This window comes from Chenopodium quinoa, unplaced genomic scaffold, assembly GCF_001683475.1.
Source record: "Chenopodium quinoa cultivar QQ74 unplaced genomic scaffold, ASM168347v1, whole genome shotgun sequence".
Taxonomy (NCBI): Eukaryota; Viridiplantae; Streptophyta; class Magnoliopsida; order Caryophyllales; family Amaranthaceae; genus Chenopodium; species Chenopodium quinoa.
Window position 1 is genome coordinate 44,876 of NW_018742810.1, and position 249,283 is coordinate 294,158.

At 33.7% G+C, this 249,283-nt stretch overlaps 25 protein-coding genes, 2 long non-coding RNA genes, 2 other non-coding genes and 2 pseudogenes across 30 annotated transcripts; 19 read left to right on the forward strand and 12 right to left on the reverse strand.

The window, feature by feature from the left end:
• Positions 1-12,222: 12,222 nt before the first annotated feature.
• LOC110725034 (thymocyte nuclear protein 1-like) lies at positions 12,223-13,295 on the forward strand. The gene has a single exon (XM_021904512.1). It carries the CDS (start codon positions 12,493-12,495, stop codon positions 13,084-13,086), a length of 594 nt encoding a protein of 197 aa, XP_021760204.1. The 5' UTR covers positions 12,223-12,492; the 3' UTR covers positions 13,087-13,295.
• A 1,433-nt stretch (positions 13,296-14,728) lies between these two features.
• Positions 14,729-15,440, reverse strand: LOC110725035 (annotated as a pseudogene).
• A 4,974-nt stretch (positions 15,441-20,414) lies between these two features.
• LOC110725123 lies at positions 20,415-25,076 on the forward strand. Of its 2 annotated transcripts, none has more exons than XM_021904589.1 (3): positions 20,415-21,112; positions 22,269-23,199; positions 24,322-25,026. In XM_021904589.1, the coding sequence occupies exons 2-3, from the start codon at positions 22,280-22,282 to the stop codon at positions 24,785-24,787; spliced, it is 1,386 nt and encodes a 461-aa protein (XP_021760281.1). In that variant the 5' UTR covers positions 20,415-21,112; positions 22,269-22,279; the 3' UTR covers positions 24,788-25,026. The 2 variants fall into 2 exon arrangements, with proteins under 2 accessions (XP_021760281.1, XP_021760283.1); XM_021904591.1 differs by lacking the exon at positions 20,415-21,112 and adding an exon at positions 21,121-21,228 and having other exon boundaries at positions 24,322-25,076.
• Positions 25,077-26,133: 1,057 nt separating this feature from the next.
• On the forward strand, positions 26,134-29,305 carry LOC110725125. The gene is made up of 3 exons (XM_021904592.1): positions 26,134-26,378; positions 27,963-28,045; positions 28,964-29,305. Exons 1-3 carry the CDS (start codon positions 26,300-26,302, stop codon positions 28,994-28,996), a joined length of 195 nt encoding a protein of 64 aa, XP_021760284.1. The 5' UTR covers positions 26,134-26,299; the 3' UTR covers positions 28,997-29,305.
• A 2,514-nt stretch (positions 29,306-31,819) lies between these two features.
• LOC110725126 (uncharacterized protein At4g00950-like) lies at positions 31,820-37,766 on the reverse strand. The gene is made up of 2 exons (XM_021904593.1): positions 36,724-37,766; positions 31,820-32,299 (listed from the first exon to the last, which is right to left on the reverse strand). Exons 1-2 carry the CDS (start codon positions 37,489-37,491, stop codon positions 32,222-32,224), a joined length of 846 nt encoding a protein of 281 aa, XP_021760285.1. The 5' UTR covers positions 37,492-37,766; the 3' UTR covers positions 31,820-32,221.
• Positions 37,767-45,053: 7,287 nt separating this feature from the next.
• On the reverse strand, positions 45,054-49,570 carry LOC110725127 (auxin response factor 18-like). The gene is made up of 14 exons (XM_021904595.1): positions 49,103-49,570; positions 48,855-48,970; positions 48,578-48,673; positions 48,419-48,475; positions 48,148-48,300; positions 47,975-48,059; positions 47,555-47,645; positions 47,287-47,451; positions 47,065-47,178; positions 46,902-46,974; positions 46,664-46,814; positions 46,058-46,575; positions 45,643-45,830; positions 45,054-45,550 (listed from the first exon to the last, which is right to left on the reverse strand). Exons 1-14 carry the CDS (start codon positions 49,125-49,127, stop codon positions 45,418-45,420), a joined length of 1,965 nt encoding a protein of 654 aa, XP_021760287.1. The 5' UTR covers positions 49,128-49,570; the 3' UTR covers positions 45,054-45,417.
• Positions 49,571-57,062: 7,492 nt separating this feature from the next.
• Positions 57,063-58,130, forward strand: LOC110725128. Its single transcript, XR_002512131.1, has 2 exons — positions 57,063-57,263; positions 57,690-58,130. It is a non-coding gene; the product is annotated as an uncharacterized LOC110725128 (long non-coding RNA).
• A 15,244-nt stretch (positions 58,131-73,374) lies between these two features.
• LOC110725036 (ethylene-responsive transcription factor ERF023-like) lies at positions 73,375-74,340 on the forward strand. The gene has a single exon (XM_021904514.1). It carries the CDS (start codon positions 73,444-73,446, stop codon positions 73,978-73,980), a length of 537 nt encoding a protein of 178 aa, XP_021760206.1. The 5' UTR covers positions 73,375-73,443; the 3' UTR covers positions 73,981-74,340.
• A 32,410-nt stretch (positions 74,341-106,750) lies between these two features.
• On the forward strand, positions 106,751-109,736 carry LOC110725129 (transcription factor bHLH13-like). The gene has a single exon (XM_021904596.1). The coding sequence runs from the start codon at positions 107,408-107,410 to the stop codon at positions 109,424-109,426; it is 2,019 nt and encodes a 672-aa protein (XP_021760288.1). The 5' UTR covers positions 106,751-107,407; the 3' UTR covers positions 109,427-109,736.
• A 4,030-nt stretch (positions 109,737-113,766) lies between these two features.
• Positions 113,767-113,848, forward strand: TRNAS-AGA. Its single transcript has one exon. It is a non-coding gene; the product is annotated as a tRNA-Ser (tRNA).
• Positions 113,849-117,004: 3,156 nt separating this feature from the next.
• On the forward strand, positions 117,005-117,553 carry LOC110725058 (pectinesterase inhibitor 12-like). The gene has a single exon (XM_021904530.1). It carries the CDS (start codon positions 117,005-117,007, stop codon positions 117,551-117,553), a length of 549 nt encoding a protein of 182 aa, XP_021760222.1.
• Positions 117,554-119,333: 1,780 nt separating this feature from the next.
• LOC110725037 (putative invertase inhibitor) lies at positions 119,334-119,813 on the forward strand. The gene has a single exon (XM_021904515.1). The coding sequence runs from the start codon at positions 119,339-119,341 to the stop codon at positions 119,789-119,791; it is 453 nt and encodes a 150-aa protein (XP_021760207.1). The 5' UTR covers positions 119,334-119,338; the 3' UTR covers positions 119,792-119,813.
• Positions 119,814-124,295: 4,482 nt separating this feature from the next.
• Positions 124,296-125,312, reverse strand: LOC110725059. Its single transcript, XM_021904531.1, has 2 exons — positions 124,601-125,312; positions 124,296-124,432 (listed from the first exon to the last, which is right to left on the reverse strand). Exons 1-2 carry the CDS (start codon positions 125,310-125,312, stop codon positions 124,296-124,298), a joined length of 849 nt encoding a protein of 282 aa, XP_021760223.1.
• A 1,709-nt stretch (positions 125,313-127,021) lies between these two features.
• Positions 127,022-130,788, reverse strand: LOC110725130. Its single transcript, XM_021904597.1, has 4 exons — positions 130,337-130,788; positions 129,966-130,074; positions 129,006-129,096; positions 127,022-128,869 (listed from the first exon to the last, which is right to left on the reverse strand). Exons 1-4 carry the CDS (start codon positions 130,649-130,651, stop codon positions 127,777-127,779), a joined length of 1,608 nt encoding a protein of 535 aa, XP_021760289.1. The 5' UTR covers positions 130,652-130,788; the 3' UTR covers positions 127,022-127,776.
• Positions 130,789-134,114: 3,326 nt separating this feature from the next.
• Positions 134,115-136,360, reverse strand: LOC110725131 (cytochrome P450 703A2-like). The gene is made up of 2 exons (XM_021904598.1): positions 135,312-136,360; positions 134,115-134,876 (listed from the first exon to the last, which is right to left on the reverse strand). The coding sequence occupies exons 1-2, from the start codon at positions 136,227-136,229 to the stop codon at positions 134,238-134,240; spliced, it is 1,557 nt and encodes a 518-aa protein (XP_021760290.1). The 5' UTR covers positions 136,230-136,360; the 3' UTR covers positions 134,115-134,237.
• Positions 136,361-138,568: 2,208 nt separating this feature from the next.
• LOC110725132 lies at positions 138,569-140,959 on the forward strand (annotated as a pseudogene).
• A 5,500-nt stretch (positions 140,960-146,459) lies between these two features.
• On the forward strand, positions 146,460-148,519 carry LOC110725133 (aspartyl protease family protein 2-like). Its single transcript, XM_021904599.1, has one exon. The coding sequence runs from the start codon at positions 146,692-146,694 to the stop codon at positions 148,231-148,233; it is 1,542 nt and encodes a 513-aa protein (XP_021760291.1). The 5' UTR covers positions 146,460-146,691; the 3' UTR covers positions 148,234-148,519.
• Positions 148,520-150,297: 1,778 nt separating this feature from the next.
• On the forward strand, positions 150,298-152,825 carry LOC110725134 (UV-stimulated scaffold protein A homolog). Its single transcript, XM_021904600.1, has 2 exons — positions 150,298-150,585; positions 150,689-152,825. Exons 1-2 carry the CDS (start codon positions 150,388-150,390, stop codon positions 152,501-152,503), a joined length of 2,013 nt encoding a protein of 670 aa, XP_021760292.1. The 5' UTR covers positions 150,298-150,387; the 3' UTR covers positions 152,504-152,825.
• A 2,796-nt stretch (positions 152,826-155,621) lies between these two features.
• LOC110725138 (E3 ubiquitin-protein ligase SINAT5-like) lies at positions 155,622-159,275 on the forward strand. Its single transcript, XM_021904603.1, has 3 exons — positions 155,622-156,183; positions 157,924-158,310; positions 158,597-159,275. The coding sequence occupies exons 1-3, from the start codon at positions 155,950-155,952 to the stop codon at positions 158,957-158,959; spliced, it is 984 nt and encodes a 327-aa protein (XP_021760295.1). The 5' UTR covers positions 155,622-155,949; the 3' UTR covers positions 158,960-159,275.
• Positions 159,276-159,781: 506 nt separating this feature from the next.
• On the forward strand, positions 159,782-165,531 carry LOC110725136. Its single transcript, XM_021904601.1, has 6 exons — positions 159,782-162,979; positions 163,177-163,775; positions 164,038-164,247; positions 164,488-164,702; positions 164,825-164,924; positions 165,051-165,531. The coding sequence occupies exons 1-5, from the start codon at positions 160,051-160,053 to the stop codon at positions 164,865-164,867; spliced, it is 3,996 nt and encodes a 1,331-aa protein (XP_021760293.1). The 5' UTR covers positions 159,782-160,050; the 3' UTR covers positions 164,868-164,924; positions 165,051-165,531.
• A 174-nt stretch (positions 165,532-165,705) lies between these two features.
• Positions 165,706-166,128, reverse strand: LOC110725060. Its single transcript, XM_021904532.1, has one exon. It carries the CDS (start codon positions 166,126-166,128, stop codon positions 165,706-165,708), a length of 423 nt encoding a protein of 140 aa, XP_021760224.1.
• A 1,323-nt stretch (positions 166,129-167,451) lies between these two features.
• Positions 167,452-171,192, reverse strand: LOC110725137 (phosphatidylinositol 4-kinase gamma 4-like). The gene is made up of 2 exons (XM_021904602.1): positions 169,296-171,192; positions 167,452-168,558 (listed from the first exon to the last, which is right to left on the reverse strand). The coding sequence occupies exons 1-2, from the start codon at positions 170,643-170,645 to the stop codon at positions 168,181-168,183; spliced, it is 1,728 nt and encodes a 575-aa protein (XP_021760294.1). The 5' UTR covers positions 170,646-171,192; the 3' UTR covers positions 167,452-168,180.
• A 1,451-nt stretch (positions 171,193-172,643) lies between these two features.
• On the reverse strand, positions 172,644-175,988 carry LOC110725139 (calcineurin B-like protein 4). Its single transcript, XM_021904605.1, has 8 exons — positions 175,648-175,988; positions 174,989-175,071; positions 174,790-174,849; positions 174,242-174,350; positions 174,089-174,141; positions 173,374-173,454; positions 173,166-173,278; positions 172,644-173,049 (listed from the first exon to the last, which is right to left on the reverse strand). Exons 1-8 carry the CDS (start codon positions 175,724-175,726, stop codon positions 172,971-172,973), a joined length of 657 nt encoding a protein of 218 aa, XP_021760297.1. The 5' UTR covers positions 175,727-175,988; the 3' UTR covers positions 172,644-172,970.
• Positions 175,989-176,680: 692 nt separating this feature from the next.
• LOC110725140 lies at positions 176,681-179,444 on the reverse strand. Its single transcript, XM_021904606.1, has 2 exons — positions 178,439-179,444; positions 176,681-177,139 (listed from the first exon to the last, which is right to left on the reverse strand). Exons 1-2 carry the CDS (start codon positions 179,141-179,143, stop codon positions 176,978-176,980), a joined length of 867 nt encoding a protein of 288 aa, XP_021760298.1. The 5' UTR covers positions 179,144-179,444; the 3' UTR covers positions 176,681-176,977.
• A 5,585-nt stretch (positions 179,445-185,029) lies between these two features.
• LOC110725141 (dynamin-related protein 5A) lies at positions 185,030-192,497 on the forward strand. The gene is made up of 16 exons (XM_021904607.1): positions 185,030-185,332; positions 186,490-186,553; positions 186,659-186,763; positions 186,874-186,975; positions 188,053-188,103; positions 188,206-188,267; positions 188,424-188,514; positions 188,906-188,970; positions 189,148-189,342; positions 189,429-189,548; positions 190,210-190,280; positions 190,416-190,641; positions 191,112-191,162; positions 191,406-191,634; positions 191,843-191,982; positions 192,117-192,497. The coding sequence occupies exons 1-16, from the start codon at positions 185,204-185,206 to the stop codon at positions 192,243-192,245; spliced, it is 1,830 nt and encodes a 609-aa protein (XP_021760299.1). The 5' UTR covers positions 185,030-185,203; the 3' UTR covers positions 192,246-192,497.
• Positions 192,498-194,982: 2,485 nt separating this feature from the next.
• On the forward strand, positions 194,983-195,055 carry TRNAA-CGC. Its single transcript has one exon. It is a non-coding gene; the product is annotated as a tRNA-Ala (tRNA).
• Positions 195,056-195,222: 167 nt separating this feature from the next.
• On the forward strand, positions 195,223-201,705 carry LOC110725142 (O-acyltransferase WSD1-like). The gene is made up of 6 exons (XM_021904608.1): positions 195,223-195,639; positions 199,076-199,666; positions 199,757-199,823; positions 200,160-200,233; positions 200,342-200,689; positions 201,160-201,705. The coding sequence occupies exons 1-6, from the start codon at positions 195,391-195,393 to the stop codon at positions 201,355-201,357; spliced, it is 1,527 nt and encodes a 508-aa protein (XP_021760300.1). The 5' UTR covers positions 195,223-195,390; the 3' UTR covers positions 201,358-201,705.
• Positions 201,706-212,370: 10,665 nt separating this feature from the next.
• Positions 212,371-217,252, forward strand: LOC110725144 (O-acyltransferase WSD1-like). Its single transcript, XM_021904610.1, has 7 exons — positions 212,371-212,800; positions 213,623-214,210; positions 214,671-214,737; positions 214,827-214,939; positions 215,401-215,610; positions 215,739-215,876; positions 216,353-217,252. The coding sequence occupies exons 1-7, from the start codon at positions 212,534-212,536 to the stop codon at positions 216,557-216,559; spliced, it is 1,590 nt and encodes a 529-aa protein (XP_021760302.1). The 5' UTR covers positions 212,371-212,533; the 3' UTR covers positions 216,560-217,252.
• A 191-nt stretch (positions 217,253-217,443) lies between these two features.
• LOC110725145 (cytochrome b561 and DOMON domain-containing protein At3g61750-like) lies at positions 217,444-220,335 on the forward strand. The gene is made up of 4 exons (XM_021904611.1): positions 217,444-218,186; positions 218,532-218,928; positions 219,509-219,801; positions 219,939-220,335. The coding sequence occupies exons 1-4, from the start codon at positions 217,899-217,901 to the stop codon at positions 220,209-220,211; spliced, it is 1,251 nt and encodes a 416-aa protein (XP_021760303.1). The 5' UTR covers positions 217,444-217,898; the 3' UTR covers positions 220,212-220,335.
• Positions 220,336-220,474: 139 nt separating this feature from the next.
• On the reverse strand, positions 220,475-237,002 carry LOC110725143 (protein TSS-like). The gene is made up of 25 exons (XM_021904609.1): positions 236,412-237,002; positions 236,156-236,240; positions 235,980-236,041; positions 234,864-234,956; positions 234,558-234,630; positions 234,057-234,413; positions 233,890-233,957; positions 233,230-233,361; positions 232,711-232,752; positions 232,070-232,594; positions 231,827-231,984; positions 230,554-231,058; positions 230,402-230,464; positions 230,206-230,307; positions 229,333-229,647; positions 228,504-228,596; positions 228,290-228,391; positions 228,060-228,164; positions 227,785-227,918; positions 225,988-226,171; positions 224,957-225,088; positions 224,551-224,663; positions 224,132-224,222; positions 221,109-223,373; positions 220,475-220,822 (listed from the first exon to the last, which is right to left on the reverse strand). The coding sequence occupies exons 2-24, from the start codon at positions 236,214-236,216 to the stop codon at positions 221,277-221,279; spliced, it is 5,607 nt and encodes a 1,868-aa protein (XP_021760301.1). The 5' UTR covers positions 236,217-236,240; positions 236,412-237,002; the 3' UTR covers positions 220,475-220,822; positions 221,109-221,276.
• A 6,700-nt stretch (positions 237,003-243,702) lies between these two features.
• On the reverse strand, positions 243,703-248,855 carry LOC110725147. Its single transcript, XR_002512132.1, has 3 exons — positions 248,534-248,855; positions 246,288-246,376; positions 243,703-244,178 (listed from the first exon to the last, which is right to left on the reverse strand). It is a non-coding gene; the product is annotated as an uncharacterized LOC110725147 (long non-coding RNA).
• Positions 248,856-249,283: the final 428 nt, after the last annotated feature.

The following is a 249,283-nucleotide window of genomic DNA, read 5'->3' on the forward strand; positions in this document are numbered from 1 at the left end:
ATCAGTTGTAAGGTCACTTGTTTTGTTTAAAGTCCTTTTAAGCCAAGGCTGGAACAAATAATGGTTATTGTGTTCCATAGTCAACAAACGATCCGTTTACACACAGAAAGACTCACATTCAATAAAAGAGCAATAGTTGCGGGATTTTATTTGAATGGCATGGTTGTCTAACCCATGAGCCAAGAATGCTTGATTATAAACAAACATTTCCTTGACATGAAAACTCAAAAGTTCAAATCATGGACATGATTTGTGTTCCAAACATCTTTAGCAATGTCACACCAACAAGAACATACTCAAGGCTCTATTAGATAGACTCTTGATATTTGATCGATTCGGAATCGTTCTAAGACAAGAAAGTCTTACTTGTTGAAATAGACAAACAAAGGAGCTATTGTGCTTGGTATAGACAATTGACTCCGAAAGCTAAAAGGAATTCATTACTTCAATGTCTCACAATAATTTGCAAGAATATGGCTATATTCATCAAATGTGAGCAAACTGGACCTCGAGTAGCTCAAATGTTCAGTGAAGTATAGAATCGACTTGGCAAGATATCAAAACATCTAGATTAGATCAAAGTGATGTTTGCTTGAGCCAAGTTTGATCATATCAAACTTATGAAATTGAAATTTCATAAAGAGCTCCAAAAGAACATAGTGTGTCTTGACAGAGAACTCGATGCCATTTGGAAATGACTCGAATGATGATGGATCACATCCCTTCCTATAAAATTCTCAAGATTTGCACTAATGACTAAATGTTACACTAAACAAAAGTGTCGAAGCTAAGAAAGGACACCATATTCAGTTATGGATAGAAATAGTTTCTAGCGTCTTTTCAAGTATATGTCTAGGGCTCTTAGCTCAGTGGGAATTCATTGACTCAGTGGGAGCCAAATGGCTCAATAAGGGCTAAGATAGCTTGAGAAAGAGCTAACTGTTTGTTTCACAACGAACATTTACCCAAAGACAATATACATGTCTCTTTGTAAGTATTCAAGTGAGACTACGGGCATTTCCTCCACAACCTAATTGAGAACATAATATTTGTTGCTCTAAATGGTGTCTTTCTGGAAAGTAACGCCTTTCCAAAATGACAAGTGGGAGGAAAATCCAACTCGGACGAAGTTCGAGAGGACGAGCAACAATGTCAACCTGATAAAGCTGACAATCAAAATGCTTTAGAAGCAGTTGATAAGATTGGTCAGAATCAAACAGACAATGTAAATGCTCAACTCGGACGAAGTTCGAGAGGACGAGCATCAATGTCAACCTGATAAAACTGACAATCAAAATGCTTTAGAAGCAGTTGATAAGATTGGTCAGAATCAAACAGACAATGTAAATGCTCAACCTATTATCCCGTATAGGTATAGAATTCACCAAAGGCTTGGATTGAATCCTATAAATTTCTATCAAGTTAGAAATAAACCTGAGACTTACAGACATATTATTCACCATTAGATGGTGAAGGAATAAGTGTCTTGTAAATTAGCTACGACAAATCCAAATTCCGAATAATGGTTAAAGGCCATAAAATCCGAAATAGACTAAATGTTTGTAAATCATGTTTGGAACTTGATTCATTTGCGTGAAGGGTGACAGACCCATCAATCGCAAATAAGTTTTTCAAGGAGAAAACTAACAAATGTGGAAATGCACAAGCATACAAAGCTAGATTGGTTGAAAAGGATACAATTAATTCACGGTGTTGATTTTAATAAAAACCTATTCACCAATTGGAATGCTAAAGTCTTTTCGTGATTGTACTAGCAAAATTGTGCATATGAAATATGGCTAAATACGAAACCGCCTTCCTAAAATTGGATTTTGGAAGAGACTATGGAAATAGTCTAAGGGTTTTGTAAATATAAATAATGCTAGATTTGAAAGCAAGCTCAAGAAATCCATTATGGGATTAAATGAAGCATTGCATGAAGGAATTGGAATATGTATTCCCATAAAGCCAATAAAAGGTTTGGCTAATGAAGAATCATAGAAATTCATATAAACAAGAAGTTTAGTGGGAGCAAGAGTCAATCTTGTATGGTCCAAACAAGAAGTTTGTGAACTCTATTGTGAAATGACTTTCAAATACTAAATGCTTAGGTTTGAAAGGATTTTCGACAATGGACCAAGCAAAAAGCGATACTTAGTACATAGTGGGAATTAAGATATATTGGATAGACTTAATGAAACGTTTAAACGAGTAAGGAAATTTACCGTATTAAACGTGAAGGACTTGAAAAGGCTTTCGACCCATATGTATAAATCTAAGTAAATGTTTGAACTAAGTATAAGCTGGGAAAATACTAAGTCAAACAAGAAAGACTCTGGTAGAGACTTTCAACCATGTTACATAGCAAACGATTTAGCAAGACTCGGTGAAACTGGATGAGATAAAAGTTACATGGATGGAATCACATTGGGAATAGTTCTGCAATTAAAACCATCATGTACGCTATGTTATGGAATCGCCACAAACTTACATGCTTAAAGCATGAAAAGTATAAAATACCAATCAATCTAAATCTAAGTGATGAATCGTTAGATTATGGTCAAGAAAATCCAAAGTACTTTGATAAGTAAAAGGGGATGAGTTCTTGACGCATAGAAACAATTGTAATTTGAGAAATTGATGTTTCAAGCACATACTTAGCAAGGATTAGATCCTTAATAAGGAAGCCGCTTATAAGCACGAACTAGAATGTGTCGTGGCTTGAGAATGGTAACATGGATGTGAATCCATGTATAATGTGCCGAAATTAAAGGTAAATTATCATAATCACAAGTGATTAGGGCCTCCCAAATCTTTGTGAGTCGTTCGGAATAAAATCCGAGCAAAGTAACGTCAGAATGTCTACTGAAATATACGTTGAGAATAGTGTTTCCTGGAAGGCAATAATGAGAAAGTGTTCAATGGAAAGTTCGTTGTCGAACGTTGATTGTAGGTTGTCAAGTTGAAAGATCTCAAGTCATGAAAATGAGTGGGAGCCATCACTAGGACAATAAATCCTAAATCACATATGATCCATAACACTCTCAAAATCTTACTATCTTATTATTCGATAATGAAGATGCTAAGATTTGCAAAGTAATAGTGGCTAAACCTATGCAATAAGTGAACAACAACATTCACAATTGCATAAAAGAAATCAAGCATATTAAGTAAGGGTGTGATTTCTATAAATGTTTAATGAAGAGTATTACTCTTGAAACATTTGAAGAAAGCCATTTATCATAAGATGAAACATTAAAGAGTTTCATGGTGGAATTAAATTTTACTAATAAAATTCCACAAACTATTTGGTTATGGTTTAGAATCAAATAATGAGTCCATTCGATTTGTGAAAATATTCAAAACAGGGTATCAAGACCATGTCTTGGATAAAGAAACACCTGTTAAGTGAACATTGAATATTAAATCGAAAAGTGTCCCTAATCGAGGTCATCTAACAGATAGACGATTGATGACCGCCATAGATTAGTGTGTAGTATGATTTACAGCACCGTTTCTTGTGCTACGAGGACGTGACGGTCATAAATCATTTGCACAGGTACAGTTTGGAACTGTACTGGATAAGACCTATGAGAATACTTTAAGAAAATTTAAATTTTGTCATAAGTACATTTCTCATTATGACTATCGGAACTTGTTTCCTCCGACCATGAGTACTGTGAAGTTTTATTGTTTGAGTACTAGACTCTTTGATGTTTCCAAATTTCTGCCGTAACTGGGGATTATAACGGGAACACTCAGGAGACTATGTCCTCTTAGTAAGAAGAACTTACAATACAAGACTGGGATTGTCCCCCTACTAATAATAGGGAAAACGTTTTGTTGTTTACAAGGCCGCTCGTAGAGCGAGACTGTGAAAATGCATGGCCGTGCTCAGATGGATTTTGGAAATCATCTGCTTATTGACAGTCGAACTCGGAGATCGAGAAACACTTCTGAACGTAATAAGGATGACAAAGAATCTTACCTTATAGTTCACGAAGAAACATTAAGTGACATGGGAAATGAGCTATACACTGTATGCACACTCGTCCGGAAGGACAAGTGGGAGATTGAAAGGAATGGTGTCCTTCCAACAAGTGTATTCTTCCGATAGAGGGTTCAGAATTATTACGGAGATAATTCTTCAGTAAGGTCAAGTGATCGGAATGCCTAGGTGGAGGCCGCTTCCGATCAGTAATATCAATGTGCAATTGATGTTACAGCTTAATCTTAACTGAACCCTTCGGGTCGAACCCAATCGAATAACCGATCCGAGACGACGAATTAATCCTAGAGAATTTAATGAGTCGACAGAGTTTTACGAATACAGACGTCGGAAATCGAGCCTAGGGCGTCGAGACCGAACGTCGCAAAATCACAAGCAACAAGTATGAGCGTAGCCGTAGCTAGGCTATGATAGCTCATCGCAAGCCTAGGCGCACCATGGTGTGCTAGGCACTATCATAGCCTAGGCGCGGCCTGGCAGCCTATCGCAAGCAATAGGCGCACCAGGCGCATCTAGCAAGCCATCGCAGGCACCAGGCGCACCTAGCAAGCCATCGCAGGCACCAGGCGCACCTAGCAGGCCATCGCAGGCACCAGGCGCACCTGGCAACCTATCGCAGGCACCAGGCACACCTAGCAACCCATTACAGGCACTGGGTGCTGCGTGCGTGCGTGCCTGGCATGGCAGCACCATTGCAGGCACCAAGTGCTAGCATGGGTGCCTGCCTAGCATTGGCGCACCATGTGTGTGTTGGCTTGTGTGCTAGCCTTCGCATGGCAGCACCAAGCATCGCACCATATGCGAGGGCCTGGGCGCCAGCATAGTGCTAGGCCACGCACAACAGCCCAGCATCACCACGCACCAAGATTGTTGTGTGATGCATGGGCGTGCGTGTGGTGCGAGGCCAATGCACGCTGCGCATGGTGCGTGGCTAGTGCGAAAGGTGCTGCGAAGGTGTATGTGTGGTGTGCGAGGAAAAGGGGGCCAGCATGCGTGGCTCGCTAGCAGCACGCATGCTGGGAGTGCGAGGCATGTGCGTGCGTTGGGGAGTGATAGGCAGCCAGCAACGCCCAGCAGCTAGCACTGGCCAGCGCCAGCGCCTAGCACCAAGCATGCGAGGCTGCTGGGCAGGCACATGCTAGTTGGCTGGGCTAGCTGGCAGCAGCCCAGCACCCCCTTGTGAGTGGCGGTTTAAGGAGAGGTGGGGACCAAAGCCACCAAGATTCCCTTGGGGAGCAAGGCAACGGTCCCCCCCCATGGGATATGGTCCTCACCTAACCCATTCTCTCCTTTTTCCACTTGTTGGCTTGTGATTTCTTTTGCCTAATTATTTATTTTGGAATTAAATAAATTATTGCAATTGCACATGATCCCACATTGATCATGAAAAGGGGTTTCAAGTCCCCATTCTCTATAAATACCTACTTGGTTGGGATTTTGAGAATACAACCTTGAGTGGAATTAAAAAGGAAACTCTAAGAAAAGAGTAAAACTTTGATTCGTAAAACTCATAGTTATTTTGTCCGAGTCTTGACTTACCTTCAAGACTTAGGACGCTCGGGTCGGGTCGAGGGTACGATCCGTCGGAGATCTCGTCTTTTCGGGATTTTGAAGTAAGAGCTCTTTAGGAGCGAAGCACGCGTCAAAGGTATAATTCTTGTTCTTAATCTTGTTTGATTCAGTTTATTATACTTGTTAATTGCTTTAATTAAGGGGCGGGTCTTGGTGGGTTTCCTTCCGTGTAGTGTCGGGTCACTACGAAACCCTACACTGGATGCCCAGCCCTTCGGCTCCCTTCCCCTTTGGAGGATGGAGCCTGCCTATCTCCCTCGGCACCGCTTTTTCTCTTCTGATCATGCGATTTAAGAGGAGAAGAGGGTGATTTCTTCGTTGTTGGGAAGCGTCCTCCCAAGGCATTCATAAAGTCCATGCACACAGCCATGGCCTTCATTACTTCTTCGGCCGACGGACCGGTTGGAGGAGTTGAACACATGCTTGGTGAAGGACTACGCTTATGAGCCTCACTCTCCCTTGGCGAGTTCCCGGTTAGGTAATCCCGTTGGGAGGTAGATCCCTCGCGCATATTTTCTCCTCTCGGGGAGTTAAAAGCAGATGGTTCGGGCGACGGTGAAGGTGTTCTACCGGCCCTTACCGTTATTAGGCCCATCTTTCTAGCCTTTTTAGAGCTCTTTGCACTCTTAGTCATTTTTTGCGTTGGCTAAGATTGATATGAGATTTTTGGCTGAATTTTTGTAAGTGTGTCCCCACAGATGGCGCCAAATTGTTTCGGTTAGAAAACAATGGACCTTCGGCAGGTCCTTCGGATGAGTGGAGACGAAGCCCAATTCGAGTGATGACCGAATTGAGGATTTCCTGCACAGCTAAACACACGTGAACTAGCCTCGGGGGTTGTGCCGAGGAAGGCCCCTCCGACGCCGAAGTCAGTACGGGTGTAAGATAATGAGAGAAAAGCTATGCAAGAGAGTTTATTCGCTTGAGGCAATTTGTGTGAATCAATGTAATTGTGCAAAAATATGAGCTTTTATACCTTACTCCAATTGAGTGGATTGGGCTTGAGGAGTTAAATGGGCTGCCATTGAACTGGGCCTTGCATTACCTGACTTGGCCTTTTGAACATAAGGGTTGAACCTTGCCTTATGAGCTTTGTTTATTTTCATTTGTAGACTGGGCCCAAATACAAGTTATTTGAACCCCAAACGGGTTCAATTATCTTGGTTTAGCTAGATGCGTTCATTTGACTAACTACTTTAAAATATAAATGCTTGATATATCAATAAATGCTAGAAAACTACTTTAAATATAATGACTAACAAAATTTTCATTCATTAATTTTAAAAAGTCGAGCATGACACATGAATTACCGTGGTACATAGATTATAATACAAAATATCTAATCAAACATGAAGTCAAAATGAGCTTATAAAGTTGGTGCCAATCCCAAATCTTATCTTTAAAGTACCAACAAAAATATGTACTTGTCATAATTAATAAAATTTAATTTTATTAATTTTTAAAAGGCCGAGCATAGCACAATAATTACTCCGCAATAGACCTAACTAAACATAGGGTTAGGACGGGCTTTATAATATTGGCAACAACCCAAAACCTCAAGTCTGCACGGTATTTGTGGCAAATAAGCCCCAAGACTTAAGTCTCATGTGCAAATTAACCCTCTTACTAAACCTGGGCACGGGCCGGGTTGGCCCGCGTGCCGCCCGGCACGACCCGCTGTTCGGCACGGCCCGCCGTTCGGCGCAGCCCGGCACGGCCCGAATTCAAGCACGGCACGGCATGAAGTTCAACTCCCGTGCCACGGGCCGTATCACGGACAGGGTTGAGAATTCCCAGGCACGGCCCGGCACGAGCACGGCCATGGCCCGCCGTGCTGGCCCGTCGTGCCGGCCCATAGGCACGGCCCGCGGGCCAACGGTAATGTTACCGTTTATTCTAGCTCCTTAATAAGCCAAAAAAACGGCTAAAAAACGGCTAGTTTTTTGCCAATTTGCTCCCCAAAAATTCTATAAATACTCACCTCCATTTCATTCCCAAATCACAAAATCACAATCTCTTCTTCTTATCTCTTATATTCTCTAAATCTCTAATAATCCTTATTTTCTTAAATTCTCTAATTATTCTCTTAAATTCTCTAATTATTTTCCTAATATCGGAAAAAATTAAAAAGTTCGTAATCATAATTAGTGGAGCGTTGAAGCACGGTTGTAAGATCTAAACTAATCTTAAATTTATTATTGTTTTATTGTTATTATTAGAATAATCTTGTTTAATTATTATTGTTGTTAATTGTTATTGTTGTTGTTATAATTGTTGTTATTAATTATTATTATTGTTACAATTGTTGTTATTATTTATTTTTGTTGTTATTGTTATTGTTATAGTTGTTGTTATTAATTATTATTATTGAAATTTTTATTGTTAAAATTGTTGTTATTAATTATTATTATTATAGTTAACCACTTTTTATTAAAAAATTAATTGTTAATTATGGCATCGAACAACCCATCATCTAGGTCTAGGGGAAAGGCCGACTTATCCGTAGTAGTAGTTCTAGGGAACCACCAAATACAACGAGCCCCCAAATTACGAGTCAAACCAATGACCCCATTTACTTCCCCCCGGGCTATGAGCCATATAATACGTCGGGATTTCCAGCACCACCACTAAACCAATTTCCACTACCACCATACCAATTTCCACCTAATTATATCGGTGATCAACAAAACTATTGTTCTAGCCAAGGTAGCCAAGAAAGTACCCGAATTCCCTCCGGTTCTACCCCTTCTACTGCCACTCCCACTAGTCCCACTACTAACCATCACACACATCATGAATGGTTAACCGAAACTGAGATGCTACTTTTGAAAAACCGAAGGAGTGAGGTATGGCGTTATTTTGTCCTAAGTAAAGATGGTGAACAATGGGCAAAATGTAAAACATGTAATAGTGTATTCACGGCAGTTACCAAAAACGGGACGGGACACTTATCTAGACACATGAAAGCTTGTGCAAAACCAGCTAGTGATCCAACCCAGCCCAAAATTTCCCAATTCCATCCATACGGCTTTACATACAACTATGAGAGGGATAGGGATGAACTAGGAAAAATGATAGTACACGCCGAACAACCTTTTCTTTTCTCGGAAAGTGACGCATTCAACACCTACATTAACAAAGCACTACAACCCCAACATAAAAGAATCTCTAGGAAAACCGTTCGTTCCGCCGCAATGAAAAATTTCCTAGAGTACAAAGTCCGGTTACAAGCCGAATTGAGTAACCTTAACTGTAGAGTATCTTTAACAGCCGATTCTTGGGATAGTGGTTATAAATATCACTATTTATGTGTGACTTGCCATTGGGTAGATGATCAATGGATGTTACAAAAAAGAATAATGCACTTCAAAATGCTGGAATACCCACACACCGGCATTAACATTGCTCACCATTTAATGCAAGCAATAGACGAATACAACCTTCGAGATAAAATGATGTCTATGACTTTTGATAATGCAACCTCTATGACATACACAACTAATCTTATCAAACAAAACTTAACCGATGTACTATTAGACGGTGAAGCTCTTCATACTAGATGTGTTTGCCATGTACTTAACTTATGTGTACAGGATGGAGTTCGGGCAATTGGCCCATACTACAGCAAAATCAGAGATGCTATTATGTCTATTAATAGCTCTAACATGAGATACCAAGAATGGAAGAGTTTTCTAAAACAACAAAAGATAAGGGTAATAAAAATTAGAACCGATTGCCCAACTAGGTGGAATTCCACCTATGACATGTTAACAAAGGCAATTGAGTACAAGGGCCCGTTAACATTATTTTACAACCAAAAATTTCCACAAAATGCTTTGTATGATGATGATTGGAATAACTGTGAAAGATATATGCAATTTTTACAGTTATTATATAACATGACGTATTGTTTTTCTACTGTTTACAATCCTTGTGCTCAAAACTTTCTTTCTAATGCATGCTTACTCGCCCAACTTTTCGCTGATCATCGCCATCAAAGTGATTATGATCAGTATCTTCCAGCAATGGAAAAAAAGTGGCGTAAATATTATAGTAAGATTCCTTTGATTTATATTTTTGCTTCCATATTAGATCCTAGGCAAAAGTATGAAAACACATTTATGTTAGTTGACATTTACTTTCAATGCATGTTTCTTGACGATGATGTAGAAAACTATAAGACTAATGTGAAGGATCAGTTTTTTGCTTTATATAGAGTCTATGAAGCCAAATATGGCACCGTTCCTCGCTCAGGGCCTTCCCAACCATCCAAAAACGTAAGTAAGAAGGCCAAACATTTATTTTCACAAGCTACTAACTTGATTTCAAGGTTTTCAGGTGATTCATCAATCAGGAGAACGCAAAGCGACGTCTCGGAGTTGCAGATGTACCTGAGTTACGACTTCACCAAAGGCATGGACGACGATGAGATAAACAGCCTCGACCTCCTTGCATGGTGGAAACAACAAAGCTCGAAGCATCCAACTTTGGCGGCAATGGCACGAGACATTCTTGCTATCCAAGTTTCCTCCGTCGCCTCCGAACGAGCTTTCAGCGCAACCGGAAGGGTTTTAGACGATAGAAGAACAAGTCTAAAACCCGAAACACTAGAAATGTGCGTGTGTTTCAAAGATTGGTTGGATGCGGAAAATCGCTCACAAGACCGTTCTTACGACCACAACGACAACGAAGAAGGAACCTCCGCTTCCGGTTCGGGTTCGGCTAGTTCCCAATCTATGCAACTAGCCGATGACCTTGAAGGCGAAGGCGAAGACGAAGACGAAGACGAAGACGAGCAAGAAGAAGGAGAAGAAGAATAGACAATTATTGTATATTGTACGATTTTAAAAATATCAATTTTATCATTTTCCAATTTTTGTTTAATACCATCATTGTATGATTTTTATCATTGCTATCATTGTACAATTTTCTCAACTCAAGTAATAATAATATAAAGTACGCATTATTCACATCCAAAGTCCAATTTGCGTTTTTTCCCCGTTTTGTTACAATTTGTAAATTCATATTAAAAAAAATAAAATTATACCAATTACTAATAAATCATAAACATTAAATTTTAAAGTAATAGTATAAAGTAAATATATAAATATAAATATTGAATATACAAATTATAAAACATAAATATTCAACTTATAATTATAAAATTCATAACTTAATAACTTATAACTTATAAGTTATAAACTTATAAGTTATAACCTTATAAAACTTATAATTATAATTTTATAACTTATATACATTATAAACTTATTAATTTATAATGTTGTCATATATATAATAAAAAAATAAAAAAATATTTGAAAACTGCACCAGCCCGCTGCCAGCCCGCAGGCCGGCACGTGGCCGGCACGGCACGAGCCCGCCAGGCACGAGGGCCGTGTCGTGCCGTGGGCTGGCCTGTGAAAATGGCCGGCACGACACGACACGAAATCTTGGGCCCGCCGGCACGACCGGCACGGCACGAACCAGCCCGTGGCCCGCCAGGCACGGCCCGCGGCGGCACGGCCCGACACGGTGCCCAGGTCTGCCTCTTACTATTATTGTTACAAATTAAACCTATATCTTTTGTAATATGTGCAATCAACACCTATAGACATTCTCCCGATCACATCTAACCTGTAATTTTTAATTCAACCGGATTACAATTATATGTTTTCAACTTTATCAGAATACAACTATATATTTACCACTATACAATACAACTCTTATACATTTGAACTACAAAGAATTTATATGCTTAGTACATACATGTAAAACTTCATTATAAGTAGAACATCATTAAATACAAATCAATTTATACTAACATAAAATAAAAATTTTCAAGATGGAGATGGAAAAGTAATTTTTATTATGGATTGAGAAGACCATAAGGTTGATGGAATATTTTATTTTAAAGAAGTCGATGGATTATTTCTAGTAACATACAGTAATATTAGATAGTTCCCGAGCCATGCTCAGTTTTTAAAATTAATGGTAATTGAAATTTAAACATAATATCTAAAAAATGTAATCCAAAAATCCATTTTAAGGGTAAGTTTATCCCAAGACCCAGACTCACACACCAGACTTTGCCACGTCAACTTTTCACTAACTTTAAATTATTTTTTATTATTTAGACTCATACTAAATTTTCTCCAATTTAACACATTATCCTTAGACTCACTTCAAACTCACTTAACCTTCTAAAAAATATTAACACTTATTATTTAAATATCAATAACTATTTTGAGCTGATGAGTTGACAGCTCATCATTGGCCAACAAAAAAATAATCAAAATTCTTTTTCAATTTGTAGAGTCTTAAGATGAGTTTTGGATTTCAAAACTCATATCAAGACTACTTATAGTCTTGCACCACATTATTGCAAAAACACAAGTCTTGCATGTGAGTCTGAGTCAAGACTCCACTCAAGACTCACCAATAAACTTACCCTAACAATAAATAATTAATGATAAAGTTCTTAGGCATATTAATACTTCTACAAAAATCTTAAGAAAAAAATAAAAAATAAAAATGATAAAGTAGAGTTAATTCCTGTTATTTTGAGCTTCTGGGCACAACAAAGATTAGCAGAGCAGAGCAGAGCAAAGTAAATTTATTGCTAATTAAAATAATGGTTGTTTCCCCTCAAAAAACAAGTCTACTTTGATATGTAGAGACATAATAATGTATTTGTGTATTATTTATTTATTGCTAATTAAAATAATGGTTGTTTCCAGTGGAATTTGTTCATTTAGATTAGATAACTGTTATCAGTAATTAAATTGCACAATTTTCAAAGTAAAGGGGACTAATTTGCACATAGTACTTAAGTCTTAGGGCTCATTAGCCACATGTTCCATTATGTAGTTGGCGCCAAAAAAAAGTCCATTTACCCGCCATAAATCCACTTTATGAATATTCACAAATCAGAAATCACACTTGTAACAGTCGTAAATACACAATTCACAAACCCTAAATTCCCCAAAAAAAAAAAAACGAAGCAAATGAAGAAGAAAAACCAAAAACCTCCAAAACAAGAAGAAGAACAACAACAACAACAAGATAAACAGCAATACTGGTTGCTGAAAACCGAAATTGGGGAATGGTCATGGGAAGATCAATCATCAAACGGAGGAAAATCCAAATGGGACGGCGTTAAAAACAGGCAAGCCCAGAAATATCTCAAATCCATGAAAATGGGGGACCTCTGTTTCTTCTACCATTCTGGTAACAAAGCGCGTCGCATTGTCGGCGTTGTTACCGTCGTTAAGGAATGCTATGACGACGGAGATGACGGCGGAGTTGCGGTGGATGTGGCGGCGGTGGGGGAGATGAGGAGGCCGGTGGATTTGGCGGAGATGAAGATGGATGATCGGATGAAGGCGTCAGGGTTTGCGTTGTTTCGGCAGCCTCGGTTGTCGGTGGTGCCGGTGTCGAGGGAGGTGTGGGAGAGGGTGTGTGAGTTGGGTGGTGGGTATGAAGGGGATGGAGAGGATGAGGTGTGAACTATGAAGCATGATCACCATGTGTTTGTGTTTTTGCCTCAATGAAAGAAAGTTATTTTAGTAAACATTTTGGCTAAGCATTGCTTAGATTATTTAGAGGATGTTAAGTTTGTAGTCTCTATTTTGTATAGCATGATTACTACTATGAAGGTTACTAATTAATGGAGTAACATTATAACAGTAATACTCGTACATCGATATGGTGCTTTTATCTTCTTTCTAAAAGGTGTTTATGCGTTCCTCACACGCTCACATAAGATTAATCGTTAACATATGCTATTGTTGAAAAAATTGTTTGTTGAATATATATTCATAGGCATACTGAATTTTAATCCAAATCAACTCACACTAGTTTCATTTGTTTATGAAAGTGAATGTAGTCAATTTGCTGCATACGTGGTATTGTGGTCGAATGGTAGATACCAGTAGTAGAGGTGAAAAAATCATGATTGGGCCACATCTAGTAAATAGGCTTAATATTGAAATTAATTTGATTTATTGTCATTGACTCATTGGGTAAAATGTGTGGGTAAAGTGGGATAAAATTGGATCATGAGGAAGTTAAATACTTGACAATATAGACAGAATCAAATATCTATCATTCTAATTATTGTGATATACTGTATTGGCAATTGCATCATCCAACTAAATGGTGCAATCACACCAAAAAAAAAACTAAAATAAACAAATAAAATAATTAAATGGTGCAATATGTATCAAGTATAGAAAATTGGTAAATTGTTGTTTTCATTCATTTGACGGTCTAATTAAATTACATGATTTTACTAGCAATTGAAACTAACACTGATTGATATTATTATTAAAAAAAGCTTAATAGACGACTAGATCCATGTCAAGACCTACTAATTGTTGTCTTAACCAAAGATCAATGGATGATTAATTAACAACTATTTTGTTTTGTAATACCTAGGATTGTTCTTTCTTGTGAAGCAAGATATACATGGCGTATGTATATACATTATTATTGCTAAACCAATCTACCCCTAAGATAATTAGAATGAATAACAAAATCATGTAGTATAAATTATAATTGTTCATATATAGGGGTCGTTATCTGTGTACTAATTGTAGTTTATACTTTAATAACAAGTAATTAAACAACGTCATTTGCTTCAAACGAGACACAAGGTATGGCAGTAAAATAGTGTAGAGCATTAGGAAGTTGGCGCCTTCCATCACTTAGTCTTCATTCTAAGTCACAAGTTTGCCCAATATAATTTAAAATTTATAATTAACTAATTAAGTAGTACAAACAGTATATAATTATGAGATATTTTTTATCAACAAACATATAAAGCTATAAGTCGTCCTCATAATCATGATTTCTTTATTTTACTTAGCTTAGCTTTCACTAAATTTGTTGAAAAACTTTACCCAAAATCTAATCAAAGGTCATTGATCGAATAGATCGGTTTGGTTGACAATTTGACATGCATCAACTCAAAATAAATTGCATCAAATTAAAATAAATTCCACGCATCCAATTGTAATACACCCTCAAGTGTTAAAACGTACAATATGACAATAAGATATTAGGTAATATACTCCCAAGTAATAATAAATGGTAATGAAAAAGTATGAATGAAATACGAGCGGACATGTTTGAGGATGAATTTGTATTACTATATATGGGGATTACAATTGTAATGTGTTATAACAGATTTATGCAATGGAACAATTTGAGAATTCACCCTCAAATACAATGAATCTAATCATCGTCAAAAACACGTGGGCGCCTCCAGATAGTGACTTTGGTTTGCTTAGATGTGTGAGTATTAATTTGCTCCAACAATGATATAAGTTTTTCCTCAGAAACCTTTTGAACAATTTGACCCATCCGAGCAGCTCTTAATATAACATCCTCTACTCCTCTAGCCTTTTCAGGCTTAACCAGAGCAATCCGAGAAAGTCTTTCACGTGCTTCACTCGAAACAATCTGAGCAACCATCATCTGCCTTCGTTCTTCAGCTTCCACTTTTGCCTCTTCTTTAGCCATCTATCTGTTGTGCTGTTCAGGGTTCTGCTGACTTCCTCAACCACCTCCGCCACGTTGTGCCATCAGCTCCTGCATTCTTTTTTTGCCTGATGGCTTCCAATTCAGGATCCGCCATTGTTATCAAGAGCAAGGTTGACCAATGAAACTATTTGGGAATTCACCCTCAAACACGAATAAAAGAGGACAATGTTTATGATGAAATTAGACAATAATCCTCTTCCCTCTTATATAGGCTAACCCACGTCAATTGGATATTTTACTTGCCCCCAAGCCTAAATAATCCTAAATGGATTACATATACCTAAAATCTCTCTAGTCCAAACGGGTATGATACAGGTATGGTTTTCATGCTCAAGGACTATAGGTGCATATTTTTTATTTGAACGTACCGCATTTAAATTTAACTAATTAGGCCTATTTTTCACTTTATATATAAACTTGATTAGATATGATCAACTCTAATTAAACGTAATTAACATTGAAATTAATATTAAAATCTATTTTTTATAAGGTGAACCAAATGTATGCACCATAAGGTGACCAGAGAAGGTTGAGCAGTTGAGCCACAACCCAATTATTTTTAATAACGAGGGATAGTGCCCATTGGGCAATTACAAATGCAGGTTGAGATGTTAAAGAAGGCCAAAAAAATGTCATGGAACGATACATCGGCAGTATATTGGCGAGTTTACGTTGCATTAATAATATTTCTTTCAATTCTTTTTTTTTTTTAACACAAAAGAGGACAAATTATCCTTACATCGATATGATTACAAGAAAATTTGATGAAGGTAATCACCAAGCAGCCAACATAACCAACAAGCAAGTAGTTCAAACTGGAAATGAAAAGATAATTATACATAAACAACCACCGAGGATCCAAACTATAGCACGAGGAACATCTAAACCGAAAGAGGAGGGTGAGCATTAAACAGCAAGAGCAGGTCCCATCTCCCTTTCATAGCCGAGCTTGACACAATCTGGAGGGTTGAAATAAGTCTTATGCCCAATCTTCGGCAAGAGTATGGGCAATGACATTAAGATCCCTAATATGAACGATCTCCACAACTGTTGGTGTACTGTAGTACTCGTATTATTAACATAGTGTACAATCATACTCGCTATCATAGTCTACTGCTAAACTTGATTATACACGAGGTTTTACTTTAATACGACAGCATAATGTTATGTTACCATTAATAATCAGAAAATCAAAATCTAGAATGAAACCTGACATATCACACACGCGTTACAATAATAATATGAATATAAACTGTCTAGACATAATGCAATACATTCATTGGCGGACTTGGCCTTATGCCTGGTGGGTCAAATGACTCACCAGGGCCCAAAATATTTTTTAAGTTTTTTTAAAAAAAATAAATAAATAAATTATTTTCTAAGTTTTTTTTAAAAAAAAAAAAATACTAACTTTGAACCTTTTGTTAATGTTGTTGGGTTTTTGATGAAATGTGAACCTAATGCTTGTACAAATTTTAATCTTGTCAATTATTAGTTTGTTAATTATTAGAGAGCTAAGCTTGTCATGTTGTCAATTATTAGCTTGTTAATTATTAGTTTGTTAATTTTAGTCTTGTCAATTTTAAGCTTGTTAATTATTAGTTAGTATTGTAATCTTGTCAATTTTCTATTTGGATGATCTTTGTAAATAATTTTTCTTGGGAATTTTGGTAAATTTTTTCTTTTTACATATTTGGTTATCAATTGTGACTCACCAGTCGGAAATTCCTGGGTCCGCCACTGAATACATTCCAATATACTTAACTAGCTAATTTTCAATGAAGTAGTTAGAGGTATTTATTTATTTGTTATTATTTTTTTATATACTGTTGATTATACAAATTGAACTCCATTAACTATAAACTTGGTACGACATTGTAGTAATATGACTGTTTCCAATAAATTTCATGAACGTAGATAGATAAGGCCATATACCATATCATCCTTCATTTATGGTCCATAATGTTTTACTGGCATGGGACAATTGAATATAATCATCTACTCCGATCCGTACTGGACTACTAGCATGGGCTGATGGGCGCATGGCTGCATGGCATGGCCCTCGTCCTAGAGCGCTCATGGTTGCATGGGCATGGCCCTCGTATTTGGTTTTTTTTGGCAACTTGACTTGCATCTACAATTTCATGCATGTGACTCAAGCCTTAATTTTGCAAGTGAGTTAATCTTTTTCATTACTTTCCCTTGTCAAAATAAATGGATGTTATATTGAATTTATATACCGATAATATAAGGTGAGGTTGTTTTGACCTAACGCTTAAGACTAAAAATCCATGATAACTCATTCTGACCAAAAAATAAAAATAAAAATTGTTATATCTTTGCTTTATAATTAATTGGAACATAATCTATTGTGCAATGTGCTATGTTAGTTTTTGAAAATTCTTACGAAGTATATATATCAAAACTTAATTATTTGTGAAGGAAGGAATCAACCCGAAATGATTTCACCGTGACTATTATTAGGAGCCTGATAGTAACTTTATAGGTCTATTTTGGTATTATTGAGAATCTGAAAACCAAACTAAGATGGTCCTTTTGGTCCCTAGTCTAAAAGATCTTATCACCAAATTTGTACGTATGACTCTTTCTACATGATGCTGAACGATCATTTTGTTTCCTTTGGTCATGACTCAACATAAGTCCCTTTATAATCAACTTTTCAGTTTTTGTAAAGCCGATTTAGGATCTACAAGTAGTATTTTATTTGACTTATTATTCTTCAAGTTATTTTGTCTATTTTTTTTCCCTAGCATTACTTAATTTGTTAGTGCAATTGAATTTATTTTCACAATAGAAAATTAAAACTTATTTTATGTGAAAAAAATCAGTCTAAGTTAAGCATAACAAAACCTTATGATAGTTGTCAACAAATGCATTACGCATTACAAAATACTCCACCCGTTTCAAAATGATGTTCCTGTTTACGTAAATCGATGCAAGTTTTTACCCATCTTTGACTGCAAATATGTTTAATTTCACACTAGCAAAAATTATAAAAGTTAGATATTAATAATGTACTCATCAAGACGAATCAAACTAGATCTCACATGACTATATTTGTTCTTGTAGATTGAAAGAAATTTAGAAGATTCTCTCTTATTTTTAAAAGGTCAAAGATTCCAAACAGGAACATCATTGTGTAACAGAAGGAGTAAATGTGTATCAATGGTACAACCCTACGCAACCCCTTCATATAGAAAACAGTCTCTTACAAAAATATATCAAAAATCAAAATGATCTAAAATTACGATGGTAATTAATATGTAGTACTATCTTTAGCCATTAAAACTGTAAATTCAAATAACAGTCGGGTCGGGTCGGGTTAGTTTACGATATCTTTACCTCTAAGGAGTAGTGACTAGGGGCACTAGGCCACTAGTAGCTTGATAGATAGAGAGGATGGGCAAGTAAAGGAGGCCACATAGATGAAATCTCAGGGTGACATGTTGTGGGACAAACCATGGTCTAACGTGTAGGAGACATAATTAATTGATAAAAAGTATCAAAGTAAGAGAAAATAGAGAATAAATGAAGAAGATTAAGAAAGTAGTTGGAATAAATTTGGAAATACTGTACGTTTATAGCTTGGTCTCTGCACAAGCTTACACATGATATCCTTATTCCTTCCCTTGGCTAATCTCATCTCATCATTGATCAGATTTTCTTTGGTTTTACATTCCTATTTCTTTATTATTCAACTTTTATTTATTTTTGGTGGGTGCAATAATGTTGGTTTTATAAAACAACAAAAGTGGTCAAGAATCCAGCCTCACCGTCAGTAATTAAGGAGGACCCATTTTCATATAAACGACATTTTGCTGATATCACTTTTAAACCGACCCATCAACTAGTTAGGCTAAATATTACAGAGTATTAGGTGTTGTTTGATTGCACATAGATAATAAGGAAATTAAAATTTCACGTGAATTTGAAAATATGGGTTGGTATTGGTTTTGTAGACCTTAAAAAATACGGAGTAAAAATGTGAGAAATGCAAATTCATGGGAATTTTGAGTTACAAGGATATGATTTGTAAGTTTAATTAATTCTTAGGAAATTTGTTGTGGGATTTAATTTCCCATGATACATAGTCCTATGTAGGAAATTCATTCCTATGTCAACCAAACATTAACTTAGTGTTAGATTTAGAAATTACACTTTGCAACGAATTTATATAAGTCGAAAGAACCATTAAAAAAAGAAGTCAAAGGTTCTGTTTGGCAAAAGTAGCGGTTGCAGATAGCTTTTAGCGATCGAGTAGCGAGTATCTGTTAAGGTAGTGAGTAGCTGTCAATTAGTAATGGGTAGAGGTTAGCTGTCAAGGTAACGGTTGATAGTATGAGTGTTTGACAAAAGTAGCGGTTGCAATACTAAAATATATAAAAATTCATACAAATATTAATTAAAAAGTAATAAAAACTTATCAAACGCTACCCGCTACTTCTAAATGCTACTATTTTTAACGTTTGAGAAAAGCTACCTAAACGCTACCTCTATCGCTAACCGTTACTAGAATCGTTACTTTGCCAAACACTCTCAAATTTGTTCTACTAGTGTTTTGACTAGTCAAAACGCTAATCGTTATCTAAAACGCTACCACCAAATAGGGCCAAAATAAAATAAGGGTAATATATTTTCTCTAGTGATAATCTATGGACAAAATTTAGTTTATAGTCAACATATTTTAGCTTTAAAGAACCACACATAAAACGATAAAGTATGCTCGAACTTATTTTTTCTATTCTGATATGCTCTTATTTTTTTAAGTGTAATGCTATATGTAGCTCTTAAGGCTATGAATAAGCATTTAATATCTTTCCTAATTTGATATTAATTTAGGAATGTATGACAAAATTACACACAAATCAGTGTAATTAATGTTATACTGTATTTTCATTTGTTTTTTTTTTTGTTTTTTTTTTCTTCCATTTTTAGCTCCTTATATATAACTCTAAGAGCTATGTATATCATTTTTTTAACTGATTTGAAATAAGTAAAATTAAGGTAAACTAAACATGACCTAATTAGGCCCTGTTCAGTTCCCTTTATTTTTACTGAACTGAAAATATTTTTACTAAATTGAAATTATTTTGGAAAAATTGTCAAAAATAATACAAACTTTCACCCGTCCGCTAAAAACAAGTCAAACATTCGATTTTTTCTATTTAATACAAACTTTGGAGGGTATCCGCTTTTAACAAGACATTTTAACTACAACCTAAACAACCGGTAAACTTTTTTTTTTTTTTTTTATAAATTCATTAAACAATTTAATTAACTCAGAATTAACACTTAAACTTAACAATTAAAAAATAAAAATCACTCCTCCTCCCCACCGCCAGCCACCACTGATCCATCCCCTTCCTCGGCAGCGTCTGCCCCTCCGGCGATCCTTAGCCGGCGCCTCAACCCTTCACCTGCGCCAGCGACCTTAATTCCGGCATCCCCAACCCTCCCCCTCCCCCTCCCTCAACCTCATCTCAAAATCAACAACACTCACAAAACTCCAAACAATTCCATGCTCAAATCATTCTCAACGTTTTCAATTCCGACGTTATTACAATCACTAAGCTCACTCAAAAACTCTGCGACATTGGATCCATTCACCATGCTAGTCTTCTTGTTTATTCAACTCCAACCCCAGATCTTTCCCTCTACAATTCCGACGTTACATCTTGGGACTTGAGTCACCAAGTTTTGTCCTACGAGGACGGTCTAACAATAAATAATTATAAATTTTAACCTTTCCCTTTTTTGTCAAATGCATTGTCGTTTTGCTTCTAACAAAATACTCCTCCAATACGTAATTAATCCAGTATACTTAATCAAGAAAAACCAACAGAGTGTAAAAGATAACTGCAAAAACAAACCAACAACAATTCAATTCAACAGATCAAAGCTTACATCGGAGGAGAGAGAAAACCATCGACTACTTTCTGTTCTTCATCAACCCTTTTTAATTCTCACGTAATTTTCTCTATTCATTTTTTTTTTCTTCACTCCACTTTCCCAATTTATTTTTCTACAATTTTTTTTGGTTTCAATTTTCTTATAGAAGTCGATGATTGTTTACAACTGCCTATGTAAGATCAATTTTTATTTTATAAGAATTTCTGGGTTTTGATTTTGAGCTTTTTCTTTTGCTAGTGAAGCATAATTTCACCATGAATAGATTCTGGAAGATTCATGTTGATGAAAAATCATTTTGTCCTTTTCTGGAAATTTTGTTTTTAGTGCTATAATCTTCAATTTCGTGTTGAATTTGATCTGTTGATACTTAATTTGTGTGAATTAATGATTCATGATACCATATTTATGTTGATGAACAATAATTGTTTTTGGTTGAGCATGTTACTATTATAGGATATTAAGTCATACATGAATATTGATCCATTTTTTTTGTTTATGACAATTAATGGAATTTATTTAGCATCATAATTGATGGGAAATCATGTGCTTAAAAAGTAAGATTAGGAGTAAAAACAAGAAAAGGATTTGATTTTTTAGTGGGAAGTTGTGAATTACTGTACGGATCTGATTTTTTATCTGCTTGGTTTAATGAATTTCTGTAATTTTACTTATGACACTTTACATTTGGAGTTTGAATAAACTTGTATGTAGTAGGGTTATGTTACAGTTATATCGAATCGAATCCTGGCTACATCATCGCCCTTATTTACCTAACCCCTGTAAAAAAAGTTTAGTAAGGTGTGAGTTGTTATTGTGTTTTTTTGGTGTTCACAGCATGAAGTACGGAATGTGTTGTTTTCGATTTGAATTTCTTATTATTTGTATTTAATTTGTGTGTTTGTTTCATATGCTGATTCCAGAGTCCAGACTCCTAGTAGCTGTATTGATCTTGAGATAAATCCATGGCTTTATGAATTGGAATGATTTATAAATGATGTGATCATATTGGTTGGTGAATTTCTGGTTGTAGAAGGTCAGACTGTGTACATTTGGACTGTTTTTTCGTCGAAGCCTAGGATTCTTTTTGTATGCTCTTTGACTGCATTGCTTCTTGTTTTTGCAAAATATAATGGAGGTCTTCATCATGGAAATAAGATCGATATCTTTCATTTGATTCTTGTTTTTAAACTCTTGATTTATTTTGCCCTTGTAGTAAAATGACTGATGGCCGCTGCAGAAGCAAGAGCAGCTTGGCAAAGAACAGCTAACCGTTACTTTGTCCAAGAAGATGCTAAAAGAGCTCCCAAATTAGCTTGTTGTCAATCTTCAAACTCATCTTCAAAACTAGTCGATGCAGGACCAGCTAATGCTACTGATGCCCCGGATCATCGAACTGTAGGTCATATGCCTTTCGATAGGACACCTTCATATAGTAATTTGCCTCCTGATGCAAAATGGTGGCTTCAAATGCAACCAAATAATGGGCATCACACGGGCCTTAACTTTCAGCATTTTCATTCTAGGACAGCTGATGAGGAAACCTCTTCACCTGTTACTATGAGGACAGATTTTCCAGTCAGAGAGATTGCAACTATGGATGATGAAAGTATACAGAATGTTGTTTACAAGGACCTGGAGTCTTTTTTCGACGCGAAGAAAAATCCTGAATCATTATTGGATGAATTGAATGCTGTTGATAGTTATAAGGTGGATCAAGATTATCTTGATGTAAAGAACATGACAGACTACTATGAGTTTCTGGAAATGGAGATGGTTGGTAGCTCCGTTTCTAAACAAATCAGTGACTTATCTTCAAACACAGATTCTTCTTGGATTGGTGGCGAGAAGGTTCCTTGGTGGCGTGTTTCAGATGGGGAGGAATTAGCCTCGTTTGTGGCGCATAAATCACTTCATCATGTTGAGAATTGTGATCTTCCTCCCCCTCAAAAAACGCATGTGAGAAGAGAGCTTTCTAAACACGCCAAATCTTTTGACCAAGATGAGATTTATATGTCCTCTTTAGAGTGTGAGGCTCGTAGTGATGCCATTTCCAGTCCATCTTCTGGCAGGTCACAGAAAATAGATTGGTCTGCAGTACAAGGAAAACTATCCCAGAATGAAAACAATGCTTCTGGACCTAACAGGTAACATGAAAAGTCTAGTTGTGCTGTTGCACTGATACCCCCCCCCCCCCCCTCCCCTCTCTCACCAACTTTGTTTTCACTGGAGAATGAGTGTGGAGATAATGGTAGGAATGTGCCTATTATACGAAGTATATTTTATTTTCCTATTTTGTTGACTTCTAACTTTGTTCTATAATACTACTCGTAGTGCAATTTTATGTTAATTCATGAATTATCCTAGAAGTTTGTGCCTTTTGAAACTCTCAAGTCTCAAAGTACCAATGGTAGGATGGGACAAGGGTGTGGATCTATTTGCTCTATAAAAGCTTCATGTAACACAGCAGGACCAAAAATATCTTCAATTGGGTATCCTAATGTCTTAATAGCACAAATCCTTACAGTAGTAAGTAGCCTGTGGCCTTATTGGAAATGGTAGACTTGCTGAAACCCCTAGGATTTAGCATCGAAATAGAGAGAGCTGTGAGACTAGTCAAGTTTGGATCATGTATTCTACAGCCATCTAATCCTACTTGCATTTGCTGTTTCAGATAGTGCTATACTTTGCTGATTGACAGTGCCAAATTAAAAAGTGTGGTGCAGTATTGCTGTAAACAGTACTATACTACTATATGTATAGCCTGTCGCAATGTTGAATGGATTATTTGTGCTTATAGATTGAATTATGACAGATGAAGTTATATACTTCATATTAAATATTTAACTTTCTCCCATAGGAAAAAATCTCTCTCTGTGCTGTGTTCTTATGGTTCCAGGATTTAGCAAAAGAATTGTTCTCTTATTACTGGAATGTTTTCCTTCGAACCTTTTTCAGTGTTTCTCTGAAGGCTCATTAAATCATTGGTTCACTCCTCGGTAAATTGAGGCTGTCATTTGGAGTACTGCCTAGTTTATACTGTGACCTAATTTCTGCTGTTCTGCATCCTATTCCTGTTTTTGTAATAGGTCTTCCACATAGGGTAGTGATGTAGATGGAATTTGATTTTGGGTGCCACTCCCGAAGATTTTACCAATTAAGCTTGTTGGCATCTAGTCCTTATACCTCATATATTGTTCTGTGATTTGGACATTATTAAGTCCTGTTAACTTATTCGTGTTGGCTCTTCTATAATTTCTAATTCCCAGAACAAGTAGTGATATACCAGAAGAGGGAAGGATTTTTGATAACGACCCTTGCAAAGCTAAGCTATTGGAAGCACTTTGCCATTCTCAAACTCGGGCAAGGGAAGCAGAGAAGGCGGCAAAACAAGCATACACTGAGAAAGAACACATTCTCAAGCTTTTTTTCCGACAAGCTTCCCAGCTCTTTGCTTACAAGCAGTGGTTCAAAATTCTACAATTGGAGAACCACCTCCTACAGACCGAGGGTGAGTCGTCACCTCCCACAGGATTCCCTGATTTACTTCCTTGGATACCCTACAATCCCCGAAAAAAACTGCATAAAAGCTGGCAGAAGGCAAAGCGGCGTAGGAGAGGCTCACAAGAAAACGACATTGGTAGATACGCTGTTGCATTTGCTGTAGGCTTCACTCTTGTTGGCGCTGGGCTGATTCTGGGATGGACAGTTGGTTGGTTGCTACCTGCATTTTAGGTGAGTAAACCTTGTTTTGAAGGTTGAAGAAGCAGAGCAGTAAGATTAGGTTTCTTTTGGTATTACACTGGAAATTTGCTTAGGTTTTTAGCAGTTTGGAGAGTTTCCTTATGATGGATCGCTCTGAGGTCGTGTATGTATTTAGTCGTATGTGTCATGTATATATGTAAATATTGAATGTTAAAACAGACACTCTGTAACAGCTTTCTTCATTTAAGGTATGTAAATTTTCTTCATTACATGTATGTGCAATTTATAGTTTATACAGTGGCTTGCGAAGTGATCTCAACTCTCAAGTAGGAATCATTATGTTGATTCAGCCTGTTAACCTCCATGTCTCTTGATAGAGTTTCTTTCCATTCTTGTCTTCATAGTCAAAGAGGTTTGCTCCATCCATTTTGGACAAGTGCAAACCATTTTTGATTCTCTTTGGTACTAAAGTAGTGCTTACTCGTAGGTAGTACGAGTAAGTCTTAACTGTTGTTTATCCAAGATAAAATGTCTACATATCGTAAAGGCTAGAGTTTCTCCGCCCTCGGAACTGGTAAGGATTAACTGATCAAGCCAAATAAGTCCATTGAGGGCAGCAAGTTACCAGATTATAGGAGCAATAAAGTATACTAAATGCAAGTGATTTGGAAAATAGAAAAACATTCCTTCCCACAGTAAAGGCAAATTCTAAGAAGCGGAACCCCAAACTCACAAACTATTGTCGGGAGAATGCCTGTGATCTTAGTGACAACTCAAAGTGCGAAATGCAAACCGCTCTTCCATAGTTTAGCATTATCTCAAACTCAACACTCATTAGTCATTGCCTCTTTGGAGTGTAATACTTTCTCATTGACTTATTTCAAGGATCTTGAATCCAGTACCCTATGCTTATTGGCATTAGACCAAAAATTTAGAGATCGTGAACAAAATTAAATGGTCAACCTAATGAATGATACAGTACTTAATGAGAAATTCTAACAAAAACACAATACGAAGTATTTCTTTAATGTAGAGGGGAATAATGTAAAATTTATTCAATTACACGTCTTACACATGACACATCATGTCCCTCTCTAATATTTACCAACTAAGCAGGTTGACTATATTGATATATGATTAGCGATGAAATAATGCTCATTTCTTACACTTTCCTTTCATCATCTTTTTAAATCTCAAAAAAATTTGAACTTTGACGAACACATTAAAACGAGTTCAACAATATATTGATTCATTAAAAAAAATTGTACCCTTAGTTTACACACCGTTAATGTTAACGGAGTGTAAATTAAGGCTATAAATTTTCTTAGCAATAAATTATAAAGAGTACTATTTATACAATAAAATTTGTACGGATAAGTGTAACACTCTAAAAAACCGAAAAATACATGACCAAGTAGCGAAATAGATGAATCAATTTGGTCCGTTTGGCAGCCACCATTAACGCACCCAAAATCCGAACTCACAAAAAACACACACACAAAGAAAGAGAGGAGAGAGAGAAAAAAGTGAGAAGTCGGAGAAATGGGAGTAATGCAGAAACTCAGGATGTTCGTCGCTGAAGAACCAGTCGTCGCTGCTTCTTGCATTATTGGTGGCATTGGTATTATTTTTTCCTCTTTCTAAACCCTAATTTTCTCGATTCAATTTCATTAATTTTACTTTGATCAACTTGTTAATTGCTACTAGATTTTCAATTCATTGTCTGATTGATCTATTAATTAGTCGATTTAACCCTAATTTATTGATTGCCTTGCGATTTCTGGTATTATGTAATTTGATCATTTGCTCAAATCCGCATCTTAGGTTTCAGGATTTTCAATTTGTTTGGACAAATGGAGCTATTTAGGACGAATTTCCTACAAATGGAGCTATTTGTTTGTAGTTTAGATAGGATTTTGTTGGCGTAATTTTGTTTAGTTTTAAAATGTGATGCTGAGCCATTTTGAGCTCGACTTGTAGGACTTTCATCAGACGCAATTCGATTTTGAGCTCAACATGGATAAACATTAATTTCTTTTCCTTACTTGTTACGGTCAGTTACGGAGTAGTTGCTTACAGTCTAGGTTGGATTGTTATCAGCATTTAGGTAATCTCAGGAGGGAAGTTAAGGTCTTTAGCTATCAGCTTATCCGAGTATCTTAGAATGTTAGCATTCAGTCCAATTAAGGTTTTGAGGTGAGAGCTAAAATCTTGGAGAGTTTACTCAACCCCCAGTCAGTGTAATATGAAATGTTTCGGAAATAAATTTTAAGTGATTGCCATGAGAATAGTTTTAACTTGTTTTAGGACTTTGGAACACTCGTTGTGGTTTAAGCCATTTAAGGATACACTTTAGCTTTAGAACTGTGCCAATATGATTATGATATTGGCTGGATGGTCTTAGACTCTTTGGTTTGATGGAAAGCACTTCCATTGAAAATTAATTTTTCTTGCAAGAAAAGGGAAAACATGAGTGAGGGAAAATGTGGCTTCCCATACAAAAGGAAAATATTTTCCATGAAAACTGATTTATGTTCCGTTATAAACCAAACAAAAGAAGTTGGGAAAATGTTTTTCTCTCAACCAAACAATCTGCTGAAGAGAACATTGAATAGTGCAAAGCTGACTTGATATAAGGATCAGCTTAGTAGATATACACTCATGCCGGAAAATATGGTAAATGTGGAAATTTGACACAATTGTGTACCCTAGTTATTGGTGTGTTTATCTATTCTATTAAGATTTGGTGCCAGAGTCCATGCTTTACTACAATATACTGTTATGCACTTTTTTTTTTTTTTTAAATGTCAGGCCATCAATTGTATGATTATATTCTACTCTTTGTCTCGTATTAGTAAATTTGATGAAGTTCGTCATGATTCACACTGCACAAAACCTTTTTAAATGCTTACTTGTATTATATCCAATTACAAATGTATAACACTGTGTTTGAATAAGATTTAGAGGGATAGGTAGTGTTGAGAGAGTGACCAAATATTTTCTCTCTCTTTTTGGATGTGGATTGTTAGGAGAACTTGAGGGTTCCCTTTAAATAATCCATATTCTTCCAGAGTTAGGAACCTTTGTGGGGAAAACACAAGCACACTTTGAAGTTAAAATTATAAACTGAATTAGTTTGCTCTTCGATAATATAGGCTTCTTGGCAATTGTGTTCTCACTGTTCTTTTCTGGTCTGATGCTTCAGGGCTTTTTCTTCCAGCTGTGGTGAGGCCTATGTTGGATTCCAGGAAAGCAGCCAACCAAGTACCTCCACCCCCTCTGAATGATGTAAGTGTCATTATGTATTCTTACACTAACCTTGGACTTTGCTCCATGTTACAAGGAACACTAAGCTCTTCCATTTCTGTAGATCAGAATTTAATCATTTGTAGAAGATTAAATTTGGATATGTTTGCTCCCTTCATTGTGGAGCCTATTGCCTGTTTGTTTTTTCCTTTTTTTTTTTTTTTTTTTGCTCTTTCCTGATTGCAATGTCAAATCAAGTTTTAGTTAATCACTGATCACAATATGTCATGTTTGTTCCATAGACAGCCCGTATGCTAGCCAGCTACATGTAGCGCCAATGAGAATCAATTTAAGTGTAATTTTGCAAGCAAAGTGACATTCTTTATTTGTTTTTAAAGTTAACATTCTCATCACCAAAGTTCTGTTATTCATTATAAATGTCCATTACCACCTAATACTACTTCCGAGCAGTAACGGGTGGCAATGAAAATTTTGTTAAGAATAATTGTTATCTTGGGGTAAACTATCATTGCCACGGGAATGGACATTGTTTTTTTACAAAATCATATACAAATTCATACCTATTACTTCGTTCCTAATGGTTTGTAAGTTTGTATAGATTCTTTAGTTTTAAGATATAGATAATAACCTTGAAGTACCTACGTGAAACTGAATGTATAATGGAAATTGTATCAGATATGTGGATGCTTCAAATTAGACTCCTTGCCTTCTGCCTAGTATTCTTTCATGCTTATTTGCCAAGTCCAAAAAGGTGGTGGAATAGTTTCTTTGCTGATTTATAGGTCTTGGTCTGTTCCATAGAATAAGCTTATACTTTGGTCTGGGTGACTGGATGCTCAAATTAGCTCTGCAGCTGCTTCACACTCTTTATCTGACGTGTTTATGGATTAACCTGTGCATCACTTACATGATGATAATATTTATCATCTGTTTTTGTAGGTTGTTGCTGGTGTTATTGGTAGAAAAGAATGAAGTGGATCATGGATGTGAGTCCTGATTTTTCTTGAAGTTCTCTTGTCTTCTTTTAATGTGAGATATATTCTCATAGGAAATAAGCCATTTTTTGTATGAGCTAGATATACTGTATTTCTTGTTTCTCCTTTTTTATTGTACGGAAAAATGTTTACTATGTCCTGTAAGGGATCTGTTAAATGTGTAACCAGCTTCTTACATCCTTTTCAGCTCCAGATCTGAAATTTATGTGTGTGTTTTGCATTTCATAGTTTCACTATTTTTGGACCATTACTTTACAAGATTAATGCAGAACTCTGTTCCATGCTATTTAGAATGCTAATTATTGCAGTACTGATTCAATTAGTTTTCCCTCATCAAACTACCATTGATCTTGAAAATTTTTAGAGCACAAACACCCTTTAATAAGCTTAAATATGAGAAGGTATAATTTGAACACTTTCCTAATGATAAATTAGCTCTGTTTTATAGTTAGCTGCAAGCCTGCAATACCTTGCCAGAAAATGCCGTAGTAGTTAGCTCGGGGAAAATGTAAGCTCAGCTACATAGTTTGAAAGAAAAAAAAAAAAACTGAGGCTTCCTTGTACAATTCTCATGTGCAGAGATTTTGAGCAAAGTCAGTTGAGGCAGGCATACATTAGGAACTATGGAAGAATGTAGTTTACAAATACAACCATCTACCATCCAAATTGGGAGAGGACTGGAACCTAACCACCCAGAAATGAGCCCCGAATCCGAATTAGCCCAAAGGGTGAAGCGGATGGAACACCCAAAAAAAAAAAAAAACTACCATCCAAATTTGGTGATTAAGGGGACGTTAACTTTCTATACAAAGGATACAGAAAGAGTCTTATTGCAAGAGTAATGTTGTGCGCATTCCTCCCCCTTCACTGGGAGTGGGAGCGATTTTACATGTATACTGGGTTAATGTTGATATTGATAGCCTGTAGGAACCTTCTAAAATGCGGAAAACCTTCCTTTCCATCTTGATATTCTATTGCTATCATTTTCTTCCTCGACCTCCTGACTATATAAGACTAATGAACTCCAGTATAGGCAGTTAGTACAGCAACTTAGAATGCCAATGCCACTAGTTTTGGTGCAGCTTTAGTGCTTTTTTGACTAGGACAAATAATGACAGAAATTAAGTTTGTCAATAATGCCAGTATAGGACTATTTTTTTTTTTTTTTTCGTGATTTTGGTGATAGGAATAGGATGCTCTCCTCCACTGTTTCTTACAAAGCATTATAATGGGAAGACTAGTGCAGTTATATTCTATCTCCTCCATAACAGCACTACACAAACATGGTGAAAGGAATTGTACAGCAAAAACCTTTTAGTTAGATAAGAAACTGTTACAATGCAAAGACTCAGAACTTAAAGAGAGCTTAAAAAGGTGTGATGGGAGTGTAAGTATATCGTGGAGTATTCCACCTCAACTTTATTATGGGTGGGAGGGAGTAATTAGTACTTCTTCGTTAGTGCTACATGGGTATGTACAGTGATTAGTGGTATATAACATTAGTAATTTAGCAGTTAGTAGTCGATTATTTGTGATTTTGTGTTGGCTTGGCAGTTTGGTAAGTACATATACGCCATTTTCTAGTTGAAACCAAATTATGCTAACTAGTAGTTGGGTAAGTAGCAGCTTGATCAGTATATTTCAATGCAGTTGCTTTTATTTATTAGTCAATGTCATCAATTAATCATATTTAAGAGAGAGAAAGAGGAGAGAAAATGTGGTTGCAATCTGAATATTGTAGCGAATACATTGATTGTTGTTTCTTTTGGAAGTTACAGGCCGTTAAAGAAGTTATTCATCTTTTTTGTCCTGTAATTGACCTGGTTTAATTGAGCTGCAGTACGACATGTAGTGGATTTGCTTTTAATGCTGTATCTAATCAAACTATTGCAATTGATATGAACAAAATTATACCTTAATTTGACTCCATATATAGTTGCGATTTTACGATAAAGTATGTAGTTGGCCGATTAGATCTGAGAAGAAATTTATTCACTTATTAAGACTGTATTAATGCATAACCTGCCTGTTTCTCATCAAAGAGAAGATGAACATTCAAGTTCGTTATATCAGAGAATAACAATTTACTTACAGATAGATGAGTGAAAGCATCATCTATATAAGTTGTCTAATTATAGAAAGTTAGCGTCTGCATTAACTGCCTATTTTCAAAGGTACTGGTGAGATGATGTTTATGGTGGTTTGACTTGGTAGAATTAGAGGAAAGTTATGATTTTGGGAATGAATGCAGCTCAATTTGTCTAGTTTGGCGGTTGTTCGTCTTTGTTTTCTGGTTTGTGCTACAAAATTTGTAGGATAAGCAATTTGACAGGAACTTATACAGATTTGTTTTGATTCTTGTTTATCAGTGTCCTTGAATTGAGGAAATTGATACCAATGACATTCCTTATGATCTTACTTTCTGGTGATTTTTCAACCGAAGACCTCGTGTGGTTCGTGTGGTTTAAGTTGGCACTTAAAGAGAAACCTGCTGCTGTCATTTTCATGTTTATTGCAAGATTTATGAACTTAGATGCTAAGTAAACTCTTAGTAAGGTGCCATATTCCAAACGCCATACCTATTTGTTTTATTTAGGTTCATAAAGGAGCCGCATAGCCAGTGGTGGTGTTAATGCAACTAAATCCAAAGACCTTGCCAACTGAACTAGGTTAGCAATCTTCGCATACGGTCTGTGACCCAGGGATATCAATCAATAGTAAGATTTAGATCTGCTTTTCTGTTGATACTCCAAGAACTAACACAGTAACATCAAACTAGAAGAAAGAGAGAATTCAGAAATTTAGCTAAAATTTCAACTCCATGATATCTCCTTATTGAGGTAACCAGAACAGGATGTTCAAATTTCAAACTGATAGTGTTCTAATACAGTACTAATTTACAAGTACCAGTAAAATTTTATACAAGTTGAAACACAAATCAAGCATAACATACTCAGTAACTTCTAACTGTATGTTCTCCAATACTATCACAAACACTGCAGAAAAAGATTAAATTTTCGTGTTTACAGCCTTGAATATTCGACCATTCGAGTCATTTTCATCAAAGGGAGCGAAAAAGAGAGATCGCGAGAAAGCTTTAATAAGAGGAGGGGTATGGAACAGATGGTTTTGTCACAGGCATTTGGGTTGGTGGCAAACCGATAGAGACTTGTTACTGCCAAAAGATGGAGATGCGTTGTGTTTACCAGGCATCTTTCTTCCACTTCGTACTCCTCCTGGGGCTCGGTATTACTTGCTTGAAAGCCCCATATATAGCAGCCTGCTCCATTATAAGAGTTTCTCACTTTTCAGTACATTTATAAATTCACATTATATGCAGCTTTTTAATTAAAATACTACGAGTAGTATACTTTACTAACATATACTCAATTTACTACGTATATTTATCTATCGAGAGGAGGGCTTCTTAATGTAATCTTTCTTATCTGAAAATACTTTCTCCTATATTCACAGTAGATGTTTGAAGCACATTTCTATCACTTTCTAAATCAGTAAACTATGCTTTCTCGTAATTACTCTTGACTAAGAGTCCAACAAGAACTCTTAATGAAAATCTCCATGTTTTTATTTACTTAATACTCTTGGTTGAACCTTTTATTTTACCCTTTAATATGACAAGGGTTCGATCCTCATGACTCATGAGAATAGTTTAAGTAGTTCATAGTACTCTGTAACTTTTATTAGAGGGATTCTCTCTTTTGCTTATTTTTTTGTGTTAAAGTAACACAAAAGGAAAAACTCTAGAAGGGATATTTATATAATTGGTGTTCTTGATATGACATTTTTATAGATTTAACTGCAAGAAAATAGGGGTAGATCTTCAATAATGACAAAACAGAAACATCATTAAGACCTACTAATGAGTGATTATATTTATAGAGTATGATTAGAATTATGGCATAATAATAAATTTAGTAGTTGTAACCTAAAACAAATCAATAGGCTCTAAAATAATCTATTGAGTGTGACAGTGTGATGATGTTATTGTAGGACCATTAATACGGACCCTATGCTCCAATTTGGTGCTACATCACACAAATCGACGTATCCTTTTTTAGCTCCCTAGGAAAAGTCATACCAGGAGAGTAGGAGACTAACCAAGGCAATATTTGCAACCTTTATTGGATTAATATTAATCACAACAAATCAATGCTTGCACATGATATTAGCCAAGGACAAGATTGATTACCCTAAAATATATTTAGTAGGTGGCAAAGAATAATAATTTATGCACTTGTTTAATCGAGTTTTACAAATTACTCGTATATGAGATATAATTATGGGGATGATAACTGAATCTCAAAGATGAGCAAAAATATCCAATCTCTTAAATATATATTGATATTACTCGCATATACAAAGATGTAATGAGAGTTATCATACTATATAATAGAGATTAGACGATTTTACCTATCTTTTAGATAAAGTTGTCATGATGAGATTGTTGATTACGAGTACTACTAATGTAATTCTAGTTATCAGTAATCAATGCGCCAATTCCAATAAACAGAAAAGATAAAACTGCATTATGACCCCAGCACGTTTAAGGTATGATTTTCTTAAGAATTAGGACCATAAACCAACCTTGATAATGATTGGAGTGGACAAAAATAACAAAAATAAGCATATATCCTTACAGTATCTAATGGTGTGGACTGTTTACGATGGCAAGTTTGTTGATTGTCATTTTGTTGGTTGTTTAGATTTCCAAATTGGAAATAAAAAAGAGGGGTTGTTAGCAATGACCTCTAAATGAAGCACTGTTATGTGTCTTTATCAAGTGATTATGGACTCCTGAAAGTTTATTTTTACCACTCATTTCTCTCTCTCACTTACTGTGGAAATTAACCTCTACCACCCTCCCACCCACCCACTCAATAAGAGAGGTAGTAGTAATCAATGACTTATCTTTCATTAAGGAACATGATATTAATTTACACTTCCTAGGCTCCACATAAATAAAAATCAGTATATCTTGGTTTTGGATATAATGAAATGTAACAAGAGAATGCCCTTGTACAATGTTTATACTGATCTCTTGTACCTGATTGAAATTATGTTACTAATATTATGGATAGATCTTTTCTGTATGTACTCGTATCCAACACTTATACAAAATTGACCGACTCTATAGAGAAGGATTATGGGCACTCGTACTATAATTTCTACTTATCTCCGTGGTTGAATCATTTGATCTGATCTAATTTTGGATGTTCAACCTAATCCTAAATTGTTCCCTGATTTAGTTTGGAGGAACTCTTAGCATAATGCTAGATATTTTATTGCCCAATGTAGTAATGGAGTGAGTAAAATTAGTTTGTTGATATCTTCATACCTAAAGCAAGTATTACAGTGGTACTATGATCTAGTAATACTTGTCAAAAAATTAATAAAAATTCCTAGTTATATGCCCCAAAATAGTTGGAAATTATGTGTACTCTAAGCAAGTATAATTGATGTCCTGAACTTAAGACACAAAAGAAGGGTTGCTAACTCTTTTGAAGGCCAAAACATAAAGGTCGAGCTTAAATTCAAAATATATCAAACGCACTGCTTTTTCCAATTCAAATAACTTTGGTCCCAAAAATTACTTGTATGTATGTGTACATGCATATTTGGCCTATATATATTTCAATTTGATGGTCCAAACTTTGAAGGAGACAGACAGAATATACATTCTGAAACAAAGTTCCATATCAATACTTACAATCGAATATGCAACATTGTTTCCTACATCATCTTTATTTATTGTGAGAAGCATGAACTATAGTCATCCTTTGTGTGTACTGTGTAGTCGGTGTTGAGTTTAATTCAAACTCGTCACTTAAGGCTGTTTAATTCGAGAAAGTACGTTTACTCTACTCGTTGAAAAAAAGTAGTTAGACAACTAATAGGAAGTGAAACATTCTACAAAACACTCTTATTAATTGTAATTAGACTCAGGATTAAAACCGCTTTTGGAATTACGCCCCTATTAATGGCCAAACTGCTAGTTAAATAGTCAAACTCATTTCCTTTAAATTGTTGAGTGTTTGACTAATGAAACCCTCTAATTTAATGGGCACTTCCGTATCCGGTGATTCTGCAGTTCAGCTCTATCATTGAACTCTGAGCAGGTGCCACACATATGGTGGTTAGCAACTTAGGATCCTATAAACATCCAATCACCCTACTTTCCATCTTTTCTGACTTTTATTAATTTTTTGGAAGTTTATGAAATTTCAAAGTCAAGATATATGTTGGAATTTCTTTCCTCACAACACTTTAACTCTTACACTTTTCACAAACTTCATTTAGAATATTAGATTATCTTAAGTGATTTTTGTAATCCGTGGTTTATACACACGGGTGTACAGTGCTCATTGTACACCCGGATAAATAAAAAAAAAGGCGGAAAGAACATCCTGTGTTTCATAAAGAACATACATGTATTTGACAAAGAACATGTTTGTATTTGACAAAAACATGCATTACCAAAGAACATAAAGATATAATAAAAAGAACGAGATAAAAACTTGATAAAATTTTCTGAAAAATTACACATTATTAACGGAAAAAATTTAGAGGTGATAAAAAATCGAGTAGGGCCGGGCCATATCATAATTTCTTGTGCCCAAACCCGTAGAAAAGTAGCGGGTTTTCGGGCTTTTTTCGAACCCGGTTCGAGTTTTAACTAAAAATGTATTTTTAGGTTTGCCCAAACCCACCCTATTTCGGGCCGGATCGGGTCGGGATGCGAGTCATGCCAATGTTGATCACCTCTTAAAAAATCCTTACCAAAGATATCATTTCCCCAAAAAATAGTTTTCTATCTCTCCAAAAAAAATTCAACTTCCCATAATAATGTAGTTTTTTTTTTTACTCTAACATTATTTTCAATTAAAAATAATTTAAGATTTCAATATCAAATTTCAAAATACCATATGTTAAAAAAACATAATTTATATTGTAAAGTACATATAGTTAATACCTAAATAACACACTAATCAAACTCAAAGAATATACGATAATAAAAGTAATTTAAATATGACATATGATAATAAAAAATAGAATTTGGGAGTCACTACGACCTTAAAGAACATACACGCCAAATTCAAAGAACATACTTTGTATTATTAAACCCAAAAAAAATATATGTTTATCAACATATGTTAAATAACATAAGTTATAATATAAAGAACATATAATTTTATTCAAAGAACACACTGATCACACTCAAAAAATATATTAAAGGTATGTTCTTTGTCAAACATAGGTATGTTCTTTATCAAACACTATATGTTCTTTCCGCCTTTTTTTGTTTACCCGGGTGCACCATGAGCATGATGCACCCGGGTGTATTATCTAATTTTCATGATTTTTATTAAATTTGTCTCACTATATATTTTTAAACTATTAAATTTTTATAATTTAAAATTATTGAAGATTAAAAATTTTACACAGACAAACGTTGAAAATGGGAGTGCCTAACTAATACAGTAATATATTTTTATCCACTTTTCAGTTCTGAGACAGAGTATTCCTAGATTATACAGCATGACAAACACATTTCTGACAACTTTGGTAACTCCAATAAATCAAAACACACACACACACAAAAATCAAAATTCTCACCTTTATTTAGTCAAATTCATTACGAATTCAAACATAAACAATTAAAGATTAAAAAACATAAAAACTTACCCAAAAATGAGACTTGTTTTGTGACAAACCCAAGAAGTTGGTCTTCTTACTACTCATCTTTGTAACCTTAACAAATGTTCCACCACCTTTACCGTCACCGTCGCTGCTACCGTTACCGTCAATAGAAGTACTAGTTACACCATCATCATCAGAAACCAATGTTAGAAAGACGAAATTACCCTCATTAACAACTTCACTATTTTTACTATTACTCTTCAAATTATTATTATTATTATTATTATTATTATTATTATTATTATTATTATTATAATCTCCCTTTTTTTTCCAAGAACCAAACAATCCCTTATTCTCTCTCCTACTACTCCCACTTCGACTAAGAACAATAGTCCCAAGTAGCCCTCTTGCAGGGCTACTTCCTCGACTACCCCACAAACTAAGGGCACCATCAAAAGAGCCTTGTCTTTTTCTAAGAAACCTAAAAGATGAAGATTTTCCGACAGCAGAAGTGAAATTACTATAAGGACCTTCAAGGACAGTAGTAGGGGAGGGTGTTTTGGTAAATTTGGCTTCATTGAGTAACCTAGGAGGTAATTCTAAGGATTTAACGGTGTTAGTCACGGTTGATGGAAGAGCAAGGGCAAGACAAGGTAAGGGTTTTCCAGGATTTTCCTCCCATTTGAAGGGTACTGAAGCTGATGTATGTAAGGGTGATGTTAGGTTTCCTGAATAACGTTGTTGTTGGTTTTTTAGAGAGTATAAGGGTAGTTTTGGAATTGTTGTGTTTGTTTCTGCTTCTTCAAATTCCATGATTTTTTGAAGAGAGAGATTCAAAGTTGAGGAAGAAGAAGAGAAGTGAAGAAAAAAGTGGGGGATGAGTTTGTTTGTGTTAGTGTGTAATTTGGGTTGAAGAAAAATGTGAGTATGAATGAGTGTGACATTATATTTGATGTTTTTTTTTGTCTTCTTTGACGGGCTTTTAATTTATTGTCCTTTTTTTCTTTTGGGAAAGGAGGGAAAAATTAGGAAATCTATTACCTAATCCTAAAATAAAATGTTGCTGACGTCATTACTGTACACATGTCACTTTGATAATAATTTTTTCTCCGCGCTAAATGCAAGGATGATGTCAGGTTTTTTTTTTTTTTTTTTTATGTGTGGAGCTACCATATTTAACAATTTTGAAATTTGAATATTAGAAGTTTCTACGTTACAACTACAACCTATCAATTTATCCAAAAAAATAAAACAATTGTAAATAGCACACTAATAAATGGACTCCTACATTGAAATATGTATTAGGCGACATTAAACAAGTATAATATCATAATTTTGATGAAAATCTAAAATTTTAAAATGACAAATATTTTTGTACAAGGTGCATTTATTTTATCCTTTTTGTAAAAAGAAAAATGTACAAATTATAAAAATAGATTTTGTATAAACCGTGCATCGCACGGGTTCTAACCTAGTTGTATAACTATTTTAAAGATTTGTATAAAAAAATAAAAGATAATATTTGAAAAGTGTTAATTGTATAAGTTATGATTATTGAGGTTGTATTTTTTTCAAAACGATTCTGCTTTTGTAGAAAGAAATTGTCTTTGGGAATACATCATGCATAATTTTCACACTAGGGTGTTTTAGAAAAAAAAATGTCAAATTTAATATGTATTTGGTACTCACTCCCTTTTTTAATAAGTGCTTCATTTTTCCTACGCTTATATGCCGATGCAAATTTTTTACCAATAATATTTTTAATTATCAATAAATAAAAAATTTAATCATTGAAAATTAGTAATATATTCTTTAAGACGATTTTAACAAGTATTCACAATGCTATATTTTTTCTTACTCTGTAAACATTAGTCATAGTAGATAAAGTAAATAGTGCAAAAAATGCTAATGGATCACTTGTTAAAAAACGGAGGGAGTGTAAAAAAAACTTTTTTTTTAATTTTGGTGATGTACCCAGACCAAGAGATGCCAAGTAGGGCAGACGACATGCGCTAAACGATGCTGCCCAAGTCAACGCATGCTGTGAAGCATCAATCAGTCACATAAAGGCCCATGGTAGCTTTAAGTATAGAGGGAGACATGTTCATAGCCGGCTCATATGATAGTTTAAAAGCAAAATAGATGGTTCTAGCCACCTAAATAGCTTTCAGGGGTCTTGTTCAATCCATAAGAAGCACCACAACCTACTTTCTTTTCGACCTAAAAAAAAGTCGAAAATCATCCAAATTTGAAGGTTATAATCCATGGATTTTTTATGCATGTATTTCATTCTTGGATTGTTTATACGAGTATTAAACTATATTGGTGTTTGTTCACACACAATATTACCCCTATGTTGATTTTGGTTATTTACAATTGATAATAATGAAGCCTTTTTTGATGGAAAAGATGAAGCTAAAACCAACTCATGATCTTTTGAGCATGAACATTGGATTATTTGTCAAATATTACTGCCAACTAGTTCTTTAACCACAATATGTATTGCTGGTTTAAGTCGTCTAAATAGAGGAATAAGTAACACTAAAAAGTAACAAGTTAATTACAAAGTTAAATCTACTAAACAAGTACTCTAGATCACCAAGAACATGATGAAATGCCAAAATCCAAATGAGTGACTTTTGGTAAATGACTGAAATTCAAAAACATCATAAGCGTTTAATCAATTCAAAATTGATCATATTTAACTTTGTTATAAATTTAATCAGAAAATCAGTGGTACATATGAGCTAGAGAGGGGTGTTGATAAGATTGATACACCTTTATTGTCGGTAAAGTATTGTATAAATAGTCAAAATCAAAGCTACTTTATTAATATTACATGATATGAAAAATAAAAAAATAAATATAAAAAAAAAAAAAAGTGGAAAAATTTAGTGAGAGCTTAAATGTTGTTTGACGCGTAATTAAAAAGTGAAAATGAGAGCTAACAAAGATTTGGACCAATTTGGTACCCAACTTATTCATGCATTTCATTTTTTCCACCTTTACTGAAGAAGAAAGCATCGCACTTTTTTTTTTGTTAGAGGTGGTAGCTAAAGCAGTGTATGATTGACCTTCATAACTATTAATCATCTTGTACTTTCTTGTGTAGGTGCAAAACAGGATAAACTAAACATTTAATCGAAAAAGTCAATTGCCTAAGAAGTTGGGTTTTTCCTATCACATCGATTTATCAATATGTTATCATGACGTACTCATTTGATAGGCAATAATAGATAACGATAATAATGGCGAAGTTTTATTTGGTCACTTTTATACTTCTTATAAAATAGTTATCCCGATTCAAATACATAAGAAACATACGTTGTAGCCCTGATGCATAGTTTGTCCCATGTTTCATATAAGTATCTATTACGTATTTACAAAAATATTTCACTTCTGACCTTGCAAAATACTAGTATTAGTCAATATTCTATCCTCCACAATACATGTAACGTTAAACTATATAGGTCTATGATAGTGGTGTATAAAAGTACAAGAACTGTGCATGAAAAACGATAAGGTCCCAAGTCACGACGCTAAAATGACAGACACTATATTTTTTTATTTTTTTTTTACATGCAAGTAATGACGTGCATTTTGTAGACTCGCCCTCAAGGTGGAGGATGACTTTAATTTAATTGGCTAATGTGATTACTGATTAGGACAAAGGAAACACTTAAACAATTAAATATCGAGTATATTCAAGATCGAGGGATTATAAAAACGTACATTTATAAAATATGAAAGATGTAACAAATTACATGAAAATACACGCGGTTTATAACTTATGAGATTAATTTCGACTCATATGATAAATTCTATTTGCGTGATTAAACATATTGTCATTTTCCCATATACCATCTAATTTTAGATAAGTTTATTATCGTGATACACAAAACAATAATAATACACAAACTCAAATTTGTTTCATTTACTAATTTTTTTTATTTTTTTTTTCGTTAATGGTGGTATTTCATTTTCAATAAATATATGTAACAATTTTGATTGTATGTATTTGGAATAATGTCAAATACTATTTAAGTTGGGGGTAACAAGAATCCTTAATTAGTTGATTGGTAGGGTCTTGCATGAACTACGCCATACGTAGGAGGAGAGCTAGTAAATAATAATACATTTTATAAAACCATAAACTATATATATATATGAATAATATGATTGGTGGATGATGAATTAAATCTGCATGAACCTTATTGATTTGGGTAGGTCAGTTTCCTGACTCTTCCATCCACTTTAGAGTCTTCATTTAATTGAAAAGATTAGTCAATGAATTTATTGACTCACTTTAGTTCTTTACAAAAACGAAAAGAATAAAGATAACCTCCATAATTTGATTTAATTCCTTACTTTTTTCATTAATTAAAACAAAGGTATATGGACACAAATGATCTGAATTAATTAGGAGGAGAAAAAAGAGAATATATTCAGTAGAGTACAATATGATTAAATTAAATGGAAGTTTTGTTCAAGCCCAAGTACATAACTCCAAAAGATTGGGCTACTTTCAAGCCCTCAGTCCACACACTTTACTCCCCTGGCCTGGAACCATTAAAAACATATTAATAGGATATAGCTTACTGAAATAATGAGAGTCCTAATTTTCGACAATTATATAGTCAAATTTATACTCGTTTTTTTTATCCGTTTTTTTTAAAAAAAAAAAAAAATATCTTATGTGTGTATAATTAAAGATAACTTATACATAAATATAAATTTAAGGGTTCATTCAATGATTTTGCTACTAAACTTTAGGATAGTGTTTAAAATGCACTTGTGCTTTATATGACTCTTCTCCGATGTGAACACGTGGGACGACACCCATATTTTTATCATAAAGGTAAGGATCTTTACCTTTATTACTCCATGTGAAGCAAAGGAGAAGGGATGAACCTTTTGGATTTTGTATGTTTTGCACTTTGCATTAGTGATTTTAGTGCTATGCGTTTATAACGTGTGCAGGAATGAATGAAACTACTCAAAAGGCCCAAAGCATCTTTAAGGTAAAGGTATAACCATTGGGTCAACGGGTCATCAGAATATATGGGTATGGATGGCCCGAGAAGGGTCTGATTTCTTACCATTTTTTTTTGAAAAATCCATAGATACATACTGTATCTGTTTCTGAAAGTTCGTCTTAATTTCAATTTAAGCCATTACTTTCTTTTGCTATTTTACCCCTATTCTGCATACTTTATACATCTTTTTATAATCTTTCAATTACTATATTTCTTCTTTTCCTATAACTCATCAGACGACTCATATTCTCCCTCTCTTTCTTTATTTTTTTTAAAAAAGAACATATCATAAAGTATATAGCATGTAATGTAAAGTAGTACGTATTAGTCTACACAGAAATGCAGCTTTCTCTCCTTTGTAATATCTTGTCCTTCTCTTAGATTATTTTTTTTCTAATGACGGTCCAAAATCTATGTATCCTTATGTGGGCCTTAAGGCCCATTTAAGGACCACCGTAAATCTGTGCTGAAATCATTTTAAATTTCCTAATTTCTTCTTTTTTTCACTTTTTAAGGATCTAATAATGCTATTCTAGAGTGTGATTCCACATAATAGAGACAATTTGGACAAATAAAATACGTATGACTTCATTATTTAATTAATTAATTGTATAGAATAGTTTGTTGGGTAGCATATAATCATGATCTGCAATTTATAGATATAATTAGCACCCATTAGTGAATTTTCAATGTTTTTTAAGAGTAAGATAATGATTGAACATTTATAAAGTTTTGTTTGAGGCTTGTGAATGTATTTTCCAACCAACTACTACCATCGTATAAGCAGTCATATAGATACATAATTAAACCACTCATTAGAGGCGGCTACGGCTAACTTATCGCCATTTTGTATAGTGTCAAATTAGTATCAATATTTTCCCGTAAAAAAAAAAAAAAAGAAAAAAAAAGTTAGTGTCAATATTTGCAAACAACATAACGATATAGATTTTATTTTGTTCCTAGCCCACCACAACTCACCAGCTTAACTAATAACAGAAGGTAATTGGACCTTTACAATTTAATAAACAGCTCAATTCAAAATATTTTCAAAAGGTTTTAATGGACCAGTCAAATTCTCAACACTAACATCAGTGCATGCCCAAGAAAATAAATTGTTCCAAATTATATATTGGGTTGATATTTGGTAGTAGACGAAATAGCCTATATTCCGTAGAACTTCATGCCAGAAGCCCTGCTTTTCTAGGGAAAGTTAGCTGAAAACCCAATTTATTTGTATTATAATTAATTAAATTACTTTCCAATATTTACTTGAAAAGAAGTGCAATTCCTTATGGATTTTCACCTTTTCTTTTACCGACCAAATGCCTTTATTTTTTTGACATGGTTAAAGTTCAAACTAAAATAAAAATATATAATTCTTCGTACAATACTATTTACGTAAATTTGAAATAAACTATTATCCCAACTTAAAAGTATAATTGTCCTTGACTTCTAAGAAAATCTCTCTAGTTTAGGAGATAAATTCCACGAGTATCTTCCGTCCTATTTACTACGTACATGCTATCATTGCTATAAGATACCTTCCCGTTCCCCCTCCACATTTTCCTTTTTACCCAAAAAAAACACACATAAATAGCACACCTTATACAATTGTACCTTCTCATCATCTTTCTTCTAACCATTGAGATTAATGGATAAGAAATTACTCTATAGCTTAGCCGTAGAATTTTTTTTTGACTAATTCAAGATGTAATATCTAAATGATGACTAATATTGACTAGTAGGTTGAGGTGGAGGGAGATTTGACCATGAATGGGTTGCGATTTGCTGGCTTTGAAAATGAAGAAACAATGTTGAGCTCCATGCCAAAGTGTTTCCTATTGGTCTTTATTGCAAGTGCCAAGTAACTGTTGCTCCATCTTTTTCATTACCTCATTTGCTTACGCCTACACTACTTTACCGTGTTTTTCTATAACAAACTTACAATACCCTCAAAACGGACTCTTTCACATTCATCCACTTCCCTTTTTCCTAACTTCTACTGTAGTTAATTTTTAGCCATTTTGACTTTTAAAATGCAAATTAGTCCAACAAACCAACCCGTTGAAATATTATGATACAACATAAAATATTACGTTCTCTTGTTTATTTACATATAATAATATTGTGTGTTTTAATGTAATTACCCTATAATCAATCACATACTTCCTATGTTCAAACTTTAACGATCAATAACTTTAATTTTCCATAAGTAAAAATTATAAAAGTGATATATTATGATAGTACTTATTGAGACGAATTCAAAAAGACCCACATGAATATGTTTTTCTATACATAATATTTACAAAAGACGGTCAAAAGAGAGGTAGTGAATAGTGTAAAAATCAAAACGGGTCAAGTAAAAAAGAACGGAGGAAGTATAATTTTATACGGAAGTAAATAAAATGAGACAAAAGTATATTGAGATTTACTTTCAAAGAGATAAAAGATATGATAATTATAATTTTTAAATTTAAAATGTGTGTATGATTATAACCTTATCCGTACAAATCCCATCAATTCAAAGGCACATCCATGTCATGCAACTTCCTATGTTTGAATTCATTCATACCCAAATGTCTAAATTTTTTTGTCGCATGTAATACAAATATCCAATCAACCATACATTTGTGTCTTTATTTATTCTCCCAAAATATATGTCAAATTCCTAACAAACTGTGATGGTTTCATTACCATTGCGTATGCGTGTTCAAATGCAATTTGACCTTGAAACTTTACCAAGACAATCATCAGAAATTTTTATACCAATGTGACGATGTTAGAAGTACTCTTATCAAAAATTTTAATCTCGGATTTTTTTCTACTCCTGTTTGATTACAAAAGGCTAATATATACGATAAAGATAATCACAAAATGTCCTATCGACATGGAGATAAATTTATCGTCCCTATATCTAGGCACCACCCCATATCATCTAGTCATCTACATAAATGCTTAGTCAAAATTGACAACTCGAAAACAATTGAATGCATTATTCATGGGAAGTTCCATCTTTTCCAACCCTCTCTCAGAAATGACCAGAAAATTAGTAGATTTCGTATCTTGGATGTCTCTCTCACTTTGATTTCCCAGCTTTTCTAAGCAACACTACACATACCCTTTTTTACTAGTCAGTTGAAAAGAAAAAGTACTTGCCTCAATTTTATTCAGCAAAATAAAATCTCCACTATTAGTGGCTATTATTAGAATTCCATTTCTAGTTGACACTAAAATTCTCGCACACCAAACATTGCATATACTCCTAACACATAAAAAACAATCAGCATGCAAAACATCATTCGTAAACAGTCATTCCATAAATACATCTTCAACTAATCATGATCCACAAAGACGAAAATATTGTCTTTCAGACTGATGGGATATTGATTTTTGTCATGTTTCGGTCATTCGTGATTAAAGTTGAGATATTATTACAGGGAAATTAAACGATAAACATGTTTAAATTAAAGTTTTCCACTCGCCAAATCATCAAAAGCACATTCAGGGCATCAGGCATCCCACATTTATATTACAAGCTGAAAATCCAAACGGCACACCAACCATGTCATCAGGCAAGTTATACACAATTAGCACCAACTAAGCTAAAACTTAACAGGGGTTCCAGCACATTTTAAGTCCTACCCTCTTCAAAATGAAGACATAATTTACCTATCCCCATCAGTCGCGAGCTTCAGATTTCAGGCTATTCCTCCGTCCCCAGACTTAGAACAGTGCCTTCATCTACTGATGGTGAGGACAGCCTGCTTTTGCTACTCAATTTCTTCACTTCCTCGCTTGAGTAAATGAAAATCTTTCTCACCATCTTGCAAAATTCCCTGCATAAGAGTCAATAAAATTAACTTAAAATTGTGGTTTTCAATGGTAAGGAATTTTCAGATTATGAGGACATTTGTGGTAGTTCACTTACAGCCACGGATCATCGCCTACAAGCATCATGTCACCTTCATCATCAGTGAAAACAACAGCCCACTTATTTCTGGTTTTAAGTTCACCCTTTATATCAAACATCTTCTCGAGCTCACATATAAGTTCATCATATCCCTCTAGTATTGTCAAATCCACTGCCCTACCAACAGCAACGCCATGCATTTGTACCTTCCGGTTATACCAAATAATTACCACAATAAATCAGTAGAATTTTCGCATTTTGACAAAGAATAACCCTATTCATATAAGAGCTAAAGGGGTGAGGACATCTTGCATTATGCTAAATGCTGCAAGACATTAAAAGGAACTCCTAATTGAAATAACAAGTCACAGTGATACAGTAAGTGCGAAGTTCTACATACAAGACAATATAAGTCAAATGAGATGCATTTCACCTTAGTTCGACTCCTTGTAGAAGATTGAGAAAATGTCTTAGTCAGTGACTCGTCCTGAGATACATCAGAATTAACTTGATTCTGTTCTTTTAATGGTTCCACATCAGTGTTTAGAACCTCATCAACCTTTTCAGCCCCTGTCTCTGTAAATTTAGCCTCATTCGACAATTTTTCAGGACAAACAGTCACCTTTTCCAGGGTAGGAGCTACGTGAGAGTTGTTTCTCAGCTCAATTCCAAACAATCTGCAACTTCCAGGTGATTTTCCACCACTGTTCACTTGCTCAGAGTGATCAGGTCTAAGTCTAGACGGAGCAAGATAAGGATAGGCAGAGGGTGTTGAGCATGAATGAACTGACGGGGCTTTGCTATCATCTTTTTTGTCGACAAAGAATCTCGGTGAATTTCTTGCATGATTAGGAGACCAAGCATTATCTTGCTGATTTCTGGGACTACTGAAATCATTGGTATGGACCGATACATACCAAAAGTTTGACACGGGAGACCCGCCAGCAGTTTCTACAATTTTATTCAGTTGAAATCATTAAAATAAAATCACATAATCATGCACAATATGATCAGATTGAACAGAAAAGTTAGTCCTCACCGGATATGGACAGATCACTAGGTCGAGACCTCTTGGTCTTTGATACTGGTGGTGGAGATGGATTGGCAGGAATAGAAGCAACAAAGGGTTCTATTTCCCAGGGGGAAACCTTATCTGGCCTGTGAAATGCAGCAGCTTCATCCCATTGAACCTGAAGAAACAAATGGAGAAGCAAGCATCAACAAAAAGAAGATTTAGTAGGCCAATCCATAGCCATGTCTATCAGTTTATATTCAACCTTCAGTGACCGCCATTTAGAGCCCGACCACTGAGGAGAAACATCTTCAACCCAAACAATGGTGCCAGTAAACCTAATCAAAGAGTGATCATGAAATTTGATGAATATCAAGCAAAATCAACAAGGCCCAACAATAAATGACTGACCACAGAGCAGAGTATACCTTCTTTCGGGTGTGTCATCTCCCTCAAACTTCATGTTAAAGCGCATGCCAATGGAGAATTTATGGTTTACAGCTTCAAGGTACTTGTTGACACCAACAATGAACTGGCTTGACCTAAGTAAAAAAGATGCAAACACAAAATAATTCATATGGCCATATGATAAGAATCAAATTTTAACAATTCAACACAATCAAGCACTTTGCTGAAGATAAGGATCCAACCTTGGCTTGTAGTAAACAGTGAACATAGTACAAGTGTTAACAGCATGGCGAGCAGTGGCCAGAACCCCAAGATGCATACTCTGGCTTGATATAACGGATGGAGGCATAGGGCTTTGTTGACGGACAAGCCGCCTAACACCAACTCGCAGGTCGCCATTATCACCTCTACATGATATATGGTAAGTGATGAGCTTTTAGCTGTCACAAACAAATGCACCTTAGTTACCCAAGTAATTTACAACCAGAAAAAGGCCCACCCCCTTGATACCTTAAGAAAACAAATGCATCTCCAGCAGCTAGACGCTTAGAAGTGACAAAAGTACTCCACCCAGTCGTCAGCAAGTGTCTACGGGGTTGACCTGAGCAATTAAGCAGGAACAACAATAAATCAGTACATAGATTCTCGAAGAATTAAGTTGTACACCTATTTTAAATCCTCAAGTACCTATGTCGAATTCTCATTTCTCAACAATCCAACATGGGTACCGACACTTCATCTAATAGAAGGAAAAATTCTGATAAAACAGCAATCTAATATGGCAAAATTTTGATAAAATAGCAGTCTAATATAGTAATATGTGGACACATCCTTGTCTGCCATGAGTTTGAGTCCAAGTAGCAACATACAGAGTCAATCACAAATACACGAAAAAAAAAATTAATAAGCAAAAGTATCCCTAGTTATTACCTCTAAATATTTGTTTAAAGTGCCACTCATATCCATGAAGATCCGTCGCAACAAGCTCCTGAGTAGGTGTCGGCTGGCTCATATCCTTAACACATCAATATAAGAGCAAAATCAGCCACAACCCATATCAAATCAGCCCAAAACAATCTCCTATGTCAAAATGTTGTAATTACCAAGGGAGGCAAGCATTCATTGGCATGCTTGCGAAGGACCGAGAATCCTCCATGAGTGCTAGTATCCGAAGCAGTTAATATCTTAACAAACGACTGGACTTTCGGCCTTGGCGGCTCATTCACAGTTGAATCAGAACTTTTAAACTCATCTTCCTACAACAATACAAATACAAACAACCCATAATCCACAAAATTTATATAACCATCATCATGAACTAAACAATACTCACTATACAAGTGCTTAAATTATTAATGATCAAACAGTCTATACCTCTTTTTCTGGAATTAAAGCAATCTGGGCATAAACTTCATCTGTTTCAGGCTCAGCCTAGTAAAAGAAATCAACCAAAAACAATCAATAATCTTTCTGTCTCATACCAGCAAACAATAATAATGTCCAAAAAAAGCTAAAAATTAAAGGCAAAAATACCTTTAGTTCAATGTTCACAACTTGACAAAGTATCTTAGAAGGCAAATTAAAACGTGGAATTTGTTGATTTAATTCCTGGTTTGTTGTTGCTTCCAACTACATACAACCAACACACAAAGCCCACCTCCAAAAATCACTCATTTTTCATAATTCAACACCAAAAACCAAATAGCTCAAAAAAAAAAAAAATGCAAATTATTAAAATGAAAAATATAAATAAAAAGATAAGAATAAGAAAGGTAAAAATAAAATAATGGAGGATGAAAAAAAAAAGTACTTGTTCCATGTGACCCTGTGGAAAGTAGAACACTCTCTCTCCTGGCTGTGGAACATCCACCAGCGGCCCTGCACATGCCCTCCATAGCTCTCTATACAGTGCTTCATTTCCCACACCTATTTTTAATTTCATCCATTTTTTTATAATCACAAATTTAAATTACTACAAAAATAAATAAACCCAGAAAAATTAAACCCATAAAATTAGTAAAACCAGCAGAATTATGGGTTTTCGTTGCAGACAATCACCTGGAACTGCTTGACGTCGCGCCATTGAAGAGGCAACTGAAAGCTTTCAATCAAAAACTGAAATTCTTCCCAGAAAATTGGATGAAAGTGAAATGGGAATTTATAAAAAAGATGAAATTTAAATTAAATGGGGTTTTTGAGTAATTAATCTGGAGTAATTAATCAGAGTAAATTGGATTAAAGAGCACCCCTAATTCAATGGAGGTGCGTTGCTGAAACTGTTACGCGCGCTCTTGTTTAATCCCCATCTTCATCATCCTTTTAATCTTCCTTGTATTTCTTACTTTCTCTCTCCTCTTTTTTTCTCTCCCTATTTTAAGAAACCTCGTTAAATAAAACCAGTTTCCAAAGCTTCTTTAGTTATTTCTTCCTCCTAAAAGCCAGTGTTTGTGTTGTTTCTCTTTTCTCAGCTATAAACTACCAAGGGTTTTTTTTTTTTTTTTTACCAAATCGCAAAAACCACTTTCACCTTGTCCTTTTATTCTACTCACTTCACTCGTAATTGGTTAGATTAAAGGATACTTCGTATTTAACTATGGTTAAGAAAAAGTGACAACGGGAAAAAAGACGGATATTATTTTAACATTAACATTAACATTATCCCAATTAACTTGTACTAAACATATTGGATCGCGTTATATGGAGTGTATCAGATTGGATGGCGTTTTTGTTATATGGTTAAAAAGGTGATATGATTATAGATAGCAAACAAATATCAACATTAATGTTACTCTAACTAGTTAAATTGAGGAATACTTTTTCTTCATAAAAAAAATAAAAATAAATTGAGGAATACTTGACTATGGTTAAGGTTGATAGTGTGAGAGTTTGAGAAAAGGCTTAACCCCAATTATCATGTCTATACAAGTAAACTAAATGTATGAAATAAATATAAGGATAAGTAAAGGAATATATGCATGGTTTAAGGCATAACTTTGTGACAAATTGTAGAAATTCATCAACATTAATATTTTACTTTGATTATCCCGCTCTAATCTAAAATTGTACTCCCTGACCATAATAGACAATAGATATACAAAGTACAATGACAATAGTATTTTTTAATACGAGTATAAAATACGCTTAGGGTGACACCGGTAACAAACAGTAAACATATGTATCAACATCGACCATTGAAGATAATACGAAAATATTTTAACATGAATGTTACCCAAATTGTATGATAACAAGAGCTAAGTAAAATAAACACACGAAATCAAACGTATACTATTTTGATCTACAAAATATATGGTTTAGGAAGGGTGATAGTGTGACATAATACAAAATTTCACCAACATTAACATTACCTTAATTATCATGTCCTAAACTAGTAATTGAAATACAAAGTACTATATGAGTTGAAATTAGACATGGACAGATTTATTCCATTACTCATACTCCCTGCGTCCTATTGTACTTGACACAATTTTTATTTTTGTCCGTCCTACAATACTTGACACATTACTAAATATGGAATGGGTAACTAATAAAAAAAATGATTTTCTCTCTCCTCACCTACCCCACTCTCACCCCACTTGTTGTTTTCTTGCAATATAAAAATACAAAAGAGAATCTTTTATACAATAAACAAATGTTTTAAATGGACCCACTTATAGTTGTTTTAAATAGATCTACTTATAATTTTTTTTAAAATACGTGTCCACCCCAATATCCTAAGTATTATAGAACAGAAGGAGTATCTAATTTCACATTAAAAATAAAAAATAAAAAAAAATAAAAAAAAATAAAAAACTCGGAGTAGTATTTTATATTTTTACCAATATCAAAAAAGTGGATCGTTCATTTTAAAATTGAAATGGACCGATTGAGTCCACTTTAATAATATAAAACCGTTAAAAATAAAAATTTAAAAAAGGGGACCACATAGTACGGGGGGAAGTGTGGAAGGCGAAGAGTTTGTTTGTGGCGCGCGTGGAAATGGCGGATTTGGGCATTCATGGAATTAAATTGAGATACTCTTTCGAAGGTGTACACAGTGTAATTGTATACTCCCACAACACTAGCTTAGGTTTTGTTTAGTTCACCTTATGTTTTATTATTTCAACTTATCTGATCTGATTTAATCTGATCTGATTTAATCTTATTGTCTGATTTGACCAAACTTTAACCTAAAGTGTACGATAATCTGTAAGGAAAAAATATATCAAGTGGCATCTTATTAGATTCGTAATAATGTGTATTTTATTAATATGTAATTTTCATAATTTTTTCATTACGGAATTAAAGTTATCAGCGATAAAAAATTGCACATAAAACGATGATCTAATCTGATCTGAACTTATTTTTTTTGAAATAAGTAAAAATAAGTTGAACTAAACAAGGCTTTAGTGTTAACAAACTAATGCTACCCATTTTAGCACATGCAACCCATTCTTGCAGTCTTTACTCTACGACTACTAAACAAAAGTCACATTATTTGATTTGCTGATTTGCATCAGGAATAAAATTAAACTCGATTAATAGATTCACAAAAATTTACGTAATCTTCACCTTGAAAATATACTCAAAATTAAAAAGGTAAGATATAGAAATTAGATTAGGAACGTCTTTTTGGCTTTTTGCAAGAATGAATGTTAATCTATCATGAGGTTTTTTAAAAATTAAAAAAAAAATTAAAAATAAATAAATAAATAAAAAGAAGAAGGAAATTTGCTATCTATAAAAGGGTGAATATCCTTAAAAATATACTCATGAGCAAAAATGATCTCGTTATTGTCAGTACAGTACTTTGTATAATAAGGGGTCGTTTGTTTGGGGTATTTAACAAAGGGAATGGGAATCGACGGGAATCATTCCCTTTGTTGTTGTTTGTTAGGCCACTTTTCCATTTCCCCTTTCCCCCTTCATTCCCCCCAAATCCCTCCAAGCTCATTCCCCACCCCCCTAAGGTATTTCCATTCCATTCCTTGGCCACCACCACACCACCATACCACCACCCTCCTACCTACCCACATCACCAGAAAACTGCACCATCGCACCCTCGCCTACCCTTCGCCGTACCTCCCCCACCCCTCGCCAGCCATCCCTCAACTCCCTCGAAAAAATTCCCTAATCCCGGCCATCCCCACGTCGCACCAGTCACCGCCCTCCCTAACCCTTCGCCGCCCCTTGAAACTACCTTCCCTCCCCGGAAAACCTTCCCCACACCCACGCATAGCCCTTGAAAACGCCACCCCCTCTCCTCGAAAATACCACCCCGACCCTAGAAACCCTTCTAAGTCGACCACCGTGTAGTTGGAGGGGTTAGGTCTGAGCGTCGAGGGATTAGGGATGAGCGGCGAGGGGTAGGGATGGGGTTTAGGGTCTCGTCCAGCCACCACAACCTTCGAAAATGCAGTGAGGGTGTGTGGTGGTGGTGAATCTAGTGATTCCCATTGTTTTTTTACAACCAAACAACATACTACATTTAAGGGATTTTCATTCCATTCCATTTCATTCCCTTTGTTCATTCCATTCCGTTTACCCCGTGCAAACCAAACGGCCCCTAAGTTTTATGGCACCTGTACTTCATCTTAAAATTTAAATAGGTAGGAAAATGTTCTGCTCATAAGAAGTTAATTAAAAGGAGAAGTTTGAGAATCCCTAAATATAAATTACATTGATTTATGCATGTTGTTGCTATAAGTTTCTAAAGGCCTGTTCTGTTCAGTTTAATTTCAGTTCAGTTCAACTTCAATCGGTTCAGTTCCTAATTTCCTTCTCTCGTAAACAATTCATTTCAGCTCTATTCAATCTAGTTTAGTTCAGTTCTGTCTCAATCAGTTCAGTTAAGTTGTTTTCAGTAAATCAGAACAAGCCCTAAATGTATACAATCTAATGATACATATTTATTGCTTATATACAACACTTAATCGGCTTTTAGGGCAAACTGGTCAAATCATATCTAAATCATATTAATTTAGGTGTAAGTACAAGGGGAAATCAGTAAAAAACTGAACCAATCAAACACAAAATATAATAAAGTTTAATTAAGATGAAAAAACACAATCTTAGTGTCTTTTTTCTCTTCCTCCACAACCCAACCCCCAATTGAATTTTATTTATTAATAATATTTTAACATACCCAAATTGAATTTAAACCATAAGAAAAATAACAATTAACTTAGGGGATACCGAGATGATAATGATTTTTATTGATCTAATTGAATTCCACGTCTATTTAGCTTAGGGGGATTTTTTTTTCAAGTCTGAATTACAAGTGTTAATCAATGGAATTAATGATTACACTCTTCTAATGCGGCCGTTTTTTTTAGCGTTGCACTTTATTTTGGCAAAATGATACCATACATTTTTAAAATATATTTTCTTTTGCCTCTATCTATATTATATATTAAAAAGCGTCTCGAATCAAGTCCACATGGCACGTGGTACTCTCCAAAGCGCTTCGAATTAAGTCTAAATGCCACGTGGCACTCTCCCGACTTTCTTTATTGGCTACTATTCCATATATATTATTACACATCAATTAAAAAAATTAGAAACATGATTTATAAAAGGTTTGAACTCTTGATCTCAAGGTTAGCTGGTAGGAAGTTAACCATTGAACTACGAAGTATGTCTTAATATATATTTCCTCCGTTTTTTAATAGTTGCAACAATTTGACTTTTACACTATTCATGTGCTTCACTTTAACTAGCTTTGAAGATTTATAGCTATGCAAAAATATAGTCATGTGGGATATTGTTATATTCGTCTCGATTTATACTATTTTTAATGTCGAATGTTTATAATATTTACATATTGGTAATTAAAGATATTAACAATTGAAATCATGCATCGATAAGTGTGAAAAGAGAAGTGTTGCAACTAAAAAAAAAACAGAGGAAGTATGTGTCTTTAATAGCCAAATTATTATTGTAATACATGTCTTAATATGTATCTTAAATACCATTCACAATAACTGTAATAACATGTAATAACTCGGGGCATTGCCCGGGCTAAAAAACTAGTTATTCTATTATTTATCGCCTCTCTCATTCCAGCCTTCTATAAACTATATCCTCCACTATATGTTTATTATAATTTTTAATACCCCAAATATCTCCATTTATATCTTACTCCTTATGATTCTACAGTATTAAAGTCAACTAATTCACATAAACTCATGTGTCGCTTAGCTTAAAGTGTATTTCCTCTGTCCCCAGATTTTTGCAATACCTTATTATTACAAAAATTAGATCAAACTAAAAAACTTTGATCATAAAATACCGTTAAATGTATAAGAGATAATATATTCAAGTGAAATTTTATTGAATTTCCCTCATTATATATTTTATTATTATCTAGATTTTATAATTATACACATATGACGATTGTGATCAAACCGTTTTAAATGTGTTTTTAAGATAGCGAAAAGTCAAATAGATCAAAATATCATGGACGATGAAGTTAAAAACATGGAGTGTCAATAATTAGCGAAGAAGAGGCGTTAGTATGGAGTTGACGGCGTTAGTGAAGTATGGGCGTATAAGAGAGGGATAGCGTAGCAGGCGTAATAAAATAGTGGTAACTGAAGTAACGTAGTGAGTGTGTAAGGCGTCTCAATCACTTGTCTGCTTTATGGCAGGCAGTCCTATTGGTTTGAGTTTACCCTGCACATATACGGACTCACTTTTTTTACTCTCTCTCCTAATTTTTATTTTTTGCATTTTATTTGTTACAAATAAATTTTTTTATTTTTATTTTATTTTCTTCCATGTAAAATTGACTTAATTCAAGATTAATGAAGAGTTGACACTGATTCACTGGGTCCCACGTCTGCCATCTTTTTTTAGGTCAGACAATCCTGCCAAATTTCTTTACATTATGTATTTATCTCACTACTATCTGAATTCAGATATATTTTCATGAATTACTTCACTACTTGTTGTGATTTGTGAAGTAGTATGATTGATTTCTCCACTATAGATTAATGTTGAAGCAATGAAATCAATACAATAGTGATCATCATAAAAATGCTCATCAACATGGTTGTGAGACTTTGAGACTTGGTTGCATGAGATTTCTCACAATTATCATATCAACTTGTAAATTTTTAGTAGCTAGTGTAAATTATCATATAACACCAGAAAGATTGTTTAAAATTTAATTGTAATGATTTTAAGCATTATATGGTAATTAGTGGATTGCTAATAGGGTAACTGTTTATGTATCCATGGGCCTTTTAAATAAGGACCCTAAAAGTGTCTTAGGCAATATGATCTTATGCAAGACATGCTAAACTATTATTGAAATGTAATTTCATTTTTTGAATGTTATACGAGTAGTATATGTTAGGAATTGATTTTCCTTGTATTGTATTAACGTTAAGTGAGATTTATATACAACCTAATTAGCTACGTTAGGGCCTAAACTAACATTAGCCCCCAAAAGCCTAATAGCTAAATACATAAAGGCTCAACACCCCCCCCCCTTCAAGTTGGAGCGGGTATGTAGATCACAAATGGCCAACTTGTCAAGTAAATACAAAAATTGTCGCTTTCCTAGAGCCTTTGTGAAGATATCAACAAGTTGTTCATCAGTTGTGACATGCGAGGTATGAATAGTGCCATCTTGAATAGCATCACAAACATAATAACAATCCACCTCAATGTGTTTGGTACGCTCATGAAACACGGGATTTTGAGCAATGCGTAAAGCCGATTGACTATCACAGAAAAGTTTCATCACACAGGGATGATCTACCCCTAGACTCTTGAGCAAAGCCTTAAGCCACTTCAACTTCGAAGTAATTGCAACCATGGAACAATATTCTGCCTCAGCGGAAGACTTAGAGATGGTCACAAACACTTTGCCTCTTCAAAGTACAAAATAGTCGCTGCAATTTTCGGGTCCATAGACCGGAGAATCCATGAAACAAGCATTGAATTCAACGTCACGCAATCAAGGAGTTTCTTCTTCTCTATCGATTTTGTGATGGTTCCATCCACAAATACGAACTTTCGACGAGATCGTAGAGACAAAATGATTGCCCTAGATCAGGCTAAATAATTTTCACCCTTCAAGACTACGTGAGTAATCAAGTTTCCGGGTTGATCTCTTGCGCCTAGGTGAAATGGAGAAGATGGATCAATTTTCCCTTCAACACCCATTATTGATTCGTCAAATAAAAAAATGAAAAAAATAAAAATATAATAGTTTTTAGGGTTTAGAGCTCTGATACCATGTTAGGGAATTGATTTTCCTTGTATTGTATTAACGTTAAGTGAGGTTTATATACAACCTAATTAGCTACATTAGGGCCTAAACTAACATGAGTCCAAAAATCCTAATAGCTAAATACATAAAGGCTCAACAATATATAATTAGGATTTGTTTAGTCCATTGAAAAAGGTTAATGTGTTTGATAGATATTATATTTAGATAATATTTGTCATAGTTGTCGGATATATATGTATATATTTTGTATTTTATCAAACTAGATCGCCTAACATAATTAGGTCTAATCTTATAATACTATATATATCGATCAATGGTATACACTCCAATTTGAGGAGTTTTCCCAAAATCTAACATGGTATCACAGCTTTAGGTTTTCGATACTAGGAATTTCTTTTATTTTTTTTTCCAGCTTTCACGCTCAGTGTTCTTATTTGACTTTACTTTAACTTTAATTATGAATGTACATTAATATACTATATAAGAAAATGTTATTTCAATTATGGTTTGAAGAAAGTAGTCTAAACAACAAAATGATGACGAGAAGATGACACCTAAATACCTAATATATTAAAATCAAATGATAACAAAAAAAAAATTCATAGATTAAATGACACCATAGTTAAAGCTCAGTCTCTTATTTGCAAAACTAAATAGGATCGATGGGACCGAGAGGTATCAAAGTACTCTTTCCGTGTTGTTTTTTGTTTTTCCTATTTTAATTTTAAATATATATATATATATATATATATATATATATATGACTTGGATCATGTGAAAACCAACCTTAAGCTGAAAACTAAAAACATAACATATTAACAGTAGATTGTGATCTACCATTAACCCATCAAATCTTACGGTCGAGATTTTTTCTCCATTTTTCATGCAAAATGTAATTTTAAATTTGATTTTCTCTTCCCCGCAACGACAACTCTCCTTTCTCCAGCTTAAGCATACTCAACTTAAAATTTTTAAACCCAGGTATTCTCTCTCCTCAGCTTCTAATTTTAAATTCCAAACCTTCTTGATTCATTTAAATGCAATCTATCTTCTTTAATTATAATAATTCGTTAAATTTGTGTTGAACTCTGATCTTGCCTGTATATAAGCCTAAAATTCATCGAATCCTTGCTTATTATTTTCGTAATTGATTTTCATTTGTTTTTCTTGATGTTCAATTGATAAATTTGGTGCTCAATTGGTTGATTTGATAAAAAACCAACAAGCAGTATTGTTGGATACGGAGCGTTGTTGTTATTGTCAAATTGTGAATTTTGTGGTCGACCAATTTTCCATCGTATACAAAATAAAGCTAATTTAGTATTAGATTAAAATGTTAAAAGTGTTATGCTAGGATTTATGGAAGGATGAAATTGAGTTGGGTTGGAGTTACATATTGTTTTGTAGTTGTTGGGGAAGAAATAAAGCTGGGCACTGATCAATTGAAGAAGCAAAGGTGTACAACGAAATGTGTAGCTTAGTGCACTGAAGGTGTTCGATGGAATGCCTGAACTAGTTGTGCTATCAGAAGGAGAGCTTAATTTGGCAGACAATGAAGGAGTTTGAAGGTGCTTGATGAGTTCTAATGTAATGATCTAGTTATAAATTTGGTGTCTATGTTATAAAAAATGATATCTATGTTCTTTAAAAATGTATCTGTATTTAAAAGGTTTCTATATTATAAGATCACTATGTATTTAAAAAGGTATCTATGTTATTTAAAAGTTTTCTATATTATAAGGTCATTATATATTTAAAAAGGTATCTATGAAATTTCTGGGTTGTATTTCAACCGTCAGATTATCTCACTAATCATCAACGGCTGAGATTTGTTGTTTTTAGTTTTCACCATAAGCCCTGTTTTCAACGGAACCCTCCCGTATATATATATATATATGAAGATTCTATATCTGATTATGAGATTTTAAATAAGTGCTTTCTATCTCGTGGAATATATTACCATGCATTAATCATATCATATACGGAGTATTTATTTATGTTATCTTCAGTGAATTTCGTTGCTCGTCTTCTAAGATGAATGACACAAAAATAAGTCAAGGTTTCAAGCATTAATAAAATATACTCACTACTCCACTGAAAAGCATATATAGTACAAGAATCATATGTCTTTTGAGCATTAATGCATCATTCATATACATACGTTGTACGGACTATATAGAAGTATACGGAGTATAATACATTCCTCCGATTCGCTGCCATTTTTCACCAACATATGCAATGTTCGACATGTACCGGCCTTTTGGCCTTTTTCTATCTACTTGTAATAGTTGCATAATTCTTTGATTATATATTTACATAATATTATAATGAATTAATGTTATAATCTGAAATGATGTTATATTAATTTGTATGTAGAATAATTTCAAAACCATTACTTCTAAGTTTTTTTTTGTTTTTTTTAAATCTAATATTATTATATAAATAAAGTAGACATTTTTGGAGAGCATTTGGAGCGCCACATAAGAAATATACTTATTTCGACCAATAAGGAGAAAGATTTGTATTTTATTTTTGAATTAAAAAATTATGTCGCCACCTAGATAAAAGTAACGAATTAGATTTGATATATCTAAAATTTTAATGCCACGTAGATTATAATCCACGAATTAAATTATTTTAATGAAAAAAATAAAGTAAAAATATAGGAAAAGATAAATTTATTAATTCAATACTACGAGTATAACAAATCCAAAAAAAATATACTAAAAAATATTTAAATGATAAACGCTTATAATAAAGTTTGATACCTATCATTATAAGATAAATTTTGATAGTATTTATGATAAAAAAATACAAATTGTTCGTTAATTATAATTAAATTAAAATTTGTGATACCTACCATTATAAATTGACACATCATACGACACAAACAAAATTTCGTATTACTAAAAAAAACCCATCAAGCGAATTTTGTGTTAGTAATTTTGTGTTAATTTTTTGTCATCAATGGCTGGGTAATTTTTAGCTTAATTTTTAAAATCCTATGTTTAAAATATTATTTCTAATTATTACTTACATTGTATTAATTTGGGATACTCAACGATTATATGTTTATGTTTTATTTACTAAATGTTTTTTCACATGCAGATCTTACACATCACAAATAAAATTTCGTATCAATACAAAACCCCATCAAGCGAATTTTGTGTTAGTTTTAGGTCATCAATGTCCGGGTAATTTTTAAAATCTTATGTCTAAATTTATATTTGTAATTAATAGTTACATTGTATTTATTTAGGATACTTAACGATTATTTGTTTATATAATGGCATACGATTAGATGTTGTATACTTAATATATGGATGGCTTTGGTTATTTTTGGAGATGATGAAAAAATTCCAATGCATAGATTTGATTTTATATCGCAATAATTTTTCATTTATTGGTAAATATATTGATTTATTTATATAAATGTAAAGATTTAATCTATATCAATTTCAGTTTGGCTAACATTTCACGGTTCAATCTATCAATTGATGTAGTAGGTTGGTTGTGGACGAGGTTTGTGATTCTATCGAAATAAAAGATATGGTAAAACAATGAATAATGATTTAGAATTTAAATTATTAAAAATTTATCATTTCACATTAAAGATTTTATATAACGGAAAAATATCATATTTACAATTTATTTATATTTAATAAATTCATTATAAATTATAGTAAAACAAAAAAAATTAAACTTTTGTAATTTTGTCTGAAATTATTAAATACAATAAATCAAATAATTAAAAATCTTAGATGAAAAAACCGTGCATCGCACGAGCTTCAATCTAGTCAAACTAACATTTTAGGATATAAAAAAGGAATACAAGCATCGTATTATAATTATACTTGAGGATGGAATCATGGAAATATACAAGAACAAAATATTATCAATTACATTACATACTACTAAAGGCGAAACTTAGAGGGACACTTGTCCGCATATTATTAAAAGTTTTCCTTCCAAATTTACTTGCTTAATATAATAAAAATTCATTGTTACATAAAAAGAAGATTTGTACAATTGGCCTAAATTATGACTTCTATTTTGTACAAAATCTAAAATAAACTTCCTTAAATATCAAATAACCCATTATAAATAATACATGTGTTTAATTATATTCTTTTGCATATTTATAATTTAAAAAAATATATTTCATACTTTTTAATATTTGGTGAATCTATTCATAATTTTTACGTACCATTATTTTTGGTCAAATTTACTGTCGTTATAAATATTTAGCAACCGTGCATTGCACGGGGTTTAATCTAGTTTTTTAATAACCGAGTACTAATTAAAAAAATGATGGTCAAATAATTAATGAATCAATGTTATCATCTGAAATGATGTTACATTAATTTGTATGTAGAATAATTTCAAAACCATTACTTCTAAGAATTTTTTTTATTAAAACGTACAAATTCAACTAACATTTTCGGATATTAAAAAGGAATACAAGCATTGTAGTATAAGACTTGAGGAAATATATAAGAATAAATTATCATTTTTTGTTAACCGATTACTAATTTAAAAAATGATGGTCAAATAATTAAAGTTCTTGTACGCTAACAAGTAGTTATATAAAAGCTAAGATGTCAACGGAAATTAATTGGCCAACACAAGGTCAAAAACTAATAACGATCTTATCAAGTTATCAACAAAGCACAATATTTAATCTAAATATTCCATTCTTTTTAAAAAAACCTTAGTTAGACCTCGGTCGTTTATGCTAATGTAGTTAGTTGAATCAAATTATAGTACAAGATTATTTGATTAATTACCAACATATGTATGTTGTCCATTTGTCATCATGTAACGTGTAGCAATAAAAGCACGCTCAACTATGAAATGTTTGTTTCTCGAATGAAATGTGAAGACTAAAGATTAAAGAAGCATAGACTCCCACAAGTCCCACATACAGACCGCACCTTTGAAGACAAATCTTTGATTCCACTTTCTATAAACTATGTATTTAAGCGCACGGATGGGAATATTTCTTCATACATATATAATTATTTAATTAATTAAAGGTTATTAGGGGCATCATTACATTATTATTGAATTTAAGTTTCGCAATTAATTATCCTGTGAGTAGTAATTTTTATTAATTAACTGCATTTACTTAAAGGATATATACATACATCTTGCTTTAAATTTAATTATCAATAAGCTACACAATAGATTGCTACGAGTAATACCTTTGTTGACTCTGAAGCATTACGAACTAAGTAGTACGTACTTTATATATATTGGAAAAGAATATTACTCTTTTAAATTATTATGTTTATATACCAGTATCAACTTATGTCATTGTTATTAGTGTCTTATATGTTATGCTACATATTATCGATAATAAAGTTATTCGTTTATGATGTAAATTAGATATACACTGAACAAACTACGTAAGATTTGAAATGATATGATGATCTCACCACCTATATAGCCATATACCGGCCTTTTTGTTGCTCGTGAACAACTTTGTGGGCTAATACTTGGAAATAAACCTCATCTCCTACAAGGCTACAATAGGTGTCAATTGAATATATTCTTTCACTTGTAAAAATTAATAATATCTCCAAGTATCGAATAAATCATGATGAATCAGTTAAATGCTCCATGCATGTAGAATGTATCACGATGATCATCTTTAAAGGGTAAAAAACTACGTTCTTTTTTAGTCTTCATTTGAAGAACAATGTTAATGGAAAAAAAGTAAAAGATTATGCTTAAGAACCTAACATCCTCATGGCCACAAATTAAATCACGATTTGATTCCCACTAGATTTGTGCATGTCTTGTTTACTATGTGACCAACTTTTTTTTTTTTTTTTTTTTTTTTTTTTTTTTTTTTTTTTTTTGCTAGCATTTCAATTTAGTGACCGATCATCCTCAAAAATACAGTACTGCAATGCTTATATTATATAAATTAATAACTTAAGTAGTAACTACTAACTAGATAAAAAGTAGTTATAGGGTATATTAGGTAATACGGTTCAAATTCCTTCATTTCAATATTTAAACGTATTTTTTTTTTAGAAAATTGGAACGCTACAATATATGTTCAATTTTATTATGTTGTGACATTTTACTTTGTACGTACTGAGAGAACAATTATAAAAAGTTATCGAGATGCACTTCAATCCATAATAAAAAGTTAATACTGTATTAGAAATTAGTCAATTAAAAGTGAAAGAAACTCGAAATTCTTTGCTTAGGAATGCTTATATGATTGAATCAAACCACAGTTTCACTAATTGTGGAGCCCAACAGCACAATTAAACGGAGATAATCTTCTCATAACTGCTAATGACGCCCCCCTTAACTAATAGGGAGTATTGATTTATGATTATGACTCTTCCGGTTTCTTAGGGGTTAATCTAATTAATTAAACCAAAGCACACAAGAGAAAATAAAAAACAATTGTAGCAACGGTATATTCTTTTTCTTTTTGAGAGTATATTATTAATCCAATCAATAGAAATACTCCAATTGGTATCAAACAAAATTTGGTTTAGTGTTAAGTCCTAACAAGATTACTTGAAGGTCATGAAAGTATATCCTACTAGCTATTAGGGGGTGGGAATTTTGGTTCAGTTTACCTGATTTTTACTTATTTTAGATATAATAAGTTCAGATAAGCTCAGTTAAAAAAATAAAATAAAAGTTTTGATAAGGGTTATCCAATTACAAATTACACTTAAAGTAAGTTTACAATTATAATTGCTCTTATATATGTATCTATCGAAGTATGGATGTTAGTCATGTTACTATTAAAGTTTGATTTATAAAATAACCTTTATGTTTGATTTAGTCATGTTACTATTCCGTATGGATAGGTTTTTATTGATTAGAAGCTTTTAACATGAAAAAAAAAAATTGATTATAATAATACTAGTATAAGATTATGAGTAAAGTCTGTCGCTAATTGTTGGAGATTCGGTGGAATTTTGAGAAATCTTCCATTTCTTTCCATTATTTTGGTGCTAGTTAGTTACTGGTATTTTATTTCATTGGTTAATGTTAAAGTTGAAGTTTTTAAAATTTGACACATGAAAACACACGAATGCACCCCAGAAAAATACAGCATAATTAAAGAAGTTGACCTCTTACAAATCGAACCAAAAATTTATTTTAGGAAAACTCACTAACAGGATTTGTACACCTGTTCATTGCCTTTAGATAAATTTTTTTTTTTTTTATTTTTATTTTTTTTAACAAATAAATCTTAATCTATAGTTACTATAAATAAAGTAAGAGGAAAGAATAAGGGAGAACCTATGATTCTTCACTAAGTTGACAATAGGGGAAAAAAACATGATTTTACATTTTGCATGATTAAGGCCTTGTTTAGTTTAATTTATTTTTACTTATTTCAGAAAAAATAAGTTCAGATCAGAAAAAAGTAAGTTTAAATAAGATTAGATTCGAAAAACTAAGTTCAAATTAGATTATCGTTTTATGTGCGGTTTTTTTATAGCTAAATATCTTTAATTACGTAATGAAAAAAATTAAAAAAAATACATATTAATAAAATACACATTAAATGGAATCTAACAAGACCCCACTTGATATATTTCTTCTATATAGATTATAGTACACATAATGTCAAAATTTGGTCAAAGTAGACAATTAGATCATATCAAATAAACAAATATAAGGTGAACTAAACAAGCCTAAGACCTTGTTTGATAATTAGCTAATAGCCGATTGATATAACTTGTTGTATTAAGTGTTAACTGGTGTGACACTGTGACTATCACTGATTGTATTATTAGTTGGTTATTATATTTAGCGTATTCCTCTAACCCTTAGGATAATATGAATGCATAATAATATCCCTCCCTCTTTTTTCTTTTCACGGTTTCAATTTTTAAGTTATTATTACTATGTGCCTATGTACGAAACTACTAAGTATAAGCCTAAATAGCTTATATATATATATATATATATATATATATATATATATATATATATATATATATATATATATATATATATATATATATATATATATATATATATATATATATATATATATATATGTTTTTGGGTGTGTGTGTTTTGAAAAGATCGTGAACACGATAATGTACCAGTAATGTGTAGATTATAATACCACTCGAGTCTCATGGAATGACAGTGTGCATAATGCCATAATCCAAAAAGGATCGAGTACAAGACACACTCACAACAAAAGGAGGGAGGAGCTAGTATAAGACAACATCTCTCATATCATCCACCACTATATATAACTTCACAAAATGGCAAATTAATTGGTAAAATTAAGTAATTTCTGCCACTTCTTAAAGTAAACAAGCATATACCATAGTATCATCACTTCTCATACATTATATTGGTCAGTCAAATCCAACTCAAAATTATCCAAAAGAAAACGTTATTATTGTTAAGAGATGGGACCAACTATAAACTGTTTGGCTATTTCTATCGAGCTACTACTCTACCAACTTAGCTACCCCAATACTTGCACATGTCTTTATTTAAAATTTTATAGCCCCATTCAAGATTTTCTACTAAAAATGTTTTAAAACCAATGCAATCCACAAGTCAGTGAAGCTACATGAATGGAAAATAATACTGTAATACTTTTGATATGTAATACTCATAGTTCTCCTTAAAATGCTCTAAATGATATCGGTTGTAGAAACAAAATTTTCGGAAAACTTTCTAAACTCAACGCATCTTTCTTTAACAAGTTATACTTAAGGTGTATTTTATTCAACTGATTTTCATTATCTGAACTTATTACACCTTATTAAAACTTATTTAATTAAGTTGTAATTTGTATTGGATAACCCTTATTAGAACTTATTTTTCCTGATCTAAGCTTACTTGAACTATTACATTTGAAATAAGTGGATATAAGGTGTACAGTAGAACAGACCCTTAATAATACGAAGTAATTTTTTCTCCTAAATTAGAGATCGTATAGAGACCACAAGCATTACAAAATTTTGTAGTTGGACAATAACTACAACATATAGGCATATTACGTACTTACATAGCTATTTTAAAATGTACGTTTCTCAATATATAGGCATATTACGTACTTACGTAGCTATTTTAAAACGTACGTTTCTCACTAATGAACCCAGTCTATCGCACGGTGGTCCTGCCCACACCTACAGTGGCATCGAGGTGGGTTATGTACGATCAGCTTCTTTTTCCATATTTTACTAACCATTTAATTAATTGGCTATTATGGTAATAGAATTACTCAAATACTATAATTCAACAAGGTCTTATACTATAGATAAAGAAACAAAAAAAAGTCCTCTGTACCTCTATGATTGATCATTAGAAAACTTGCATGATAATCAAGTGCTTTAATCACCAATAAGTTAGACTATATATTTTTCATGGTTAGGTATATTATTACTATAATAAGGTGCTTAATTAGCTGATTGATTATGGAACTAATAACCGACAGTGATAAGACTTCCATTCACTTGTTAATTTTATTTTAGCCAATACATATAGCCTTGGTCCCAAATAGCCCATCAACTGTCCTCCCTTCATAATTCCAACAAGAATCAAACCCTTTTCATAAAGTTCCTAAGTTGGAGGTTTAATCACCACCCCAATCAATCTTAAAAATTTCCAAAATTTTGTTTAGTATTATGCTCAATGATGTCCAATCCTTTTTTTTTTTTTTTTTAAATCTATTTTGCTAACGCCCTTATTTTGGTTGGAAAAGAAAATAATAATTAACTTTCCTCCGTTTTAATTACAGTAGTTGACATGTTTCTTTTATCATACTTGTTAATGCATAAATTGCACCGTAAATATCTCTAATTATCAATAAGTAAATTATATATATTTTAAAATTATGCATTGAAAATAATATAGAAAGATCACGCACGAGCTACTATGTTTTTTTTATTATTTATAAATCATAGAACCTGTTGTCAAAAGCCAAAATATTTTAAGTAATTTCAAACGGAAGAAATATATCAACCTGGTTTGGGATTGGGTTCAAGTTCGGTTCCAGGTTATACATGTAAACCTATTAGTTTGGTACAAGACCGAAATATGGATAAGGGATGGATCTGATGTACTAACCATAATGCTACAAAACGTCATTAGCGAGTCCGCAAGACGTTCAACATCTCACTAGACGTTAGCCCAAAAAGGGAAATTCCCATTGTACACTCTAGGTTTTGACTCTTTCCAGCGGTACCAAATTTTTTTTTTTTTTTGACTTCCTGCTGATATACCCCATTTTTTTACTTATTAACTCACGTACTTAGTTTGTTAATTAAACGTTAATAACTTGGTTTACTAGCAGCTTAGGTTTTAAGATAAATGTAAAAGACTAATATGCCCCTATTTAAATCATTCCCTCCGACTTTTCCCTCTCAAATTTTCTATTATTTCCCACCAAAAACTTTCACCCTCCCCCATCTTTATAAATTACGTCACTTCCTCTTCTTTTCTCCATTTCTTCTCTCCTCCATTTCTCCATTTCCGCATTTCTCAATTTTTGTTGACATTATGGTTGGTTCATCAAGTAGTGGCTCTTCTGGTAGGAGATATGGAAGGTCTATGTGGGTTAGACGCATCCAATGTAATTGCCATCTGTTTGGGGTAAAAATACCCCTACAAATGGACCAATGCCAATGCGATACGTGTCCATACGCTCAGCGCTCAATGAGCCACTCAGAGCATGACACGTGTCATCTAAAGGGGAAACTAGGCTTGAAGCCCATGAAACCCTAGAAATCCATCCAAACTCTCTATAAATACTGATCATTCACATCAGTTGAGGGAGATCACAACATTGAATACACATTCAATCCACACCCAAAAACCCGAGCAATCTTCATTGCAGAATTCTCTCTGAATCAGAGAGAAGTATTTACATTCCGCACTATACTCCTCATACACGTTCTAACTTGATCGCCGGAGGCGGAAACTCCCTCGGGAGTCTCCGTTGTTTTGCAGGTACAGGCAGCCGGAGGTCAGTCTCGGTGTTGTAACTCTCCCGTTGGACACATAAAAAAACCCCGAAACATTTGGCGTCGTCTGTGGGGAGAGTACCACTAAGATGGCTTCACAACTAAGCTACCATTAAGGGTGAATTCAAAATAGTAGAGGAGAAAATTTTGAATGCAATAAGGGTGGAAGTCTAATCAACATAAATGGAAGGGGAAGAGGTTAATTATGGCAGTTGGATGGAAGGATTTTTATGGGGGCATATAAGTCTATTCATTTTTTATTAACCTAAGCTGCTATTAACCTTTATAAACTAGGTTATTAACGTTTAATTAACAAACTAAGCACGTGAGTTAATAAGTCAAAAACTGGGGTGTATCAACTCTCCCGCAGGACACATCAAAAAACCCCGAAACATTTGGCGTCGTCTGTGGGGAGAGTACCACTAAGATGGCTTCACAACTAAGCTACTATTAAGGGTGAATTCAAAATAGTAGAGGGGAAAATTTTGAATGCAATAAGGGTGGAAGTCTAATCAATATAAATGGAAGGGGAAGAGGTTAATTATGGCAGTTGGATGGAAGGATTTTTATGGGGGCATATAAGTCTATTCATTTTTTATTAACCTAAGCTGCTATTAACCTTTATAAACTAGGTTATTAACGTTTAATTAACAAACTAAGCACGTGAGTTAACAAGTCAAAAACTGGGTTGTATCAAAAAAAAAAAAAAAAGTGGTATCACTGAAAAAAGTCAAAACCTGAAGTGTACCATTGGGAATTTCCCGCCCAAAATATACTTGTAAGACTTTAGTCCAAAAATAGAATTCATACAATACAATCCTTTAAAGTAAAGTAAGCATTTCATGGTCCATTAAGATTGATGGGCTTTGCCAATTGTCTTTCGAAATTTTGAAAACTACTTTCTTGCCTTACCCCGTCCATTAGCTTTCACGGTTGAACCCGCCTGCTTGGGTGGGGCTCTCCCATTTGGACATTTTTGAAGCGCTTATCAAAATCGTACTTGAACAAATAATTCTAATTGCAAGAGCTACCTTTCATGCATGTTTGAAAAGGATCCATATCATCTTTTTTCTATTGCTTTGCTAACTCTGATGACTATCATAAAAAATAGTTATTAATTTTTTTCACAGTTCATAATTCTCTAACTAACTACACTTTATATTAATTATCACGTTTTTTTTGGCTCAAATATGATATGCATTTTCTTATATCATATGCCCAATTAAGTGGGAATAAATATTTAGTCTTTACATAGAAATGATATTTTAACTAAACATATACCCAATCACACAGGTGCATTCTAGTACAAGTTAAAACAAAATGTTAACTTTTTTGTGCAAAAATAAAAAAGAAAGATAAACTCAATATGCTTTAACAGTGGTATGTAGGGTTGTATAAAGTTTGGTCTGGACCGTAATCAAATTGGACCAAACCACATTTTAGCGGTTTGGTTTGGTTTACGATTTGTAAAAATACAGTTTGGTTTCGATTTATTTGTAAATACGATTTACGATTTGGTTTGGTTTTTCAAAATTATAAACCAAACCAAACAGTAAACCGTATTTTAATATTTATATAATTTTAAATAAATTAAAATAGTTATTATATATATATATAAAAAAAAATCAAAATACAACAGGGTATACGAGTATACTACTATATGGTTAGTAGGTAAATAAAAATATGTTGATGTTGGATGAGTGCTTGGACATGTGGTAATACTGTTGGCCTGCTGTGAGCCCCTGATGTTATCAATCTTGTCATGTTGCTGCCGATTTGTTGTTGTCAATTAGACATACGTATAAATTATAATAATGACTATAATGTATTATGAATTTATGATGATAAATTGATTATTGTATTATGTGTTAGCACTTAGATTGTTATTTTTATTGTAAATTTGTAATACAATTTAATCCGTTAGGTTAATTGTTTAAACTTTATTATAAGTTAATGATGTGTTATTTGGCAATTTTTACGGAAAAATGATGTCTCATCATAAATCGCAAACCAAACCGCACCAAACCGTATTATTACGATTTGGTTTGGTCCGGTTTCAATACTAATATGGTTTGGTTTGGTTTGAAAAATTGACCAAATTGTATTTTGCGGTTTGGTTCGGTTTGAACTCAAACCGCACCAAACCAGACCATGATCACCCCAACTTGTATGCGAGTATCGAACTTTCAAGCCATAAAGTTAGATTACTACATGATGAAAACATTCAAAAACTTACCATGTTAATGACATCTAGCCATCTAGGTGGATCAATTTAGTTGGCATGGACCTAATATGCACTAGAGCTTTAATGATAAGAGGAACAATCACACTATATATACGTATCCCTATTTTCCTAGTCCTAGAGTCGGTCCATAATCTCATCAAATTCCGTCGTTTGACAAATGAGGAAGCTGGTCCAAAAAACAAAGTACTGTTAGAAGTGGACCAATAACTTATTAGAGCAAAAAACTAGGGAACAATTTAGAGCCTCATCTTTCCGTCCTCCAGTCCTCCACTACGAATGCACCAATTCATATGAAGAGACCTATGCAGTTATGCTGTTATGTGCCACCAGGTGCTACGTCACCACTAAGAAGCTTTGGTCCTAATTGCACGTTTGATGGGTATAGAGGGATTGGTAAGGTAATAATAAGACAGAAATTCGCAACGAGGGATATTATCTATATATTCCCGACTTTACCGTCCACGTTAGAAAGGTTATTTTTAGGGGAAGAAAGTATGATTGAACCTCATCGCTAAAGTGTAGTTGGGATATAAGTATATAACCATTACAACCTTGATTTCGTGAGATACAAACCCTAGCTTCATCACAAAACTAGATAATTCATTAAGCAAATCTAATAAATCACCATTTGATAGAAAGAACAACATTTCCAAAGTCTACTAAAAAAATCCAATGAATAATGTTAGTGTTGTTAATTTTTAAGGTGCATTTTAAGATAAATTAAGAAAAGATTGTGTATGTTATATTAACGGCTTTATTGTATACTTCATGCTATATATGAAGTATATGGCTTATACTGTTTACATTTTCTTATTCATACTTACAATTCTTGTTTGTTAAAAAAAAAATACATACTTTCAATTCAATAGTTGCTGTTTAAAAATATTGTATGTGCTCATAATTTCCATTTAAAAATTCGTAAGAACTATGTATACTACCTCCGTTACATATTATGTACAATTTTTGGATATTATTTGCAGATAAAAAAAATTCAAAAGTTGCATATAATATGTAACAGAGGTAGTATGAGTACGATTTAAAGTTCTTGATCGAAGTATTTCAATTCATTGCATGTTTTGCTGGTATCTTTCAGTAAGACAGATGTGAAGTAACTTGTAGTCCACGATCTGCTTGCCATCGACTGCAAATTACAACTTCGATTTAATGCACACTCTCACTGATGAATTAAACAAGGAATGAATCTTCTGTTTGTTTGTATCTTCCACGACTCTTTCTATATATGGATCCTCAGTTGGCTTGCATAGTGTAATAGTCTAATAGATATTATATACTCGCCAATTATCTCTAAACACATTATATTTTCTTGTAAAAAAAGGCCAGCCAGTTAGGTACAATACATACAAAATTTCAACATTTGTTTATTCTTTGTTCGGAATTAATAATCATGCATGTTTATAATTTATTATGAACAAGTAAAGTTGATAACGTACTACGTAGTACTTTATCTATCAGACATAAGTGCGGTGTAATCCCCCCGTTTGACTGCCCTCCCACGTACCTTGCAACAAAAAAATTTATCAAACATACGTATTTGCTATTAGTTGATACAAGTAGAATAAAAATCATTAATTAAGAATGCATGCTGAAACTGACTAAATATATTGAAACACTAAAAAAAAAAAAAACAGGTACAAACCAAGCGTAAGGAACTACATTTAATTATTTATGCATCCAACTTCAAGATGGGACAACACTTAGGTTAAACTACTTAGTTACAAAAGTTTTACTATGCTGCATTTTAGTTTGAGTACTTATTAACTATTCATCTCATATTCTCATTCCTTATATATTGACAACAAACCAAATTTACTAGTTTCATTCTATATTAATTTCCCCCATTTCTTGTAACTAAAAAATGCCAAAATGAGTAATAATACAAATTAAAAACTATTAATAGCGGATCATTTTGTTCTCTCTCTAAGTTTTCTTCTCATCCTTTGAATTTTTTTTTCTCCTTATCCCCTTTCCAAGGCCCATCCAATTGCTATGGTACCGTCTCCCTCCCTTCTACTGTTGTAACCTGTGCATTGTATACATAGATCATGAGCCTGAACAATAATAAAGACAACAATACAATTAAATTAGCATATGGTGTGATTTACGTGTGTACATAAATTACATATTAGACATTTGTCTTCAAGTTGTTGTCAACGATAAATGTGTACCACTACATTTGAAGAACACGTTAAAAATTCCTTTACTAGCATGGATAATCGTAGTTCGTAGATGTTATATTTAAGACCAGATATTTCCTACATGAAAAAGTCCTCTTCTAGTAAGTTAGCTTCAAATTGAAAATAACCTTTGTTTCCAAGATTAACAATATTTAATTAAGCTTAAAATTTGAAGTATGTAACCAATTATGAATGATTACAAAACACATGTCACAATCAATTCAAGTTAGCACAATTTATAGGTAAAGCTCGATTTTCCAAATAATATATTAGTTGGAGCAAATATTGTTTTGTGTAGGCTTTTGTATTTCAACTAACATCTTTAATTTTTGTGATAATGAACTTGCATTACCTCTCAAAATCATCACCCATATCACCAAAGTAACCTCAATACAAACCAATTAAAATCTCCAAAATGAAACTAAATTTCCCCAATAAAGAAGAGAGAGAGGAGAAACAAATTAAAGTCACCAATATCTCGTGTCTACCTCCTATTAACTTGTGAATTCTTCAACCACTTGTTAGAAGGCACCAAATATAGAAATTTCCAAACTCGAAATTACCCTTACTTTATTCCATATACATACCCAACATATCATCTAAGAGATCATAAAATCATTACATTTCCATTAATTTTGGTCCATTATTATATCATAAAGCACTTCTCTACGTAATTAATCATGCATGAGATTTTTAGTACGGACTACACCTTTGATAAAATGAACTTGGTGTAACTGCAAAAACAAATGTACTCTCTGAAAGACGAGGAACATTATTGAAAGTAATACTAAAAGTTATACACCGAATATTCAAGTTTGATCAATCCACAATTTAGCTGTTTATATCAAATTCAAAACTTTTCAAATAATTTAGACAAACTTGTTAAATAAATTAAATTTTCCAGACATTATAATATGTGAGGTGACCAATGATGAGAGAGGAACATAAATAATTGTGTGATGATTTTTTATGAATCTAATCTAATTGTACAATTACAACTCTAAAAAAATCTACGAGTACATACAAATATATAACCACCAAGCAAAGCTTGGTGTAGTGATAAGGTTTGCATTTTTCAATTATGAGGTTTTGGGATCAAACCCCACTAAAGGCACTTTGGGTGGGGATTCCGATCCCTTACCCTTCCTCCTCATTCCCAAAGTGCCTAACCCGAACCAAGAGGACTTGTGAGATGTTCAGGCCCGGCATGACCCTTCTCCTTACCAATCCCTCCTCCCTAGAAAAAAAAAACCTTCGTACAAGATTGAAAGCGATTACCAATAATGCCCTTGTTCCACGGTCGTAGGGGCACCAAGTCATTTTCTACCCTTTGAGCACATGCCACCTAAAACTTTATACACTTTATTACCAAACATAAATTGTCTCCTCTAACGATCTCATTACCCTATTATTAGAGGCCACATATATTTCAATTTAATCACTGCTCCAACTATAATTGGTAATACCCTTTTATTATGGGGGACCCCCACTTAATTTGACCTCTTGTGGCGCTGACGCGCGTGGGTCCCACGTCACTTTTGTTGTATTGCCTTTTGTTATGAACGCATAATTTAAAACATGCAAAGGGTATTTTCGTCATTTCACTGTTTCCTACTACAAAACTCCATATAAAGCCTGATATAAACGTCTCCAAACAACATGTACAACTTACTAGTAAGTCTAGTGCACCCACCAAAAGTTAACTTACTTTGATTGCTTTGTTACACTCCTTAGATAGCAAGATGGAGCAACCACAATGTAGTGCTGAATTTGATGACCCCGCCACGTCTCCGGACTCGCCAAGTAAACCCCAAGGGACGGGGACTAGGCACCCGGTGTACCGTGGGGTCAGGAAGCGACGTTGGGGTAAATGGGTATCGGAAATCCGAGAGCCTCGGAAAAAGACTCGAATTTGGCTCGGATCATTTCCAATACCCGAGATGGCCGCTCGTGCTTATGACGTAGCGGCCCATTGCTTAAAGGGCTGCAAGGCCCAACTAAATTTCCCTGAGGAAATAGATTTTCTACCACGGCCAACTTCATGTGCCCCTAGGGATATCCAAGCTGCAGCCGCGAAGGCAGCCAACGCGGTGGTGGAGGTGAAAGTGAGTGGATGTGCACCGTCTGATCGTTACGACCTTGATCATCATGATGATGAAGTTGATTATGATGATTTTTGGAGTGAAATTGAACTACCTGAGTTGATGGACACAGATCAAGGAGGAAAGTCCATGGATTGCTATAGTAATGATGCATTATTTGGTGAATTTTATTTTTAGGTAAGTCGGAATATATTTGTATTTTATCATAGTTAAAAATATAATACGCCAATTCTGTGCCATAAGAGGCTCCCATGTTTATAGGAAACAGATGTTACAATAATGTCTGTTGATCCATGTTAAGCCTATATATGCAATGTTTATAATATATTTGCTGTATATAATTCATAATAAAAATAATAATAATGTTAATAGATGTTTTATTCATCTCCTTTTTTTTTTTTCAATTGTATATACTCCGTGTTATATTATATACTTTGTAGTTGATTTTGCATTATTATTATGAAATACTACTGGATTTTTATTCCCTTCTTTATTAATTTCCTAGGAAAATATTTCATTAGGTCACCGTCTTCATTTATAATCCTTCTCAATCACATTAAATATTTTTTCCTATAATTTTAATAGTTAACTTCTCTAATATAAAATATGAGGTACGAATTGAATGTATGTTTAATAAAAATATTTTTTATTAAATATTTTTTCCTATAATTGAATGTACGAATTGAATGTATGTATTTTTTAACTTATCTAAAATGGTCCCTAATAAAAATCTAAAAGTTGGTTAAATGTTCAAAAGTACACTGAAAATATTTTTTTAATTGGTCATCTTTGAGAGCAAGAAGGGCCCTAATCTAAAAAAAGATGTTTCTTTGGTAATGAACATAATGGAACAAAATCTTAAAACTCTTAATGAAACATAATGTTACTTTTAAATGATGGATCACTAAACTTGATTAAATGGATGTATATTGATGAAACAAATTGAAAAGAATATTGTAAAGATTCATGATAATTTATATCAAATTATCAACAGTCGGTCTAATGTTTAGACTATTAATTAAAAGTAATTTATGAAAATAAAAGTAGATTTTAAAATTAAAAGAGAATAAAAAAAAGGGGGACATTAAAAAGGTTAAGGTCTGTTGATGATTTCTCTTAATTCTAATGTAATTAAATTAATTACTTTCTGAGTTTGTTTCAAAAAAAAAAAAAAAAAAAAAAAAAAAGAAATTGCTTTCTGAGTTACAATCAAAGGCTAAGTAAGTGATGAATATAGTGGTAGTTAAGGCTGCTTTTCACTTAATTACTGGTGTTAGTTAGAAATTTAATTAGCATAATCTTTTTGAAGCTGCAATTAGGACTTGACACCCACTTATTCAGTTTGAGTGATTAGAGAAAATGCTTCTTTATTGGTGTGCTTATGTTATTGGTAATCATAGAGTAAGAAGAAAATTGATAGAACAATGTATACTACAAGAGGGGGGGTGAATTGTAGTGTATGTAGACTATGGTAAATTTTGCGGAATTAAATCTACTACTAAGAGAAAAGACACTGAGATAGGCAATGAATAAATTCACTATGTAAAAATGATTTACAATCACTAATACGTTTCCTAGACTCAAGTTCCGTGAGGAACTCAAGTTACCCAACTGTGATCCCTCAATCACAGTTTCTCACACTTTGTGATTCTACTACGAATCACTTGTACAGTGTAAACAACTCTCTCAAGTCTCACACTTTACAACTCTCACAACCCAAACCCAATTACACAATGATTACAAGTATTTCCTAAAGAACTTAAGAGACTAAGGATGGAAGGAACTTCTCTTTTAAACACTTTGAAACTCTATGCTCAGAATACTTAAGATTGATTTTTATCACTTCCTTAAATTAAGGGATATGAAAACTATTTTAAAACTTTCGTTTAAAACTTTCTGAGTCAATCGTCAAGTTCCTTCGGGAACTACAGGTTCCTTCAGGAACTTCGAGTTTCTTCTTAATTCCTTCCATTCCTTCCAACACTTTTGTTTCTTAAGCTCGTACACTGAGTAACTAAGTATATAGAGTTGTGAGGACATCTTGAAAACTTGCATTCATCATCAAGTCTTCCAAACTCTGTTGTTCCTACTCCGGAACATGTATTTGTGTACCTGAATCTTTCTGTTCAACCAAGACTCATAAACATCATTAGTCAGAGTTTGTTTTATGTAAGTCAATCATCAAAATATTAAGGTAGTCAATTCAACAATATCTGCCCAGTTTTTAAATCTTTTTCAAACTGATTAATGCTACTGCTAAAAAACTCCTAGTTTGGGGTTTAGGGCCAGATGAACACACTCATGTTATGGGATGTAAAACAGCAAAAGAAATATGGGATTTACTAGAAATAACCCACGAAGGAACTCATGAAGTTAAACGTTCTAAAATTGATATACTGCTTTCTAAATATGAACGTTTTGAAATGGGTTCAAAAGAAACTATTCAAGAAATGTTTACTCGTTTTAAAAATATTACTAATGAATTAGTTTCTCTTGGTAGAGTTATTCCTATGGATGAACAGGTACGCAAAATTCTAAGGAGTCTTCCTGAAGATGAACGGTGGAGATCCAAAGTGGCAGCTTTGCAGGAATCAAAGGACTTTACAACTTTCAACCTTGAACAACTTGCAGGTTCCTTAATAACTCATGAGCTTCACCTATCAAACAAAAGCCAAGAAAGTTCAAAGAGCCGAGGAATTGCTCTAAAGGTTGTCCAACCAAGTGAAGAGGATTCCGAATCTGGAGAGGAAGAAGCTGCCATGCTAGTCAGGAAGCTAAAAAAGTTGTACCGCAACAAAAGGTTTGGTGACCAAAAGAAAAGGAACTTCAAGAAAAACCAATATTCCAAGGAAAATGGAGGATGCCACAAATGTGGGAACACAGATCACTTCATCAAGGAATGCCCTATTTGGGAATCAGAAAAAGGAAAAGGCAAAATGAAGGAACACGGAAAATCTAATACTCCAAACTTTTCAAAATCTGATTACAGGAAAGCCATGATAGCTGCGTGGGGAGACACAAGTTCCGAGGATGAAGAAGAATCCACGGAAGAAGAGACGGCAAACCTGTGTTTGATGGCTAAACACAGTGAGTCTGCTAAAAAGTTAGAGGAGGTAAATCTCGAACCTAAATTTCTGAAATCCCTGTCAAAAGACAAATTAATTTCCTTGCTCATAGAAACTTTGGATGAATATAAAGAAATATGTCTTAAACTTGGACAAAATGAAAAAGCTCTAGAAATCTATAAGGATCATATGAAATATTTGAATAGTTCAAGAACAGATGTTCAGGGAAGATTCTTTGATTTGCTAGATAGAAACACTATGCTTAAAGAAACACTGGAAAGAGTCAAAAATGAAAATATCATGTTAAATGTTGAATTGACTCAGTATAAATTGTTATGCACTAACATTGATTCTAATAGTGCTCTTCAATTGCCTTTAGTAACCTTTAATGATGATCTTGAAATTTTGAAAAAAGAATTGCAGGTTACTAAAGACAAAAATGAATCCCTTGAAAAGGATTTAGAAAGAGCTAGAAACAACAAAAGTGCAATCCACATGGGAGTTCCAAGGTGGATATCCGAAGCTCAAACTAGAAGGACAGAGGGTTTGGGTTTCAACCACAAAAAGAAGAATAGTGGTAAAAAGAAAAAGTACGTGGAACTCCCTAGTGAGACTGTGTGTTCCTTCTGTGGCAAGTCAGGACACAAAGATACTGATTGCAAAAGAAAGGAACTTAGTCCACTAAAAATATAGCTTATGTATGGCAAAAGAAAAATGCGTTTGCTGTATCAACAAAGGAACCCATGAAAGATGGGGTTCCTGAATCTAACCCTTAGTTTCTTTTGCAGGTCGTAGTGAGGGGGAACAACCAATGGTACCTCGATAGTGGTTGTTCCAAGCACATGACAGGAGATAAATCAAGATTTCTCTCACTGACGGCCTATACAGGAGGAACAGTGACCTTTGGTGATAACAAGAAAGGCAGCATTGTTGTCGTAGGAAAAGTTGGAAGGTCAAGTTCCCAAGCTATTGATAATGTTTTTTTTAGTCGAGGGCCTCAAACACAGCTTATTAAGCATATCACAATTTTGTGATAAAGGAAACTCTGTAAGTTTTGATTCTGAAAAATGTAGTATCATTCAGAATGACACTGGGAAAGTTTTGCTGGAAGGAACTCGGAAAGGAAACACTTATACAGTGGATCTCAATACAGTTCCGAGGAACAACTTAACTTGCCTTAGTGTCATTGAGGATGATCCTTTACTGTGGCATAAACGTTTTGGTCATGCAAGTTTCTCTTTGATTGATAAGTTAAGAACAAGGAACTTGGTAGAGGGACTTCCTTCAATCAAGTTCCTATGTGACAAAATTTGTGACGCTTGTGTGAAAGGAAAGCAGGTCAGGACATCCTTTAAATCCAAGAAGATGGTGAGTTCCACGAAACCCGTAGAGTTAATTCATATGGATTTATGTGGTCCTATGAGAATTCAAAGTAGAAGTGGAAAGAAGTACGTCTTAGTAATTGTTGATGATTATTCTAGATTTACATGGGTTATTTTTATGTCTATTAAGGATGAGACTTTTGACGAGTTTGTTACATTTTCCAGGAGAATTCAAAAGTTCACAGGTCATCAACTGATACACCTTAGATCCGATCATGGCACTGAATTTGAGAATTTTAAATTTGATGATTTATGCAGGGAACAAGGCTTAAGTCATAATTTCTCAGCTCCAAGAACTCCACAGCAAAATGGAGTTGTGGAAAGGAAGAGCAGAACCTTAGAAGACATGGCTCGAACCATGTTAATAGCCAGCGATCTTCCAAGAAACTTCTGGGCAGAAGCCGTGAATACAGCCTGTTATATTATAAATCGTGTCATGCTAAGGCCTATATTGAATAAGACACCCTATGAACTGATGAAAGGCAGAAAACCGAAGATATCTCATCTTAGAGCATTCGGTTGTAAATGTTTTGTACATAATAATGGTAAAAGAAACATAGGGAAATTCGATGAAAGGAGTGATGAAGTCGTATTTCTTGGATATGCTACTAACAGTAAAGCGTATAGAGTTTACAATAAACGTACTATGTGTGTTGAGGAAAGTGTGCATGTTATATTTGATGAAACTAATCCACTTCCATGTACACAGGAACACGAGGACTATGACTTTGAAATTGGTCTAGTACGTTCTCAAGAACAAGAAGAAGATGCAATAATTCCAAATAAACAGCCAACTCGAGTAAATGAAAATCATGAAAATCCGGAGAAGGAACTCGACATACTAACTGAAGTTCCTTCGACAGAACAGCCTCGGATTGAAGAACCTGCCGAGGAACCAATAACACAAGAGGAAATCACTGAAGAAGAAGCAACTGGCTCAGAAAATAAGAATAGTCGAGTTACTATCCAAACCTTCCAGCCCAAACCTTGGAAGCACCAAAAGTCACACCCACTGGACAAAATTATTAGTGACTTATGCAAAGGAACTCAAACTAGATCGCAAATGAGGAACTTCTGTGCCTTCAATGCTTTTCTATCTACTTTGGAACCTCGCAACCATAAAGAAGCCTTAGAAGACCCTGACTGGATTATACCCATGCAAGAGGAACTTAATGAATTCAAAAGAAATCAGGTATGGCATCTTGAACCTAAGCCACTAGATAAAAAGGTCATAGGTTTAAAATGGGTCTTTCGAAACAAACTTGATGAATATGGTACAATTGTAAGAAATAAGGCTAGGTTGGTTGTAAAGGGATATAACCAACAGGAAGGTATTGATTTTGAGGAAACATTTGCTCCTGTTGCTAGACTTGAGGCTATTAGAATTTTAATATCTTTTGCTACTTTTATGGGTTTTAAACTGTATCAGATGGACATAAAGTGTGCGTTTTTGAATGGTTTATTAAAAGAAATAGTTTACGTCGATCAACCCCCTGGATTCGAGAATCCAAACTTTCCAAACCATGTTTTTAAACTTGATAAGGCTTTCTACGGGCTAAAACAGGCTCCAAGAGCATGGTACGAAAGACTGTCCAAGTTCCTTTTGGAAAATGATTTTAAACGAGGAAAAATTGATAAAAAATTTGTTTTTAAAATCTAAAGGAACTCATCTCTTAGTTGTGCAGATCTATGTTGATGATATTATATTTGGTGCAACTAACGAATCTTTGTGCAAGTACTTTGCTGACTTGATGTGCAGTGAGTTCCAAATGAGCATGATGGGGGAACTCAATTTCTTTTTAGGACTGCAGATCAAACAAACAGAATCAGGATTATTTATACATCAGCAAAAATATGTCAAGGAACTCCTGAAAAAGTATAACCTTGACAGCGCAAAGACTAACCACACTCCTATAGGAACTAACTCTAGGTTAGACGAAGATCCCTGAGGAACTTGTGTGGACTAGACAAAGTACAGAGGTATGATTGGTTCCTTACTATACTTAACTGCAAGTAGACCTGACATTTCTTTTAGTGTTGGTCTGTGTGCTAGGTTCCAATCAAACCCCAAAGAATCGCATCTAACAGCCGTCAAGAGAATACTGAGATATCTCAAAGGAACTGACGACTTGAATTTATTCTACCCAAGAAGTGACACATATGATCTTACTGGATTTGCCGATGCCGACTATGCTGGGGATTTGGTGAATAGAAAAAGTACATCAGGTATGGTCCAATTCCTAGGATCTTGTTTAGTTTCTTGGAGTTCCAAGAAACAGAATACAGTTGCTCTAGCCACAACAGAAGCAGAATACGTAGCAGCTGGTGCATGTTGCTCACAACTGTTGTGGATAAAACAACAATTACGTGATTTTGGCATAGTTCTTGAATGTGTTCCAATATACTGTAATAATACAAGTGCTATTTACATATCAAAAGATCCAGTACATCATTCACGTGTAAAGCATATTCATGTTAGGCATCATTTTCTAAAAGACAATGTGGAAAAAGGCTCTATTAAACTAGAATTTGTACAAAATGAATATCAAATTGCTGACATTCTAACAAAGCCTTTGAGTAGAGAAAAATTCGAAAAGATGCGATTGGAACTCGGAATGATAAAGCTGAATTGAGCAGTTCTTCTTGGAACCCCAAGGTATGTCTTAGTGAAACGACTGAGCATTGCTATATATAACCTTGGTGTGAAAAACATAATCTCGAATCTTGCAATGAAAGAGTGTGTAATTCTAATGAGTGTGTGATCATGTGATTATGTTGATGAAGAAGACAAATTAAGCCATATTATTTTCCAAGTTCCTTTGTGATAAGCTCTGTACAGGTCAACCAGTATTTTACTTTGAAGTAACTTACTAGAATTTTTTTTCTTTCGTAATTTTTAATTTTCTTTATCTTTCAATTTTTATCTTTTTATTAATTTTATCTTATAAATTTCAAAACAACAAAAAGATTTTTTTATTTTCTCAATTAGATTTTATCTTATTTTTTATCTTTATCTTTAATTCTTATTTTATCTTAATCATTGTAAGTAAATCACAAAATCCTTTACCTTACCCCACTAAACTTTCAACCATCATTCATCTCTGACTTCACCCCACTTACCACACGCAACCCATTCACCTCAACCGTCACCTCCATTAAACCCTTCATCTTCTCCAATACACTCACTGAAATTTCCTCACCTCCAAACTCTTTCCTCAAAACTCATCTCAAACCATGAAAACCAACCTAAATTCAAATCCAATGGACCAAAGATCCAGAAAGAACACCACGACGGAACCAAAAAGAAAAGCCGAAGAATCAAAGGAGAAAAAAGGAAAGAAGAAGGTTCCTCGCACCTCGTCCTTAAAAACCCAACAAAGAAAAACCGAAAAGTTCCTACTTGGGTACGCAATTGACCATGATTGGTGCAAGGCTTGTAAGTTTTCGGAACTTTTGGATTGGATTTACATGTTGGATTCGTGTGCAAAATCTCAAATTTACCCTAAGTTGATGGATGAATTTTTCTCCTCTTTTACTTGCGTTAATGGTGTATGTAGTGCTACCGTTAGTGGTGTGGATATTGAGTTTGATGCTATTTATTTGGATAAATTGTTCAAAACCCCAAATTTTGGATATCGAACCTATGTCAAAAACAAATCCAAAAACACCGTTGATGGCCACAATGAAACCGAAATTATCAAATTTATTGGTGGAAACCCAAAAGTTACTACAACTAACCACAAAGCCTTAACCTCTTTACATAAACTATTGTTCAATATTATTTGGAGAGGAATTCTTCCTCGTTCCCAGAAACAGAGTACTGTAACTCTGTTAGAAACGGAGTACGTATTAGTATTAACTTTCCTGCTTTAATGATAGCCCACCTGGACCATTGCATTCCCGACTTACACATACGCTATGGTTCCCTTTTGACAATTGTGTTTAAGGATTTGAAAGTTCCTTTGCCACAAACCGAGAATTACATTCTCAAGCCTGAACACATCCTTCAAGAAAAATCACTGTTAAAGATGAATTTAAAAGTGGTGCATGGGAATGTTTGTTTTGCATCTGATGTGCAAAGTGAGTCTGAGGGGGAACACAGTGAGGGGGAAGGAGAAAAGAGAGAGGAAGATAGTGAGAAAAATACAGAAGAAATTGGTGAGAAAGAAACAGAAAAAGATAGTGACAAAGAGGTCGAAGAAGACAAGAGTGATGGGGCAGTAGAAAAGAAGAGTAGCAAAGGAGAGAAAACAGAAGGTGAATCATAGGAAGCAGGAGAAAAAGAAAAATAGAAAGATACAATAGAAAAAGAGAGTGAGAGTGATACAATAGAAAAAGAGAGTGAGAGTGAGAAGGAGGAAGAGGATGATCAAACTAAATTAATGAAAGAGTTGCTTCAGGAAATTGGGGGCTCTGTCAAACACACCCCTGTAACAGGAAGAAGAAGGAGAAGTATCAGACTTGCTACATCTAAACCCAGAACCCTGCAATCTGAGCTTGTTATTGTTGAGTTGGATGATGATTCAACCAAAGTTTTTGAAGGAACTTCCATCCAAGTTCCTCAGGGTCCCTCCTCATCTGTTCCAGAAGAAACTCCATCCCCACCTCCAATTTCATCCCCTGCTCACCAAACCACACCTTCTCCACCTGCTTCACAGCCTCGTACTTCTGGTCTCGGCTTCAGTGCTTTTAGCTCTGGTCCAAGTTTCTTGCAAATCCAGGAGGAACTTAAGCTTTTGTCCACTACACTTACACAAAGTGTAACTAACCTTTCTTCTAAAGTGGATAACCTGGATACTAAAGTTGAGGGGCTGCAAACTCAGATGCTTTCTCTGGAAGATAAAGTAAATGCTTATATGGACTCCTCGGCTCAGGAACTCAAATCTAAAGTGAAGCAAAGTTGTTACAAGACCATTCTCGATGCGATCAAGGATGTTACCTTACCATGAAGCTGCTACCATTTCCTAGCCCTTTGCAAAACAAACCTACCCCACTCTTTCTTCTGATTTATTAAACAGTGATATTGTCCTTCAATTTTATTTTGTTTGGCTTGTTTTGAACACTTTATTTTGTTTTTATTTCGGTTTGTATTAAACTGGCTAAGTTTGTCTTTGAAATTGATGTTTTCATTTTGGTTGCATATGAACTGTGTGCGCATGCTTAATCGTTCATGAATTCAGATTTACTACTCCCTCCGTAGTTTAGTACTATATATAGCATGCTCTTTCTATCATTTTGATAATGTCAAAAGGGGGAAGAGAAGAACAAACTCAGAAAGCTGGACTCAAACCGATTCCCTTCAAGTCTTCATCATTTAAGTAAAGGTATAAATTTTACAATTTATTAATTTCATGAATGATGCAGACTTCTTTATCCTTAGTTTATTTTATTGCTTTAAATAATTTAATTGTTTTATTTAAGTATTGGTTACTCTGATTGCTTGGATGTTTGTTTTGTTTAACCGAGTTTGTTTTTGTTTGTCATCATCAAAAAGGGGGAATATTGTTGAATTGACTACCTTAATATTTTGATGATTGACTTACATAAAACAAACTCTGACTAATGATGTTTATGAGTCTTGGTTGAACAGAAAGATTCAGGTACACAAATACATGTTCCGGAGTAGGAACAACAGAGTTTGGAAGACTTGATGATGAATGCAAGCTTTCAAGATGTCCTCACAACTCTATATACTTAGTTACTCAGTGTACGAGCTTAAGAAACAAAAGTGTTGGAAGGAATGGAAGGAATTAAGAAGAAACTCGAAGTTCCTGAAGGAACCTGTAGTTTCCGAAGGAACTTGACGATTGACTCAGAAAGTTTTAAACGAAAGTTTTAAAACAGTTTTCATATCCCTTAATTTAAGGAAGTGATAAAAATCAGTTTTGAAAAATATTTAAAAAGATTTTATAAATAAATAAATAATTCATTAATTTAAAAAGATAAGTTTTAAATTAATTAATTATTTATCTTTTAATTAATAAATAAATAATTATCTTTTTTATTAAATAATTATCTTTTTGAATAACTGATTTTTTTGACTTGGTAAATACTGGCTCCTAGTATTAAGGAGAACGTTGAACTTGGGAGTCAAGCTAAGGAAATCATGTTCCTAAATTTCCTCTGCCTACATCCCAACTTCTCAGCCAAAAAGAACGTGGGATTAAGGGGGAAGTGGGAATTTGATGGAAGCTTGAATATTCTCTTTATAAAAACAGATCAACGTTAAGTTTTGAAAGTGTGGAAAAACAATCTTAAGTATTCTGAGCATAGAGTTTCAAAGTGTTTAAAAGAGAAGTTCCTTCCATCCTTAGTCTCTTAAGTTCTTTAGGAAATACTTGTAATCATTGTGTAATTGGGTTTGGGTTGTGAGAGTTGTAAAGTGTGAGACTTGAGAGAGTTGTTTACACTGTAAAAGTGATTCGGAGTAGAATCACAAAGTGTGAGAAACTGTGATTGAGGGATCACAGTTGGGTAACTTGAGTTCCTCGCGGATTTTGAGTCTAGGCAACGTATTAGTGATTGTAAATCATTTTTACATAGTGAATTTATTCATTGCCTATCTCAGTGTCTTTTCTCTTAGTAGTAGATTTAATTCCGCAAAATTTACCATAGTCTACATACACTACAATTCACCCCCCCTCTTGTAGTATACATTGTTCTATCAAAAATCCTAAGTTAACACTCAACACTAGCTATAACAGTGATATTTCAGGTTTGCTTTCAAATTAAAAAAATTCTTGATCATTCCTTTTTTTGCCTTTTTTACACAATTTGTTAATTTACAATGCAACTGTACTTTTAAGACAATTAATTCAATTTCTTAAGAGAGCAATCCATATGTACTACTTATAGTTTTAGGTAATTTCATCTTTAAAGTTTTTCATTCACGCGCTTGTATATTTCTTAATTTCAAAAGTTGTTAATAAATTTACTGTATTAATTTTATTTTGTTTTGATAGATTTGAACAAATTATACTCTTTTATTTACAAGAGGTTAATATATTAAGAAGTTTAATTTGAGTCTTTCCTCTTTTGAGAATTTATCAGGTCACATGGTTGAAAATAATGATAATTGATGTGAAGGTTGAATTCCAATATCTTATTCGTATTTTCTACCATTCATCAATGTTGGATAAATCATTGCTTTTTGTTGTTTATATTTTTGTAACATTACCATATCATTGGAGCAGCACTAAAGTATTCTTATTAGTACAGTAGATGAATATATTTATGTTGATGTTTACTATTATATCTTGTCTACGGTTAATAAGTACGAGTAGTTGGCTTATGACTAATGTATATTTAGCACGCGTTAAACATTTGCATTAACCATGATATTTTGTGAATGAAATTTATCATCAATATAACAGTAAAAAATTAAATGCTACATGTTCAACTACGAGTAGCATTTTGCACTCTAAAAATGAGGGACATATCTAAAAATCTTCTCTAGTTCTTAGTTGTGTTAGATAAATCATTTGTTAATTATTACCATAATTAGTTCATTACACATCCTAGATATGGACTATGGAGTAATAAAAGTAATTTAAAAATGAATGTAATTTACACAAAAAGAAGTCTTCAAAACCTAATTTGTAAAAATTAAAATTATGTAGCTAGTGTATAACCAGGCAATTGGTGTATAGATAAAGTTAAGGTCCCTTCTCATGATCTCATCAAAGCATTAAGTGTTAGAAAAAAGGTCAATGAAAATTGAAAAATACTACGAGTACGTATAAGTTAGAGGAATGTAGTTGGTTCATTTACTAATGCTTTTTTTTTTAGGCATTATTTACTAATGCTTTAATCAACTGAATATGACCTTTCCACGCTTAATGACTTAGCCATACATAATAGACAATTAGACATGCAAACGACAGACAAATTAGAGGACGCATTAATGATTTTATTGTTCCGCAAATTTAATGATATTTATTTTTTTTTATTTTTTTACAACCACAAATTTAATGAAGTCGAGGGCAAGGTAAAATGTTACAATCTATATTCATTAAGTTTGAAACGTCAAGTTGGTCTTGAATTGCTTTGGCGTCCATTCTAGTCCAATTCAACTCATCTATACATTAATACATTGACGCGTTGCTATTGAGCCAGAGAAGGAAATTGATATACTAAGGCCATGTGTATTTATTAATAATTTGTGTAAAAATAAGCTCGGGATGGGCCGTAATGGTTAATAAAGGTTATTTAGATTTGATCTACAACTTAAATAAGCTTTGAGAAGTTCATATTAGTACGATCAGATATATAATGTTAGTTCAAATAAGTTTAGACAAATTTAGTTAACTTCACGTAAGCACGGGTATATAGCTCGCTAGTAGCTAGTTTGGTGAATTTGTGATTTTAGCAAATTCATCACCGTATGGTGCTTTATCCATGAATACTGAATTACTGATTGATCATACTCAAACTAAAAATATGGAAGTCCAAGAAAGATTGTCTTTCCTCTATGAACTGTGACTTCATTTAATGGGCCTAAAAACACACGCAACGGTATTTTGAATATGGGAGCCCATTAGTCCAGTAACCCAAATGTAATTATTCAACTTGGGCCTGTAAATTGATCCATTTTAGCAAATAAGCAATTATGATATGGTGTCCTCAAAAAAAAAGAAAAATGGTGTCCCAAAAAAAAGCTCACATGTTAGCTACCATAAAAATAATGTCAAATGTGTTTTCAATTTTCAATTCTATCAATAAAATTATAAAGAAGAGTCATTAAATTAATGCCATTATAAACCTGGGCATTGTGCCTTGTCGTGCCGCCGCGGGCCGTGTCTGGCGGGCCACAGGCTCCGGCGTGCCGTGCCGATCGTGCCGCCGTGCCGGCTATTTTCACAGGCCAGCCCACGGCCTGGCACGGCCCTCGTGCCTGGCGGGCTCGTGCCGTACCGGCCACATGTCGGCCTGCGTGCTGGCCTGGCGGGCTGGCTGCGGGCTGGACAGTTTCAAATTTTTTTTTTATTGTTTACACTATATAAAAATATATATATATAAATATATAAATATTTAGGGCGGGCCGGCATGGCGGGCCAAGGGACGGGCTCGTGCCGTGCCGAAAAGTCCAACTCTTGTTCGTGGAACGGGCCACCACCCGGGCCGTGCCGTGCCTCGTCGAAGGGCGGGCCGTGCCGGGCGGCACGCGGGCCACCTCGGCCCGTGCCCAGCTTTATGCCATTATAGTCTTATACTCTTACACGCATTTTGGAAATGTAGACAATCGATATAAGTTGTGTACTTTATCGCTCCATGTCTCCATATGGTTATACATTATGACAATTTTTATCTAATGATGCCCAATAGATATAGGGTTGTTCAATACTCTTCTGAATCGTATCTATATTTAGAACACAATAACTATCACGGGGTAATACATACTTGTATCATTAATATCGCTCGTCCACTACATTCGTATCATCGTATGCAATTGTATTCTCCATGTTCTGAACATAAGTTCATCTTTTTTTTACTATACCTATGTAGTGATATTTCTCAAGGAAATTCCTTATGGTCGTTGCAGATCACGTAATATTGAAAATTGTTGTATACATCCAGGTGCAAGTTGCCTTGCACCACATGTATTTTTATTTATATTTTTTTTTTTTTTTTTGGCTCTTGTGATGATTACATGAGCAAATAATTATCAAATGAGTAAAAAATACTCTTAGTTGCACCTTGCATATGGGTATATATATGAATCTCTTTTGTCTTTCCTCAATTGATATCTAAAATGAATATTTACAAATTTGTGAAAGAATCAATTACTTCAAGGCATTTGAAGATATGGTCCTGATTTTTTTCAAAGGAGAGATAATGGGTATTGTAGACTTGTAGCGTATACTAATAATAATGTATGAAATGGTTAGAGTCTTAGCTAGAAGATTTGAAAGTCTCTTGACCAATCTAGCAAAATTCCATAGACTTTCAAACAGATATAATGAAAATAGAATTGAAAAAATTACTTATTATAGACAAGCTAAGTATTTGAAAAATTGTGTTCGTGTTCCCACATGCACCTTTCATGTTAATCATTGGGTAACTACTCCTATGAAGTCATTTTTTTAGCAATTTTTATGTATATGCAAAACATCATTGTGCCCTTAAATCTAGGCACAAAGAGGTTTCAACATCCAAAACAAGGGGTAGATTTAAAGAAAACAATGAAATAAAACTGTACTACTATAAATTCGCACACAAAATTCTGTATTGGAACATATCACCCCCTTAATCAAACGTTTATTCTTAATTTCTGAAACTTGATAATATTTCACATGTACTTATTTAATGTTTATTCGACTTTGCAAAAACATTCTTACTAAGTTCAAGAATAGCAAAATTAGTAATTAATTACATATTAATATCTGATATTTTTTATTAATTGATTCTATATTACAAAAGGATGATTTTACAGCGGTCATTTGAAAAATGACTACCATATTATTTTAATGATATATAATACAATCGGTTCAGTTCATTTTTTCATGTTATAAAATGACCACAATTAGTCTTATAATATCTACAATGTAAATATAAATTTTAAAAATTTTAATCCAATATAAAATAAATATTTTTTGAGAAACTATAAGATAAGAATAAAAATGTTGATAATACTATTTAATACCATTGATAAAGTAATATAATTAATTATTTGGAAGAAAAAAAATTTGTCAATTATGAACTATATAATTATTAAAATATTATGGTAGTCATATTTCAAATGACCTGTACAATTTTCACAAAAGTTTGGAATAATAGAGCGAGCATAACAATAAGATCAATGAAAGCATTAGTAATTTTTTTTTATATTTTTTTTTTGAATAATTCTCCAAAATTTTCACGATTTTTTTAACAAAATATATAAGTATATGCATTTTCAATGAAGATATTTTGTGTTAAATTTTTCAAAAAATACAAAAATAATGTGCACACAAGTTTCCTCGTGTTGAGGCTTGTGGGTATGGCCTATTGTGTATGGGATGACTTTTGAATAGCAAACATGAAATTATCCTAACAGCCCTACCACCACGTGAACAGTGTGGTCCATTCTCAAGAATAATGCACTTCACGACTTCACATCAACATGCCCCAACTTCCTCTGCGCATTACCTCCTTGTGTTTGAGAACCATTAGGGTGATGATGAGAATTGATCTCAGAATTTTCTAAAATCGGGAGAGAAGTCCTAACCACTTAAGTACCCCTTGTGTTTTGCCTCTCATTTAATTTTAAGATAATATTAAAATTAAATAAAATATGTAATTATTAACTTTTATTATCAATTAAAATAAAATATCGAGATGATTCTAATTACTCGTATATTATTCTACATAATAATTATGTTTTTTGAAAGATAAAATAAAAGTCCAATTATTTCATGTAAAAAATGCAAAAATCAAAACATTGTAGGTAAAAGAACAAAAGAAGTGTTTCTAATAATTATAATTGATAATTAACAAGCTAAGTATGTTTAATAAATATGAATCAATTTGTTAACCATTTAAAATTTTAATGTATTGTGTTTGGCTAAATTTGTAGCACCATCCTTTCAAATGACAATGACTACTTTCGTGAGCAACACCCCTCAAAATTTTCAAGTTTTGACACATATGTATAATCTTTATACCAAAAGTGGTGTATAATCCATAATTCCAATACTTTATTATTGACTTTAGCTTCAAAAATAAGATATAATTAAACTATTTATATCAGCTTCTTTTTTATAAAATACTAGATGAAGCTCGTGCGATGCACGGTTTGTTTGTATTTTTTCAAATAAAATATTCTACTAAAATATATGTTTATCTCCTAAACTTTGTGATATTCGTTTGCTTAATACTTGAATTTTTTATTTATTTCACAAAGTTTCATATATATATATGTGGTTGGTCACATTGTGTGGTCAAGATTACTTGGTCATGGGTTACTCGGTTGGTCAAGGGTTACTCGATCGATCAAGGGTTACTCAGACAGGGAGAGGTTACCCGGTCAGTGTTTTGGTATATCTCACCCGGCCACACGATATGATCAGCCACACGGAAAATGCATGTGCTGATTTTATTCTTATAATTAATATAAATTGTAAAATAAATTGCAATTTTTTTTTTCATTGGCTAAAATATAATATTTTTCTATGTGATGCTCTAAAATATCTTGAAAAACTCTCCTTTATTTAATTTTTGTAAATTTTATCATTATGGTTCCATTAATCACCCAAATAAATTATTAATTTTATTCATGATGATTTTTTAAAAATAATAATCTTATGTTATAATCCTACGTAGCGTTTTAAAAAAAATTGTCTTACATGGCATAATATTATTGTAGCGTTTTATAAAAACTTGTCTTACATGGCATAATCTTATTGTAGCGTTTTAAAATATTAATCGGATGTGGCGCTTTTTAATTAAAATCCTAGGTAGCGCTTTAAAAAAAACTTATCTTACGTGGCATAATCCTATTGTAGCGTTTTAAAAATACTAATTTTATGTGGCGCTCTATTAAAATCCTACGTGGCGCTCTAAAATCTCGGGAAAAAACTCCCTTATATATATATATATACACACACACTAGTTTTGTGCCCGGGTGATGCCCGAATTGTCCTAAACTTTTTAGCTTAAATACGATCATATAACCCCTTTTGATAATGTAAAGTATTTAGACATACGATATCATATCACTTATTTATATAATAGTGTACTTTTTGTAGTTTTATTTGTAAATAGATATCTATGTTATTATTAATTTGATTTTTTTTATTGTACTTAAATTATTTTTAATGTACTGGAAGTATTTTTACCAAACTAAAATTATTTTTTTTATTAAAACTTATTTTTACTGATTTTCTATTTTTTATTAAAATATATTATAAATGGATCTCATTTTAAAGAACTTTTTAAAACGCGTTTTATGATGGAAATGGTACTAAGTTATAAGATATTTATTAAAAGTTATAATTAATTTTGTATATATGAAATATTAGAAGTATATCGATAATAAAACACTATACAATATTTTTATCTTAAAAAAATCTATCCAAAATTCGCTTACTTAGCATCATATGTGTCATAATAATACCTATTTGTCGCCTATGTGGCTCGACACTTGGCGAAAAACTGGAATGTCAAGTGTCGATGCCTCGTGGCCTGGCTGTGAGACCGGCTTTATTTATTAGTGATATGATATGATATGATATGATATGATATGATATGATATGATAGATTTAATATTTTATTTTAAAATAAATTGTGAATTTTCGGTTAAACATTTAGATAAAATTCCTAATTTCAAAAGATAATATATATTATATTTCATTAATTTAAACTTTAAAAATCTCATTTGTCAATTTTGCTTATGTGACATTTGAATTAGTTAATTCTAAAATAATTTACAAATCTCTTATTTGATTGGCTATCACTAAAATTTATTATCCTACATGGCGCGTTAAGAAAATTTTATTCTATGTGGCTCTCTAAAAACTCGGGAAAAAACTCCCTTTTATATATATATATATATATATATATATATATATATATATTAGTTTTGTGCCCGTGCGATACCCAGATTGTCGATAAATTACAGTATAAACTTTTTTATTTGAATGTTAATTACGGTCTTCCAATCCCTTTTGATATGTAGGATATTTAGACATACGATGTCATATCGCTTATTTAATGAAATAATAGTGTATTTTTTGTAGTTTAGTTTGTGAATATATATGTTATTATTGACTAGAAATTATTTTTATTGAACTTAAATTGTTTATTTTTTACTGATTCTCTATTTTTTTTTAAAATAAATTAAATATATTATAAATGAATCTTATTTTAAAGAACTTTTTAAAACGAATTTGATGATAGAAATAGAATAAAGTTATAGGATATTTATTAAAAGTTATGATTAATTTTGTACATAGAAAATATTAGAATTCTATCGATAATAAAACTCTATACAACAATTTTATCATTATAAAAAATATCCAAACATCACTTACTTAGCATCCTAAGTGTCACAATAATATCTATTTTTCGCGTACATGGCGCGACACTTGACAAAAATTTAAATGTCTAGTGTCGCTATCTCATGACCTGACTGCGAGAACGGTTTTATATATTAGTGATATATGATATGATATGATATATTAGATTGTCATTCCACCAAATCAACCTTGAACTCCATAATTATTTACCATGCATCCTTCAAAATACTCCATATGATTGAAGATTTCACAAGTCAAGTATCATCGTTTATCATTAAAATAAATTAATCAACATAACTTTACACTTTTAGTGTTTAATTAACTCCCTTCAAATCTTTGAGTTATATATTCCTTATTTCTTTCAATTCATTCTTTTGAGTTTTAAGGATTTCGTTTATTCCTTTCATACCAAAGAATGATATTTCTTTTATTCTTCATCTGATTCACTTTACACTATTCCTCTTATTTTCACAGTCTATATTTGTTGCCATAATAATTACAACAAAAATAAATCATGAGAACAGGAAGTGTATGTAAATAATCTACATTAATAAGTATACAACCCAAAAAAATCAAAATATTTTCAAAATAGTTAGAAATAGAGGGAGCATTCATTTACATTATCCCACCATGAAAATAAAATTCATCAGCGTCTGTACATGGTACGATACAATCGAGTGAATACAATTTCAGATTTTTCACTTGTCGTCATTAGTTAAAGCTACCATTGACCATAGTTTATGAGAATCACGTAGTTATTAAAAATTAAAAACGTTTCAATAAATTTGCATGATTATTAATGGTGATTGAAATTGAGGAGATTATAGTACAAGTCCCATCTAAAAAAGGCGGTACAACCGCGTTGTTATTATAAGTACAGTAGTTCGTTTCATAAAACTGTTTTCTATACTATTTGTCTGTGTAAACGGTGCACGGGTAAACCGTGCGGGATAAGAAGTGGCACAAAATAATAATTTGACAAAAACTGAAAGTCTGAAACCAAATCCCGTGTGATTTGTCCTTTAATTAAGCTGTTAGATTGTTGTATAGAACTAGTATTACGTCATTACTTATCAGTACATACATCGGCCTTCTGCTTCTTGATTGGAAATTTTGGACTTGTGCCATTATCATTTGTATTGCTCCCCCTGTCCCGTCCCGTCCCATATTATAGTTCCTGTTTTCGTATTTAGGAGAATCACAAATTCACAATATTGTTCCTATTTTTTTATCTTTGGATAATATGTGAAAATTATTATACCTTCCTTTTTTTTAACTTTATTTATTATACTTCCTAAATTACTCGTGAATTTTCCGCTTGATTTGTAATTTTTTTCACTTTCTCTTTAACTTTTGTCTATAATTTTACTTTTCACCTTTTTTATGTACTAAATTCACTTTCCCATCTCTAACTTTTGTCTATAATTGTACTTTGCACCTTTTTTTCATGTACTTCATCCACTTTCTCCTCTCATTTTTTAAATACCGTGAAAAAACACAAACACAAACTATATATTGCGATAGAGGGAGTATATTATTTATCTATGACCTACTTGTAGAAATGTAGAGTATACAATTGTACGATGTACTCGGTAACTCTCTTTGTCTCTGATCCGATTATTTCACTTATATTAAAAAAATAAATCTAATCTAATCTAATATATATTTATATAAATAAAGTAGGCATTTTTGGAGATCATCTGGAGCGTCACGTAAGAAATATACTTATTTCGACCAATAAGAAGAAAGATTTGTATTTTATTTTTGAATCAAAAAATTATGTCGCCACCTAAATAAAAGTAACGAATTAGATTTGATATATCTAAAATTTTAATGCCACGTTGATTATAATCCACGAATTAAATTATTATAATGGAAAAAAATAAGGTAAAAATATAGGAAGATAAATTCATATAGGAAAAGATAAATCCTTAAAAAGATATTTAATTGGGTTCAAATTATGAAAATATCCTACTATCCAAAAATTATCACCACATAACTGTACTTGGTGGTGAAATATGGTGGGTTCAAATATTAATTTTTAAAAAAATTTATGGTATGGTGAAAATATTAATTTTTTTAATTTATGATATGGTGGAGAAATATGGTGGATTCAATAGAAAAATACGTAACTTTAATATGGTAATTTATGAGTACATGTAAATATACATGGAATGAGAATATGACTTCATGATAACCCAATAAAATAAAATAAAAAATTTAAATGATAAACGATTATAATAAAGTTTGATACCTATAAAAATTGTTTGTTAATTATAATTAAATCAAAATTGTGATACCTACCACTATAAATTGACATATCAAACGACACAAACAAAATTTCGTATCAATACAAAACCCATCAAGTGAATTTTGCGTTAGTAATTTTGTGTTAGTTTTTGGTCATCAATGGTCGGATAATTTTTAGCTTAATTTCTAAAATCCTATGTTTAAATTTTTATTTGTAATTATTACTTACATTGTGTTAATTTGGGATACTTAACGATTATATGTTTATGTTTTATTTCCTAAATTTTGTTTTTACATGCAGATCTTATCATACGACACCAACAAAATTTCGTATCAATACAAAACCCCATCAAGCGAATTTTGTGTTAGTTTTAGATCATTAATGTCTAGGTAATTTTTAAATCCCATGTTTAAATTTATATTTGTAATTATTACTTACATTGTATTTATTTGGGACACTTAACGATTATCTGTTTATGTTTTGTTTACTGAATTTTGTTTTTACATGCAAATCTAATTTAATTAGAGAATTAAATTCGAGCAAAAATGATTGGAAAATCAAAATACAAGTTTCTCGCCTATTTGACATGCTAAATTCCCGTAAACAACGCAGCTTAAAAGTTTGGATGTGGTCCTAATGGAAGAGGAGGTTTTTTTATTTTTTATTTTTTTTAAAATAAATTTATTAATTTACATTTATTATATATTTTTTATAAACCTCTTTAGTTTTTTATTAATTAATTTTATTAAAAAAAAATAAAATTGTAATTTAAGTGGCTTAATCAAGTTATTAAATTAACTTATTTTCTTATTTTTAATTATAGGGTAATTTCGTTCATGCCTCAATTAACACCATCTTTGTTCAACACTTTCATCCAAAATTGATTGAAGAAAAAGTTTACTTCTTTAGATACTTTTCAATCATTCCAATCCAATGCCTTGATTTTTGTCATATTGATTTAATAAAAGTTCCATGCATGAATAAACACAGGGATGGACCGCATTTTAATTGCAATTAGTGGTCTTGATCTCATTGATGCAATTCATATCATACTATTTTTGATTAAAGATGTAATGGATGTATATTCTCCACGACATTGTAGACAAATATAACAATGTGGAAGCTGGCAAATTGTTGACTAGCTTAGTTTAGTTACTAAGAAATTTTATGTTGAGCATTATCAAGCATATATGGTTGAAATTAATTTGTAAAGTACTTGATTTGATGCAACTATTCAAGTTAATTTTTTTGGCTTTTATACATATATTTAATGCAACTATTTCAAGTTAATTTTAAAAATTGTAAGAAGAAGTTAAGGAAAATGGCACACGATTTGATGTTGTATACTTATTATATGGATGGCTTTCGTTATTATTAGAGATGATGAAAAAATTCTAATGCATAGATTTGATTTTATACAATTACAATTTTTTTATCAATTTCGCTACAAACTGATTTACTTTATATAGATGTAAAGATTTAATATATATCAATTTTATTTTTGCTAACATAAACAATGAATAATGATTTAGGATTTAAATTATTTAAAAATTAAAAATTTATCTTTTTACATTAAAGATTTTAGGTAACGGATGAAATATCATACTTACAATTTATTTATATTTAATAAATTCAATTATCACGAATAAAGTTGTATTATTACCGGTAGGTCTAAGTCCTTCTCTAACTAGAAGAGCAGCAAATCGTCTGCTCACTGAAGAAATTACAATAAAAAAAATTAAAATTAAACTTTTGTAATTTTGTCTGAAATTATTAAATACAATAAATCAAATAATTAAAAACCTTAGATGAAAAACCGTAAGAAAATACTTATTTCGACCAATAAAAAGAAAAATTTGTATTTTATTTTTGAATTAAAAAATTATGTCGCCACCTAGATAAAAGTAACGAATTAAGTTTGATATATCTAAAATTTTAATGTAACGTAGATTATAATCCACGAATTAAATTATTTTAATGAAAAAAATAAAGTAAAAATATAGGAAAAGATAAAAATTCAATACTACGAGTATAAGAAATCCAAAAAAAAATATACTAAAAAATATTTAAATGATAAACGCTTATAATAAAGTTTGATACCTATCATAATAAGATAAATTTTGATAGTATTTATGATAAGAAATACAAATTGTTCGTTAATTATAATTAAATTAAAATTTGTGATACCTACCATTATAAATTGATACATCATATGACACAAACAAAATTTTGTATCAATAAAAAAACCCCATCAAACGAATTTTGTGTTAGTAATTTTGTGTTAATTTTTGGTCATCAATGGCCGGGTAATTTTTAGCTTAATTTTTAAAAACCTATGTTTAAATTAGTATTTCTAATTATTACTTACATTGTATTAATTTGGGATACTCAACGATTATATATTTATGTTTTATTTACTAAATGTTTTTTTACATGCAGATCTAACACATCATACGACACTAATAAAATTTCGCATCAATACAAAACCCCATCAAGCGAATTTTGCGTTAGTAATTTTGTGTTAGTTTTAAGTCATCAATGTCCGAGTAATTTTTAAAATCTTATGTTTAAATTTATATTTGTAATTATTAGTTACATTGTATTTATTTAGAATACTTATCAATTATTTGTTTATGTAATGGCATACGATTAGATGTTGTTTTCTTAATATATGGATGGCTTTGGTTATTTTTGGAGATGATGTCCAATGCATAGATTTGATTTTATATGACAACAATTTTTCATTTATTGGTAAATATATTGATTTATTTTATATAAATGTAAAGATTTAATTTATATCAATTTCAGTTTGACTAACATTTTTATCCATTAATGTAGTAGGTTGGTTGTGGACGAGGTTGGTGATTCTATCGAAATAAAAGATATGGTAAAACAATGAATAATGATTTTGGATTTAAATTATTAAAATTTTTATCATTTCCATTAAAGATTTTATATAACGGAAAAAATATCATATTACAATTTATTTATATTTAATAATTTCATTATAAATTATAGTAATAAAAAAATATTAAAATTTTGTAATTTTGTCTGAAATTATTAAATACAATAAATCAAATAATTAAAAATCTTAGATGAAAAAACCGTGCATCACACAAGCTTCTATCTAGTAAATAAATAAAATGAGATAAAATAAAATAAAAAAAACATGTTGATGAAATACACCAAGTTGGCGATAATAATTTTCAGCACAAATATGTACAGAATTGATAAATTGAGAAAATGAGACTACATATCCATCCATACAACTTGTATTTATTGACATTCTTGAAAATGAACCAAGCACAAATTAACATGCCATTCATAATTATTATGTAACCCACACGAGAGTACAACACACGACGTTCTTAAATCATTAATCTTATACGGAATATCATCTTAAGTGTTTAAACTTGTGACTTTATATTTGATAAAATGACTTATGAAGACTTGTTTAATCTGATTGTTCATTTATTTTATTTTTTCTTCTTATAAGGACATATTCAACTAAATATTTCGGTTTTTGTATGATCTAATTCAAACAAGAATAATAAATATATATGTATGACCTATTTTTCTATTTTTTTTCATTTTCTTTAATCGCTACATGAAGGGAATACACGATTTATATAGATATGAGACTGGTAGAAAAGGGATAGAAAGGATAACCTGGGTCATGAAGATCGAGGTAGATAAAATGAATTGTTGACAATCTAAAGCATCAATGCAATTATATTTCGGATTTATACAAAAATATGGCCTGAGTACGACTTTATTAATTCTTATCAAGATATATAAATTAGTGCTGTAAAAAAAAAATGTTCTAAAGTAGTATTTTCTTATCTAAATACCAACTTAATAATTAAAGGTTTAAGCTAGGCCTGAAACTTGACCTAAGAAAGGGACCTTCCACCGGGGCCATTTGGGACCTGGCCCCCCGTAAATTATTGTAATTAATTAGTTAATGAGCTTATAACCTATATTTACTTATATTTTTTGTAAAATATTGGGACATAGTGATTACTTTTAGGCGAGAGGTAAAAGAATTAAATACCGATCCCTCTAATATTTTCAACTAAGATCCGCCACTACATGAGCTGATCCTAAAAAATCAGGTGAGATTTGATTTCCATAACTTTTGAATCTAAATCATAAGGTCAAATATTTAGCATTAAATTAAATCTTACTTGATTCATATGCATCAGCTATGAGTTGAACTTATCAACCCTTAACATATGATCTAAGTATGACTTTATTGATTCTTATCTAGGTATATAAATTAGCTAGTGTTGTAAATTTAAAAATAAAAAATAAAAACTTGTTGTAAACCATTATTTTCTTATCTAAATACCAACTTAATTAAAAATTTAAGCTAGTCCTTAAACTTAAGCCAATTTCAAAAAATCCAAGTGAGATTTGATTTTCATAACCTTTGAATTAAAATTATAAGGCCAAATATTTACTTAATTTATATGCATCAGCGATGAGTTAAACTTATCAATCCTTATCTTTATCGAGTATTCCGTAAAATAATGAGTGGCAAGGTGACCTAAGGAGTAGGGTAGAATTCGTACAAATAGAGGAAACAAAAATGAAGAAAAAAGCCGAAACACGCCTAACACGTTACAAGAAAGAGTTGCGTTGCTTTTATATTAAATGCTAGTCACGTTCTTTGGTTCTCTTCTTCTTTCTTCTGCCGAATGCCGCCAGTTCCTCTACCCTTCACGTGCTCGTTACGAGCTCCATTATTATAATTTTTCTATTTATTTCTTGACGTGCCATTTTAATATTAATATTTTTGTTGTTTGCAATAATAGGAAGTACATGACCGAATTAATCTTAATATTAAACGATTTGTTAACGACACGTGTGCAATAGCTACTGGTTTGTATAAACACGTGGCTCAGGATTTGCCGCGCTACCACGTGCAACTTTTCATTGTTGATGAAATTAAAACCTATTTTATTTTTTTAATGGGGTTGGTTAAATTTTTAATTTTTTTAAATGTAAATTTAGGTAGATGAAATTGATACGAGGCTGGGGACTTCTCGTCACTTCTGGCTTCTGACTTCTGATCAAATTCTACTTTATCATATGCAGCGCAGCAGCGTGCAATTTTAATGTTACTGCTCCGTATCATTCTGGTACGAGTAATAATACTCCATATATACTCCCTCGATTTTTTTTTTAATCACAACATTTAAAAATTTACACATATTTTTTAATTGTCTTTTATAATTTATATAATAGGAAAAAAAATAATTATGTATTATAATTTATATAATAGGAAAAAATATAATTATGTATAATCTTTGCTACTTATAATATATAAGTAATTAAATACGTTAATGATATAAAACATACATTGACAAGCATGAAAAAATTAAATGTTTATAAGTAAAAATCAAGTTAATAAATAACACCTTACATATAATTTTGGTATCTTTGAGATTTATATTTTGGACCAAGTTTATTATGTGGTCTACCTCTTATATTTTTTCATGTCATATAGTGAGTATCTCATTGCTAATTCATGGGATGTTGATTAATTCTAATTTGAATTTCCAAAGATCTAATTTCATCCTTTTTTTTTTTTCTTTTGTAGAAATGGTCCATTTCCAAAACTCAAACTTCATTTTAATTTCATTAGAGGAAAAAAAGGAATCACATTTTTGTGTGTACCATAGTCTACTCTAAATATTTGTATCAAACCACAATGTTTTTTTATTTTTTTATTTTTTTTTATTTTCTGCCAATCATTTAATTTATGAAGTTATCTCTACATTCATAATATGGACCATTTCGATCACTTTGTTTTTAATTATAAATAGACCTTGAATAATATCTATATCACAGGGTTTGAATTTCGCATTATACTATTAAGATGAAGTTTATTTTAATTACTAATTAGTTAATTAAGCCAATCAATGATCATGGTAGATGATGACAATATACCAAATAGAACTTCAAGTCCTCAACCTGCATGAATTAATTATGATAATCAACTCATTACTAAACATGGAAAGCAACCAAATTTAGCATAAAATTGGGATATTATTCCAACTAATCAACGTGATGAATAGTGCATGGGTGTTTGGCGACTGCTGGTCTCAATAATTAATGCTAATTATATTAAGCTAATCGCTAAATTATAAAGCAATCTAAGCCGTCGATTAAATATACTGGCCAGTCAAAGATTCCAACATATACTTCTCGGAACTTCCGTTCGATATGTTTTTTTTTTTTAATTCTGTTTTTTTTTTTTTCCTTTGGGTACTTCTTTTTAAATATTAAATTGGAAATTTATCGACAATTCACGAGTAAATCGGTGTAATAAAAGTTTATTTATTGTCAATTATTTTCACTTTTAACTTCTTATATACAACCCTTAGTGCTGCATATATCTTTTTCTTTATTTTTTAATCTCTTTTGGTTGGTTCATCTCAATTAGCTTAATTATAGTAAACTAGTGATTTAACCACTAATTTGTCTTTGACTTATAAAATAACTTTACCACGGTATACATTTTAATTCAAGAATTTTCTGATTAGCTCTTCTGTTCTTATGATTCTGATGTTTAAAGATGAGAAATTAAATTACTCCGTATCACTGACAAATTACAGCATTGTATACAAGCGATTGTGAAAGTTACAATTTTTTCAAAAGTTAATTGAGACATACAATCTTGTAAATTAAATAATTCTTTAGTTTATTCTAGTAAATAAAGTATATGTTCCTAGCTATGTTTAAAATTTCACATACATTAATTGTCTAATTATGTTCAAGATGTTACGGCATAACTGATTGTACGTATTATGTACATAACATATGCGAAATATATCTTTTTAAAGAATTGAGCAATATAAAATTTTAATCATGGCAATCACAACCAATCTTGAATATTTTGAAGAGATAATGTCTACCAGGTTGGTCTTCTTTTAAGCATTTTTTTTTACAAAGTCGTCCTTTTAACTATAAATTTATGTTTTAATTCTTTCAAATAATAAATAAATAAATAAATTTATGTTTTAATTGCCTCTTCTCCCCTGTTGTTTATGAATACCTAAATCTAAAGCCAAGAATATTCCATTATTGAAAAGGGAAATTGCTTCCAAACTTATTACATGTTGTCACTTAATTATCAAGACATCTTTATTTGTTTGTTCATAATATTACTTTACCATTATTTTACTTTTATTAGTTGATTGTTTATTTAAATAGCAGGATATGAATACAATGGGGTAGAATATAGTTTATTCAACTTTTATCTTTTAATATAATTACTTTTTTTTGTTTCAAATTAAATACAACTTGTTGACTTTATTATTACTCACATACTTTCTTTTAGTTGTGATATTATATACAAATAAATGTTTGTTAACGATCATACTAGTATCATACATATTACTATATAATGTTAAACAACTTCTTGCATATACATTGAAATATGAAGGAAGTAGTTTAATTTGATCAGTGCAATTTTTTTCAAACTATCTAAAATAAAACTTAGAGATTAACTTTGATGCGTGTATTCTAATAATTAAATAAAATACTCCGTAAAATAAAATAAACTTGTTACTGTTTAGATATTGCAAAGCCACAAACTAGATCCTGGTACTGTATAAAAAATCTTATGAATGAGTTGAAACTATGGTGGCTTCATCAGCATGTATTTATGTTTCTTGGATATGGGATAAATAATATAAATATTCTTAATTAATAAATAAAAAAAAATAGTGAGAAAAAAAAAAAAAAAAAAAAAAAGACAAGAATAAGAATCTTCAAACCATCTCCACATGGGAATAATATCTATGGAAGATTGAGAGTCCATTAACTAAACAGCTGCGCAACAAGTCTCAGTCTCCAACTTGTGTGAAGACATGAAGTGGTTCACAAGCATAAGTTGCATAACCAAGCTCGAGGCCTCCCCACTTTATTTATTTATTTATTTATTATTATCAAATCCTGCCTTTTTTTGGCACTGACTTCTAGATACATACATGTGATGCTTATAAAAATATTACTCTAATATACGAACTACTTTCTTGTTATTTGATGATTGCTTCATTTGACTTTTAATGGCTTATAAAACGAATCTTAAATCATAATATCTCTATTTTTGTATGAATATTGATGAAATGAATCCAACAAAGTCACGTATGAAGTTATTATTTGTTACCTTTTCTGTTTTTAATTAGATCATCACTTTTTATATTAATATATAGAAGTTTCAATTTAAATGCATCATTTTTTCTGTCAATAAATTCTCTCTATATCTCTCATATCACATGGGTCCATCCCCTTTATTTTTCTTCATTATCTCTCTCAACTCCAAAAATTTCCTACGAGTCCGCAATTTCAAAAGTGACGCATCTAATAAAAAATGAAGGAAGTTTAATTTATTGAAATTTTACTGTCAAATTGCAATGCAACAGAGAGTCTACTACTAGCTTATTAATTTATTCATTATACAATCGATGGTACTACACATGATATAGCGAACCTTTTTTTTAGTTTGCTTTTCTTGAACTCTTCATATAAACAAATAATTAACATATACGAATTACATAATTAAATACTATAAAATATTATACAATCAATTGTATAATAAAAGGTCACTCCTAACTATTTAATGCTAACGAATTCTACATTTAACATTAGAATATAATGTACTAGTATTATTCCTCATGTATGTATAACTTAATTTAATTTAATATTTATAAAGGGGCAATTCGCAATTGGGTTTGGGTTCATATATAGATTGAATTTAGAGGTAGGGTTTGAGCGACGTGGAGAAGTATATACCTATGCACTTCTAATTTAGGAAAACCCCACTTTTTTCTATAGTTAGACAAATAACATCCAACCCACACTATTTACTTTCACATTGTCCACTCGCCAAGTCGCCCAGCCGCGTCACTGTTGATAATCAATAAGGGTTATGTCAGTCAACATTGTTTTATAAACTAGCATTAGGTTTTTTTTTTTTTTTTTTTTTTTTTTATATTTTTACAACACAACGTATATAATTAGTACGGAGTACTAATATGAGATGGTAAATTATCTCGTGATGTAACAACTAGCAAAGGTGTTAAAATTTGCCATTTTCAATAGGACCTTATTCTTTCGAAGACCATATTATGTACGCTAAATTAAATTTTTTATTGAATGGAAAAAAAAAAACATGATCAATGGCTGACTAATAATCATATAATTACAAATTAAAGCAACTACTAGTGGCTGTTAAATCATGCAAAGCATGAGATGTAAGCTGTTTAGAAAAAAATAGTGATGTGTTGGGTTGCATAAAAACATGTTTAGTATGTTAAATTGTTACATCTCATTATGAAGTGATGTGGTATGCTTCCTAAGCTACGGAGTATTTCCAACAAGTTAGTATTCGTATTTAAAATGTATAGTAGGTTACGATTCTTATTAAAAGTTTCATGTATTTAAAAATGAACTTAGACGAGTGACTTTCTCCAGTTTGCGGAAGTGAAAATTCATAAGATGTACAACTTCTCATGTAATTGACATCTATCACCTCTATTTAAAAATAATTGATACTGTTTGACTTTTTATACTTGTTTATTCATTATCTTTGACATATAGGTATATACTAATATTATTAATTCAAATTTTATCAGGTAAAGTGTTGTCAAGTTAGTATTAGTATGAACTAGATAGAAGCCCGTGGGATGTACGGTTTTTTCATCTAAATTTTTTAATTATTTAATTTATTGTATTTAATAATTTCAGACAAAATTACAAAAGTTTAATATTTTTTTTACTATAATTTATAATGAATTTATTAAATATAAATAAATTGTAAATATGATATTTTTTTCCATTATATAAAATCTTTAATGTGAAATGATAAATTTTTAATAATTTAAATCCTAAATTATTATTATTGTTTTACCATATATTTTATTTTGATAAAATCACCAACCTCGTCCACAACCAACCTACTACATCAATGGATAAAAATGTTTGCCAAACTGAAATTGATATAAATTAAATCTTTACATTTATATAAAATAAATCAATATATTTACCAATAAATGAAAAATTGTTGCGACATAAAATTAAATCTATGCATTGGAATTTTTTCATCATCTCCAAACATAACCCAAGCCATCCATATATTAAGAATATAACATCTAATCGTATGCCATTACATAAACAAATAATTGTCAAGTATCCTAATAAATACAATGTAACTAATAATTACAAATATAAATTTAAACATATGATTTTAAAAATTACCTGGACATTGATGACCTAAAACTAACACAAAATTCGCTTGATGGGGTTTTGTATCGATACGAAATTTTATTTGTGTCGTATGATGTGTTAAATCTGCATGTAAAAAAACATTTAGTAAATAAAACATAAACATATAATCGCTGAGTATCCCAAATTAATACAATGTAAGTAATAATTAGAAATACTAATTTAAACATAGGTTTTTAAAAATTAAGCTAAAAATTACCCGGCCATTGATGACCAAAAATTCACACAAAATTCGCTTGATGGGGTTTTTTATTGATACGAAATTTTGTTTGTGTCGTATGATGTGTCAATTTATAATGGTAGGTATCACAAATTGTAATTTAATTATAATTAACGAACAATTTGTATTTCTTATCATAAATACTATCAAAATTAATCTTATAATGGTAGGTATCAAACTTTATTATAAGCGTTTATCATTTAAATATTTTTTAGTATATTTTTTTTGGATTTCTTATACTCATAGTACTGAATTAATAAATGTATCTTAACCTATATTTTTACTTTATTTTTTTTTCATTATAATAATTTAATTCGTGGATTATAATCTACGTGGCATTAAAATTTTAGATATATCAAATCTAATTCGTTACTTTTATTTAGGTGGCAACATAATTTTTTAATTCAAAAATAAAATACAAATCTTTCTTTTTATTGGTTGAAATAAATATATTTTTTACGTGGCGTTCCGAATGCTCTCCAAAAATGTCTACTTTATATATAATAATAATAATAATAATAATATTATTATTATTATTAGATTTTCATAAAATAAATTTTTGTAAAAAAAATAATTTTTACAGTACTAATGTATATTTTTATATATTAATGATTAAAACTTATACTTTCACATGCATTCTTGATCATAATCAAACTACTTATATAGTATGGCCCTATTCTTTAGAGCTGCTCTGATTTGCTGAAATATGCTCTTTTATGCCCAAAAGCTATAAAAAACAAGACCTATATCAATTATTTTAAAATGAACATAATTATGTACTACTTTTCTACTCCGTATTGTAATAAACAATAAACTTTACCTCAAAGTACAACAACAAATCTATCCCATGAAAAAAAAAAACTCTATACCAAAATAAACCATAGTTAGTACTGCTATTTCACCAAATGCCACTGACAAATTACGAAATTCATCAAATGCCATCGAACTTTTCAGAATTCACCAAATGCCACCGAGTTTTAAGAAAATTCACCAAATGCCATTAATGACTAACGGCTGTTAGTTGACCGTTAGTTGACCCACCACTTGCCATGTGTCAGCTTCTGATTGGTCCATTTTAAAAAAAAATTAAACAAAAATTTTAAAAAATTAAAAAAAAAACCAAAAATATTTTAAAAAGTAAAAAAAAATAATAATAATGAAAATTAAAAAATTAAAAAAAAAAAACCAAAAATATTTTAGAAAAGCGAAATAGAGTATCGATGGATAGATTATTACCTTGCGTGCTATCTCCAACCCCTCAAACTGAATTTTGCACTTCAAACTTCCTTCAAGTTCTGGCACTACTTCCTCGCACTTCTGGGTTCGCCCAGAATGAAGAACACCAAAAGGTTCGAACTTGTTGCAGAGTTTCGTCGTTCAATGCTCCAACTTTGCTTCTTCGTTGCCAGAGATTTCAAGGTTTCAGTTTTGGTGAACTTTACAGGGGAGAAGTTATGGAAGAACAAGGTCCAACAACAATTGAATAATTGAAAAAAGAGAAGTCAGACAGTCAACTTCTTAATGGCGCCATTAAACACAAAGAAAGGGTAAAATAGTATTTTCGCAATAACGGCCAACTAACGTCCTGACATCATTAATGGCATGTTGTGTTAATATACTAGTTGTCAATGGCATTTGGTAAATTCTGAAAAGTTCGATGGCATTTGATGAATTTCGTAATTTGTCAGTGACATTTGGTGAAATAGCCGTAGTTAGTATGTTAACCATAGAAAAAGAAACCATAGTTAGTGGCACGAGATTGGTAAGTTTAGAAAGAGAGAGAAAGTGAAGAAAGATAGAGAGAGAAAGGAGAGCTCTTTAATATCGCCCCCTTCGTCTCTCTCTCCTTCCACCCTCATTTCTCAATCTAAGTGTTTTTTTTTTCTTTCCTAAAAAAATAAATAAATAAAGCTTCTTCTCCTCAATTAATTCTTCTGAAATTTGAGAGATTGTTGTCATTTTCTGGGAAAAATCTGAATTTAATTTCTGAGCTTTTTGCTGTATTTGGAATCCTCCACTGTTGTGTGTGCTGCCCAGAAACTCGTTCTCTCTCTCTAAATCTTCTCTCAAGCTGCCTGGTTTGTATTCATCTATTTTTGAAATACTGCACTTTTTGAAGTTTTCATCTTTTTTTGTTGTTGTATCATTGATGTTTGATTGACTATTTCTGGGTAATTTGAAAAAGGAAATCTATAAGATCTGAGAATAAGTGGGTACTTTGTTAATCGAATTTTGACGGATTTGTTTGTACTATAAATAGAAATATAAAAGGGGTAGAAATGAAGTGGTGGGCATTTGTTTGTAATTTAGGGTTTTTGACTTTGCTGCTGGAGATTTGAATTGGGGTTTTAGTAAAATTAAAAGGGGATAATAAAATTAGGGATTAAATTAAAGAAATGAGAAATATTGAACTGGGTATGGGAGGAGGGGTAGTGTGGAATGAAGAAGATAAGGCAATGATCGCCTCGATATTGGGTACTCGAGCTTTTGATTACCTAATATCAAGTCCATTTACTGCTGAGACTTCTTTGGTGAGTCTTGAGAACAATGAGAATATCCAGAATAAGTTATCTGATCTTGTTGAGAGGCCAAATGCCTCTAATTTTAGTTGGAATTATGGGTTTTTCTGGCAAATTTCGAGGGCGAAATCGGGGGAGGTGGTTCTGAGCTGGGGGGATGGTTATTGTAGGGAGCCCAGGGAAGGGGAAGAATCGGAAGCTACCCGGTTGTTGAATTTTCGGCTTGAGGATGAATCTCACCAGAAGATTAGGAAAAGGGTACTTCAGAAGTTGAACACATTGTTTGGAGGCTCTGATGATGATAACTTGGCTTGTAGGTTGGATAGGGTTACTGATATGGAGATGTTCTTTTTGGTGTCCATGTACTTCTCGTTTCCTCGAGGTGAAGGAGGACCGGGGAGTTGTTTTGCTTCCGGGAAGCATGTGTGGGAATCGGATTTGTTGAGGGCGAAATCTGATTTTTGTGTTCGGTCGTTTCTGGCTAAGTCTGCTGGGATTCAGACTGTTATCTTGATTCCTACTGAGTCTGGTGTTGTGGAATTGGGGTCAGTAAGGGCGATTGGTGAGAACCACAATGTACTGAAGGCGTTGAAGTATGCATTTTCAACACCTCCTGCTCCCGTGGTTCATCCTAAACCAGCCCCGGTTTTCCCTATGGTTGTCCATAAGATAGAGGAAGAAGATCCTGTTCCTCTTACTTCTCCATTACCTCTTCCCGTGTCTACTCCTACTGCCCCTTCACCTGCTCCAGTTCCTGCTCCTGCTCCTCTTCCTGCGCCTGTTCCTCCTCCTGCCCCTGCATCTGCTCCTCTTCCTACTACTGCCCCTGCACCAGCATCTGGTCCTTTTTCAAATGCAAGGCTTGTTAATCGCGGTGTAGATGGGGTCCATAAAATATTTGGGCAGAATCTAAATACCACAGTTCGCCCTCCCTTCAGGGAGAAACTTGCTGTTAAAAGGATGGAAGATAGACATTGGGATGGCTATGCAAATGGGAATAAGCTTTCTTTTACAGGGCAAAGCCCCAGGAATAACGGTATTCAATCAGTTCAATGTACGAATTGGGCTAACATTCCTGGTGTAAAACATGCGACTGCGACGGAGCTTTATAGCCCTCAGAACACGAGGCTTCAGGAGTATGTGAATGGCATACGAAGTGAGTACCGGCTTAACCAGTTTCACCAGCAAAAGCCGGCCCAAATGGAAATCGATTTTACAGGGGCAACCTCTAGGCCTACAGTGGCTTCTCAGCCAGGTAGTGCTGAGTCGGAGCATTCAGACCCTGAAGTGTCTGGTAGAGATGATAGAGCAGGTCCTTCCGATGATAGAAAGCCTCGTAAACGAGGGCGCAAGCCGGCCAATGGCAGAGAAGAGCCACTTAATCATGTTGAGGCAGAAAGACAACGGAGGGAAAAACTGAATCAGCGGTTTTATGCATTGAGAGCTGTTGTCCCTAACATATCCAAGATGGATAAAGCCTCGTTGCTCGGAGATGCTATTTCTTATATCACCGAGTTGCAGAAAAAGCTTAAAGACATGGAAGCAGAAAGAGAGAAGCATAACAGCACTTCAAGAGATACATCTGGTATGGAAGCCAACTCTGTTGCAGAGGTGCAAGGACAAGCTCCTGAAGTAGAACTTCAGGCTTTGCATGACGAGGTCGTGGTAAAAGTAAGCTGTCCGCTGGATTCTCATCCTGTGGCCAGAATTATCCGGGCATTCAAAGACTCGGAGATCAATGTTGTTGATTCAAAACTTGCTGCAGGTACAGATACCGTGTTTCATACTTTTGTTATAAAGCCTCAGGGTTCTGAACCACTGACTAAGGAAAAGGTGTTGGCAGCATTTTCGCATGATTCAAAGTCTTTGCAAGCTCCTCCATCAACTGGTGAATAGGAGGCTGTAGTTTCTCTTAATTAGTAGGGTGTAATTGGATAGTAAAGTAGAGGAAAAGAATCCATTGGATGACTTCTGCAGAGGTTTTGATTTTGCAGCAAGGACGAGTTAAAGAGGAATAGGTGGTGCAAAAAATGTCCATTAGAAGTAGAATAACAGCAATTGACAGCAATAGAGTCGTCGCAAATTTGTTTTTGTTCTGTTCATAGTTATACATATTTTGTCATATTGAAGTATTTTAGCAAGGTGAATTAAATGTGTAAGTTCACTATCTTCCTAAATAGTTCATGAGTTTTGTTTCTCATAATCAGTCATCACATTTCCGTTCTCAGCACTCCGCCTTTTTAAATTGTTGAAATTTTGAATTCTTATTGAAAGTTTGGAAAGAAATGTTTGTGTTTTCCAGTAGTTATGCATGCAGATAGTAACCAATGAGATCCTCTCCCTTAGCTGGATGGTCCAGTCTCTGAATCGACTGACTGGACCATTCTAGTGCAACGGAAGAGGATCCTCTCCGAAAGGTAACATATTACCTACGGAGTAACATACAGATCAGAGCATGGAAACCTCCCTAACGCGACAATGCCAGTGCTTAGTCCGCTATATGATGATCTTCAATATCACATGTTACAATTAAGGTAAGGTTACAATTTATAAAAGGTATGTTGTAACTAACAGCCCTTATCAAAATGCCATGTTCATTGTACAGTACTCGTATTATTTAAACTTGTCACCGTTGTTGGCTAACCATTGGTCAGGAAACACACGTTTAACATAAACAAATGAAGCCAAAATTGAGCCTGGAATCAATAAGTACTTGTATCAGTTGTTTATAATCTCCCTTTCTTTTCAAGAGCACCCAAATTATGCCATTCATTTCACGTTGCTGTGTTTGTTATGTCAAATGTTATTAAATCATTATAGTAACGTAAGAAAATTCGTCTTTTAGTCATCAAATATTTCTTCTTTTTCTTTCTTTATTTATTTTTTTACTTTATTTTTCTTTTCCTCAGATTCTACTTAAAAAAATGGGACCCATAAATATCTGGACCCTGTTTTTATGGGTCCTAGTTTTTCTTTGTGTTTGCGTGAACATGAAATTGATTGATTAAACGATAAAAACCATATAAACTATAAAATACCCTTGTTGATTTTACTCAATAAAGTGGATTATTTTCACATGACGTTTATGGTGTTCAACTAACTAAAGGTTGGATATTAAATAGGGGAATGGGGATCATGCTATTTTACGCTTACCTTTTTTGTGTATGTGTGAGAGAGAGATTTATTCTAAATCTTATCTTATATGGAGTTAATTAAAAGGGGAAAGTTTGTACATGTACATTACCTAATTTTGACTGTATAAATTAGCACTCCTATATTGTGATCTTTTTCTTCTTTTGGTGGGTAGTTGGTAATTTGTTGTTATTATTAAAGTATTGTGCTCTATTTGAGCTTCGTTTAAGTCCGCATCTAAGGTCCCGTTCTGTTAAGCTTATTTGGACTTGTTGTGTTTTAACTTTTAAGACAAAATAAACTCAGATTAGATTAGGTTAAAGTCTAAAAACTTGAAATTATTTTTGTTTATAAATTATACTATTCTTGTCAAATTTCTAACAAATAATATCCCTTGTGCTGAACTAGATTAATAATTATGTATTTTGCGATCAACCAATGTGTCATGAACTTAAGATACTTCGTAGATAATGTCATGAAGAAAATAGTTCGAGTTAATACGATTCCAAAGTCCAAATTGTTGAAATCAATGAATGCGTTGTCTTTCCATTCTTGTTTACCTGCAAAGATGGGAATTGTCTTTCCATTTTCAACGTTGTATTTCTTCAGTAAACTGGGTGTGTGATGGGCCTGTTGGCTCTACTATACTGTCTATTCCACATTATATCATGTTGTCAACTCTATTCCAATTTTCATCTCGTAGTTATGTGCATTTTATTTAACTGTCCAGATAAAGGTGACAATCGGATCATTTAACTTGAATTCCAGGTATGTAGAAATTACTTGACTTTAGACTTAAAGTTATTACGACAACTTCTAAGACCGACAATTTTTATCTTACAATTTACCTTCCAGATTGAACTTGGCTCATACTCGATCAAAGTACTAACAACAATATTCCTTTTACCCCAAGTGAATCATAAAGTATTTTATCTAGTTAAAGAAATTTGTACGCGATTAATGTGACACCTACCTACTCTTGTCTTTGATACCTCTTTTTTTTTCTTTTTTTTTTTCCTATATCTACTTTTTTTTTTTTTTTTTTTTTGGGGGGGGGGGGGGGGGGCATTAAGGCATTAACACAGCCAATTTGGTCAATATGCCAAATTATCTTTTGGTAATTTTCAGACTGAAATAAATTCATGTTTATGAGCCCATTAAATTTTGTTTTTATAAGTACACAATTAAATTATAATTATAGTTAGAGCTATATATGAAAGACACGTTTATATTGGGGTCCACAAATCATGTTAATCGTGTTAAGGTGATGGCGTTAATACTTGACGTATTGTTCATAGAAATAATTAGCTTGATTGGTATATTATTAAGCATCATGTATTCATGTTACTAACCTTATAAATCATGATAATATTATGCGTAAATTTAACTAGTACAAAGAATTATTCCTAACGTGGGATAGAGTAGAGAATATACAACTCCGTTATTTATATAGTTTTCTAGCTATTTCTAAAGAAAGAGTCAAGAATATAATTCATTTTTACTATTGGTTAAAAGTGAAATTATCATAATGTGTTCATCACATAACGGCAATTGTGTCAGATATCTTGGAAAGAAAAAGGGAGTTAAAAGATAAAGGGGCTTCGAATAAGTCGTATGTTAAGTAAGCTTTGATTGGGAATATTACTGTTTAGTACGCTAATAACATCATATTAGTATCGTACCCCTTTATAGAAACCTAGAGACCACTCAGATAACTCTTTTTCTTTTGGATTCTCTTTGTTAGATTGTTATCAGCTTTGTATGGAGCCCATTTCGAAAGGCCAACATCACTAATAATTGAATTAAGTAAATTTGGACAATTGAAGGTCATATTATACTGCTAAATTGGGCTTGCAAATTTTACAATTTTTGGCTTACAACTGTACTTTATTTTAATTAAGTCATGGAACTTCTCATCATCAAAAACCAAAAATTGAAATCATTAATAATTACGATGACAAAAAATTCTACTGCTAAATTGGGCTTGTATTTCTATGGAGTATATGTTTAACACTTGTGAATTATTTGTAACACTTTAACTTTTGCCACAATTTTATGACTATTTTATAACTTTTTTAAAAAAAAAAAAAATTACAAATTATAATATCAGTTTTTTTTCACCCACATATTTTGCACTTGAGCTCATATTAATATTTCTTATAAGCCTTTTCCGAACGTATTAATCCTAAAATAAGTCGAAATAACATGCTATAAGAATGACAATCTTTGAAGGAGCTTCCATCAGATTTCACCGGTGGAAAGCCCCAATTTTTATTTCTTTTACGTTTTCTTTGTTTTTTAGGTTATAATAGTCTCCCTCGAAAGAAAGTGTTTATCTCCTTCAAAAGACGGGGGTTTTCGAATCTCATTCGAAAGACAAGGTTTTATTTGTGCTTAATAGGGTCTCTAGTTGTGCGAAGCTACGATTGATTATGGCTTGGATTCGGGTTACGAAATCAGCACAAGAATTTTCTTTCTCACAAAATTATAAAGCGGCGACGGATCCACTCAAAAAGTTGTATGAGACAACGAAGCAAGAATGTGTCGAAGTGTTATATCTATGTATTTGGATTCTGAGCCTTTTCCAGATTAATTCTTGTTTGATTTTGTTAAATCTGCTTTCATTATCGTTAATTGTCAATTGTAGATGTTGTATGACTTTATTTTATGAAATTTAATGTCCTTTAGGACTTCTTTCCAAAAAAATAAAAAAACGGCAATGAGGGAATATAGGATTCCATCTATGAAATACTTGTACAATATAAAAACAAGATTGATGGCATCAGAAAAGTTGAATTATTTGAAAAACATGATACCCCATTTCACTAAATTGCCATACACGTTATTTTGCTATAGATATATGGGAGGCCATAAAAATTACTTGTCGGTTAATCTACTTCATATGAACTTTCCACATTTCATTATATTTGAGCATTCAGATGTATTCTTGTTGGAAGCTAGCAGAATTTCTGAATTACTATCAAAAGGAAGCTTCCTTGATCATACAAGGACAATCAATACAAAGTAACGAAAATTTTTTTGTTGGTTAACAGAGAATATGTCAAGGTATAAATAAAATAACGGACATCAAAACAACAATTAAGGTGGACGTGCCGGAGTGGTTATCGGGCATGACTAGAAATCATGTGGGCTTTGCCCGCGCAGGTTCGAATCCTGCCGTCCACGCTTTTTAATTTTTTACATTTAATGTTTTTTTGGGAATTGAAAATATTTTCTTTTAACTTAATAACATGATATTGTAATTTAGTGTCCACGGAATTTCTTTCCAAACAGTTCTTATAAGATGAGATTTATGTTAAAGTACTTCATGCTGCCTGTGATTATCTTTGTTACTTTGTACAATTAAAACTCGTTTATTAGTAACAATAAGAGTGTTCTTAGAAGATCATGTATTTCTTACAATTAAAACTCGTTCTTTAGTTTAATTATCAACAATAGAAGATCAACAAATGTAGTTGCCTCGTGTGATGCCTAACGAACTTGCAGCGGTAGTGAAAAGTCCAACCCTGCTATATTGTGTTCCTTTCATCTTCTTAAATTAAATATGTAAAACTTAAGTTAACCCAAAATAGCTTCCCAACTAGACAACAATAGTAAACATGTTAACAGAATTAGACAAAGGCTAGAGAATAAATAATACAGAAGGAATAAATAATACAGAAGTCCAACTAATTACCAAGTGGTACAATTGGCCTAGAAACATCAGTGTGTTTGTCAATAAATAAAAAAAAAACATTTTTGTGTAAAATTAGACAGGGGCCGCGCGTACGCAGGCCCCCACTATCACAAATTATGACGTAGACTCTCCCACGTTGGGGAGATCTTAGACTGATGCGCTACCAAAGTGCAATGGAGGCCATCGACCTAGGCCATGGGCCTTCTTGATCGCCCATTGACCCCGTCCAGGTAAGTATGTTGCGTGATCTCTTTGTTTTTCTTTTTAATCTCTCGCTTCCAGTAGTTCAGCCTTCATATTTCGATGTGGGATATGTATATTGTTAGTCAATATAATTTTTTTATTCATACTCTTAAACTTCAGCTGCAGTACTAACTCATCATTTATATGCTATGTTCTACTCCGTATATCATTTAACTTATATCTCACCTGGTAAGAATTGTATAGAAAGAAAATGAATGGGTAAAACATCATGTTCATAAGTAACCGAGTACATGAACTTATTAAAACACTTCATTACAAGCTTTCATTGATGTATGTGTACCCACGTAATGTATTCTGCCTTTCTTACAAAATCCCTGTTTCAATAGAGGGCCAACTACTGTGATCCATTTGTTTCATGTCTGGTGATAGATTGTCCATTTCCTTAATATATACCATGCTACAGGACTTACAATGTAACATCGAAAAAATCTAATTAGCAAGGCAGAGCAGATGAGACGTTGTTCTTTCCAGCGTCGCGATCTCAATTGTCTTTGCTTCAATTTTCGTAGCATATGATAAAAATCAGTCTGGACTATAATGCAGCACAGTGGTAAAATCCCACATTAAATCAAAATATGAAATTACATGTCCTTCCTAGCTAACTCATGTTAATTGAATAATTTCCTCTAATCCCTCTGCATATATACATATATTTTGCTCACCAATGTAGAGAAAGGCTGACTTTCAGCAGTACAATGGGCAACCACGTTGCCTTTTATCCAACATGACACCCAGCAATTAACTCAAGGAAAAGTAGCTCTCAAAATCGTGTTCAAGCAGTCACTCTTCACTATGAGCATTCCGTATCCCAAACATCAAACCCAAATCTATCTGCAAACCATAATGAAAATATTTTGCTTCTTCCTTCTAGATCAAAAATGGTTTTAACGTTGCTTCACAGGCAATTTGTCACTATGTCGCCGTCACAGCCTCTCTCTAATCACAGTAATCAGGCTGCATCTAAGTCCATCTTTATATACTTCATAAGGTTTAAGGTACAGGACTACAGGCTTCTGTTAAGTCTGACCTCAAAAACTCAAGTAATCAATACAATAAAATTCAAATGAAACATTTAATCTTGTTTTTCTGATCTAATCACACGCATCATCACTAAAATAATTTTAACCTGCAAATGTTTCACAGAAAATTGGTGGGGTGCGCCAGGCCCGTGCAGTAGTGCAACGCATGGGCGACGCTTGATGACCCCAGTAGCAAGCTACTGTGATGGGACTACCCCCTTTAAAAATAAATTTAATATCGTTGTAGCCCATTGGCCCACGTATCAGATATTAAACTGATAAGAACAGATACTACACTTGATCTTAGCCAAAAGGCCGAGAAAGATATGAATTCTCTTACATTGAAGAAATGTTTATGTATTGCTCTGTAGAATTGTTTTTCTTGTTTTTTTCAATGTGGGACTTTGCTTGCAAATGAACTTTATACTTGGCCCCAAACTATATGGAGGTATGTTATACAATCTTCATAAAAATTAATGCTTAGATATTCCTAACTATGTTTGTAGATTAATAAGGAGTATCTTTCATGTTTTTGTAAGCCAGTTAAATTGGGGTCTTGAGCAATAATATCTTTATATTCATCAATAAATATTAATTATAAAAAGTTAATATTCGAAATTTATATAGTTACATGATTCTAACAAAATGTCACGTGATTGTTTTTATTTATTTAATTTTTTTCCCTTTTTTAATTTGTTTATTTAAATGCATAACAATGATTAACATGTGAATAATGCAAAACCTAGAATATAACACATGAAAAAAAATTAAAAAAAAAATGAATGTAGTACTCGTATAATCATATGATATAAGACCATGAAATCCAAGCAAAAGTAATACTCATGAAAGCTTATAATATCAACAGGGATATACACTTTTATAAGATGATATATTACCATACATATAAAAATCTACTTCTATCTTGTATGATTTTTTTTTATATCTTCAACTTTTATGTTGTATGATTTTTTTTTTTTACTTCTATCTTGTATGATTTGTCTTTCTTTTCCTTTTTGTAACAACTATCTTGTATGATTTTTTATTTTTTTTTTCTTCTCCTTTTTGTAACAACTATCTTGTATGATTTAGTTTTTTTTTTTTTTCTTCTCCTTTTTGTAACAACTATATTGTATATTTTGTTGCCATAAATAATAAATATCCACCTTGATATGATGCTTTGGTATCAATAAAAGTATAAGTTACTAGTTATGACCGCAAAGGTCTGCAATCCACACAAACGTACACATACCCACCTATATATATATATATATATATATATATATATATATATATATATATATATATATATATATATAAGTAATGTGACTATGTTGCCGATCCAATCTATCAAACAGTTTAAAAATGCATTCAAACCGTCCATTTTCCAAGCTACCAGTATTTTTCTTCCTCACTATAATTTTTACCATTCTTTCTTTGATCAATGCTGCTAATGTCATTTCAGATAGTTGCGAAAAAATCATACATTACGATGCAAATGTGAAGTACCCCGTTTGTGTAAAAGTACTCGAGTCGGATCAAAAGAGTGCAAACACAACCGTCGCACAGCTTGGAACCATCGCGTTTCAAATGGCCATATCCAACACCACGTCCATACTTTCAAAAATTGACACCATTGTCAATGATCCGAAAACCGATCCGTCGACTAAGGAGGGCTTGAAGGCATGTACAGAGATTTATACGGATGCTAATAAGAATTTACAAGATGGTTTAACGGCTTTAACAAGTGGGGATTATTTCACAGCTAGTAATAAAGCAAGTGCTGCACAAAATGACCCTGCTGCTTGTCAAAACAAGTTTGCGCAATCTCCTTTGACAAAGGAGAATGGTTATTTTTTTCAATTGTCTTCCATTGCACTTGGTTTTGCCGATTTGTTAAAGGCAACGAACTAAATAATCATTTAATTAGCATAAATGCATAATAATCTTAATAAAGTTTATTTGTGGAAATTGAAATTCTGTAGTTCAGTACAATATTTTTTTTTGTTGTGCTCATACATGTATTATTTTCTCTACTTACTACGAGTAATTTTTATTGATGATTCAGTTATTAAAACCGAATATAATTATTAATCAAAGTTATATGCGATCAAGAAATTTCTCCCCAATAAGGACCTCTATAAATAAAATACTTGCCTAGTGAAGGTGTAACACTTAAAAAGATAATCGAAGTTTAATCCATGCTGAGTAATCTCTACGCCTTTAAAAGTTTTTCCTTTTTGAACGACAATTGTCACACAAAAAATTCAAAACAAAATGGACTTTGCACTGATATCATTTTTATATGGAGTGATTTCCTAAAACAATGCAATAACACAAACTAATTCCTTATATACATTGGTTTTAAAACTATTTTCCATGATACCGTCCACGCAGGCTTGGTTTCAAGAATCGGTATTTGCAAGTATAAAACCGCTAACATTGTTTGCGATCTTAACTAATATAGAAACTCTTGGCATTAGAGGTTCTAAATGGTATTAGCGGTAGAACCGCTAATACCATTAGCGATTCTACATAATTTGGTTGTGAAAGATAAAGTAAACAAGGTAGCTTTAACTTAGAATTGCTAATGGTATTAGAGGTTCTATGCATAGAACCTCTAATGGTATTAGTGGTTCTATATATAGAATTGCTAACATTATTAGCGGATTTATACTGCGAAATTTCAAACCTAGGAACCGATCCTACGTGGACGGTATGGTGGGAAATAGTTTTTAAACCAACTTATATAAGGAATTAATTTGTATTTTAGCATTATTAAGGAAAATCACTCTTTTTATATGACATAATAATGTTAATAAAGTTCATTCGTAAACATTTTCCCATACAATATTTGTTGTGCTCGTACATATGTTATTTTCTCAATGCCCATTTGAATAGTCTAGCTAAGCTTTATTGATTTTCGGATTTAAAAAAAATTATTATATTCTCTAATTACATTCATTTATTTATTATTTTAGTGACTATAGCCGATTATTATTAATAAAATCTACACGATTTTATTACAAACTGTCTCCAAAAATGACATCTCTAATACAGTGTTTCTGTGTTTGGCTTCTTCGCTAGATTTTATGTTAATTTTATGTGAAGGTGTAACATTTAAAAGGATGAATTTTGAAGTTTTAAACGAAAAAAAAAAAAAAAAAAAAAACTTTTTCCTTTTTGATTAGTGACGAAGTCAAAACAAAAAGACTTTGTGGAAAATTTGTGCTCAAACAAGAAGATGAAAAAAGAAATATTATTCTAATTTCAATCATATAATAGGTCAATAATATTTACTAAAAACATGGAGGATCAGTGGATTATAGAATACATTTATATAATGTGATCACATTGATTGGTTTATAAGGTATGAATTGAAATGGACGTAATATTTTACAGCAATAATTGAGCTTAAAAGTTATGAGTGAAGAAGTTCATTGAATAATAACCATATATGATAATGATTTCCCCCTTAATTATCGTACACTAACTTAATTTGGATTTTAGAACACTCTTCCTCTATTTAAACCACCATTTTCCTAGCTATTCTTTACTTAAATCTTAATTTTCTGGTTCAACTTTTCAAAGGGCATTAAAAAAATGGAATGTAACATTATTTCTCTAGTAGTATTCATCATTTGCTTAACTTTTTCCCAAGCAAAAGCTACAAACCATAACCTTATACCGGATACTTGCATGAAAATCTCAAAATCTGACCCAAAAAATATCAATTATGATTTCTGTGTGAAGGCATTCACGTCGTATCGTCGGAGCATGAATGCAACCATTGATGAATTAATAGAGATCTCCTTTAACTTCAGTTCATATAAGGCAAAATCCATCATAACAACCATTAATAAACTCCGGAAAGACCCTAAGTTCAGCCCATTCGCCAAGAACGCGTTGGAAACTTGTTCGGACCTGTATTCGGATGCTCAGGCTGATTTGCAAGAGGGTCTTGATTCTTTGAAGGGTAAGGATCTTTCAACAGCTAATGTACGAATAAGTGCAGCCATGGATAGTGGTCCAGATTGTGAGGATACATTTAAGGAGAAGGAAGGAGAAGTGTCTCCTTTAACTAAGGAAAATACTGATTTTTTCAAGTTAACTGATATTTTTCTTGCCTTTACTGACGTGTTGAAAAAATAATCTTTTTGTACGAATAGTTAATAATTCCTGGTGGGTATTACACATTAGATCGATCTATTACTTCCAAAAATAAATTTATGTTGTAATAAACTCGAAACCTTCTCATATCAAGGTCATGATTGTCATGAGGTGTTTTCATTATAATGTAGCGAAGCTAAGCTAATTAATAAGAGTATCACGAGAAACACAATAGTTGATTGAGGCAAAGACAGGCTTTGGTCATCAGTCTTACTTCATGCAAGGCTTTTAGTGTGGACAGTTTCATTATACTTCGTAGAAAGTTTCTTATGCTTGTTTAATAATGCATGAATAAAAATCGTGCATGTGTTAAAAATTTTACTGATAGAAAGTTTTATTTCGGAGAAATGAAGGAGTAAGAGGAGATAGAGGAACTGATAAGTATTGCTCGTTAAATTTCTCTTGCATGCCACTCTATATATAGCATGAGTATTCAACTAAGAGTACAATGATTTCATACATATAGACAATATGGGTTCACAAGGGTTGGACTAATATATGCATTGTAACATCAAATCAATTATTGGCATTCACATTGCCTTCTAACACTCCCCCTTGAATGCTCATACTTATACACAAAAGGTATTTGTTGTCTCATTAAAAACCTTGCTAGGTAAAACCCTTATGGGGTAAATACCATAGCTAGGGAAAAAGAGTACAACGATATAGTATTATATGATTTGGTATACTACCTCGTTAAAAACCTTGTCAGGAAAAACCCGGTGGGATAAAAACCTGATCAAAGGGAAAAAGAGTGCAGTACATATAATACTCCCCCTGATCTCAGCATAGTTCACGAAGATGTCGCATTCCGATTTTGTGAACTAACTGTTCAAATTTCTTCGAAGGAAGTGATTTGGTGAAAAGGTCGGCAAGATTTTCACAAGACTGAATTTGCTGGATATTTATTTCCTCGTCCTTTTGCAGATCATGTGTGAAGAACAGTTTTGGGGCAATATGTTTCGTTTTATCTCCCTTAATATATCCTTCAGTTACTTGAGCGATACATGCTGTATTGTCTTCAAAGATGATGGTTGGGTCTTCTGTTATTACGTTCATTCCACACTCCTTTTGGATATTACTGATCATCAACCTTAGCCATACACATTCCCGTCCTGCTTCGTAGAGGGCTATCAACTCTGCATGATTTGATGATGTCGCAGTCAATGTCTGCTTTGTTGATTTCCAAGATATTGCAGTGCCTCCATAAGTGAATACATATCCATTTTGTGACTTGGCATTTTGAGGATCTGATAAGTATCCAGCGTCTGCATACCCAATGAGAGCAGCATCTTGTTTTGGTTGGTAATATAAACCAAGGTCTTGTGTCCCTCGTAGGTACCGGAGTAAGTGTCGAACTCCCTTCCAATGCCTATATGTTGGTGCATTGTTGTGCCTGGCTAACAAATTCACAGAGAAAGCTATGTCGGGTCTAGTATTGTTAGCTAAGTACATTAAGGCTCCAATTGCACTTAAGTATGGTACTTCTGGACCCAGAATCTCTTCATTTTCTTCTCGGGGTCTGAATGGATCATTTTTCATATTCAAAGAACGAACAACCATTGGGAAGTTGGTTGGGGTTGCTTTGTCCATGAAGAAACGTTTCAAAACTCTTTCTGTATAGTTTGATTGATGGACAAAAATGCCATGACTCAATTGCTCAATTTGTAGTCCAAGGCAAAATTTAGTTTTCCCAAGGTCTTTCATCTCAAATTCTTTCATCAAGTATTTTGCAGTTTTCTCGAGTTCATTTGGGGTTCCGATGATATTTAAATCATCAACATAAACTGCAATGATAGCGAATCCTGATTGTGATCGCTTTATGAAAACACAGGGACTAACTTGGTTGTTTTTGAATCCTTCTCTCATAAGGTATTCACTCGGACGGTTGTACCACATCCTTCCAGATTGTTTCAATCCATAAAGTGACCTTTTTAGTTTTATGGAAAGCAGTTGTCTAGGCTTGTGGTTTTCTGGTAGTTTTAGTCCTTCGGGGACTTTCATGTAAATGTCCGTATCGAGTGACCCATACAAATACGCAGTCACTACATCCATTAATCGCATTTGCAGTCCTTTTGTGACTGTCAAACTTACCAGAAATCTTAATGTAGTTGCATCAACCACTGGAGAATATGTTTCTTCATAATCAATCCCTGGAATTTGAGAAAATCCTTGGGCTACAAGTCTTGCTTTGTATCTAACTATTTCATTTTTCTCATTACGTTTTCTCACAAATACCCATTTGTATCCAACGGGTTTTACACCTGCTGGTGTAAGGGTTATTTTCCCAAAAACTTCTCGTTTTTCAAGTGACTTTAACTCAGCCAGCATTGCCTCCTTCCACTTTGGCCAATCACTCCTACGTCGACATTCTTCTACAGTTCTTGGTTCAACATCATTTTCATCAGACACGATGTCGATTGCGATGGAATTTGCAAATGTTTCATTAACGATAACATCTTTCTTATTCCACTGAGTCTTTGTAGAGACGTAATTCATTGAAATTTCATTGTTATCGATGTTTTGAACATCTTGTTCATTCCCCGTAGGGTTGTCTTCTTGTTCGTCCCCTTTTGGATTATCATCATTTTCTTTACTTTCATCCACATTTGGTTTTTCTTGACCTTCTGACGGGGGAACATCATTAGTCTCATTTTCTATTCCATCCAATCTTTTCAATTTTCTTGGCTTAGAATCTTTTGAACCAAGTGGTCTTCCACGCTTTCTGCGTGCCTGAGATTCATTTTCTATGGCCTTATTACCAGTTGGGATTTCAATACGTGCAGGGGCATTTTCTACTGGTATATGTGATTTTGTCACCTTCTTTGTGTCTACAAATGCATCAGGCAATTGATTTGCAACACTTTGTAAATGAACAATTTTCTTAACTTCTTGTTCACTCATATTTGTTCGTGGGTCTAACATCAACAGTTGTGTTGCATTCCAAATGAGTTCAATTTCTTTCTTACGTGGGTCCACTTTCTCTCCCCCTAAGGCTGGGAATACTGTTTCATTAAAGTGACAGTCCGCAAATCTAGCCGTAAATAAGTCACCAGTCAATGGTTCAAGATATTTAATTATAGAGGGGGATTCAAACCCGACATAAATTCCCAGCCTTCTTTGTGGACCCATTTTTGTTCGTTGGGGTGGAGCAATAGGAACATATACAGCACAACCAAAGATTTTTAGATGTGAGATACTTGGTTCTCTACCACAAACAAGTTGTAGTAGTGAGAATTTATGATAAGTTGTAGGTCTCAATCTAATTAGTGCTGCTGCATGTATTATAGCATGTCCCCAAGCAGATGATGGCAATTTTGATCTCATTAATAATGGTCTTGCAATCAATTGTAATCTCTTAATTAGTGATTCAGCTAGACCATTTTGTGTATGGACATGAGCTACTGGATGTTCAACATCAATTCCAATTGCATACAATAATCATTAAATGTTTGGGATGTAAATTCCCCAGCATTGTCAAGTCTTATTTTCTTTATTGTATGATCTGGGAATTGTGCTCTTAATTTGATGATTTGGGCAAGTAATTTTGCAAAGGCAACATTTCTACTTGAAAGTAGACTAACATGTGACCATCGTGTAGAGACATCAATTAAAACCATGAAATATCGAAATGGTCCACATGCTGGATTAATTGGCCCAAATATGTCTCCCTGAATTCTTTCCAAGAATTTTGGAGATTCAGTAGCAATTTTGTTCATAGATGGCCTTATTATTAATTTGCCAAGTGAGCATGCAGAGCATGTTAATTCATCTGATCGGGGAATTTTGACATTTCTTATTGAATGTCCAACTGAATGTGCTATTATTCTTTGCATCATCCCAGTTGCTGGATGTCCCAAACAATCATGCCATAAAATAATCAAATGTTTGTCATCTAACTTTTGGTTAGATACCATATTGATTTCCACGGGTCGTATGTTTATACGATATAACCCCGAAGAGTATGCTGGCAATTTCTCATATATATGTTTCTTGCCATGTTTTTCTGCCGTGAGGCATATATACTCTTTTTGATCTGTTGTCATTGTTTCTAGATGATAGCCATTTTGGCGTACATCTTTAAAGCTTATGAGATTTCTTCGAGATTTACTCGAATATAAAGCATTATTGATTATTAATTTTGTTCCATTTAGAAGCATTATACAAGCCTTTCCAGATCCTTCAATTAATTTAGCTGACCCGGAAATGGTGTTTACATTTGCTTGAAACAACTTTAGTTGTGAAAAATATTTTCTATCTTTTAAGATAGTGTGCGTTGTTCCACTGTCCAAAAGGCATTGATATTCGGAACTAACTTCAGGTAGATCCATATCTTCATAAAATAAATTTGAGATTAGTTTAGAATAATATCATACAAACTTTTATTGATGATAGAGATTTAGAGTACATGACTAGAAATTTAACATATAAGGAACTAAGAAAATACATTAAAACATAGCATATGTTACATTAGTAGATGAGAAACCTAAGTATTGTTGTTTTCTCCAAGAATGAAATCATTTCCAATTTCAGCATTATCCATGAAATAATCAGACACATCAAGGCTGGGACAAGGAGCATTTTCCTCATTAACATAATTTGCTTCTGCATTTTTCTCTTTGCCTTTTACAGAAGCCTAGTAAAGGTCTACCAAATGTTTGGCCGTTCGACAAGTACGTCCCCAATGTCCTGTCATGCCACATCTGTAACATGTGTCTTTTCCTTTCGAAGGAGTTTGTTTGTGGCTTCCAGATGACTGTCCCTTCTGTTTTTCAAAATTTTTGAAATTACTGTTTCTTTGAAAATTATTTCTACCACGACCACGGCCGCGTCCGCGATAATTTCCACGGCCTCTTCCACGGCCATTGTAATTTCCACGTCCACCTCTTCTTGTAGCATTTGACTCGGGTGGATAGGAATTTGTTGCATTTGCCTCATGATGAGTGGCCAAAGACCCAGTTGGTCTGAGATTATGATTTTTCAACAAAAGATCGCTATTTTGTTCCGCAACAAGCAATACACTCATTAATTCAGTAAACTTCTTAAAACCTCTTTCACGATATTGTTCTTGCAACAGTATGTTGCTTGCATGAAAGGTAGTGAGTGTTTTTTCAATCATTTGTTCATCGGTGACTGGATGATCACAGTATCTCAATATAGATACTATCTCATGTATGGTTGAATTGTAATCTATTACAGATTTGAAATCCTGGAACCGTAAATTTGTCCAGTCAAATAATGCCTTAGGAAGGAGCACCCTTTTGTGGTGTCCAAATCTTTCATTAAGGCAGTCCCATAATTCTTTGGGATCTTCAACCATCATGTACTCAGTTTTAAGGCCGTCATGTAAATGATGCCTTAGTAACACTAAGGCTTTTGCCTTTTCTTGTTCGGTAATGGGTTTTTCAACCGTCATTGCAGAAGTGGTAGTATCAATTGTTTGACCAGGGGGACTTTTATTTTCTTTAACAGTGTGCTCCAAGCCTTGAGCTTTCAAATTCATCATTGCGTCCACTTTTCATTCCAGAAATTTCTTTCCAGATAAATCTAAGATGCTGAACTGTCTTTTCATAAGGTCTCCCATTTTAGCTACAACAAATTTCGTGATAATTAGATTATAATAACAAATTATATGTACAACTCACATGTTTAGTTCTTCCATATTTATAATTAAGTTAATAAGACACGTGATAATTAAATTTAATAATAATAAACCATAAATAATATAGTCTTTTCTCCCCCTTGGTTTATTATTGTGAGTAATTATATGATTAGACAAAAATTAATCATGTTAGTTGCAAAAAAAACAGCAAAACGACAACAATGACAGTAGTAACAATAATTATAATGATAACGGTAATATTATACAATGATGATTAATAACAACAAACATACATAATAAAACAAAAACAAGCTTTTAATATACTAAAACGACAAAATAAGTGAGTTTTACTTATACATAATGACAAAAATTAATATTGCTACTAATAAAATTACAAGCGCCGTAATTAGAAGGAAATATTGTTTTATCTTCATTAAATCTTCCTCAAAAGTGAAGTTGTGGGTGTTTTGGTTGCCGTCGTCGGGGAACATATCGGAGAAGAAGGGGGTGAAAAAAAAAAAATTTAGGTGATTTTTGGATAAAAAGTGGGAAGGGATAAGGGATTTGTGGTGAAATCGGGGAAAAATCCGCCTTTTATAGAGGTAGGTTTATCCGTTACTGTTCTGTACAACTGTAAAAATATCATATAACAATCTAATATACTGACAAAAATTATGGTCTAAATATATATATTTATAATTGTAAAAGGTTATCACACTGGGAATGCAAGCCATAGTGGTCCGAGAGCCCTAATATCTATAAAAGATCATGGGTTCGAAAACGGAAAGAAACACAAAAAAGTATGTAAAAGTAAGAAAAATAATAAGTATAAAAAGGCTGCATCTTTTTGTTAATCTAGTTAATAATAATATGCATGCAAAGCTACTACTTAGCAATTATAATAACTAAGATAAAAATTTACGTAAAATGAGTATGTAATATCAACATGGATCAAACAAAGAAACATCAACATGAATAAACAAAAGATGATAGTAGTAAATTCACAAGTAAGAGAACTTTCACCGTTGTTTTTGAGGTATATATAGTAAATGTTTGAGTTTCTGTTATAGAGGGTCCCAAATATGGGCAACTATAGAGCATACTCCTCGAAACAGTTAGAAGTAGATAGTATTATTTTGTTATAAATTTTTATAAGTAGGTATAAATATACTTGACTGAAAACTGGTGCTGATAACGTGTTAAAAATTTTACTGATAGAAAGTTTTATTTCGGAGAAATGAAGGAGTAAGAGGAGATAGAGGAACTGATAAGTATTGCTCGTTGAATTTCTCTTGCATGCCACTCTATATATAGCATGAGTATTCAACTAAGAGTACAATGATTTCATACATATAGACAATATGGGCTCACAAGGGTTGGACTCATATATGCATTGTAACATCAAATCAATTATTGACATTCACATTGCCTTCTAACAACATGTTATATGTTTCTATTTTACTCCTATAAAGTTTTATGACCCAAGAACACCCTATAAGCTCCATATAGCTTCGTCGAAAAATTTTCAATAGCATACTTCAAGAGAGGGGGGGAGGGGGGCAAAAACACAAAGGACGATTTTCAGCACCTGCCTTCACAGATTAAAAGCACCAACAAATATGAATAAAAACATCTTTTACGTCTTCATCACGAGTATACTATGTTGCTTACTTACAACTGCTGCTTTAACCAGTCTTTTACTCCCTGTCTGCAAGGACATCTCTGAAGCTGACCCGATAAATGTCACTTACGAATCCTGCATATCAACACTTGGGTCGGATCCTCGCAGCCTCACATCAACTGCCCCACAACTAGCTACAATCTCCTTTGAGTTGAGCATATCAAGTGCCAAAGCCATTAATTCAACCATTGGCACGATCTTAAACCTCAATATGACAGGTCCTGTAGGAGAAAATGTATTGGAAGATTGCCAGGGTGTCTACTCGAGAGTTCCAGGTGATCTAGAAGCAGGTCTTGAGGCGAGACTTTGACACAGCAACAAGGGTAAGTGCAGCCATAAATGCTGCTACCACTTGCGGAAATAAGATCAAGGAGAGGGTCGGGGAGATAGATCCTTTGAAAAAGAAAATTAATTAATAAAATCTCGCTTTCTATTTGGCTTTTTTTGAAATTATTGATCCATCAAAAATTTACAAATCAATAATACCCGCCACGAGCTAGTAATGAAGGCAAAAAATTACTTCGTATAAGACAATCTAAGATCATCGCACCATATTCTGTCCCTTGCTGGGTTCTTTACATATTCCTACCTAGCCAACAAAATCTTTCCACTAGTCCAATCATTGGCATGATTTAAGTACGAGTAATAATTATAATTTTGAGTTTAGGGGGGAGAGCGAGGTACCTAATTAGTACTGTTACCTACAGCTCCATCTTTGTCTGCCCCATTGCTCCCAACAACTGCATTTGCAGAAGTGACACTATCCTTTACATTTGCAATATACATCCCTTCAGTTTTACGGAACCTACATTGCTCCATGTAATGCCCCCTCTTCTTACAAATGTTGCAGAACTTAAACTTCTTAACCCCGTCTGCTTCAGGATTAGCATGAGGAAATCCAGGCTTCTTCATAGGCATTTTCTGGGGTCCGTATTTCTTGTTGGGCTGAAACACAGGAAAATTGGCCCTAGGAACAAGAGTGTCACCCATGTGACCTTTCTGACGAGATTCCTCTTCTGCCTTCAGCTGATTCATCAACATCCATACAGGTAAGTTGTCTTCCTTCATCAACTGGATGCTGTAGGGTTTCCAAGATGGGGGAAGCTTAGAAATGATGACGTTGACATGAAACTTTTCCTCAACATACATACCCGAAGCAATAAGTGCATCTGCAATCTGATGGAACTCATGAACTTGCTCAAAGATCGAGTTCTCTTCAGATATTTGGAAATCAATATACTTCTTAACCAGAGAAACTTTAGATCCATGCTCTTCCTGAAGATAGACGAGCTTGAGTTCTTCCCAAAGATCTTTAGCAGTGCCTGATTTTTCAGAGTAATGTCTTAAAAGATTGTCACATAGGGAATTTAAGATGTTTTGACGACATATATGGTCATCATCCATCCATCTTTCTGCAGCAGATAAAGTCTGTGCAATCTCCTTGTCCGCGACTCCCAGCCCACTAGGGCATGGTTCAGAAAGCACGTAAGCAACCTTCAATTGGTTCAGATATAATTCCATTCGATCAGCCCATTCCTGGTAATTCTTACCATCAAAACGAATAACTTCAATAGGTACAAGTCTTCGGGGTGTAGAAACCACAGTTGAAGTATCTTGAGTACGTTCTCTAGTGGCCATAAGTCTAGGTCTATGGTGTGCACCATCTTTTTTAGTTGGTTCAGCTCCACTTCGTCCAAAGTGACCACCACCATTCTGTTTGCTTCTATATGCAGATGTATCAAGCTTATCAAAAGCTTGTTTATTGTCAGGTTCAGATCTACAGAATACATCACGGCATCCGTGTCACTCGTCATTTAAGCCATATGTACATGCTGGAAGGAAGACTGAGAAGAAAGCCTTGGCAAAATACATTTTTATATTCTTAAAGATTCTTAAAGCGAAAAAGGACCAACCTTATTTTTGATTCAGCCTCTACTATAGCTTCATCAACTGCAGGGACGCTCTTTCGGAGAAGTGACCACTGGTCAGGAAATAAGTTAATGCCTAGCAACCCATCAGCACAAATTAGATGAAAGAGAAAGGAAGAGATCTATGACAGCCACATCAATCACACATGCTTAAAACAAAAACTAATGGCACGCATAGCATAGTAGTATTGATCAAAAGATAAAATACTCCCTATGTTCCAAAATATTAGGTCAATTTTGCAAACTCTGAAAGGTACTTTGTCAAGATAAGTACCGAATTACAATGTGAAATCACCATTTCCAGACATTCTGTTAAACTTGACTAGGTTTGACAACAAAAGCCTCATTCGAGCTATTATTTTGGAACAAAGGGAGTACCTTTTTGGATGGATTGGTTTTGTTTGGTTACGAACATACAATCTATCTCCACTCCTCAAACCCTCCTCCCCCTCCTCCTTTCCTTACTCTGCCCTCATCAAAGGTTATAGTCCTTATAGATTAACAATCAAGTAAAACAAGATATGAATGCATAATAATGCTAGATACATTCAGCATAAAACACTCCTACTTCCAAGAGTTCCAACCTACTTTAACATCTTGTAAATCATCACAAGTTTTAACATTCCTTTATCTTCCCAATTGAAGAGAGCTTCAACACTCAAATTCAACAGAGAACCTTTTTTCAGCATCAACCTTAAACTCAAATCCAAAAGCCTAAAGAGAGAACTAAAAAACCAATAAAGGATGCTCGAATCAAGGTTTCGACCTCTTTAACTGTATGCGTTACAAAACAACCAACAATCAAATTTTGTCCACCTAGCATATTCCCTTAACAAAGAACACACAACAAAATTCACAACGAATCAACAATGTACATAATATCTTATCAATCCAAATGAAAATGCACAACACAGCTTACCAAGGAAGATGAAGGTTTATAATTACATTTATTAGGTGTTGGAATGGCCTTCCCATCCTTCATAGATAGTTCTCCAATTGAAACAACTGTTCTCCCTCCTGAATATCTCACTGCTAAATCTCTCTTTTGTGACAACTACAAACCATTCAACATTACTATGAAATTAAATAGTGCATAATAATTCACCAATTCAACATTAATTTCTACAAAATTTAGGATTATGATCATAATCAAGAACATACCATAAGATAAAATTAGAATTAGATATGTATAATATATAATCAGAGATTATATTGCAACATTGAATTAACATCTCAGGTACAAAATTAGGGTTTAAAGCAAAATTACAATAAATTAAAAAACAGAAATTTATAGAGAAATTCCGAAAAAAACCCACCTTGCAAATAACTCGACATGAATCAGGAAGCTTTATTTCTGTGTGTTGTAATGGAATTTCTTTGTGGGGTTCATTAATGGAGGTGGAGGGTAAATTAGGGGGCAAAACGGTGTCGTTTTGAGGTTGGTCGGAAGAACGTAAGAAAGATTCGATGATTTGTCGGATGAGAAATTTGCGGGGCAAATCGGAGAGGTCGATGTTGAGTTTTTGGGAGGCAAGATGTCGGATTTGTTTCTCAGTCAGGGAGTCACTGTCGGAGGAGTTAAGGATGTCGGTGACAGTGACGTGGATTTTGTCGGCGGTTTCAACGTCCATTTTGAGTAGAGGGAGTGAGTGTGAGGAGGTTGGAGAGAGATTCAGGTTTGAGGGGATGAAGTATCGTACTTTCACGGTTTTGTTTCAGTTTCAGTTTGAAAGAGTGTGGAAATCAAAGAGACTAGATTTAAACTTAACAGTTAACATTTAATATTTAATCATATAACAAAATATTAAAACATAGTATTACTATTTTTTTTAGGTTAAACTTAACATTTAATATTTAATCGATATAACAAAATATTAATACATAATATTACTATTTTTTTTTAATCTTATACAATTAAGGTACACACATATACAAACAAATTTTTAATCTTTCAGGCTTCTAACATCCTTTGTAAATCAATCGTTGATCGTGCCAGTTGATAAAGTGTGATTAAACCCGTCCTTTTGAATTGCAAAATTAACACTTATGAGTTATGACTGACTTGTTAATCATAATCATTGTACTTTTTAATCATGATCATTGTTCATCGCATTCAAGAATTTCATGGTGTTCAAATTCTAAAATATGCTTCTTTGCCTGCAAAAGTTTTACGTTTATTTGCATGGAGCATTAGAATTAAAAGTTTATATAGGATTGAAAAAAAAAATACTGGATTTAAAGTGGTGATAAAATTTATTAGATATGATAAATTTTATTAACGTATAATTTAATCTTTTAGCCGAATAAACGATAAATGATGAACATATTTTTTGCTTTTAAAAAATTAAAATCCAACGCGGCTCTCTAAAATCTTGGGAAAAACTCCCATTTATATATATTGATGCCAAAATGGTTGATAAATGTTTAGGATAAACTTTTTTGGATTGAATGTTCAATACGATCCTATAATCCATTTTGATAATGCAGGATATTTAGACATACAGAGCTGAAATATATTTTATTGAACTGAAATTATTTTTACTAAACCAAAAGTATTTTTACCAAAACAAAAATTATTTTTCATATTTAAAACTTATTTTCACTAATTCTCTATCATTTTTGTAAATAAATTAAATATATTATAAATGAATCTTATTTTAAAGAACTTTTAATTTTAAAACGAATTTTATGATGGAAATAGTACCGAATTATAACATATTTATTAAAAGTTATGATTAATTTTGTATGTATGAGATATTAGAAATATATTGAAAATAAAACTCTATATAACATTTTTATCTTTAAAATCTATCCCTTACTTAGCATCATATGTGTCACAATAATACCTATTTGTCGCCTACTTGGCGTGACATTTGGCGAAAAACTGGAATGTCAAGTGTCACTGTCTCGTGGCTTGACTGTGAGACCGATTTTATGGGCAATGCCCAAATTGTTGATAAAATTTTAGGATAAACTTTTGGCTTAAATATTAAATATGGGCATATAATCCCTTTTGATAATACAAGATATTTAGACGTACAATATCATATAATAGTGTACCTTTTGTAGTTTTGTTTGTAAATAGATATCTATGTTATTATTGACTTGAAATTATTGTTATTGAACTTAAATTTTTTTACTAAACCGAAAGTATTTTTACCAAATCAAAATTATTTTTATTGATTAAAACTTATTTTTACAGATTCTCTATCATTTTTTTAACTAAATTAAATATATTATAAATGGATCTTGTTTTAAAGAACTTTTTGAAAGGAATTTTATGATGGAAATAAAACCGAGTTATACGATATTTATTAAAAGTTATGATTAATTTTGTATATCTGAAATATTAGAAGTATAGTGATAATAAAACTCTATACAACATTTTTTATCCTAAAAAAAACTTTTCCAAGAATCGCTTACTTAGCAACATATTTGTCACAATAATACATATTTGTCGCCTACGTGGCGCGACACTTGGCAAAAAACTGGAATGCCAAGTGTCGCCGTCTTGTGGCTTGACTGCGAGACCGACTTTATTTATTAGTGATATGATACTAGTTTTGTGCCCGGACGATGCCCGGATGGTTGATAAGATTTATGATAAACTTTTGGCATGAATATTAAATACGGTCATATAATCCCTTTTGATAATTTATATAGTAGTGTACTTTTTGTAGTTTTGTTTATAAACAGATATCTATGTTATTATTGACTTGAAATTATTTTTTTTGAACTTAAATTATTTTTACTAAATTGAAAGTATTTTTAGCAAACAAAATTATTATTATTGATTAGAAATTATTTTAACATATTCTTTATTTTTATTTTTTTGAATAAATTAAATATATCTATGTTATTGTTAACTTAAAATTATTTTTATTGAACTTAAATTTCTTTACTGAACTGAATGTGTTGTAAATGGATCTTATAATACTTTTTCTATATTAGACAACATTTTTTCAATGTTCCCTTTGCTTTATTTTGATTTTTATCATACTAAAATTATTTTTATGGATTAAAATTGATTTTTACTAATTCTCTATTAATTTTATAAAATAAATATATTATAAATGGATCTTATTTTAAAGAAAATTTTAAAACGAATTTGGTGATGGAAATAGAACTGAGTTATAGAATATTTATTAAAAGTTATGATTAATTTTGTATATATGAAATATTAGAATTTTATCGATAATAAAACTCTATGCAATAATTCTATTTTAAAAAATCTATCCAAAAATCGTTTACTTAGCATCATATGTGTCACAATAATACTTATTTATATCCTACGTGGCGCGACACTTGGCGAAAAACTGGAATGCCAAGTGTTATAGGATATTTATTAAAATTTATGATTAAATTTGTATATATGAAAATATTAGAAGTATATCAATAATAAAACTCTACACAAAAATAATATCTTAAAAAATTTATCCATAATTCGCTTACTTAGTATTATATGTGTCACAATAAAACCTATTTGTCGCCTAAGTGGCTCGACACTTGGCAAAAAACTGGAATGCCAAGTGTCGCTGTCTCGTGGCATGGTTACGAGTCCGGCTTTATTTATTAGTGATATGATATATTAGATTTGCCAAATGAAAGAGATGAAAAAGTTTGGATTTTCTTTTTTTTAAAAAAAAAAAGAAGAAAAAGGGTTTAACGATTTTGAAACTAAAATTTAAAAAGAAGGTCCCACCGAGATTCGAACTCGGGTAGAATTTGTTATATACACCAGGGTATACTGTACACCCAACTAACCCAAGGTTAGTTTTTTCTTCTCATTTGATGATTAAATGAAAAACAATCGTCAAAATGAGTATAAAATACTCATGAGTGTACAGTACACCCGGATATATATAACAATCTCTCGAACTCGGGTTTTGTAATATCGTCAATAAGGTTTGGGTTAGATCTTATATAAATGGGTCGATCAAGTTGAATTGGTTTTGTATTGTGTATATTTATAGGTTAAATACATGATCCCTTCAACTCTAACTCAAGTTGTTTAACAAATACGGTATAAGGCCTCAGTAGTGAGACAATTTCTAGTAAAGCGAAAAAAACTACTACCAGGTTTCAGGACTATAATTTTCAAATGAAAAGAGTAACCTTTTTTAGCATAGGAGTCATTCCAAGCCAATGTTTATATGTTTACAAGAAAAAAGTAAGACACGCTTATATTGAGCTATTGATAGAACAATTTAAGATGTATCATAAATAGAATTGAGGGGCAAGCCTTGGTTTAGCCAAAGCCATTAGAGGTTGAGCTTTAGGCATAGTCATCCCATAAACTTCCTCAGTATCAATCTCCTCTGGCTTCATTCCATCAGGTGGCAACCAATCAAATGCATGGAAAAGCCTAGCTAATCCCATTAATACAAACACCACCCCAAGTGGGGCGCCTGGACATCTTCTCTTTCCCGCACTAAACGGTAGTATCTTAAAATCAGATCCATGACTGATCTCAACTCTGCTACCATCCAACGACCAATGTCTTTCGGGATAGAATTCCTCTATGTTGTCCCACACCATAGGGTTTCGCCCTAGTCCATGTGTGTTGATGAATACACGTGTCCCTTCTGGGATGTCGTAGCCATTGATTGTGGTGGGACGTAGTGATTCGTGTGGGATTAAGAAGGGCCCTGCTGGATGCATACGGAAAGTTTCTCGTACAACGCAACGCAAGTAGTTAAGTTGGGGAAGGTCTGATTCTAATACCATTCTGTTGGGCCCTACAACCGTGTCAAGTTCTTGTTGGATCTTATGAAGGACACGTGGATGCTTAATTACTTCAGCCATTGCCCATTCGTTTGTCACAGCTGATGTGTCTGTTGCTGCAGCAATCATATCCTATTTTCAAGTAATTGTGTGAATAATGATTTTAAAATGTGCATACAAGTGGTGATATAATGCGGAAGTTAAAACTAATTAGATGTCTAAGATAAATGTATATTCCATGTCGAGCAAGTATACACATTCAAATTTCTCGAAATTGTATCCTAATAAGATTATTTATTGGATTATTATTGTTGTTGTTGGGAACATTGATTGAACTTAGCTAACACAAATCTTTTTCTTTTGGGAGTACATAAACTTCTCTTTTGCTTCAATATATAGGTCAAAATTCATCATCAATTTCGTATGATTGCATATTTTTTAACATGTTATTTTAATTATTCTTTTTTAAAATAATTGTTAAGTCTAACTTGGTGGGAATATACATTTATGTATGAAACAATATTTCACTTATAAACCTACTATTTTACTCAAATAATGTAAGGGTACCTGGATTAGAGCTTTGATTTCCACATCTTCCAAGGGCTCCTTTCCATCTTCTCCAGGCAAGGTCAACAAAACATCGACAAAGTCCATTTCTCCTTCATCTACTCCCAACTCTTCTCTTCTTTTCTTTGCCTTTCTATGCTCCTCAATTATCCTGCTATGAAAATCATCAACCCTTTTCTCAATCTCTCTCATTTTCTTCTCACACCCATATGGATCAACCCACCTCCAAATTGGCAAGTAATCACCCAGGTAAATCAAGCCTAATAGCCAAAACAATTGATGTGTTATGTGCATGAACTCTAGGGCCTCTTGTGGACCCGCCGTTCCAGCTCCAAAGTATTGTTTCCCCAACAACATCCTAGTTACATTGTTCATAGAAAATGAACCCAACACATCCCTCAAGTTAATGGGCTTATTTCCTTGGGAACGAGCCCATACATCTTGAATCAAATGTTGGGCTTCTTCAGCCCGATGATTCACGAAGAGCTCGAGCCTTTTAGTTGTGAGCAAGTGCTCCATGCAAATCCTTCTCATTCTTTTCCATTTTGGGCCCATTGGAGCTAAGGCCACATCTCCACTATTATAGGCTAGGTGGGTTGCGGCTAGCGTTTGTGGGCGAGAGGCAAAAACCTCATCTTGTCGAACCAAGATCTCACGTATGATTTCTGGATCATTAGTGGTTATGGCACCCACATTACCGAGCTTTAGGTAAACCAAGGGTCCATATTTCTCACAAAAGGAGGCGAAGTCACGGTGGGGAAGTGAACCTAATTGAAGGAGGTTTCCAAAAAGGGGCCACCTTGGTGGACCAGGTGGGAGTTTATGTGGTGTATGTAAGTTGGGCTTAAGCCATTGGTATATGACCTTTGCAGCAAAATATGAACAAAGCAAAACTATTGCTATAATTCTAAACTCCATCAAATAAAATATAATTAGCACTAATAATTAATTATCACCTCCAATAAAAGTTTTAATGGTTCAAAACAAGATGATTGCTTTTCTTAAGACTGGCTACATATATCATGCTATGTTAGTGGGCATTCTAATAAATCTCCTATAAAGATGTTAAGAAACAAATTATGTGTGCTTAGAAAATTAAGGGTGGATAGGAAATAGATAAAGTGCATGAACCATATTTTAAGATCAAACAATCCAATAAAATATTAGGAACATGAAAATTGAGAAAAAAAGGCGAGATATTTAAGATTTCTCCATTCTATCCTTCGACTTTATCTATTTGTGTTAAGATGATACATCTATATACAAAGATTTTATGGAGCATTAAACAAGAATAAAATCGACCTACAAACTTTATTAAGTAAGATTATGTTTGTTTATAGTTTATACATTGGAGTTGGTTACACATTTACACCTATAGGATTCTAATAGGAAGGTTTATTAATTTTATTTTCATGACATCCTTAGTACTACAACTCTTGCAAGGTTTTATATTTTTTCCTTTTTGTTTACTAGTTTTGATTTTTGTCTTTTTATTTTCATGACAGACTTGTTAAAATTATAGTACTATAACTTTTGCAAGTTTTTTATTTTTATTTTTTTTATTTTTTTTTTTATTTTTTCCCCTTTTATTTACTAGTTTTAATTTTTGTCTATTTATCATCTTCGACACAACATCAATAATAACTATATACTAAAAGCGAAACTAGGAATAACACATGTCGTTTCCTGGTTAAATTTTTTTCCGCCCATTTCATTTCCGTTTTTACGTAGATTTTTTAAGGAGATTATTTTATAATAATCCAACATATCTTTCTTCCAATTAAAATTCTTAACAATAATAATTCTCCATATAAACCCAACTAATATATTTTTACATATACGTAGTATTTTATATTAGGTATTTTTATTTTAAAATAAATGAATGTATATTAGGTAAATATTATTAAACAATACTACTCTATATTATCTTAGTTTTCGATAATACTATTAACATTTTTTTTTTCTTCCAATTTTTTTACTTTTGCAATAATGTTTAATTCAATTAAAAATAAAATCATTTTTCTAACACACACATATCAATAATAGCGCAGCACGCGCGGGTACATAGACTCCCCCCCCCCTCCTTTTTTTTTTTTTTTTTTTTTTTTTAAATCAAGTCTAAGTGTTACTAATCTTGACATTGGTATAGCTAGGTATAAATTAAAGTTATATTTATTTTTGAATTAGTATTAATTATGAGTATAATTTTTTTATAAAATTCAATATAATAACTCTTTATAAAATTTAATAACAACCGTGCATTGCACGGGACTTAAACTAGTTATGCTTAAAAACTAAAAATTGGTAATTGCAACCATAATTTCTAATGTAAGACAAAGTAAAAATTAAGCATTAACCAGACACTAATGACATCAACTGACACATGAATTAATATAAATTCTTAAACTAACCCTTTAAGAAACATATCCACGTAATGTTTATAAACATTTTCTATGACAATACGTATATTGAAAATATTTATATAAACCCGGCTGCAAAGTGGGTTATTTTTGCTCATTAATATTTTTTTACTCATTTTAAAATGAGCCAAAAAAAAAATATCAAATGAGCAAAAAACTCATCCTTAAGTGCACCTACCTTATATACATCCGGATGTATCTAAAAACATATAATCATATATGGAGTATAACATAATCTATTTGGGGAAAAATTATCATATAATTCTAATTTCTATCCTCTCAAATTTTCCCCCAACCATTTATAATACAGAATATACACATACTGTATTTTTTTTTTGTAAGAAATACTCATAAATACTGTATTTTTTTGGGTTACATCTGAAATTTTGTTAGTTTGATAAAAAAAATAATAAATTTTTTGAGTTAAATCTAAAATTTTGGGAAAAATCTAAGTTGATCTCTGACATAAATCTGTAAATATATCTCCTTTAACAATATAATGGTTTTTTTTACTTTTTAAATAATAAAAATAAAATAATAAAATGACACAGAAATTAATACATAAATGTCATTTTTTTATATAGGCAACTTATAGAGTGCTTTCCCTACATAATGTTGGAAAGAGCTGCAATTCTATAATTACAGCTACTTTTTTTTTTTATAAATTCTCAATTTACCGTCCACACCAAACATTTTTTTTTTTTGGCAAAATCTCTACTTGAAGTAGCGATTTACCAGAAGAAAATAATAAAATTGGTGATATAAGACGGTAAATAGGGAATTTATAAAAAAGTAAGTATAATTATGAACTGCAGCTCTTTTCAACGTCATGTAGGGAAAACACTGTAACTTATAATGCGAGTTTCCCAGTTGTTCAATTTTCTACTCTTTGTGACCATTTTCCCCTCAACTTCTCATCCTCTCTCGTAGCCGCCGGTAGCCCCTGCTCCGCTCTGACCACACTGCTGCCGCCGTTCTCGATTTTTCTACTGGCTAAATTGTTGTGATTTATATTCACAGAAAAGGTTAGAATACTTTATAGTTTGGATTTGATATCTTATTTTCTAATTTTGCTTTACTACAGTCTAATGATTCTTGGTGTTTATTTAGGGGAGTCACAATTATGATTTTTGGGTTTGTTTTACTTGCTAACTACCCTGTACATTACAAATATGATTATTACTTTGCAAATGATTATAAATTTTAATCAATAGGTAAAGCATAGATTGTATATATGGTAATTATTAAAAATATATGTTGAGTTGTGAAATGTTAGAATGTGGAAAATGAATTTGTAGGTTGTAATTCAAATAGTAAATTGAACTATGGTACTGAACTTTGATTTTCTGTAATTGGTCGATTTGATCTTATATTCGAATCCCCATTTCAAAATTTTTGGATCCGCCATTGAATTTACGTATCATATAAGAAGTATATTTATTAATTTGATGCAAAATAGTATACTGTACTTGTGAAAACATATACATTCAGAATTTAGAGAGTACTTTTTGCATTGCAATTTGCAAGTGATGATGTTTTGGTGTGCAAGTATGTACTTTAAGAGAAATAATTTGCAAAGGTTAAGGCCCCATTTAAAATTTGCATATTCTACTGGCATCTTCTCTATATGAGAATAATATGATCAAAATGAAAAAATTATATAGGATTAACTTATGAACTTCCCTTGTGCATTGTTATAAACCCGCATATCAAGTATTTGTTTACTAAACAACCACCCACCACTAGTTTATAGAATGCCTGAATTTTATACTTCGTACCATAGTCTATATTTATTTGTAATGTTTTGTTTGGATTTGACATGTAAAGGTTGTGCTTCTCTAAAATTGGAGTTGGTGATGCTTCTGCGAAAATTTCCTACAACATTTTCTCTTTCTAAAAGATTCTTATCAACTAAGAACACTCATGACCTTGCTTCCTCCATTGCGGAGTTCAATAAGGTATGCCAACTGCCTATATGACTGCTTACTACAACACATATTAAACAAATATATATTGGATCCTATATGAAATTTGCACTTTATATGCTTAACTTGTAATTAAGTGCAATAGTTTTGAAGAAATTCTTGCTGAACAATGTATTGAAAGTTAAGAGTTTTTGTTAAATTTTATATGAAAATGTTTGATTTGATTAGATTAGATTACATTTGGATGTTTTGTTTTCATAAATAACATAATCAAACCCTATCGAGCTGTCAATTTCCCGTGTCTAGATTATTGGATTTTTGTGGTTTGTTAATTGACACAATGGACGATTAATTGATATGAATTGTAGTTTGATATGATAGACTTGTGTTCAATAAATTTGTACATCAATATGCTTTCTTCTTTGTATAGCAATACTACTTTCCTTTTTGGTACTTAACTTAGGATGCTTTCTCATGTAGTGTACTAAGTGATGTTTATCCAAATTTATGAGTTTAGGAACTGGAAGACATATTTGGTGAACCTCCTTCATCAGCAGGCCCTTTAGGTTCAAGTGGTTCTGGAGATGTAACTCAAGATACTCGGTTTTCAACTTCTGAAGTATCTGAAAAAGTATGTGGATTAACCCATATTGGAAAGCAAGGGGAGGCACAAATGGTGGATGTCTCTCCCAAACAAAACACCAAAAGAACGGCAGTTGCCAGTGGCAAAGTTGTATTGGGAAAGGAGGTGTTTGATTTGGTGTCAGCAAACCAGTTAGCCAAGGGAGATGTGCTTAGTGTGGCCAAAATTGCAGGAATTACAGGAGCAAAGCAAACTAGCAACCTATCCCACTTTGCCATAATATTAGCCTGTCACATGTGGATGTTGATTTGGCTTTAAATCACCGGGATTACAGTGTCGTTATCCACGGACAAGCCTCAACAATGGGAAAGACTGGGGTCGAGATGGAAGCTCTGACTGCTGTCAGCATTGCTGGGCTAACCATTTATGATATGTGCAAGGCTGCCTCAAAAAGTATTGAAATATTAAATGTGAGGCTCAAGCTTAAAACTGGAGGGAAGAGTGGGGATTGGTCCAGGGAGGAGTAATGCTGTTCAACAGCTAGGTGAGTTATACACTAGACATTGCTTTAGTGCTTATATTGCTGCAACCTGCAAGCAAAATTTCCATGCTGATAATACTGAATATAAGTAGAAGATATGGTTACTGAATGTTATCTCTGTTTCCAGTTGCACATTTCAACTTGTCTGTCCATTTTTTATAAAAAAATTTAGCCATTAATGCATTTTAATGTCATCCCTCTTTTCATACATTTGATGGAGATCTTGAATGCATGTATGCACTTGGTCGCTGTGGTAAAAACTACTAGTTTCATACAGGATTGTTTATATACAACACAGACATAGAAGCCTTACTCTATATAGGTTCAAACACGAAGCATTTAGGAGTATGCGTGAAAGAGTAGGGTCTCCTAAAGGATAATTGGAATTTGAGGAATTGGGGACTATATCTCACTGACACACTAGGGAGGGTAGGGATGAGGAATAGAGGTTTTATATCTGTCACAGTTTTATCACTACCTTTCAGTTTCATTAAAGTTTTCAAAAATGATTTTTATCGGAGCAGTTTTTGGTCCAATGTAAACTATGATTGGTGTCAGGCTTGACAACTAAGGTGCAAAGGATTGTCAATGGTGGTGATTTCTCACTTTGGCTTGGAGCACCTTGGAGGCTCTCCATTTTTTTTTTTTTATCTAGATTTGCTCTTACATGTAGGACTTTCTGAGGCAGCTGTGGCCTAATGGATGCATTATTGATTTGACAAAGAAAGATGTACTTAATAATTAATATAATACAAAGTATGATGATGTTTTTATCACTCAAGTACTCATATATAGGCCCACTTCCAGCCTTAGATAGTCCCTTACATTCAGAAATAAATTATCACATTGTTTTCACCATTCATAATTGAAGATAGACCCTCACAATGGTTGGATCATTCAACTCTTTCCGTATCACTCCGCTTTAGTACAAGGATTCTACCATTGCACAATGGTAGTTTATGCCTGCCTGTGCACAATATGTGTGCACAGAATCGTGTGTATTCTTAGGTGTAGCACACATATCGGATCTATGTACCTTTAGTCCTTACATCATTGGGATGCCATGTGCATGCTATACTTTGCAATTATAGGGCATTTTGAGAAAATAAAAATAAAAAAATCCTTTCTTACTTTTGGAAAGGCTGTGGGTATTTTGTGATTTTCTAAAATAATGTACGAGCTATGAAATACTTAGTATGTAATTGTTTTCTTATGAATACTATAATCATCTTTAATATGAAGTGTTGACTATAAGATTGCAATATTGTATGTTTACCTCCATGATGTGAGATACGAAGCTTAGTGGTATAGTACGTAAGCAGAGGACATGCTCACAATGTCCCCAAAAAGCCATTCAAGGTATGGTTATAAACATTTGAAGTGAATTTTATAGGCTGGCATTAGCTTAAGGATGAAGAGTTTGGGGAAGGATGTCTTCCCTTATCTCCACCGAAAGGTTCCTCCTTGCTCTCTCTAAATCTACATTTCATTATTAGTTTATTACCTTACACGGTGTGTGCCTTAGAGGCAGGGCTTAATTATTACTTCCTCCACCTCCAAATAACAATCTCATTGCTCGAGACTCCCGACCTTAATACTTAAGTTTACACCACATATTTACTTAATGATCCTGTTAGTCCCTGATGATAGAATTGCAGTCCACACACGAATTTAGTTGAGAAGCAGACCCATGAGCTGTTGTTATGCTGAGACTCTTAGTAAGTAGCGACTGCGTACTCATCTTTACCTTTTGGGTTGGTTTTGATGGTCTAATCAAATCTTTATGTTGCGCAGTTGCATGGACCATGAACTCTTTCTTATCTTGATCTACTGCAGTTTTCCTAGGATACTTCACTGCCAATGCAATAAGTAATATGTCCCATTTAATAGCACCTACATTAAGTTCTTTCTGCATTTGAAGGGGACCAAAGACCAATAGTCTTGTGTAATATTGCCTACTCTCTCGGTCACTGTCTAGGATTAGGAAAAAGGAGAAGGGGGGGGGGGGGTTGGTTATTCTATTTGGTCACTAAGACCTCTTTACAAATTACACACTTTATACAACTTTATGTGCTAGTGTGCTACTATATTTTTTACAACGACCCATCACCTAGTAGTCTATCAGTATTACTGTTAAGGGCATGATTGGATTGGGAGAGATGTATTACTAGGGTAATATAAGTCAAACTAAGCAACATGAAAGTGAAAATAGGGAAGGAGGAAATAGTGACGGTGTGATTGTAAGGATAATTATGTAATGATGTGTGGTATGAGATGAAGAAAGAGGAACTAATACCCTCATTTGGGGTAATAGTTACACTGAGGGGAGGGTGGGTAACTTTTACACTCATTATGAGAGTAATAATTCCTCCATCTCTCTCTTTTCCTCATGGCACAATTACTTTATTTCATTTGTAAATACCATGTCTCCTACAACACCTCTAATTACTTATGTTTTTTCAAATTTGACTTTTATTACCCCCTCAATATATTACCCTCAATCCATGCAAGACCTAAGGAGCAATATTTCAAGCTTTAGGACCATGTATTTACATTACGATACTTTTTATTTCTAATAGCAGTGTGAAATGGGGAAAGTTATGGCAATAAAACACTAACCATGTGTCGCACAATATTATGTAATATTTGGATTTGCGTCTTACTGCGGAGTAGTGTACTAATACTACCTTTCTAAGTTTCTATTCTTAGTCCGAAGGCCAGGATTAAGTATAACATTTTTCGTGTCTATATAATTTAAGAATACCAATGATGGCAAAACCATCCAAACTTGTTCTGTTAAAATTTTCAGATATCAAGTCTGTTTGCTAGCCAAAGCCCCTGACGCCTTAATTAGCTGAGATTGATGAAGTGGTGATTTTATTCCACTTACATTGCATCATTATTTTTCCAATCTTTGGCTAATAGTGCTAATTACTCATGGCCGTTGGATTTAGATGGCTCCTATTGTGATTGCTCCACGTGGACGACATGCTTGATGTAGTGCCTGAAAATAGGATTCCATTTTCCACTCGATAAATAGTTGTTGTCACTGTGATCTACAGCTAAAAGCAACTCTGGGAAATTTTGGAATGCTGCCATTTCCCCCCAAAGAATAGACACTTCTTAGCCTGCCACGTAAAAGTATTATACTCCCTCCGTTTTATATTAATTGTAACATTTTTATATTTGGAAAGGACCTATTATTATTTTATAATTTTTCTCTTTTACTAACCCTACTTTCACAAATATATTATTATTTCTCTTTCTTACCAACCTCACTTATACTACTTTTTTATTATTTTCCTCTCCTACTAATAATATTTTATATTATAAAAAAAATCCTCTTTTGAGCCCCATCTTATAAATTTCTTAAATTTTGAAAATACCTTATTGTTGCGATTAATACGAAACGGAAGGAGTATTAATAACCCTATATTAAAGGTACGAGTAATATATATGTCTTATGACTTACTTCCTCCGTTCTAGTGATATTGCAACAACTAGACTTTTACACTATTCATCATGCTTGTTTGACCACATATTATGATTTATACGTAAAGTAAAATATAGTCATGTAGAGTATTGTTAGATTTGTCTCGTAAAGTACTTTCACAATATCAACTTTTTTATAATTTTTACTCTTACATAATTATAGATATTTAGCATATAAAATGTGCTTTAAGATGCGTAATTTCATTCTTGTTATAATATTTGTGGAACAGAGGAAGTATAACTTTTTTTTTTTTTTAAAAAAAAAAATAAAATAAAATTTGATTCTATTTACGCTTACCATCTGTTGTTGATAATAAGAATTACGGGTTTTACAACAAGCAAGTTGTTTTAAAAAGTTATGTAGGAAGAACAAATAGAGATAAAGGGAGTAATATTGTGTATTGTCATTTAAGTATTTTTTCGGGTGGGTTATATTCCGTGACCGTTTCTTCGTACTTGTAAAAACAACTCTATGTAATGCATATTACGCATGGCCGCATGGGACATCTTCTTTCTTGTTGTTAGGAAAAAAAGGAATAGGGAAAACTTTAGCACAATGCCCTCCTAACTTTAGCCTTTACTGGTGGCAAGTGGTGACCTTACAACTTTAATCAATGAGAACATGCTAAAGATGCTACCTTCAAGTTCTCTTGCTTCATCACCTCGTATATCCACATATATCAACCTACTTGGCTACTTCAAATCTATAATGGTTGCATATCATGCCATTTTCATGACATTGTCATTAATTTTTATGTCATCTTTATGTGAAATGTTCAATAATTTCAGGCTTGAAAATATTGTGATTCTACTTCTTATACTCCTTTATGTGAGTATGTTGGTTTGTTTTTTCCTCCTTTTCGAAAAATTTATATCAACACATATTTATTATTGTAAGAAGCCAAAAAGTGTAACAATAAGCGCAATGTCAAGCTTAGCTACCAGTTTAAGTAGGAGAAAATTTAATAGAACAGAGGAAGTAATAGCCTAATTACAAGTACGTACTCGTACTCGTACTCATTTTACGCCAGCATCATAAACTTGAGTGCCAATGTAGCCTGATTAGTGAACCAGTAGATCCATTAAATTAGGCACAAGCCGCATAACCATTAACCAACAAATGCCTTGGTTTGTGAGAAGATTTTATGTTACCTAATAAGCTCAGATTCCCATGCTCTTACTAGTCTTCCGTATTTATAATTTGACTGATAATTGTACGTACTATCTACCCAACCAACAATAAAATCAATACACCCAGGCAGCCAGGCTCATCAATTACTTGAAATATCAACCTTCACCAGACCAAACAGAACTCCACTATCTGTACCTTTTTTGTTTTCTTCTAAATAATTCTAATATCCATCCTCGACAATCGTCATGCTCTTCCTTAACCAAAACCCTACCCCCTATCTATATTGTACGTAATTATCTTATATTCTTATCATAATTTATTTGATTAAGACTTGAACTCCGATATACTCTATTATGCAATCTTATTGACCTTGCATTAAAACTTTTAAAATTATATGCTCTATTACTTTGGTGAAAAGAAAAAACATGTCTTTGACGAATTATGAGCACTCCGCATTTTATTTGGTAAGCTATAAATTTTAGTATTGTTGATTTGTTGTAATACACTCTCTTAAAAACATTATTCAATTCTTATAAGGTATGGAGCAGGATTTTACTTTTGTGATGTTACCTTTGATAATTACATTGTACTCCGTAGATAAGTTTTTACTTGTATAAATTAAGATCAATTCCCATTAATATTAGTAACTTTAATTAAATTAAGTTAAGATATGTCATATTCATTTAGTTTAGTAACCTCAATTCTAATCAAAAGAAAGTAAGCAAAAGTCATACTAATTGTCTCAATTATGGTCAATACCCTTTGAAATTACAGAGCACTTATCTCTCAATTTAGCAATGAGGAGGAAAACATGATCTTTATTATCAAATATAGATAGATAAAGCTAAATATCGTAAAAAAAATAGTTAGATTTAGATTAACTATCTAATTAAGAATAGATAGATTTAACTATCTAAATAACCATTGACTAAAACAAAATAATCACATATTCTTTGAGACAACATTTTGTATGAGTTGTAACTCTGCCTAATTTATAAGAATCCACCTATCTATATCCAGCGCCCAAATTAAGACAAAAGGAAACAAAAACACGGGTTACCACTTACAACAACAAAACCCAACATACATACGTACTACAAACTTGCACCGATTAACAAACAAGTTCATAATAATACCTCCAAAACCTTTTTTTTTTAAAAAAGAAAAAAAATAATTTTACTTTTTATATTTTTTGTTATTATTATGGCTTCACATTTATTTATAAGCTCACTCTTCATCTCCATGTGAATCTCTGCACTCTCATTTCACCACCTTTCTTCCAAAAACATGGAAGAAGGAAAACCCACCTCTTTTTCTCTCTTCTTTCTCGTCATTTTCCTCTCTCTTTCTCTCTGCTCTTCTCTTGAACTTCAAAATCTTCTCCTCAACCCTCTCCCTAAACCCTCCTCCCTTCTTCCGAACACGGAATGGGACCTAACAGCCCAATTACAAGTAAACGGGGAGCTTTCTGGTTCCGTAGATACATCGTTCGAGTTATCGGGTTCTTTAGATAGCACCGTGGCGCTGCAGCTAGAGCACCTGGACGCTCTAGAGCCGCATTTGAGCCAGGATGAGCTTTTTGCCGTAAAGCTCAAGCGCGATGAGGCCCGGGTGGTATCTATCCTAGCCCGGGCTCAGGGTGTCTCGCATTCCTCCAAGCGTGGGTCGCATAAACACCGCCCTGGTCCTCATCACGGGAGGAATGCGAGCCAGCCTCGCGCTCCTGCTGGAGCCGCTGGTAGCAGCGGTTTCAGCAGTTCCGTAACCTCGGGGCTAGCCCAAGGGAGCGGTGAATACTTCACCCGACTCGGCGTGGGCTCGCCCCCGAGGTACATGTACATGGTTCTAGACACTGGAAGCGACATCGTTTGGCTCCAGTGTTCACCTTGTAAGAGATGCTACGATCAAACCGACCAGGTCTTCAACCCGGCCCAATCCGGTTCATTCCGGCCCATTCCTTGCCGGTCCAAGATCTGCCAACAATTGGACCAACCCGGATGTGCTGTGCGTGGCAACAGATGCGCGTACCAGGTGTCATACGGTGATGGGTCGTTTACTATGGGAGAGTTCGCCAGTGAAACGATGACGTTTCGAAGAACTAAAGTTCCAAACGTTGCGCTTGGTTGTGGTCATGATAATGAAGGTCTTTTTGTTGGTGCTGCCGGTTTACTCGGTTTAGGCCGTGGAAAATTATCTTTTCCTTCTCAAACCGGTAACCGGTTCGGAAATAAATTTTCCTACTGTTTGGTAGACCGATCCGCTTCTAGTAAACCGTCATCAGTTGTTTTCGGTGCATCAGCGGTTTCTCGAAACGCTGTTTTTACCCCATTAATACCTAACCCGAAATTAGACACTTTTTACTACGTGGAGTTACTCGGGTTTAGCGTGGGTGGGACCCGTGTTCCTGGTATCACGGGTGAGCTTTTCAAGATTGACCGTACTGGTAATGGTGGCATTATCTTGGACTCGGGTACGTCCGTTACCCGGTTAACCCGACCAGCTTACATTGCCTTAAGGGATGCCTTCCGAGCCGGGGCCTCGTCCCTTAAGACCGCTTCCGGGTTCTCATTGTTCGATACGTGTTTCGATTTGTCGGGTAAAACCGAAGTTCGGGTGCCCACGGTAGTAATGCACTTCAATGGGGCAGATATTTCATTACCCGCTAACAACTATTTGATCCCAGTTGATACGTCGGGTCGGTTCTGTTTTGCTTTCGCGGGAACAATGAGCGGGTTGTCAATTATTGGAAATATCCAACAACAGGGTATTCGGGTTTCTTTTGATGTTGCTAGTAGGCGGGTCGGATTCCTCCCAAATGCTTGTACTTGATTTGAGTTTTTTTTTTTTTTTACTTAATTTAATTGTTTAATCTAAAAAGTTTTTAGGAAAGAAAAAAAAAAAGGCTGGTTGTAATTGGAAAAGGGGAGCAAGCAAAAATCGTGGTAAATTAAAATGAAAAGAAATCTTGTGTTGGGTTAGTGTGCCACTATCTAGACTGCTTCACATGAGAAAGGGAATTTGTGTCCTACAAAAAAAAGTATACATAAATGTTATTGGCCCCACCAAAAGTGAGGGCATTTTGTTCATGTGAAATCAAGTCATTTGAAAAAATTGGTCACTCTTTTTGGTCGGAATAAGTCAATTTGTGGATGCGTTGAAAACGCTAATCAACTTAACAAATAGCCTTTCACACTATCACTATTATTGTGAATGTAATATTGTTCATTGTTAACATGAATACATTCAAAAAATCTTTGATGAATTATGAATCATAACAGTAGCCTTAAACAGAATGTTTAGCTGTTTATGTTGATGTGGTTTACTTATTTGGCAGAGTTTCAACTCTACTTCTCATGTTAAAAAGGTCGAAAATGTAAACTCCGTAACTCACTGTATCGTTAGATTATCTTTGATTAAGTTTTTGTTGCTTGTTTCCCGCAACGTTTATTTAACTTAGTTGGATGTAATTTGAATCTATCAATAAAATAATTCCAATCTTCCCCTTATTTTTTTTTTTGTTTTGTCTTTTACTGTTTTAGTTGATGATGGAATGACCAAATTATCAAAGGTGAAACAATCAACTCCGCAAATCAAATACTTTTAAGTCTTTTATAATTTGTTCACACTCAAAGGCTCTTTCTATCTCTCACTAATATACAATCTTTCCTCTAAAAATTGAGATATACAAATTATAAATCTATGGTCTAAACTCTAAACCCTTTGGCCGAAAAAAAAGGGTGTCTTTTTATTGATTCATTTTGTACATATAATAAAGGTTAATGAAATGATAGCTATCCAACTAATCCAAGTATGCTTAATATTTACTCCTAGAAAAAGTTAATAGTGTACAATACACAATAACAAAGCAGCTTTCAAGTTATGGACTACTTTATCAAAAGTTAATTTTGTTAGTGGACCAACTCAACCAAAAGCTTAAGCTGATAGTTGAGGCCCAGGAATATGTTTTATACTCTATCACTCCCCCTCACATGAAAGGCCGGGCTTGAAATGTGGATGCAACACAGGCCCACTTATACCTGGTGCGAATTAATTCCACTTTGAAGGAGGGGCGGATGAGATTCGAACCCGTGACCTTTGTGTCACGTTGGCTCTGATACCATGTTAGTGGACCAACTCAACCAAAAGCTTAAGCTGATAGTTGAGGCCCAGGAATATGTTTTATACTCTATCAAATTTAGATTAGATAATAAGGTTCATGTAAAGGTAGGCAAGAGCCAAGAAGGGTTAATTTTACTGTATAAATGAATCATTGAGATACAAAATTAAAAATAAAATTAAGACAGAGCAAGAATGACCAGAAAATATTCTCGTATTGAAAAAAGTTTGTTAACCAATTGCAAGGAAAATTCGGCGCCTACGTAGTTAAAGAGCTTCGCATTGCCAAAACTACGGTTTCATAGCACTTTCGATTGAGAGCAACGTTAGAAAGTTAAAACTTATCATTGAAAATGCGATAAGGTTTTTGGAACATCCCTTGAAAAATTAGATTATATCTAATCAACATTAGCACACTACTCTCTGACTTCTCCCTCTGGTAAATTTGATCATACCATAAATCAAACAAGACACGAAATACAACAGTCATTTTACATAGCTAACGCGAGACATGTAGTAACTTTAGGTTCTTTCATTGATCCGTGTGAAATGCGGCATTGAATATTCATATCTCATTCTAGTTACTAATAGTTTGACACTACAGAAATTCACTCGTGAGGAAAGTGTCTTAATGTTCAATTTTTAGTTATTTTCGGATTCTAATTTCTTAGGCACTACGCCTATAAGGCTATAAGACCATAGGCCCATGGACCACAACCCAACTAATAAATTTGTCAATGCATTTTAGCCCACTTAAGATATGAACTCTGAAGCATCTTCAATGTTCAAAGTATGAACAGATTTTACTTACGAAAAAAATAATAAATTGTAAGGAGTACTCGTCAAACAATGTAAAAGATCAAAGGAATGGCGGAAGATCACGAGCAAGAGGAGAGAGAAACTGGAAAAGCTGTGGCGTTGATTGAGAAAGCAACCAATTCTACTGAACCTGGTGTTGATCCTCGTCTTCTCAAAGCCATTAAAACGATTGTTCGATACTCCGATTTTGAGCTCAAACTCGCCCATAAAACCCTAATTCATCTCATGAAACGACAGCATTCTCAGGTTTTTCTTTTTTGACGGTTCAATTTCATGATTAATTGCAATAATTTTGATTATAATTGTTAAATTTTTGAACTTAGGGTTTGTAAATTTTCTGAAATTGCAGATTAGGTATCTTGCATTATTGATAATTGATGAGTTATTTATGCGTTCGAAGCTTTTTAGAACCCTAATTACTGAGAATTTGGATCAATTGTTAAGTTTATCGGTTGGATTTCGAAGAAATCAACCTCTTCCAGCTCCATCTTCTGTTGCATCGGTTTTACGAGCTAAGGCGATTGAATTTTTAGAAAAATGGAATTCGTCATTTGGAATTCATTATAGGCAGCTTAGGTTAGGATATGATTATTTGAAGAATACACTTAGGTATCAATTTCCCAATTTACAAGCGAATGCTGCTCGAATTGAGCGGGAAAGGAGGGAGAGGGAGGTTAGAACACAGGTGATTTTGAAGAACAAGCTCAAGACGTTGAGGGAGAGGCTTCCGTCGTTGAAGGAAGAGATAAGGTTGACGATTGATGAGATTGGAGAGTGTTTAGAGATTGCTAGGGCCAATGATGAGAATGCGGCATTGGAGCCGTTGGATGATGATGAGGAGGAGTTTGAGGGGATGCGTAACCCTGAGTTGATGCAACTTCGGCTTGATGCATTGAAGGAAGCGGAGAAGGTTCATGAGAATAGTGATAATAAAGTAGTTTTTGATGCATTGAGGGAGCTGTATAAATTGTTAGTGAAGAAGCATTTAGTTTCGGTTCAGGAATGGATTTCTGTTCTTATCAGGGTTGAAGTTGATGATGTTAGATTTAGGGATTCTGCATTGAAAGAGTTCATTGATGTTCGGAATCGAATTACTGCGGTGAAGAAGAAATGTGAGGAATCTGGTTGTGCGCTTCCTAAGATCAGGGAGAGTGAGGAAGATGATGACATTTGGGAGGAGTGTATAATTGAATCTGTGGAGGGAAGTAAAGATTTAAATGTGGTACCAGTTGATCGTAAAGTATTGACTACTGATGCTTCTGAAAGACCTGAATGCAGCAAAAGTGGGGCAAAGAAGAAGGATGTTGTGAAACGTAGAGTCAGTGCTGTTGATTCGAATCCTTTGCGGGGTAAGCTTTTAGCTGAAGCTCCCGTTGTTAACTGGGGATCCTCTTTGGATAATTGGGGTGAGAAGAGGGATGTGTTGGCTAACCAGAGGGGATTAGAGATTGATGGCCATTGGAGCAGAGTAGATAGTGACGCTGCTATACCATCAGAAAAAATTGCGGAACTAAATGTTCATGCAAGCCTTTACAAAGAAGAGCAAGCTGAAGTTCAGCCATGCCGTGCTCCTTTGCGCAATGGAAAGCTTTGCCAGAGGAAAGATTTGAGAGTATGTCCATTTCATGGACCAGTTATACCGCGTGATGATAAGGGAAAACCAATTTACTCCGAGGATGATGCAGGGAAATCTGCCATCTCCCTAGGTGATGAAGGTACATCAATGAGACAGAATTCTTCCACAGAAGAGTTGAATATTGATGGATTGGGCATTTCTTCGGAGCAACTAGCTAAAATGGCCGTTAAAAATGTTAGAGAGAAGGATGAAGAGGAAATAAAGAGAAAAGAAAGTGATAAACGAGCAATCAAGAAAGCTAAACTTGCAAAGGTTCGGGAATACAATGATGCAGTTCTTCGGGAGGCTGCAATTGCTTCCACCTCGAGTTCTGCAGCTTTTGGGGAAGTTGTACCTGCAAACACGGGAGAGAGATCTACCAAGAAAATTAAAGGGCCGACTCTTGCATCAATGTTGCGGAAGAAAGTGACAGCTAAAGATAGATTAGCACAGAAGCTTTTGAGTTCCCGGGCAAAAGATGAAACTGTCAAGCAGCTAACTAAAGGCGAGGACACCAGGTACCGAGAATCATTCCCAAATCAGTGGTAGCAATGGATCTTTCTTTTTTTTTATAAAACGATGGCACTTTTGCATATACGTTATAGATACTGGGTGTGACAATGTACATCTGGATTATTATGTTTGCCTGTTATCCAATCAGCCGAGAAGATCAGACCATTAACAGTCAGTTCTCAAGTAGGGATCTGGATAGTGCTAGTAGCTTTGTAATTATGTGTTCTCTTATTTACAATTCCATTTCACAATATTCTCATTTACATTTACACAACGCAACATGTTAATAGAATGTACAATCTTATTGCAACTTTGCAAGTGATAAGTGACAGAAAAGACAGTTTTTCGAGTTACATAACAGCAGCAGTTCGGCTTAGCAGTTGTCCTTGTTATATTTGAAATCAACTATTGATTGTAATCCAGTTACTGCGATGATAATCAAAAGAAGAGGGGAAGCCCTTCTTCCAAGTTGTCATCAACCAAAAAAACAAAGGTTGTTATGATATTAGTTGTAATTCAAGTAGTATACACTTTTGTACCTAGTTGTTGTATAGCTCAAAGTGCACAACCTTTTATAATTGAGAATATTTGTATTAGTAGTATATTACTTGTATAATGTATGAAAGGATATAATATAAAAAATCAAATATTCATTGTATAATTGAGACTAATGATCTTACCTTAAGATTGAATAAAGTATTATTCTAATGCGTGTGTATGACAACCTATTCTTCCTTGAGAATTGTATGGTAACTTGCTGCTATTATGATTTGTCATTATGGAGAAAACGAATGGTGAAAAATTCATCAAAGATTATAATAAAGTGCAGACCCACTAATTACAATGCTTGATTAAAGTACCTTAAAGATTCATCAAAGATTTCCTTTTATCTCTTAAGTTAGGCGGCTTATTAGGCCCAAATTAACAAGCATTTACTAACTACAAAGTATGGAATAGACATAAAAGCATAAAAAGCATTCTTGGGTAAATATTGATTGAGCTTGGTGAAAGCTAATTTATTCTTGCATCATTTTGAGTAGCTTAATTATGCTAGACTTCTTCAAGTGACCTCCAACTCAAGTCATCACTTTATGCCAAGTGTTATTATTGAACACCCTTTTTTGTAGTATGACATACGGAGTACCTATTTTAATTCAAGTTATAACGAGTCACACGAATATTGGTAAATATAAATACGAATGAATTATAAATGTTTATCATACAACTTAGACCACGAGACTTGCCACATTATGACTGAATTGAGGTCAAGGGCTTCCGTAATTATAAAGCATGATCTAATACGCAGGTAGGACCATAGGAGCAAACAATGATCAAAATCTAAGCATCACCAAATGGAAACAAATATTATTGTGTGACAACATGTATCAAAATCAAATATGAAATGGAAACATTACCAACCCTCCACCTTTAGGGAAATATGTCATTAATTTGGGACTCAATAATTGATGTAACCGAATCAAATTTGACAAAATTTACGCAATAAGTCAATAATAGTGAGAGATCTAATTTTGCACCAACGACATACCTAATCATCTATCTACTTCAATGGGAGTGTATAATTTATGAAAGTTTTATTACCCACTACTTTCTCTTAACTCTCAAGTGTTGGGTTTTATAGACACTAGTATAGTATTATGGCCATGATTATTATTTTTATGTCGGCTAAACATTTTGTCTTCTTTCACGTGTTTAATTAAATATATGGGCATCATTTGTCTGATCAAGACCAAGTCCCTAATTAAATTCATGTTCTTGTTTAGTTATATTGTGACGATATTCGAAATGAACGCTTTTGTTTCCTTGACATCTTAAAGTTAAAAGCTTTTGATTAATTATATATATATATATATATATATATATATATATATATTATGCAATATCTTACACACTATGTTAGTTAATATAAGTTCAAACAAAATAATACAATGTCTGATATAATGAATAATAGGTTGCATGTTTTTTGGTAACTCTTAGGGTTTTACTGATATAAAACTTCAACTACTGATCAATAATCAACACTAATTAAAAACTATTGAAAATGATATTAATAATCCCTCATTTTATTTATCTAATATACTCCGTAGTATTTATGAGCCATTAACAACCATCTAAAATCTCCTTTTTTTTTTATTTTTATTTTTTTATTTATGTAGTCCATTTATTATAATTTAATAACTATCTATACCACTAATTTTTCTTATAATTTTTTTAAAAGAATTTCTTTGGAAAAATCCAATTTAGTTTTTCTTTTGCAATGAATATATATCATGCATTACCACAATACATACTGAATACTAAGTCCTTCTTTGGTTACAATGGGAATTAACTTCCCATGATAATTTACAATTTATGGAAAATTAGTTTCCTCATCTAATTCCTAAAAAATAGCTTTAGTTTATTTGGTTTGTTTTTGGAAAATTACTATTTCTAGGGATTTTGAATTACAAAGGAGGAGGTGGGTAAGTTAATTCCCACATTATGTGGGAATCTCATAAAAATTTCAATTTCCTCCGTTTTGTATTTTTATGGTTAACTAAACAAGCACTTCATGTTTCAAAAAAAAAAAACAAAACAAAGTACTTATCAAAATACGACATTTTCAAAATACTACCTTTGTTTCATACTCTGTATTATGTGTAGCAAAGGTTTTGACACGGACTTTTAGGAAAAATTTATTTGTGAGTATTAAATAGCGAGAAAGATATAGATGCATGCAGTGAGGAGAAAGATAGAGAAATGACAATTTTAAAAAGGAAATAAAACATTTGTTGCACATAATATGTAGCATCCGTTTATTAAATACTCCATCCGTCTCATAATATATGAGACATTGAACTTTTTTTTCACTATTCATGCATTAGGTTTGACCATAATTTTTTACTAACATAATAAAAATATATTTTATCATATGTTGTTAGATAGGTTTTAATATAAAGTTTCATAATATAATTTTAAAAATAATTTTCATTAATATTTAATTATATAAACATAAAGACATGCATTAGCATATGTGCAATGTTTGACTATGTTATGTATTATGGGACAAAGGGGGTATTGCACGTATTGTAATATAAAACGGGTAGTAATATAGTAAGTCAAATGGAAACAATTTAAATAAAGACGAACAGAAAAAAAAATTGTAAGAAGGCAAAGAAATGGGCCAAAGAAGCCCATAAAGAAAAAGCACCTGGGGATATGGAAGGAAGGATGGTTGTTTTAGCAAAATGAGGGATTTTGGGATTCCCTTTTTCTCTCTCTCTCTTTCTCTTTCTCTTTCTTTCCCAAACTTTGAACTACTCCTGACTACCATTGGAGCTTAGGAGGGAGGGTGAGAGAGTGTGTATATCATCACAAACCCAATTATATATAAACCCAGAAATTCAATTTTCTGATTTTTCAGATTTTTTTGCAAGTGGGGTTGTGATCTGGGCAAATTTGGTGGTGTTTTCTGAAAATTAAAAATGGATATTGATAGCATAGAGTGTGTATCTTCCATAGATATGGATGAAGATGAAATAATACAGCAACATCATCATCATCATCATCATCAACCTCATCACCAATTTTCATCTTCAAAAGCTCCTCACATCATCAACAATGGTGTCCTTAATCCCAACATTCACCCTGCTACCAGTGTTCATGAGCTTCTTGAATGTCCTGTTTGTACCAATTCTATGTACCCTCCAATTCACCAGGTTTTCCTTTTATTCTTTCTCCTTGATTTATTAATTTTTGGGATTTTTTGTCCATTTTTTTCCATGAGTTTTTCTATCTGGGTTTGTTTGATTTTGTAAGGTTTGTCGGTTGTTTGGTAGAACTGTGTGAATTTTGTTGGGGGTGTTGAATTTGACCTAAATTTTTAGGTATTGATTTGTAGGGTTTTGGCCCTATGTACTCTGGAGGATCTAATTATTGGAATTAATAATATTAGAATTAATAACATTTTTTGTTGGATTATTTAGTTTTTCTGATTATATTAGGGAAATTGCTAAAATGTTGGTACTTTTTAATGTTCTTTTACTTGAATTTTGAACCTAAGTATTATAGGAAATGAATTGGGCCTTATTATAAACAAGTATTAATTTTCCTGAAAAATTCTATCTCTGGCATTAACTGGTTGTAGCCTAGAGTTAAGCTGCTCTCTAGATCCTTGGAACAGTAATATATAGTTGTATCATAATATTTCTTATAATACTGCTTTCTATTTTTGGTGCCTGGTGCAGTGTAAATTATGGCAAAAATTAGCATGATCTAGACTTAAGACTTTGGATTATTGGCTTTTAAGTGGCATTTTGGGAAGGTAATCTTGGGACATTTAAAGAATTTGTGGTACTATTATATGAAGAAAAAAGGTGGTAAGAATAGAGAAAAGTCTTGTTGTGTATAGTTGCTACTTGCTCTTGTCCAAGATGATTTATCTGAGGTGGTAGCTTTCTATAAAAGATTACATAATGCCTAGTTTGTCCCAGAGAGGGGAGGCTAAAGGATGGAGACGAGTTGGTATAGAAGGACCTGAATGGTACTTGTGATGTTCTGAGAGTTTTTTTCTGCAGAAGGTTTTAGATCCACCAGCTTTTAGTGAAAATGGTTGAGTATATAGACACCCATGCTGCAAACTGCCAGGAATACCCGGAAACAAATCCACAAAATCATGGTATAGGAATTGACAATGAAATGATTTAGTTGATCAAGATGCACTCTTATAGAAGCACTATTGCAGTAGTGCTTTACTAGTACTGTAAAGGTTTCCCGAAAGACATAATGAGCTGCTACTCTAGGCTCACTTCCATTGGAATCAGTTCTTGCAATTGTGCAGTTCTGGAGTATGGATGTGTGTGTAATATGTCACCAACTTGGTCAAAATCTGGGCATCTGGATGAAACTGTCGATTGTTTAATCATACTGTTCATGATCTGAATTTGTAGGACAATTACAAAGCTATACTCTCTGGGTTTTAACTTTTAAGTGGTCTTGTATGTAGAACATGCCCTAGGCTTTTCTATAGGTTTATCAATCTCATTTGGCCTTAATCGTGGTCCTAATTCATCAAGTAGAGTTGGAACTGGGAAGTTGGACACTTGAGATCTGTGGTTGTAGGTTTGTCGTGTTAGAAAATGGCATTATACTCTTAATCTCATGGGAATCTTTGTCCATTTTTCCTCCACACCACCCTGTCACAAGGGAATAAATGACACATCCATTTCTTCACTTGCTATTCTCCATATGTGTTTGCCCCCTCCCCCTCCCCCTCCCCCTCCTTGCTGATATAGCTGTTTGAGAAACACTATATTACTGTAACAATTACCCCATTGCTTCTTATTCTAATATTGTTAGGGAGGTTTGCTGTGTTTGCCTTTGTTATAATTGTTTTTCTTCTGAAAAATTATCATGTGAGGATATTGATTATGAAAATTTTAACATTATGACTTCTACAGTGCCGAAATGGGCATACACTTTGTTCCACCTGTAAAACACGTGTACAAAATCGATGCCCAACCTGTCGGCAAGAACTTGGGGATATAAGATGTCTAGCATTGGAAAAAGTTGCTGAATCGCTAGAGCTTCCTTGCAAATATTTTTCACTTGGTTGCCCGGAGATATTTCCCTACTACAGCAAAGTTAAACATGAAACCATATGTAACTTCAGGCCATACAATTGTCCATATGCTGGATCAGAGTGCTCTGTTACTGGGGATATACCTTATCTGGTGGCTCATTTGAGGGATGATCACAAGGTTGACATGCATTCTGGATGTACATTCAATCATCGTTATGTGAAGTCTAATCCGCGCGAGGTGGAAAATGCTACATGGATGCTAACTGTAAGTTAATTTAGCCACCGTCAGCATGTATATATTGACGTATCCATCAGCATGTATATATTGACGTATCCATCAGCATCACCATTATCAATAGTCAACATAACACCATGACCTTCTCCCACCCCTCTCTCTCATCCCACTAAATATTAATGGCGGATTTTGCTTTTGGTTTGATTTCTTAAAACCAGATTGAGAACTTAGGGCACACCTTAAATGCATATAAGCTTTTCATAGGTATTGCTTGGACTACAATGTAAATAACATATTTCCCTCTTCCCTTTCCTAGGTGTTCCACTGTTTTGGTCAGTATTTCTGCCTCCATTTCGAAGCATTTCAACTTGGCATGGCTCCTGTTTATATGGCTTTTCTTCGGTTCATGGGGGATGAGATGGAAGCTAGAAATTATAGCTACAGCCTTGAAGTTGGGGGCTATGGCCGCAAACTCACTTGGGAGGGAACCCCTAGAAGTGTTAGAGACAGCCACAGAAAAGTTAGGGACAGCCACGATGGTCTTATAATACAAAGAAACATGGCACTTTTCTTCTCTGGAGGAGACCGCAAGGAACTGAAGTTGCGGGTCACTGGGCGCATATGGAAGGAGCAGCAGAACCCTGATGGTGGAGCCTGCATTCCCAATCTGTGCAGCTAATAGTTGGTTTCTCTCTTGCCTGCTGACCCCTCCTATCTACTCTTCTCTTCAGGATTGTAATTTGGTTAACCAAGTATATAGACGCGCTGTACAATTACTGATGTGGAATGAGTGCATGCTAGATGTAGCCGATTTGCAAGATTGTTTTAACCAATTCACTTTCGCCATTGAAAATGGCTAATAATTTTACTGTGTCTGTCTTGCACTTTGTGACTTGTTGGATCATGTTGTCAAGAGCTTCCTGCTTCCAAGATTGTGCCTGACTCGCCAACTAACTTCTTGCTTTGCATAAATGAGGTTCTTATAGCTTGTTTTATTTGGATGTCCATGATTATGCTGTCTTTTCAGCCAAGCTATTCATTTCCGTTACTACTTTTTCTGATACAATTTATTTTCATTTTTGATTATTATTACTATCGTTATCGATTCAAGGAAAACAAGTTCCTGGAAGACAATTCTTGTATACTCTGTAATTAAACACAAATTGTTGATTAATAACTTAATGAATATAGCACTACTGAATTTGGAGAATTAAGCTTGAAAACTTCATGTCCAATGTATACTCTTAATTTCAAAAGTCATAAAACCCTTCCAAAAATGAAATATTTTGATAATTCCTCTTATTGTAATGCAAAAGGCTAGCTCAAAGGGAGGAGAGCTCATTGTCCAATATAAGCACCAACAAGGCTTTGCGCTAGCTAGGCTGCCTAGCCCCAGGCGAACACTGCAATGCCGGCGTCACCTCTTCCACCATAGGCTTTGCGCTAGGCAGGAACCCCTAGCCCCGGGCGAACACTGCAATTCCGACTGTCACCTTCGTTATATTGGACAACAAGAAAACCATCCCCCAAAGCAAGCCCAACAAAAAGACAACGCATTGTCTTGCCTAAACACCAACATTAACCCTCCCTAAGACCAATGTGGGACTGAGTCCCATAGTACCTTACAATGAACCATAACAATTTGCGACTCAATTTGCCTTTCTTTTAACATTCTACAGTAGGACTTAAGCCAAGGTTTAAGCCAAATTCCTCTCTTCAACTATCTCTCTTTCTCTCTGTCTATCCATGTAATCTTCAGCTTCTCTTTCAATGGAGATTCTTACTTCTTCATTTCTATCCAAACCCCAGTTTTCTTCCTCAATCTCATTTCTCTCTCCTTCATCTTCACTCACAACTCTCACGAAGAAAACCCCTTATAAATTCCGCAAAACCCATCTCAAATCTTTCCCAAACTCACCATTTTCGACTAATTTACCACTCCAAAACACCAAAAAATCTCACATTTCTGCTCGTTTTGGTCGACCCACGAAGCGCAGGAACTCTCTGAGGAAGAAGCTCACTGGTGATGATGGTGGCAATTCACAGGTGCGTCAAAACCCTCAAAAAATTATTGACCCAGCTCATAATTTAGTTGATAATCAAGTTTCTGATTTAAATTTAAGTAGTGATAGATTGGAAAGAACTATTGATTCTGAAATTAGTAATTTGGGGAATTCTAGGGAATTTGGGGAATCTGTTTTGTGGAATAAATTGGAGGGTTGGCTTGATCAGTATAAGAAAGATATTGAGTTTTGGGGAATTGGGTCTAGTCCAATTTTCACTGTTTTTCAAGATTGTAATGGTAAAGTTGAGCGAGTTATGGTTGATGAAGATGAGATTTTGAAGAGGAGTGGAGTAGAACCATTGTATTTTAGGAAGGAAAGTGAGTTAGAAGATTTTGATGAAGTGAACTCAAAGATTTCACATGCTAAACTTTTAGCTAAAGAAGTAGAGGGTGGGAAGAATGTAATCCCAAGGAATAGTTCTGTTGCTAAATTTGTAGTTTCTGGTGAAGAATCAGGTTTTGTTAGTAGAATTAGGAGTGTAATTGTCCAACCAAAGTCGATAACAAAGGTTTCGAGGGTTGGGATTGCTGTGGTTTGTGGCTTTGTCTTCGTTTGGATGATCAAAAGGTTGTTTACTTTGGGAGGAAAGGAGGAGGAGATTTCGAGTTTTGAGAAGGAAATGTTGAGGAGAAAAATGAAGTCGAGAATGGGGAAAGAGAAGGTGAAGAAGGGTAGTGTTGAAGTCATGGAAAGGCCAGCAGACAAGCCTAGTGTGCTCACTGAAAGGCCTCGTCTTGACAAGGATGAGGTGTTGAATAGAATTAGGGAGGCAAAAGGGTTGAATAACGGTCTGGTTGCCCTAGATGTTAGTGGTGCTCCAAAGACGGCTTCCGTTGATGTGGATGTTAGGATTCAGGAGATACAGATGATGGCAAGACATGCGCGGGAGATTGAGAGCGGAGAAGGCTCTGCAAGCAAGGGGGGTGAATTGGATGAACAATTACCAAATAAGGAGCACTTGGTGGAGAGAGACAATATTGAAGTACCTGAGGATTCAATCTGGACTGATGAATCAGAGATACAAGCTTCAAATGTACTGCCATCCATAGGTGAAGACGCTCTTGAAGAACATGCTGTTGGTGACAGGAATAACCTTTTAAGTAAAAAAAATTCCGAAATAAGTATGATCAATGGCATTCCAGGGATGGAAATATTAGGCACCCAAGAAATGCAGAGCAATGATTCTAAATCCAACAGTGAAGATGTTTATGAGGGTATTGAGGATGTGGAGCCTCATAGTAATTCAAACGGAAGGATTATAGGTGACACAAAAAGCCATTTAAGTAGTCCTTTTCAGAGCCATGGTATTTCTGATTTATCAAACGTAACTGAAGGGATTCAGTCTTTCAATTCTAGGAGCCAACTTCACCCACCAAAAAAAACACCTGCAAGAAGGATGCCAAAAATCATACGCTCGGTAAAAGAAGCTAGGGAATATCTCTTGCAGAAAAATGATAAAAGATCTGAAGTTAGTGATATTCCTACCACAGCTGCTTCTAAAGACGAGGGAATGGACAATAGTTTCAGCAAGAGGCTGGAAGAGGATGGCGAGACATTGAAGTCTTTTGATGCAGACAAGAAATTGGATCCCATCCCAGTTCCAAAAGTTTTGTGTGACACTGCAAAAGAAAATGAAGTTTTTGCAACTGATATTGATGGATTAAAGCTAGAGACAGAAAGTATATTGAATCAGAACAAAGCTTCTGATCCACCAAGTGTTAAAATCTCAGGTGCTGACACTGTTAGTGATTCATGTGGAAGATTAGACCTTATGCCTGGTGAAAATGATATTTGTGATGATAAGCCCCTCTTAACTGAACAAAGTTTGGAAAAAGTAGAAACAGGTGTAATGCCTAAGCCTACTGATTTAAGTAAAATTTCAGACCCTGCTTCTGGCCAAAATGCATCTCATAATGGTAGTAAATTTACAGATGCAGCAGGTGTTCTTCATAAAAGTGCCCTTTATGATGCCAATCTGCAGAAAAAGGTGTGTCTGTCTAATGACAATGGTAATTTCGATCTTAATGAAGTCAATGAAACACAGAACACTTCTAAACTGAGTGAGATAATTGTCCTTGCTGGTGTTGGAAATGATCTAAATGGTTCTAGTTCTGGTTCTGTGAAAAAAGAATTTCAACCAGGTGGGATAAACAATGAAAATGATTACAGGAAGAATCATGAGACTGCTGAAACGTTTCCAGGTTCCGGAAGTGGTTTAGAATCAGTAGATGACAGGGAGGAAGCTTTGTTTGCTGATAAAGAGAACTGGTTAGAGAAGAATTTTCATGAAGTTGAGCCCATTGTGAAGAAAATAGGCAGTGGATTCAGGGAAAATTACAATGTTGCTAGAGAGAAAAATAACCAGGAGGATACAAAATTGGACCTAATGACACTTGGGTCTATTACAGATGACACAGAACTAGAGTGGATGCAGGATGATAAACTGAAAGAGATTGTTTTCAAAGTTCGAGAAAATGAGTTGGCTGGACGGGATCCCTTCCATTCTATGGATCCTGAAGATAAAGTTGCGTTTTATGCTGGCCTAGAAAGTAAAGTTGAAAAGGAGAATCAGAAGCTAGCAGCTCTGCATGATTGGCTACATTCAAACATTGAAAATATTGACTATGGAGCAGGTACTATATTCTTCAACCTAGCTATCAATTTATCATGGAGCCTCTTCCACAGCTTTACTAATACTATTTCTATTCTAGTAGCTTTTATCAGTAGTCTATTTACTCAATGATATGATTCAAGCTTGGGTTTATTTTCACATAAAAGTTAGGTCAAATAATCACATTTTGACATGCTCACATTCTCACAATTTTTGCAGATGGTATCAGCTTATATGATCCACCGGAAAAGGTTATACCTAAATGGAAAGGTCCACCACTGGATACAATTTCTGACTTTCTGAATAATAGCAGAAGTCAACAGCAGGTGACATCATCTCTTCAAACGGAAAATGAATCTAAACACATGGGTAGTGTTGAGGCTTCCCAGAAAGCTTCTCCCTCAAAGTCATTACCCAGCGAAAAAGGTGCTAAAGTTTCAAAGACTGTAATTGAGGCGAGTGATGGCTCAGTTAAACCTGGCAAAAAGTCTGGGAAAGAGTATTGGAAGCACACAAAGAAATGGTCTCGTGGATTTGTAGAATCCTATAATGCAGAAACTGATCCAGAAGTGAAATCTGTCATGAAGGATATAGGGAAGGATTTGGATAGATGGATTACTAAGGAAGAAATTCAAGATGCAGCTGATTTGATGGATAAAATTCCTCAGAAAGGCAAGGAGATCATAGAGAAAAAATTAAGCAAACTAAGGAGAGAAATGGAAATGTTTGGACCACAAGCTGTAGTAAGCAAGTATCGTGAATATGCTGAAGAGAAGGAAGAAGATTACTTGTGGTGGCTAGATCTTCCTCATTTGCTGGTACACAGCTTTAATCTCTTTTTTTTTTTTTCCTGTAAAAATTACTCCTGCTTTGCCTTTATCAGAACATTGGTTTCTCAAGGAGTCGTTACACGCCCATAAATTTTGGGATCTAAAACATTCCTTGCTATTGTCTATGATGATATTTATGATTCTTTGTTTTATTACATTTGTTATTTGCTGATGTTTAAAGAAGTGCTCTGGAATCATACAGTCTGTATGCTTACCCCCACTGAGAAATCAATTATTTTGCTGCTTGCAGTGCATTGAAATGTATACTTATGAAGGTGAAGACCAAAGGGTTGGGTTTTACTCATTAGAAATGGGTGTGGATCTTGAGCTCGAACCAAAGCCGCGTCATGTAATTGCCTTTGAAGACCCTAGTGATTGCAAGAATTTTTGCTATATAATTCAAGCTCATTTGGAGATGCTTGGCAAGGGAAAAGCATTCATTATTCCACAACCTCCAAAGGTAATTGTCTTGGTGTTTCTTATCTCTTCCTCAAGTCTTCTTTACCCCTTTTGCAGGTGCTTTTTTGTATTTCAACCTCTCTTAAGGTCGTATATCTGTGTGCATTGGGAACTTAGGGTTGGAGGGATAAGCATTTTGATGGTGTGTTTGACCTGTGTGTGTTTAGAGGGGTGGGGTATTAGTGCATTTGTTATATTAGCTTTATTTTAATACTTGTAGTCAATTTTGCTATCTTCACAGGATGTTTTTCGGCAAGCCAAAGAAAATGGCTTTGGTGTCACTGTAATTAGGAAAGGGGAAATAAAGCTCAATGTGGATCAGCATCTCGAAGAGGTCGAGGAATTGATTGTTGAGATTGGAAGCAAAATGTACCATGATAAGATCATGCGAGAGCGCTCTGTTGACATAAGCTCGCTGATGAAGGGTGTCTTAGGCGTTAGTCCACCCACCAAGAGGTAACATTCACATTTCCTTTTATCAGCTCGTATGGTGATCAACTATGAAAATTCCTGAAATTTCCTTGAATTGTCTAATTACATGCTGCAATTTCATTTAACTGAACAACTTGATGATCCAGAAAAAGAAAGAAGCGAGCTCGGAAGAAACCTAGCAAAAAATGAACACTAGCCTTTCAAAAGTTTGTATTAAATGACATCAGCTAATTATTTCTAAATCAGGTATCATCAGCTTGAATATTCAGTTCCTTCCAGTACTACTGTCACAATTGCATTTCCTTTTCGGCTTTACTTACCTCTCTTTCCTTTTACTTTTTCTTTTTCTTTTCCTTCTTTTTAAATTTTCAGGGTCAGCATTCTGAATTAAATATGGAGAATCGAAGATACATTATAATTTGTAAAGTAAAAGTCCTCCAGAATAACACCATCATCAGTTGTTCTAAAGAATCATCCGGCGCAAAAATACAAGACCAGTCTCACTACAACTACTTGGTTCGACCTGTAAACGACCAGGTGCTTATGATGAGAGCGAGAAGCATTAGATTGAAGTCTGCCAACCAGGAGACAATATAATGTCTCAAACAACAGCTTGGATGCAGATTGCCCACCAAATTAATCAGCTCACGTATTGCCCTTGTATGATGTGAGGATATTCTTTCCTTATTTGTATAGATAAACTTGCAAATTTGCAATCATTGTCAATTATATGAGCTTGAAAATTCCAATCAAATCTTGTTGCATATTAACTACATAAACTCATTAAAAATTTCATATTTTACAACACATTCATTGCAGAACTTAGTTCCCCAACAGAAAGGGAAAAAAAAAACAAAAAAAAAACCTACAGTACATCATAATTTGCTGATCTCCTAGACAAAAACTGAATCATCATCCTAGAATTACAACACACAAAATTCCTTCTTTTTTACACTTGCTAGTAATCTTGAATTCGGAAAGAAAAAGCCGATAATAAGGAGAAAGATTGGTACGGAATTGAGATCGATCAGCAATTATAGCCAAGAACAGACCCATCTGAAACCTGAATAGAAACCCTACACTTAGCTCCTTTTTCCACATGATGTGCAAACACCTTCAACACTTTGACACTGCCCACCAACTTCATCCTCGTCTCCAGCTCCATTATCGGCCCAGAACCAGGAACAGGCCCGGCTCCTGCGTTTCCGACATTGGCCGGGAGCTGGAATGACTTGACATCAAATGTAGCAGACATGAACTGAGTTCTGCCAGCAGCTATACTTCCTGCAGGGATGTACATGAATCCAAGGGGTCCTGCAGAGGAGGAGAAAAGCTGCAGGGAGCTGTCGTAGTGAGAGAAGGAGTAGCGGTTTGGGTTCCGAACCGCCACGTATTGGAAGAAGGTGAAGTTGGCAGTGCCATTGACGAGAGTAAAGGATGGGAATTTCATGGTGTGAACTGAGATTTGTGGGTTTTGTGGGCGGAAGAGAATGAAGCAAGTTATTACAGCTGCGATTGTAATGAGGATCAAGAAAGAAGTTGCTAAAAAGCAGGATGCTAAGGTTGAGCTTGATTTTTTTGGTCTAGAGTGGTGGTGGTAGGGGTAAGGGTACGGTGGTGGTGGTTCTTGGTATGATGGAGGCTGTTGCGGCGGCGGTTGTGGGTATTGTGGTGGATGTTGCGGCGGTGGTTGGTATGGTGGTGGCTGTTGAGGTGGTGGTTGGTATTGTGGTGGTGGTGGTGGTTGGCGTAGTTCAGCTGCGGGCTTCGGTTGCTGTTGGGGTAGTTGTCGTGGCGAAGGTGATTGTTGTGGAGGTTGCCGTGGTGATGGTGGCTGTTGTGGTGGCTGCCGTGGTTGTTGGGGTGGTTGGCGTGGCAGAGGAGGTGGAGGTTGGCGTGGTTGTTGTGGAAGTTGCCGAGGTTGAGATGGTGGGGGGCACATTTGTGGGGGGAAAGTGAGAGTGGGAGAGAAAAGTGGGGAGAAAGAGTGAGGAAATTGAAGTTGGAGTTTGTGATTTCTTTGGCTAAAACTAGTGTCTTTGTTTTTTGCTAAGTGCTAACAACAAGGTAGCTAGAGTCAGAAATGGAGCCCACATGGTGAATGATGAGGATGATGAATGTGGTGTACACGTGGCATCTCGCTATTTGCTTGATGGAAATTGGAAAACATGTCCATGTTACTTTTCCCTTTACTATTTTTGTTTAGGAAAACTTTTTTATTTTGGAATAGTAGGTTGATTTTAATTGAACTTCAATAGTGGCCTTGTGGGCTAGTCACTTTGATCATTTGTGAAGATTGTGACTTCAACTTGTTCAAATAAAGGTTGCAAACTTGCAATAATGTCTTTGTTCTAGCTTGGTTTGAATGAAGTCCATTCATGTTCAAGTATGCAAGTCCATATTTCAAGCTATTCGAAATCAAATCCAATGAATATCTAGTCGAGTTAATGTTCATCTTTTTGAGTTTTTCATGCTCAACCTTATTGCTCCTAGTCGAAGGGCCTAACTGAATTCATAGGCCTGACCCTTTACCAGTTACCACCAAAACAAAACTAGCTTGGAGGAGGGAGAAATCGAAGAATTGGGAAAGACGTAGGCACGTAGCATAGAGAAGTGATAGAGATATGTACATAGCTGCCTTCCAACAAACATCTAGTCATCCTTTCCTGCCCACCTTATCTTTCACGAATTACAGTTTCATGTGAAATGTTGAGCGACTAGATCATATCAATAGTGACAAACTGACAATACGTGATTCACAAAAGACCAGCAATTACAAGCATAAATAATCTTATTACATCTGATACGTCCCTTGCATTGTTAGGGAGAGAGACAAGCCTTTGAGTAACCCAAAAGTATGGCACAAATCAGAGCAAATTAAGGATTTTAAAGACTAAATTCACTGTTCTCTAACTCTTATTTTATATCAATAGTGATTCATACTGATTCATCCTCTTCTGATTTCGTTCGAATTCTTGCATTTCAAATACTACGTATCTTTGTTGCTAGATATGACCAATACCCGAACAACTTTGTCAAAATATGGACCCATCTACTGCAAATACAAGACTAGCCTTCATTCACCTTGCTAGTACACAATAATTGATGTCGGAAATCGCGACAAGATTTTTGCCAACGAGTACGCAATACTCCCACCTGAGAGTACACACAAGCCAAACACCCAAAGATACAAACTCATACACAATTCTTGTTAGATTCATCTAAATACAACTAGATGTATGAGATGAAATACAATCTGATAGAAATGGTGTGGAAAACACTGAACAGGATAAAGATTACCCCCTAGCATGAAAACCTTCATCCAAACTAGCTGAGAGGTTTCCAAGCTTCGGCGAAATCAGAACTGACTCGATGAGAATTAAAGAATGTACTTCAACTGAGGGAAGCCTAGAAAAGAAAAGCTATCTATCAACCCCTATTATTAAATCTGTGCATACTTTTTATGTACCTAACATTATGCACATGTATATACCACTATCAACTACCCCGAAATCTCGTCAAGGCGACGATCCATGATGTCGGACACAGTTTCGAGGAAACCTGCTTCACTTGTGCAGGGGAGTGCTGAATCCAGTGCTTCTTGGACAATTTCCTCAAGCACAGACTCCCTGTTAATGTTCACCCGGCACATGATGCTTCCAATTTCATATGGAGTTAACCCAAGCTCCACCCCTTTCTTCAACAACATGGTAGAGATGCGAAGAGTGCGGGCACTGTCAATGGGTAGATCCCATCCATAATACTTGAGGAGAGCAATGTCTTCCTCGGCATCCAAAGACTTAATATACTCAACAGTCTCAGCAGAGAATGGTTGCTTAGCTTGTGGCCAGTAGAGCCATTCAAATGTGCAGTCTTCAAACTGTAATAGTCCCAAATAAATTTGATATTAGATATAATTTTGTCCTACAGAAGATATGCTGGGAATGATAGAAATCCTAATAACACAAAAAAAAACTCAGATAACAAGCAAATAGTCTGAAGAATCCCTGACCGTAATACATAAAACAGAGTTCATACATGAGAAAACTAGCCTGTTTCAATTCAAAACCTCTGTTTAAAAGTTGCAACCAAATGATATGATAAATCATCTGCTAAAACTCAAGCAGTTATGACCAAATTCGAAGCTCCAGCCAATGCATCTTTCAAGCAGATCAAATTTTAGCCACATTGGCAAGGCACCAATATCCTTAAACTAAACATGATTATCAGCTTCCAAATCAAGGAGACTTTATATCTGCCATATCTGGACAACAATCATCCAAGCATCCGAGAGAAAACACAAAGCCAGAACTCATAGTCAATCAATTTGCTTTCTATAAATCAAACCCTATTAAACTTCAAACAAAATGAATGCCTAGAAGATACTTCAAATTTTCAGGGATTTTTTTTTTTTTTTTGAAGGGAAATTTTCAGGGATAATAAAGCTCCAACACAACTATACTATAAGTGCAAGCAATCAATAAAACTTAGTCCATTGAGCTAAACCATTTAAATTCCCTATCAAGCACCATCCATGACAGTAAGCAATGAAGCTAACACATATTTAAAACATAGTACTAAATAAAGTGTTAACAGGAAGAATGCGATTGCACTTACATAATCCGGCAAGCAGTATCCGTGATCGATGGGAATCAGGACAGTCTGACCAGTCTCCTTGTCCTTGCTATACAATATATTCCCAGCATGCCTGTCTGCATTAGCCAGCCTTATGTCAAGCACGGAAATTTTGTGCACCTCTCCCACAGGAAATGAACCAGGACCGATATCCTCACAGCTTCCATCATTCTTAATGAATTTCTGTAAGGATCCCATCTTAGGAGTTAAGCCATCAGGGTTATTGAATCCACTATGCAAGCATTTCACCAAACCCGTAGGAGGAACCCCAGCAAAACCCATTGCTTCTCCAGAGAAATCGCGTCTCCCATTCAATGGATGATCCAACAGGTAAGCCGCTACCTCCCTAAACGCCCCTTTCCCAACTTTAGTACCCCTTTTCAACCCTTCACCATCAAGGGTCCCAGGTATACCATGGGGGTTGTTCCTTGCCTTAGGCTCCTCATCAACAGGCTTGAACACAGATACATACTCTAACCCAGTCGAATCCTGCATAAGGTAAACCCCTCCAGAACCTTCAGCTGACCTGATTGGAGTATTCCCACTATTTAATCCCTCATAAGTCATCTCCATAACATCCAATATCGCTGATGGTATTTCAGCTTTCGGATTGACAACCACGGGCTCGAAAACAAAGTCTTTTTCACGGAGGTAACTCGATGCCAATACCGAATCAACCGGCTTAACCTCATAAGCTCGCCTCTTACCCAACCCCGTTGCTTCCACAGAAAGCTCATCAATGTTCTTGGCAACACGTTTCGCCCTAATCTTAGCAGACTTCCTTACAAGCAAATGAATTACAGCATCATTTTGCTTGCAAATGTCATCAACTAATTGCTGATCCTTAAGTGGCTCTCCTTCATAAACAATCTCCTGATCATCCTCTTCAACTAATCCTTTCGCCCTCCTAGCTATCTGCTTCTTAACATACCCAACGTCCCGGTATCGCCCGACATCGAAAGTCCACTCCTTCCCGGATTCTGTCTTAACCTTAACAGTCTGAAGGTCAGAAAGCCTAAGCACTAAGTGAAGAACATTGCCATTAGCAACTCCATAGTCGCGAACCAACGAATTACTACGAGATAATTCCCTCCCTCCACAAACCAATTTCTGGGATTTGGCAACAAACCCTTTGAAGCTTTGAATCTTCATTTTCACAGACTCAATCGAGTCCGATTCAAACACACGCAAAGGTATCATATTCCCAGAAACACTCAAGAAAACCATTATAGATTCATCCAAATTCAAATCAAAAGTATAGTGGAAAAATCGCGGTGAAATCACAGGATCATCCGCCCTAATTCTACTAACCGCAATCCCAGCCGACGACATTTTTCCTTACAAAAGGAACTAAACTTTCAAGAATCTAAACTATATATATACAGAAACCTATTCAAAAATAAATAAACACTATAGATTCATAACCCCAACAAATTTTCGCATCTACAGTGTTATAAGAACATAGATACAAAAAAAAAAGAAAACGGAGAGAATCACACTTACAAAAGCCCCCAAATGAATCAAAGAACCAGCATCAGTACAACAGAAATCAAGTCAAACTAGGTTCTTTTAAGAACCCTAAATCGGGAAATCAGAGTCGAGAAATTGAAAATTTGAAAACCAGGAAGATCAAATCAATCAATCAATCAACGAAAGAGGAAGGAATCCCAAAATACACGATGAAGTTTCGATGAAAAAGAGGAATTATTCGAAGAAATTGCGAAAAAGAAGAAAAGTAGAAAATGGGGAAAATGCAACGGGTAGGAGGATACGTCAGTGATGAGGAGGATGATATATACGCGTAGTCGTAGCTAACTAATATTCGTAACGTTGACACTTTTTTTATTAAAAAATAATAATTTAAATTATTCTATGAGTGGTTGTTTTTGGGAAAACTGTGGGATGACACGTTAATGGGAAGCTCTGATTGGTTAAAGCTAGTGGAGCCACGGCATTTTATTGGCAACGGTGAGTTTTTTTTTTGGTTGTTTTGCATTTTTTGTATTTTTATTAAAGAAAAATTAAATAAAGGAGGATTTGCATTTATTTTTGTCTTGGGCCATAAGAAATGCTGGAAAGGTAAGATTTTCTGTAATTAATTCAACCGTCTTTTAATACGGATTATTTTTTAATTATTTAACTTAAAAGTACGAGTAATTAATTTGGATTTTTTAAGAAAAGGATATTATACTTTTGTATTGTACACGTACTTGATTAAGATAATTAGTGAGTAAACGGGCGTTAGGTTTTAAGTTTAGCACAAGTGGCTAATTGATTGTTTGGCTTGAGTTGTGCCCAATTCATTTGAGTTGGGTCATGTTTGGTATGAAGTCTTTTGAATTGGGTCGATTCTCTTTGTAGTTTATTGCTAGTCGGAAATGAACATCTACAATATTTATGTATGGAGTAACTCTTTAATTAGTTCGTCTATTACTCCAAACCACGTATAAGATATGCAATATTATAGAGAAGATTTTTTTTTTTTTTTGGGATGAATTAATATCAACTCTAAATTTATATAATAGAGTTGAATTAAATTTGTGTACTAAGTATCACATACAAGTACTAAGTATCTTCATGGGAAAGCTGAACATGTATCATAGCCAAGAAAAATAGAAAATCTATAGTCAAATAAAAGGCAGTACAATTGTAGTGTAGTTGAACAATAATCAAAAGAGAAAATATCATCTTTACTTAAAAAATAATTAAGAAATGTCCTTCCCCGAAGATTATGGGATAATTGCACGTTGTGTCGTTTGTTGAAGACTTGTAGCACACCAAAGAAATGGACAAAAAATATCTAAGTCAGATCTCAAGAAATGAAGAAATCCAACTTGGTACATCAGCCCAAATGTCAAATATCATTTCATTGACTATGCCTTCGCTAATAAACATTTCAAGCTTTCAACGTCAATTTTAGGTACTTAACAAATGACAGAACTCCCTTCTAACAAGTTGCCTTAGGCAAAGTTTTCGCTACCACATAATTGGGTATATCTTATATATCGTACAGCCTGCAGTACACGAGGCGATGAACGTGTACGTCACAGTCGGGTAGAGCATATCTATGTCTGTATAGTATAGTCAAGTTTACTTAGTTTATAAAAGACTAGCTGCAGAAATGAAGAATGGTGTATTTTAGTTTTATAAGGAAACGTATGGTATCAGCCAGATATCAGCATATTAGGTTGTACAGCAGTGAACTCGCCTTGCTAAAAAAACTCAAGATACGAAGCATTCAATGATCAGGGCCTCAAATCTCATTAATTCATTTCAGGATATGCAATATGAGATACAAATATCCAAAACTACAGAAGTACAAATGTACAATAAGACCGAATGATGACTGAATTTGTGATCATTCATTTGTGCTGTCAAGATTTGAAAATACTCAGATAACTTAATTACTGCGAAATCTTGTGAATGTTATGATACAGAAGTTCCGTTTACATTGAAGCAGTATGTTCATGTTATGGCCTGGAGTATAAAGCATCAGTGCAGTATGCACATCATCTGCTACCCATCAGTCCTGTGCAAACACCATTACTCATACAGTCACGACGGCTATCTTACCAGTACATCTAATCTAGCTAAACACGCAGCTTCATGTATCTTTGGGATACTGTCAAAGTTCATGTCAAAACAAAAAACTTGTGTCTATTCCTCCGGTCCCTTTCTCTGTAAGCATTCAGCTTCTTTGTTCACCACAAAGCTCGGAAAAGCAAGGTTAACATCCCTGACAGCACAAAAATAGTTTATAAAATGTGCAGAAATACTGACAAATTACAGTTGCTAAAAAAGATATTGAAATTTGAAGAGCAAGTCAAACCAAATTCTATAGTAGTTACTCACATTAGATAGGGAAGAGTCATGTTAGTGAGCAGTTTGGGATTTTTTGCTACATATTCTTCCCACTCTTCCATGTCAATTTTCCCGTCACCTTTTAAATCTGTTTCTTTGAATGTCTGCTAACACAGAAAGCAGCCGTATTTGCCCAACTCAATCAAAATTCATAGATTGAAAAATAACAAGAACGCAATTCCAATTTTTAAGTACATACCGTGTCAACAATGGTTTCAACGATATCACTTGAGAGATGCAAGTCTGATTCATGCAGAAGGGCCACCACCATTTCTTTCAACTGTACAAATGAAAGTCTAAAATTACTACTCTGCACTTTTGCTCTATTGTAAATCATCGCCGAGGAAAAATCACTGCATCGAGAGCATTATTTTACTACTACTAAAACAAAACAATTAACTTTGGAGTTTGGACAAACCTTGATAAACAAAATAAGCTTCACTCATACCTAAATATATACTCTTAACCATTACTTTAGACTGCTATATATATGAATGAACACTGCAACATACAGACCCTTTCTCAGGAAATTTTTAGTTACAATTCAAACAAGTTAAAACAGCCTAAATTACACATCTGACTAGACCATATTCCGTTTCTTGTTCATGTTGACATGCTGATGAGTCATTTCCTCACAATTCACAAGCCACATAATCGTTCTGATGTTTTCACAGTGTTCTGCAGCTAATAAGAATTCATGTGCTCACATTGTAGCTTTGAGTCATCAGGTGTATTGGTCATGGGCTTTCATGCGTGCTGGAAGATTAACAGTGTTATGACTTTAATTCTTTGTGCTAAGAGAAATGGATACCACCACTCAGATACCACAAGGGTAGGGCAATGTACATTTGATGCATCATGCATGAATAGTACATGGTATTTAGGAGATATATAGAAGTGAATTATATACTTACTTCTTCACGTTCAATATAGCCAGTACCTCTTAGGTCATACAACCGAAACGCATCTGCCAGAAAGCCCTACGTTAGCAGGGAAACAATTGGCAAAACAAGTTATTGAGCTATCTAGGAAGTTGGGACCTAAATGTAAGTTGAGGAATAGCTTACACTTCACTTTATCTTTGTCAGGAGTTCTAGGGTGAAAGACACTCAATGATCGAACAAACTCTCCAAACTCAATGCAGCCATTGTGGTTGACATCAAAGAGATCAAAAATCTGCAAATATACAACCGAGTTAGTAAGGCTGGGGCAAAAAGCCGGGATACAGTTTTAGTCAGTAAAACCGGGAAGTGCATATAACAAAAGCAGTAGTGAATCAGTAATTTGTCAGCATATACAAGGCCCTAGATAGTAATAAAATCCACCATATCAGCCTGACTGCCAAAACGAAACGTGACACCTAGCAATCAGTGAATGAATCAGATCACACACTGATATTCCCACAGTTCAAATTGCTACAAGGTTGTCCAGTTTTCTGAATCCTAAAGTAATACTTCATACTTAATAAATACTGCTCAACTTGTCTTGTAAGGTAAAAAATACTTCAGTATTATGCAAACCGAAGGAAAAAGAACAAGTGAACACATACTTAGATCAGAAATTCTTGCATGAAATATGGGACATCAGCATCTAACAACTAAAAGGAAACACATACTCTGTCCAGAAAAAGGCTTCTCTTCATACTATTCTTAAATAATGCAAGTTGAAGTTCCTCCTGATCATTATAATTGATAATTGTATTAGAATAAAGAAACAATAATAACTTAGATATAGCAATAATATAATGCATAACAACTCTTCATTTGCTACCATATAAAACAGATTATCACTTATACATCAAGAATATTATATACCTTTTGAATAAAACCATCTTTGACAACAGAGTTGCTTAGTTTATTGAATAAATCATATAAAAGATCCACTTCTTCCTCAGTAACTGCAACACAAAACAATCAATAACAGTTAGGTAATTTTGGTATAGCTTTAACAAAAAAAGAAAAAAATAAAATAAAATAAAATATACAGCCACACTCACACACCTTCATACGAGTAGCGGGATTAGTTGTTTGTTTAAACATAGAAAATAATGAGGTTAAAAAAAATTAAATAAAAATGTTTCATTGATGATGGTAAGTACAAAAGGCTCCACTTAAGTATTGTACAAACCAATGCTATTTCATGGTTTATTTGATAATTTGAGATTACTCCAAATGAGTAAATACGCCAAATACGAGTAATAACCTTAGATTGTACCGTGCACATCGTACAACCGGTTGCACAATGGAAGTCTTGGCTAGAGATATCCATCTCATTTTATTTTATCATCCAAACCAAATTATGGTTACAAAGTTCAAGCATTCAAAGTAATATCAAATCTCATACACATTCATTTGACATATCTGATATTTTCATAAAACATTCAATTAAAATCATAAACAAAATTCCCACCAAAAAAAAGCATAACAAAAATTACAAATTAATAAATTGAAAGAGAAAAAGATCGAAAACTCACAAATAGTATCTGCCGCAAGGAGGGAGAAATTATCAGACGAAGACAATTTCATTTCATCTTTTGAATTCCCACAACCCATTTTTAATTTTTTAATTTAAACCAACAACGATCTTCTGAATAAAACCCAACACTCATAAGAAAAATTATGAACACAAAAATTAAACAGCTGCTCAATAAAAAAAAATGCGAAGTTATAAAATGTAGAGAAAACAAAAAGGAGTGAGGAGACGGCTAAATTGCCCCAAATATGATTATTCACACGAACTTTAATAGAGACCGACGGAAAAAAAAAATGTTGGCAGCTGAAAAAGTTGACTTTCAGCTAGTTGTCACTTGAAAATCTAGATTTGTATGAAGGGCAATTTGAGAAGTCGAGAGCGTTTATTGCAAGAAAACACTTGATTACTTGACAGGTGCATGACCTGTAAGGTTGTGTTATTACTGTTATCCATTTTTCATATATCCGCATGCACGCCCACCCGCTTATACACATACACATACACAGCTTAGGTAACCAATACGGAGTATGGAGTCTTATAGTCCTATTCTTAAAATGTCTAGCTCATAAACTCGATTGAGTTGAACTGTGAGGTATCGATCCGATAAGACATTTTATCTTATCTACCTTAAACTTAAAATTAATGTGTGAGGTACTTTTTCGATTGTATCAAATTATACATTTTCTTTTATAATATATGTAGTGGCATGAATCCCCTCATTAGAGAATCAATTTATGTAAGATTAGTGAGAAAAATCACTTCAATCAAACTATGAATTGGAGGAGACCCAAACTGTAATGAGAATATTAATCTCATGTGTGAGACTTAAAAACAATAATAAACCCAAAATATACCTAAAACGCGTAGCTTTATTGAAACTCAAACATATCAAAGAAAACAAGCTTACCTACGACTCTAAATAGGAAATAAAAATAAAAATACTTTAAACCAAGCAACAACGTAATGGCCTCATATGGTAACAAACTAACAAAGCTGTTTGGCCAGAAAATTAATGGATTTGGGTAAAAGTCTGGTGTGAAAAACAAGCAACAAACGTTGCAGCTCATTCATTTGATCATTATTTTTCAAATTACAATACCAATCAAATTACACCAGCAGCATCATCTCAACAATTATATTGAGATGATCTACTTTTAAAAAAAATGTATACTAATACAAATGTTCTAATGAATCCATAGCATCTTCAGACCTCCTTCAGTACTTATTATTTTATCACTGTGAAGTGATTAGTTGTATCCCAAGACTCGTTTAACATTAGCAACCGGACATTTATACCAAAGAAGATTTCATTCAGAAGCAACTTAAGTAAATCATATCGGAACCAAATAACCCTGGCAACAAAAACAAGCCACTGCAATTCCTAGAAGAGCTCCAGCAAAGACCTGGGATGGAGTATGGCCAAGAAGTTCTTTGAGCTTCCTTTCGCTGATGGGATGCCCTTGGAATAAATCCTCAATGATCTTGTTCAGAACCTAGTTGAACGAATCCCATAGAGAACCAATATATAAGTAATTTGGCATAGGTTAACTGAGGTGCCAAACAATATAAAACTACGCAGTATCAAAATAGGTCAAGAATTTTGACAGAGGAAATGTATCATTAGAAACTTAAACTGCAATTCGAATTTGAAGACTTGAGAAAGAGCAAATCACATGCATATTAAATACGAGTACATCATTTTCAGCTTATAACCACCTTTCAGTTAATCTATCACTTTCAGTTGGGTTTGCCATACACACCATAAAAGGTTAACTAGATGCATCATAAACAACCAATCCATCAGTTTAAATCAAAGCATTTGGCCTCAAATCCCCGTTAAGGCTTCTAAAGTTCTAAGGCAACTGAATTTTTCTTAACTTGAGAGTTAGCCTCACATGAGCATAGAAGTGCAGAGAAACATATGCGCTCCATTACTAAAGGAATTGGTATATGTCATCCCATTACCAGTATGATGTTAATAATGTGATCATTTTTTGTATAAAGGAATTGGTGTATGTCATTGAAGAGCCATGAATATAATATGAAGCCTCTAATAAACTGAAGTAGGGGATGACGAAAACAGTTTAAAGCAAAGAGCTAAGAAAAATAAGTGAGAGTACAATTTATGCACACCAGTGGTCCATTACACTGTTTAGAAATACTTTGTACTCATTACTAGTACATTCAATAACAATACGAGTACGATGAGAAAGAAAATATATAAATGCAAGTTTGGTATAGGATATCATATTCCTTCATTATGAAAATTCAATGATACTCAAGATATGTACTGTCATATTCCTATCATGAAATGGGAAAAAGTTGAATCTAATGATCATGCCCTTGGGAGATTAGAGCAATTTGACAACTAATTCAAGAACGAGGTATAACAGCTTAAAACTTTAACAGTCCTACACAGGAGACAGGACAAACAGGAATTAACGACATAGCTCTAGTGCTCTACAGTGTTGATGTACATTTGGTTGCGAACGCACCTATTTATTTCTAGGTACACACGTGTGTATGATCAATTTATCTCAAAGGTTATTAACTACGAGTCCATGACTAATACTATATAGCAAACCAAGATTTATGTCATAGGATGTAGATTTGATGACATACTACTACAACGATGATTTATACCTTTCGTTGTAAACGCACCTATTTATTTCCAGGTACAGTCACGTGTATGATAAATTAATAGCCCCGGAACATATTAACTACGAGTCTACCACTAGTACTACAAGTCTACAATAAACCAAATGGATAATGTTTTAGTTTTGACATATTACCTGAGCTTGCATACCAGCATGTCTCCTAACTCCAGTAGCATCATACATAACAATAAGACTAAACCCCAAACAAACTGGAAATAAAGCATCAGCAACACCATGACAAAGCGCAACAGAAGTAGTCATAGCAGTACACAAAGCAGAGTGAGAAGACGGCATTCCACCTGAAGCACAAAACATCCTCATATTCCATCTTCTTTCCACATAAAAATTCAGCAATACCTTTGTAGATTGTGCCAAAAACCATGCCAATAATCCACTAACAAACGTTGGATTCGCGGCTAGTGTCGCGACAAATGGGCTGAATCTGTCCCTAGCCGTCGATTGCACGGTTAATAGAGCCATCCCAACTCCTCCATTGTGCAAAAATTGTGTCTTTTTGTTGTTAAATTTATTAATTTCATCAATTGCTGGATCTTTTAAGTATGAAACCCAGTTAATTTTTGCTGTGAAATTCTTTATACTTTGTAAAATTGGAACTAATAATGAAAAGGGGTTTAAGGGTGTTGAATGATTGAAGCTATTATGAGGAGGGTCATTAATTGGAAGTTTACATGAAATACAAATTGCTCTTTTTTGGGGTTTTGCCCTGAAAATTGATGAAGAAAACAGTGATATTGCTCTTTGATATGGGTTGTTTTTGGGATTAAAAAGCTTTTGATTAAAAGATGAGGGTAAAGAGGGTTTAATTGCAGTAGATTTCATGAGAAAAAAACTGCAAAAAAAAGCTTCAATCTTTTATCTTATTTTCTGGGTTTCACTTAGTTTCAGAGTTCATCGAGAAAGAACTGAAAACGAGAGGTATTGAGAGGGAGGAAAAAAACAGAACAAGTGTGAGGAGAAGAATTGAGCTAATTGGTAGCTGAAATTAAAGGTATTTGTTTGTTTGTAAAAGCTTAGGATTTGAGAAACTTGAGCCATAAAAGGGGCAATTATTAAGACTTTTGTATGTTTTGTGTAACATGGGATCATTTTTTGCACCAAAAAAATTATAGGAATATGCTAGATTACACCAAAAACTTTTCACGTTTCTCAAATCTTAGATTGAGATTGAATTGGAGTCTTTTGGAAACATGTGGAAAGGCCAATTTTTCAATACATTTTTGGAAGAGAAGGCCTTGTAATAGTTGCAAGTAAGTTGGCAAAATTGTTGCCTTGCTGGTACAGGCCCAAAGCGAATGGTGGGCTTCACTTATCCAACTCACGAGTTTTAAATAAGCATATTTTTCAATTTATAATATACGTTGTAGGTATTCAGTCGAATTAAATCTGACTGTATAAATGAACTCCAAATTAACATTATTGGTGACCAAGTGTACTTTGATTAGAGTACGAGTGTAGTTTAAAATTTGTTTATCTCAAGTAGCTTACTTTCAGTTTGATTGGTAATTCAATATAATAGCATGTCGGTGATGATATCAAATATGGTAACATGTGGGTAATGGCGTAATGCTATCAAAAATAGTAACATGCCCCCATAATAAGTTTAACACGATTCAATCAAGTGTCATCACAAGTGAACGGAATAAGGTCTCAATGATAGAATTGACTCTTTGGAGTTTGTATAAGTTACATAATGAAATGAGGACTATGGAATCAGTTGTGTCAAAAATCAATTCAGAATACGCTTTAAATAAAAACTCGAATCTTGATACTTACTTCGTATATAATTGTCATAAATAGGTTTAATGAATATATCGCCTTAAATGTGGCATATCATTGTCACAATTTTTATGTATACATATTTAAAAAAAAAAAAAATACTCAATGTACACTTAATAATTAGTCTCTCGACCATATCAAGATATTTGTAGGTGTAATAGTCTTATTTTAGTTTTTGGCCATATTTGAAAAGCAATTACCTATTACAAAATAGATTTTTCTATTAGCTTATTTGACTAACATATTGTGTAATCTAATTGCATTTGTTTTTGGCAAATTTTAGGTGGTTGAGTTGTGTAGAAAAGCAATGAGAATATTAGGATAATGTTGTAGGAATATATGAGAATCCACGAGAATTCAGTTGTAAACTAATAGTCATTTCATAATTGCATTTACAAATCTCCTCATTTCCAAACTTTCTTCCAACCATCACATAAAAATCATACTCGACTCTATTGTGTAAACAAAGAGTTGAACCTATAATCCTTTATTTGAAAATTAAAGAAAATCTCATACAAAGCATATTTGTTGTTTAATTTTTATTTTTGTAATTTTTTTTTTTTTTTACAAGGACTTATCATACTATCCTATAATACACTTTTATCTCAAGGGAAACAAAACTCAACGATAGCGTGTATTTATTGTTTAATTTATCATACTAACCTATAATACAATTTTATCTCAAAGAGAACAAAATTCACGTGTACACACTAGCAAAAATTTTCCCATTATATCATCAACTAGATGGAAGACAATCGCACGGTTTTTTCATCTAAGATTTTTAATTATTTGATTTATTGTATTTAATAATTTCAGACAAAATTACAAAAGTTTAATATTTTTTTTTACTATAATTTATAATGAATTTATTAAATATAAATAAATTGTAAATATGATATATTTTTCCGTTATATAAAATTTTTAATGTGAAATGATAAATTTTAATAATTTAAATCCTAAATCATTATTCATTGTTTTACCATATCTTTTATTTCGATGGATACACCAACTTCGTCCACAACCAACCTACTACATCAATGGATAAAAATGTTAGCCAAAATATCAATTAAATCTTTACATTTATATAAAATAAATCAATATATTTACCAATAAATGAAAAATTGTTGCGATATAAAATCAAATCTATGCATTGGAATTTTTTCATCATCTCCAATAATAACCAAAGCCATCCATTTAGTATGCCATTACATAAACAAATAAGGATGCTTTCGCTAAATAATGTTGAAAAATTCTTTAATTCCCAAAATACAGCCACTCTTTTTTTAATTCCCACTATACCGTTCACGTCAGCTTAGGGAAAAAACCCGGATTTTTTTTATCGGTCTAGCAACAAATCGCTACTTGAAGTAGCGGTTTCAATTTCATACACCGCTACTTGAAGTAGCGGTTTACACAAGAACACCGCTACTTCAAGTAGCGGTTTTGCTGTAAAAAAAATTTAAAAAAAATATCAGTAAGGAGAAGGGGAAAGTGACCGCCACAACTTACCCCTGCTCCACCCACCATCACCCCACGTAACACCGTACGCACCCACCCTGTCTACCTTGACCACCACCCACAATATAAAATTAAAAAAAAAAATAAACAGAAAATCTAAAAAACAGAAAACCATCTACCTTGACCACCACCACCACAACCCAGTACCCCCACCCTAACCGAACCCAGTACACCCACCTTAACCCACCCAAATCCACATCTACCACCCAAACACACCCAAACCAAACCCAAATCTACAACCATAACCAAATAACCACCCAAAAATTAACCAAAAAAAAATCAAAACCACCACCTGCCGAAAACCTTACAACCCAAAAATTAACAAACAAAAAACAAAAAAAAGAGAAAGAAAATGAAAATCAAGAAAACATACCTTAACACCGAAATTGGATGTTAATTTCTCATCGAATTTGGTTTAATACGGCTAAATTCGATCATGAAACCTCTAGATCTAGAGGTTTCATGGTCGAATTTGACCTGAATAACCAAGGAGCGTAGGTTGTGTAGTGGTGGTTACACAGCGGCGTGGGTTTTGTTGTAAGTGTGAGAAGGAGAATAGAGGAGAAGTGAGAAGGAGAATAGAAAGAATGAGAATGGCGGAGGAGAGAGAAAGAGGGAGGAGAGAGAAGGAAAGAGGAGAGGAGTTTAGAGAGAATAGGAGTTCAGAGAGAAGAGGAAAGAGGAGAGGAGAGGAGAGAGAAAAGAAGAAGACGGTTTTCATAGAGAAGAGGGAAGAGGAGAGAGAAAAATATAATAAGGAAACCGCTACTTGAAGTTGCTGTTTTTAATCAGTAAACCGCTACTTCAAGTAGCGGTTTTCTAATAAACCGGTTTTAAAAATAATTTTCACTGAACCGGTGATGTGGACGGTAGATTGGGAATTAAAAAAAAATTGGATGTATTTTGGGAATTAGAGAATTTCCCAACATTATTTAGGGAAAACATTCAACAAATAATCGTTAAGTATCCTAAATAAATACAGTGTAACTAATAATTACAAATATAAATTTAAACATAAGATTTTAAAAATTACCCGGACATTGATGACCTAAAACTAACACAAAATTCGCTTGATGGAGTTTTGTATTGATACGAAATTTTATTTGTGTCATATGATGTATTAGATTTGCATGTAAAAAAACTTTAGTAAATAAAACATAAACATATAATCGTTGAGTATTCCAAATTAATACAATGTAAGTAATAATTAGAAATACTAATTTAAACATAAGATTTTAAAAATTAAGCTAAAAATTACCCGGCCATTGATAACCAAAATTAGCACAAAATTACTAACACAAAATTCGCTTGATGGGGTTTTTTATTGATACGAAATTTTGTTTGTGTCGTATGATGTGTCAATTTATAATGATAGGTATCACAGATTTTAATTTAATTATAATTAACGAACAATTTGTATTTCTTATCATAAATACTATCAAAATTTATCTTATAATGGTAAGTATCAAACTTTATTATAAGCGTTTATCATTTAAATATTTTTAGTATATTTTTTTTGGATTTCTTATACTCGTAGTATTGAATTAATAAATTTATCTTTTCCTATATTTTTACTTTATTTTTTTTCATTAAAATAATTTAATCAATGGATTATAATCTACGTGGCATTAAAATTTTAGATACATCAAATCTAATTCGTTACTTTTATCTAGGTGGCGATATAATTTTTTAATTCAAAAATAAAATACAAATCTTTCTTCTTATTAGTCGCGCTCCAAATACTCTTAAAAAATGTCTACTTTATTTATATAATAATAATAATTACTACCTCCGTTTTTTTTATGTGCAACTTTGAGCCATATTGCGGTTCACGAAGCAAAAGATTGAAGGGTAAAGTTTAAGAAAGTATAATGGTGATTAATATATTATAGGAATATGTAATTAAGGTGGAGAGAGAATATTTGGATAATTAATCAAACCACCCACTTCCACCACCAAAACCAGCCACCACCGCCGCCGCCTTCACCACCACTACCACCCCCACGAAACCACCACCACAACCAACCCCACGAAACTACCAAAATCCTCACGTATTTCCCTCCTTTTTCTGGCTGCCCCCTCCCTAACCCAAAAACCCAGAAATCTAACATTCCCCTCCACCACCAGCCCCGACCACCTCCAACCCAGACCCACTCCCAGACCACCCCAGACCACCCAAAAATCCGGTAGCTCCACCCACACAGTCACCCCACCGTAACCAACTCACCACACTAACCCTAACCGAAAAAAATCGAACAAAATCCCAAAAAAAACCCAGAAATTTCGAAAGTAAAAAAATTGTAGATCTACGTAGAAAATTAACAATAAAACGGAAAATTAAAAATAGAAATACAATAATCAACAATAAAAATTAACAATAAAACGGAAAATTTACAATACAAAAAATAAAGTAAGCTTACAAAACGGAAAATTAACAATAAAAATTGTAGATCTACAATAATCAACAATAAAAACATGAAACAAAAACGAAAAACAAAACAAATCGGAAGTGTAGATCCCATTTTTCAGCAGCGAATTTCGTTGTCGAGCGTTGAAGCTGTACACCTTGAAGGTCCTCCCATGGCGGAAGAATGTTCTGGAAACTGGAGTTTGTGGGGTTTGTTTTTCCGGTGAGAGGGTGGTGGAAGAAGTGGCTTATAATGGGAAGTAGTGTTAGTTGCTGAATTGTGATGAATTGGGTGAATGTGAGAAATTGGGGTGTTTGGGAGTGAATTGGTGGGTATATCCTGACATTTTTGGAGGAGAGAGAAAGAAGAAGAAGAAGAAGAAGATGGAGGAGAGAGAAAGAAGAAAGAAGAAGATGAAGAGGGTGAATGGGTGGTGGGTAGATGAGTAAATGGGTGGGTAAATTTAGGTTAATGATTTTAGATTAGATAAAAAAGTTATTGTGATTAAAATAAGATAAGGGTAACATTAGGAAAATCTGAATTTTTAAGTAAGGGTAAATTTGTAATTTTCAGGGTTTTTGTTTACTAAAAATAGAAAGAAATTAGAAAGTTGCACATAATAGTGAATTGACTAAAATGACAAAAGTTGCACATAAAAAAAACGAAGGTAGTAGATTAGATTTAATAAATCGGGTCATTACTCGGCCAATAAAGATTCTAACCAATTTGAATCACAAAAAGGAACAGCTTTCCCTAAAAAGATGAAGGTTGTGCCAAGATTCAAATTTATGGGCCCATGAACACCAATTCACATGATCCAAACATTCTTTTCACAAACGTTCCTAAACACACAAAATATAGCCGTTCCAACATTCTTACACAAAAAAGTAAAAACAAACCAAAAATAAAAAATAACAGCCAAACCAACGCAATCTTACTTCAACATTTTTTACAACACCTTCTATTTTTTCTATTTTAGTTTAGCATTTCTTTTTTTTTTTTTCATTTTTATTAACTCTCTTCTCTTCTAATCTTTCTCCGCATCTTCCTTCATTTCTTCTTTTCTCCCCATTTTCCCATTCAAATTCAAAAATCCCCAGATCTCTCAATTTTCGAAAAACCCTAACCCTAAAATTCAATCTTACATCGATCTTAATCGGTGCTTTGATTTACAGTAATGGAGAACTTGATTTCTCTCGTTAACAAGATTCAGAGAGCTTGTACTGCTCTCGGCGATCATGGTGATGAAAGCGCTCTTCCTACTCTTTGGGATTCTCTTCCCGCCATCGCTGTCGTCGGAGGTCAGGTATTTCTCAGATCTTCGATTCTTCTCAGATCCTACTTTTGATTTGCTTTTGGTAATTAGGGTTATCTTTTTTTGAATCTTTGATTGTTAGAGATCGATTTTTTTTTTTTTATTTTATTTTTTTTATTTGAATTTTGTTCGATTTGTAGTTTGGAGTAGCTCACGGTGTTCGAATTATGCTAGGATGTTGGCTTTTTGATTGATTTGTGATTTGGTTTGATGCTATTTTTATAGATTTAGTGTTTTAGCTATGGCATTGATTCTTATCCATCACCGACACTTGGCGGTTCAACATTTTTACAGAAATTTTCTCTGTGTACCTTTTATGGATGAAATTCCCCAAGTATAAGAAGTGTTTTTTTTTGAAAGAAATGCAATTAGAATAGTTTGTATTTTATGAATCATTGTGGTTTTTCACTACAGCAGAGCCGTTCGTTGCGTTTTCCGATTTAAATACATAGATTAGGGTGATCAAACTGTTGACAAACCAAAATGAAGAGAATGGTGATCATGTAAGGTCGAAAATACTGGGAATATTCTACTTTGGATGCTTCAAAAGTTTAGCTTGTTGGTAAAGTTTATATCTTAAGAGCTGTTTACTTCTTGATAATCACTTAGTGATTCTCTTGACTGTGCTTTGTGTATATCACTCTGGTTGGAGATGATGCTCGATATAGGGCTTGATTTTATGGAATTAATGGAAGAGAAATGTGGATAGTATGAGAATTGTATGCTTAGATTGTACTTCCTCTGTTCTTTTTTACTTGACCTATTTCTTTTATTACGCTTGCCAATGGAAATCTTTAACGATCAATAACTTTAATTTTCCATAAGTAAAAATTATATATTATGATATTACTTGTTGAGACGAATTCAAAAAGATCTCACATGAATATGTTTTTCCATACATATTATTTACAAAAGACGGTCAAAAGAGGGGTGGTGAATAGTGTAAAAGTCAAAGCAGGTCAAGTAAAAAAGAACGGAGGAAGTATGTTTATATTGTTGATTCCAAGAATAAGTAGCTTTAAGAGTGGTGGTGAATTAGTGTGATGGACGGAGAGTGATGCACATAGGTCGAAATTTAGCATACTGTCTTGCTCTTCTTCATATCGTACAGTATGTTCTTACCCTTGGGATGTTTTGATGATCTGTAGAGTTCGGGGAAGTCGTCAGTTTTGGAAAGCATTGTTGGCAAGGACTTTTTGCCTCGTGGATCTGGTAAAGATTTTTTTCTGGATACTTTGGTTCTTTTGTAATTAATATTCCTTAACTATTCCATATTTTAATTTGTTTGGCTGTAATTAATGCTAATATTTTATGCAGGTATTGTTACTAGGCGTCCTCTTGTTCTACAGTTACACAGGGTTGAAGAAAATAGAGAATGGGCAGAATTTATGCACCTTCCAAGGAAACGAATCACGGATTTTGGTATGTTATTTTTTCATAGACTGTCACTAATCTGATTCTAATTTTTTTTTTGTTCATGGTATCTTTTCTATTTAAAGTTTCAATGTAAACCTTGGATATTGCCTCTTCAGCTGCTGTGCGGAAGGAGATAGCAGATGAGACTGATAGAGAGACTGGACGTAGTAAAGCAATCTCTAGTGTTCCTATTCATCTAAGTATATACTCCCCCAATGGTAAGACATATATGTTTTTGATTTTTTTTATGCGGCTTGAATGTCCTTTTGCCTTCACATAAAGGAGTAATTACACGTGTAAGGTTAATCGTGTGCAAGAAGATTTATTTTTATTTTTTTAAATGCCTGACAATTTTTTGTTTGCATGAATAACCTTATTTTATGTTTAAATATTTTATTTTGCATGTATACTCTTTATGGTATGCCCATTAAAAGTTGACTTTTAATAAATCTGCTAGTTTATCAAAAGAAATTTCCATAAACGATGATAACAATCAAAATTAGTGACGAAGCCACATTGGTTATACAATCAAAATTAGTAACGGTGATAACAAGCAAGGTATTCTCTAATAATTTGAGATAATTGGGAAGCAGGTTTTATTAAGCATATGAAGATAGAATTGCACCTTATCTTATTTTTATTTCTTTGAGATGAAGGTAATAATAACACTAGTAGGAATGCATTTTAAATCATGGAGCAATTTCATAACGTAAGTGTAGGAAAAATTTGTTAGTCTACTACTTTGCTTAGTTGTACGTATAAGTTTAGAAGCTCATGCAGTAAACACAACCATTATGACGAAATGTTTTTAGGTGGCTTGGTTGAATCCTTGAAAGTTGAAACTTGAGAGCACCATTTTTCTGTTTACCCTTTTTCTAAAAAGGTTTGGATATTAATGAACCTACATGTTCTCCTCGATTTTGGGCTTTTTTGGACTGATCTGAGCAATCATGTTCAATGTAATTGACTGTGAAAATAAGGAATAAGGATAATCAACTGGGCCGAACTAGTCACTAGTTTTAAATTTGGATGTCCTGGTTCACAGACAGGCTAGTCTTGGTCCAGTTTTGCTAAATGCTATCTTTGCCTTAGTAGTTGCCAATTTAATTAGTGTTATTGTTCTCTTTTGTTTTTGGCTTTAAAATAATTATTGTGCTGACGTTGATAATATCTGAGGGCTTCATTTCTCGTCTTGTTGGATATTGTTGATTAATTTATGTTATAATTTCTAATAGTTACCTATTTGAACTTCCTGTTGAAGGCAGTTTGTACTAATTACAATTTGGCTTATGCAGTTGTTAATCTTACGTTGATTGATCTTCCCGGACTTACCAAAGTGGCTATTGGTGAGTTGTCCTCATTGAAGCACTTATCCTTATTTAGATCGTCTTGTTGCTAATTATATGATGATGAGCTTTGTATATATTTTTGTTGTTTCATTGATGCAGATGGCCAACCTGAAAGCATTGTTCAAGATATTGAAAATATGGTTCGCTCCTATATTGAGAAGGTAATATAAAAAGAAGCTGCACAATCTGTTGATTAATGTGTTTATAAGTTGCCTCTCCCTCAACCCCCCTCCCAAAAAAAAAGTCACTGGGTGTTTCTTCATTCCCTATTTATTGTGAGTTTAATCAAAATATCTGATACATTGTCTTTGTTGCAGCCCAATTGTATCATTTTGGCAATTTCTCCCGCTAATCAAGATCTTGCTACTTCTGACGCAATTAAAATTTCTCGTGAAGTGGATCCCAAAGGTAAGATATTTCTGTTCTTTGTCCATCTAATGTGGTTTCAGAATATATTGTGAAGCATATTGTTAGCTCTGCTTGCCTGATTTCTATATACGGATTTTGAAGCCAATGTAGTATATAAGGATTTTGTTGAGAAGTTTTGGGTAGTGGAGGAAACAATTGTTGCCCTGTCCAGGAACTAATTTCTTAGTATTGGTCCTTGGGTAAAAGTTTTTTGTTTTGTTACTTGAGGGTTGGTGGTAGTGGTTACTAGAAGTCTGCAACTGCAAGTTTCACAAGTTGTGTGGGCAGCAGTTGACATTTTGGTAATTTTTTGGAGCTGAACATCTTTATCTACAAAAATGGTATACTAATTAACATTTTATCTTGTTGATACTGTGTTCTCATATGTTAGGAGAGAGAACTTTTGGAGTTTTGACGAAGGTTGATCTTATGGACAAAGGAACTGATGCGGTTGATGTAAGTACTTTCTATGTTAGGCTGACAGTTTAGTCTTAAGGTTTTTTTTAATGGTTCTTTTTTTGGAATAGAGTTTAATAAAGGCACTAAACTAATAATATTTCCTTAAGGAAGACAAATAATTGGAGACTTGAAGCCTGCATTCTTATTCCTTACTCAATATCCTTGATTTTCTAGATTTTGGAAGGCAAATCATACAAGTTGCAGTATCCATGGGTGGGTGTTGTAAATCGATCACAGGCTGATATCAATAAAAATGTTGATATGATTGTTGCTCGACGTAAAGAGCGAGAATTCTGGTCCAGTAGCCCAGAGTATAAGCATCTTGCTCATAGAATGGGTTCAGAGTTCTTAGCTAAGATGATGTCCAAGGTATGTTGATATTTCATGGATGTTACCTTTTAATTTTCATTATTATCCACTGTTGTACCTAATCTGAAAATTTCCAAATCTTCCAGCATTTAGAAACTGTCATCAAATCCCGGATTCCTGGCCTTCAGTCTCTTATCAACAAAACTATTGTTGAACTAGAATCAGAGTTGAGCCGTCTTGGGAAGCCTGTTGCTACTGATGCTGGAGTAAGTATTTTAAAGCCTCATATTCTTTGGCTTTCTTTCATGTACTCCATTCAACGTGACGAAAATTTATGTTCAATATTGTCAAAGATTTGGATAAATAAAGTGTCGATATATCATGCACACATCATACTAATGTGAGTAGTTGATGTATAAGACAGATAAATGCATTCTTATTTATTTTATTATGTTTCTTTAGTGTTCAAACTTAATGCAATAAAATGAATGTTATCATATTGACCCCTCCCCCACCCATACACGCACACATGCACACCAAAAGTCAGTGTAGAGTGTGACTGGAAAATGGGTCTTTAGATTCTCTTTGCTTGCTGCACTACCTTCTCTACTACTAGTAGGAATACTCCTAACATTTATTGGTGCATTCATGACTGGGAATTTTCTCAGGACAAAGGGGACTTGTGTAGCATGTTGACTCCATCTAGACAATAGACTTTCCTGATGCTGGAAAGAAACTTTTTTTTATAGATATGGAGCACCTGTATGTGCAAATCTGTCTGTTTCCGGCTTTCTAGGACTAGGTTACTCTATTCTAATCCTGAGATGCTCTTACCTGGGTTTTGAGTTTGTTGGATGGCATACCTAATAAATAAGGGGTCAAAGTTGTTTATTGATGATTATTTCTACTATCTTGTGCTTCTTGCAGGGCAAGTTATACATGATCATGGAAATATGTCGAGGATTTGACCAGATATTTAAAGAACATCTTGATGGGGTGTATGTTACATTTAACTTGTTCAACTGAATGATTGGTATCTCGTTAGATAGATAGATTTCAGTTTGGCTTGTCATTCATTTTATCCTTCTTTTCTCCACCAATGTCTTTAAGCTGCATTTGCTGTGGTTTTTCAGACGCCCAGGTGGTGACAGAATCTATGGCGTGTTTGATAATCAGCTTCCTGCTGCTTTGAAAAGGTTGCAATTTGACAAGCAACTTTCCATGGAGAATGTGAGGAAATTAATCACAGAAGCTGATGGGTATCAACCTCATCTTATTGCTCCCGAACAAGGTTATCGGCGACTGATTGAATCTTGTTTGGGTTCAATTAGAGGTCCTGCTGAGGCTGCAGTTGATGCGGTATGTCCTTGATATTATTATATAAATAGAATACTTCTGGGTTGACCGGGGTTTTCTTGAAAACACTAGTTTTTCATGCAGCTGGATTTTTTTTGTAGGAGTTAGTGTGCGTCTATGTAATTTAGGTATAGGAGTATGGGTTTTTTTTTTTTTTTTTTTTTTGTAATGTATTTTATCTGTTGTTCTTGGTGTAATAATTGAAATAGCAAACAGAGATGCAAGAAACTCAATTTTAGTCTATAACAGTTGAGTGGAGGGAGTTTTATTCACTTTCTGTTATGGTACAGTCTTTAAGCCATTTTTTTAAATTGTTGTGTTCAGTGTTTTCAATATGTGACCACAAATGAAATAAACTCTGGTTAATCTTAACAATTACTCTCATTCGGGGAGAGGGGAGGGGGTATAAACTAAAGTAATCCTTTTCTGTCTTCCCATGTTTATTGTTGACAGAATGCGTTTTGTCTCTCCAGGTTCATGGAATATTGAAGGAGCTTGTTCACAAGGCTATCAGTGAAACTGCGGTAAGCTCATGGTGTTAAATTTTTGATTACATATGGTTATGAAGTTCTGTAAGGGAATGACATAATGTAGAATATGTTCTATCTGTACTGAGTATTCAAGGTCTCATCTGTCCTCGATTTTATTTTTCAATTTTTAATAAAAACGTGTGTTATCTATCTGAATTAGTCCTATTCTCTATTTATTATAGAAAAAAGGACTGTGACTGAAGGCAATATATAATGAACGCTCTTTCTGACCTGTAGGAACTAAGACAATATCCCACCCTACGAGTAGAAGTTGCAAATGCTGCATCCGAGTCATTAGAGAGGATGCGAGATGAAAGCAAGAGAGCGACCTTGCAGCTTGTTGATATGGAGTGTGGTTACCTCACCGTTGATTTTTTCCGGAAGCTTCCTCAAGATGTTGAGAAGGGTGGCAACCCAACACATTCAATTTTTGACCGTTACAATGATTCATATCTCCGTCGGATTGGTAAGCAGCATTACACTTTCTTTGTTCCTAACTATGCATGCAATTCATCTGTGAAGATGATGATTTGTGGAAAGCCATTATTTTTTACTGAGTCTTGCAACAAGGGTACTCGTCTCAGTTAGCTAAGATTTAGATTCTTTACAATGTTACATTGGTAGCTGCCTAACATACTGCCAATACCGATCTTTCATTTCTGCTTTTCCTACAGGATCAACTGTCTTGTCATATGTCAACTTGGTTTGTGCTACATTGAGAAATTCCATTCCTAAATCAATTGTTTATTGTCAAGTTCGTGATGCAAAGCGCAGCTTGCTTGATGTTTTCTTTACAGAGTTGGGTGGGAAAGAGGTTGGTGTTCTAGCCCCAATTGATATCTTTTCCTATCTTCTTGTCCTTCCTCCCCTCCCTTCCACACTAAATTAAACCCTCGAAACGCATTTTCTCTTGGCAATCTCATCATCCTCATGTTGCTCTCTCTGCAGGCAAAAGCATTGGGTAAGATGTTGGATGAGGATCCAGCAATTATGCAGAGGCGTACCAACTTAGGAAAGAGGTTGGAGTTGTATAGGACTGCGCAGTCAGAGATTGATGCTATTGCCTGGTCCAAGTGACGGAGACATCTGAGCAGAAACATTTTCTTTGTGCATCCCGAATTGCTAGTTGTAGCAAAAATGTGATTCTTTGATTCATATGGAAATATACAGCATGGTTTTCTCATCCATGATTGAGGCCATTGTAGGGACGAGTCACACCCAATTATATTTCTACTAGCATGTGTATATGCTCTGATGGTGTAATGTATTCATCTTTGATGCTTGAACTTCTACAGAATTCTATGCAGTGAGGTGCCTCTTTTATGTCGACGTCAAAGCTTAACTAACCCCCATCCTCCCCCGCCCCCCTTCTCTTTTGAGACATTGTGTGAGTACGTGAATGTGCCCCATTTGATTTAAATGTGTCATTATTATAAATTAAGTCGCTTTTAAAGTTTAAATTCCATCTATAAATAAATATATACAGGTGTAAAATGCTGGGACAAAAGTTAGGAAAAGGACGATTGATAATGATATGAATTGCTACTTATCACACAGGTTGGGATGTCGCATAATTACAATCTATTCAAGTGTCTCAATCTATCTGCTGTACAAGTTATTGTTATATTTATCGTGGTTGACTACCACATTTGCCAAATATTGCGGTTCTGTAAATACTTTATTGGGTAGTCGAATTTTCCGCTTGATTACAAATACTCAGTTTTTTCTAATCCATTCCGACTTTATAAAAAATTTGATATTTGGAAACCTAAATATTGAGATGGTTTTAAAAAATTCTATACTACTAAGTTACGAGTAGATTAAGATGAAAATAGAGTAGAATTGCTTTAAGAAAATGTGATTAATTCAGATACACATTGATTCACACTAATATTAGAGAAATTATGATTATTTTATTAATAAAGAAAAAAAAGGCCACTATTTTAGAATAAAGGCTATTATGTAGAAATAAAAGTCATTGTGGCATTATAAACGCTATAAGAGATTAATTTTTTTTAAAAAGAAATTTTGTATTTACTATTCAACATGAATTATAAAGGTCACTATGTTTTTTTTTTTTTTTTTTTTTTTTTTTTGGTAAGATAAAGGTCACTATGTTCAACATAACGTCGTATTTTAGGTTCACAATGATATTAAAGGTCAAACAAATTTTAATAAAGATTACTATGTTAAAATTAGGATTACTATGTATAGTATAACAATAATTGCGTGTGTATAAACCTCAGATCCACGCAAGTTTTTTCTTAATTCAGAATATGGACAGATTCATTCAGTCTTCAAGCCAATCATATTCCTTGTTTAATGAGGATTTCTTGATCTACAAATTAACAATTTCTAAAGATTTAATATGAATTGTCTATGCTATGAGGAGTTCTCTATCTAAAAATTCCAATTTCTAAAGATTTCCTATGATTTATTGTTTGGACTACGTGGATTTCTCTCAAATTTCCAAATCTAAATTAAATTTATGTACTACAACTATTCTCTATCTAAAAATTCCAAATTTTAAAGATTTCCTATAATCTATTGTTTGGATTATGAGGATTTCTCTATCAAAATTCCAAATCTAAATTAAATTTATGTACAACGACTATAAACGTATTATATCGAAATTCTTAAAAAATCGAAAAAATGAATTAGACCTCAATCACATCATAATGTCCCTGACCACTCAAAATTGTTTCGATCATTTTCCATCGTTATTCAAATTTAATAACGAATATATTCAAACGATCTAATCATTGAAAAAAACCTCTTAGGAAAAGTTTGCAACAAACAATAACTTTGTTAGAGCTCCATGTGATTATTAATTTAGGGGCCGTTTGGTTAGGGGTATTCATCAAAGGGAAAGGGAATCAATTACCCTGATTCCCTTTGTAGCAGTTTGTTAGCCGTTTTTTCCCATTCCCTTTACCCTCTCCATTCCCCCAAATCCTTCCAAGTTGATTCCTCACCTCCCTTAGGTATTTCCATTCCCTAGCACCACCAGATCACCACCTTCCTACCTACCCACACCACCGGAAAACCCAACCACCGCACTACCTGGCCTTCGCTGCCTCTGCCCCGACCCTCGCCGCCCCTCTCCTCTCCCGCAAAAACATTCCACATCCTCGTAAAACCCTCCCTATCCCTGTAATACCACCGTCCGCCCATCCTTCCACCCTCGAAACCCTAGCCGCTAGGGTTTCGAGGGTGGAGGGATGGGCGCACGACGGTTTTACGGGGATAGGGAGAGGTATCTAGGGTTTTACGGGGTTGTGGGATGTTTTTCAGGGAAGGGGAGAGTTTTGCGGGAGGAGGGGAGGGGCGGCGATGAGGGCCTGGGGATCGGAGAGGCGGCAAAGCGCGGCAGTAGTGGGGGAGGTACAGCGAATGGTGGGGTGGCTAGATGGTAGTTGGAAAAGGTAGGAAGTGAAGGAGATAGGTTATTGTGTTGTGGTGGTATGGTGGTGCAACTGGTGGCTTGATTCCCTTTGTTTTTTAAAACAAATAACATAGAAAATTTGAGGGATTTTCATTCCATTTTCTTTCTTTCCCTTTGTTCATTTCATTCCATATACCCCATGCTAGCAAAACGACCCCTTAGAGTATTGAGGATTCGAGGAAAAGTGTTAATAAAACTTTTTTTGTTTTTTTGGGAAATCGAAATTATTAAGATTTAATGCTCTCTAGTGGATTACTGAACCATCATACAGCGAATGAAAAGTTATAGAATAGCTCACAACATTTAATTAGTGAAAATGACAGTAAATTTTTAATAATACTTTAAACAATTTCAATCTGAAACAAGATAGGGGGTGTAGCTCATATGGTAGAGCGCTCGCTTCGCATGCGAGAGGCACGGGGTTCGATTCCCCGCACCTCCAAATATTTTATTTAGTTTTTCTATGCTTTTATCAATATTTAATTATTTATATTCCTCAACACTTGTCACCATAACAAATAAATTAGTGTCATTTTCCAATTATACAACTTCTATCAAACCAAAGCTTTAAATATAAACTTTCCCAACCTCCCTTTTTTAAATGCTGACAATATTACACATGTGACAACTTATGCTTTAGTAAGTTAAAAGATACACACAAACACACAACTTGTTTGTAGTCTATAAAAATAAGCCATAATCTTTGTTGCACCTTACCATTACTTTCTACACTTTTCTTTTCTTATCCTTTTTTTGCACCCAAAAAAATAGAAGATTATGGAGGGTGCTATTGGGAGGAGAAAAAAAGGGGTGATAAAACCAATTAAGGTTAATAAAGGAATAATAAATTTGGAAGAGTATGAAAAAGAAGAGCCGTTAAGTCCATCATCGGTCCAATTTCATAAACCAAACTTTAATATACATATTTTAGCAATGATGGGTTGCAAAACTACCATTGATGTTGAGCTTTGTAAGTCCAAAGTTCCCATTACTCTTCTCAAGCATCCTCGTTTCTCTAGCATTGTGGTAATTATTTTACTTCTTCCCTTTTAATTATGCTTTTTTCTATTAATATATTCCTTTTGCACTAGTACTTTTTTTTTTTTTTTTGTTTGTGGTAAATACTTGAATTTTGTGCGTCTCCAACAAATATGTTTGATCAATTATATCTTCAATCACATAATCTATATTTTTTGCTGCATGCATATTAGTAACAAACTATATACAATCAACCTTTTTTTTTTTTTTTTAGAATAACAGCATGTATAGTAATAAGTGAGTGGAACAAAAAATTAACGGAGGTAGTATATATGTGTGAATCTGTTTAATGTGCATTAACAATAATATAAACATAACCATGCATGCATATATATGATATATAACCATGCTTTATTAGTTAATAAGTATCGTTAGTAAAAAAAAACCATAACCATGCATGCATATAATGACAAATTGGTTAAAGTGTGATATTAATGTTGCTTATGTGAGCAAATTAATCAAATAGTGACATTTAGCCGATAGTAAGTATGTATGCAACCCAACCATAAAGTGACATATAAGGTTACATAAATGTGAGCAATATAATTGTACCGACTTAGAGGGTTTTTTTTTTTTTTTTAATTATTATTATTATTTTTCTCTACATTTAGATACTAGATTTAGTGGGGGAGATTTTTTTTTATTTTATCTAAAAACAACAAATAAAAAGTTGTTATCTCCAAAAAAAACCCACTTTAATAATCCAATATTTGGAAGTAGGAATAAGTTTGTTCTGCTATCACAAGAAAAAATGACTCATAATAAGTAGGCTTTAATGATAAAGTACTAAAGTAGTATATAGTTGCTCAATTCTGATGTTTTGTTTACTTGAATAACTTTTCTTTGCCAATGTCAAATAAATAGATAAACCAAGTTTTCATTTTTCAAGTATTACTTTTTCCTCATTTTATCACATGATGTTAGTCATTTGTAAACCTCAATATCCAAAGGATTAATTATGCTATATATATATTTGATCAATTGTTAAATACTTAATTACGAGAGAATTTTTTAAGTACTTTAGATGATTAGTGGTTTAAGAATGACCCAAAAAATGTATGAGGATAAAGAGAGAAGAGAAAGGATATGTCATCCATTTGACTAGTAAATTTACATAAACTAGCATAATGCCCGTGCGATGCACGATTTATAAATTAAATTACTAATCCCGTAGGAAAAAAACAAATATAATTCAATTAGTAATAAAGGGCTCATTTCCTAATGGTCGATACAAAAATAAAGGAACGTAATTTGAATAGTATTTTAAGTTATTTGTATTTTTTTATAAATTCATTTTATTAATTGAAAAATAAATGAATATTGCTCCACATAACTATGTAAGAGAAGTTGGCTCATTCATTTCCTATCTCATGTGGAGAAAAAATCTAAAATTTTCTTGTCATACCCTCCGCTTCAGTAGCTACAATCTATTACGAAATACATGTTTTACCCGTCGTATTCACAAAAATCTTTAATTATTATTATTATTATTATTATTATTATTATTATTATTATTATTACTTTTAGATGTATATATTTTTTTTATCTAAGTTAATTTAATTTTGTTAATATTTTGTGTATAAATTATAGTAGGTAATTAATGTCATTGGCTAAAAAAAAAGGGAGGAAAAACAGGGAAGGGGATTTTGGAGGGAAAAAACAACACCAGGAAATGACACATGTCATTCCTGGTGTCTGTTTTAGTATTATAACTTAATAGATTAGGTCCTATTGTTTCACTATAAAAAGAGCACGGTAATTAATTTCACCATTATTTATAATTCAACACAAAATTTTTAAAAAACAAAAATAAAATATTTTGTATAATGCATGTGGACAAAATATATAACCATAGTATTTTTTTTATATGTATATAATGAAATGAAACGTGAAATATAACGACAACAGAGTAATTAGATTAGGTCCTATTGTTTCACTAAAAAAAATGCACGGCAATTAATTTCACTATTGTTTATAATTCAAGACAAAATTTTTTAAAAACAAAAGTAAAATATATTGTATAATGCATGTGGACAAAATATATAACCATAGTACTTTTTTTTTTATTTTTTTTTATGTATATAATGAAATGAAACATGAAATATAATGACGTCAGAGTAATTAGACAAATAAGTTTAAAACTTTAATGATAAATTGATATCGTTTTTCTTTTTATTAACTAAATAATTAAGTATTTTAAAATTGTATATTAAACACTATGGGATTGTAACATAAATTATTACTACAGTGTATTTGATACAATCCAGGATAGTGGAAAACATATCTAATTTGTCGTGTTGATATTCATAAATAACTAAAAGTTAAAAATAAATCAAATAAGATTGATATTATAAAAAAAAAAAAAAATTATGCTATTAGGAAGCCGTTTCCTAGTAGGAAAGTAAAACATTTTAACATTTCTAAATAGAGAATATATGAATAACAAAAGAAGGCTTAAGGAATAGTAGTAGTAGTAATAGTAATAATCAAGTATGAATCAATTATTTCTAAAACACATAATTTTTTTTTATTGTTGTTACAAAATTACTGCATTTATAATATATTTAAGAGTTGAAGGAATAATATACTGCACAAAGATTAGGAAATAATATATACTCCATATATATACAAAGTAGACGTTAGAATAGCATTTTATGGAAAATATGTGAATCACAAGTATATATTTTGTTTAAGTAAGTGAATGATTTGGTGAATATTTTTAGTATATTTTACAATAAGTAGTTGATGTCACCGTGGAAAAAAACTTAAGAGGAAAAAACGGTACCAAATTATGACACGTGTTATTTCTAGAGTCGATTTCTTCATAGTGTCTATTTTAATATTACGTTATAGATTGAATAGTATAGATATAGAATAATAATAATAATAATAATAATAATAATAATAATAATAAAAAAAAAATATTTAATAAAAGATACAGAAAATATGTGAATCACAATATATATATTTTTATTAGGAAAGTGAATCACAATCAAATGATTTGATGAATATATATAAAGTATATTTACAATAAAAAGTATTAAAAAAAAAGAGAAAACATTTTTGGAGGGAAAATACAACACCAGAAAGTGACACGTGTCATTCCTGGTGTTTGTTTTGATATTATGTTATTGATGAGTGATTGATATTAATAATTGTTGCGAGAAAAAAAAATAATACAAAAACAAATAATTAATTATTCAAGCAACATATAATATGAAATGGGTTATTGTCTTAATAAAATGAGAAAATATTGAATCACGTAAAACAAAGCAAATCAACTATTATTGATAAATTCTATTTTGAATTGATAATAATCAATCTCAAAAAAAAAAAAAAAAAACATATATAATTATAAACCTTTTGCACAAATATTAATAATTTTATATTAATTGATAATCAATCTTATATTTGGTTCCTACAGGTAGGAGATTTATGTAAAGGAGAAGAGTTGAAATGGGTGAGAACAGAAGTGGACTTAGACATGCACTTTATAGTGCCAAAAATAGAGCTTGAAAACATAGAATCACCTGAAAAATATCTTGAAGACTACGTTTACAACCTTAGCAAAACAACCTTAGACAAGTCTAGGCCACTTTGGGAAATCCATATCCTTCACCTTGAGCTCTCCGAAGATGTCAAGGGCATTGGTATATTCCGTATCCACCATTCACTCGGCGATGGAACTTCCCTCATCTCTTTGATGTTAGCCTTAACACGTAAGACCTCTGATCCCACGGCCTTGCCTACAATTCCTGTTCAAAAAACGTACATTGATGATGACAAACATCCAAAGTGGTTCATTTGGAGATGGATTTTGGCCTTATGGTGGATGTTAGTGTTGTCTTGGAACACCGTGATTGATGTGTTGATGTTTGTAGCAACGTCGATTTTTTTGAAGGACAAATCTCCTCTTAAGAGTAGTTCTAGAGGATATGTAAATACCTCTAGGTGCTTTGTTTACAGGACGTTTAGCCTTGATGATATGAAATTCGTGAAGAATGCAATTGGCGGTGTAAGTTCATATACTTTGATTTTTCATAAGTAGTGTTTTTGTCAAATTTGAACATTTATTAATTATGTTACATTGGAATTAAATATACAGACTGTCAATGATGTTGCACTTGGAATCGCACAAGCTGGTTTATCTCGCTATCTTAACAAAAAATATGGTAAGCGTTTTGCTTTTTCTACAATAATTTTTTAAATCTAATAGAAAGTTAGTTGTAGCTAAAGCAGCATAATGCCCAAAAATGCGTAACATATCCAGTGTATCTGTGTATGTCTTGAAAAGTGTGGCTCAAGCTAAGTTGGATTAAACTTAACGGGCTATAGGCAAAATGGACTCAAAATTGCATTCGGGCTAGCTAGCAGGCAAAAATTTAAGCATATATAGGCTACACAAATTTGGCTTGGGGTCGGATTGAAACGATTTAGACAATACTAGCGAGCATAAATCATAAATCTACTTGTTGGTCAATGTTTTAATGTTCATGCTTTGTGTTCAGGAATAAATGGAGATGATCATATTCGTCTTAGATCTGTTCTTCTTATCAACATTCGACCAAGTAGAGGAATACAAGTGAGGCATTCTTCACATTACTATACAATTTTAATATGTTGTGTAAAACTAATACTTCGTACATATCATAAATGAGTCAATTTTTGTATATGTCATGTAACATTGTAGGCATTAGCTGATATGATGGATAAAGATACAGAAGCAAAATGGGGTAATTCATTCGGCTATGTGCTTCTTCCGTTTACCATTGGATTGCACGATGATCCATTGGATTACATTCGAGAAGCCAAGGTGACAGTAGACAGAAAGAAGAATTCATTAGAGGTCTTCTACACATATTTCATTGCTGAAATACTTAAGAAGTTGTTCGGTGCAAAGCTTGCAAGCGCCGTGTCTGATAAAATCAACTCTCATACAACAATCGCCTTCTCGAATTTAGTTGGACCTATGGAGGAAATTGGCTTTTATGGCCATCCTTTGGCTTTTCTTGCCCCATCTTCATATGGACAACCACATGTAAGTTACACACCTCAATTTAATTTGTATAACCTATAAATTCTCTTTGTTAATAAATTACTAAATCAAATTGGCATGCTAATAAATATGTAAAGATACTCTATCTATGTTTTCTAATTTTTGTAGTAATGCTAATCATGGGTCATGCCTAGCCAAGTTACAACTTAATGTTGGCCCAAGTCATAAAAATTATTGGGCCAGGGTGTAGCAGGCTGAAAACTACAGTGCACTATTTTAGCCAAGCCTAGCGCTATAAGAATGACCTGACGGTTGTGCACTGGTCCAAAACCGGACTAGACGAATAAATCTGGTCCATACTGGATTGGACCCGACCTGTATTAAGAAGTCAAGATAGGCTGGTTATGATAAACTCTAATTTATATAATATATAGTACAATTGTATAAAGTTGATCATGTACTTATTTGTAAATTAGACCCATTATAACATCAGTAACTTTTATATCATACAGGAACTGATGATTAACTTCCAAAGTTACATCAACAAGATGACATTAGTTCTTGCTGTTGATGAAGATGCTATACCTGATCCTCATCAATTGTGTGATGATATTGTTGACTCCCTCAAATTAGTGAAGGATGCTGTTATAGCAAAAGGCCTAGTCAAAAACTCTGCACTACCAAATGGCTGTGCAACTACAGAGCAATGACCTTAATACAACCGCGGCCATCACCAAATGCTGTATTTAGTCATATACCGGCAGCTGTGTGCCATCAGCCTATATATGTACTTCCACAACCATATACGTGCGTACAACGTACCACCACAATCATCCTATATATCAGTTGGGGACCAATACTTCCTCCCTCAAAGATAAAGTCATGGAAATTTGTTATAGTCAATTTCTTGTGTTTGTTAAGATAAAACTCTAATTTTCAGAAAATAAAATGCGTTGCTGCATGTAGGTAGCAAAAGTAGACATTTCATTACAATTAAATTATTTGCAATTTTTATGTAAACATGTTGTGATATTTTTATGAAATTGAGGTTTAAATTTTTCCACCATCATGTCAACTCTAGAATTATCATTATTATTTGAATTGACTAAATAGTGGAACACATCAAACCCTAGCCATAGAGGTGGGCATGGGCCGTGTCGGCCCACGGGAAGCACGAGCACGACATGGTGGTGGCACGGCCCGACACGAGCCCGCCATAGGCACGGCACGGCACGGTGGCCCAGCAGTGGGCCGTGCCATGAACAAAATTTTAATAAATCGGCACGAGCACGGCACGGGCATGGTGGGCGGCATGGTCGTTTGGCCCGCAGGTCGGCCCTGAGCACGGCACGCGGCACGACCAAATAGGCACGCGGCTCGCCAGGCACGGCCCAACATGGCACGCGGCCCGCCAGGCACGGCTCGTGCATAACGGCTACTTTCCGCAACTTCCAACAGCCATAAACGGCAATATTGTAACAACCATATTAACGGCTATATTCCAACAACCACTCTAACGGCTAATTCATCATTTTTCCTATAAATACTTCACTTCTTCCTCCATTTTTGTCCACAATTCATCAACTCATCTATTCTCAAATCTCTTATTCTCTAATTCTCTTATTCTCTATTTCCTACTCTCTCATAATCTCTACTTCTCAAAAGAAAAAAAAAAAAATCTCATATAATCTTTAATTCTCTAATTCTCTCAATTATAAAAATTAAAAAAACAAAATTATAAGTTCGGGAAATTAATTAGCGTAAAGCAATCGAAGCGTCTATGTAAGATCTAACTCAACGTTATTTTAATTTGTTATTATTATTATTATTATTGTTATATATTAATTTATTATTATTGTTATAATTATTGTTCTTGTCACTATTATTATTGTTATTGTTATTATTATTGTTATTATTATCTGTATTATTATTATTGTTGTTGTTATTATTATTGTTATTATTATTAATCACGGCATCAAACCCGAACCCTTCCTCCTCCTCTAGGAAAGCCAAGTCAAAACGTACTAGTACTAGTAGGGAATTACCAAATTCAAACACTTCAATGCCTTCCCCTGACATGTCCATTCCGAACACTTCCACCCCCTTCTTTCATCCCCAAATCATGAGAGGATTCGAACAATTTGACAATATGTCTCCTTGGACTATGTCTAGTTCGGGATTTCAACAAAACCAAGTCTCACCTCATTTATACGGCTCACAACATGAATTTTCTTATCCTACTAGTCAAGGTACACTACTAGAAAACAGGCCATTTTCGACAATTCCGTCAAAAACACCCTGAATTCCGTCGAAAAACGGGTTTTCCGACGGAAATTCCTTCGGAACAGGTTGTCGTAAAACAATTTGTAGGAAAACGGCCTTTTTCGTCGGGAATTCCGTCGGAACAGTGTTTTCCGACGGAATTTTCTCATCGGAAGTGGAGTTCCAGCCACCGGAAAATCCGTCGAAAATTTCCAACGGAATACAAATCCGCCGAAAAATTCCAACGGAAATTTTGTCGGAAACAGATTAAAAAAATAATAAAAAAACCACCCCACCACCCCAACCTAACCCAGACCAGACCCCCCACCACTTCAACCCAACCTAGAACAAACCAGACCTCCCACCACTCCAACCCAGAAAAACCACCCCAACCCAACCCAGACCAGATCCCCCCACCACTCTAACCCAACCTTGAACAAACCAGACCCCCCACCACCCCAACCCAGAACAAACCTACCCCACCCACCAGACCCAGACCACCCACCGTAACCACCATTCCTTCCACCCCACCAGCCCAGATCATCCACCGTAACCACCATTCCACCCACTCCATTTTTCCGAATACAAATCGGAACAAAAAAAACGAAAAAAAAAACCACCCACCCTACCCAACCCAGACCACCCACCCAGCCCAAACCACCCACCGTAACCACCATTCCTCCAACCCAATTTTCTGAATACAAATCGGGAAAAAAAAAACACAAAAAAACGAAAAATATTGAAAAAAACCAGATCTATACAAATTGAAACCAAATACAGATCAGAACTTTATTATAATCGAAACAAAAAAAAATCGAGTTCTATACACATTGAAGCAGACGAACAAATACAAATTAACAAATATTGAAATGATTACCAGATCTATGCAAATTAACAAACACAAAAAAACGAAAAATATTGAAATAAATACCAAATCTATGCAAATTAACAAAAAAAAAATACAAAATTAAAAATTGTAAAAACAACAAACGAACGAAAATTGGGTTGTTGCGCCGTTGTTCGATGTTGTGTCGTTGTTGTTGGTTGATGTTGGTGGTTGACGTTGTTGTTGGTGCTGATGTTGCGTTGTTGTTGGAGAAGAAATCGAAAAAAACGAAAAAAAAAGAAAGAGGGGAAGAGGAAAGAGAAACAGGGAAGAGGAGAGGAAGGACAGGAAGGAGAAGGAGAGGAAGGAGAAAGAGGGGAAGAGGAAAGAGGAGTGAGGCGCCGAGGAAGGAGAAGGACATCGAGGAAGGAGAAAGAGGAAAGAAGAGAGAAGAGAGAAAGAGAAGAGAGGCGGGGAGAGAAGAGGAGAGGAGAGAGAATAGGTTTTTTTAGGGTGTTTTTTAGGTTTTAAGGGTTTTTTTTATTATTTAATTATATTCCGACGGAATATTCCGTCGGAAACTTAATGTTTCGACGGAAATAACTGTTTCGACAGAATAATCCGTCGAAAATTTCCGACGGATTTTATTTTCGTCGAAACATTAAGTTTTCGACGGAATATTCCGTCGGAAAGCCCATAAATTCCAACGGATTTATATTCCGTAGGAATTCTGACGTAAATTTCTGACGGAATAAAAATCCGTCGGAATTTACGACGAAAAAACATGTCCGTCGAAAATGGTCCGTCGTAAATCAGCCTATTTCTAGTAGTGGTAGCCGAACACATGCCGCCGGGTCGAGTGAACAATAATCCACCCAAATTCCAAACACCCAAATTCCAAACACATTAGAATAGTGTACCGAAGAGGAACAAGCCGCTACCAACTGAAAGAGTTATGTTTGGACACATTTTCAATTAAGTAGAGATGGAACCAAAGCCAAGTGTAAGACATGTAAGAAAATTTACTCGGCCAAAACCAAGGGAGGGACGGGACACCTTACTAGACATGTAAAAAAATGTGGTGAACCATCTAGTGATCCAAGCTAACCCAAAATTTCCCAATTCCATCCACATGGCTTCACTTATAATTATGAGAGAGATAGGGATGAGCTTGGGAGAATGTTAGTACATGCCGAACAACCCTTTCTTTTTGCCGAGAATGATCCCTTTAACAATTACATTAACCGAGCACTACAAGCCCAACACAAAAAAATCTCTAGAAAAACTGTCCGTTCAGCTGCCATGAAATCTTTTGAAGAGTATAAATTGAAGTTATATGATGAATTGAGTAATTTTACTTGTAGAGTTTCTTTGACCGCTGATGCATGGGATAGTGGCTATGGATATTACTATTTGTGTGTGACTTGTCATTGGTTGGATACTGATTGGTTATTACAAAAATGCATTATCCATTTTAAAATGCTTGAATACCCCCACACCGGTCTTACTATTTCTCAGCATTTGATGCAAGCTATTGATGCATATAATCTTAGGTCCAAAATCATGTCTATGACTTTTGATAATGCAACTTCTATGACATTTAGTGCAAATTTAGTTAAAGCACAATTGATGTAATACCCTAGAAATTCCTTTCCTTTAAAATACCCATTTTGCCCTTTTAAAATACGAAAGAGGAAAATTTAAGATATTACCGCCACCGTAAAAACGGTTAAGGCAAATATCAATGACTCACACACAGCGGAAGACTACTTTTAAAACCATTTAAAAACAAGTCAACTTGAAAAGTTAAACCAAACGAAAGTAAAAGTCAAACTAAGTCAAACAAAGTCAACCTACAACTTAGAACCATTGCAGGCCCTTAAAACCAAATAATATTTAAAACCTTTGTGTTAGTCTCATGATCATAATAAAATAAATAATATTCAAAGCAAATAAAACATATCATATTCCTATGAGAACTAAGCATGATTCACTCTTCACTCATGCCCTTCATGAATATGCTTTATCACCTGAAAAGCTTCTCTCTACTTGTCCCTACTACTCGCCATTAGAAATGGGTCGTCGTAGGGCCAAGGTAAAGACAAGGCTAAACAAACATACAAACACACAATTAGCAATGCTTAGTACATAAGCGTAATAAAACACACTAACATGCTTTCATCCTAACATCATACAACTTACTGGGTTAGGAATTTCTAGGGTGTAGCACCTGTTTACAAGTAGGGGTGTACATAAACGAGACCGGACCTGAAAACCGACCTGAACCGGACCTGTTGGATCCGGACCTGTAGATTCAGGTCCGGTCCCGGTCCTTGATAATCAAGGTTTCCGGTTCCGGTCTAAAACCGGGGGTTTCAGGTCCAGACCTGAAACCCGGTAAATTGTGTTTTTTTATTAACAAAAAAAAAACTTTTTTTTTCAAAAATCAAAACAACACCCCATCCCTGACTTATAATTTCTAACCCAGTAACCCTAAGTTCCCTAACTCCCTCGCTCTCTCTGTCTCTCAGAGTCTCAGCCGACACCCTCCCAGCCCAGCCTCCTTGCCTCACTCGCTCAGGCGACCACCACGTCCACCAGACGCCAACCGCCCTTCTGCACGCTGCATCAGCCACCGCGCGAAAAATCCGGGCATTATAAGTTTGTTTTGTTTTTTTAATGTAAATCTAATTTATATTTGGGTATTTTGTATTCGAAATAATGAATTAAGTGTGAGAATTTATATGTTTATTCATGTTTCAATTGCTTATAATGATTGTTTGATGTTTGCATGTTGAATTTTTTTTTTTAGTTCATTTCTTTCGAATTCATTTTTTTTTTTTTTTTTTGGTTTTTTTGAGTTTAAATAACTGTTTTCGATTTCATTTAGTATTTTAGTTCATTTGTTTCGAATTCTTGTTGAATTTTGGTTTCTTTCGAACTGTGAGTTTAATTTTCTGTTTTTTCTTTTTTTTTTTATTTTGGGGGTGGAGGTATTCGGGGCTGGGTGCTCTAATGGTGATGATTCTTGAGGTAGGTCGAAGAGTAGAGCAACGAAATGGAAAGGGAAGATGAACAGGGGTCTGATTTTTGTTTACTTTGTTTCATTTTCCTTTTCTTTTAATTATTCTCCTTTTTTCCCCTTTCTTTATTTCCTTTTTTATTTATTAGTTTTTAAGAGTTTTATTTCCCCTAATATACCCCTAGTGAAAAAAAAAATACAAAATAGGTTTGTTCAGGTCCAAACCCGGACCGGACCTGATTTTTCAAGTTTGACCCGGAACCGGACCTGTTGAATCAGGTCCGGTCTCCGGTCCTCAAAATCCCCCAATTCAGGTCCCGGACCCAACAGGTCCGGTCCGATTTTGGACCGGTGTACACCCCTATTTACAAGCATACAAAACATTCAACACCTAACTAGACCAATGTCAATGTTCATTTAATTTTGATTACACATCGAACGGGTTTCCAACCAAATCTCTGCCTCAAATAAATTGAGGTAAACTACACCGGGAGCTAACCGGGTAAGCAAATGTCACATAAAGTGACTGGACGTCCTGCGCATAATAATAATAAAAAGGAAAATATAGCGTCCCGTACTTCTAGTAGAAGTAACGGTCAAATATAAAGTTGCATAACTCCCCCCATATGTTCATACTCAAGGTATATACGTTCCAAGAGTTTTGGTGTGTAATCTCTTTCACTTTACGTTATTTTACATATTATTATACTTGGTGATGACTCTCAAACTGTTACATAATCAAACATTACACCTCATTCGAGCAATCAAACATACCAATTTAATTCTTGAATAATTAGTGACCACATAAATTTAATAGTTAAATCCTTTTTAATCTACCTCGGTGTCAAAGACACCTTAAGCGCATAATGCGCCGCAAATCCTATCCCTCGGTGTTAGAAACACCTTAAGTGCACATAAGCACTGCAATAAAATTTATTCCTGTGTACTAAGACACTTATTAGCTCAATTCCCATGCTTAAAGCATCAATAAAAAATTATATGAACCATAATAAAATCCCTTTTCAATATTCCAAACCAAATTAAACTCTTAATTTAATTAAACATGTTCTCTATCATGCCAATAATAAAAGTGTGGTCATATCCAACATGCCAATATAATTAATTCCAATCACCAATTCACCACAAATAATTTATACATCACAATTCAATCACCAACATCAATCCAAATCAACAATTCCAACCAAAACCTGTCATGATACTACTTGGAATTAATTTAAACAAAGCTTAGCATGCTTCTACAGATTCAAATAATTACTAAGTACGCGAACGTACCTTTAATATGATCTCAAAATCACCACGACTAAATAAAATCACTCACTTGAAAGTCTCCTACAAACCAAAAATAAAGAAGTATTAATACCTCTTCCACACAAATTTCCAGTAATATATACTTTCTTTAAATCACTCATAAACCCTCTAAAATAATCTGAAATTTAATTTAAAACCCTTACTTTTATTCCCAATTAATGGGTAATTAAAAATCCTTTCATGAAACATAATTATAGCTTATATATAAAAATTTCAGCTTTATTAAAACTTATTTGGGGCTTTTTAATTCAAAATTAAATCTGAAAATTTATATACAAAATACTTATTATTAAACATCCTAAAATCATCACAAAACCCAAAAACAATAATTAGATTAAGGTAGATTTAAATATTTTATAACACACACACACAAGGGGAGAATAGGGGGTGGCTGGCGCCACCACCCACGGCTGCTGCTACTGCCGGCCCTGTGCTAGCAGTGGTGGCAGCCGGCCACCGTGCGATGGTGTGCGGTGGTGGTGGTTAAAATAAAATAAAATAAATAAAGGGAAAGGGGAAAAATTAAGGGGAAAAGAAAATAAGAGGAGAGCGAGAGAGAGAGAGAGAGAGAGCGAGAGAGTTTACCTTTGGGTGCACTCCACCTTAGGCATATGATCGGTATTTATACCCCCTCTCAAAATCCCTCTGCTTAAAATTTTTTTACTACCCTTAATGATCCCTTTCCTAGTTAAACTAGTATTTTGACTTTCCTTAAATAACATTGACTTTAAAAATTATTTTTTTATAAAATAATATGCCCCAATATTTCCAAATCATAAAATAAAATATTTTCAAGATTATTAAATAATTAAAATAAACTTTTTAATTAAAAATAATTCTTTTTAAATTAATAAAAACCATAAATAATTCATTTAGAATTATTTAAATACTTTAAGAAATACTTATTTAAATTAAAATACGCATAAAAATACGGGGTATTACAATTGACCGATGTAATATTAGATGGAGATGCACTTCATATTAGATGCATTTGTCATGTTCTAAACTTGTGTGTGAAGGATGGAACCCAAGCAATTGGTCCATTTTATCACAAAATTAGAAATGCTATTATGTCTATTAACATCTCTAACATGAGATTTCAGGAATGGAAAGCTTTTTGCAGGCAACAAAGGATAAAGGGTAATAAAATCAAAACGGATTGTGCAACTAGGTGGAACTCCACCTATGAAATGTTGAGTATGACAATCGAGTACAAGGGTCCATTAACAATTTTTTATAATAAAAAATTTTCACAATTTGCTTTAGTAAATGATGATTGGTCTAACTGTGAAAAATATATGCAGTTTTTACAATTATTATATAGTATGACACATAGTTTTTCTTTTGTTTATAATCCTTTTGCTCATTCTTTTCTTAGCAATGCATGTTTACTTGCACAACTTTTTTATGAACACCGATCACAACACGATTATGATGGATATCTTCCATCAATGGAGGAAAAATGGCGTAAATATTACAGTACTCTTCCTATGGTTTATATTTTTGCTTCTATATTAGATCCAAGACGAAAGTATGATGACACATTTTTATTAATTGATATTTATTTTCAATGCATGAAATTTGAAGATGATATTGAATCTTATAAACTAATGTGACCAATCAATTTTTTTTCCTTAGATAGAGTTTATGAATCTAAATATGGAACCGTGTCTCAATTTGCTCCTTCTCAATCATCCAAAAATGTAAGTAAAAGGGCCAAAAGTATATTTGCACAAGCTGGTAACATGATCTAAGTTTCCAGGTAGTAAACATCATCTAGGAGAACACAAGCGATGTTTCGGAGTTGCAAATGTACTTAAGTTACGACTTCATGATTGGCATGGATGACCAAGAGAAGTACGGTCTCGACATCCTTGATTGGTGGAAATCACAAAGCACGAAACATCTAATTTTGGCGGCAATGGCTTGTGATATTTTTGCTATCCAAGAGTCTCCTCCGTTGCCTCCAAAAGTGCTTTTAGTGCTTCAGCAAGGGTTTTAGACGATAGAAGAACAAGTCTAAAACCCGAAACACTTGTTATGCACAAAACGACGACGATGAAAGAACGTCGGGTCTACCAGTTCCCAATCAATTCAATTGGCCGATGAACTTGCATGAACAAGAAGAAGAAGACGAACAAGAAGAAGAATTAGATTACATACTATTAATTATAGCTATTATTTGTATTATCGAACCCCGTATAATAAAATAAGCAATAAAGTTAAGTTATTCATCAATTATTGTATGATTTTTATCATTATCAATTATTATATTATTGATTTATCGTACAGACGTATAATAAAATAAGTTATTCATCAATTCTTGTGTTATCGCAATAGTCAATTTTTTAATTATATGCATTGTTATTTTTTGCTAAATAATAATGAAGATGTATAATAATAAAAAATAAAATTAATTATAATATATTAATAATAAAAATAACATAAATAATAATAAATAAGTAAAAGAACTAAAATAATAAAAATAAGAAAAATATAAAGAACAATAATAATAAAAAACATAAATTAATAAAATATTTAAATATATCGATTTAAAAAAAAAAGTAGGCGGTCCACTGTCCGACCCGGCCCAGCACGCCAGGCACGTGGGCTGGGGTGTGCCAAATGGTGGCCCGACACAGCTTGACACAAGCCACCACCAGGTACGGCCCGCGGCGGCCCGGCAAGGCCCATGCCCACCTCTACCTAGCCATAACTTTATAAAAGTAATTTCATGAACAAGTCAAACTAACAGTGACATAATTTAAGGTTCATAGCTTGGAAAGTTGGAATGGGTAATGCTTACAAGTTACAATTAAGTTACGCACACTTGATTTGAATTCTGTTGAAGCGTTTATTACTACCGTGTTTCCTACTGGGTATTTCAAAAAGGAAACACGGTACACTCTATGCTTATAACTAATCTAACTATTGACAACTAGTCGTGGTTGAGACTTCATCAAAAAAATAAATAGAAATAATTACGTAATTTTTCAATATTGAAAGAAATATACTTCATATATATGAATCATTCTATTTTATAAGCTTGAAGATATACAAGTACATATACAATTCCCAATTTTTTTTTTTTTATTTTTTTTTTCAGGGAGGCTTGCATGTGATCCAATTCTCAATTTACACAAAATTGAATAGCAATTATATTTCATATTGCCCTTGATGATTTTATTTTAGAAATGACTTAATGATAAATTAACAATTTTCATTTTTCTTATTGTTAGATTATGTGAAACTCCTCAAATTGGGGTCGGGTATACAATAAGTACACAATGTATAGAAAAATTATATACTTCCTCCGTTTTTAAATACTTGCTTCACTTTTTATTTCTGGCTGTTTTTAAATACTTGCTATATTTCCTTATTTGGAAAGTTTTTACAATATTTAATTCCTTTCTCTCAACTAGTGGACCCAACATAAATCATATTTTATTAATTTCATATTCTCCCTCCTCCTATTCTCTCAATTACTTTTGCTTTTAACATTTTTATTCTTCCATCTACCCCATTACCTCTATATTTTATTATTTTCTCTAATTTCTCCTAAAACTCCGCGCATAGGAGAAATGAAACAAGTATTTAAAAACGGAGGAAGTACTAAATTTATGACAAATATAATCATAATATAATATCTGTTGCACTCCCGCAGTTATAGCGGGAGAGGAGGACATACGCTAAGACTTGAATTTTTTTTGCCCTCTCTCTTCATATTTATTATCAATGATAATTGCCTATGATATCGGAAAATCTTAGATGTACTTTAATTTGTCAATCCACACCTATTTTATTGGTGCAAATTAATTTACGTAGTTATTTTCAATCCCATGAATTTATTAGTGATATATAGTGTTTCTGTTAGCACCAGATATATAGATAATTAGATAATATATCATGTAAATGTAATAGCATGCAGTAACAAAATACAAGTAGTGATTTGATTTTTGTAAGTAACTTATCTCATGCAAGCTAATCAAATTGATGGCCCCAAAAAAATGAATGCACATACATTGTCTACAAGTCACTCTTCAGGAAAACACAGTAAACATCGTTGAATAGTAAGATTATCACAAATTAACGTATGTAGGATTGTATGAACATATACAAATAAAATTGACATGTTGGTCGTAAATTAACGTATAAACATACACTTGCAAAGCATTAAATTTTATAGCTAGCTTCCCAACTTCCTTTTATAAATGCTTGAAAATTACATTATTATATCTTGTCATTTGTTACTGGTCAACACTCTATATAAAGCACCCAAATATAGTAGCTATGATCATCGTAGTATATCGTAACATTCTCAAAGTTGTTACATATATACTACTACACATATATCTACACTTGATTTTCATATTCACATAAATTATAGTATTTCGATCAATTCAAATCTTTTGCTTTATTTTCAATCTTTTAATATTGATTAGTAGGTATGGACTACGTGATTAGGAAGAGAACGACAAAGATAAACCGAAATGGGGTAATTAGACCCTTACAGCTTGATTGTAATGGAGGATTAAAGGTGTTAGAGGGGGAGAGGATGGAGCTACTTAGTCCTGCATCAGTCGCGTTTCATAAGCCAGACTTCAATATACATGTAATGGCTATTTTCGGTATCAAAACTCCTGTTGATATTAAGCTTTTGAAGGCTAAATTTCCAACATCCCTTTGCAAGCACCCTCGTTTTTCTAGTGTTGTGGTATGTAAATCATGTTTAAATTTTTCCCTTGTTAATTATACTTCTAAATTACTATTGCATGCAATACTACTTAATTTACTTTTGTATGGTTTTTTACTCAACACAATTTCACTGCAGTGTTTTTGTTGATTGAAACTCTTATTATTTTCTCTCGATGCAAGTGTTTGATTAGGATACTTATAATGTTACTTAATGACTTTAATTTTATGACGAAATTATCCTTTGTATATATATTAAAATAATATACTATGTATATGTGAGTTTAAAAAAAAAAAAAAAAAAAAAAAAGACAATCTAAGTTAAATAAGACTAGGATGTATTGTCTTATTAGATCAAACCGTACCTATATAAAATCATACTAGAAAACCTTAATTAGGGTTAAGATCGATGGCAAATTTTTACGAAGGGGAAACTAGATATATTAGCACAAAAGCAAAAACGACCTAGGCGTGAGTATGTATATTATTATGAAGTAAAATTTAAAATGACTTAATATTTATGTATGAAAGTTAATACTCCGTATCTACTAGCTACTTGTTTAGGTTAATAAATATTGAGACGCTAACTGTTAGGCATTAATAAATTGAGTGAGATGGATTTGACACATCCAATGAAAAATATGAGGTAGTGTTAAAGCAACGCAAATTTAATGTTCTTTATTTTATTTTTATTTTCTGTAATATACATAATAAAAATACCAATATACGTACCATTCACCGTTACTGAATTAATTAGTGTTACGTACTAAATTTAAATAATCTTATTTACTATAATAAATGAATAAATAACACTATTACTAAAACCTTGTTCTAATTTATACAGGAAGGAGATCCATCTAAGGGAGAAGAATTGAAATGGGTAAGAACAGAAATAAACTTAGACAAGCACATTATAGCTCCAAAAATAAACTCCGAAGACATAGAGTCACCAAATAAGTTTGTTGAAGACTACATATACAACCTTAGTAAAACAACCTTAGACAAATCAAGGCCACTTTGGGATATCCATGTACTCAATCTTAAACTCTCCGAGGAAGTCGAGGCCATAACAATAACTCGGATTCATCATTCACTCGGCGATGGCACATCTTTGATCTCTTTGTTGTTGGCACTCACACGTAAGACCTCCGATCCTGAGGCCTTGCCAACCATTCCTGCTCCAAAGATGCGCGATGGTAGTGATAAAAAATGGAAGGGGTGTTTTTGGAGATGGATTTCGGCCTTATGGTTGGTCCTAAAGTTGTTTTGGAACACTTCAATGGATATATTGATGTTTGTAGCAACTACGTTGTTTTTGAAGGATAATTCTCCATTTAAGAGTTCTCCAAGTGGAGGAAATGCTTCTAGGCGTGTTGTTTACAAGATTTTTAGTCTTCAAGATATGAAATTCGTGAAGAATGCAATTGGTGCGGTAAGTTTATTTCTTGTTACTTAACTCTATATATCTATATATTATCCATAAGACCTTTTTCAATTCACCTAATCAATAATTCATTTTAATGGGAATAATTGGTTTATACATCGTAATAACTTATTTTACTAATCAAAATGATTAACGATTCAAATTTAATGATGATTCCCTAGTATTTTTTGTTATACATAATTGATAAATTTTTAATACAAAATTGTTTTAATTGTTGTTCAAAGCTTATTTATTTATTCATTTATTTATTTATTTTAATTAAATAGCTAGTATTAATGTTAAATTAACAATACATCACTATATTTGATCAATTTTGATTGGCTTAATTTTTAGAGATTAAAACCAATACGCATTATAAATTTATAATTTTATACTTGGTTTAAATTTAAAGTGTTTATATTAACCTTAAAGCTAACTGATGTGATGTATACTATATTGGGATGTACAGACCATCAATGATGTTGCACTTGGAATCACTCAAGCTGGTTTATCTCGCTATCTTAGTAGGAAATACGGTAATCCTTTTGCCTTCTCGTAAACTCATCTAGTACTCAATCAATTAACATTAGTCTTCACATTTCTGCATTAATTCCCATTATTACAGAAAATGAAGGAAACAATAATGAAGCTGCGAGAGAGAAAACAAAAAAATATCTCAACAATATTCGTCTTAGATCGGTTCTTCTAGTCAATATTCGACCCTCTGGAGGAATTCAGGTAACGCTCTCAACTAATTACAATAATTAACTAGGTTAATGTCTACTGATATATGAGCGGTTGGTATTTGAGGCCACTAACATCGCGGTTTCTTGTAGTGTACGTACTGTAACACAATAATTCATACTCCCTCTGTCCCTTATTTTTTGCTCTATCTGACTTTTTACGGTCTTCAAGATACGTCTTTAAACGCATATATCTCCATTTCTATATGCGTAAAAATTATTACGTAGTATTTGATATTAATAAATTATATAATGAGACAGTTTTAATTAGATCCCACGTGAATATATTATCACTTATAGATTAACGAGAATTCATGGTCAAAGTTTTAAAAGTTTGACCCATAATTTTGCAATGGGGCAAAAATTAAGGGACGGAGGGAGAATATAATACCGTATTGTCCGTATATATATGTGATTAATCTGATTATGACATGTAATAATTAACATTAATGATAGGATTTGGCTGATATGATGGAGAAAGATGCAGAAGCTAAATGGGGAAATGCAGTAGGTTACGTGCTTCTTCCGTTTGCCCTTGGATTGCATGATGATCCTTTAGACTACATTCGAACTGCCAAAACCACCGTTGATAAAAAGAAGCATTCCTTAGAAGCCATTTACACTTTTTTCATGGCTGAAGTTGTTATGAAATTTTTTGGTTCCAAGGTATTTATTCTTATACATACACCTTGCAAAAGTCCTTTCTTTCTAGGTTACGGCACCATCACATGACAATGTTACCCTCTTAAAAAATATAATAATCCGGCATAATACGTACTATATATATTTTGCAGGTTGCAAGTGTTATATCTGATAGAATCAACGCGCATACAACAATCGCTTTCTCGAATCTACCTGGACCTTTGGAGGAGATAGGCTTCTATGGCCTTCCATTGACTTTTCTTGCTCCAACTTCCTATGGTCAACCACATGTACGTTTCCAACTTGCAGCCTAAATGTGAAAATTGATTTTGACACACCAAATATTGATTTTGGCACACCTTTCTGTAAGAAGAATATAGAAAAATGTGCTTTCACAATGAGTGCGCCAAAATCAATATTTGGTGTGTCAAGATCATTATCCCCTAAATGTACACTCTTTTTCTTAGGAAATTAAAATTAATTGAAAGCAAGTCACTCCCTTCGTCCAAAATTAATTATTAACTAGGCTCAGATCAGAAATATTTTTAGTTCGAAAAAAATAATATCATGTCTTTTTACTTGAAATGATTAATACAATTAAGGAAGAGGTTTATGAAAATTAATTTAGACGGAGGGATTATATTGCACAAGATCTCATAAATACTTCCTAGCAATCTTCAAATCTCATGTTAATTAGTTACTAATAACAATCTTCATTGTTTTATATGATGTTAATTAACTGACAAAAGATGATTATATTCTACAGCCTGTGATGATAAACTTCCTAAGTTATAGTAACAAGATGACAATAGTTCTAGCCGTAGATGAACACACGGTTCCGGATCCTCATCAATTGTGTGATGACATTGTTGAATCTCTCAAGCTAATCAAGGATGCTGTTATAACACAAGGCCTTGTCAAACAAGATGACTCTGGGATGGTACAAGGCTGTCCACCTTCGCAACAGTCATAGTGTCACGGTCCGAGTGTACGGTACCATCTCCACCGTCAAGAACCACCAATGCAACCTCCACCACCACCACCACTGTACCACCGCGACTTTTTTTGTTGTATATATATACCTATACTATATTCCACTATGAGAGTGAGGGATAGCTCAAGTGGTTAGAACTTCCCTCTTGATTTCAGGAGATTTTGGGAACGATTCTCATCCTCGCCCTTGTGGCTCACTAAACACCCAAAAAAAAAAAAAATTCCAAAATAGGTTTTAAGAATATATTAATGTACCATACTAAGAAAAATATTACTGTCGTGCATAGGTATTTAACGTACAAGTATATATGTACCACCCTATCCATCCATATACCTAAAATTGGACGCGTAATATTATCTAGCTGCTGAGGATGAACAAATATTTATCCCAAAATAAAGCATAATGCATTATATGAATGTACTACGTAATATACTTCCTCTATTCCGTTTTAATTGTAACAATTTGACTTAAAAGGTCAGCTTTTTGATTAAAGCGTTGTAATTAAAAGTGAATGGAAGAAGTATATATGTATATATAGATTTCTCTTTGGTGGATAGACCAAGACACCCGGTCAAATCTTGTTTGTAAATGTTAGACTGTTCAAATGAGTGGATATGTGGATGTGTGTATTAAATGTAAACCTAATATATAATGCTCTTTATTTTTCATGGAGATGATGTATCATGTCATACTTTATTTTATTTCATTAATGTTTGTGTCATGGACCTCATGGTTATTTAATTACTTTACGTTCTTTTAAAATTTGGATTTTGTTTCATATCTTAGCTCTAGCTTTAATAAATCATCATACTTAGTTTTTGATATAAAAAAATAAGTTCAGAAAAATTCAAATAAAACAAGTCCAGATAAATAAGACTGCATTAATTAGAACATACTTAAATATTGGTTGTGCACTTGTAAAGTAGGTTGTGCAACAACGTAGACAAGCTCGTTCGCGGCCATATGCACAAATGTTCTTTTAAATAATTACGATTGTGTACTTGTGTTATGCATCTAATAATAAGAAGTGTAAAAGTGGGAGAAAGCAACCAACAAATGGTAGGGTCCAAAAAAAAAAGAAAATAAATAAATAAATAAGAAGGATGTTGCAATAGCAAGAAAAGGCGGGAAATGATGATTTTACCAGCAACGACCAACCAACTTCAACATCATAACAGAAGGGGTGTAACTTAAACTACACGAGACTAAAACATTCCAACTTTCTTGTCTTTGATCATCTCTCACTTGTCACTTCCTTATCTTCTCAATCTTCATCATTCTCTGTGTAATAGTATGATCGCACTCGCTTCCGACTTAAATGAATCTTTCAGCTAGTTATTTTGCATTAAAAATGACCAATATGAGATCTCAAAGTTTTCTAATAATGTCATACTTATTGTTGATTTTATGTCTAATTATGTTTGAGCAAAAGAGTGTTTGTTTAGTAAATGCTGCTACTGAAGCCGGTGTTAAACAAGCAAATGTGGGTATTCAAGATGCAAGATCACAGTTTTGCAGCATTGATTTAGCAAACTTTCTTCCTCCTCCATATGGGAACCTTTCCTATAGCAATTGTCACCCTGTTTGGGAAACTTACGTTTTGAGGGTAAGTTCTGTTTCTCCTTAATCGGTTTTTTTAAGGTTTCTTTCTACGGCCTATTTGGTAGGTGGTAATAAGTTACGGCCTTTACGTACAGTGGTAATGACAATATTCATAGTAATGCATTTTCGTCCCAAAGTATGAGTTGTTTGCAAATTTCCGTTGCCACTTGTAATGCATCATCGTCCTGATTTTAAAACAACACTTAATATAGGCTTCTTATTGGTCTATCTGTTTCCAAGGGAATTCAACCATTCTGTAATCCCTTAATGAGTTAAACCTGTGAAATTTTGTTAGCAAAATCTCGCGTATCTATGCCTCATTCAGTTTACACCTTTCAATTGGTTGCAGTATTACCAGAGCAAGGATCACACTGTAACTATAGTTTTATCAGCGCTATACACGACAGGATGGGTAGGAATTGGATTCTCGAAAGATGGGTTGATGGTGGGTGGCAGTGCCATGGTAGGGTGGATCAGCAAAAGTGGGCACGCGAAGATCAAGCAGTATTATCTAAAAGGTCGGAAGCCTCATGAGGTTCTTCCCGGGCAAGGGGATCTCAATCTGACAAGCATTCCTCCTGTCGTGGTACTTGATGGAGCTAACCTTTACATGGGTTTCCAGCTTCAGTTTAATGGTCCTCTTGAGCAGCAGCCCACTCTGCTAGCTTACGGAAGCAGGATTCCCCTCAATCACAAACTCACAGTGCACGATGATAAGACCACCATACACATTGATTACTCAACTGGTGAGTTTTCTCTTATTTTACATACAATGCTGTTGAAAGCATCAGAATCTGAATCCTTTCATATTCTGTTTTTTAAGTGTCAAAAAATACGTCACTTGAGTCATACTCGACAAATAGTGTCAAGTATCCATAAGATCATGATCATGTCGGAATGTCAAGGATTAAACATGCCATATGGGGGATAGAGGTGAGGTAAAATGACAAGTCCCAACTAACAGTCTAACATAACTTATATCTGAATATCTCAATTATATGCTCGTAGTTATCAGAGACCTAATTTCCATTAGCAAAAAGGATAGATAAACAACTAAGAAAAAGGAACGGAAAGCTCACTGTCAAGGAACCATGATCATGATTCATGAAACATAAATCTGAGATGGAAACCTAATATAGTTGAGAAATACAGAATATCTGAACCCTGTGGAAACTAAATTTTAGCATAACGGGAAATGCAAACTAATCCACTACTCTCTTCAATTTTTGCAACTACTCATAGGTTCTATAGATATCTCAAATATATAGTTGGGGAAGGGAAGAAAACAGCGAAAAGTAAGACCAATTATCTTTTGCTGAGTATCAGGTGTTGCTGCTGCTACAAGTGAGGCCGGGGGTTTCGACAAGATGAAAAGAAGCCATGGAATTTTGGGGATTATTGGCTGGGGACTTATTCTTCCTTGTGGGGCTATGATTGCCAGGTTTCTGAAGCAGAAAGAACCTCTGTGGTTTTATCTGCACACTATAATTCAGATTGTAGGGTTTCTCATCGTGTTGGCGGGTGTAGTGGTCGGTCAAACTCTTAATAATCAAATCCATGCAGATGTTGCTGCACATAGAGGCATTGGATATTTTGCTCTCACACTTACCATTATCCAGGTAAATAAAAATTAGATCAGACATCTCATACTGATGTATTGTGACACACTAAAATGTTATCCCCAAAAACATGTAGAAACTGATCTTATATCGCCTCATAAAAAAATTTGCCTTATTCTATTTTTGACTTGTCACAGGTTCTGGCATTTTTCATCAGGCCAGATAAGGAGTCAAAGATACGTAGGCTTTGGGCCGCATACCATCGATGGTTCGGTGTAATTACTCTCTTCTTTGGGGCTCTAAATATTGTTCTCGGGTTCCAAGTTGGGGGTGCTGGTTCTGAATGGAAGATAGGATATGGATTTCTACTTGGTATCATTTTAGTTACTGCAATTGTTTTGCAGGTTCTATCCAAGTTCAAAAGCTCAGAGAAGCCAGCTCAACCTATTTCTGCCTATCAAATGAGTTAATTTCACAAAAAGATTTTTTATTTTAGTTTTCAAGGGGCGTTTGCTACACATCTGAGCATTTGCATCAGTCTTTTAGCTAAACTACGCTCACAATTTTGGTTTTTCTTAAAAAAAAAAAAAAAAACTGGAAGTGGTTGTGTAAATATCATAGTCTTTTGTTTTTTTATTTCTTCTTTCACTAATATGTTGTTTAGAGTATAATTCGAAACAAACGAAAGATGAAACAGGGGTGTTTACAGGCACACCAAACATCTACTATGAACTGAAGGAAGAAATACTTGTACTTTATTCATGAGGCAATGCAACTTTAATATCATGGTATAATGTCACAAAGGGGGGAAGGGAAGAAAACAGATTCGTTGACTGGGAGAAGAGCAAAATGTCAATACCTTGTCAATACAAAGCTGAAGCAGTCAGTATACACAGGTGAACAAAATTGTATCAATCACTATCAAAACCTTGCAATAATCATAATCGAATTTTTTTGTGCATTCTGCAAATCAAAATCTATGAATTTTTATCTTCAGTATACATCACATTGTCAAGCATTCTTCATTTTTGAGGGTAAAAAAAGCCACCTTGCACCTTAACAGAAGTCTCCCAATAAAGACCTGCAGTCAAACAAAATCCAGTGATCAGAGCACAGCAATACGCAGCATGTACAAGAAGTACAAGGATATCTAGCTACTGGTTACACAACAGATCAACTTGAAGAATATGAGAATTTCCTTGAATTTGAAAATGGGTATGTAAATGCCAAGCTTTATCAGCAATAAACTGGTTTTCCAAAATCAATCAATCAATCGAAGCCTTAATCCCATAAGTGCGGTCGGCCACATAAACCAGCAAAATAAGAAAGTAAACGGATGACATTGTGAGTTTAGACTTTGAACTAACCTTTTAACCTCTCAAAAGACATTTCGAGCCCAATAGCAGTGATAGCACAGAAAGGACCAGTAAAGCTCGATGTAATCTGAGACATCTACACAGCTACACTGCATATTGGAACATATATTTTTTCCCATAGCCCTTTTCCTGAAACTGCAGCAAAATGTAACTATTCCCTCATGTTGCTACATTACTTTCACATGATGACAAGGGCCTGGAAGTTTCACTGTCTCGCAAAACTCTGCTGTATGCAATTTTGAATGACTGTGAACAATGAGGTCTTCTAAGCAAACTTAACGGCACTCTTAGAGTTTGCTTTCGGTTTCTTTTTCCTCGAATTAAAATGCTGAAAGTTCTTTCATCATCTTCCACACGATGATTAGATTTAGGAACCTCAGCACTGTCTTCAGACTTTTCCTTGGGGATGTCATCAGACTCATTACACACTGACGTTGTCCCCTTTATATCCACACAAGAAGTTGGATCCTCTTTCTGCTTCTCATTCTCCAAACCAATCCAAGCCAACTTATCTGCATCATGTACCACCTCTGGCATGGAAAACACCACTTCTTTCTTTGCCTCCTCGCCACTACCAATATCATCAGGCAGAAGAGGGGCCAAACCTTGGCTGCTCTCAGAACTTGGAGATTGAGCCTTTTGCTCTGATATAGGTTCACATATTGGTTCAGCCACAGGTGGAATTACAGAGAACTCAACTGGGCGGCAACCAGGCCAAACGGTGCCGGGATTCATGTTGCACTGCCATACATAATGATTGCGATGGAAATGATTTCCACTTGGAGGAAAGCTGTTGGGTGGTATAGGCTGAGCTTGACTGTAAGGAGGGTACATGAACGGCACCTGTTGTATAATATTTGGTGTAGTTGGTGGAGATGGGTATGGGTGATGAGGTGAGGAGCACAAAGGATTAACAGCTGGCATTACTGGAGCAGTTCCAGGGTGGAGAGTCATGTTCATAGGCCAAGGACCTACAGCTGGAACAGCACCTGGACCAGAAGGAAGATTCATGTTCAGAGGCAAGGGAGCAGACCGTGCAATAGCTGGTGATGGGTTAAATGGTGCAGCAGAAGCAGACAACTTCTTGCTGGGGATATCTGGTGCATCACTAGCAACCATGGGTTTGTCTTCCAAATGCTCCTCTCCTTGCAAGGGAGGAGTTACAGCATTATGTTTTGTATGAATGCCACAAGTTATGTCCATCTCAAACTTCACATCTTTTGAAGCACTCATTGAATTCTTCGTCACATTATTTACAGACTCGTTCTCAGGTAACACTTCATGGATGTCAATGGAATCACTCTCAGCCTTGTCACCAGTAGAAGGCACCATGGCACCAGCTGATCGACTTTCTTCCATATCCTGCTGTCCTGGTGAGGACTCCTTGGAATTTGAAAGTGAACATTCATTAACCTCTTTAACATTGTCTACTTCGACATCTGCCTTTTCAGAGGCAACAATTTCTCTAAAATCACTGCTTACAGCAGCTTCACATTTCTCTACAATAGCCTCACCTTCATTTGGACTATCATTTTGGGGAACACTGGCGTGCAGTATAGAAATTGTCCCTGGAGGTGCAACTGCAACATCCTTATAGGAAGGAGACTTGCCCAGCCTAACTATTGTGGGCTTCTCAAGACTTTGTCCAGATTCACTTTCTCTGCTAGAGACCTCCTGAGATTCATCTTTGGCAGAGGAAGGCACAGACTTAACCCTGTAAGTAACAGCTTTGACAATTCTTCTCCCAAATTTGCTGACTTGGGAAGCATTTTTAGCAATATGCTGATCCATGTAACTAGCAGGTGACAATGCACGTTTCTTCAACACGTAATAGTTAGTATTTTGGAGAGAATTATTAAGTCTGGCTGGATCACTTTCAACTTCTTTCTTTTGATAACCATATACTTTGCCAATTGTTGCACGCCGCTGTCTTACACGACGACCGTGTCCCCCAGCTGATCTTGGCCGTTGGACAGGCTGCCACCCATTCTCGGTTTCAATATTGGTTTCAGGTGACACTTTATTTGAAGAGACAGGCTGCTTCTCTTGTGCAGGTTCAGACACAGGCACAACAGGCTGAACAGGCTCTAAAGTAACATCTGCCAATTTTTCTGCATCAGAAGTAACATCAGACTCAGCTTCACCATTAATGCTTTCAGGTTCATTATCACCCTCTGAAATAAGGGGATCTATGTCCTTTGGAGAAGAAACCTCGAGGGTGGGTTTGCTGGAAACCTGGTTAGCTTTCTCTTGGACCTGTAGATATAAACACATTAAAAATGAGAGAGAGCCTATAAACAAATGAATATTATATAAAACCGCAGTAAAGCACTGGTGTGAAACTCATTTCTTAATCAATGTTTCCAGTCCCTCGTACCCAATAATCAGATTTATGACAGGACACATAGACGGTCTAGACACCTTGCACAGACCAGATTGGCAAGGATGGCAACCATGAACATGTTCATATTTGGTAGATGGAAAACAGGCATTAATACTCCATGCAGCTATTCATCTCCTAAATTCAAATCAGAAAGTCTGAAAACGAGCTTATTTTGGGTGTGAGAAACTTCAAATATGAAGGAAATCCCAAAAACAAATTTAATAATTTATCAACAAAAAATTATCATGCGTGTGGAAAAATAAATGCAAAAAATAAAAAAATAAAAACAATTTATTATATCCTGCTAGTCTGTTATCATTGCTCTCATTCCCATTATTTAATTAGCAAACATAGTGACTTTCTATAGATGTGAGCCACTGGAAATGAGAGGAATAATCTACTTATCTACTGCATGTTTAAGATCCCAATTGCAATGGATGAAATGAAGTTTTTACTTTTTTTCATTTGTCTCAGAATAAAAAAGCTAACTGGGACTGTTATAGATAATCAAACAAAATTCTTATGAGGCAAGTCTTGTTTTAATTTGCATATCAAAATAAATGCAACAAAGCATATCACTCCAACGTATAATCTGGATTATATCTAAGAGACTAAAAAGAGCTTAAGATACCTTCACAAAATAGCTTTTTCTCTTGACTGACATTGAATTTCTCCCTTTCGAATCAGGACTCGGATTTATGTAGTCAAGCAAGTCTGAGACACTGGCAATATGCAACAAAGGTTATGCGTGAGTCAGGGTAGCATATATTACATAACACATGAATTCATTCATATGGCAAGAAAGCCCACACTCATAAGTACAATGACCCACTTAAAATCTGAATTAACGCTTTAACAGCATTGTTCATAAACAGTTGGTCAGAAAACCCATGCTTGGAACATATTATCATGGTACATCTGGTCTACTAAAAAATGATATAGGAGATACATAGTATAGGCAACGCTTTAAATCAACAAATAAATTAGTGGACAAAAGTCACATACAGTACAAGGTACTGAGTAACTTCATAAATATATTCATATATATACCTCAGATGACCTTTGCTTGCTATAGATGCATCAGGTTTCCTTGTCCCATTTCTGGCAGCCTCTTGCTGTTCAAAAGCCTTTGATTCAAAATACTCAAGCCAAGCAGCAGCATCCTGCAGAGTAAATTGCAAAAATGATTCTAGAATAAGACAAAATTCCATGAAGAGTTCATGCTTAAAAAAGAACCACAATCTCACGCGCACACACACAATGAAGGCTTCTACCAAAGTCTTGTACATATGAACCATTTTTTTTACTTCTAGAAAAAGCATCACTATGAAGGAAAAGAAAAAAACCAAAGAACTTTAAATGCCCATTTTTTACTTGCGAGTCTCCAGCACTCGTGATGGCAACAGTGAACATTACAAAGCCTCATTTTCAATAGGAAAAGAAAGAGCCAAAATACCTGTGTGCGTAAATCGTCAGGCCCTAGCTTAGTCCGAAGAATTTGCAGGGTTGTCTGCTCATGCTGAACACTTAAAGAATATGCTTCCATTAATGAAAGTGCAATAGCAATGGCATGATAACTTGCTGCTGTCTGGAGAAAATAAGAAAAATAATATAAATTCTGGTTAATCCAATTGTTGGAAGTATAAAGGAAGAGCAAGATGGATGGATGGAGGAAACTGAATCTGCTAGTAAATTAAAACAGAATAGCCTTGAAACAATAGCATAATCCATATCACATTAATTACTCATAGTAGTTGGCTACTTAGTTCCAGTAAAAGGATGCCTAAGCCCTAAGGTAATATTATTAAGATTCTCCATCATAACATAGTAGCTATGATCCTCTGACACTCTGCTGTACGCGGTGGTCGGGTGTCAGATCCTTCGACACGATATGACAGCCAAATATATAGTGGCCGTATATGAAATTTTATAAAATCTAGAATGTCGAATGATCTGATACCGTGTCAGACACGACACCAAATCCGAGTCTGTGCAACATAGCATAGTAAACTTAAAAGAGGGGGAAAAAGTATCCCTTTATCAATCATAGATTAGATTTAATCAAACAAATCTTCCACAAAAAAGCACCTTCAATGAGACAGTAACAGACCCAAAGCTCTCAAATAATAACTATCATGGTCTATAGTCTGCCACAGATGACAGAAGCACTTAATAAAAGAAGCTGCTTCAACTTTTATAGAAGGAACAATTTCTCATAAGCAAAACAAAGGTATGAAGGAATAACGAAAAGAGGCTGGACTCATTTGTGCAAGACTGAAGAAGCATGTAATGAACAAAACCTACTGAAGCTAAGACCAAAGACCCCCAACCTCTATCTTCTTGTAGTGAGATATTTGTTATACTACAAAATAACAATATTCCAAAAGATTACAAGATATCAGAACATGGAGCCAGATTCCAGAATATACCAACTTAATTTACTTAGAAATGAAATATAAAATAAGGAAAGATAAAGAGGAAAATAACCTGAATGTGATCTGGTCCAAGTAACCTTTGGTTACACTTCAGAGCCTTGTGGAGGTATCTAAGAGCAACATGCACATTTCCAAGGCCTTCCTCCATCATTGCCACATTGATGTATGTGGCAGCGGTGTTAGGATGAGATGGACCGCATGTAAGATGTAATAGATACAATGCACGCTTGACATATCTGGGGAATACATTCAAATTCAATGTTAGAATGCATCTTGCACTTATTCCTTTATTTCAATTACACAAGGACTGGTGACACGTCAATCCCAAGAAATACATATGGCCTCTTCATTAACATGTTCATCAAGTATGAAGAGGATTTTCAAAGATTTAATGCAGGGTATGCTGCTGGGTGCTAATAATCAACATACAACATGTTGACAAAAACAGTTTTTTTGGTATGCAGCTTTCACTTTTCTACGTTGTGTCTCTCCATTTAGAGCTTTCCACACTATAACCCCAAAATACATTTAGTTTCTATACGGTAACCTTGCCGTTATCCCGCCGTTAACAAATTACGTTAGTGGGACGCACTCTCCACTTATTAATATTTTTTTTACCGATTTGCATGTTGGAAATCGTTCCGTTAAAGGTTTGGGGTCTATATTGGGCCTTAAGGCAACAAATTGAGCTCAGATGTGACAAAAAAATAACTTGAATGCCTCAATTTGCGTATTAAAACGTAAACACGCAAATCTAGACATTTCTTAATATGCAACAAGAGGTGTTTCTGTTTTTGTCCCCAAATTTGAGCTCAATTTGGATCCTTAAGGGCCAAAATAGCCCAAAACCTTTAACGGAACAATTTTCATCACGCATCGATAAAAAATAATAATAAATGGAGAGTGGACCCCACTAACAGAATTTGTTAACGGCGGGATAACAAGGTTACCGTATAGAAACTAAATGTATCTTGGGGTTACTGTGTGGAAAGTTCTAAATGGAGGGGCACAACGTAGAAAAGTGAAAGTTAGAGGGTTACTATGTAGAAAAACCCTTTTTTTAAAAAAAAAAAAAACTCTTGAGTCATAAAAGCCAAACCAGATGCACGATAACCACTGAATTAGATGATCTATTCACATGAACTTCTTTGAATCAGGAGGCAAATATGGAAATGGTAAGACATGCAAAAAAAATTGGTAGCCTAGAAGGGGCAATGACAATTAGAACATTAATTTCATTAATCTCACAGGAAAAACTTGATATGGAAACCATACCAAACAAAACCGATTACAGGCTACATACCTTTAGTTGATCATACTAATGATTGACTATACTAATAGCACCTTTACTAGGCATTTTGTGTATCAAAACATTAAACCATTTCATGAGGGATTTTGGAGTCACAAACAGAATCAATCTTATGAAAAAATCTTTTGGATAAAAATCAATAATTCACCAAGATGCGACCTTTTAGCAATGGCATGCCCAAACATGAGAGCAGGAATTGATGATTTCTTATGTGAAAATGCTAGCCATTTCTGAATAGAACTCCCTCTGTTTTTTTTTAATTATTTTTTTTTGGGTACCCTCTTTCCATCATGGGGTGTTTTTCTATTTAATTCTTCTTTCGCAAACACTTTTTACCATCTTACCCTATATCCCAACAATATTTACACCAATTCTTACATTAACCCACATTTTACTACCTCTCCTACTTTATTTAAATTTTTTTTTAACACCCATTCACTTCTCCCAGAAACAAGAGTCAACAGTAAGTAGGTACAAAAACAATGGAGGGAATACTAGAAATCTATATACGAAAGCAACACTATCTAAGAGAATACATACTTAAGAGCCAATTCCGTATGCTGAAGGCGGTAATAGAAAACAGCTAAATCTCCATAGCTTTTCATTGTGTCAGGATGATCGAGACCCAATTCCCTCTCATTGATGTCCAAAGCATTTTGCTGGTAGATTGTAGCCTGCAATTCAATTGTCTTAATAAGTCAATAAAGTAACGGACATGAGCTGGATGCAGTGAACATGATACGATAAACATGTACTTCGTATAAGAGATGCATTATATTATTTGTCAGGTCATGGAACTGAAATTTGACACTAACCTGGTTAAAATCTCCAGTATGATACAAAACCACAGCAAGGAGACTGTAAGCACCTGCAGTCATTCGATGGTAGGGACCACAAACTGCTACCAGCTTCGCTAAAGCCTGTAAAGCCCCCACAGCAAATTGCAAGCATCTTAAGCACCAATGTAACAGTTACTTTATAGTATTATTTGAAGATGTCCAAAAAAAAAGGTAGCTCATCAAAATCAAAATTAAAAGTCAAAAACCTTTGTCCCATAATTAACTGCATCTTCAAGCTTTCCTTTATCTAAAGCTGTTTTTGAGGACTCCAAAAGCTGTCTGCCATCAGCAGATGAACATGCTGCTTGCTACAGGAGGTAAAATTATAAAATAACTTAATTGTCAGCCTCAGACAGCATACAACAGGATTTTTCTTACTACTCTTCTTGAAATCCACAAAAAGGAAATCTCAATTCTCACCTTGTGGACAGGTGTCAGGCTAACGATATCTGTTTTACGGAAAGGATTGGGAGAATTCATATCATAATCCCTTGGAACTAATTCAAGACCCACCTGAAAATGGTAAAGATATAATTACTCCGCGCTGTGATCAATTCAACCTTTACAAATCACTATGATCACTAGGCAAATAGCAAGAAAATTTGAAGTCATGAATGCCTATATTTAGTAGATATTTCTGTTAAGAGCTTTCGTTTGATACAGTAAGAGTTTTGAATAGCATCAACCTCGCCCAGAAATCACCTTGTTCCAGTTTTTGGGATTCAAAGAAACTACTGTATCCGCAGAAAGGTTTCCAGCCTACCTACGGGATAGATCAACACCAGATCCTATTGTTGTTGTGGGAAGGAGCATAATATAAGCAAAATGTACTAAGTACACTTAAATTAAGAGGAACATAATAAGGAAAGTACACCAGTAAATTCGGTCAATAAAAACAGCCAGCACAAGCCCAAGCTAATCCTAATAACTATTCAGACATGGATTCCAAGGTTTCTCAAAAGTTTTTTTGCTCTTCTTGAGGAAATTGCGTTAGAATTAGATCATATCTCTCTTTTGCACTGAGTCAACATCTCCCAACCATTCCAACAAAACTTGCTACCCCTGGTCTCCTTACTATAAACACTTCAGTTTCTTAAGTAAAAACTATCATTTAGAAAGTCTTTCCAGAACATGGCAGGCATTTCCTAAATTTGGTGTATAATTTTCCAATCCCCTAGACCTAATATAGATAGGTATATAAACAAGTACAGTAAACAACAAAATTTGACTTCAGATTATGACTACCTACCTTTTGACAGAGTCCACGTAGAATGGCGAATTTCCTCAGATCTTTGAAGTTAAAACCATTGATATCCCAGTCATATCGCTTCATCAAGAATATTTCCAGCCATCTCCATACCAGGGAGTGGACATTGTGTGATTTTTCTGAATCAACAGTCTCAGGAGCCCCCAGCATTAAATTTAAAGCTGAAGCAACAGTCACAGCCACCTCGTCAGTATCAACAGAAGCAATCACTGCTTGGAGAATGTGCTTATAAGCTCGAACAATCATCTCATGGATACAGAGAGACTGAACATGAGACAGCTTTTCCGACAACTTCACCTGATCAAAATTTTAAAAAATGCATCAGCCAGGCTTACCTGAATGCAGAGGTTGACTACTACTTTCAGAAAAAGAAAAAATAAATTAAAAAAAAATAATCATGTTGGTTTAGTGCAGCGAACGTTTAGCTTCTATGCACTATTTTTACTTACACCATCACATAGGTGTATTGTGGTTACACTGACATGCAATTTGCTGGAAATTGCAAATTCGTGTTTTTTTTTCACTAACACAATTACTAGCATAGGTATATACACTGACATACAAATTTCCAGAAAATGTAGATACTACAGGAGTTTTTGATGTCCGTCCATTACTGATTCACTGCCTACACCAAGCTAATAGTCAATGTCAAAGAGAATAGAATGTATACCACATCTCCGTATTAGTTGCATTAAGAGTTTTATCAACTATCCCATTTTCTTGACTTGAGGTCAAAGTGCCATCCTTCTAAAGTTTAAATGAGATTTTACAGTAACATATTCTTTTTAATCATCCTAGTTCATTTTATTACTAAAATTATCCAAGAACCATGGCAGATTGGATCAGAGAGCTTACAACACGTCCAAGCGAATTCATTCGGAGACCTCTTGTATGCATAAAATCAGTTAGTGTTCGTCCATCGACAGGTGAGAGTTCTAATGAGCCAAAATCTGCTACCTGTGCATCACAAATGGTTAAACAAGAAATTGCAGGAATTGTATTTTGAGCAGAGAAAATTAGAAATTTATCATATATGATAAAACAAGAGTACCAGCTTAGGCAGAGCAACTTCGTCATAATATTTCTGGGAGAGGTCAATTAGTTCTGGCAAAGACTGCACCCAAAACATTTGCATTAAATCAGCAAGTATTCAGCAAGCAACAAAAAATAAAGTATTCTCTTCTGAGTTCCTAGGAATACTACCTTCAGGTGCAATCCTGTATCTGATTCTTTTAAACGACTGAAAGCTGCGTCTGACAAGATAGTTTTGAGAGCAAGCTCATTCTCACTTGGACTGGTGTTGGACTGTGCTTCAGTTGAGGACACAGAAAAAGCACTGCTTGAATTTAAAGGTGCTTTATCAAAATTTACTTGAGAATTTCCTTCTGATTTCTTGTTCTTGAGAGATCTAAGGGGCATTCCCAACCCCTCGACCTTCATCTCATTCTTCGCCTTAGGAGCAGAAGGTTTCTTGTCTTTCTCTGAACTTTTTTGATCCTGAAGATGTTGAATCCAACACGCTCCTAGCTCCCATCTCACGTAATTATCTTGCTTCGTGTTCTCTACCTGAAGCTTGGCAAGACTATCATCCAATAGTTTCTCCACAAAAGCTTGAGCTGTGTTGAGTCTTTGACTCTCAGACAGATCTGATTGAGTTACCCATTTGTGATTATCTGTAGCTGCTCCCTTATGAAGCAACAGTCTTAAACTGCAAGGAATATTTGGCAAGAAAGTGTAAATTAATAGGGGTGAGCATGAGACGGGTACCTGTATCGTTAGTACTAACGGTTCGGGTAACCGATAACCAATATCACTAAAAGTGATATCCATAAACCAAACCGATAAGTTCGGGTACCCGGATTTTCGGATCGGTTATCGGGTACCCAATAAGATATCCAATAATGATAATTAAACTTAATAATGTAGTTATTATGATATCATTTAACACTAATTAACAACAATTCCAAATGATCTTGACCAAATTATTTATAATATTACTAATCCTTGATATCATAAAGTGATTATGAAGTAAAGTAAGAGTTTAGATTTTGGAAAAATAGATTTAAGTAGGAAAAAAAAATAAAAAATTGCTTATCGGATCGGATCGGGTAACCGTTAATTTTAAAATGATACCCAATAACCATACCCGATAACAAATTATCGAATTGGTTACCCGAACCGTTATGGTTATCGGTTTGGGTACCCTAATTTTCGGAACGGTTACAGATCGATTTTTCGGTTTTTCGGGTAGTTTTGCTCGGCCCTATAAATTATCATAGCAGCAACAGAGAGTCATTTACAGGAGAGCTAGAATATTAGTTAATTTCAAGTTTTTCAACCCATCCCACCCACACAGTAATCAAGACTGGATAAAAATAAAGCAACTTAGTCTAGAATTCACATCAAACACCAACACCAACACCCACACACAGCAGATGACCTCAACTTTTCGAGTGAGTAAGTCAGAGATGGTGACCTGTTAATATTGAGTGCATTTGCACCGCCTTCTGGCTGATCAAAAGCTTCTATGCTAGGTGACAATGAATCCACTGCTGCATCCTCTTTGACTTCAACCCTCACCGTGACAATGTAACCAGCATACCTCAGATTTACAGAGCCTAAACTGCTGATATCCTGCAACAAAAGCATAAAGTTCAGTTAGCCACTTATCTCAGCAAGCCAACAGATCCAAGCTCATAAAACCGTGAATATGTCATACATGAGCAGCAGTATTCTCATCTGCCGTAATTCCTTTTAGCAGGTTCTTCTCCGTTAGCGCCCTCTGATCCAAACCGGTGGCACGAAGCCCATCAATTTTAGTGTCCAGCTTACTGCTAGCAAGAGCAACATCCTTCACGACAGTGATGTTCAAATCGCCAACTTTCTCAGCATGAATAATCTCGTCATTGACAGTTGAGTTAATCACCCTCATTTTCTCCATTACATATTGCAAGGTAGAAATTGCCCTAAAAATTGCTACATCTACGAACAAGCTATGAATAAGAAAAGCCTTTCTATCCCGTAATTGCCTCTCTTCAGGAGTCTTACAAGGCATTGATGCAACAAAACGGAATTCATTTGCCCAAGGTATCAGATCACTTTTTCCATCTCTTCCCCAACCGCCACCATTACCACCCCAAGTTTCATCCTCTACAGGAAGAGGGGGAAATGTCGAAAGTGAATGTGTTGCAGACGGAGGAATGAGCCATGTATTGGCTCTGAAGCCATACGGCAGATTACCAAACTGCAAAAGTTGAGAGAAACAGAATAAATTTAAAGGAATACAACCAGGAGAACAACAGGATTTTTTATGAACTTCATTCTTGGAGGCAAACACCAACAGAAGATAAAGAAAAGTACCTTGTTGCGCTCTGAAAAAGCTTTCATGAGCTCATCATAAGCCTACAAGTTGGAACACCGTATGAATATAATTTAATGTTTAGCGAGTGAAACAGAATAGTTAATATGCCACTGTAATGCAAGAAAATATAAAAATGTCATAAGCCTTATAACGAATTTGCTCTTCGACCAAATTTAGGTCCCAAAATTGCAAGTTGCTCCAAAGAGGAAAGGGCATCTACATTATCTATGGTGGATGACAAGGCTAAAAGACGCTTACTTCTAGCATCGTACACATGCACTACAAAACTGACAAGAATTGTCTTAAAATGTCAACCTTATCTCACTGTCTCAAAAAATCTATGAAGTGATTATAAAAGTGGAGTAGTCTACTTAAAAGCATTTCAACAAGACATGTCTTTGGCAAATTATAACTTTCATTTAGACAACCCCTGAAAAAAAAAAGAAAAAAAAAAAAAGGTACTCCTAATTTGAAACACATTCCAAATTCAGCAGTTAAAAGTACAGCATGTAACTCACATTATCAAAAGCTCTACTTAGTTGTCTTAGAAGATCAACAAGGTTGTGACTGAGAACACGATGCTTCCCGATACTGATGAAACCTCGCTTACAAGCCTCAACAAGAACCACCTTGCCATTGCACAGCTTAACCTGCCCAAATCAATATGAATCTCTTGTAATCAAGGACAAAAATGAGACAGACTAAAAACGTCTCTCATTTGACATTAGACATAAACAAAGAGAAACAGTCACCCGTATTAGACCATAATTAATCCAAAACATAATATCTACAAATCAATGATCACTGCTATTTCATAAAGTATGATCCACATCTCAAATATGTCACTTCTTATCCTAATTATAACAATCAAATCTATTCCTTCAAATAATAAACTCACTATTTTCGTTAACGCGACATGTTGCAATTTATAGCTAGCTACAAAGAGCAATAACGCAAACGGATTATACATCATCTGGCATAATCTTACCAACTAAACTAGCTGACATCAATGAAACCTAAAATAATCATCCAGAGTTACACATAATACATCACTAAACAACCAAACACAGTGAATAAATCAAATTAATTCCCAAATCGTTTTGAAATCCAAACAAACACTTAAAAAGTATAAACAAATCAAAAGAGCATAATTAAACAGAAAATAAAAATCAACTTACATCCATGAAAAAAAGATGATCATCCTCCAAAACCTGATCATCAGTCTGCTTTGAAGCCCTTCGAATAACTACAAATCATCACAACACCATCCGTAAAATCAAATTCCACCATTTTCTTCACATTTCATCCAAAAAAACAAATCAATCAAATCAAATTCCATACATACATTGAAGAGGAGGAGAGAGATGAGCAAGAGAGAAGAACTCGTAAAAGCTACCAAGCTTAGGGCACGAATTATTCGTCTCTCCCTCACCGTCAATCATCATCGAAACATCATCTTTCGTCGAAGATTTTCCGGAAAAATCCTCCGTCGCCGGCGCCGGCAATTGTTTGCCGGAATTCGACTTATTGCCGGACTTCTTCGACGCCGACGAAGTCTTAACCAGCGCACCACGCGCATTTTTAGCATCCTCACTTTTCGCCCCTTCTTTGGCGCTCGCAGAAGGCCCGAAGCTTGTTGTGCAAGCTACAATGTCGAGTAGTCTTCTAACGTGCGCAGCTGCACTTTCCTTATCGTACGCCTCTGTAAATTGAGAAAAGAAGAAGAAGATTAGAATGAGTGAGACGGTGTCGTTTAATCGTTTTGATTTTTTGTTTTTTTTTTTCAATTTTCTGGCGAGAGGATAAGATAAAACGACGTCGGTTAGTGGCTAAGGGTTTATGTTACCTTCAAGGAGTGTGAGAGTGCAGGGTTTAAGAGCTGCAACGTCCACCGTGTCTTTTAGACGTGGGCCCCTCACCTGTACATTTTTAAAAGGATACCCAAAAAAATAAATAATGTTACGTAATTTTTTTTACTTTTTATAGAAATAAAGTAAAAAGGGCAAAAAGAAAAATAGGGTATAACAATGTCAAAAGAATTTGTCATCCCCACAAAGGTAAGGTTTTTTTTTTTTTTTTTGAGGGAATTTTTTTTTTTTAAAAGCAAGGTGGGTCATTGGATAAATAAAGAAAATAAGGATTGGATATTAACCTCATGTGATAAGGAAAAATTGGTGATGTTGCAAGTCATGGTGTTGACTGAGAGAAGCTTGCGGATATCGATGATTCTATATGTGGATATTCCCTGTAAAATTAATGAGAGTTTAAGTTAGTGTAAATATTAGGTTGTAAATTAAAATAAAGAGATTGGATAGTCATGAATCTAATACAGATGGGAACAAAAGATTGTGCATAATTACTCCTTAATTTGTTGAAAATGAATACCTTGTGTGGAGCACATAATATGCTTGCTTTTACACGTCATGTTTAATTTCAAAAGAACCATTCACGCTTAAGATCTTAAGACTTTTGACAAGTTACGTCGTACAATAGTTATTGTATTAAATGCATACTGAGCGCATGTGTCCCTTTCTTATGTAATATGATTAATTAATTTCGAGAGTATGACAGAATAACTACTCATAAATCTTTTTTTTTTCCCCTTAATAATCATGCATGTTGTAAATTTCATGCAATCTTATATATTCATGTTTTCTTATTACATGACACTAATTGTAAAAGCCAATATATTGTTTATTTTCACTTTCCATATGGGGGCGGTTTTAATTTAGTAAGTTACATCATCCATGAGTATAAACATCATGCATCAAATAAGTAATGGGTGACTAGACCAGACATCTTCTATTGTTCAAAATTTTAAATGCCAAAGCACCCACAAGATTTGATACCCACCAATAAAGAAAATGACACCTACCATTTGAGTCTTAGCCTATAAAATCTTATATTCCATTCAAGAACATAAGTGCATATTCAACACAAATGAAAAAAATAAAATAAAATTGGACCATGTATATACTATATTAAATACTGTATTTACTATACCAATATAACATCTAAATAAACGAGACTTTGAAGTGTATATATATTACTTTCATTCGAATTTAATTGTCAGAAAACTATTTTAAATCAATACGACCGTCAAAGAGGGTATTTGTGAAAATGAGATTGTGGTAAACAAACTTGTTGCACCCCAAACAATAAAAACCAGTGGAAACTCTGTTTTTCATTGACACAAAAAAAAAAAAAAAAAAAAAAAAAAAAAACACACTATTAAAACATGAAAAATTGAGTAAGTATTATTATAAACCTTTAAGACTACACTAGTCTCATCGGGAAGGTTCACTGTGATATCCATTACAACTGGAAGAACTGAAGAATATTCACAAACAACGGAATTGTTAGTATATTAAAATTAATTAAACAGAATTAATCAAATACTTCTTTATATTAAAATAAAAGATATTTACAAATAAAAAAATATACTTTTCTCTTCTTTCTTCTTCTTGTCTCCTTTGCTCTTTCCTCTTCCATTTTTGGGTGCCATTTCTTATAAAATTGTAAACTTTTCCTGTAAAAAAATGGAATTAATTAATTAATTAATTTCAATTCAAAAATGCAAAATTACCAACTTTAATCCATAATTAATGAATTTAAGCAAATGGGTAATTCAAAATTACGTAAATTTCAGTGTTTCTGACAAAATTTAATCTGTCTTTTAAAAAAAATCAGTAAATCTTACCAGAAAGTACAAATTCCAAAGCCCAAAAAACAGGGGAATAGTAAAACAGAGCAAAAATTCAGTAAAAGGTTTTAAGTAGGATAAGATAGGAGTTTAAGAAGTAGCAGAAAAACTAAATTTGAAAATGAAGTTGAGCATTGAATTTTTAGAGAGAGAACGAGAGGAGAAAAATTGGTGGGACAGAAAAACAGGGGAGTTAAATAAAATTGTAAATGGGAGATTGAAAACAGAGGAGGTGGGTATGATAAGGAAGGAAGGGTGGAGATTTAAGGCTCAGATATAACTTGGCATTTTGTGCTCTATTTTTATGGTTCTTTTTTTAATTTTTTTTTTTTTTTTTTTTTTTTGGGTTTGAAATAATACCCAAATTTTCTGCCTTGCATATGGGGTATAAATTTTAATTTTTTATTTTTTTTTTCGGTTCGTGTATTAATGATACATAGTAATAAATCAAAAGTAATATAGAGCACTAAATAAAAAATGATACGGAAAAGAATAAAGACCAAAAGTGATACGGAGTAATAAATCAAAAGTGATATGATGTGGAGTAAAATAAAAGATCAATAATTAGGAGTGATACGTTTGGTTTAATGATACAGAGTAAAATATAAACAAAAAGTTATACACCAAGAGTGACGGTGATTAAACCAAGAGTCATATGGAGTAAATTAAAATCCGAAAATTATACGGATTAACATACCAAAAGTGAACGAATTAAAATTAAATTTTTAGCTGTTAGAATTAGGGTAGATTAAGCAATTAGCTCATTTGATTTTATTCATCTATTGGGTAGTAATGAATGATGAAATAGGAAAATTTTAGAGTGTGGTTGACTGATCGCCATGTGTTTGTGTGTAGTTTGTATGGTATCTCTAAGAAAGATTACAAGCCATGTGGCACCTCTCGTGCACTAAAATTGCCTTTTAGAGTAGTTTTAACTCATAGCCAACAATAATTAAGCTGGAAGTCTTATTCACTATTTACTTGTATTTATCTATAGCTTGCAATTAACTCACATACTCTGTATGTATCTATAGCTTAATAGCTTATAATTCAGTTCAAAGTCTTACTCACCATTTACTTGTATGTATCTATAGCTTATAATTAACTCACATGCTCCGTATTTCAAGTTATGGTAGACTAAGTTTATTTAGTTATTTCCATTAGTTCCTCTATTTTTATTTTATTTATTTATTTTATTTATTTTTTTAATTTTAGAAAGTCAAGTGATACAATGGGATATTTTAAGTACAATTCAGGGCATCAGTTAGATTACATACTAGATATAAAAGTGAAAACTATGAATTATGAGCTAAATGATCATATAAGTATAAAATACTTAAAAAATTGTATTAAATGTGTATTTGCAACTGAAAAATATATTTACAACCCTGGAGACTGCATCTATATATCATTTTAAACGGTGAAAATTCTTACTTGATCTGATGCTGTTTTCCTTTTCTGTTCACCAACAAAAATCCTCGTCAAAAAGAAATCATTTTAAAAGTTTAAAAAGAATAATTTCACACCTTTTTCAATGAAAGAGAATTTCATCAATTATAAGTCAAACAGATCAACAATAAACAAATAGGGAAGAACTAAAAGTATTAGGCAACATACATAATGCTCATCTTCCACTAAATCATTGTTTTGATATAGATACATGCAGTCGCGTATCCAGGAATTCCGAACTGTGGGTTCGAAATCTTAAAAAAAAAAAAACGATGATCATATTTTGATTAAAAATTCAATACATAAATCAAATTTTTATCACGGATGAATTACACAATAAAAAAAATAAAAAAAAAATAAAAAAAAAACCTACAAAAGCATTCTTCGAGTTTTCCTACTTTGAAAGCGTGCTAATACATCATCATCACTAACTCTTGCAAATAAGTCTCTCTCAAGATAAGTAACTAAACTATCATTCAATAGTTGATCACCCGTACTATTCCGCAACTTATTTTTTACATAATACACAATTAATTATCAATTAAAATCACAAGTCCCCAATAAACACAAATTTGACAATATAAACTTCTTCTAATTATCAAATTTCAACTAACAGAACAAGTAAAAAATTTATTTCAAAAAAAAAAAAAAACAAGTAAATTTTTTTTAATTCTAACTTCTAAGTTTCTACAATTCAATTTCTCAACAATTCAAGAATTCAACATATATCAAAACCATAAACCAATTTAAAAAATAAAACAAGCAAACCAAGATTAAGAATTAATAGGACTGGAGTAGAGGAATAAGAGATTAAGAGGACTCACAATTGTAGAAGAACTCTGAAGTCTGAATTCAGAACAGTCGTCCCTCGTCCGTGTCTCCGTCACTCCGTGAGGTCGTCAGTGCTCCCGGTCGCCGGTTGGTGTCTCGGTGTGCGGTGCCGCGGCGGCTAGTGGCTAGGGTCATAGGGTGTCAAGGTTAGGGTTTTGGTGTTTGGGAATTTGGGGAAAATAAGAAATGTCGATGTTTGATTTCTGAAATCTGAAATTTGAATGTAAGGAGTAAAAGAACCAAAAAAAAAAAAAAAAAAGTACAAAAAAGAGGGCAATAGGAGTCGAACCTAAGACCTAAGATATTAAAAAGGCGCGCTGCTCTATTATTCAAAGCCTTACCAATGCACCAAACTTACCCATGTGATTATTATTCTCACAGAAATTGTATTAACCCTTTTTCTTTTTTCTTTTTTTAAAAAAAAATTAAAACTTATAATTTTTTTCCAAAAAATCTGTGGGTTCAATGAACCCCCTTGAACCCCCCCTAGATCCGCCCCTGGATACATGCAGCTTCCAAATATAGATTCACGTTTATTTGTTATTTTATACTCGTAATTAATAATTAAATCTATTTTAGGGTGTCAATTAATAATTAGAGCATCATATTATGGAGAGTAACTGAGTAAGTAATAAATCTGGAACATTGTTATTAACACGAGTCTAGTGCATGGGCCTAATAATTCAATAGCTTATATTATATGCAATTTCGATAATATATTTTACCAATGTTAGTTATTTTTCTACACTAGATTCATGTTAGAGAATGACTTCATAGTTCATACCCTAAAAGTGACTTAGTTTCTTTAATATATATAAGAGAATTAATGGTATTTTTGTCGTGTTTAATAAAGACACCTAAGTTATTCATCAGCATAAATGTAACTTAAAAGAGCTGTTAAGTTAAAAACATAGCTAGGTAAGCTAATAGTATGTTTGGAGTTATCAACGATGACATATTGAATAATTCACTAGCTTTTAAACTTGAATATTCAATGTCGTTTAGTTTATCTATGTCAGATATTCTGGACATTTCACAATAAAATCAATAATTTAAACAGTTGCCATCAATATAGGAAAGTAACCTAGATAATTTATTAGCTTTTGTAACGTCGAATCTTCAATATAATCTACTTTATGGTTTTTATCTTTGTCAGATATATTATACGTACGTTTTTTTTTAATATAATTAATACTCAAAAATATTTGTCATAAATATAGTAAAGTAAAAAGTAGATTGATGAGCAAGTTCAATAACGACGTTGAGAATAATTCACTCACTTTATTACGTGAATTTAATATTGTTTATTCTCATGACATATATATATCCGTACACTAACACATGTTAGATAAAATCTTAGAGTGTATCCAAATAAAATTATACCATAAAAATTATCATCAGCTGTATTTGGCGTATTCAACAACCACCATGGTAGTTTAAGTCGGTTGATTAGACCAATACATTAAAACTGAATGTTACTCAAACCCTAAGTTAAGATCTATGCTCTTTTATTAGTGCTTAATTGGTTACAGTAATTGTTGTTGTTTGTTGTTGAAAAGAAAAATTACAATAAAAGCATTATATTAACAATAATTACAAGTACAAGTAAGATATTTAATATGAAGTAAATTGAATAGTTAAAAGTATAAAATATAATGTCAGACGTAGAAGGAGTTTTGGGGCTTTTGGCCTGCCGCAACAAAGAAAAAGGTTGCAGGCAGGCAAGTATAATGATGCTCCAAAAGCTACCGTTGCAAAAGAGTGGCTGACCCATAAAATGTCATTTTCATCCAATTCACGTTCTTCTTCTTCTTCACCATCTCAAGTGGAGTAGCTCTTTGGAACTTTCTTCTACTATACAACATTTAGATAAACCCATAAAATCTTGCCTTCTTTATTTGGTGGACCATTTTTTATTTTTTATTTTTTTAAAAAATATACTTTAGACTATACTAATACTACTACTACATATGGAATATAGCTTATAAGAGTTGTATTTTATATTTTTATGCATAACGTTTTTAACTCATGAGAAATAGACCTTATCTCTTTGGCACTTCTAACATTAAGGGGATTGTGTTTTTTTTTTTTTTTTTTTTTTTTTTTTTTTTTGTTTTTTTTCCTTTCATAAGGGCAAAACAATAAGTGTTTAAATTGGATTTCTCTAAAAAAAATAAGTGTTTAAATTATGAGACTGCATATATACTTTGTTAGAAATCTTGGGGTTATTACGTAATGAGACTAGTAATTGGTTTGTGGGCGAAAAAACAAGGAATATGTATCTATATGTGAATTTGAACATCTGAATGTGAATATATGACTATTAAAATATATTTTGTTGCTAAATATTAAATTGTCTATATCAATAATGTATCGAGTACTTGTTTAATTGACATGTAAATATAAGTGAAGATGATTTTCAAAAGATGTAATTCATGTAAACATATGTGCAAATTACTTCATCCAAAAAACTTATACTTCCTCTTTTTTTATTAGAGGCATCAGTTTCTAAAAATGAAAGTTTCAATTTAAATGCATTACCTTCTCTTTTAGTTGATAAATTCTCTCTATCTCTCTCCTATCACATGAACCCTCTTTATTTTTTTCTCTCTATTTCAAAAATTGTCTAAGAGTTAACAATTACAAAAGTACTCGTAATGCAATTAACTAAATAAAGACAGAGGAAGTAGTTGCTGATTATGTTCATGCCAATCAAATTTATTTACTGTTTTACTCAAGTATTGCAATCTCTGAAGAGCACATTTTTTTTTTTTCACATCTAATCAAAACAAACACCAAGCATGGAAAAAAACAACACACATTAGCTAGACATGACAATTATCTTAGTTATCTTGAGAATAAAAATAGTAATAGTACCATTTTTACAAATTTAAGACACAAAACTTCATATTTTAGGTGATCTAGATCAATTTGTCATCTGAATATGTCGAAAAAGATAGTGGTCCATCTCAAGTTACAAAATTAAACGGTAGATAATCCACCCTTGTTTATCCCTTGAAAAAGATATGTCTACATGAATTATTTAACTACTATATACCTTACTGTAATTTCTTTGATTAATTTACAATTTGAACATAAATTCAAAAACCAAAGCACGTAGAGTCATGGACTCATCTATATATCTTAAATTACCAAGGAACTACGGACTTACGTAGTACACCCCTTATATGTTCATTGTTATTTTTGCTAGCATACAAAATATTTGCATTTTTATTGCTTACTAAATAAGCATTATGCCTATTATCACTAAGTCACAAAACTAATCAATTTTCTACATGTAATAATTATATACAATCCGCTCCATGTTGGTGGTGGGATTTTGTTGGGTACATATGAATAAGAAAGAAGGTAATGTGCATTTTTTTTTATTTCTTTTTTTCATTTTTCAATGGAGGTAGAAAGAAATTAAGAAAATATATGGTGCAAGTATTGTAAAGGAATGACGGGAATAATATTTTGTCAAGACATATATATACATACTACTAAACTACATAGTACACAGTACACAAGTAATGGATAGACGATTTCATTTTGACAAATTACTTGTTAATTATCCTCGAAAAAAAAACAATTTAGTCCACTCAATACGATAGGTGCATTATCATTCGGAGAAGAACACAAAACGTCCCAATAACGTGAGATAAAAACTTCTCAAAAAAAAAAAATATAATTTAAGATTGATTTAGAATCATGTAGAATAATGCAAAATTTAAATTTGGAATTGCGTGGTTACAAATATCCTAAACACGTAGACTTGATGAACATTCAAAAAGAAGTCATTATCTCTTGTTTTGAGCATCATTTGGATTGGCAAAAGACCGAAGCAACTGGCCTGGTTGCACAAATTGTTCACGATGACAAAGCGCGCAATCTGACTATTGACATCGAGTTTATGGAGTTGCAAATTCAAACACAATCTATCTTTCTGACCAAAATTCATACATGACACACATTGACACATATTCATTTCAACGTAGATTTACACTAAATTAGGGGGAAAAAAATCTATCAAACAACAATTTGGTGCTAATTTAATTTTCATTTTGAAGGAAGAAATATGATTTCTTACATATGTAATTTACTCTAAAAGTTCTAATATAGTCGACTTTTCCCATATCAATCTTAAACTTAATAAACTCGAGTTTGGGTGTTCCAACCAAGAAAATATGTATTTTCTCCTATATGTTGAGTTTTTTTAATAGAATATTTGCTAATTTATAATATTATTTGTAGGATGTCATAACTCTTTTATTTTATTTGATCATATATTTCAAATTGCTCACAATATATTCAAGCCAAGTTTTGTTATATTCAACTCGACATGTTTAGAAGTTGAGCTCACTTGATTTGATTTCTTACAAGTTGAGCTTAGCACAAGAAAGTTAATCGATCTTATCAAATCAATCAAATTCTAGGTGTGATAATTCTTAATTGTAAACGCTATGATAGCTTTAACTATACTAAGAATCAATTTATTTGACAATTGTCCATTCTTTCATCAAAATTGAAGGAACAAATGGGAAGTTGTGGTGGAACTAGAAGGTTTAAAGCTTCCTAATCGATCAGTGACTTCAACACACAACCTAATCTATAAAATACAATTCATTCAATCCTCATTTCCCCTAGAATTTGATAATTGTCTTTATGACCAGTCGTTTAGATACAGTTATTACATCTCCATCTATATATGGGACATTGAACTTAAAATGGGATACACAGAAAATGGTAGCTCAAATAGCAACTTGAGCTACTCCACGATCTAGGTTTTGTCCAAAGATCAAGTCTCAACAAGTAAAGGGGTGTTCTAGGAACGTTAATAACTGCTACAGGTATACTTCATCCATTTTAAAATAGTTTAAGTAAGACTAAAAAAGTAAGAGTTTAAAATCGAAATTAAAGTTTCAAAACAAGCATTATGCCCTAGGGCTACATTACATAATTTGGGTGACAATCATAGACTTATACTTACTTGCATTAGATTATAAAATACAATTAAAATCATATGATACTGACAGCAAAGGAAATAACTTTATATCCAGTTGAGAAGATAACATCATGCATGCGCACAATTTCATTGATATGACCTATCTGCTTATGCAACTTAATCAGCAACTCAAGCACTCTATACACTAATTAGAATGCTTAATTGCTGTATAATTAGCGTGCTATGCACCTATTAGGCTATTTATACTACAAGTCAAACCTTTTATATTGAGCACTAATGAATAACCATCTTAAGCACTAATTAAACTAGTGGGGCGGTTAAAGCTTATGATTTCGTTATATAATATGTTGTAAATATGAAAGATGATTAACCTATCTTAAATATGATCCATCGAATAGTTCGACCAGTTAGATGACTTTTGGATCGAGTATATCAATCAAACCATCAGACTAAGTTCTAGTTTCGAAAAAAAATAAAATGCATTCGCTCCGATCCTTTTGTCCATCCTCTTTGAAATCCTGTTGCAAGACCCAAAAAAAAAAGTCACGGTAGGAAGAACAAAAAGAATCAGAAGAAATATGCAAGATCATAAATACTTTTCGGTTTACATCGGGTACAGTAATATTTTTTCAGCAGAATACTTGGAATTAAGTACAAGAAGTTTTAGACATTTATGGGAATGAGTATATATACGTCAGTGCTATATTAGACCACACATCCAATAGCAGTATGAATGGGTGTACTTTAGGCGCTGCAATTGGTGACAAAATGACAATACAAATTCCAAAGGAAATCATCACATAAATAATAGAACTGCCATTTGTATAAATTCTGTCATTGATTTAAAGACCATGCTCTATATATTGGACCATAGTTGATATGATAATAATAATAATAAATTAATAATATGTCGTGGTGATATACTAACAATATTATTTTGTGAAAAATATTGTGATATTAAATTAACCTGAAAAAAATGTGTCTATTATGGAGTGTGTAGATAATCAAAGAGTTTGTATGTTGATTGGACTTATATTATCATTTTTGTGGCAAATGTTGTAGAGGAAAAATAAATACATATACAGCCCTACACCTCAAGTTTTAGGGCCCTCTGCATCATCTTCAAGGGTCTAGAATGTCACCAACAAAAAGACATCTAAAAGGTAAACGATAACGGCTTGTTTGGTAAAAGATAAATGCTTGCAACGTTAATGAATTTCATGGTGATAACGGCTTGTTTGGTAAAAGATAAATGCTTGCAACGTTAATGAATTTCATGGTCATGAAATTTCCAATCCTAATTACAGATTACTATGTACTCCAAAGTCTCCAATCTTCTTTACAGAGCTCTATTACTGAGTAGCGTTTTTACGGTAGTACTGGTTATGTAATTAACAGACAAATTTACAGTGACTACAAAAAAATTGTAGCCATTTGGATAGATCATATTTCAACCGTATACAACCAAATAATTTGAATAGTAGTTTGAGATGACTTTTTACTCTTAAAAAAAAAATTAACTTTGACGATAAAAAAAAAAAAAAAAAAGAATTAAATAATCTCGCATTGGTTTCAATTTCCCTTCTTTTCATTGAAGGGTGCAAAGAAGTTAATAGCTGAAACCAACATAGGGAAATTCATATTCTTTTTTTTTTTATTATTATTATTATTATTATTTTATTTTATCAAAGAAATTTTTTGTATGAACTATGAAGTCATCTTAAACAACAGCCCAAATTATTATAATAAATGAATGGGTTTTAATCTATTACAATGACTACCATTTTTTTGTAGCCACTCAATACTCTTTCATAATTAACATTAATTACTACCGCCTACGGCCTTTTAGATGGATTGTATCTTGTTAGTGTGTTTATTTGTATCTATAAAAATCACCCCAACAATATTTTTTCTATCTAAATTATACTTAACTAGAAAGGGCAAAATCAACAAACTTTAAGATGTCGACTTGTCGAGTTACCAGAGTATCACAATGATATTATACATGTACTAGGGAACAGGGCATGATCATAAATCTTCAGCTAGTAAGCTTACCAAAGTCTATATTATACTTCAGTAATCTAGCATTCTAGCATGATGAAAATTGAATAGATGACCTAGCCTTCCTTGGTACAAGCATAATTAAGATAATCACAATGTTTTCCTCTGGACTTCACAAGAAGTTTCCATTTTTTCAAAAACTATTAGCCACAGAATTTTGAGTTTGTGTTAATAACACTGGGTCCATCTAAACCGGCTCAGCTGGTTGCTAAACCAGTCCAAGCCAAGGTTCCAACCGGCAAGCCGGTAAACCCCTCCCCCCCTAGACTGACCCAGCAATAAACCTTCCCAAGCCCACTGGCCAGAGGCCAATTTCACATGAAGGCAGTATTTGTACTAAGAAAGAAGCCTCGGAAAAAATAGGCTAAACACATATTTGCCAAACAAGGTCCTTGGGAACAAAAAACAGACAACACTCAGATTTGCATATACAGAGCCTAGTTCAACTACTCACAATCCGTACATCAATACATGAACACCTTTAGTATAACATCTTGCAAAGACCTAAGGCCTCTATTCATGCAACTCAATCATATTTAAACACTCAAAAAAACTCAAGAACTTACTCTAAGGCTTCTGCTGTAAGCCTGTGATGCATTCAATAGCCAGAGGTGCAATTTTACACTGTCTTCAAACTCAATAGATTAGTAGAGTGCTGTTAAAGGCAAGAAATGATTAGAATGAAACACACAGAAAAAGGGCAACAAACGTCTGTACCCTCCAATAGTTCAAGGTATAAATGTATAATCAGTAACAAAGTTTCACATAACAAAACCAATGGATCAGATTTCACTACTTAGTGCATCAGAGATTCATTGGCAAGCCAGAAGTAACACAAAGGCTTGCCTTTCAACTTGGCTACAACAGTACAAGCTGTACAACACAATCCTGACACCCTCCAAAACACAGTAACAATGTAACATATGCTATAACTTCTAATTATTTATTGACCTGTCCAGGGAAGGCTTAGCTAAAAAGGTCTGCAATCATTAATCAACGCCCAAAGAATGGGGATATCAAGCCAAATCGATCAATATAACCTTTGTGTGTGTGTGTGTGTGTGTGTGTGTGTGTGTGTGTGTGCAGCGAGTGAGGAGGTAAAAGTGCGTGATTCCAGCTACGCTATCTTTAAAGAAAGGGAAATGTAATCCATTAATCCTACTAAAAAAACTTGTGGCTGTGATCTCCAAACATGAGCATAGCAGGGAAGGATCAGAACGAAGTTTTGTGATCAAGTACAGGACATAGAGTAGGGTATAATGTAGGGAGAAGTCTAGACTATCATTCAATTCCAGAATGCAGCCCACGCCTTTTAATTCAACCCAAAATTCCAAGCTGATGCCTGGTACAAATTGATGTAGAAGAGGTTGCGAATGTCACATTGCAACTCATACAAGGACAGGGGCCCTCTTCAAATTGAGCAACACCCTAGGCAATATATCCTGCTCAGACCTTTTACATAATACCATCATATCCGTTCCCATTTTATGAACTTTGAGAGTTTGAGATGACCAACCTCATCTAAACTCCAACATTATTATTATTATTATTATTTTTTGAAAAAAAAAAAAATAAAAAAAAAATAAATAAATAAATAAAAAACTGTAGTAAACATTTAGCATTATACCGAGAAAAATTTGAGCATCTAAACAAACATTTGCAGCACTCCAAATCCCAACAGGAGTACAGGACTGCTTAGAAATATCTGTAAGACACATTGCAGACTTAATCTTTGATAAAGTACACCAAACTTAATGCACTATGAAAGTCAAACAAAAAGGCTAAACTCTCACGTGGAGCTAACTTGCTTGCCTTTCTTACAAGTGCAAACACCATAAAAAAAATTAACAATGTGAGAAAGATAAAAAAAAAACTAGAAAATAAACTGCTTATCCTCTTTATATGATGGAGAATAATTTGACAAATGACCGACATGATTTCCTGTAACACAAGACTTGGATGGAGAAACTCGAATGCAAGAAACGTGATGCAGCTGATGCCAGATGAATAGTATAAGCATATGAAACAACTATTAATGAAAAATGTAAGACTCATGATACCAAGATATACAGTTTGACAAAGAATAAGTTAAATCACAATGCTAAACTAAAGCTAGAGTTATCACTCAATGCTAAACTACATAAACAATAGAAGCTAAGGTTGCATTACTAATTTTAAAAAGCGACTTAATTAATCGAAAGAAGGAACCGAAAAACAAGATTTTTCAAAAAGATTTACTTCCATTGTTCCCAATAAACAGAATAAAGGAGTTGACTACCCAAATCAAACATCATCAAATTGCATTTTATACAATGAGTTCAGACTGATAACAACAATATTATAGAAACCCATTATACTTTACCTAAACTAAAGACATCCTGAAAGCAACCCAACGCAGCATTCATCTAATTCACTGCTTGAAATGAGATACTACCTCGCCTGCATTTAGTTGTCACGATACTGGTTCAAGATTACACTATCTACGTGACAATTAATTCTAGACGGTATAAAACTCCAGTTAAAACATTCAGGTCAGTGTACACAATGTTCATCCATTAAAATTAAAATTCATATGAAAATAAAGGGCAGCTCTATGTTAATTCCCAATAAAATGAATACAGTAAGAAAAATTAAAAGAACAGCAAATTACAACATCAAAAAATATATGCAACAAAATACGGAATTAATCAACGTAAAACCAAAATTAATAACCAACAAAGTATAAAATTACGAAGCGTAGTTTATCTTTCTCACCGTCGAAAGAAGTGAGAAGAGAAGTGTTGAAAAAATAACCAGATTCCGGAAAACTTACAGACTATAATCGACAATTTTAGACCTAGTTGAAGACGGCGTCGTCGCGTGGTAAAATTCCGGTGTGTCTAATTGAAAAAGCTCATAATCTTGGGTTGTACTTGGCCTGTCTGACGGTTTTGTGGCCCAATAAACATATATCCTAAATTTCTCCCTGATGTATATTCCACTTGTATTCGCTTGATTTTCAATTATGTTAACTTATCATATCAGCACTCCATTGTGAGGCTTGGACTTGTCTAGAAACAATGAAATGGGCTCGAGCAAAAGATAAGCATGGATGCTTATCCTCTCCGATTCGATTTCTCTCCTTAACAATCTATAAGACAGTTTAGGTAAGGACGTTTCGATCTCTTGGATGATAAAGAAAATAAGGGAAGTGGACGCTTTGTTTCAAAAATGCGCAATTTTAAAGGTCCAAAGAGACCAACTTCAAAGGGAAAACGACATTACAAAGAAATGCCGATTTACTCTTTCTAATTACGTGTAGTCTGAACTTAGATCTGAAAAAAGTGAAATAAGGTGAATATAACAGGCCACAAACTTTTTATTTTTATTCCCTTACGTTTGCATTTGGAAATAATACCCTATGACATCTACAATTATATGGAGTTTTTGTATCGTGTATAACTATTTAAAGTTTAAACACTTTATTTGAAAGAGATGAGAGATAACTTACCTAAGTAGCAAGATGATGAAGGTGTTTGGTAAAGAGCTTATTGAGGCAATAGCTTGTTTGACCATTGTCAGC

Coding starts and splice junctions, on each gene's coding strand:
- LOC110725034 (XM_021904512.1), top strand. CDS start 12,493: ATGAATATTCACAAATCAGAAATCACACTTGTAACAGTCGTAAATACA.
- LOC110725123 (XM_021904589.1), top strand. CDS start 22,280: ATGGCCGCTGCAGAAGCAAGAGCAGCTTGGCAAAGAACAGCTAACCGT. Junction 23,200..24,321: donor AATGCTTCTGGACCTAACAG/GTAACATGAAAA, acceptor TCTAATTCCCAG/AACAAGTAGTGATATACCAG.
- LOC110725125 (XM_021904592.1), top strand. CDS start 26,300: ATGGGAGTAATGCAGAAACTCAGGATGTTCGTCGCTGAAGAACCAGTC. Junction 26,379..27,962: donor TTGCATTATTGGTGGCATTG/GTATTATTTTTT, acceptor CTGATGCTTCAG/GGCTTTTTCTTCCAGCTGTG. Junction 28,046..28,963: donor CTCCACCCCCTCTGAATGAT/GTAAGTGTCATT, acceptor CTGTTTTTGTAG/GTTGTTGCTGGTGTTATTGG.
- LOC110725126 (XM_021904593.1), bottom strand. CDS start 37,491: ATGGAATTTGAAGAAGCAGAAACAAACACAACAATTCCAAAACTACCC. Junction 32,300..36,723: donor AAAACAAGTCTCATTTTTGG/GTAAGTTTTTAT, acceptor ATAATGGAGCAG/GCTGCTATATATGGGGCTTT.
- LOC110725127 (XM_021904595.1), bottom strand. CDS start 49,127: ATGGCGCGACGTCAAGCAGTTCCAG. Junction 47,452..47,554: donor GATGCATTTGTTTTCTTAAG/GTATCAAGGGGG, acceptor TATATCATGTAG/AGGTGATAATGGCGACCTGC. Junction 45,831..46,057: donor CTACAAGGAGTCGAACTAAG/GTGAAATGCATC, acceptor TATAACCGGAAG/GTACAAATGCATGGCGTTGC.
- LOC110725036 (XM_021904514.1), top strand. CDS start 73,444: ATGGAGCAACCACAATGTAGTGCTGAATTTGATGACCCCGCCACGTCT.
- LOC110725129 (XM_021904596.1), top strand. CDS start 107,408: ATGAGAAATATTGAACTGGGTATGGGAGGAGGGGTAGTGTGGAATGAA.
- LOC110725058 (XM_021904530.1), top strand. CDS start 117,005: ATGCATTCAAACCGTCCATTTTCCAAGCTACCAGTATTTTTCTTCCTC.
- LOC110725037 (XM_021904515.1), top strand. CDS start 119,339: ATGAAAATCTCAAAATCTGACCCAAAAAATATCAATTATGATTTCTGT.
- LOC110725059 (XM_021904531.1), bottom strand. CDS start 125,312: ATGAATTTGAAAGCTCAAGGCTTGGAGCACACTGTTAAAGAAAATAAA. Junction 124,433..124,600: donor AAATAATTTTCAAAGAAACA/GTAATTTCAAAA, acceptor CTTCTGTAAAAG/GCAAAGAGAAAAATGCAGAA.
- LOC110725130 (XM_021904597.1), bottom strand. CDS start 130,651: ATGGACGTTGAAACCGCCGACAAAATCCACGTCACTGTCACCGACATC. Junction 129,097..129,965: donor CATTCCAACACCTAATAAAT/GTAATTATAAAC, acceptor ATGGGTTGCTAG/GCATTAACTTATTTCCTGAC. Junction 128,870..129,005: donor GAGGCTGAATCAAAAATAAG/GTTGGTCCTTTT, acceptor TGTATTCTGTAG/ATCTGAACCTGACAATAAAC.
- LOC110725131 (XM_021904598.1), bottom strand. CDS start 136,229: ATGGAGTTTAGAATTATAGCAATAGTTTTGCTTTGTTCATATTTTGCT. Junction 134,877..135,311: donor AAATCAAAGCTCTAATCCAG/GTACCCTTACAT, acceptor ACTTGAAAATAG/GATATGATTGCTGCAGCAAC.
- LOC110725133 (XM_021904599.1), top strand. CDS start 146,692: ATGGAAGAAGGAAAACCCACCTCTTTTTCTCTCTTCTTTCTCGTCATT.
- LOC110725134 (XM_021904600.1), top strand. CDS start 150,388: ATGGCGGAAGATCACGAGCAAGAGGAGAGAGAAACTGGAAAAGCTGTG. Junction 150,586..150,688: donor TGAAACGACAGCATTCTCAG/GTTTTTCTTTTT, acceptor CTGAAATTGCAG/ATTAGGTATCTTGCATTATT.
- LOC110725138 (XM_021904603.1), top strand. CDS start 155,950: ATGGATATTGATAGCATAGAGTGTGTATCTTCCATAGATATGGATGAA. Junction 156,184..157,923: donor TGTACCCTCCAATTCACCAG/GTTTTCCTTTTA, acceptor TGACTTCTACAG/TGCCGAAATGGGCATACACT. Junction 158,311..158,596: donor ATGCTACATGGATGCTAACT/GTAAGTTAATTT, acceptor TCCCTTTCCTAG/GTGTTCCACTGTTTTGGTCA.
- LOC110725136 (XM_021904601.1), top strand. CDS start 160,051: ATGGAGATTCTTACTTCTTCATTTCTATCCAAACCCCAGTTTTCTTCC. Junction 162,980..163,176: donor AAATATTGACTATGGAGCAG/GTACTATATTCT, acceptor CAATTTTTGCAG/ATGGTATCAGCTTATATGAT. Junction 164,248..164,487: donor TTATTCCACAACCTCCAAAG/GTAATTGTCTTG, acceptor CTATCTTCACAG/GATGTTTTTCGGCAAGCCAA.
- LOC110725060 (XM_021904532.1), bottom strand. CDS start 166,128: ATGAAATTCCCATCCTTTACTCTCGTCAATGGCACTGCCAACTTCACC.
- LOC110725137 (XM_021904602.1), bottom strand. CDS start 170,645: ATGTCGTCGGCTGGGATTGCGGTTAGTAGAATTAGGGCGGATGATCCT. Junction 168,559..169,295: donor GATACTGCTTGCCGGATTAT/GTAAGTGCAATC, acceptor GGACTATTACAG/TTTGAAGACTGCACATTTGA.
- LOC110725139 (XM_021904605.1), bottom strand. CDS start 175,726: ATGGGTTGTGGGAATTCAAAAGATGAAATGAAATTGTCTTCGTCTGAT. Junction 174,351..174,789: donor GAAGCCTTTTTCTGGACAGA/GTATGTGTTTCC, acceptor GTATATTTGCAG/ATTTTTGATCTCTTTGATGT. Junction 174,142..174,241: donor TGACAAAGATAAAGTGAAGT/GTAAGCTATTCC, acceptor GCTTTCTGGCAG/ATGCGTTTCGGTTGTATGAC.
- LOC110725140 (XM_021904606.1), bottom strand. CDS start 179,143: ATGAAATCTACTGCAATTAAACCCTCTTTACCCTCATCTTTTAATCAA. Junction 177,140..178,438: donor ATGCTGGTATGCAAGCTCAG/GTAATATGTCAA, acceptor TCGTTCAACTAG/GTTCTGAACAAGATCATTGA.
- LOC110725141 (XM_021904607.1), top strand. CDS start 185,204: ATGGAGAACTTGATTTCTCTCGTTAACAAGATTCAGAGAGCTTGTACT. Junction 189,343..189,428: donor TAGCTAAGATGATGTCCAAG/GTATGTTGATAT, acceptor CAAATCTTCCAG/CATTTAGAAACTGTCATCAA. Junction 191,983..192,116: donor CAGAGTTGGGTGGGAAAGAG/GTTGGTGTTCTA, acceptor CTCTCTCTGCAG/GCAAAAGCATTGGGTAAGAT.
- LOC110725142 (XM_021904608.1), top strand. CDS start 195,391: ATGGAGGGTGCTATTGGGAGGAGAAAAAAAGGGGTGATAAAACCAATT. Junction 199,824..200,159: donor CTATCTTAACAAAAAATATG/GTAAGCGTTTTG, acceptor CTTTGTGTTCAG/GAATAAATGGAGATGATCAT. Junction 200,690..201,159: donor CTTCATATGGACAACCACAT/GTAAGTTACACA, acceptor TATATCATACAG/GAACTGATGATTAACTTCCA.
- LOC110725144 (XM_021904610.1), top strand. CDS start 212,534: ATGGACTACGTGATTAGGAAGAGAACGACAAAGATAAACCGAAATGGG. Junction 214,211..214,670: donor TGAAGAATGCAATTGGTGCG/GTAAGTTTATTT, acceptor TGGGATGTACAG/ACCATCAATGATGTTGCACT. Junction 215,611..215,738: donor TGAAATTTTTTGGTTCCAAG/GTATTTATTCTT, acceptor TATATTTTGCAG/GTTGCAAGTGTTATATCTGA.
- LOC110725145 (XM_021904611.1), top strand. CDS start 217,899: ATGAATCTTTCAGCTAGTTATTTTGCATTAAAAATGACCAATATGAGA. Junction 218,187..218,531: donor GGGAAACTTACGTTTTGAGG/GTAAGTTCTGTT, acceptor AATTGGTTGCAG/TATTACCAGAGCAAGGATCA. Junction 219,802..219,938: donor TCACACTTACCATTATCCAG/GTAAATAAAAAT, acceptor GACTTGTCACAG/GTTCTGGCATTTTTCATCAG.
- LOC110725143 (XM_021904609.1), bottom strand. CDS start 236,216: ATGGCACCCAAAAATGGAAGAGGAAAGAGCAAAGGAGACAAGAAGAAG. Junction 230,308..230,401: donor AAGTTGCTCTGCCTAAGCTG/GTACTCTTGTTT, acceptor TGTGATGCACAG/GTAGCAGATTTTGGCTCATT. Junction 223,374..224,131: donor GAAAAAGCTATTTTGTGAAG/GTATCTTAAGCT, acceptor TTATATCTACAG/GTCCAAGAGAAAGCTAACCA.